General features: G+C 44.8%; 1 protein-coding gene, 1 long non-coding RNA gene and 1 pseudogene across 6 annotated transcripts; 2 read left to right on the top strand and 1 right to left on the bottom strand.

The window, feature by feature from the left end:
* The first annotated feature begins 9,312 nt into the window (after positions 1-9,312).
* ALDH8A1 (aldehyde dehydrogenase 8 family member A1) lies at positions 9,313-33,233 on the top strand. The gene is made up of 7 exons (XM_014850575.3): positions 9,313-10,352; positions 13,559-13,706; positions 15,043-15,198; positions 16,782-16,931; positions 20,877-21,133; positions 24,369-24,530; positions 32,037-33,233. Exons 1-7 carry the CDS (start codon positions 10,215-10,217, stop codon positions 32,487-32,489), a joined length of 1,464 nt encoding a protein of 487 aa, XP_014706061.1. The 5' UTR covers positions 9,313-10,214; the 3' UTR covers positions 32,490-33,233.
* Positions 33,234-67,464: 34,231 nt separating this feature from the next.
* LOC106837179 (spindlin-1 pseudogene) lies at positions 67,465-74,002 on the bottom strand (annotated as a pseudogene).
* Positions 74,003-74,117: 115 nt separating this feature from the next.
* LOC106837181 (uncharacterized) lies at positions 74,118-228,492 on the top strand. 5 transcript variants are annotated; one of them, XR_011497728.1, is made up of 16 exons: positions 74,118-75,171; positions 78,619-78,771; positions 129,586-129,706; positions 134,059-134,194; positions 135,433-135,588; positions 137,096-137,218; positions 143,491-143,634; positions 144,136-144,353; positions 191,641-194,300; positions 194,653-199,456; positions 211,904-212,917; positions 213,532-213,671; positions 214,152-214,827; positions 214,947-216,576; positions 222,078-222,283; positions 226,211-228,492. It is a non-coding gene; the product is annotated as an uncharacterized lncRNA (long non-coding RNA). The 5 variants fall into 5 exon arrangements; XR_011497729.1 differs by lacking the exons at positions 143,491-143,634; positions 144,136-144,353; XR_011497727.1 differs by lacking the exons at positions 129,586-129,706; positions 143,491-143,634; positions 144,136-144,353.
* Positions 228,493-233,463: the final 4,971 nt, after the last annotated feature.

Below are 233,463 nucleotides of genomic sequence, written 5' to 3'. Positions count from 1 at the left end.
GCCCCATGAGTTTATCTTGTATAGCTTGTAGACTGTACGTCCCTTGTGAGTAGGTCATTTTTTTTACACAACAACAAACTCCAAGGTTTATTTATTTAACAAGTGTTTATTGAGCTGCCTCCTGGTACAAAGAGCTTTAGAGTAAATTTTATCCTCAGCTGAGCCTGGAACTCTGATCTGATGGACTATTTGTGATAGACTTTTTTTTACTGGAAATGGTGTGATTTGTATATTGACAGTATGCCATACATGGCAGCATTTCTTCGTAACTGAAGAATAACATCCATGGAGTAAAGGCACAGAGCAGGAATTTGCTGTTTGGTGACCGATCACAGAGAGAGCACATTGCTACAATACGTGTCTTTACTAAAAAGTACTTGTGGAGTTGTGACTTTCGAGTAAACTTGCTAAGGTAAGAAAAAGTGTTTTATTTGTATGTTAACCAGGAGGGTAACAGATACATGTGACAGAAATCTAACTAACAGTGATGTAGGCAAAACACAAAGACTTACGGCAGCCTTAGCTTTGACTCCGTCTAGACCGAGCGGCTCTCCCGGTGTCAGCAAGGACTCATTTGTGCTCTGCCTTTTCCACTTTGGGTTCTGCCCTCCGACTCCACACTGAGATCCTCAGACCCTCCATCCAGGACAGGGACAGGCTAAAAGAGCATGTCTTTTCCAGAAGCCCTAAAACAGCTCTTCAGTGACTATAATTGAGTTTAATGTCTTTCCTTGGGGCGTGCATGGAGTAGGGCATGAAGTGACTGTCACACACGTTCATTGTTTGTGACGGTATTTGAGCTCCTCTGTATTGTGAGAGGTGTCAGCAGTTTCTCGACGTGGTCTTTTTTCTCCCATGAATATGTAGCTCAATAATAATTTTAACTGATGTTAAAATGTAATCATTGCTTTAGAATTTTGGAAAATACAGAAAAGTAGAGGGTGAAGGGAGTGGGAGGCAGGATTTAAATGTGCAGATCACAAAGGTAGAATCTTAAGACTGGGGAGGTCATGGCAGAAGTTCTGCAGCAAGCATATACTGCTGACCATCCTTTGTGGATGTCGTCAAAGCCCACCAGGACACAGCTGTGGTCAATTATTTTTATTGACGCTTGCTGCAGCAAGACAGACCACACACTGGAGGGCTCTGGGTGCTTCATCAGTGAGGTGTGAGGAGGGGCTTGTTGAGAATTTGAGCGCATGAAAGTAATTTTGAGGAGGGCGCAAGTGAACACGGGTTTCTTCTGCATTGGGTGCTATCAGAAAGTGGGAGTCATTCTGCAACTGCGTATCTGTTTTTATCTAGGACGTGGGAGAAATGGGACCAGGTGGAGCAGCAGCAGTACTTGTGTCAGCCACAAGAGGGAGATGTTCATTCATTTGTGTGGCTTGTACAGTGGCTCTTGGTCTGTGCTCAGGTGTGGTTACAGTATCTCGCTTCATCAGAATTACAGAGGGGACCTCATGTGATGTCAGAGATTCAGGAATTGTTGTTGTTCAATAGGAGAACACCATGGCCTAGCTGTGAGTGCCAGGCCAGCTCTTAGCTCCCCAAAGCTCCTTCTTCCCTCACATGTTGAAACCTCTTAAATATGTACAAGTAAATTAATAGTGTAAAACAAAATGATGAAATAAGTCAACTAAATTCTACCTGAAATATGGGGACATGAAGCAGGGGAAGAAAAAGCATTGTTACTTATAGTCCGTAAAGGAACTTCATTACTTTGATAATCACATAAGACAAAGTTTTAAGAATGTTGAGGGGAACCACTTATGGAATTAATAAAAATGTTCATATCAGTGCAAAGATGAAAGCAAAGAAACTTAGCCTGTAGAGCAAAAAAATAGGATGGAAGGGAAACAGCAACAAAGTCAACCAAATGAAGACCAAGGTAGCCATTGTTGGAATAAATGAAAACAGTTTAGATTTCCCTTTTTAAAAGATAGACTCCACCTGCAAGCTAATGATATTCTACTTACAAAAGAATGTCTAAAATCAAACCATAGATTGAAAGGAAAAAAGGTGCACAGATGTATCAGGGAAATAAAAATGGCCAAGGATTGGGTGTCTGCCACGTGCCAGGCAGTCTTCTCACAATGCTTCCTTCGACATTGCTATAATTATGTGAGGCAGTGTTATTAACCTCAGTCCACAGATGAGAAAACTGAAGTTCAGAGAGATGAATAACTAGTAAGTCAACCATAGCCGTGCTTTCAATTTGGATTTACGTCTGACGAGCCGTGCCCACTACACTATATGGCCTCTCCAGAAATCAGGAGTAATGATGTGAACACTGGGCTGAGAATGTAAAGCAAGCAAGCAAAGAGGCTTCCCTGATGAAGAGAATCGTTTCACATTGAGAAGAGATACACTGCACGAGCACAAAAGTTAATGTACAAAGAGCATCAAAATGCATGAGGGAAATTTATTAGAGAAATTAAAGGAGGTATTAACAATTACTAAATTCTCACAGCACAGCCTTAAAGATGATGTAAACAAACAGATCATCAAGGACTTGAATAACATCACAAAGCAGAATGAGCATATAGCCAAGAGAATACAGTTATAAGTCGTTTCCTTCGAGAATTTGATAATGAGGTAAACCTGCTCTTGGAGGGGTTTGTTACAAAGGCTACTCACAGATCAGACCAGAAGTATGGAGTTTTCTGCTTTAGAACGTCTCAGATTAAGATCCCCTTCCTGGACTACAGATATTGGAATTATTGGTTACAGAATATAAAATAGCTGGATGAAATATTTAAATCTTTAATATTTACTTAAAGAAGAGGTGGAAATGTAAGCAAGAAGAGGCTATAAAAAATGACCAGACAAGTTTAAAATCAACCAAATACAACTTTTAGAAATGGAAAATATAATAATTGAAACTAAAAACTGGGATTAAACAGATTAGGTGCAGCTAAAAGAATTAGTGACACAAATGTATATGCACAATAATGTGCTGTATAAATGTGTATAAATTACATGTATATATGTGTGTATTATATATTTATAGTAGTGGAATCAGTATAGCCTTAAATATTTTTATTACAATATATAGAAAAATAACATAACTGAAGAACCTAGGAAAGATACAAAACAGCTGTCCTTAGGAAGTGCATCTGTGAGTCCATACTGATACAAATAAATGACTGAGTAAATATATAAAGGGAGAGGAGACAAGTCTCCCTTGTGGAAGCATTCCAAATAATTTATGTAGATGCTCCATCTTCAAGGAGGTGGCACAGAACTCCCACTCCTTGAACGTGGGCCAGGCGTGGTGATTTCTTTCCAAAGAACAGAAAAGAGGCGAGAAAGAAGGATTGGACAGTGGAGAAGTCTGACCATTGCCGCCTCAGCAGATCAAGGTCCGCGTCAGCAGTGGTTGGCGTGTTGACCACGTGCGGGTCCCACGGATAGGATGTGGTGAAAAGGCACTTCACCTCTGTCATCTTCCTCTGCGAAACTTGTAGCACCAGTCTAATCATGAGAAAAACGTCAGATAGATGCCGTTGGAGGAGCATCCTACAAAATACTGAGCAATACTCGTCAGGACTGTCGAGGTCATCCAAAACAAGAAGAGTCGGAGAGAGTCACCGCCAGAGGGAGCCTCTGGAGACATAACTGAATGCAGCGTGAGGTCCTGAGTGGGATCCTGCACCAGGAAGACGTTAGGAAGTGTGAAGAAACTGTGGACTTAGGTGGTAATAACGTATCACTACTGATTCCTTAATTGTGGCAAATGTACTATACTTTTGTAAGACGTCAGTAATGGGGGAAACTGAGTGCAGACTGAGAATTCTCTGTGCTATCTTCCCAGTTTTTCTGTAAACCTAGAACTGTCCTAAAAATATTTTGCATGGTTATTCTTTAAATGTTTATTAGGTGGTATTTGATACAAGCGAAAGAATACATGTAATTAATATGTAGCTTAAGAAGAATAACTATAAAAACCCGTGAGCCTGTCCCTCTAGTAATGAGTTAGAACATTACTAATAAATATATTGAAGTTCCCAGTCCCATCAGTCTTTTTCCACCCCTACCTGCTACTTAATTTTGAGTTTAACACTTCCTTTCTTTAAAAACATTTTGTTTTACAGATGTATATTTGTGGTGTGAGTGTATGTGCTTGGTATGAGTTAAGAATCCAATTCCACTTTTTCTATTGTGTTTTTAAAAAAATCTCTCAAATATATGGTCAGAAAAGTTCCAAGTACAGTACAAAGAACTTGTTTCTTGAACCATTTGAGATTATGTTGGCACATGATGCCCCACCATTGCTGAATATTCTACGTATTTCCTGCAAAGAAGGATATTCTCCTGCATAACCACAATAGAGTCATCAAAATCAAGAAGTTAACACATATAGATTACTACCATCCAATCAGACCCCGTTAACGTTTCACCTGTTCAAGCAAAAATGCCTGTAACGCTGCTTCGGTTCCTGCTGTGCGGGCTGAGGCTCCTCTCTGACCTGCCCACGGGGAACTCTGCTGTCTGGCTGGGTGAATTCCACACGCAGTCCAGCCGTCACTGCCCTAGCTCTTCAGTGTGTGGAGGATTGTTGCAGAGCACTGCCTCGGCTCTTCTGACTCAGCTTCCAGCGATGCCTTAGAAATTCAGTCTTAAAGAATCCACTCCAAGGTATGAGGTCTCCTTCTGAAAATCTCGTTTATGTCACCCCTGACCCCACATTTCACAGAGACCCTCTCTCTCGTTTGTTCCCAGCACTGTGAGAGCATCATGTAGATTTCTGTTACCTCTTCTGCACGGAGCTGGTCCTTCTGTTTGTCTGCATCTCTGCAAATCTCTGCGTCTGTTCTTTGTTCTTGGTCCCAGATGGTGGTCTGTGGGCAGCCGAGGTTCTCTCCCACCATGAGGAAATAGAGAAATTTGTGGCCTCGTTCCTGGTGAATTGCGTACATGGACTGAGAAGCCCGGGATGTAGGGTCTGCTCCTCTTCTGTTCTAGATATGCTTGAAAAAGTTTTGTTAAATCGCTTGGATAAGAAGAAGTGGTCCTTGGCCAAGTAAAACCCTTTGTGTGAAAATCGATTCTCAGAATCTTTCCCTTGATCAAATTGGGGATGATGGGGCTTGAAGAGCATATGCTGCTGCCTGGGAGTTGGGAGTGAAGGGGTCTGATACTCTGGTAGCTTTTGAGAAGAAAAAGATAGCAGTGCACACTCCTTCTAGGGTATTGTGGGCCGGTTATTTCTAAACAGTGCCCTTTGCTGAGCAATCCCTTTCACTTAATATATTTGGTGTGAGGTCTCCTATTTTCTCGATTATCCTTGGCCATTTGGCCCAGAAAAACTGCGGCTTAATTGATCCTAATGTCTGATCCTCCCCAAGCACCCAAGTCACAAATAATCCATCAAGGCACTGTGGAGTCAGTACTAGCCTCTTGTACAGCTTGTGGCCTTTGTGACATCAATTCGATACCCCATTAACTGGGTTTAATTTTTGTGATTCTCAGCAGTGTTCTTAGCTGGTGCCGGCACACAGCTTCACCTTTCCACCACACTGGTCACATATGATATCGTACTGGAGAGACGGGAGGGAGGAGGACTAAGGAGGAGACGATCCAGGACCCAGGGTCTTGTGGAGGCAGAAGGAAGATGGGGGGCGGGAGTCCCGAACAGGTATTTCCTCTGCTGGAATTACCTTCTTGTCTGTTACATTCTCCCCACCCTTCCTAATCCATCTTCAGAGGCTCATCCTCTGACCCCTTCCTTCCATCCCGGGGAGCTCTCCATTCTCTGCCGTTTCTTCCGAGCCTCCAGGGTGCCTCGTGCTCCTATATGGTGACTTTTGTTAATCACTCTGTCTCCCTGGTAGAAGGTGATTTCTTCCAGCACCAGGTGCCTCTGTCTTTCCCCACGGCTCCTGTCATATGGGAGCTCCTCACTCAACGCACTGCGCTTCCTGGCAGCCCGTCTGAGGGGTTCACGGCTCCAAAACACGTCAGCACTCCCTAAATCAGGGACTGCCTCACTTGTTTCACAGGCAATAACTTTTGTCTGTGAGTGCAAGCAGTCTATCCTCTTCTGGAATATTCTAGAACTAGTTCTCTTAGAATATTGGTATTCTTGATGCCTCACATTTATAATTTTTGTCAGTTGGGTTCAAAGACTTGAGTTCTCTATCCTCGCTCTGCAGGACCTGGCACTAAATCCACCCTCTGGGGTGGGGGGTGGTGGGGGCAGATCTGGTTGCTGCTAATGGCATGTGCTTCATTCACGGGTAAGAACGACATTCCGGGGTGTGGCAAGAATAGGTCAGCAGGATGTGCGCTGGAGAGCAGGTGGAACCAGCCAGGAGAGTTCAGGGCAGGTGATACCCAGAGGTACAGTGAGGCAAGTGGAAACACCAGGGAGTAGGGTCTCCACCCCTGGGCCCTGATAGAGGATCTTATGTCTTTTCAAGGGAATCGGACAAGAGAAAGATTGATCCCCAGTTTAGAGAGAAGGACTTGGGAGCATGTCAGGGCTCAGGGATGAGGACTGGGGTCGAAGGACACGGCCAGACTCGCACAGGAGTGTGCGTCCTCAGAAACCTCCCACCTCACTGAGCTCCAGGTCCAGAGTCCGGTCTGTGGTTGACCTGCAGGTAGGATCGATGGTTGCACGTCAGTGGCTGATGGAACCAAGAGGGAAGGGGTGGGGCCACTACGCTATGCCGAAAGGGACCAGGTCGAGCTGGAACAGCAAATAGCGAGAGGATCCGCTGTAACTAACGCTGTGCCTGCTCAGAAGCTGGGCCCACGTCTGTGGGGGGGAGTTCTGGGAGCTGTCAAACCCTGTGTCTGGTTTCTGACCCTCTTCTGCTATTATGTGAGGAAAACAACTCCCCCACGGGGTCCTGGGAAAGCTCCTTTCTTTAAAAAGATCTCCTTTAGATGGTCCTCTAATTAGAATCTTTTGGATTATTAAGAACTGTATTAAAAGACAAATTCTGATCAATGTTAGTCTCAGTTGCTTCAGTCATATAATCGGATTTTTTCTCTCAACAGCTTGGGTGAGAGAAATCTCAGGTTAGTGGTTTGGAGAAGGAGGGCAATGCATTATTGTGGGGCATGAGGTCCTTGGGAGAGGGCTGGGCCGCTAGGTTCTAAAGGGACACAGAAGGCACTAGAAGCTGGAGAGGAAGGCAGGCTATGAAAGTCTGCCTGTGTGGGCTGGGTATTCTCTCCTCATCCCTCAGCTTCAAGCTCACGCCCTGGTGCTTCACTCTGTGGTGCCAGGGCTGTGATCTGCAAACCATTTTTCTCACATTGCCTTGTCAGCTGGCTTTCTGTCGAGGAGAGGCACAAGGAAGAGCCTGGAAAGACGGAGGGAGAAGACGCTGCCCTCTGTCTCCATCCCTGTCAGCCTCTCTCCAGCAGCAGCCAGCAGCCCCTGCCCCAGCCTCCAGCGGTCTCGGTCCTGCCAGCATCAAGCACCCCACGTGCCTTCAGAAGCACCTGCACCCGCTGCGGGGTGGGGGGCGGGGGTGGGGTCTCCTTCAAGCTTCTGGTAGCCCATCTCTTCCTTATTGTCCCCCAGTCTCAAAAATGGTAGCTGCTTTTTGTGGTTATAATATCTGCGTTATCTCAGCAGGGCTTGTGTGCTCTTCCCTCCTTCCCACGTGGACCATTTCCCTTCATTAAACTTGAAATACCTGCCATGGTTTCTGTTTTACTGAAGGGACCCTGGCTGTATGTAGTATTGTATTTGTTTGTCCAGGCATGTCTATTTATATGTGACCAGTTTCTAAAACAGATCAAAAGAGATTTTCAACAGAAGTGCATCAATACGACCAAAAATCATTAACATAAAAGATTTTAAATGCAATGTGGAGAGGAAATGTTAAGAATTTTTAAGCTGAGAAAAAAATTTTCATCTTTATGCTGCTTTCCTGCTTCTTACTGGGTGAGGAGAGGGAGCCTCAGGACTGGCTGTGTGAAGTGAGCCGTAATTCCAAAGTTTCTGCCGAGGCTCTGAGCTGCAAGGGAGAGAAGACGAGGACTCTTGTTCGCAGAGCATCGTAGGTAGGTTTTAGATCCGCAGGGGGAGGCCAGCAGCTTGGTGGCATAGGGAATGGGGAACCCACTGCTTTGCATCAGTGATGAGCAAGAATTTGGAGATCATCCGGAGAAAAATGAGTAAGGTAGAAGCAGGGAGGGCCTAGGGAGTATGGCTGGCAAATGCCCCCAAATGACCATTGAATATAGAATATTGATCTCTAACATTCAACGAAATCTTTACTACAAAAGTTGTATATTAATGTAGGTTCACCATAAACTATTCAAGAAATTTAAGACTATCTGAAGTAAAAAGAAAAAGGAAGCATGCGCTCCTCCCCTTCAAACCCCTCAATCCCACAGGCACCCTAGGAGGTCGTATGGTGCGTATTATTCACCAGCTTTCTTTTTCCACTTAACAGTACATCCTTTGAACGGCTACATAATATTCCTTATCATGGGTGTAACGATTAATTACAATACTCGCCAGTTGGTGGACATTTAGATTGTTTTCAGTTTTTTAATTGCCATAAGAAACGATGCGCTGGGACTTATCTCCTCGAACACGATCAGGTAATTCTGTAGGAGAGAGTCCTAGAAGGGGGGGTTGTTAGGCCCAAAGTAGGCACATTTAAAAGCTGACACTGCCGGGCGGGCCTGGTGGTGCAGCAGTTAAGTGTGCACATTCCGCTTTGTGGGCCCTGGGTTCATGGTTCGGATCCCAGATGTGGACATGGCACGGCTTGGCACACCATGCTGCGGTAGGCATCCCACATATAAAGTAGAGGAAGATGGGATGTTAGCTCAGGGCCAGTCTTCCTCAGCAAAAAGAGGAGGATTGGCAGCAGTTAGCTCAGGGCTAATCTTCCTCAAAAAAGAAAAAAAAACCTAAAAGCTGACACTGCCAACCCAAGTTCTGTGGCCCCTCCCATCACGTGGTGGGAGAGCACGAGTTTTCCATGGCCTAATACAGAGTGGATGTTAGCGATCTTTAAAAATGCTTGCCAGGGGCGGCCCCTGTGGCCGAGTGGTTAAGTTCGCGCACTCCACTTCGGCGGCCCAGGGTTTCACCAATTTGGATCCTGGACGTGGACATGGCACTGCTCATCAGGCCATGCTGAGGCGGCATCCCACATAGCAGAGCCAGAAGGATCTACAGCTAGAAATACAACTATGCACTGGGGGGCTTCAGGGAGAAGAAGAAAAGGTTAAAAAAAAAAAAGATTGGCAGCAGATGTTGGCTCAGGGCCAATCTTTTAAAAAAAATGTTTTCCAGTCTGATTGGCCAAACAGGGCCCCTCTCTGTATTCCACATTCCTTGATTGACAGCGAAGGGAGCATCCTTCCAGCATTCGTTAGCCAGTCACGTCTCCTTTGCTAGAATCGCTTTTTTATAGCCTTTGCTTATTTTTTCTTTGGGGTTGTTAATTTCTCTTACCGATTTGTAGAAATTCTTACAACGTCCTGGATATGTATGCCTTGTGTGTTGTATGTCACACATCTTTTGGGCTCATATCTTCATCTCTGTGGCACAGCTAGGAAGACATGAGCTGCTGCTGCGGCCCTGCATTGAGACGGGGGGACAGTTCAGACAGAAGGCGCCAGGGTGAAGAGAGCAGATGAGCAGGGGGGCATGGGACTCTGTCCTCAGGCCCCTCTGTGGCGAGGCAGCGATGCGGTGAGGAAAAACCACGTGGTTTGGAGACAGAAGGACTGAGGTGCATCCGTTACCGACTGTTCGACTTTGGATACACTGCTAACTTCTCTGAGGCCCAGTTTCTCTGACAAAAGTAGAAGTAATGCTGTTTACTTCACATAGGATCACTGTGTGGAATAAATGAGTACATTCACCTGCAGGACTCCCTTCAGGGCCTGGCGCTGAGTCAGCGTTCGAGCAGTGAGCAGTTTATACTGTGAACCCAGTAAAATGATGCACACAGATGCCTTTGGACCGTTTTGAAGGGCCACGAACCCATAAGCTGGTGTTAAACAGGTTATTACCCATTTCTCATAATGTACTGGAAGTCTGTGAAATATTCAGTTTGGAGCCTGGAATAGTCTCTGAGTGTCAGGGCACCTCCCACTTTCACTGACCAGCAAATGGGGACACCGGGCCTGGATGGAAGGGAGGAGGAGATGACTACGGGGAAGGGAGAAGTGCTGGGCGAGCCAAGGGGAGACTTGTCGAGGGGAAAGGCAGGACTTCCCTGACCATGGCTGGAACCCGGGCGCTTCTGATGCTGGAAAACTTCGTCGATGGGAAATTTTTACCTTGTGACTCCTATCTAGACTCTTATGACCCGTCTACAGGGGAGGTGTACTGCCGAGTGCCGGACAGTGGAAAGGCAGAGGTGAGTAAATTCTCTCGGAGAGGGCGGAAATGTCCTTCATTTGGTGATTTATGCCCAGTAATTTTCTAGGAGAAAAGGGGGTCGGGAAAAGGTATAGAGTTGATCAATGGCAGCAGCAGGAAGATTTTTGTTCTGGAAGCTTCACTCTGTGACTGGACGCAGAGGGCACAGGGAACTAATCTCTGGTGCCTGCACGAGGAGCAATCATTCATCAGCCACCTGACCCACGGCCGCGGGTCTCAGATGCACCTTAACAGTGTCCAGGAAGAAGTATTGTTTGTAAGAATTATCACTATTAATAAATGCTCCCTTTCTCGACCAAGAGTTGCCTAAATTTCCCGCTGTCTTCATGGACTTCTAAAAAAACGTGTATCTTCACTAGAACAAACAAAATTTAAAAACCCAGGGATTGATTTTAGATTATCCTCTGATAAAATTCATCGTGTTGTCAAAAATCTGGTAAAGTAAAACTGATGATCTGAATGACGAAACCCCAAATCAAATTCCCATGTATTTTTGGAGTGAAATTGCACACCATCCTTTTTCTTACTCAAAGTGCTTAATGGCACACACATTAAAAAAATTCTTAGTGACGTACAATTGGTTTTATTTGAGGAAGTTTGTAAAATGTTGAGATACACTTGATTAGTTATCAATTATTACGCTGAGAATGAAAACACGTCAGGGTCGTGATACGTGTGGCTGATGTCTGCATGCTCACCTAATGCCTATAGGTTTTAATTATTTCTTAAGACACAAAGAACTAGATTATTTAAAAGATAATTGTAGCCTTCATATTTAATAAGTATTATATGCAATTTTTTTTTAAGAACTAAGCTATTATTTCCCTGTTGTTAGTATTTTAAATCTGTCTTGCATTAAAAAAAACCTTTAGACTTGTGGATTAAAGTTTGCAAATATTGGCTAATTTGTTGGTTACACTGTAACCTGTAATTCTGTTTGCTCCGAACGACCTGGGATCGACGCGGGACAACAGCTTTGTGTGTTCCAGCCCTCCTGGTCTCAGAGGGTTTTCCAAAGTGGAGTTAACATGGCAAATAATATGCCAAATGCAGTTGAAATGTTTTCTGCAGTTAACGGCTCCTCTCTTTCCAGAGAACGGATGCACCTGCTGGCAGAGGAATAGGGATTCTGGATTTTCCAGCAATCCAACTTGCAAATATTCTGTCTGATCCCATAAATCCCAGGTTTTTTTCTGGCTTGAAAAATATGGTCACCATACGAACTACATGCCCAATTTCCCCAAAAATCACTTACAAAGTGTGCTAGCAGGGCTGCTGACAGCGGCTCCCCTTCATTCAGCTTTCGACATGTGCTTTGCATTCCCGAGCCCTTTAACGTGAATGGTCCCAAAATGAGCCGTTAACGACCTAAAATCAGACCCAAACTCCATCCTTATTTTACAGGTGACAGTGTGCAAACACTCTCCTCTCTGATGCTTAGGTCACCGCCCGCCCCCCCCACACACACACACACATTAGTGGGAGCATCTGCATCACAGTCCTGCAGCCGAGGGCGGAGTGGAGCCAGCCCGCCTGGCTTCAGAGACCAGCTGCACCACCTGCTCTCCGTGGGCCTGGCTCAGAGATGGACCTCTTGGGCCTCTGTCTCCTCATCTACAAAATGGGGACAATAGCAGCACCTAGTGCAGAGTGTTGTTCTCAAGATCAGACAGACGGATGTGTGTAAAGCTCTCGGTGTCTAATGTAGTAATGTAGTAAATGCTTTCTAAGTACTCGCTTTTGCTGCTATTATTGCATATAGTAGATTAATACGTATTCCATAATGGACATAAGACGACTTAGGAAATATGACTGGACTGGATCTCAGAGCTCAGGTGTTTCAGTGACGCTGTGGGAAGGAGGCCTCCTCCAGCTGGCCGGCAGCAGGGCTTCTGTGAGGTGGTGCTGGTGGTGGTTGCCGCTGCCACACCTCCTCCCCTCCATCCTGTCTCAGGTCCACAAGGGAGACTGAGTGTGTGAGGCGAAACCATCTTCCCAGAAATTTGTGATTGCGATGAGAATAATTTTATTCTTCCCTTCAGCTCGGCTAAGGTGACTGTTCACATAAGGGAAACAAGGAGTGCGGGTCGGATTTAGGGCAGAGCACGGAGCACGGACTCTGGGGCTTTGTTGGGTCACACGAGACTGGAAAGCTGCTGTGGCTGCTGGAGCCTGTGGAAAGGGACTCTGAGGCTGAGCCTGGGCCGTGGGGAAGGGGCTGTGAGTGGTTATAAACCGTCATCATGCAGGGAGCAGGGAGGGGAAGATGCAGATCACAGGTTTGCCGTCTCTGGAAAAGGCACGGCTTCGATGTTGACCAGGGGGAGAAAGGCCGCAGGCGACCTGAGAATTCATTCCGCGGGAACTGGCCTTGCCCTCATCTTCCCATATATTGTTTCCTTTCGGATTTAGCTCCAAAACTAGGTCCCCAGGCTGTCTGTTCAACTGCGGGTGCCCTCCTCTCCAACAGAGGCCTCTTCCCTTGGGCAGAGCCAGGCAGGGGGCGGTGACCACGGTTACGCCATAGCGGGCCAGCTTGTGGTCGTGGGAGGCACAAAGATCTGAGTTTGAATCCTGATTCTGCTGCTTATTAGCTGTGTGAACTCTGGCAAGGTACCTGAGCCCTTGTGCTTCAGTTCCCTCATCTGTGAAATGGGCACAGCAGTCCTCGTGTCACAGGATTTTAAAAGGGGTTTAATGAAATAATTTGTGTAAAGCATTTAGCATGTTGCTTTATATATAAAACTTAGTCAATAAATAACTAACACGATTAGTGACTCTAAGTGGGAGTGAGAGTCTGGATGTGATTTCGAATAAAATGTTAGACTTTATCAGATCTGTCAGAACTGGTTTAAGAGCGTAGAAACTACACACCCGGACTGAGTTTCCTCTCATAGGATATTCAAAAAAATTCTATATTTGACAATGATTGAAAATGTGTATCCGATAAGTTCACATGGCTTCTTTCTGATGAACTGCACATTCTGGACGCCTTCATGGAAAGGGTGCATTTCTGTTTGTTTCTGTGGTATCCTGCTTCCCCCATCACATAAACACCGCTTTGTGGGGACTCAGCTCTGGGAGCCGTGAGTGTTTGAAATTGGGCAGAAACATCGGACACGTAGGGCCCTGGGGCCTCTGGACTCATCCCGCATCTGGGGACTGTCCCCGTGTGTCCTGCAGGTCGCCGCGGCAGTGGCCGCCGCCAGAGCAGCCTTCCCTGGCTGGTCGGCCCGCAGCCCCCAGGAGCGCTCACAGGTGCTGCTGCGGCTGGCGGACCTGCTGGAACAGTCGCTGGAGGAGTTTGCGGTGGCCGAGTCCCGAGACCAAGGTGAGCAGCCACCCCCAGAGCCGCTGGCCGGTGGACAGGGTGGGACGTGACGCAGACGCCGGCCAGTCATCCCCTCAGCCCAGGTCCTCAGTGACCTCCTGCCCCTTAACTGTAATGGATGGGACTCAGGACGCTTTCCTCGTGTCCCCCTCCTGGGGCCATCGGGATCCGGCACACGTGCTTCTCATGGCAGCGGTAGAGGTGGAAAGCAGTGGCAACTGGCACATTTCTGCCTCATTCTGGTGGCCACAGCAAACCACGGCTGAGCCCAAGTTCAAGGGGCAGGGAAATAAATACACTCAATAAATACACTCAAATAATTTCACCGTTTGGTGGAAAGAAGTGCAAGGATGTGTGGCAAAGGGCAGCCATGTGGGGACGGGGGGGACCCGGGCTGGTCACGCCATCCATCACTAATTCCAAGCAGAGAGCTTCAAAGCAGAGGCACTTGAAGAGCGGTTGGTGACACAGTCAAGGTATTTAGAAAGATGTCTGATATGTCAGTCACTGTTCCACCCCCAGCATGCTTCCCCAATTTTTGAACTCCTTCCCAGACAGCTGGGTGACGGAGTAAATGTCTGTTAATCTTTGCAATAATATCTGTTAGGAAAAACCAAGATCTTTTAGAATTATGTGCATGCTGTGAACCGTGCTGAAGTCAGGAAGCAGCCTGACTCAGAAAGCTTACGAAGAAAACACTTCCTCTGGGTGCTCCGGACGCTGCAGGGTCTGCCTGCGTCTCAGAGAGAACCGAGGAGCAGCCCAGGTCAGTTCACGGTTCTCCTCTTATTCAGTTCAGGATCAAAGACAGGCACAGGGCATGTGACGGGTGAGCGAGTGCCACACAGCATCCTGCGCCAGGGGACCCTTCGGTGGTCCCACCACATGTCCATCTCCAGGACTCCACTACATGTCGGGGGACATTTAATATACATCACATGTTTAGCAAAGTGGTTTTTTGGGACGAGCAGATGCAGCTGTCTTAACAGCCATTATTCCACCCCCTTTGTAGCATGTGCAAAGCTTGGGGATTTTGATTTGAAAAAGCTGGTCTGGGTGAAGTGGTAGCATCTGGCGAATTTATATAAATTGTGCAGTTCACAAACAAAGATTATTTGGCTCAACTTTATCCCTCCTCCATCCTATAACCTCATACCGAATTATTTCATAATTTTATCAAGCCACGATCGAGGCTCTTTGTGGTCAAGGAATGCCCGTGCCAGGCTGGAAGGGACCGAGGCTGCTTCGGTGGGGGTTGGGATACGTGTGTGGGGGAGAGTGTCTGCTGTCCACGGTGAAGTGCGCTGACAGAGACTCTGTTGTTGGCTTCCTACAGGGAAAACCATAACCCTGGCAAGAACCCTGGACATTCCCCGGTCTGTGCAGAACTTCCGGTTCTTTGCCTCCTCCATCCTGCACCACACGTCAGAGTGCACGCAGATGGACCACGCGGGCTGTCTGCACTACACCGTGCGGGAGCCTGTGGGCATCGGTAGGTGCTGTCAGCGAGAGCCTAGGCCACAAGGGTACAGAGAGAGGCTTGGTCTATTCTGTAGAATTGATCCAAAGGAACAGGCGGAGGAAAAGGAAGGAGCTGATTTCTTCTGCTTTGGCTGAAATATAATTGGCCTTAAAAATCGATTTCTAGTTTATTTTCTTTGTGTCAAATTCCCTACTTATTCCTGGGACATGGTTCTTGGGAAATCACAGGGAAAAGAGTGATGCTGAGAGTAAATTCACAAACCAGGATTTTTCCCCCCCGTAATTAAAGATAAAGAGTCTATTTCCAGAGCGTGCGGGGGTTAAGAGCATGGATTTTGGATATGTGTGGGCAAGTTACATAACCTTTCTGTGCTTCAGTATTCTTCTCTGAAGAACTGGGAGAATAGTTCTATTTTATCTTTACATATTTTTATGTGAATTAAATAAATTAACAAGTGGAGGGCACTTAGAGCAGTGCAGGTGCTGGCACATAGGCCTTGACTCACTTCCCTCCTCCCCTCATGTCTGACTCCTGCCTTTGGAGGGCGCACAGATGTCTGCAATGACTCACAATGTCCACCAGATGTCACTGTGTCCACTGAGGAAAAAACCCCAACCCTCCATATTTTATGAGTTACATTTTATGACAGGATAAAAGAATGTAAGTTAAAAGGAAAGAAAATGGGACTTTTACCACTTTGATGATTTGAACCCTTAGGAAATGGTATTTTCAAGCCATTATGAAAAGCTCAAAGCTCCCTCTAAGAAGCCTGCTAATATATCATGCAGCAAAAATATTCTGTTATCCCTTAAAGAACAGATTTTCCAATGGGGAATTTAATCACATAAAATACGTTTACTTTCACAGCACAGGCTTGAGGGCAGAGTATAAACGGGTGAGTCCATTTACTGATTCACAAGGTAGATTTGTTTTTGCATGCCCTGAGGTTGGAAGCCGGGCGGTTTCAGAATTTTCCATGGGGAGGCTCTAGATGTTGGCTCTGTTACCTCCCCAGCAAACCCGTCCGCTCAGGATACGAGTGAGCAGTTTCTTATTAAAGACACTCTGGCTGGCTGACATGGCTTTTACTGTCTCTGAAATGATCTGCCCTTATTTTACAAATAATTCTAAACAGCTTGAGATTTTGCGTCTCAATTCACAACACGAAAGACATAGAGATGGAGAAAACCTGAAGAATTAGTAGCTGGACAGTTTCATGATGAGGAAGGAGACGTTTAAACAAATGTACGGATCAGTCTGTAAATCTCAAAACTGATCACGTTCTGGAACTGTTGAGTGACAGGTGACCGCCCATTTGCCCTGGAACTTACATTGCTGTTGCTCATAAATATAATTGTAAGTCATCAAGAAAAGAGTCAACCATATTGACTATAGTATTTACAGGTACAGTTTCTTGTAACACAGTTTAGAATTATTTCCCTGAAGTTGGCTACAAATAAGCACAGTTTGGGGGTCTCGGAGAGTAAGCTTCGGTTTCATGGAACACGCGGGAGTTCTCACACAGAAGCCCCGTCTGGCCAGCTGGCTGTGATGGGCACGTCACTGTTGGCGACGCTCTGTTCTCTCCTCAGCTGGTCTGATCAGTCCCTGGAATCTACCACTGTACTTGCTGACCTGGAAGATCGCTCCCGCCATCGCTGCCGGCAACACCGTGATAGCCAAGCCCAGCGAGCTGACTTCCGTGACGGCGTGGATGCTGTGCCAGCTCCTGCAGAAAGCAGGTACTCAGGCGCTAGGGCTTGGGGGATGCACAGGATTAGCTCTGGGGCTGTATGTTTTGTAGGCTTCAGCCACCTTAGAGTCACTGACATCTGAAAAGCTATTTTGGAGAGAAATCTGCTCAACAGCAAACAGATTCCAGGGACATCTTTGGTTCTGTCTCCCCGGTCCTTTTCTGGGAAACCCCCTCATCCACAGGGCTTGCTCATCTGCTTCCTCTCTTCAGCCCCAGCAGGGCTTCTGCAGAACAGCTCCTCCTGGGGTGGTGGGGTGGTGTCCACCTGCAGTAGAGTGAACGCCCGACATAATGCACCCACAGGCTTAACAAGCCCGGTGAGTTCAGACGCCAGCCTGCTCCAGGGTGTCTTCAATTGTCACTTAAGTCCTAGGGTTGAACCACAAGCTAATCTTTGTAAAAATAATAACATCACTAGGTACTTCTCTGGTTTGCATAGCTATGGAATACTTGATAGGAATAGCCCATTTTCAAGAGGTTTGAATACACATCCCAGTTTCCCCTGCATTTGGAGCCACTCCTGGGACCCTGATACAACATGACCCTTGTCCTCTTTCTGCTAACCGTTTAGTGGCCTCCTGCAGGCTGTGATCCTGCTTTAGTTCTGGGATGTTCAGCTTGATGCCGGCCCAGGGCTGGAAGGGAACAGGTGGGAGGCCCTAGCTTGTAACCCGCGAGAAAGCCCCTTGCGGTCGGGTCCCCCAGTGGTGGCTCCGCACGGCCTGGGAGTGGCGGTGGCTGGCGGGACAGGCTGTCTTCGTGGCCCTGGCGTCTCTGTGGTGCTCGCCTCCTTCAGGCTCAGGGCGACCGTGCCACTGGGCTCGCGCAGACCTGCAGGGCAGCGGCCTGGGAGTCTGTCTCTCTCCTGGATTCCTCTCGTCTCTGAGCAAAAACGTCAGCGCGAGCTTCCGGGAAAGCTAAACCGGTTCTTGCACCAGGATTTAGACACAGGGGAAACCAGGCCTGTTTAGGGAAGAACAGTGGGCCTTGTGGCCCTCGTGTAGCTGCCCATTTCCCTCGAATCCTACAGAGGAACGAGGCCTCCAGCCTAGGGCTTCGCGACGACACCTGCGGATGTCCTGGGCCTCTGAGGGTGTGTGATGTGATGTGCTGTGTCTCTCCTCTCCCCGCATGTCATCCCCCCTCTACAAGAGGGACCGCGTTTAATCCCGTTCTTGGCAAAACTGACTCTCTAGTGTCTGCGAAGTTCTGAGGCATTTCTGTCCTGCCTGGTGATTGCAGGTGCTCTGGAGTGGGCTAGAAATGGGGCCCACGCTCTGCTTTGATCCTGTGTTGGGGAGGACGCAGGCGGAGGTGGGGAGAGCGCAGCTGGAGGAGCGGAGGGCGCAGGCAGAGGTGAGGAGGGCGCAGGTGGTGGAGAGGAGAGTGACAAAGAGCTGTGGTCCAGAGACCATTCTCTTCCCCAGATCAACCACATCTTGACCTATGATGCTTCCTCTTTCCTCCACTCTCCCCTTTCATACACCCCAGAGCCTGGTCTGCATAGAGTGTAATGTTTTCCTTTATTTGCACAGCGTTGGCCTTATTTCTTGTGAACGAATAAGCTCATTGTACCCAGACGGTCCTTCCCCCCTTCCCTCCCTAGGCCGGCTTTGCCAAACTTTCCTCCTCCGACAGACACTGAGAGTGTCGTGCTCAAATTGCACCTGTCTCGAGCTCTCAGCTTCTCCGCTGGGGTTGGGAGGAGGCATGGATCACGTCCCTGTTATCCTGCTGCAGAGAAGCCTCTGTAAGAGGAACTTAGTGTAAGGAAAAGAGCTCGAACAACCCGCTGACACGCTCGGGACCTTTGAAGAGCCAGCTCCTCCATCCTGAGTGTTCAAATAGACTTGACAAACGACCTTTCTCCGAAATAAAGTCATTTAAAAAAGTGCACAGTGAATACCTCTTTGGGAGTTCTAGAATATTCGCTTGCTTCTTGGAGGCACCAGATGTTTGCGCTCATTCCTGGAATGTCCCCTGATGGCAATTTTCGGGCCCTTCCTATTAGTTTGTGCTCTGCTCTGTTTAAGGTTAAAATTCTTCTTGAAGGGTAGAGGGCAGATGTCTCTAGAAGAGTTTCACTAATGTCTGGATCAATGGCAAATGGTGCTGAGAAATCATGGCCGATAGACAGCTCGTAGCGTATTAACATTGGCGCTTGAGGAAACGCAATCACAACATTCACGCCGCTGTGTTACCAGACGCCGCCAGCTGCTGAGAGGAGCTCATTTTCCGTGTTCATACATACGCGGTGTTTCTACGTTTTCCTGTCCCCGACCCCCATCAAATATTGGGAAGATATCTACATCTCTGGTCTTCGATGGAGAAGCAGGGCCCCATCTGGCTAATGGGGGAAACGTGACCTTGTTTTCCTCCCATCGACCTCTCGGGGGGCCTCTCCCCCAGCCTCTTCTGTGCCCCAACCCAAGACCCAGCTGCTCTCACAGGGAGCCTGGGCCAGGGCCTGCCCTCCTGTGGCCGGGACCTGTGGTCCAGGACTGCCCTGAGCTGGATTGTAGCAAATGTGCATGTTGAGTGTAGAGGGGGCCACTGGAGGTGAGCTCTGCCAGATGCCATCATGAGTCATTCCCCTTCCTACCTGTCTCCAGAGGCTCACCTGAAGGGGGCCTCGGTTGTCCCCTCAAGGGACCAGGCTAAGGCTCTGGCTCTGGGGGAAGATGTTCCGGAGGATAATGGATCTTCAGTGTGAAATTATTATTTATACTTTAAAAGTGTAATCTTGAAGAGAGGCTCTTAATCCAAGACAGTGTTTGTACTGAGGAGAGAATGTGACCTGGAATAAAGGACAGACGCCAGGAGCGGAGAAGTAGTTCAAAGACCTTGCAGCCTGCAGGATTCCCGCCCCACTGTCCTTCGAGCCTGAGGAAACAGAGCGGAATAACTCAGCTGCCTCCGGGCAAACCCGAGAGCGTCCCGGACGCAACAAACTGCACGTGGATCTTCTCTCCAGAACCATTTCTGACTTGGATAATGCACATTAAGCGTTCATTCACTCATTTACTTAACCGTTGTTTATTAACCTGCTATGACCAGTTTTGCCGCTTACTGGTTTTTATTTAACCTCACTGGGCTCGGGCTTCTCATCGGTGAAGCGAGGATATAATACTGTTGAGAGATCTGAAGGATGTGAACCACTTAGGGCAATGACGGGCCCACAGCAAGCACTCAACAACTGTGAGCAAACGGGGCCGTGGCACAGGCGATACAATGGAGAACAAAACCCGGACACCATTTCTGCCTCCATCGGTGTATCTCCCAGTGGTCACAGGCAATAAACAAGCAAATCCATAAAACACATAAATAAACACGTGCAGATACAGGGCAATAGGGTCTTGTGATGGGAAAGCCTGGGGCACATATTTTGGGGTGTCCTGGGTACTTTAAGTCAGTCCTAGGGTGTGATGGTGCGTCCATATCATGGGGGGCGGGACCTCAGACTCAAAACTCCCCTCCCGGGGGTGCCCTCCCTCACTCCCTGGGCTGGCATAGCCAGTCTCTTCTCTGGCTTCTGCAACATTTATGCTGCCCTCTACAGAGCACTGTCATGCTGAATTGTGCCTCCTGGATGCCAACCCTGAGCAGGGCTCTCCTTCCCACTGGGCTTGACCTGCTTGAGGATGTTTCTGCATCCCCAGCCCCTGAGGCCTAGTCAATATTATGGAGTGAATTATCTAGAATGTTCTACCCCCCATTTCTTCAGGGAAAAGCCCCCTGAGAAATCCCACCTCTGGTGTACACTAGCAGAGATGACACTGTTTTATCTGCTTTGTTAGTAAAGGAGAGGCAGCCGTAAAAGTTCATTCGCACCCCCATTCAAGCCATTGGACCTTCAAGGAGAATCTCCCCGTAACATGAAGTCCTCAACTCCCCGAGGAGGCTTACTGTAACTGCCACTATTTCCCTCCAGGTGTTCCCCCAGGTGTGGTCAATATTGTGTTTGGAACCGGGCCCAGGGTGGGCGAGGCCCTGGTGTCGCATCCGGAGGTGCCTGTCATCTCCTTCACTGGGAGCCAGCCCACGGCCGAGCGCATCACACAGCTGAGTGCCCCCCACTGCAAGAAGCTCTCCCTGGAGCTGGGGGGCAAGAACCCTGCCATCATCTTTGAGGATGCCAACCTGGAGGAGTGTGTTCCAACAACCGTCAGGTCCAGCTTTGCCAACCAGGTATGTCCTTGGGGGCTTTTGTTTAGTTTTTTAACTCCATGGTCCGTCAGGCTGGATCTGCTTCATTACAGTGCAAAGCTCTGGGTGAGAAGGTCCATGCGGGGCTGTTTCAGGGAAAGGAGAATCGTTGCACTGTGCTATTCCACCGACTGTCTGCTCAATATCAGGGTCAGTCGGTGGCCTTGGAGGGTCACAGCTTCTGTTCGGCAAGCTTGTCTTCTTTTCTGAGTTACACAACTTTTATCAAATACCAGCCATGGACAATGTGATCCAGCTTTTGCTTCTCCAAGCTTCTCCCTCCCTTTATTCATAGAGTTGCCCTCAGTCTCTTCTTGCTGCCTAAATGTCCTGTCTCCAGCGAACCTTACTCTCCCTGCGAAGTATCCAAATGTACTTACACGCTTAGAAAATGACGGAACCAGTCCAGAGCAGGCTGCCCAGCTTGCAGTGATGGAAGAGCTTAGGGCAACTTTGCATCTCCTGAAGCTGTGCAACAGATGTGTTTCTGGGGCCCAGAGTTTTCATCAGACTCTTGAAGGCCGCAGCCCCAAAGGATTAAGGATCCTGGGTCAGATACACTAAGCCATAGTCTCTGTGAAGATGGCAGCTGCGCCTGCTTTTGCACAGTGCCTAGGATCATAGCTTGTCTCCAAAAGGTATGCTTTTAAAAAACTTTAGCAGAGCACAAAGACTGAAGCCAAAGAGTGAGAACTTCCACAGGAGGCAAGAGGAGTGGAATGAGAGAGATCTTTATTTCCCTAACTTGGATAAGTTGCATAAGCTTTTGAACTTTTATTTCTCTACCTGTAAAATCACGGAGGCAATGACAATGCCCTCCAATAGGATTTTTGAGAGTGTAGAATGAAAAACACTCTTTATAATGATTCTTTTCATGATTCTAATTGTAATTATTTTTCTCACCATAATTTCTAGGGAAAGTGGCTTAGAAATAAACGAAGTTTCTGGATCAATAGACTTAAGGCAATTTTATGGAACAAGTAATTTAATCGTTAAAAATAAATATCAAAATGAACAATTAAATCAAGTGTTTTGATGGCTTAGTGATGACAAGAGAGGGACAAACTGGACTGGGAAACTGAGATGAGAGGACGTTAGTTGAACTCTTCGTCTGGAAGTGAACGGATTCTGAGTGTGAGGATGGACTGTGAGCTTCTTGACGACCAGAACCGTGCAAGGGTTTGCGATCGCCCAGAGAGCCTCCCGCCTGGGGTGTTTAAAGACGTCAGTGGCAAAGAGGACCTAAACCTCACTGATTGGCTAATCCAAGACCACAAGTGAATTTTAGGCAAAATAACCAAGTAGCTGACTTCTTCTTATGTTGCTAAGTGCAATGTAGTGCATGCTGCTTCCTTCACTGACCATCACTGGCTTTTCGGGGGATCTCTGTGGTACCTGGTCTCCTTGGGCTCAGAGCACACTCACACTTAGAGATGCTGTGCGACATGGAAGAAATGAAGGTGGACTTCAGCATCTCGCAGACCGAGGTTGACACTTGCTGTGCTGTGTGGCCTTGGGTTTGTATTTACTCAAAACCCCATTTCCTGACAGTAAACTGGGAAAACGAATACACCACAGAATTATTACGAGGACAGCACGCTGGATGGTGCCTGGCGTACAGCAGGCACTCAATAAATGACATTGTCCTTTTCTCATTTCCTCTTAGCCGTTCTCCTGGAGATCCTGGTTTGCCTTCCCGGCACTGAGTAACCAGGAGGCTCAGTAAAGTCCTCCAGTCTCTTTACCAAGACTTCCCTCCCCACGTGGCACAGGGCACTCGTGGGTTCAGAGACGTTCCAAGCCACACGTGCAGATGGTTCTGACGGTGATCCTGGGTTGCAGAAAGAATTCGTTATTTCAAAACACTGACTGTTTAATTTGGACAATGACCTTTGTCCAAATATCAAAATAACTAGAAGCATTCTGTTTCTTAGGCTTGGAAGACCAAATATAAATGTGATGAAAACATTTATTTCTGCATATACGTACTTACCACATTTACGTAATGCTTTGACATGTCTGGAACGTGGTTTGTAAACTATCACAGGCCATATTTGCATGATAATAAGGATGAATTTCCCTCAGGAGCCTGTTAGCTCCTCTCTCTGGAGCCAGGGTCTCTGTCTGGTTGTCTATTAGCCTCTGAATCTTAGCCTCTGCGTTCCTCTCCCTGTCCTTTCCCTGCGATACCGCTCCCCTCCCTGCCCCGTGTTTGCCTTTCCAGGGAAGAGCTACCATGTGCTCTGAGGCTCAGGTTAAAAGTCCGGGACGCATCCTTGTTCTTCTCTTCCTGAAGCCCCTCTACTCCATCAGGTCCTGTTGGTTCCATCCTTAAAATGTACCCTGAGTCCTGTCACTTCTCTGGGGCATCCATGCCGGTGTCCTGACACTTCCAGGGGCCCACTGCCCTTTAAAGGTCTGTCGGCATCAGTGGACTCCATCTCTCTCATCTCCAGCTGCCCACCCTGGTCCAGGCTGCCTCCACTTATCTGGACTTCCGGAATGCTCTCTGAAGTGGCCCTGCTCCCATCTCATTCCCTTCCATTCTGTTCTCCACACAGCTGCCAGGACAATCGTTTAAACGTGTAAACCCCATCGCATCACTCTGATGCTAAAGCCTTCCATGGTCTTTTCATGACACTGAGTAAAATGCACGCTCCTTGTGAGCCTGTGAGACTCTGCGTGCTGCTGCCTTGCCCCTCGCCTCCTCCCCGTCTCCTTCCCCCTCTCCCACCTCAGCCCCACTTGCCTTCTTGCCTCCCCAGCACGCTCCAAGCTCCCTCCTGCAGCTGGGCCTCTGCGCTTACTGCTGAGAGTTCCCTCCTCTAGCTTCGCTTATCCAGCCCCTTCACGTCAATCAAGTGTGGGTTCAAATGCACCTTCTTCGCATGCCTTCCAGGACTCCCTTGAACAAAAGGCAGTAAAAGCTGCCTCTCCATTTGTTTCTCTTCCCATCCTCTGCTTAATTTCCTAGTATTGCTTCGGTCATGACCTGAAGTTATATTATACACCGAATTTATTTACTTGTACTATTTATTGTCTATATTCCTCACAAGACTGTGTGTTCCACATGGTGGGGACTTTGTCTTGTTTACCACGTCTCCACTGCCTGGACCAGTGCCCAGGACATGGCAGGTGCTCGAAATGCGAGGTGACCTCTCCATGAAGGAGCGTGTCCTCCAGTCTTGTCATCGTAGTCACGTGTCATTCTTGGCAGGGTGAAATCTGCCTCTGTACCAGCAGGATCTTTGTCCAGAAGAGCATCTACAGTGAATTTTTAAAGAAGTTTGTAGAAGCTACCAGAATGTGGAAGGTTGGCAGTCCCACTGATCCATCGGCCAGCATGGGAGCTCTCATAAGTAAAGCTCATTTGGAGAAAGTAAGTCCTTCTCTGCAACGTAAGTTACAGAAAGAGCTCTGATTGGGAGAGAGGCTCAGTGAAGGCACAGCACATCCGGGCTTCGAAATGTTGTTAATTACCACCACCCTATTTTTGAAAACATTATGACCTGTGGGGAATTGTCTCTGGGTACAGAGTCTAAAAATGTTAGATATGAGCATACAAACGTCGTCCAGGTTAAAGTAGCATCTACAGAAATGGATGAACTTGGGAGGTCAACATGGAGGTACCACCAGGAGAGCGAGGAAGGCAAATTCCAAAGCATAGAGGTCCGTTAATAAGAACGATGTGGACTAAGGCTGGCAGGACTTTCCGCAGGTAAATGCTCCCAGTGGAGGGGGTCCTGCCTCTGGCTTACAGCAGATGGGACTCCAGAAGTGCCTGCATGCGCCATCCAAATGTTGTGGTCCTTGATGGGGTGACTAGTGGTGGCCTACATGGGACAGACCATTGTCAGCCTCCGAGTGGTTTATGAAATTTACGTCTTTAAGGTCATTTTAATTTATTATCTGGTGTGACTCCAAAAATAAGTCATAGAATTTTGGAGCTAGAAGGACCTTGTTTTCAGCTGTGGTAACTAAGGCCCGCCAAGGGAAATGCGCCCCCCTCAGTTAGCCCGTGAGGGACAGAGCCTTCACAAGTTTGGAGAAATCGCTGACATTCATAGATTTGGCAGATTTACTAAATTTTAACTTTGATCTTCAAATATTGTGAAGCAGAGATGCTGAAGTGGCACTTGATGGTCTCATCTTACTTCTTCTGGTTTCTCAGTGAAGTAGGAAGCAGGGTGAGCAGGGGGGGAGGTGTTGAAGGTTTCAAGAGGGAAGAGAATGCTGGAAATGGTCTCGCAGGAGATCAGGAGAGAGAATGGCCCCGGAGATGAGCTCCTGGGATTCCCTGGACTCTGAGGTCATTTACTTACTGCGGGGCTGGCCAGCATGGCTGTGTTATTCTCTAGTCAAATTCACCTGGAGGGTTGTAGGCACAGAGGCAGCAGTCCCCAGAGTGCCCCTGGGGACCCACAGTTGAGGATGTTCCCACCCTCATGGAGAAAGAAGTCACTGGATCCAGGAGCGTCCCTTGTCCTCTCTTTTGTCCGGCTGTTCTGGACACCAGGGCTCCAGGCCTACCCACCCAGACATGCAAATAGCAGGTGAAAACAACTTTAGCTCGTTCCCGAAGGTTTCCTGTGGAGTGAAAGCCAGCCCCCCAGAAGCATCTTCCAGCGGGCCGGGCTATGGCGCAGTCTGAGGTCCCCTCCGCAGGGCGCCACTCCCCTGAGACCCAAAGTTCTCTCCGTATCACTCAGCAGAGAAACTACTTTGGTATCGTAGGCCATAATGACCACTAACCTTACCCCAGGAGGGGAGATCTATCAGTGAAGCAAATAAAAGTATTTGGCTTTTCTGCATCAGTTGAACAATCTGTAGCCCCATGCACACCTGCATACGCACACACAGGCTGTATTTTGTGTGTGTGAGAATGGATGCCACCCATTGAGACCGTCCCCTGGTACCCTGTCCCCTGGTACCCTGTCCCCTGGTACCCCGTCCCCTGGTACCCCGTCCCCTGGTACCCCATCCCCTGGTACCCCGTCCCCTGGTACCCCGTCCCCTGGTACCCTGTCCCCTGGTACCCCGTCCCCTGGTACCCCGTCCCCTGGTACCCTGTCCCCTGGTACCCCATCCCCTGGTACCCCGTCCCCTGGTACCCCGTCCCCTCCCCTCCTTCGTTCCACTGCTGCACACTGGCTTCCCTCTTCTTCCTCGAAAACAGCAGCCCACTCCTTCTTCTCGGTCTCTGTGCTTGTTGCCCACACCCACCCCCCACCCAAAGGCTCTTCCTTCAGACACTTGCGCGGCCGAGGTCAGATGTCGCTGTCTGAAGGAGGGCTGTCCTCCTCACCCTATTTAAAATCACAGCCCCAGACCCTCCTCTAGATCTTGGCTGCTTCATTTTCCGCCATCTGACATAGAATACGTATTGTTTATTCCTTGACTGGCTATCTTCCCTTGACTAGAATGTCAGCTTTATTCACTGCTGGGTCCTTAGATCCTAGAAAAGTGCCCGGAACAGAGCAGGTGCGGTGTCTGCCGGGCCGCTGGTGGGGTCAACGCTCCATCACGTGCTCCACTTGCAGCATGACCCCCAAAATGGAGGTGTCCACTTACCCTGAACTTTGAGCTTGAGCAGGGAGCATCTCGATCACTGACCACTGAGTCATCGCAGCGATAAAGGGACTGTGGACACATACAAGCCTTTCAGATTTTGCTTAAGATTCTCCTCTAACTCACTGTCTTTTCATTGTTTTTTCTTGGCTGATGTCACAGGCGGCTTAGGTAGTGAATTCTTGTTTGTTAAAAATCTTTGGCTAGGGGCTGGCCCGGTGGCGCAGCGGTTAAGTTTGCACGTTCCACTTCTTGGCCGCCTGGGGTTCGTCGGTTCAGATCCCGGGTGTAGACATGGCACCGCTTGGCAAAAGCCATGCTGTGGCAGGGGTCCCACATATAAAGGAGAGGAAGATGGGCATGGATGTTAGCTCAGGGCCAGTCTTCCTCAGCAAAAAGAGGAGGATTGGCAGTAGTTAGTTCAGGGCTAATCTTCCTCAAAAAAAAAAAAAATCTTTGGCTAAATATGGGTGTTCAGTACCTCAAAATCATACAAATCCAACTTTTTAATTGCCAACAAAGAATTTCAAAAAATATGCTCACATTATGAAAATTCATTTGAGATTTTTACAGCATTACTATAAATACGCATGTGGAGCAGTTTCTGCAGGTCCACATTTTCCCAATGTTCTTGCTTTCTCAAGAACCAACTTATAAAAAGGTACCAAAATTTTTCAATTATAATACATTTTAGTTCAAAACGTCTTATTCACCTTGCACTCGGCTTCCCTCCAAATTATCAAACTTGTGTTTCATTTTTGTTTTTGGCGATTCCCAGTAGTTTTAATTATTCCTAAAATGAGCAGAGAATTTAGTTGGTTGCCATATTAGAATATATCAATGTAAGATGGCCAAATTTTTCTCTTGAGTAAAATATACAGCCTAAACTTTGCATCTTTGAATAATTCCATGGAGAAGACCCAAATTACCTCCTTTTCAGTAGGTTGGTGGCTGGAGTCCAAGGACACTGGTCCCCAGGCAGGCAGGGGGCGTCCTGGTGGATCCCAGGGGCTGACCTGCTGCAGACTGAGAATGTGTGGGAGGCAGGTGGGCGCCCAGGCCTCCTTGAGCATGTGCGTGCGCCCCCAGCACCTGCATACAGGCAGGAGGAACGCCCCACCTGAAGGTTCTGGGTGGTCCCACCTCCAGGCCTGACTCCTTCTGCTAAAACTCAGCTCTCCATGTGGGTTTCACCGAGTGAGCAAGTCCTCATCTGAGTCCAGACTAAGATATGTAGGGGGAGCCTGGTGTCCTCCTCACTCCCTCGTCTTGGCTGTGTCCAAGCTTTGCACCCAGGGAAAGAGCAACCTAGAGTGCTGTGCTGGGCTTGACCTCAGCACCTCCCAGGGAGATTTCCATGTCAGAGCTCCTGTCCCTTCCACCTCCCAAAGTAACAAATTTGCCTCAACTTAGCACTGACATCACCCCATCTTTTAGACTATATCTTTACCACCCCATCTTTTCCTAGGGAAAGTGGAAATGAGAGAAGCTATCCTTTCCCACTATTTCTAGCATCGTAGCTGCAGGAGCTGTGGACAAAAGCCACGATTCCTAATAGATCAAAACCACAGAGGATACTTGACTTTTTTTAAGACTTGAAACACTGGCAAGGTTTCAGGCACGGAGTCAGCCTCTCTCTAACATCTCAGTTCCAAAATGCCATCTTCTACCAAACAAATTATGCCCCCAAAACAAGCATCTATTTAACATGTTGGTTGTGTTATCTTAATATCATTTCAATGCAGCAGACTTAGCTGCCACAGGTGACTCTGAAATGACGAAACTTACGGTTGTCAATTTTTTCTGAACACATCTAAACATCAGCACATATTTAATATCTTTCAAACAGAAGTTTTCAAAGCTCCCATATTTTTACCATTGTACATTTTCTATCTCAAATATTTTTTAAAAAAAATAAACTTTCTATTTTGGAATAACAAGATTTATAGAAAAATCTCGACGATAAGGCAGAGAGTTTCTATACCCACTCACTGGTCCGCCTTTTTGTTAACATCTTCCATTCCCACGGGGCCATTGTCCACACTAAGAAACCAGCATGAGCTCGTGACTATTAACAACTGTGGAATTTTCAGTCAGCTTATCTGGATTTTCTATTTGATGCTGAGAGAAAACCATTTTTCAGCCACTTTCCTTATTAAAATGAAATACAGCTAATTACTTTGCCCTCATCCCAGAAAGCTCCGAGAGTCTACTGCTTCTAAGGGGAGAGATTTTGTGTACAGGGTTAAAAACTTAAAAATAGTTTTTTTTATCATTGGCCAATTTATTTTACTTTTATTTTTCCAGGGAAGAGCAATAAAGACAGTATTTCCATTACCCCATTGCATAGGAAGCTGTGGGGTTTCCCTTGCTTTGTGGTCCTATATGCTGGATCCCTCCCAGCTCTGCTCGCATTTCCTCCCCCACGGAAAGCCGCAGAACCATCCCGCTGAGGCTCGGAGGGTGCCTGGACATCTGCCGCCCTCGCTGCTCCACCCAGAGCACGTGCACCCAGAGGGGGGCCTCCCCCTCTCAGTCTCCACCTGGGAGGACCCCTGTCGGGGACTTCCAGCTCAGTTGCTGTGAGGAAGCCCTTGGAGCGAGAGCAAACGGGAGCAGCTAGGGCAGTGTGGCCTTTTCAGAGTGTGACCTTTCTAGGTCCAGTGCGCCAAACCATCTGGGATCAAGGAGGCAGTGGACACGCTCTGCTGGCGGCCACCTCTCCTCATATCTCACTAGAAAGCTCTGTGGCTGCCCACCAAGGAAGGTCTGGATGCCGTCTTTGCATTCCGCTCTCCTCTTCTGCGGTGTCTACGTCTTCTCCGAGCCAAATGGAGTCTTTGTGTCCATCTTACTTCTGTGTGATTGTCACAACAGATGGCGAGGCAGTGACAGGAGAATCCAACTAGAACAGGTACAGGTTGTTTTGTAGTGGCGGAGGGCTCAGGAGCGGGTGGAGATACAGCATGCTCCCAAGGGGACGTGGGACTTCCAGGTTTGAGTGACTGCGGGGGACGCACAGTAAACTGAGGTGGTTCTGTCCTCGAGGAATGAAGGGCAGGCTCCCCTGCTTAGTTCACAGGGTGCTTTTCTCTTTCTTTTTACTCTCCCGAATCCTTCCCCTCTTGGCTGTCTGGAGAATCTGGCTACATGCCGACCTTCCCCCAAATCGCGTAATACAGAGAATTCTCGTGTGTACACAGAGGCTGGGAAGCACAGAGGAAGTTCCTGGGCACCGCTTCTAATAGGGCCGGGCTTCAGGCCCACAGAAGGTCCCCTTTCCCAGTTTCCTATGCTCTTGTGTCAGGTAAACCCTACCCGCCCCTGACATGCAGACTGGGGGTCTCTGACGTCCCCCGCTCGTAAGTGTCAGATCAGGCATTACATTGTCATCACCTTCACTGCCAGCAGATGATGCCCGGAGTCTTACTATGTACCAGGTGCTATGCTAAATATTTTTCATGTATTATTTTATTTAATCATATGAATAAGTGGCAGTGTTCATCTTACTTTCAGATGAGGAAGCTGAGGCACAGAGCATTGACAATCCCTCCGTTGCTAAGTGGAGGAACTGAGGTGGGCTCCCTGGCCCTCTCTTCTAACCTCTACGGCCTGATTTCACAGGCAGAGGTACTAAGTACTAACTAGCCTCTGCTCTCTCCTCTCGAAAAAGTTTCATAGGAATAACTCATTATATTTGATAGCATATTACCAGTCACAAGGTTGACCTTTTTTCACATTTTGTTGATAACCTCAGCTTCTGAGCTGCTGGAATAGATGTCCTTCTATCATCTAGAGATACTTTCTCTAGAAAATAAATTCAGTTGGTGTGAGTCACCTCATACATGGAATATTTGGTAAGTTCCCAGTTTGAATACCAACACTTCCTTTCGTATTTTATTACCCCAAAGGCATCTAAGGCAGGGTCACGTGGTTCTGTTTAGATGTGACAGTCTGAGCCAGAGCACTCGAGCACTGCTGGGGTCACTGACAGATCTGGTGCTGTGCCCACCAGGGGCCTCTGGAAACCTCTGCCTTCACGTCCCCTGCTCATAGGGGACGCCACCTTTGGCATCTTCTGATTAATCTGGGAGGGTCACTTCCAAAAGAGCAGGAGAGTCGGGGAAAGAGAAGTCTAGAGCTGTTACAGTTTCTACCCACAAACTGGACTAGGCTTTTGCAGGAAGCTTTGAGGTCACCGTGCGAGTCGGGGGAAGAGGTGGAACGAAGGGACTGTAGAGCCGTGCCAAATGCTCTATTTGTAAAAAGTCTTTGACTTCATGGCTTATTAAGTGCTCTACAAACTGAAGCAAAATTAAGAATAAAACAACGTTACCTTTCATTTTTACATGGCAGACATATAGCTCCACATTGAATATACTTCTGCAACGGAGTCCTGGTCTAATGCTGGGGCAGATGCTCAGATAGATAAAGTGGGGATGCAAAACATTGTTTCAAGATTTACCCTGCCTCTGATGTGCACCTTGACTGCTGTTCTAACCTTCCAATTTTTGAGATGACTTTTCTACTTCTCCTATGCTTATAATACCCCTCAGGGCCAGAAGAATGTATCATTGTGACTTCAACAACATTTCCATATAAAAATGTGTATATCGTTGTTATAATGAGTCATTTCTAGGACCGTTATTAATAAACATCTGTTGTTATCTCTAAGTCACTGAGCTAACTTATTATGTAATTTATTTCCCGTTATAGTTAGCTACCCTATATTACCTAGAAATATTTTCAGATTATAATCAGTAATGAGACTAGAAATTAGAAACTATTTGTTCTGGAAGCCTGGCTAGTGAAGGGCATCCTGGCCTTTAATTAAATCTTATACACCGTTCAATTTCTCATTTTCTGCCATGTACATAGTCCCCTCAAAAGTGAGAAAATATTCTTTCTTGTATTTAAACCCTGACTACATCTGAGTGTGAGTTCTAGCTTTCCTGTTGATTAGTTCCATGGACCCTTTACCCTTCCTGGGGAACAATTAAGTCATCAGCAAATAGAGTATAATAACACAGAGCTAGTAGTGTTTTGAGAGAATGAAGTGAGAATGTATGAGAAACCCTATCCAAGTGTCTGGGATTTAGACATTAAATAAACCATGGATGAAGGCTGAATGCCCAAGTGATGGTCAGAGCCCTTCCGCCCTCAGGCTCAGGAGCTGAGCCATAAGATAACCAACCTGAGATTTCTTAGTAATGACCTTCTACATTTTGCTTAGATGATTGAAAAATATTGAATTTTCTGCTGCTTTGTGTGAAGCCAAATGGTAAGACGTTGCTAATCGTGGCTTTTATCCTCCCAGGTCAGAAGATACGTCAAGATAGCCCGTGCTGAAGGGGCCCGGGTTCTGTGTGGTGAGGGCGTGGACCGGCTGAGTCTTCCCCCTGGGAACCGGGCGGGCTACTTCATGCTTCCCACAGTGATAACAGACATCAAGGATGAGTCCCGCTGCATGAAGGAAGAGATATTTGGTCCAGTGACGTGTGTGGTCCCCTTTGATAGCGAAGAGGAAGTGGTTAAAAGAGCCAACAGTGTTCAGTATGGGCTGGCTGCGACCGTGTGGTCAAGCAATGTGGGGCGTGTCCACCGGGTGGCCAAGAAGTTGCAGTCTGGCTTGGTTTGGACCAACTGCTGGCTCATCAGAGAGCTGAACCTCCCTTTCGGGGGGATGAAGAGTTCTGGGGTAGGTAGAGAAGGAGCCAAAGACTCTTATGAATTCTTCACTGAAAGCAAAACCATCACCATTAAACACTGACCTCGGCCGGTAGAGAAGCTATTGCAGTCAACGCCTGGTTGCAGAGAATCAGTTGTCCAAAGTGGTGAATGGAAATGCTGGCCTAAATTCCAGCCATGTCTTGACTCAGCAGAATGTTATTTCTAGTTTACTTCAGTAGTTAGTATTTTTACCCACTGGGATGAGGAGATGCTGTCTATCTTCAATGTTGAGTCGAAGAAGAGAAAAACTCTGACTAGGAAGTCATGAAAGGGAAGCCAAATAATTGTTAGGCTCCTCCTAGGTTGTGTTTTCACAGCATTTTTTTCATCATGTTTATTGAATTCTTCAGAATTCACAGATAATCAGAATTTTTTCATTTGCAAGTATATATATATATATAATCTACAAAGCCAAAGAGAAACAAATCAGCGTAATTTCCTACCTTGGGGAGGCTGTTGAGATGGTCTCCTCATCCATCAGCCATTGGTGGCTAATTGGTAATTGACTGCACCTCATTATGTAAGGGGGCCATGAATGTTGATCATAAACATAATACAGAGTTTGTCAGAGAAGGCACATGTCGTAGGTCCCGCTAAATATATCTATGCAAGGACAAAAAATAAAATAAAATAACTACTACTTTTGGAGGAAACTTGGAACAAGAAGAGGAAATAGTTCAATCCTTTCCTACTGTGGAGTCTAATCAATTCCAATTCTTAGTGTACGTATCTCATGAGACTTACAACTTACTAATCTTAAAAGAATAAATGTTAAGCAATTTCAGTAACCGGCTTCCATACCCGTTCTTCTTGAGTTGCCCTTTATTCCTCCTTATCCCCAACCTCTTGGGAGTATGGACTTTATACAAAGTAAGAAAGGTATTCTTAGCATCTTTTTTTCTGGATCTCTCAATGATCAGAGGAGGAGACTGAGGTTTACAGAGAGTGAGTAGCATGCTCAAGGTCACACCATTGGTATGGCCAGAGCTAGGGTTTGAGCCCAGATCCCAAAGCCATGGTCTCTGGCCACTTCACACTTGCCTTGGGTCGTGCTCCAGAAGCAGCTGAGTACTTATGGCTCGTGGAACCCGCCATGTTGGGTCTTCCCTTATCCTCCCTTCTGCTGCCCTGCTCTACTCAGCCATGCAGCCGAGGATCTCCTCCAGCACAGCCCTTTCCACGCTGACTAAAGGGTGGATCTGTGTGTCTGACTCTCTGAATGGTCACTCCTCTCTGAAGTCATGATTCCCAGCATGGAGCCTGGCACACAGAAGGGGCTCAAAATGATTTCCCGGAATGGAACGAGGTCTTCTTGGCTTTCTGGGGTATTTGTTACACGGCAAATGGCAGTAGGGGGAAGAGGAGGGTTGGGCCGGGGGAGGAGATAATAATCTTTATCATTTTGTGTAGGATTTTGGATATGTTGGCTTGTTCCCAAATGCTGAAAACTGGAAGCCTCTCTGAGGTCAAGTGATGGTGTCGGATCCCAGCCGGTTCCCAGCTTCTACCTCCCCTCCCCTCTCCTTTCCCCGCCCACCCTCCTCCCCAGCTGAGGCCCCTTGACCTTGATCAGTTAAGTCAAGGACCAGTTCCAAGTGTCAGCAGGAAGAATTTCTGTAGCTCCAGTCTCTAAGAATCCATATCTTCATTCTTATAATTGGTCTAGCCCAAGCTCATCTTTGTTTCTGAGACCTAAGCCACATCTTGATCCCAAATTCTGGCACATGAAACTCTGCTCCCTGTGCCTGAGGACCCATCTCCCCCCGCACCTGTTTCCTGCCAAGGAGTATGTGATCTCCAGGACTCAGAGCCAGCCCTGCTCTTGTCACTTCTTGTCCAGGCTCTGGGTCCTACCTAGTGGAAGGGCCTTCTTCCTGCTGATGGACGTTCTCGATGCCATTTCCCTGCCTCTCTGTCTCTTTGATCTCTAGAAGCTCCTCTGGGCTCACAAGGTGGTCTCACTGATGTGTGTCTGACTGAATGCTGTTGGCCCCCACTCCGGCACTATCCCAGTTTCCATTCATTAAAACCAGTGGCTAGAATGTCTTAGCACCCCGGTGGACATTTCCTCATTTGTTCTAGCCCTTCCAAGTGGGCGAGTTTAGTTCCAAGAACTTCCTCCTCCCAGGCCATCCCATATCCCATACTGCCTCAGGCCCCACGTCAACTAAGGGTGCCATTGGGTCTGTGCTGACACCACAACAGAGTCCCACCAGAGTGGGCCCAGGGGCTGCAGGGCTGCTGCGGCCCTGCCATGCTGTGCTCGGAGCTGATGATGACGAAAGTCAGGTGAGTGGCCATGAGGGTTTCCATTCTGTTTGTGACGTTTTAATTCTAAGCTGGACGATGGGCATCTGGGTGTCTACTACACTATTTCATAAGTAGGAAATACTCACATACCACCAGGGGAAAGTGGATCAGAGTGAGGGACGGGTTGACGCACGCCCAGGAGAGAGCTGAGAGGATGTGGATCACCCCTCCCAGTGGAGCCCCAGAGAGTCCAGGCTGGAGGCCGCAGGGGTGGAGGGCAGGAGCTTCAGGGGCACAAACAAGGATGGTTGGGGGGCCACACTTCTCAGACATCGGTGTGCTTCTGAGTCACCAGGGGTTCTTGTTAAAATGCAGATTCAGAGTCAGTGGATCTAGGGAGGGGCCTAAGTGTACTTTGGGGGATCAAGGAATTAGTAGCCACTTTGTGAAATCTCCTGCTCAGGGGCCTCCCCCCCCTGCCAACCCCAGGTCTAGGGAGCGGCTGGTGCAGTGTTTGTTCCTTGGAGAGACAAATGAAACACTCCATCAGCAGGTGGAAGCCCAGCCTGGAGACACCTCCTGTGTGGTCGTTAGCACAAAGCCTGGGGTGACTCAGGGCCTCCACTTGTAACCTGGAGGGGGCGAAGGAAAGGCAGCTCCACCAGGAGAGACATCCACTGAGGAGATTCTCCTCCTGAGGGAAAGTGCTCCGCACGTGGATGGTTACGAGGGTACGAGCTGAACTGTCCACACATCCCAAAAGAAGCCGTCTCTGACCCCTCACACCCAGAAATGCAGAGTCAGTCTCCACCCAGTGACGGGTCTCGTGGGTCCACTGTCCTTCCAAACCACAAAAAGTAACTGTGCCAACTACTTATAATAATCAGTCAACTACCTACAATAACAACCAATATGCTTTTTATTAAAAAATATTGGTGATCAATCAAGGATCATCATATATTTGTAAAAGAGAAATACCAAGATGTACGCAAGAGCAGCTAACCATGAGAGAAGCATGAAATGACATTACCAGCTGAGTTCATCTCCTCAGAGAGACTTGAGAGGGCAGGAGGTTCATATGGAAGAAAAGGCCGCCATGCAAAGGAGCAACTGATAACCACGAAGGAGGCCCAGAAAACTTGAACCGTGGCTCCTGCAGGAGCCTGAGCCGAGCCCACACACTGGGAACAGAGCTGAGGGAGCAGATGGAAGAGGGAAAGTAGCAGGTTTGGAGGATGAGAATGAAGTGCCAAAGAAGGGCCAGCTCCTGGCGGGGCAGGCGGTAGCCAAAGAAAATGAGAATAAGACAAAGTGAGTTCAGAAGAAGCAAGGGAAACTGAGGAATGCAGGCAGCATCATCCAGCTCCTAAGGAGCAGCCCCAGCTGAGCAGTGGGGAGGGGAGAGTGACTCACCCCCCACAGGGAGCCTGTGCACCTGCCAAGGATAGAGCAGTGTTGGTTTCATTTTTTTCTTCTAAAGATTGGCACCTGAGCTAACATCTGTTGCCAATCTTCTTTTTTTCCTTCTTCTTCTCCCCAGAGTCCCCCAGTACATAGTTGTATATTCAAGTTGTAGGTTGTGCTTCTGGTTGTGCTCTGTGGGATGCTGCCTCAGTGTGGACTGACGAGTGGTGCCACGTCCACGCCCAGGATCCGAACAGGTGAAACCCTGGGCCGCCGAAGAGGAGTGCGCGAACTTAACCACTTGGCCACGGGGCCGGCCCCCAGGGTTGGTTTCTACTGCTAGGAAGCACCCCTTCCAAGGGGAGGAAGATGCGACCATGAGGCTCTGCCCCAGAGCCCCAGCCTTGACCTTGGAGCTGCCCTCACAGTGGACACCCTCCAAGTCAGTGTGGGCTTAAAGGGATGAGAGATGTTGGGAGATGCCCATTCTTCCCTTAAACAGTTCTGCCCTCAGGTCAGGATGGGCCAGGGTAAGGGTTCCCTCGCATCTGAAGCAGTGATACTAATATTCTTCTGAATTTATGGTTAGGAAAGGCTTACATACAATATCTCCTATGTATTTGTTTAATGACTAATTTTCCTTATACTATGTTAAAAACTTGGAGTCCAGATGATGACTAAGATGATAACTAAGATGATGACTAAGATGATGACTAAGATGATAAGGAGCAATGACAGCACTGGGCTTTCTACTTCCTGAAGGGTCAGGTCAAGAAGCATCTGGAGACTTTCCTCCAGAGAGCGTCCCCACTGCCAGCTGTCAGAGTTGAGTGTCACAAATTCTTGGCATGGGCCCCCTCCTTGTGTTTCATTTCACAGATCCTATTTGGATAGGAGCAAAATCACGAAAAAAATGCGGAGGGATAGACTAGGAAAGACTGAATAATACGTGGTTAGGCAATGAATCTCAGCAACGTTGAAGATCCCACTCAGAAAGTGCAGTTTTGGGGACTACGATGCACGGGTGGGGATTAGTGTCATGTAGTGAGACAAGATTTATTGCATTTAGGAGCGCCCGATGACTTGTGAAGACAACATGTTCCCCAAGTGACCCAAATGGTGGCCCCATATACCAACTAACAAAGAGAACCACTCATTTCCATTGATCTTCTGGAAACAGGAGGCCCTGCCTGCACTTAAACAAGCTGGAAAAATAGCTCTGCCTCTAGGCCATGGAACAAAACAGCCCTGGCAGGTGACATAGGGAGAGGCAGAGTAGATTTTACGACAGTGGCCACAAGATGGTGGAGGAAATGGCTTGAGGCTTTTGGAGCTGCGAATGAGTTGGCTTGGAGAACATTAAATCTTAGAAAAAAATGTTTAGCAAAATTTTGGACCCTGGGGACACTAGATATTTAGCCTGTGATCTGCAATCATTCGTACATAATTTACTCTGTATTGTCTTGGACCAACAATGACTTTTCTAGAGATTAGGGATCTGTTCATCTGCACACACACCTGAAATGGAAATGCTAAAAGTAATAAGGAAGTTATTTCTTATTTTCAAATTTTCGTCTTTGACCTAACTGAAGAATTGACTACCATAGATATTAATGATTAACGATGCTCACCAATACGCAGATTTAAACACGGCCTATGATGACTTTGAAAATAACAATGTGAAACCACTGTTTTTACAGATGGCAGCACTGTCATCCAGGGAGGTCGATGGAAGTAGTGAGTGACATTCCAGCACCTGACACCCGACAGGAAACAGGTAAAAGAAGGCGGGGGACAGTCAGCTCAGTGTGTAGAATTCTATGTAATGTGCACAATTGTCAAGTGACTCATAGTAAACCAGTGGGAATAAATCCATGTTTCTACTGATTCTCGGGTCCTGCAGAACGGGCAGAGCATGGGGAACAAAAAATTGGACTGTAAAAAGAAAGTTGTTTGGATTGCTGCCTTTAGAAAACCGTTAGTCAGATATAAATAAAACGCATTTATAGCTGTTTGTGAGCCATGTTTTAGCCCACCAAGAATAAAACTGTAGGAGAGAGACATAAGGACAAACTGATGCTTTCGTTTTTCTGACCCCCTGGGAATGTGACCTGTGAGTCACCTATGTGAGAAAGCCTTACACGATTTGCTGTAAAGGTCAGTGACTAAAGAGATAACTTAAACATGCTACACACACCCATCATGACATAACTGAAACCAAAGGTCATTTACTCTCCCTCGGAGGGATGAAGTTGACACCGCCAGGGATTACAGACTCTGCCGCAGACGCAGGGCCGGATGCTTCCATACGGATGGGAGTGGATACCGACTTCAGAGATGGAGTAGGGGCCACTGTCTCCTCAGGCTCTGAGTGTCACACAACCAAACCCCCTCAGCCTGCTGCTATTAATTATTTTAATGCTTTTGGTGTCGTTTTTATTATAGAACACATAAGAAATAAGACTAGCCAGAACTGGGCACAGACTCAGGATATTCGATGGATATTTCTTTGCCAAAGCTTCTGGCAGGACACAATGCTAGACTCGATTATTGAAGACTAAGTTTAAAAATAAGGGAGAACATTGGCCCCTAAATATTGTAGCTGGTATTGCAGCTAAACACAAGGATAAATTGGCAGCCTCACCAGTTGGATAGTTAGTCTTAAGGAAATCTTATTGATGGGCACACAAAACATTTCACATTTCTAAGTCCACAAAACTCTCTTACCCACACTGCCCAGCCATGGGACTCGGTATGGGTTTTGATCTTTTTCCTTGGACTGATGATAAAGCCCCAACTAAACTGAAGAAGATTCTTCTCACTTGGCAAATACACAAGGCCCCAAAGCTATGGTCACCGCCAGATCTGGCTTGAATCTGAAAGCATTTGTTTCCAGCAGGATACAAGGTCAATGTACAAAAACGTGTTTGATGTCAAACAAATGAAACGAAAGCATAAAAAATTGCTGAAAGAAATTAATGAAGACCTGAAAAATGGAGACAAATTCCCTGTTCATGGGTCAGAAGGCTCACTATTTTTGAGACGTCAGTTTTCCCCAATTTGATCTATAGATTCGGTGTAACCCAACTCAAAATCTCAGTCAATACCGTTGGTAGAAAGTGACCAGTTGATTCTAAATGCATATGAAAATTCAAAAGACCTAGCATAGTCAAAATACCTATAAAATAAAGACAAAGTTAGAGGGCTAGCTCTATGTGATTTCAAAAAACTCATAAAGTCATAGCAATCAAAGCAGCATTGTACTGATAAGTCAATAAATAGTGGAAAAGGATAAAGAGTCCAAAAGTAACTAATATCTATAAAGAGACTGCTTTTGAACATATGCAAAAAGGCAATGCAATGGAGGAAAGATAGTCTTTTCAAGAAATGGTGAAGGATGATCTTTTTCAACTAATGGATATCTATGTCCATAAAAAAAATAGTTAAATAAATAAGCATAATTCATATCTCACACCATACACAAAAATTAACTCAAATTAGATCACAGATCTAAACGTAAACCTTAAAACTGTAAAACTTAGAAGGAAATATTTGTGACTTTAGGTTAGGCAAAAATTTCTTAGATCAATACCAAAAATATAATAAAGGAATACATTGATAAATTGGACTTCATAAAAATTAAAAACTTTTGCTCTTCTTCAAAAGACACTGGTAAGGGTGCTTGTCTGGTGGCACAGTGGTTAATTTCGTGCACTCTGCTTCAGCAGCCCCGGGTTCTCCAGTTTGGATCCCCGATGCGGACCTACACACTGCTTATCAAGCCGTGCTGTGGCAGGCGTCCCACCTACCAAGTAGAGGAAGATGGGCACAGTTGTTAGCTCAGGGACAATCTTCCTCAAGCAAAACAAGGAGGATTGGTGGCAGACGTTAGCTCAGGGCTACTCTTCCTCAAAAAAAAAAAAAGACACTGGTAAGAGACTGAAAAGTCAAGCCACAGTTAGTATAAAATATTTGTACATTACGCGTCTGATAAAGGACTTATGCCCAGACTGTACAGAAACTCCTAAAACTGAATGATAAGAAGACAAAATAGTCAGTTTTAAATTGGGTAAAAGATTTATATAGTAATTTTGGAAAGAGGCAATATAAGTCATCCACCTTTATTCTTTTGTAAAATTGCTGTGATAATTCAAGACCCCTTGCATTTCCATAAGGATTTTAGAATCAGCTTATAACTGGCTACCAGAACACCGGCTGGAATTTTGATGTGGATTGCATTCAATCTGTTAATCAATTTGGGGAGAACTGACATCTAAACCATATCGAGCCTTTCGATCCTCAACAAGCTTTCTCTCTGCATTTATTTAGTTCTTCAGTCTCTCAGAGGAATGTCCTACAGTTTGCAGTTACTGTTCCTGTGCGTGTTTTGTCTGAAAAGACAACGCGATAAGAAAATGGGTCCAAAGACTTGAGGAAATACCTCACAAAAGAAGGTCTATAAATGGTCAAAAAGCACATGAAAAGATGCTCCACCCGCCCATCACCAGGGAAATGAATTAATACAACGAGTTACCATTCCACATCCACTACCATGGCTAAATTAAAGAGATCGAAAATACCTCATGTGGTGAAGGCGTAAAGCAACTAGAAATCTCTTACACGTGTGGGAATGATAAATAGTACAACCGCTTCGAAAAGCTGAATCACAGCTAAACATATGCCAATCACATGAGCAGCTCTTCCGCTCCTAGCTATCTACACAGCATGTCCACACCACAGTCTGCACATGGTCGTCCATAGTAGCTTTATTCACAATAGCCCAAACCTGGAAACAACACAGACGTCCATTAGTAAGTGAATGTATAGGTGGATATGATATATCCATACAAAGGAATACTACTTAGCCATAAAAAGGCATGAACTGTTAATGCATGTCGTTACGTGAGTGGTTTTACAACCATTATGCTGCATGAGGAAATGCAGACACGAAAGAGCGCATGTATGGTTCCATTTATATAGAGGTGTTAAAAATGCACACCTATCTATGATGACGGTGGTGGCCCGGGGCTGAGGGTTGAGGGAGTGATGGACGGCAAGGGGGCACAAGGAGATTCGTGAGACGCTGATGGTGCCCCGTCTCTTGACGTAGTTTCATTGGCGTAAACACCTGCCAAAATGCATTTAATTGTAGACTTGAAAGTGGCACAGTCTACTGTACCTGAATGATACCTCCATAGTCTAGAAACAGCACAGAAAGGAGGATGTGACGGGAGGCAGCCTGTTGGAGTGGAAAGAGCCCTGGACTAAGTGTGGAGGCTCCTGGGCTCCAGCCTGAGCACTGTCTGAACTAACCGTGGGCAAGTGACCGAGTCTTACTTCCTTGATACCTGCCTCCTCTCCTGAAAGATGGATCCAATGATCTGCTGATGGTGGCTGCAGTGAACAAATGTAGGAATATTTATGAATGCTTTTCGGGATAAAGAAAGCCCCTCACTGTGTGGGATGGGATAAGGTACCTGATGTGGTAGAACTCGGTGGCGGGAAAGTTGTTTAGACTGGAGCCCTTTCCATAGAAAGACTCTCCCTCCACAGTGCACGGAAGCCACCTCCAGGGCTCATCAGTCCCCAGATGGAGGGCCGTGGGACAGGGCTGCGTCTCCTCTCCTTGGAGAAAGGAGGTGGTTCCGTGTGAGGGGACTCAGCGCCCGTGCCTTTGGCAGGATTTGTGAAAGGATGGAGGACACAGCTGCAGAAGTCAAGGTGGAAGCTGGATAAGTATCCAGAGACACGAGGAACAAAAGAAAATTTAAATTTTTACCCAGTTTTGGGCAGAGTGCGCCATGATGGTGATCCACCCGATCAGAGACACACAGATCAGAAACCCACCCTAGGACAATTCTGTAAGGACAAGGCCTTAGGTCATCAGTGTAATGCTAACTCGTACACGGATATCTATGTCTCCATGGCCACTGAAGCTACTGTATTTGTGGTGGGTGAAGGGGGAAGAAACACTCACCCGCAGGTAACAGGGAATAATCAGGAGCCGCTAATGGGTGGGTCAGTATGGAGAGGGGTTCAGCAAGAACAGTAAGTGAGGTGCGAGTCCAGGTGCCAGAACCAAGATCAGCACAACTGAGGACTGTGTTGGTTTAATTTGCTCCTAACAGCGAAATGGCCCTGTGGACTTGGGGGGGTCTCTTGTCTCTGTGGTTCTTGTAAGTCTGACCCATGGTGAACTCACCAGCCTTAGGATTTCCTGCACACACAGAAAATACCTGTCGTCTCCTGGGACTGAAGACAGGAGGAGAGGCAGGCCTACTTCCTACCCAGTTGTCTTATGTCCTTGGTAGGCAGGTAACCAGCAAAGGAATTAGTAAAGAAGTAAGTAGCAAAATTAAACACCAAAAAAGGTACCTAGTAAAAAAAAAAATGTACTTGTCATGTGACAAATAAGAGAAAGAGTCCTAGAGGGCACCCCATCTCTGGGAGTCCACAATGCCTCATGAACTGTATTCACTTGGCCACCCTCTGGTAAATTCAGCACGACGCAGACAGGAGGTGGTAGCACCCGGCGTGGCTCTCCATTGGTGCTCCCTGGAGTGACTGTACCATACTGGGATGGTTGCGTCTCACCCCTCATCAGTGCTTACGTGGCCAGTGCACCGAGCACTGTGCTGGGTCTCTCTCCCACCCCTCGGCAGCCACACTCTGCTCCTCACATAGGAGGATAGTTATTTCCCTCATACGGGGGACTCCACCCGTGCTTTCTGCGGCCCTCCCTCAGCCTCCTTCAAAACCAGCTGGGATGCCACGGTGTCCGAGCCTCCTAGTTCAATCTTCTGTCATCCCTTTCCCTCCTGGCGCAGCAAGGAGCAGCAGGAGGTTGAAAAGAAGGAAGTCCCGCAGGACTCAGAGGATGAATGCGTTTTGACTCCTTCAATTTGCCAAGAAGGAGCTGACGGCCACCAGCCTTACAGTGACGGCAAGTTCGCATTTGATGAGCGGGAAGTCGGCTCTGCTCTGGATGTAGGCAGCGGATGCTCTCCTTCTAAAGATCTCTAACTCCTCTCTCAGGCAGCCGCCATATTCCTTGTTCCCCAAACCCGTCTAGACAGAGAGATTTAATCCCCGCAGGCAGACCCGATACTTACACACCCGTTTGGTCCAGACTCTAGGATTGAGTTTGAAATAGGACGATCCACGAGTCAGTGGACTTTGCTCAATTCCTGGTTGAAGGCCACACCTCTTTCATGCTTGTCCCACTGATGGGTTCCTGGACCCAAGGTGGTCCTGCCAGACTCACAGGTCCCTCTACAACTGGGGCACAGGAGGCGACTTTCAGACACTCCACGTTTGAATGAATCTCTTATCTTGCATGCCGTGCTCTAATGTTTATTCCTGAGTGATGTCCTCTGAGTTTCCCTGCCTGTCCACGGCTGCCGGCAGCCTCATCTTCATCCTCGGAGATGTCGCTACCCTGGTTCACTTCTCTCAACCCGGAGTCTAGCTCCTTTCCTTTGTCTTATCTCGTCTCATCTCAGGAGTTGTTTGAGTAACAGAATACAAGCTCCACCGTCATACTTTGTGTGTTTCCCTGAGGCAAGGCAGGACCCTGGAACTGCCCCACCCCATGAATGGCCACGGTTTCTTTAGAGTATTGAAAATTCTCTTGCTTGGACGGTGTGTAGGTTCCACTCATTGTCTAATCTCAATGTACAATTCCTCTAAACCATTAACAAACAGCGTTTCAGATGGAAAAAGCCTGAATATTGCAGCGATGCTCAAGTGAGCAGTTAGGCAGTTCCTCAGGATCTCTGGGGAAAAGGATATGTTTAAGAGTTTGCACAGACCCGGGGCATAGGCTACTGTGACGATGACCTATCGTATCAGGGAGATTTGTCCAATGGCTGAAGAAAGTGAACCCGGTGACTTCTCACAAGGCCCTACTAGTATTTCCTGGAATAGTTCTCTCACAATAGCCTGTTATTACCCTGCGGATATTTATGTCCCTTTGCTAGGACCAGACACAGGATCGGGCATTTGCGATGGGGGAGCTGCTTAACGTAACTGTCTTTCTCTTAATTTACTTGGAGAAAATCAAAATGATCACGAGGGAGTGAAAGGACCAGAGCCAGGTGCCCCCAGGTAATTCTGAATAATTGTGGGCTGTAACTCCCTGGTGACATCCGCAGACCTCAGATCCAGGCAAAAGCAGAAAGTGCTGAAGCTAACCATATCATCCACTCTGCCAGCCACGAATTATCCTTTTTCATAAAGCTTTCTGCTTTTCTTGTGCTACTTGTATCGTTTCAATTTCTGACTAACTCCTCAAGTTTAGTATCTCACGGCCAGTTGACCCGGGTGAACCAGTGAGTCATAGCGATTTCCTGCATCACTCGTTCTCTCCTGCGTGGTGACGGAGTGAGATGCGTATCTGCTTTCTACCCGCCTGGCGTTAGCATGTTGGGGTGTATTTCATAGCGAGAAATGAAAATGGACAAAAATATTATTATATCAGGCTCAATGTTGAGAGAATGACGCCTTGATGGCGTGAGGTTTCTGGGATACGAGATGCGTCAAAAGCTGTGTGCTCCTTGCCACTACAGGAAAACTCAGTGCCACCGAAATGAAAGGGTGAAAGCCACTTTTCCGTGTGACTCTGCGTGTTGTGAGTCATGAGTGAACTGTACGCAGATAATTCATCTCTTTCTCATCAGCGTGTTCTTTGGGCAGAATACTGAGCCCCTACTGGCCTTTCTATCTCCTGCCCTGTGACAAACACAGTCTGTCCCACAAAAAGAGGGGAAAGTTGTTCCCTCTGTAATGGGTCAGTGCCTTTGCCTTCTCGACCACTCCCTTACACCTTTCATCAAAACCAGATAGGAGGGTATGACTTCTGATCCCTCTTGGGTTAATCTTCAGTCCTCCCTAGCCGACCAGGCTCAGCAGGGAGCTGCGGCAGATGGTAGAGCGGGACTCCCAGGGCACTCCCTGGAGGATCACTCTGACTTCTTCAGTTGTTCCTGGCCTGTTGGACTCCTACTGTCCTCATAGGAGGAGCGCCGCCATCTTCTCGCTTGAGGAACGGAAGTCTGTTCTGCTCTAGATGTAACCACTCGGTACTCTATTGTCAATGTGATAAAATGTGAACTGGACTCCCAGGTGGACTCCGAATTCTTTGTGCCCCCTACCTTTGGCTGAGCTGAGAGAGGTCATCCCTGTGTGCCTGCCCTGTAGAGGCACATTGATTTGACTCAGGCTCTAGGATTGAGTTTTAAGCATAGGCATGAGATGGTTCAGGGAGCTTGGCTCTCTTCTTAGTCCCAGGACATGCCAATGTCACCCTGGCCCCACTATCAGGTCATTGGCTCCAAGGCAGGCATGACAAACTCAACTGACCTCTGCAGCACCAGCAGAGACAGTGTCTGTTGGTCCTCTAATGTGGATGCACTGTCTCTTTGCAACTTCACTGCTCTAAGTTTCACGGCTGAATCACATTCCTTAAGATTCTATGCCTGCCATAAACATCTAAAAATCAATAGAACTGAATGACCGGTATGGCTGAAAACTAAATTAGTAATCTGGAAGATAAAGTGGAGAAAACAGCTCAGAATATAGAGAATGACAGAAGGCGAAACTATCAGAAAGAAGTTGAGGTGAGAATAGATCCAGAAAGCCATTAAGGGGCTGGCCCAGTGGCACAGTGGTTAAGTTCATGCACTCTGCTTCAGTGGCCTGGGGTTCACTGGTTCGGATCCCGGACAAGGACCTATGCACCACTTATCAAGCCATAAAGTAGAGGAAGATGGCCACAGATGTAAGCTCAGTGACAATCTTCTTCAGCAAAAAGAGGAGGATTGGGGCAGATGTTAGCTCCGGGCTAATTTTCCTCCAAAAAAACCAGTCTGGGCTGGCCAGGTGGCTTAGTGGTTAAGTTTGTGTGCTCCACTTCCGTGGCCTGGCATTCACAGGTTTGGATCCCGGGCATGGACCTAGCAGTGCTCGTCAAGACACACTGTGGCAGCATCCCACATAAAATAGAGGAAGATTGGCACAGATGTTAGCTCAGCAACAATCTTCCCCAAGCAAAAAGAGGAACATTGGCAACAGATGTTAGCTCAGGGCCAATCTTCCTGAAAAAAAAAACAAAACCAAACCATTAACATGTAACTAATCCAAGATGAGAGAGCAAAGATGAATAATCAAATAAATAGTAAAAGATGATTTCCTTGAACTAAAAAGAGATTTTCAGATGGAAAATGTTTACCATGTGCCAAAAACTCTTTTGTTGACATTTTTAAATTCCTAGTACAAAGTTTACAAAGAGAATTACCAGGACACCAAGCATAAGATTGTCATCACACTTTGCGTGAATAATACTGATGCTAGAAGTCAGTAGAGCAAGACTTCAAAGTTCTCAGGGAAAATTATTTTGAGCCTAAATTTTACTGCCAGCCAAACTGTTACTCAAGAATTAAGGCAGAAAAAGCTATCTAATGGCCCAGAAAATGCCTCCCATGTATTCCTCCTGGTATGACCTGGGAATGTGATGCAGGAAAATGAAAAATGAATCCAACAAAAAGAACTGCTCGAGGAATGAAGTGAAAAGAAAGGTCAAAGTGTCTGCTGTAAAACAGGCCTAGAAAGCAACTGGCCCAAATTCGAACAGGCAAGAAAAAGGTGGTGATTGAAGAACATCGATTAAAAAAATGTTTAATGGTCTGGGAGATCTTAGATGTGTGAAAAGGAACATGTGTGTCTATCTACCCATTAGAATAAAGGAAAGAAAAAACTATTCAGAAGTCATACTAAGACAAAGCAAAAATAGAAGGGTGTGTAAGTAAAGGGAACCCACTTTTTCTTGATTCTTTGGAAGGATATTTTTGGTAACTTAAAATCACATTTCCATCTTTATGAAAAACCTTACATAGTACTTGACTCTGCAATATTTATATAATCTTAATATTATGAATGTCCCATTGGTTTTCAATTTTTAAAGTCAAGCTATAGACAAAGTACAGAAAACTGACTTAAAATTCCAGAACAGAGTGCAAAGTTTACATGCCTGGTTGGTGATGGGAAGAGGGAAGGGTGAGTGGAGGCTAGTGGCCGTGAACACTGTCTTCATCTTACAGGACAAGGAGTAGGCTGACAATGGCAGAAGTTGAAGGATCAAGAAATAGGGATTTATTCTTATTATTTAGTTATGCATGTAACCATAAAAGATCTTAAAATGTTAATGCAACTAGTGAAAATTGGAAGGTGAGATGCAGATGGGCTGAGAGGTAGGGCAAGTGCACCAAATTTCACACCTTTCCTGGTAGGAAACTGACACTTAAGATTTGAAGTTGATGAGGCCAGAAACACAGGCACGCACATATGGTTAGTTCTCTGGTACAGAAGACCTAAAACCAGAGCGATTTATGGTGGCTTCTAGAAGTAGAAGTGAGGATGGGGGAGGGGATGCTTAGCATAATGGAGAGACTTCCATTTGTTTTATTTATTTATTTTTTAACATGTTGTGAATTGCCTTTTATAAATAATAATATATGTATTTAAAAGTTCTCCTCGTGGTGCTTTTGGAAGGATGTGTTCCATGTTATCCAAGGGCATTCCAGGTCTCCAGCTCCCTGACCCTGGTGACTTTAGGGATCTGAGGTCACCTGGTGTCTTGGGAGACCCAGCCAGATGGAGAGAACCCAGAAGCCTGCCCCAGGTAAGGTCCAAGGAGGAGACTCAACAGGAAGTCCGGGAGGGGATCCTCCTCCCACTGCCCCACAGGAAGGGGAGGTGACAGCCCTTCACCTGCCTCAGAGGCCATTCATGTTGGATATTCCCCTAAATCTGAGCCCAGATTTTGAAAGACAGGTCCATAGCCTGGGGTCCTTCTTTGCTTTCGGTTTGCTTATCTCCTGGGAATTTCCAGGATCCTTTTCCTGGAGGTGACTGCAGCTGCCTGAGACCCCATTAAGGCTGGGTGGATCCACCTCTACGATGTCCCAGGGACAAGCTCCTCACATCAGGCTTTGCACATGAGGCTTTCTGAGTGTCTTTTTAGGAAGACATTCTGTTCATGGGTGCCTAAAGCAAGCCTTCTGGAATGTAGCCTGGGGTTCATGAGCCCGGAGCATTCACATTGTTGATCTCCACTGCCACGCTGTCAGTACCCCAGTCAGCCCTGACTCACCCCAGGGCCTGTGAAAACCATCAGCGTCACTACTCTGAGCTTCTGCCAAACAGAGGATGGGCAGCTCTTCCGGGAAGGGTCGAGTTTCAGATTGCAGCTGGCCATTCATTGAGTGTGGGGAATTTGCCTGATCTTGTCTGTTGGCCAAGGGCAAGCCATCTCTGCACTCTGATTCCGCTTTCCCATCCCACACCTCATTGCATGCCTCATCCGCATCCCTCAGTCCAGTCTGATTTCAGGAGATATCATTATACTCCAACCTCATCTAATAATTGCCATTCCTGTGTGACTCAACAATTTCCAACAAAGCATTGAAAAACGCTTCTTGGAATATTAAGGACTGGTGGAGTCACTGAATAACAAGCAAGAGTTGCCAGGGATCTTGAGTTCACTCTGTGCAGCCCTCTCCCCGTTCCCAGACGGACAGCTGAAGCACAAAGAGGTGAACTGACTTGCCCAAGATCTTACAGCAAACAGTCCCTCTGAGTGGAGCTGGAGGTGCAGAGATACACAGGCACCAAAGAGGGAGAGGTATTCTGAGGACAATAGGAAATAACTGCAAATTCTGGCAAGTATTTTGGAGTTTCCTCCCACAGATAGTAGGCAGCTGGCCTCTTTCTCCACTGAGGACAAAATTCCGGGGGAAAAAAGGTTCTTAATTGCAGTTTGAGTTTATAAGTAAAACTAGAAGCATTTTATTTTAACGTTTCCATCTCAGAAACAGTGGATGGTGGAAACCCCTTTTCTGGAGGATTCTAAGCACAGGTGGTACCCCTGTCGCGGGGCTGGGCTGCCAGGACCGGGTCGGGGAGCGCAGCCTCCGAGCCGTGTAATTTCTGCACGCTCCGCCGCACCAGGTGCAGCTGCCTGCGTGGGAGCAGATTTCCGAGCCCGCATCAGATGCTCCAACAGGGCGACAGCGGCATCTCCTCAGGGCGTCCACGTGCCACATCGCAGGGGCTGCCGCCGGGAAACAATCAGCAGGGGCACGCGAATTTCTAAACAGGAGGAATCTGATTTCCATGCAATATCGTTGAGAAATCAAAGCCTGTAAGAATCATCGTGATAGGTAAAATTTGAAGATAGAGTATTTCTCTCTTCTGGGGGATTTCTGAATTATTTCCCTCAATTTTCAAGTGCAGCGAAGTACATGCTTCTGGAGACCTCTCTGCATTCCTCCCAGCTATCTTTGGGGCAATGCACTCTCCACTCAGTCGTCGTGAACTGTAGACAGCAGTGCTGAGGGTTGTTGATAACTCTCTGGGGTCGCCCGGCCCGGGCTCAGCCTCGGGCTCAGTTCGTGCTCTGCGGTCAGACGGTTCCATCACCAGGTGGATGCTACCCAGTCCCGGCGGAGGGGAGGCGATGTGATACGAAGTGCCCCGGGGACTCCTCGCCTCCCCTGTGCCTTCCTCTGAGATCGGAAAAGCGAGCGAGCCCACGTTCCGGGGCAGGCTTTGCAGACCATGCACCGCGCCCTTTCCGCAGGATGAGTTCCGTGCGTCCTAATCTCGAGAAGGACTCACTCCCTGACCTTTAAGGTTAGAAATAATTAGACAAGAAAATCCCTTTTCTTGGTTTCTCGTAACTGTCAACAATGATGAGTAGTGGAAATACGGCCTCAGGTCAGGCTTCTGCCCTCTCTGAACCTTTGCACCGTGTTGTTTATAGAAAAAATAGCATCCTGAGGCCTGATAAGGTGAGTGTTGCTGGTTCTGCCTTTTGACTGTTCCTTATGCTTTGCTATCACAGCAAAGGGCCGGATTGCTGCAGAAACCTGAATAAATGCAACGGTTCCTTGGGACTGTTCAACTCACTCTCCTTCTCCTCTCCTTGGCGCAGAAGCATCTCCTTTTGTCTCGGCAAACCCATTTTGGAAAAATGGTTTCAGTCTTGGCAGCAATAGACAGCTTTTTATGTCTTATTCTGATTGCCTTAGAGGTCAACCCAACGCAAAGCAACATTTAGTTCTCAGGCTCTGAGGAATCTTAAGGCGGCCCAGTCCTCTTTTTCCATTTTTAGTGATTTATGTGTTTTGAACCATATATAAGCATCTTCTCTATGCTTCATGTGCAGTGTTCCGAAGGCGTGCCAGCACTCTTTCCCTCTCCACGGAGAGCCAGCTCCTGGAAGCCAGGGCGTTGTTCATATCAGATGGGGGCCAGCATCTCCTTTATCCCCACAGATCCTAGATCAGTGCCTTTGAGAGAATGGAGGCTGAATAAAAATGTGCTGTACTGAATTAATACAAATAAAAGCCACTCTGGGACTGTATGAACCGTCCTGTGTCCTGGAGGAATAACGCACTGGCTGGACGGGGAGGCCGAGACCAAGCTGTAATAATCATGTTAGTCTTCACTGATTTCTGCATGGGCCCATTCATCCCACAGACAAGAACACAGGAGCCAGGTGTCTCAGCTCATCAGACAACACAAAAGCTGATGCTGGGGGCTTGCTTCTTGGCCAAGGGTTGTGGCCCGAGTGATGGGGAGTGGAGCCAGCGCCCTCAGACACCGCTCAGGTGGGGTGGCCTGGCCCAGCCCCTTGTTTAAGTGCACTGTATTCAGAGTCCACTAACTGTGACCCCTTGAGCACTATCCCCAGGGGCCTGTGCTCCACTGTGTGACTGAAAAGCAGTGGAAGTGTCATCACAGCCTTATAATTTTTGGACTGAATCGTAGAGTTTCCGTAATGCCCTCCAAAGTGTGTGCCTGGGTTCTGAAGGAGAAAAAAACACTTTGTAGTTGAAAACTTGAGAGTGAGAGCAGGTACCAACCAATTACTCTAATAAGAAAAAAGCTGGATCGGGAGCATGAACTAACAGCTTTGTAGGAATTTTAAATCAGAAATGTACTGACTCAAGTGTTTCCGATTAACCTCACTAAAACAATGAATTCATATCTCATAAAAAGGAGCCTTCTAGTGGGATGATCTGGCCATTTAACGAGGAGCTGACATCACGGGCCAGGAGAGTCCCTGGGGCCCGTGCTTAGACATGTTGTCCACAACTTCTACTTTTAGCTCCTAGAAACCCTGAGGCCACATTTCCTCTTCTTTTTTGCCTTATTTCTGTGTTAGTTCTGTTATATGGCAAATGTAAAGTTTTAATTCGATCCATGACTGAGAAACAAAAATTAGATGAACATGTTTTTCATCTTATTTCTGTAGGGGAGGAAAAACTTTTCCTCTCTATCCTTTTAGGTTCCAGACCTGGGGCATATAAATTAAACTGATAGAAGATGGATTGAAAGGAGAAAGAGCGCAAAAGTTTTTAAAATTTTATGTGCACGGGACCTTCAAGAAAAGAAACAAAAACTCAAAGAAGCAAACTCTGGGGCTTATATACCTTTTTTTTTTTTGGTGAGGAAGATCGTTGCTGAGCTAACATCTGTACCAATCTTCCTCTATTTTGTATGTGGGGTGTCGCCACAGCATGGCTTCATGAGTGGTGTGCAGGACTGAGCCCAGGATCTGAACCTGTGAACCCTGGGCCACTGAAGTGGAGCACATGAACTTAACCACTATGCCACTGGTCTGACCCCTTCTATACCATTTTAACAAAAGGCAATAAATTGTGGAGAAGTGACTAGGCAAAGGAAAAGGGATTTGGGCTCCTAGGGAGGGTAACTTGTGGAAAGGTGAATATAAGGGGAAATTAATGGTAGATAAGGGTCGTTTAGCAAGGTTTGTTATGCAGACTTATCTAGGTGCTGTCTGTCTCTGGTGACAAGGGCTGTTCTGCTCTTCCTGGTGTGAAGAGGGTGGAGACTCCGTCCCAAGGGGAGATTACACCCTGCTTTTAGGTAGATGGGAGGAGGGCAAAGAGAACTTCTTGTGTCTGCTATTTCTCAATTGCTTTCAGCTCAAAATAATTCTTATGCCAAAGTGGTATATTGTGGGGTAGCATATTCTGATCCCCTTCGCTTCATATATTTTCCACCTCTTAAAGAAAAAACACCCACTGTAGTCTAAGAGAAGAAATATTTGGATGTTGTGCTTGGGTGAGCATATTCTGGGAGACCAACATGCCAGGTAGGAGGGCAAGTGATGTGGATGCTGTGGGTAACTGGGGTTTCTGAACTCTGGAAGTGTCTCGACACCCTGTGTCCTCAGAGAGTAGTGTATGAATGAGGATGAGATGCAAGGGCTGGAACAGACGCTGCGGGTCTGGGTTCCAGGCTTGTTTTCGAATGAGAGTGCAGAAGGTGGGTTCCAGCGGGTAGAGTCTTCATTTAAGAAGGTCTATGAAGAAGGTGTTGGACTAACCCACAAAGGACTCGACTGTGTCTAACTTTTATTGATCTATCGTGAGAAAACGGACAGCAAGTTCAGGTCATGAGTCTAGAATGGAAGTGGCCATTTTTTGTATTTTTCTCAAGATTTTGTATCTGAAAGGAATCTTTTCAGTAATAACTGAGAACAGAGATTTCATTGGGGGTCTAATTTTTAGTGTGTTATACTCTCCATATTCCATGAGACTATTTTGAATGCCCATGGTGTTTGCAGCATCATACCCTGGGCACAGAGGGAAAAGCAGACTCGCAGTCCAACACTTCTTCACAGAGCTTTTAAGGGAGGGAGAGTGGAAAAAAGATGATGAAAGAACAGAAGCAAAATTCAACAATACAAAAATCACACAAGTAAATAAAATACAAAGCAAGGTAGGAACGATCACAAGGTGGTGTTTCCCTCGTGGGAAAATGTCAGGAAGGCCTGCAAAGGCTCAGGGCTGGATGGATGGGTGGGAAAGAGGCAGACTGGAATTCTAGAAAAGGAAATGTATTTATCAGCACGGAGACAGTTTTAATAGAACAGTATTGCAGTTGTGTTTCCCTTTTCTGGAGGGTGAGTCTATTCTTCAGGAACTGGTGAATTTACTGGCACTTGTAAAAGAAGATTGCTTCTAAACAGACGGCCCCTCTGACCTCCTCGCCCAGCCCGAGGTGAGGGTGCGTGAGTTGTGCCCAGAGTGTTTCCTTAATGATGCCGAGGCTCTGAGGAGGATGACTGACGCGGTGCGTTCTGGTCCTGCAGTCCCGGCTTCATCTGGGCACACTCGCTGTCTTCCACGGAGCTGTTTGATTTCAGATGGATTTCACAGCCTCCTTTCCTGTCCTCCGGGAATTTCTCATCTCTGTTAACCTCTGCTTGGCCTCCTAGGTGTTTATTTTACAGCGTGGAGTTTCCCCATTCGGGCATTTATTCTTGACCTGATTTTTATCAGAATGGAGCTTTCCTGGATTAAATAATCACATCCCTGAAAGCGAGTGTTTGTTTTGTAAGAAAAACTTCCTTTCTTTTAACAACTTCTCAAGCCCTTTGTAGCCTGAGTTTGCAAATTGTTACATTTCTCTAGTGGGGTTTACCGTAAAAATGTCAGCATGGGATTTTTAAAATGCAAATATTTCTGTAGCTACTACCCGCTTTTTCGAGCTGTGAAGTGAGTTGCACATCTGAAGTGGCCAGATTGAGGGGCACACCCCACCTAAATCCTGTGTGACCTTATCCAGTTATCGCAGACCCGCCCGGCCCTCCAAGCTTGCTCTGCTTTGTGGTGGATGGAAAATATCCACATTGGGAGTGAGGCTGCCTGGGGGGCCCTGGGCCAGCCCCAGGGGGTTCACTCACCAGGGTTTGGGCAGTGGCTGTGAGACAGGAACCAGCCTAATGTGACAGGGCCATCTGCAAGGCCCCGGGCCTAACAAGATTGGCCCTAACCCATCAGCAGCAGGGGAGAATCAGACAGAGGCCGCCAAGATCCACATTCAGCAGCCTCTGGACTTTCCTGGGCTCACACACGTGCCCTAGCACCCAGGAGTCCACTGAAGGTGACCCCAGCCCCATTACCATAGTAAAAATCACAGCCAGGGGTGGAGAGCTAACATGCTAATGATACACGCGTCGCATGCAGTGGCATGCTATGTGACAGTGCAGGCTCAAGCACAACCCCCCCTCGACATGCCATGACAAGGCCCTCCTCCCCAGCCTCTGCCTCGTAAAAGCCCCACAATCCCACTCCCTAACAAACTGGCCACCTGCCCCTTTCCTTTCTGCACCAGCTCCCCTGAGCTTCTCCTGTGCACAAGCTAATAAACTTCTATTTTCTACTCCCGTTTGTTGTCTCTCTTGATTTCTATGCTGGGGGACAATAAGAACCCAATGTGCCGGTAACAGCTGGAAGCTAATGGGAAAGTAGAATGCTGAGTTGGACCAGTCACCCCAACCCCACATCCTCCTCCATGGAAACGGCAGTAGTGAACCGCATTCAACAATGTGGGGAGGGTGGGTAGGCACCTTCACCTGTGTTCAGAGCATCACCGTGTTGGGAGGTAACTGTTTGTTTTCCCATCCTGGTGACATCTGCTCACCGAAGTTGAGGAGGTGAGGACGGATCCTTTAAAAACATTGAGCCCTGTCTGCAGAACCAGGCCGAGGGCCGGCAGTAATAGCTGTCCCGGCTGTGCTGCCCGGCGTGCACGCACCTACTCAGGGAGCGGGGTGGCGCAGGCTTGCTCTTTTTTTATTTCTTATGTTTTGGTGTGTTTTACATCATAATTTTATCAGTGTACCAATCTCTGAAATTTTTGGCTGTATCTGCATCATTAGATATCATCAGCCATTTCCCCCACCCGTTGGTATTTCTCAGATACCGTCGGAACAGCCTGTACTTAGGCTCCCGGGCGACCTGCATTTCTGTCACTGAGTACTGCTAAGTAAGATGGAGTGGCCAGATTATGGGGACGGCATCAGGTTACAGACGCTGAACCATCATGTGAGGTGGTGTGACAACTAATGGGCCCTGGCGCCTTTTCCAACCTTGTCCTTTCTGCAGCCTGTGCAGTTTTCCAGGAAATGGCTGAGTGGTTTTGTCCTGGTTGAGTGGCAGGCGACAGGGACATGGTATGAGACCTCCACCTTATCTTCTCTTCAAATTGTGCACAAAAGCAGGAACAGAGCAGAGACGTCCTGCCCGGCAAGGCATCCTCAGCATTGAGCACCCACGGGTGGTCCAAGGACTGGGAGATGCCTGGGGATGTGGCTCCTTCCAGCGGGGTTTCCCCACTCGGGACTCCTCAGTATTGGGAAGAGCTCATGATTTTCCCTTTCCAACTGCCTTGAGTGCCCTGGGGTGGGAGATCCCTGGGGTAGGGGAGCCCTGGGGTGGGGGGCCCTGGAGAGTGGGAGTCCTGGGGGATGGGAGAGCCCTCATGGGGGGAGTCCTGGGGTAGGGGAGAGGTGTCCTGAGAGCTGAGCAGGGAAACTCCCCCATCTGCAGGCTTTCCCTGCAAGAATCCTGGCTGAGCTCAGGGAAGGGATGTTGGGGAGGTCTGGTCAGACCCTGGTCTGCTCCTGGAGCATCCCGACCACTCGGTTTATGTATGGCTCATGGTCTCTGTCAGCCTGTAGTCAGGGCCATTGCATCTGGCTGAAGATACTTCATTACAGACGTTTCTTGAGCAGCCGAGGCAACACATACTGAGGGCGACAGTGCTCCTCAAGTAGTGGGAACAAAATCCCTCTCTGGTAGCGAATTACTTTTTACATCTGAATCAGAGTTTGCAAATCCAAGTTAACTTAGCTAGTTTTATTTACTAGTTCTAGGACCCAGATTGAGTGTGAAGGGCCCTGACGAGTGAATTTCCTTTGGTCTCTCCCCCTCGAAGGTAAGCTTCACAAAGACCGAGAGCTGAGAGCATGCCTATTCTGGGTTCCTAGAACCCAGCCCAGTGCATGGTATGTTTGAGGTGTTCAATAATTATTCGTTAAATAAGTGAATATTTTGAGAGAAATGGGACTATTTTTGTAGGCGAAAATGGGAGCATGACCCAGTTTTTAGTATTGTAGAGCAGACTGGAGGGAACACTTAAGCGCCTGAATACTGACAATTAAATCCTGATGCATTAGGCCCAGGTTTGACATGAAAATAAGCAGAAGTGAAGATAAGAACTTTAAGGAAATTCAAGTTCATCTATAGGCAGAGATTTATCCTCCTCCCCACCCCCTACACTCTGTATCCTGTCCCCACAAATCTTGAGAAGTAAATCATGTAAAAATAAACTCCTAATGCCTTCTTTCAGGGGAAACAAGTCGTGCCCACAGCTAGGATGGAGGCTGTGGAAGTGGGGCGCCCACGATTGGCTTTGTTGGATGTTAGAGTTCTTGGGTTTCCAGCAGGAGAACCTAATACTGGCTGTGGCGTAGGTCGTATAGTCAAAGGGAAGCTGGAAGACTGGGCTTGAGAATTAATGAGAACTAGAACACCTCTGTGCAGCCAAAACTACTACTCAGTCTTCTCTGTTATAGCTATGTTTTCAAAAAGCCTCTTCCATTTTTATTCTACTTATCATGTTGCTGGGATTCAAATTCTAGGAGAGAGCAGCTGCCTGGGTTGTTGCCAGCCCAGAACATCTTAATTAATAGTTCCACCAGGCTTTACCCAATGGAAACACATAATTTCTTAAAGGAAAATTGAAGTGCTATTTCCCAGAGAAGGGGTAAAAGTTCAGGGCATCAACAGATGAATGGACAAACAAAACGTGGTATATACACATAACAGAATATTATCCAGCCTTAAAAATGATTGAAATTCTGATTCATGCTATAACATGGATGAACCTTGAAAACATTAGTGCACAGTGAAATAAGCCAGATGTGAAAGGGCAAATAGTGTGTGATTCCCTCTATATCAGGGACCTAGATCCAAGGAGACAGAAAGCAGAATGGTGGTTACCAGGGGCTGGGGGAGGGGAACCCGGAGGTTATTGTTTAGTGGGTGCAGAGTTTGAGTTTGGGATGAGGAAAAGGTTCTGGAGATGGCTGGTGTTGATGGTTGCACAAGGATGTGAATGTAGCTCATGCCACTGAACTGTACGCTTAAAAATGGTTAAAATAGTAAATTTTACATTATGCATATTTTATCACAATTAAAAAAAAAGTGCAGGACAGTCAAAGTCAACAGTGTGAAGACAGGGATAAGGAAAGGTCATGGTCATTGGAAGGAGAGGCCATGACGCACCTGGGGTAGTGGACTGAAAACCTGGCCTCTAGCCCCAGCTCTTCTCTGCAACGTTGAGCAAGTCACCAAACTTCCCTGAACTTCTTTTTCTCCTTTGTGGATGGAAACCTGACCCCATCACCCGCCTCACAGGAACTGGGTTATCCCAGTATTTTGAAGGTGAAGGTATTTTGTCAACTTCTAAAATTCTACACAATGGAAGGCATTGTGTAGGTCTCTACGGGATGGAAAAGCCCTTTGTAAACCCAGATCCCAGTGGCCTGGATGATAAATGGATTAGTTATTCTGGAGGTGGCCCTCCCGGGTATGTGGAGGCTTAGAACAAAGAGAAGAGCAGGACAGGAGACAGCTGTTCGAGGACATGCGACAAAACCTAAACGTACTTGAATCCTGGGGCTGTGCTGCCACCCCGTCAACACGCCACAGCCTTCAGTGGGAAGCTCAGAAACGCCATAACTTCAGTGAAGCAGCGGTGTTTCCAGAGCAGGGTCTGTAAACGGCCTGCCAACGGTGGAGCTGTTAATTAAGACCCATGAAAACCAATAATGGGCGCCTGTTGGATGCATATGACCTATGTCTGGGACAGGATTTAGGCAAATAAGAGAATGATTGATTCCAGGCAAAATTCCAAAGATTCGGCTTTGAAAACTAATGGTCTATTTCTACACGAACTGCTTATTCCCTAACGTGAGATGTAAAATATAGGATCAAAGCAGGTTTCATTGCAAAATTCCTGTTTCTGACATCTGCCTAGATTAAAACCTTCAGAGGATCCGTTATTAGAGTTACAGCTTGATCAGCTTCAGAGGTCATTGGCAGAAATGCTGGGGCTTTATGGCTTTGGGGTGGGGCTTTCTGGTCCCTCCTCAGGGAGGGCACCTGGATTTCTCTCTGGGCCTCTTGTGGGGCGCCCAGGTCCAGCCATCTACTGGGTAGGGGCCTGGGCTTCATCTGCAGTGCTCCCATCCTGGGGCGCGTCCCTCCTCCCAGCACACCTGAGGGCTACCCGGCTCCAGCACTTCTCACCCCATGTCCTTGAAGGTCTTATTCTCAAGATCGTCTTCCTTTCTTTTGAATTTGGCTGTGTTCTATAGCATACATACATACACACATATATTTATTTAATTAGCACATGTACATATACATATTTATATATTTTACCCAGTATTTCTACCCATTCTATATATTGAGAGTAGAAGGGAGCCTTTCTTTATATGCTCAATTTACCATTTCAACAGAGAATGGAGCTTGGAGTCGGCGTTTTTAAATTCTGGTGATGGTGAAGCTTGACCGCCCAGGGAACCAGGGAGCTGGGCGGTGCTGCCTTTATGGGGCTTGGTGCGTCCTCTGACGTCTGGCGATTCCTGACCCCAAGCTGGACAGCCCATGACCTTTTGGACTCACTGCAGCCTTTTAGGAGGAAAGGACAGACCCCACTCATTACCATAGGACCCGTCTTTTTAAGGCCTTGAAATGATTGACTTATACTGATTTTAAGTGACCTCATTTCCTTGTATCCAGTAATAGACAGACTAAGGTTGGGGTTGAGGATTAGGGGGAAGAGGTGTGGTACAGGGGGAAATATGAAAGAGATAGAAAGAGGAGCGGAGAGGGAAGAAAAACGAGGACAAGGAAAAGGGAAGGAGAGAAACTGGATCTTCCGAGGGAGAGCGAAGAGAGAGAGGAAAGATGTGGGCTGGGGATGTGGGACACTGCCTTCCCCTCCTCTGTGAGGACTGTGCTTCCTGCCCTCCAGCTGGCAGCTTCCAGGAGCCACCGAGCCTCCGACTGTGACCACATCTGGAGGTGGCGGCCGGCAGGTGCACCCTCAGGCCTGTTCTCTCCCACCCCCTCCCTTTGTGTGTTGGACACACCAAGTCCAGCTCAGCCCCTGCGGCTGCCCTGATTTGGCCTGAGGGAAGCCCATTTTCAGTGAGCACATCGCTCAGGAGAGCGATCGGTTGCTATTTTTACACATTTTCCAGATATTGACTTCAGAGCAGGGCATCTGTCGCCACATTTGTTTGCCTTCTTGAGCTGGTTGGGGGAGACGTGGGGAAAATTCCAACCAATCCCATTGCTGTGTAGCTGGAACTTCGGTGTACATCCAGCCTGCAGACGTTCGTAACGAAAGGATTCTGACAGTGTTCTTGAATGTTCTGGAAGATTTGAGGACGCCATCTCTCTGACTGTCGTCCTGCATTCAAATGATCTGCCATACAGGTTTTGCTCCAATGCACAAAATTAATGTGGAGCCTCTGAATTGTGAGATTGATGAATTCCAATTAGTTCTCTCTCTAAATAGCGATGTTTGGTGTGTGGTGCTATTTAGAAACTCCTAGCACCCCTTTCTATTTATAAATTGCTTTTATAAGCGTAGGATTTAAAGGCTGAAAGAGACCTTAGAAATGCTGTAACGAAAAGAGCGCCTTCCAGTTCCAGCTCTGAAACCCCATTGTTCGTGACCTTGAATAAACCACTTCACTTCTCTGTGCCTGATTTTCCTCCTCTGTGCAGTGAAACGCCTGAACCGACTGGGAGGTCACTTCAGTTCTCACAGTCCTCCGTCCGTCACCCCACTGTTGTTTCAAGGAACCTGGAGCATCCAGGACAGACTGCACCGCTTGTTAGGGGAGGCCCCGCTGTCTGGTCCCTGCCTCCAGCTCTCAGGAGGCACTTTCTGAGTTCTCTGAGGGGCCGTGCTGCCCGGCTCTCACAGGGGCCAGAGAGCCAGTGCAGACCTGCATGAGCTCTTGAGAGTCAGCCCAAGATCCGGGGGGAAATGGACCTCGTTCCCAGACTCGCCCAGCTGTTTCCGGGTGTACTTCTGCAGAGAAGTTAATGTCTCTGCCACAGGGCAGCGTGTCTGTCCCCTAGGAGAGAATGAAGCCTTTCCAGTCTGAACAAAGACACCTTTCAAACGAATTTGACATCTCTCAAGACTCACTCACCTCTACCTCTGGGCTATTTTTGATCTCCTAGGCACCTCCTTCTAAACGCTGCCTGGACATATCCAAACAGGGGGACCAGTGGGCCGTGACTGACTGTGTCGGACCCTGAGCTCCTTACTCCCTCCCTGCCCCAGCCCACTGCCTCTCCCCACGCGTTTTCTGTGTCCATGAGCACCGTCCACGGCACCAGCATCCACCCAGTGGCCCCAGCCAGACACATCTAGGCCATCCTGGACCCCCCCCCTTCTTGAGCACTTGCATCAATTGGCTTCTGTATTCTTTTCTAGGGTTGCCTTAACAAAGTACCATGGGATGGATGGGGCAGTGGGGTGAGGGCCAAAGGGCCAGTTTAGTCAGCTCTTCATCGTGGCTTTGGTGAGACTCCTTGCCTCAGCTTTGGAGCTTTAGCCAAGATTTCAAGACTAAAGGAGAAGACTCATGCAGTGTTTTTTTTTTTTTTTTTTAGGAAGATTAGCCCTGAGCTAACATCTGCTGCCAATCCTCCTCTTTTTGCTGAGGAAGACTGGCCCTGAGCCAAAATCCATGCCCATCTTCTTCTACTTTATACGTGGGATGCCTACCACAGCATGGCTTTTGCCAAGCGATGCCATGTTCGCACCCGGGATCCGAACCAGTGAGCCCCGGGTCACTGAGAAGGGGAATGTGTGAACTTGACCGCTGCGCCACGGGCTGGCCCCCTCATGCAGTGTTTGGCTACATATGTGTTACAAACGTGTTTGCATGTGGAGAAATGTCTGCAACAGCACACTCGCGCCACATGTGGAGAAACGTCTGCAACAGCACACTCGCGCTCCTACCCTGGGGAATGGAGCAGCTGTGACTTCTTCTCCATGTTATTGTGCACGAATAAGGCCACTTTTACTCTTTGCTTTATGCAGTTTTGTATCGCTTAATTTTTTAAAATAACATTTGCTACTTTTGTATATACAGAAAATTAAACGTTACTAATTCACCTTTGGAAAGCTCCCTTTTACTAGGTTGTAGAAAGCAAAGATATCAAAACATTGAAAGATTTTTCTTTCAAAAGGAAAGGGGTAATTTTTACATTATTTTCTGAATGCATGTCCTGTGCACACTTTTGGAACAGAGCCTATTGCCTTACTTTCTTTTTTAGGAATCCCTTCATACCTGTACATGCGTCCCAAATAGGAGGCGCTAAAGGCAGAAAGAGAGAAAGGAAGGGACAGGAGGAAAGAAGCGGGGGCTGACTAATCAGTGACAATGGGACCTGAGGACTGTGCAGAGGTGAGCTGGGCTGGCCCATCCTCAAGACTCCTCTATAACTTTACACAAAAGAGGTCATTGTTATTTAAATTTACCCTGCAAAGATTCCATTGCAAACCCGATTCTCAGTTCAATAGGGAGGTACTTATCTGATTTCTGCCTCCAAGACCTCTGAGCTTGTCTTTCCCCTCAGAGATGGAACTGCTTGAAGTTTTTCAGTCAAATTATGTGTCCGAGGGCTATCTGTATCTAAGAAATCTAACCGTGCTTCAAGAGCTTGAAAGTGGCAGAGACCAATCCAGAACTGCATGGCTTCTGACCTGAAAGACGACTGCCACGTCTGTTTTGCTGCTGGCACTTGGGTTCCAGGCTTGACTCAGAGCCCAGGCACCAGGAAAGCCAAAGATGAACTACAGCTTTCCTCTCACAGAGTTTAACTGAATTGTGAGTTAAAAAACCAAGACCGAATGAGGGCAGAACAACATAACAACACACATGGCTAATAAATGCAGAAGAATTATCCAACCTCACGAGTCCTCAAAGAATTGTAAATTTAAACAATGACATAATTTTCCACCTATCAGATTGACAGAGATTTAATACAAGGATGCTGGCGTTGCAAATGTCAATCTACGTGTAATGGAGGGTCCATTAATGATGTATTTGCAGGCTGCTGTGCCCCTCAGATACACCTGTGCTCTCTGCATACAAAATAGCCCTGCCTATGCGAGATGCTCATGTGTACTGGGAACTTCGTGCAGACAGGGACCGCTCCTTCCAGAGAATGTTGAAAAACTTCCAGAGACCTAAATTGGCTTAAAATACATTATCAAGGCTTATTTTGCATACCATGTAATTCACCACTTTCAATTATTTTTTTAGTAAATTTATCAAGTTGTGCAGCCACCACCATAAATCTGCTTTAGAACATTTAGAACATTTTTCTCACTCCAATATGCACACTTACTGCTAATCTCCATTGTCCTCCCACCCCTAGCAACCAGGAATCTACTTTTTGTCTTTATAGCTTTGCTTTTTCTGGATATTTTATATAAATAGAATCACATGATATATGGTCTCTTATGCCTGGCTTTTTTCACTGAGCGTGTTTTGTCCATGTCTCAGCACGTTATCTACAGTTTGTTTTTTACAGCTGAATCATATTCTATTGTATGGGTGTACACATAAGTTTACTCAAGTACACATATGGTTTCAATAAATGATACACACAGAAGAAAATCAACCTGCTGAAATTTTAGTAGCACCAAAAAATGTATTTCCAAGATAATATTTCTAATGGAAACAGAACGTTTTATCATGCTGTAATCCATCAATAACTTGCACTTTCATTTTAGAAATAAATATGTATTGAGCTCATGTCAACACTGTGCTAGGTTTTGGTGCTGTGGGCATGGATGACATGATCATTGCCCTAAACAAACTCATGTTTTTATGGGGAGACAGACATGGAACATAAGGGAAAGAAATGAAAAGGCTTGGGTGTTGGTGGACTAGCAAAGTAGCCAGATTTAAAATTCTAAATTGGAATGCTTATACATTTTAAGGTTCTTTTAAATTCCTATTCCAGGTTTATGGTGGATAGTAAATGACCCCATTGGGCAGAAAAGCAAGACATTTTTCAGGTCGACTATTAAATTCTATACTAGAATTACGATGTTGATGATGTCAGATGAAGTCGTACAAACATTTGCTTATCCAAATATATGTGGTGGAGGGCATGATGGATAGGCACTTCCATACCCTCCCTCCTGCTAACAGAACCCAAGGCTGTTGGGTAGTAGCAGAAGTCCTCTGATTTCAGGGAGGATAAGTAGGGCCCATCTTCATCCCTGGGAATGAATAGGGATTGTTCTAAACCAGTTAGTCCTCTAGGCAGTAATTGGTCCACAGATGACTGTGTGACCCAGTTTTGGCCAATAAGACACAAAAGGCAGTCTGCTGGGGGGTGCTTCTGGGAAAATTCTTGGTTTCTTGATAAAAATGGGACAGACCCAACCAGCATGGAAGTTGTCCCTCTTCCCCCTTGTTCTTGCCTAGAATGTGGAAGTGATGTCTGCAGGTGCAACAGGCACTTGAGACCAAGAGACAAAAAGCATGAGGATGAAAGTCAGCAATCTAAGGAGGAGGTGAAGCCAAACCTCAACCTCAAGTTCATGTGCCTGATGCGCAGTAAGCCAATCGTTGAGACATCAGTGCTTGCAGATGGAGAAAGGTTTATTTAAATTGGCCGAAATGAGACAGCAGGAGGATAAGTTCTCTCAAATCTGCCTTAAACAAAGAAGAAAGCAGGGATTTTACAGAGCTAAGGGGCCTGGCGGGAGGAGTTTCAAGAAACAAAGGGGAATCCTGTTTCTTTCACCCCAGATAAGCCCTGGGGCAATCAGACTTCCGGGTGTCAGTGGCAGCAGGGGGCTGGTTATCTGGGACTGTGACTTCCTTGAAGGTGTTCTTTTTCTTCTGTAAAATGAGTTCATAAATCCCAGTGACCCTTGAGTCACTCCTCAGGTTAGACAAGAACACAGCAAGTTAACAAGATTAACTTCTTTTCACCTGTGTCTGTGTTGGGAACAGGTCAGAAGGGTAATCAGGCTCTTATTGAATATTTACAGTAACCCTCAGCTACCTGGTTTTAGAGGAATCTGAAAAGATACAAGGAAACTTGGTCCCCAGTGGGCTCCCTCCGCAGCAGCAGGAGCCCAGGCTGCCCACCTCCAGATTTCTCATTATGTGAGAAGAAGACAACTTATTTACGTTTCTGTGCATGGGCTTTCCTGTGTGTTACTTGCTGCCAAAGCACCCCTAGCTGATGTAGTTAAGCTGGTCGGATTCTCTGATGTTTGGAAATTGAGATGAAGGGTAAATATGTTTGCAGACAGAATTTAGATTTCAAAAGTACATTCGTTTGTTTATTCATCCACTAAATACTTATTAAATATTTACTAGATCTAGCGGTAGGTCTGGGCTGAAATGCTGTCAAAAAAATCAAGCTCCACAGGGAGTAACATAAAAAATATGCCACGTTTAGGTTCAGCACAGTCAAGTGCACAAGAAGGATGGAAGTGACCTGCTCACTCAAGCATCTAATGCAGCGTCCCCGCCGAGGGTCCACACAGAGCAAGCCTCGTTCAGCCCCAGGCTCTGCGCCATGAACTGAAGCAGGGAGATGCTATCTCCTGTTCAATGTTCTGATTTTCAGGCCACTCCTGGAGCAATGTGGTCATGGAGCTGGCTCCTGGTTTTAGAAGGACATTGGCAAATCAGACAATCTGGAATGATTGCCGAGATGGAGCTGTAGGGAAAAGAACGAGTGATGGCAGTTGCGGGAGTGAGAGGGGAGGGCTGCCTCTGAGGGGGCCCAGATGTCTGGAGAGTCCAGCTGGCACAGTGGTGAGCTCACATCACTGGACACAACACTGAAATTGGAAGGCTAGTTATGAGGACGTGGCGCAAATTGTTACTGCACTGAGACGGAGACGATTTCTAAGATGGCCTCCTGCCCAAACTTCTAACGAAACGGTACGACACAATGAACCAGTCAATCCATTCATTATTTGTGCGTTATCCACCACGGGTAACCAGGTCTAACCAGTTCTTTCCCCAATTGTTCTTCTGGACATCTCCGGGGCCTCAGCACTGTCGTTGCTTCTCTCAGGCTCTGGCTCAGGAGCCCTCTTCCCTCTAGAGTAGCTCCTTAGCTTTTCTGGGGGGGGGGCAGGGGGGGAGTAGGAAGCTCCTTTTTTTTTTTTTTCTTCCTGTATTGTAGGCATCCCCTTGGTTTCATATTCAGAATTACTTTAAGTTTTATATATTCCTCTATACAGAAAAGTATCACAGAGCCAGATTCCTCTTCTGCTTTTACGTACACATTTGTGACCTTGAAAAGCTTCTTTCTTTCACCTCTGTGTCTTTTACACACTCAGGGCATCTTTTCCCATCTTAGAATCATTTCATCCTGTGTCTGATTGCAGGTGAGTCTCCTGAAAACACAGTTCTGATCATTTTATTTTCCTTCCCAGAAATCTCCAGTGCTTTTTGATTCCTTACAAGAATGAGGTCAAACTCCACATCCTTGCGTTTACAGAATCGTCTAATCGTGTCCCAGCTTCCCTTTCCAGCCTTATCTCACTCTCTCCTCCCAAAAAGTCTTACTCAGGTTAAGTTGATCTTCCTGGTGTTTCTCAATACATTGCATTTCTTTTTTTTTTTTAATCAGAAACTTTTAACATGTTTTCTGCCTCTGTTTTTTTGCGCTTGCTCTGTTGTTTCCATCATCCCTGAATGTCATCCAAATCCTAGTAATTTTGCCAGATGCAGCTCAAGAAACCCTTCTCCCATGAAACCCTCTCTGGCCCCTGCCTGAAGCACTGACTCCCAAAGCAGGTAGGGCCCATTCCACTCTGGGACAATTTGACTTGTTGACTGGCATGATTATTTACTTTTTATAACTGCTATTTATGGTCGTGTATTTTCACGCTGATTCTCTACAATGAGAGACCGGGAATGCGTCTTACACTATATGTATCCCTCAGTATACAAAAGTCCCCGTGTGTAACAGAACTCAACTTACATGGGTTCTCCATGTGCCTGAATTCGAGAGCTGGCGGGAGACTTGGAGATCTGATTAAAGGTCGGTTGATTGATTAATGGAGTCTGAACTAAAGGACACTTTACACTTTCGAGCCTAGTTATGTACTCAAAATAATAGACTTTGACTAAGTGGCTTTTATTAGTACATATCATCGAGGCTGATTTACAAAGAAAGACGTACAGCATGGATGAACGGTTTGATGCAAAATTAAATCTAAAACGTGTCTAAAATTAACCTGTGGAGAAATCTTTCCACAGTCTGATGGTTTTGTCAAAGTGGAAAGGCTGGGCTCCTTATGAAGACTGATGCTTCTGATCTGTCAGCGGTGGAGCCCCAGACTGGCCATCCTTCCCGATTATTCGCCGCACGCAGCACCACCGTATCCCAGCAGGTGGCGCTGCTTCTCCGCAGAAATGCTTCGCGGTCCCCTCGCAGCCTCCTTATCTCGTTCCCGTTGCTCCTGCCCAGGCCGGACCCAGAAAGAGCGATTTGAATATTTTACGTTAGTAGAAATAGGAATTGCTTACATTTATTCTACGTTCCTTGTTAGACAAGGGTTTGAAAGAGCCAGTTTTTTGTTTGTTTTTTTAATGGCTATCATTTTAACATCTCTGACCTGGGAAGACCAGGGTCCTCCTTGTCATCCCTGAGCCCCTCACACATTGAGAGGACCTTTCAGATCCTATAATCAGTGGAGACTGAGAAGACCTGGGATGGCATCTAGGCCCGCCCTTCCTTTCTTCAGGTGAGGGTCTGATAGCCCAGATCCCTGGTCGAGGTCATCTGTCAGGTCAGAGCAGAGCCAGGAGTCAAACTCAGACGTCCCATCAGGGGCCTTCACCTCCTCCTGTCTTGGCCTTCGATGTGGCGCTTGGCGTCAGATAAGCCATGTCACTAACTGTAATGTGACAAAAGCCAACAGAAATCTCAATCTGAGAAGCTGGTGGGGGGGGGGGTCCCCAAACAGGAGTGTGTGTGTATGTGTGTGTAAAACAGGGATTTCTGTGTAATTATCCTAGTCTCATTTGTCTTTGTAGCATCTGACCTGTGGTAAGCCCTCAACATGTATTTGTTGAATGAATGAAAGATGGAAATGAAGAAAGTAAAGAAGAAAAGGAGGAACAGAAGGGAAGGATGGGAGGAAAGGAAAAAGAGAAGGAAAAGAAAACAGGGAGGAGGAGAGGGAGGAGTGGAAGGAGGAGAGGGAAGAGGAGGAGAGGGAGGGAGGAAGAGTGGGAGGAAGGCAGGGAAGAGGAGGGGAGGGAGAGAAGGGGAGGGAGGGGTGGAAGGAGCCCAGTGAGCTTGTAGCAACTCTAACCACCAGTGACATCTGGCAGATCCCGAGATGATTCGACTGCTTTCCATCTCTCTTAGAAATAAGGTATAGAACAGTTTCTGACAGACTGGCTTATTTTATTAGCTCGTATTTCATCCTATTTTGGCTCCGACAATAAGTGGAAAGGCGACCCAGCGGCTGGTATGGGGCAGCGAGGGTGGGTCTGGACTGCGTGGCGCGGGCGTCCAGCGGCGACAGCTCGAGAGCTGCTGGTTCACAAGGCAGAGGGAGCAGGGAGGGTTTGGGAACAAGTCCATATTCAGAGTCAAAAACTCCAGGAAACCCAAACCCATGGTTTTACTAGATTCACGTCTAGAATGAGAATTATCGCCCTAAGTGGAAGCGGAGCACGTAGGGAGGCCGGGACGGGGAGGCGGCCTCCTTCTGACTCCAGCGTGAACCGCGGCTCCTCTTTCTTAGGATGCATCTAACCCAGAGGCCAGTCTCGAAGGCCCTGTGTTTCACTCCCGTGATTTCCCGCAGACCCAGTCCCTCCACGCGCAGTGGGACCTCACTTGACGTGAAAGCCATCGAAACTCATCTGCCCTGTGTCCCGCTCAGAACCTTGATGGTTGACTAAACGAACTCATCGGACGTGATCATTCTTACCTTCGAGGACGTGTCAGAGGTTTAACACAGGCCTCCTGGGAACAAGATGCTTTAGCTCGGGCGTGAGTCTCTGCTGCCGGTGGAGACTTCTGGCTTCATGTCCTGTCGAGGAAGGTGGGTTTGAATCACTTCCGTCCTCCCTTTGGTCGCCTGCCACGCATCCCACCCGGGCAGCCTGATGTTCTTGCAAATGTGTGAAGAGGTTGTACGAGAAAGGCACTCATTTGGCAAACGAGACGGAGGCCCTGCTGGGCGCCAGGCACCGGGCTGCCAGGGCCTGAGGCACCAAGACCATGGGAAGGTGGGGCTGGCCCTTAGAGAAGAAACAGGCAAGGGTTTGGTGATGACACAATGAGCGAGCCCTGAGTGCTGGGAGCAGTGCAGCAGGCAGGGAGAGAAGGGGGTAGGCGTCAGGGTGGATGGACAGGGAACCGCAGCAAATGATGCCACCCAGGGCTGACGGCGGGGGGAGGAAGTCCTCCAGAGCGACTGCTGGTTTTCCTTAGGAAGGCGGGCGGGCAGGATGAAGAGCAGGAGGGAGAGCGGTCGTGGAGGGCACCTTAGCTACACTAAAGCATGTGTGTGTCAGGACATACGAGTGTGCTGGTGGACGGATGAAGGACTTTGAGCCTAAAGAAAGGCAGGCCCCGGGAGACCGCACTGTCACCAAGAAGGAATATAATGCACATTGCAATCTTTTTGTTTGTCTGTCTGCATATAAAGGATTAATTTTAAATACTTTAAGGATAGGATGCCTTGGCCTGGGTTCATGTCCCGCTCAGGGAATCACCCTACCCATCTGTGGTGGCTGTGTGTTGCTGTGATGCTGAAAGCTAGGCCACCTGGATTTCAAATACCAGCAGGGTCACCTGTGGTGGACAGGTTTCAGAGGAACTTCCTGACCAAAAGAGACCAGGAAGAAGGACCTGGCCACTCACTTCTGGAAAAATCGTCCCTGAAAACCCCGTGAACAGCAGCAGAGCACTGTCTGATAGAGGGCAGGAAGGTGAGAGGACAGCAGAGACAGACCGGGCAGGGTTCCCTCTGTGCGCACAGGGTCACGGACTGGGATCCACTGCACAGCACTAACGACAACAAGGACGGGACAGAGTTACAGCATAATTATAAAAATTACTGAATTACCAGATTCATATCGTTTGTACTTCTAAAAGCAGAGAACAGGGAACTGACCACACATTGTTTAAAATAAAATTAAAATAAAAAGCAAACTCAAGCTTGAAAGATGAGGTCACTTACCTAATTATTTTTTTCTTCTTTTGAGGAAGATTAGCCCTGAGCTAACATCTGCCAATCCTCCTCTTTTTGCTGAGGAAGCCTGGCCCTGAGCTAACACCTGTGCCCATTTTGCTCTACTTTATATGTGGGATGCCTGCCACAGCATGGCTTGACAAGCGGTGCCATGTCCACACCCGGGATCCAAACCAGCGACCCCCAGGCCACTGAAGGGGAGAGTGCAAACTTAACCGCTGCGCCACCAGGCTGGCCCTTCACTCACCTAATTTTAAGATGCAAACATCAAGACCTCTGAACCATGCACATTGGTTCAAACGGCACTAATGATGGAAAATACAAAAAGCGCAGCATTTCCAAAGAACCACGGACATTTCAATCCTAATTATTTTCTGTTATAATAATTGTTCCTGTTTTGTCTTTGGAGAAGTTTGATTTTTTTTAAGACAATGAGCTGAAAAATGTTTTCAGGCTTTATAATTTGTGACGATCAAAACAGTCTTCTAATGGGTCCGCAGCGTTCAGAGATTTAAGCCCAATGCACTTCGGGGTTTGGTGTGTGAAACAATAAGAGAAATGGGATCTGGTTTAGAAGTAACTGCGATTGTCTTGAGAACTGACGGTCCCCTCAAGCACTGCCTGACAGATACAGCTGAAAAGTCCCCTTCTGTGGGCACGACACTGCTTCACCAGCACATGTGTATCCTACAACCACTAACACCGCACAGTCAGCAAATACACAGAAAGCTGAAAACAAACACAGTCGTCCCCCCTTATCTGTGGGGGGCATGTTCCAAGACCCCCAGCGGATGCCTGAAACTGTGGATAGCACTGAACCCTACATACACTGTGTTTTCCTATATATACTATGTACTACAGACTATGTGTAATAAAGCTGGCTTTGGGGCCATTATTAACTCAAATACGGGGTACCTGGACACAAGCACTGCCGCACCGGACAGCTGCTCTGATAACTGAGACGGTCACTAAGTGACTCATGGGCGGGCAGCGTGTACAGCATGGGTCCACTGGACAAAGGGATGATTAAAGTCCTGGGCAAGACAGGAAGGGATGGCGCAAGACTGCACCATGCTACTCAGAATGGTGTGTAATTTAACACTTACGAATTGCATATTTCTGGAATATTCCATTTCATATTTTCAGATTGAAGTTGAGTAGGGATAACTGAAATCGTGGAAAGGAAAACTGCGGACAAGGGGGGACTACTGTAAAAACAGACAGAAAACAGGAAACCTAAATATCTCTAACCGGCAATTTTAGTTAGCTACACTGAACACTCAGAATGCAGATGCCACAGGATGGTCTGCTTTGAAGGTTTTCCTCCAAGCGTCTAAGCGGCCAAGACCTGGGGACTGGCTGCACGGAGCAGCTCGCCCCTGGCTGCCCGCGGTGCGACACCCGACACACTGCAGAGAGCGGGGTGCTGTCCTGACACAGGCAAGCGGGGTGACCTCTCACAGCAGGACAAGGCACAGCCTTCCTGAAAGCAAAAACGGGCATTGCGGGACCCTGGTGAAGTGAGGCCTGGAGAGTACACAAAAATTAACTCACAATGGATTAAAGACTTGAATATAAGACCTGAAACCATACAACTCCTGGAAGAAAACATGGGCAGTGTGCCCTCTGACATCAGTCTTAGCATCTTTTTGAATATGTCTCCTCAAGCAAGGGAAACAAAAGAAAAAATAAACAAACGGGACTACATCAAACTAAAAAGCTTCTGCACAGCAAAGGAAATCAGCAACAAAATGAAAAGACAACCTCACAACTGGGAGAAGGTACTTGCACATCTCACATTCGACAAGGGGTTAATATCCAAAATATATAAAGAATTCATACAGCTCAACAATAAAAAAACCCAAACAACCCAATTAAGAGATGGGCAGAGGATCTGAATAGACATTTTTCCAAAGAAGATACACAGATGGCCAACAGGCACATGAAAAGGTGTTTGATATCACTAATTATTAGGGAAATGCAAATCAAAACTACAATGAGATATCACCTCATGCCTGTCAGAATGACTATTATTAAAAAGACAAGAAATAACAAGTGTTGGAGAGGATGTGGAGAAAAGGGAACACCTGTGCACCGTGGACGGGAATGTAAGTTGGTGGGGCCACTATGGAAAACAGCACAGAGATTCCTCAAAAAATTAAAAATAGAAATACCATATGATCCAGCTATACCACTTCTGGGTATTTATCCAAAGAACATGAAAACACTAATTTGAAAAGATATAGCACCCCTGTGTTCACGTCAGCATTATTCACAGCAGCCAAGATGTGGAAGCAACTCAAGTGCCATCAAAGGATGAATGGATAAAGAAGATGAGGTATGTATACACAATGGAATACTACCCAGCCATAAAAAAGGTGAAATCTTGCCATCTGCGACAACATGGACGGACCTTGAGGGTATTACGCTAAGCAAAATAAGTCAGAAGGAGAAAGACAAATACTGTATGATTTCACTCATATGTGGAAGATAAAAACGACAACAGCGGCCAGCCCCGTGGCCGAGTGGTTAAGTTCACGCACTCTGCTTCCCTCAGCCCGGGGTTTCACTAGTTCGGATCCTGGGCTCGGACATGGCACCACTCGTCAGGCCACGATGAGGCGGCATCCCACGTAGACACAACTAGAAGGACCTACAACTAAAAATTCACAACTATGTGCTGGGGGGATTTGGGGAGAAAAAAGCAGAGAAAACAACAACAAACACAGAGACACAGAGATGGGAAGGGAGAAGGGGTAGGGGAAAGCAGTAAAAAGGCACGTGTGTGCCTTGAAGGATGGCAATTAGTCTCTAGGTGGTGAATACACACAGAAGTCAAAATATAATGATGAGCACCTGGTTTATATAATGTTATAAACCAATGTGACCTCGAAAAAGGAAAAAAAACATTTACAAAGCTTAGAATTAAAGGCAGTCTTTACCCAGGTTTCTAACTGTTTTGGAAAGTCCTAATATGGGTCATTAACTGTTCACAGGTGCCTCACGTTTGGACTCCGGGTTTAAGGCCTCCAGACTGAAGAGGCGCTCTCAACTCCTGACTTTCAAAGCCAGCTGCATGTCCCCGTGTGCTTCCTGTGTCCAAACTTAATTTTAAATAAACTGTAGTAACATAGTAAATAGGACTGACCTGCGCCAGGCACTCCCGTGACACGGCAGAAAATTATGTATTTAACCCCCATCCCAAACCCCAAAGGAAGGACTGCCAGTGAAGTGTGCGCGAGTGTACACAGATCTGTGTGTGGATATATATATGTTCACACAGATAAAGACAGGCAGTTACACATCCATCTCTCTCTCTAAATAGGCCATCACCAGAATACCAAACGATGCTTGCACTGTGGAAGCAGAATAAGTGTTAACAGAGAAGGCGAGAATGGATAAGACCCATTACAGTTTTCAAAGACTTTCATTCTAGCTTAACTTTGACCCAACTTGCCTGTAACTCCCCCCCAGACAGACTTCCTTTAAGGGGAAGGAGTTCCTTAACACAAAACGCTTTGTGTTGACATAAATCTGTACTACTCAGAACGAAATCGGCTCTGCGGGTAGAGATGGCGGGCTCGCAGGGACCTGTAAGCTTTCATTAAACTGGGAAGCAATCAAGTCTTATGCCTACAAATTATACCTTTAATAGTTCCACAAACTTGGCACAGTTGGTGATGACATCTAGGATGTTTTCACCAAATTGTAGACATAGATATGGAAATCATCATCAAACTTGATGAAACACACCGACGGTCTGGCCTCCACCTGGTGGATGACCATGCCAGTCCTCATGGAGCCATCTTCTTTGGCGTATTCCACCTGTTTGCCGACCAGGCTGTCCGTAACTGCTCCTGGTTCCCGTCCTGCTGGAGGCGAGTCCTTGGGCTCCGGCATGATGCGAAGGTCGCCTTCTCTGTAGTCATCTAAGAGCTGGTACATGTACAGAACCGGATCCTTCTCGTAGGTGATGTAAAACCACGTGCTCATGGTGGGGGCGCGCGCCAGGACCGTTCCCCTCCACTGGTCCCGGGCGCCGTCCTCGCCCTCGAAGGTGTGCTTCACGGCCTTGCCCACCATCCTGTCGGCCAGGTGGGCCTCGCCCACGGGAGATGGCGCAACCCTGTCGGCCAGGACTTCCAGCGCCGACACGCGTTCGTCCCTATTGAGCTCCAGTCCGTAGACACAGTCGAACCCGTCGTACTTTATGAGATACAGGGCGGGGTTCACAGGCACCTGGTCCAGGACGGTGCCCCTCCACTGGGTGACCGGGCCGTCCCCCTCCCTCCAGCCGTGCCGGATCCTGCAGCCCACCAGGCTCCGGGGCCGCCGGGCGGGCGTGCGGGGCCCGGCGCCGCGCCGCCTCCGTCTGCGGGCCGCCCTGGTGGCCGGCGCGCCCGCGGGGACACGGCGGCGGGCAATCCCGGCCCGCGGGGCCCGCGTCCTCCGCCCGGGGGTTGCATCTGCCCGCATGGGGGTGAGCGAGCAGCGGGGCTGCCGGGCAGGGGCGGACACTCGGGAGGCCCCGGGGGGAAACTTTCCACGGGGCTCAGCGCTCTCGCTAACCCACCGTCCGAGCGCCTCTTTTACAAGTTCAGCAAGAACTCGCGAAACCGGAGTTTTCCGGCGGGCCCGGCGTCGTCCGCGGCCCCGCCGTCCAGCCCCCGCCCGCCGAGCCGGACGGCGCACGCGCACTGCGCCCACCCCAGCCCCGCGCCGCTCTCCCGCCCCCCAGCCCCCGCCCTGGCTTCACTGCGCAGGCGCACTGCGCCCACCCCGGGCTCCGTGCCTCGCTCGGAGCTTGGCCCCCGCCCCCGCCTCCTACCTGCGTCCGGGTCTCACGGCGCATGCGCACTTCGCCGGCCGACTGCCGGGGTGGTTGCCTTCCTTGTTGCAGTCTCCACATTTCACTTATTGAAAGGCGGTTCTTGGTTGTGTCCTCGCTCTGCAGAAGGTCCAATATGCAGGGTCGTTGCATTGCACGCTGTTACGACTAAGGGAAGCCGTGCAGATGCGGCCCACAGGACAGCTGAGCACGCAGAGCCCAGACCCGACAGGAAGGGGACAAGTGAGGGAGGCTCCCGGAAGCCCCTCTGCAGTGGGCAGCGCCCGGCGCTGGGCCTGGGCTCGGGACGAATTCACTCACACTGCTCAGTGGCCAGAAAATGATGCTATTGCTGTGTCATCTACCAACAAAACTTGAGCCCACCCTCAGGATTCCTGACCAGACAGTTCCTCGGGGCTGATGGGGATTTGCGAGGTGGTGGGACTGTGCTCAAACATGTCTGCAGCACCGTCAGAACCTCCTCTGGCTCCACTCGACCTTCTCTGGGCCGTGTATCCAGGAGCCCTAACCTTTTTGATGGCCTGCTAAAATTATGCCTCAGTCTAAAAAAGTAGCAGGAAAACTGAGTAGTGGCCGTGCCCCCACTGGATTTGTGTTTGGCTTTGGGCCCTGGAGAAGAAAGGTGGGAGTGTTTCAGTTGTTCTCGGTATGAACTACATAAACGTGAGTCACAGTGGTAAGACTCTCCAAGGGTCTCTCTAGAAACTCGTTCTGAGATTACTTAACGTTAAAGAAGCCAGAGTAAGATGCCCAGGGTCTTGCTCCTTTTTCAGGATCCATAACTTTGGGGAAAGAAAGTAATATATAACTTAGAAGGAATTTATAATAATGATGAGTATTTTTAGTTGAATCATTTATGAAAATCCCATGCTTTTGGAACTACTCCATGAAGAGACTTCAGTGATTTCAAAAGTTTGGGAAATCCTCAATACTTTCTTTTCTTTGTGGAGCATCATTGACCTTGGAAGCGTTCTGAGAACTTCTTCAGTAAAGGACCCCGTGGAAGGTGTAAGGCTGAACAAAAATATGTCGAATGGTGAGTATCTCAGTCGTATGCTCTGTGAGTGCATCTGATAATCCTTCTCTTCTATCTCCTCTACGAACCTTTAGTAAAATCAGCAGTACACTTAAATCCTTTGAGGTGAAGAGAGTGTCAGTGTTTTGCAGTGAATATGAAGAATGGCTGGGCATATGGCAAAAGGAATGGCTCATGGCTTTGAGGGATGGCTGACATATGGGTTCCATGGACAACACTGAGTGAAAAGGGGGCTAAATAGAGGTCCCCTGGGAGTTCAGAAGAGGGACACACTGTGCAGGTTTGTGTAGAGCACAGAAGCCTTCCTAGATGGGATGGATAAGTTGACCCTGAAGGGTGCCTGGGAGTTATCAAGTGTTCCAGTTACCATGGCTGTGTAGCAAATCATTGCAAAGCCTCAGGTCTTGAAACAACTGTGTCACTGGGTCCACGCCCCAGAAGGCCAGGAGTGGGACGGTCTTGGCTGGGTACTTCTCACCTGGAGTCTCTCCTGGGTTTGCAGCCGGATGGTGACTGGGCTGTGGTCTCAGGGCTCTGGAGACTAGATGTCCAGATCAGCGTGTTGGCAGGGCCCTGTTCTCTCTAGAAACTCCAGGGAGCCTCCTTCCCGGCCTCTTCCTGGCGGCTGGTGGTTTCTGGCAGTCCTTGGCTTGTGGATGAGCTCATTGGTCTCTGCCTCTGCGATGTGGCCCCTGTGTCTTCACAGGGTCGTTGTCTCCATGTGTGTGTCACTGTGTCAAACTTCCTATAAGGTCACTGGTCATTAGATTAGGGCCCACTCTAAACTAGTATGACTTCATCTTAGCTGGGCCATCTCTGCAGAGACCCTGTTTCCACGTAAGGTCATGTTCACAGGTTCCAGAGGTTAGGACTTGGACGTGTCTTTTTGGGAGACACAATTCAGTCCATAGTAGCTGCTCAGGGCAGAATGTCTAAGGCTCACTTACATGGCCACAGTGGAGGCTGGCTGTCAGCTCGGAGCTCAGCTGGGCGGTTAACCAGAGCGCCTGAGTGTGGGAGTCTGCGAGCAGCTGAACTTCTGATGTGGTGGTGACGCACCCCCCAGCAAACATCCTGAGAACCAGGAGGAGGCTCGTGGCCTTTTCTGGCCTTGCCTCGGAAGTCATATAGCACTGCTTCTGCCATCCTCTGTTGGTTGAAGCAGTCACGAGCCTGCCCAGATCCAAGGAGATGGCATGGGACCACACCTCCCAACAGGCAGAGTGCCAAAGATCTTCAGACGAGCTTGACAGCTGCCACCCCAAGTGAAGGAGAATGGTGCTGCTGTTGGTGGGAAACACCGCTGAGGCCTACGAGAGGGCCAGCCGAGGGCACTTTGCGATTTGGGTGCACGTTTCCAGAATGTTTGCTCAAGGGCTAAGTAGTTTGAAACTTGAAAGAGAATACATAGAAAATGAGACAGATGTGCAATTTTCTGTAAAGATATAGTTAAACTCAGGAAAAATGACTCCTCCCTCTCTTCTCTTTCTGTCCTTTCCCTCCCTCCCTTCCTTCCATCTTCCTTCCGTCCTTGCTTCCATCTTCCTTCCGCTCTCTCTTCCTTCCATTTTCCTTCTTTCTTTCCATCCTTCCTTCTTTCCATTTTCTTCCTTCCTTGCTTCCATCTTCCTTCCTGTCTCTATTCCTTCCATCTTACTTCCTTTCATCTTCCTTCCTTCCTTGCTTCCATCTTCCTTTCTCTCTCTCTTCCTTCCATCTTGCTTTCTTCCATCTTCCTTCCTTCCTTCCCCTTCCTTCCCCCCTTCTTTCTTTCACCTCCCTTCCTCCCTTTTACTTTGGAATCTTTGGAATAATGCATGTAGTAGAAGCATTAACATTTCCTTTTCATAATACAGAATCAACTTTAGGCACCATATATGTGTCCAGCCATGATCCTTACTTATAATACAAATAAATAGTATCTTAATTTGTGAATTAATAAATTGATATTCTCTGCTATGTATTATAGCACCAAACAAACGTGCCTATTTTACAGTTAGGCCAATCTAATCATAGGCTAGTTATGTTGCTTCAGTTTAAATAACAAAACTATATAGAAAAATCAAAGAAGGATACACATCAAATATTAAGGGTCGTTTAAATTTCATGTAATTTTCACCTGTCATGAAACCCTCTTTTGATTTTTTCCAACCACTTAAAAGTGGAAAATTCATTCTTGTGTCACAGGCTCTACAGAAATGGGTGGTGGGCCAGCTTTGGGCCAGGGCTGTAGTCTGTGGACCTGCTCTAAGAGCAGGATGAGAAGTGAATGTTTTCCCTAAGAGCAGTAGGTGTGTGTTGAAGGATTTTAAGGGAGTGTGGAGAGGTGCTGGTGACATCATTTCATTCATCCTTTGATGGACTTACTTTGGAGGCTGTAAGTGTAGGGGTCGTGAATAAAAAAGGAGAGGCCTATTAGGAGGCTGCAGCAGTGGTCCAGAGGGAAGATGGTGAGCTGGACAAGGGTGGCTGTCAGATCTGTGGACACCTGCCTCTGTGCCGAAGAGAACTCATGAGGGTTCAGATCCCACGGTGTGGTGAGCCAGGCCCTGCGCTGGGACCTTCCGTCCATCTCCTCTTTATTTGAAGCCAAGTGCAAACCTCCACCTTCCAGCTTTAAAGATGCCTGAAATTCTTGCCATTCTAGTCTCCTTTTTCAGAAACAGTGTTGTCCCCAGAAAGCTCCTGTCACCTGGGAGATTGATATACTTGCAAATTGGAAGAATCAAATTGCTTGTGATTTCTAATTTGTCAAATAATTTGCCTCTAATACTTGAAAGTAGAAAGCATGGACTGAAAGAAAGGAACCAAGAATGATGCATTTTGACCAGAGCAAAAATGTCCTTCTGTGAGGAAGCTATGATGTAGGTGGTGCAGGGAAAAAGAAAGAAATATTAACTCTTCTGGGCTGAACTGTTTTCCCTCCCTCTCCCATATTCACGTTGGGGTCCTAACAGCCTAGCACCCCAGAATGTGGCTGTATTTGGAGATGGAGTCTTTACAGAGGTGATTAAGTTTTAATGAGGTCATTAGGGTGGGCCCTAAACCAGTGTGACTGGTGCTCTTATAAGAAGAGGAGATTAGGACATTGATGGGCACAGAAGGATGACCATGTGAGGACACAGGGAGAAGGCAGCCGTCTGCAAGCCAAGGAGAGAGGCCTCAGAAGAAAGCAGCCCTGCTGACACCTTGATTGGGGACTTCCTGCATCCAGAACTGTGAGGACAAGCATTTGTGTTGTTTAAGCCCCCACTGTGCGATCCTTTCTTATGGCAGCTCTCACGAACTAATGCAGTCACCAAAGGCCTGAGTGGAAGTGTTGCTTATTATGTAGGGGTTCTACGGGCCACATTTGATTGCTATTATAATTTTACTGTTATCAGTGCTAGGACATTGAGACAACTTTTATAGTCTTAAAATGCATTTTTTTAATCTCTGTGCCTGTAGGAGGAAAGCGAAGGCTGGAAGGCCTCTTCCGTGAGTGCTGCGGAGAGCTGGCCTGAAGCAAGGACCCTTGACGTGGTCAAGCAGAGTGGTCCAGAGTTGACTGGCTCTGCAAAATTGCTGGACTGACACTGCTCTTCCGTGTCTAAAAGAAAGGTATGTCTTAGTTTCATTTCCCCTGTTCAAGATGATTCCACATTTATACCATTCTTCTGTTCTGCACTTTTAAATCTATATGGCTCTTCTAAGTAAAACATGAAAAATGCTTTGCCATGTGAGTTCTGTTTGAAATTATAGTCACTGCAGGCTGCCTCCTCCAAATTCCTTCTTTCTCTCTCACAGTCCTCCTTTTCATCAAAATACAAAAAAAAATCTTTTAAGTTTTTCAGAACATATGACTTTATGGCTGGAAGATTCAATTCCCTGCCTGTCCCTGGGGCTCCATGGAGGTAGAAGAAGGAATGTAGGATGAAGGGAAAGGAGAGCCTTGGAGCCCGGCCGGGCTGCTCTCCTCTGCCTCCATTCCCCAGCTCTGTTCTCTGCCCTGGCACGCCCTGCTCTGCGCCCTGGGAGCTGACCTCAACAGGCTGCGTCCCCTGTGCTCTTGCCCTCTGCCTTCTGGTGGGCCTGGCCAAGGTGGGGCACTAGTAAGGAGGGAGGGAAGCACGTGGAGAGGGCTGGGTGTTTATCTGCCCCTGCTTCTGCGTGCCTTGCCACAGCTCTGAAAGTTTCTCTACCTGTGGCTAGAGCTCCTGTGGATTGGCTTCAAGAAGAGCATCCCCTCCCTTTGCCTCTTCTGGCTAGGAGTAGTAATAGCGACTGTTTTCTCCGTTGCTAGTCCTGGGTGCTTCACCATTCCTTGATATTTCTTTCAACTCTGTCCACTGTGCTGCAAATAGCCTTCTCATTAAACTGTTCTCCATTAAACCTTTGAGTATGCCAGTGCTGGGACCCTGACTGATGCAGACTCATGGCTTACAGGACATTTGCTCTGTTATATTAGCTCCCTAAAGCAGGATCATGTATTCTGGCAAACTTTGGTATCCTTTCTCCTTCTGTGTGCGTTGTGGAGAGGCACTATAGTATGGGTCCCCTCGCTGATCTCTGAGTGACCTCTGCAGGTTTTTAATCCTTCATGGATATGCATTCTTGTGGTTTTCACCAGGCACGTGCAAGCTGGGCCAGGAAGGAGTGGGCTGAAGTTCCCTGTGTGAAATATTAACAGATGTATATATGTCCAGTGGTGTGCTGGTAAATGCTTAAGGACCAGCTCTCTCGGAGTGGGAGGGGAAGCCCTGATTTGTGGCATTTGCCGTTTTCTGTGGTGTAAATGTTTCCACCACGGCTGATTTCAAATCACCAGTGTGGCATCATTGAACATAAGTTGGGAAGAGTTGCTACCTAACCATCAGTTCTTGCAAGCTGGTGCAGGCTGGCTGCAGCACCTGCTGTTTATATCCAGCTACAGGCAGACTGGGATGAACATATTTATGTTACAGTGGGAATTTAATAAGCTAAAACATTATAGTAAAGTCGTTTGTCGGAAAAGTCATTGTGAGACAAAATGAGGGTATTAGTTGGCAGGTGAGCATCCATGAGTCAGCAGGTGGGCATCAATAGGAAGCACAGGTGTGTTTGTGTTCTCATTGGAGGGCACAGCTGTTGCTCGATCATTCCAGATTTCAGATGCAAGTTGAAGGCAGCCTCATGGTTCTAGGATCTAGGACATTGTCACAGTCTCTAAACTATTGAATGTGCTGGCTTATTATTGCACATAAAGCTTCCGTTATCGCTTGAGGGTTTGCTTTTCTCCTTTCTCAATCAGTTTTATGTCTAATTAGCAATGTGAGGTGGGGGTAAAATGATCTGAAAATGGTAGAACAACCAACATGGTTTCATTTGATGTTCTCTGAATATATTCCTGAAATGTGACCAAAATTATACAACCAAATCTTATAACCTACTAGTGTGGGCCATGATGAAAATATAAATAGGTTCCAAAAGTGTTTGGAGAAATTCTGGGATGAAAGGAGTACTCTGGGTTATTACGGAAAATGAGTTAAATTTCAGGTTAGTACCAAATCTCTTGAAATGGAGTAAGTGCTGGCCAGGATCCCTGAATGTTATATCGTTAAATGAAACTGTCGAAAATCCAGTGGAGACTGGAGAGAACATTGGGAATTTATTCCAATATTTTTTAGCTTATGTGCAAATTGAGTTTCTGCAATTACATGTTATTTTGAATCCATTATTAGAACTCGGGGGAGTTCTTAGGGTGGGGTCCTAGGAACAGTCAGCCGTCTATGCAGCAGTACGGAAGCGTCTTGTCTGTGATAATTTAAAAACAGTAATTAAACTGACTCTAGGCGAGCCTGCTTTTTAGCATCACCATGTACTAGCAGTTCTAAACAATGTCAGTGATGAAATGCTCCTTGAAAGAAGTCTGTTGTTGAAGTTCTAAGCAATTTTGGTGGTTTCTACTAAGTTTTAATTATATAGCTATATTATATATAGTATGTAAATATTAGCTCCAAATTTGTATGCATTTATTACTTGTCCTTTAATAAACATCATATTCTACACAGAAGTTAATTTGGAGACTTCCAAACTATCTCGTTGGCCCCAGCGCATGTGGATTTAGCTACAAACGCTTGTTTGTAGACTGAGTTCAAAATGGTTTGGGGTTGTTCCAGCTCACTTCTGACAAAGTGTGTGTCTCCAGCCCCTGGGGTCCTGCGTACTCCTGCATTTGAGGAGTAGATTTGAAGTAAACACTGATGTGCAGAGGTTATAAAGAGGGAAGAGCTGCACTTGGGTTATTTCAGTTCTTCATTCTTCATTACCACTTTGTTTTCATTTGTGTTTAAATTAGAAACGATGAAACACATTAGCTCCAGGGTGTCATATTTTTGTTTGGTTAGTACAAGTTTAATCCCTACACAATATGGTTTACTGAATTTAACTAATACCTTTAAAATAGAATTTTATTCTTTGTTTTAATTGTTAATTATTTTAAAACTAAAGAAAAAAACGAAGAAAATAAAGAATTATATTAGTGGTATGATTTATAAGTCAGCTAAATTCTAACTTTTGGGGATGTTTCAGCTTTATTAAAATCAGTTATTAATTTTTATTGGCGTGATTATATATGCAGAATTCAATAAGAAAATTTTAACTGTCTTAGTATCTATTATTCTTATTTTGTTTCATATTTTTACTAAAAGTAATTTTGTCGTATAGAAGAGGCGAGTGAGGGGGCCGGCTCCGTGGCCAAGTGGTTAAGTTTGCGCACTCCGCTGGGGCGGCCCAGGGTTCGGATCCTGGGTGCGGACATGGCACCGCTCATCAGGCCACGTTGAGGCAGCGTCCCACATCCCACAACTAGAAGGACCTGCAACTAAGATATACAACTGTGTACAGGGGGGTTTGGGGAGATAAAGCAGAAAAAAAAAAAAAAGAAGATTGGCAACAGTTGTTAGCCCAGGTGCCAATCTTTAACAAAAAAAAAAAAAGAGGAGAGTGGAAAATGTTCTGAGAGTTAAGTACACCAGGTCTGCACACTAGGTAACTAGGCTCCGTAAATGCGAGAGATATGGAGAAGTTATATAGTCACCCCCGTGATGCCTCCCTTGTTACTATAATGTTCTATACATTCTTTAAAAGAAAATCATCCACAGAAAGCATTAAGATCCCACTCTAAAGATGCCCGTACAATAGAAATGACATCTGCCCCCAGGAGCCTGTGGGGGAAGAGGCTCGAGCACACCTGAGCTCCCTCTCCCTCACAGGGGTCGCCGCAGACTCAGAGCTGAATGTCCCTTGAAGGTTGTAAACCCAAGGCTGCACCGTCAGAGGCTAAGAGAGGAAGAAGCGTGTGTGCCTTACAGAGGATAAGCCCCTTACAGAGTGATGATGCTGTGGGCTGTGAGCTCCGTGTTAATGAGCCCACAGTATATAACAAACAAGGCACCTTTAAACAGATACTCACATAAAATGAGGTTGTATACTGACTGGTTAATGAACACAGGACCCGAGGCTCACAGGAACCTCACCCTCTACACCCGGTGTTTCTCCTTAGGTGCGATACTTTGGGGTTCGCGGCTTCACTGTTCACGGTGACTTTGTAGAACATACTATCAAGAATTATGAGAGTTGATGGATATGCCTGCACATGTGTATATATGTGACTGTATGTAAAATCTGTGTGTGTGTGCCGTCACCAGACATGGATCCTAACCTGCTTCTCTTGCTCTACTTAAAAACCAAGCTTTTATGTTTGACCTAATTCTCTTGTCTTCTGGCAAGTTGCTGGTGTCCCTTCATCTAACACCACGGGGCCTTGAGCTCACGCAGTTTTCAGCTGTGTTCCAGGAAGAAGCTCTAAGTGACAACCATGCTGAACCCAGCCACTCTGAAACGGCCCAGACCGACCCAGGCCACAACCACAAGACTGGCACCTGTGCAGACAGGCAGAGGGTCACACTAAAGTAACCTGCTCTCATTGACATCGTAAATTCCCCTCCTCTGGGAGAGCTGAAGCAGCCATTTTTAGATCATGCGATGCAAGTAGAAGCATAATTTCCACCCACACATGTGCAAGCTTGCGCCCACCTCTACATGCCGCAGATAAAATTTCTGCTTTGTGAGACATCTGCTTCTGGTGCAGTTTGATTTAACTACCAAGAAGGGACCCACGTTTGGTCTGGTAACAAATTGGCCACCCAGAGGGGACATCTGTCCTTCTGAGGCTCTGTTCTTCCAACCTTCCAGGTTTCCAATGGATGAGCAGTGGGCAGCAGAAGCTCTTCCCGGGGTAACCTGTTCACACTAGTGGAGGTTGGCAGAGTGAGCCCCAGGGGAAAGGCTTCCTTCTTGGTGTTGGCGCTATTAGATTGGCATCAGTGCCCCATTAGGAGACCCAAGGCCTCACTGAGCATTTTGCTCAAAGGATCTCTCTGCTGAGGTAGGTGATGCCAGCCCCACGGCACCACTATAAGAGTTATTCTTTTAAGTTGTCTCACGAAGTCAGGCTGCCTAAACCTTGGGTTTGAGGCTGCCCTAGCCCTGGGTTCGAGTCCCAGGGTTCTCCTGTTGGAGCCTGGCCTCAGTGTTCGAGTCCCCATCTAGAGGTGGCCTGGCTGCCCTTCTGGAGGGATTGCCCAGCCTGCCACTCCGGAAGAGCTGATGCTCGGTTCTGGCAGAACAGGAGCCATCCCTGTTGACGAGTCACTGGGCAGGGAGGGCCTGAGCTCCAAGATCTGCTCTCTCACAGTCAGGACTTGAGGCCCAAGACCTGTGAGAGCTTGAAGCCCTTCTGGGGGCCCTTTTGTGTTTTGTGTCTGACGGAGGAGCTGGTCTCTCTGAAGTTACAGGGTCTGAGTCTTATCTCGTGTCTGTGGTGAAAGACAGGGTTAAGATTCTGCTGAGTCCTAACTGTTGAGCCTTCTGTAATAAAGTGGCTGGGGACACCCAGCAGATTATCTTGCTGTCTCTGTTTCCTTAACCACCTGGCTTCTGGGTCTCTGAGATCTCTCGGTTCCTCAGTTTCTTTACCAGTGCTCCCTGGGGAAAACTCAGTACCTGCCATCCTTCTTTTTCTCATGCTTCCTGCCAGGGAATTCCCATCGACCCCTCCGCTCCCAGATTAGGTCTTCCTGGGGTCACTTAGTCTCCCTAGTCATCCACCCTCGAGAGGTCGCCTTTGCTTTTGGTGGTGGAAGAACCGAGGCTCAGAACTTGAGAAAGCATCCTTGGTGAGTGACAAGATTTGTGCACGAGGGTGCCAAGGTACTCGCCCTCCGTCTGCTCGGTCTGATTTTTTTTTGCTGGATGTTGGATCTGTCAGTTTTTTGCTTTTGTCCTTGCGCTAACCTTTTCCAGCAGGACTGCCAGAAAGGACAGACTGTGTCTAAGATGACTACATCTCTTTTGCCCACGATTTTTTACATTTTATCGTGGGGATTGTGGGAGCATATAAATCCACCCTTCAGACAGTGTCAATTAAACATGCTGAAAGAGAGTTCACTTTAAAATGGCCAAAATGGGGCCATTTCAGTTTACATGTGCAGTTGGAAAAAGGTGGCTATAAAAAATTAAACAAGCAATGGGGAGCCTGCTTTAATTTCTGAGAATCCTGTCCTGCCTCTTTAAGAAAAAATAAACAACCATGCTATCAAAATGAAACCAAATCTGCTATTTCTCCGTCCTCTCTCGCTGAGCTCCCCAACTTCAACTCCCTCAGAAATCCCTGATCTAAAATTAAACAAGTGGAAATAAGTAAACGTTTGAGATGTTTTAAAATTGTAATGGCCGCTTTGGGAGACCTTTGTTTCAGATGAGTCCATCTTAAAAAAGAGAGGATTTGAAACCTCTCAGTGGAATGCATTCTTTGATAAGTATACAGAAACTTCTAAAAGATAACATGACTTATAAACAGCTGTCAAAAAGATCCTTGCGACAAAAAGAAAAAAGAAAATCTTCAGCCACCTGAACAGTCACAATTTGGATTCAGTATTCTTCTCAGTTTTGTGCATGAGACGTGGCTGAAATTTGAAAGCTCTCTGTTTATGATTTTCTCCATGTCTGTGATATGTGTCCAGATGACATAATTTTTAAAGAGAGCTCTATTTAATTGACTTAAAATAAGTGCTTATATAAATTATTTCTAAATGTGATAAAAACTAGTCCAGATGTCTTTCAAGTTAACGTGATGTAAAATGATTTTTGGTAAATAAAAACTTGTTTACATTTATTAGTGTAATTAAAATAAGCATGTCCTCAGAGTTATCATCATAGGATATAAGGTAAACACACAGCCTTTATGAGTCACATGAACTCATGTTATCTCTGTTACAAAATTTGTCAACTAAAATAATAACTAATTTTGTCTGATATTCATAAAGTTTTCATAGGCAGTCTAAATAATTGTTGAAAACAGGTAAACTAAATAGATGTAAAAAGGTAGATGTAAAAAGGTAAAAGCTTCTGAGAGAACTTCTTTTGTTTTGAGGAAGATTAGTTCTAAACTAATATCTGCCGCCAGTCCTCCTCTTTTTTCTGAGGAAGACTGGCCCTGAGCCAACATCCGTGCCCATCTTCCTCTACTTTATACGTGGGACGCTTGCCACAGCATGGCTTGCCAAGTGGTGCCATGTCCACACCCGGGATCCGAACTGGCAAACCATGGGCCACCAAAGTGGAACGTGTGAACTTAATCGCTGTGCCACCGGGCTGGCCCCAAAAGTTTCTGAGGGAACTTTTTCACAATAATTTTATATTCTAATATGTGTATTTAAAATAACTTAAAATGATGGCTAACTGCTTTGATGCCACATAAAATTTTTGTGAGTAATCTAGACATGATTGTTAAAAACAAATGTTTAAATGTAAGTGAGGTAAGAGTTTATGGATAAACTTTTAACAACAGTTATATTTTTTAACTATGTATGTTTAAAATAACTTCCAAACTCTCTTTGGTAATTTAAAACTTTGAAGTTTTGCTTGCTTAAATTAAATGATAATTCATAAAATATCTAAATCATTTCCAAGTAAGATAAAATATCAGATATAACTTTATCTGCTTTTGGCTTCTTATTACAAAAAACTAAAAGATGTTTAGGTCTATTAGTAAACATGTCCTAATTTTGTTAAAATTTTGCTTGGAAGTAACATGTTTCCAGAAATTATAAAAAATATTTATAAATTTGCTAAGCCACAGAATGCTGATGTAAAAGACAGTTTATGATTGCTTACTTCTTAGTTTTCACTAGAAGTTAAGGTCTGTAGGGGTTAAAATTCTGATTAATATATGTGCTTAAAGCTACTAAGAGTTAATAAAGGAAACATCTTTATAGTCAAGGAAAGTAAGATGTGTGTTTTCAGTAAAGGAGATGTAAAGACTACAGATATTTTATTTGTTTTGTTAAGAAGATAAAGATGTCCTAAAGTATTATTAAAAAAAACAGAAAGACATGGGACAAATTCTAAATGTAAAAGGTAAGTGACAGAAAGTTTGTGGGGGTAAAACCCTAAAGGGTTTAGTCCATGGTCAAGTTGGCTAAGATTAAAACAAATTCTCTCTCCTAAACAGATAAGCTTCTTGAAGTCTGCTCTTGACAAAGAGATTACGAAAGGTTTTTCTTCCTTTTTGCATGTCTACCTAAAAGACAAAAATCTACATTTTGTTATAATAATTTCCTGTGCCCAAGGAGGCTGCGGTCTCTCTATTAGGGTTTTATTTTTTAAACTGTTTCACACTCTCTGTTTGCCTGTGACGTTTTCTGCTGGCACCTTGATTAAATGGATAACTAATAGTGTTTTAAAACCTTCTGTTATTTTTTAACTAATTTCCCTAAGGTTCAAATCCTAAGTAAAATTATTCTTTTTAGAAGTTTCCAATGAGGCCCTGAGACTTCTCAAAAAATTTGTTCTGTCTTATAGAGAGAGAGAGATTAAACTAGTTAGGCTTATTTGGTGTGTTAAATTACATGAAAAACATTATCAAATAAATAATGATAAACCTTGTTAGGTTATTTCATTTGAGTAAATGTTATTAATATAAGTAGTTCTCGATACCTATTTCATGTCTTAAATTGCTCCAAGTATCTGTAGAAAACTCCAAAAATTGGTAATAGGGCCTGATACCAGTTTTGCACAGTTAGTGGAAACAACCTTCAGGGTATTTAACAACTGAGATATGATAGAAGACATAAAAGATGACAAAAGATGCAGAGGTAAGCTAGCTTCCTCACAGGGGCCCCCAGTCTTCTCAAGGTACCCTGAGGGAGAAGAAGGAGATGCCACGGGTGAGTGACCCCAGCCCCCCATCATGGGACCAAAAGGCCACTAGCAAAGTTGGGGTCTAATCAGTGTGCATACTGCAGATGAGGAGTGCATTAAATGTGGAATTGTCTGAACCAACCCCAGAGAGGGCCGGGTTTGGACAGGACCAAGCCCTGGCAGCTTCCCATGAGTACAGATGAGATGTGATGGGGCCATGGGGCTCCCCGGTTGGCTCCGGGCAACCAGATCCTCATCTCCCCTGGGAGCCCCGGGTGACCTTAGCAGTGGGAGGAGAGCCTATTAAACTTTTACTTGATACTGGAGCCACATCCTCGGTGTTAAATATCCAGGAGGGAGACCTTTCTTTAAAAAAAAAAAAAAGACATAAAAGGGGTATCAGGAAGAGAAGAAATAAAATGTTTCTGGAGCCCTTGAGCTACGAAACAGGATCAAAAATATTAAGACACTCTTGTCCACATGTGCCAGAGTGCCCTGTCCCCTCCTTGGGAGGGACATGTTATCAGATTTGTGGCCTTAATAACCAGGGACGAGAAGGAATAGAAATCTAAGGTCCAGAGATCAGGGAGTCGTGCTCATGGCCTTATACGAGATGCGCCAGCACATGAAGAGGAAGAAATTCTCCAAAACATTTTAAACCGAGTTAACCCAGAGGCATGGGCACAAGGACAGGTGGGACGAGCGGCCAGTGCTGTACCTGTAAGAGTGGAATTAAAACAGACAGGCTTCTGGCCTCAGGTTAAACAAGACCCCCTAAAGCCAGAAGCCGTAACAGGAATCCTTCCTGTAATTTACTAACTTTTAAAACAATGATTAATCAGGCCGTGTAAGATGCTTGTGCAACACTCCCATTTTACCCATTAAAAAGCCAGGAAGAGGGGAGTACAGATTTGTTCAAGACCTTAGGGCTGTCAATGAAGCGGTCCATGACATACATCTTGTACCTGATCCTTGTACTGTGCTGCTAATCTCCCTGGGACAGTGTGTTTTATACGGTGCTAGATTGAAAAGATGCTTTCTTTTGCATCCCATTGGACCCTGAGTCCCAAAAGATTTTTGCCTTTGAATGGGAGGGCCCAGACTCTCACCAGAAACAACAGTACTGCTGGAGTGTCTTACATAAAGGATTTAAAAACTCCCCTATGGTTTTGGGGAAATCCTGGGCCAAGGTTCAAGGGAATTAAAATTAAAACAAAACACTGTGTTACAGTATGTGGATGACATCCTGGTAGCTAGTCCTTTTAAGAAAATCTCGGATGAGAACACTATAACCATGTTAAACCTCCTAACCAGTAAGGGATGTAAACTGTCTAGGGGAAAAACACTGATGGATAAAGAGACTATAAAGTATTTGGGGTTCATTATTTCCAAAGGGCAGAGCAGCCTTCATCAAGAGAGGAAAATGATATTGCAACTTGCTCCGCCAAGAATGTGTAGACAGCTACAAGCATTCTTGGGAGTGGCTGACTTCTGCCACCTGTGGATCCCCAATTTTGGGTTAATTGCTGAGCCTCTCTGTGACAAATTACAGGGGCCAGCACCTGCGCTGGCCTGACCACACCTGAGCAAACCATTTGACTTGCATATTCATGAAAGACAAGAAGTAGCTCTAAGAGCATGAACCCAAATGTTGGGACCCCTACAGAAAATGATAACCCGTTTCTCAAAGCAGCTGGACACCGTGGCAAAAGATGGTCCCCATGGTTGAGAGCTCTGGCTGCCACCTGCAGGATATGAACAACTTAAAGCCTGCCTGGTGACCCATAGACTTTCCTTAGACTAGTGGCAGAAAAATTCTGCCTCTCTAGTGGCCCCTCTGACAACGCCCATGCTCAGCAGGAAGTAGTTACAGAAGATGGACCTCTGCCCCCTGCCCCTCAGGAATGAGGAACAGGGTAAAACTAGAGGTGGGGTTTTGTCACCAGACATGGACCCTCACCTGCTTCTCTTGCCCTGCTGAAAAACTTAGCTTTTATGTTTGACTTAATTCTCTTGTCTTCTTGAAGGCGTGGGTGTCCCTTCATCTAACACCTCGGGTCCTTGAGCTTATGTGGTTTTCAGCTATGTTCCAGGAAGAAGCACTAAGTGACAACCACGCTGGACCCAGCTGCTCTGAAACAGCCCAGATCAGCCCAGACCACAACCGCAAGACTGGCACCTATATAGACAGGCAGAGGCGTGTACCAAAGTAGCCTGCCTTCATTAATATCGTAACTTCCCCTCCTCTGGGAGAGGTGAAACAGCCATTTTTAGGTCATGTGATGTATGTAGAAGCATGATTTCCAACCACTCATGCAAACTTATGCCCACCTCTACGTGCAATGATGAAACTTCCCCTTTGAATATTCATTCCCCACCCCAAATAAAGATACCCACTGCCCTGTGCTCGGGGGGCCATAGTTTTGTGGAATTATTCCCTGTGGTCTCCATTTCTTTGCTGCATGCTGCAAATAAAAAGTAGACTTTGTGGGACAACTACTTCTGGTGCAGGTCAATTTAATTCCCAAGAAGGGACCCGTGTTTGATCCTGTAATGTGTCTACAGAAATCTGTGGGGTGTGTGGAACAAGTTCATTACTTTGCAAGTCCGCCATGCACATTATGCCGAGGCAAGTAAGGACTGACTCTAGCAGGTGATTTGTAATGTCACTGAAGTGAGGGGGGATTCTAGTGCAAAACACGTCACCATTTCTATTGGCCTCGTGACCACTGCTATGAATTTCATTTGTATCTATCTTCTTTTATTCCTTCCTTCCTGTTCCCAGGGCTCTGGCTCTGCACACTTGTTCTTTTCTGCAATGGTGAACAGGTTGACAGAAGGCCTGACAGCACTGTCTGAATGCAGAAGCGTGGCCAGCCTTCCATAGTTTAGGTTTATCCCACTGAGGTTTATAACAAAGCTGAACACATCACTCCCCGAGGCATCACCTTTCCCAACGTCATTCCCGCCATTTTTACATCCCCCGTGGGAGAAGGAGGACTCGTCCGCTCTTCCTTCAGTATTGTGGTTGGGCTGGTCCATAGCAGATGAGCCGAGGACCCGGCAATCTCCAGTTCTGTGCTCACTCAGCAGCAAGGACACGCAAGCCCCGTCCCCTGGAATAGCCGTGCTGTCATGTCCATCTGCCCCAGGATGCCTCATCTTTGAGAGGAGTAAAGGCAAGACCGTGACTGGGTTTGGCAGTTGTGAATTCCTCATTTGTAAATTAAGATCCTGGGGATGAAAATGAAGAAATGGAATCTGTAAGGAGCCATATGACCATAGCAGAGAACAAAATAGCTATGTTCCCATCACAGTGTTAAGTACCCAGTGTTCAATTCAAAAGAAGTTTGGGTGGATGCTTACTGCTTCTTGAAGAGGTATGGTCAATTGTAACCAAAATTTACTCTCAGTCTAAGGTAAACCGAACTTTAAAACTGTCTTTCATTTGCATAAACGTAAAATGTATTAGCTCTGAAGACTTTCTAGAAAAACAACCCATTCTCTTAATTGTAAGCATTAAAAACAAGAAGCTAGCCTTCTTTACCCCCACAGCTTGCACTTATCAACACACACCAAGCATGAGTGGTTGTGTTTGCTTGAGTGACTTCAACGTGAGCCAATGTCAGTGGCCTTGTCTCAGACTGGAGATGCTGTCTGGACCCTGAGTATTCATTTGACTAGGAATTGACGGTCTGCCAGGATTGTAAGCAGCTGCTATTTCATTTGTATCTACTAACCATATTTTATTTATTGAGGGAATTATTTTTTTCATTGTAAAAATACATGTATCTTTTTAACTTGAGACTTGTTTTTGTTTTAAGAGGGCATCTGCTACTTTGTTTAAATCTGGAAATAATTTCAGAAGTTAGTTGTCAGAATTTGTCGGCAGCCCTCATTCTCCCTTCCATTTGTCTGTCTGTCTTCCTCAACACTTTGGAAGCTGGGTGAGCAGTGAACCAGCATCTTCAGATGGAGGGCTCTGAGTCATAAAGCTAAAGTTTCCTGTGCAGAAGTAGATTTCCTACGATGTGAGTGAAGCTGAAACTTCAGGGCCTGTCACTTAGAGGGACTCTGCAAAGCCGTGAAAGATCCCCAAACAACACGTTCACCTGAATCTGTATATTTCTGAAAATTGAGTAATTTCACATTCTTTTTTCAAACCCCCCGCCTCCCTCCTCCCAGACACACACAATGGTCTAAGCTTGAAGTCCCACATAACCTGAGTCCACCTCTGCCCCTGTGGCCAGGTGGGTGAGCCCAGACGCCTGTGCCATTTTCCTCCTCTAACGTGGGCAGCCTACCCTGGCCTGCAAAGCTGAAGCTGGTCATACATTCTGTTTCTCTTGTTCCTTTCGCTGGAGCTGGTTAGGTTGACAGATCTATCGTATTCAGAGAGGGCCCCAGAAGAGTTATTAACAGTTTTTTAGTTTTCTCTGTGTATCACTCAGGGCTTCTCCAGAGAAGCAAACCAATAGGAGATTTATCTATCTATCTATCTATCTATCTATCTATCTATCTATCTATCTATCTATCTGTCTGTCTATCTATCTATCTGTCTATCTATCCGTCCATCCATCCATCCATCTATCCATCTAATCTATCTAATCTATTTATCTATCTATCTTAAGGAATTGGCTCACACTATTATGGAGGCTAGCAAGTCTGAAATCTGCAGAGCTGATGTCGCAGGTTAAAGGCCATCAGGCAGGACAATTCTGTCTTACTTGGGGGAGGGTCAGACTTTTGTTCTATTCAGGCCTTCAACTAATTAGATGAGGCCCACCCACACTATGGGAGGCACTCCGATTTACTCAAGTATACTGATTTAAATGTTGATCTCATCCCAACACATTCTCACAGAAATACCCAGAATAATGTCTGGTCAAATATCTGGGCACCTCGTGGCTTAGTCAAGTTGATACACAAAATTAACCATCTCATTCTTTCTTTCTTTTTTTTTTTTTTTTTTGAGGCAGATTAGCTCTGAGCTAACATCTGCTGCCAATCCTCCTCTTTTTGCTGAGGAAGACTGGCCTGAGCTAACATCCATGCCCATCTTTCTCTACTTTATATGTGGAACGCCTACCACAGCATGGCTTGTCAAGCAGTTTGTAGGTTCACACCTGGGATCTGAACTGGTGAACCCCGGGTCACCAAAGTGGAACGTGTGAACTTAACTGCTGTGCCACTGGGCTAGCCTCTAAGCATCTCATTCTGTCAGCTAGTGAGCTGTTGTTCCCATGACTGGCCTGTTTATATCTGCATTCATAATAATGCATTTTTTAAAAACTATAATTGCAATTCTATTTTAGCAAACATTATTTGAAAAGTTATTCTATCTCCTGTGAACAAAAGGTAGGGAAAAGGGGCTGGCCCCATGGCCGAGTCGTTAAGTTCGTCCACTCCGCTTTGGGGGCCTGGGATTTGCCAGTTTGGATCCTGGGTGACCTACATACCACTTATCAAGCCATGCTGAGGTGGCGTCTCACATAGAGGAACTAGAATGACCCACAACTAGGATATACAACTATGTACTGGGGCTTTGAGGAGAAAAAATAAAAGAGCAAGATTGGCAGTAGATATTAGCTCACGGCCAATCTTCCTCACCACAAAAAAAAAAAAAAAAGTGGAGAATAGAGTACAGGGGAAAAATAGGGTCTTATCTTTGAGGAATTTGTCCTGTAGGTATAACCCTGTGAATAACCTCTTCATTGAAACAACTCCAGGAGAATTCCAAGGGAAGGCAATGATTTAGTTCAGCTTAATAATGCAGAAATTCCAAAGGGTCTTAAAGGGAAGCAGAGCTCTTTCTAGAAGGAAATACTCAGGAAAGACTTCAGGTGAGTTTTGAAGCTAAATTATTAACAAAAGAAAAATAATCAGTTGACTTGATGGAACCAGAGGGGGGAATTCCTGTGAGACTCGAACATCTGTCGGGATGTCCAGAGCACGGTATGTGGCTTGGTTGATTGAAGGGGGGTCCATCAAGGCTGGAGAAGCGGCTCTATGGGCCGTGGATCGGCACCTGGGAGTTCAGCGTAGTTCCTGTGGGGTTTTGAACCAGGCAGGCGGCTTCTCACAACAGAGAGCTGATAGTTAATGAGACTTCCAACTGAATACATGGTCCAGGAGCTTTCTACAATAAACAGAATTTTCAAGGCAGTATTTTTTTGCTCTTTTAATAACCTAAGAGGGGCTGGCCCCGTGGCTGAGTGGTTAAGTTCTCGCACTCCACTTCAGCAGCCCAGGGTTTCACTGGTTCGGATCCTGCGCACGACATGGCACCGCTCATCAGGCCACACTGAGGCGGCGTCCCACATGCCACAACTAGAAGAACCCACAACTAAAAAAAAACCATGCAACTATATACTGAGGGGATTTGGGGAGAAAAAGCAGGAAAAAAAAAAAAAAGATTGGCAACAGTTGTTAGCTCAGGTGCCGATCTTAAAAAAAACCAAAAAACAAAAAACCTAAGAGAGTTGTTCTTCCTTATAACATTAGCCTATGTCTGTCTTTGAAAACTATGAATTTTTTCCTGAGGCTAATTGGAAAATTGCTACATATAAAGTTAGTCATTTTGACCTTAAAATGCTTATGAACCTTACTTACATTATCATGCCTCCTGTTGTCTATAGTAACTGTGGATTTAAAAGTTTAATTTCCTTCCCTGTGTCAGTGGTTTTGAACTCTGCGTCAAGATAGTTCCGGGGCAGAAGAAGACAAGACTTGTGTCACAGGTTGGCTTTCTGTCTAAAAGGCGGTTGGAAGAAAGAGATTCCCTGATTTATTTTTTTTTAAAGAAAACCACTGCCATAGGTTAAAATTAATGGTTATACAGAAAATCAAAGCTAGATTAATAATGCTCAGAAATATGTGTGCATGCCTGTGTTTTGGGGGTGAGGGGAGAGAGAAGGAAAAGTCACGAACTAACCATCAACTTTGCGGGGGCTAGAGCAGAAAGCTAAGAAGTTAAAGTTTTAATTTTTCTCATTTCTATCGGCAACATGTTTTAGAACATTGAAAGCAAAAATTGGACCAGCTTTATTATTTAGTCTAGAATTTAGTTTTCATTATTATTTAGTTGATTATTTAGTCTAGAAAACACCGTTTCTTATGAAGAATAAGTATAGTTTATTTTATTCCTTTAGACAAGTCGACTGCTCCCCCAGGAGCTGGCAAACAGCGCTGTGGTGTGTGGACGCAAGGCTCTGCGTCGGAACCTCCTGGCTTTCTCTGCAAACCTCACTGCCCTTTGGTTTGTATAGTTTAGAATGTCGTTTTGATTACTAGAAATCCATTTCAGGTACCCTAGAAGACTTAGTTGCCACATCATCCCTCCTCTCCTGCAAAAAGCAACAAAAAAACCCAAACTGCTTTCCATCGACATCAGTGGTTGTCGGGCAGCTGGTATTTTGCCCCCCAGGGGTCTTTGGCAGGGCCTGGAGAGGGTTCTGTGGGTCATATGGGGAGGGAGCGCTCCTGGCATCTGGAGGACAGAGGCCCGTGGGCGCGATGCACAGGCGCCTTGTCTTCCGCGAAGAATTGTCTGACCCCAAATGACAAGAGTTCCAAGGCTGAGAAACCCTGATCTGAGGAGACCTAGCCAGTCTCGTCTTGTGTTGGGTGTCTGTTTGGCTGTCCGTTGTCCAATGCATTCTTTACTTTTTTTAAAAAAAAGGCAGCGTCCGTGATCTCAGCAGAAAGACAGCCATGTGTGTTGTTTCCAAGGATGAGTCCTGCCCTCCTGCCCCGTCCTCTTAAAGTCATGCAATCAGATCGCTCCAGGTCTGCTTGTGAGAAACATGAACAGAACCCTTGTTTCCCTAAGCGGGAAGTACTGATTAAGGAATTTCTAAGTAGGGAGAAGAGCAGAGTCGTGAATACCCCAATAAATGGCAATTTGGGGTTTCCCGCTGTCCCTCTGTTGGCCTTTGCTGTGGGGTTGTTGGCAGTTCTCATCTGATCCTCAGTAAACATGACTGCCCTGATTCTTGGAAAAGCACAGACCAGTTTACAGTGAATTCCACCACCTGCTCCAGTGTGAATGCCGGCGCGGCCAGCAAGCTGTGTTGTTAGGGGATTCAAGGAGAGCCTTTGTGTTTGGTTCTCCCACAGATGGCAGATGAGTGTCATTCGGGGAGTGCCCAGTAAATATTGGTGAGGGGCTGATGTCAGGCCTGGGTGAGTTTCTTCCCTGACTCTGTCATTCCTATGACCGAGGCCATGATCAACCTTTTCTCCCCGTCCGCCCGGGCTGCTCAAATAGAAGCTTAGGAACATAAGCAGTGAGCTTTTCATTTCTGAGCATTTGCAGGGAGAGAATGCTTAGAAAATTAAAAATTGTGCTGCTTCAAATTAACGAGAAGGGGTGTTCAAAACAGCCCACTGAGAACTATTTGTCTAACTCGAAGTTACTTGACCCTGTTTTGACAGCACGTGTGCCCTCTTCTCTGCCTCATGGTGAGAACTTTTCATCAGCTCTTGCAAAATATTTTGACTACAGTGAAAGCTGATCCATCTTGTTGTGCTCACATGGATCGGGAGACAAAACCATGTGAAAATCTTGGTGCTGGAAAAGAAGCCCAGATGGATTGGGGTTTGCTTTTAATTCTGAGTTCTATCCATGTAGGTCACGGTGTATACACTGGAAATGCAAGCTGTCTTTAACCCCAAAAGGTGGTTTAAACGCATGTGCGATTTGCAGATCTATTCCTGAACTTGTACAGTAGGGTTTTGAGTCTCAGTTCCAGAGAAGGGATGACAGGCAAGCCCTAGCCCGAGGAGCAGGAATGGGATGGCAGGGGCGCCTGTCCCTTTTCACTTGGGGCCGCAGTGTGACGTGACCTCACCACTGTTGCCAGCCCTGGTACCGTAAAGGAATGACTGTCCAGAGATCATTGCTGGGTCCTTTGATCGAAAGGGCTGATCTAGAAGAAAGAAATCCCAGTCAGCCTGAGGAATCAGGTAATCAGAGAAACCGTACAGGCAGTGGGATGCTCAGCTGCTGGCACGAAGGCAGAGTCCACTTGGGTAACAAAGCACCTTTTCCAGGTCATCCAGTAGGGAAGGGCCGCGAGTGACCGTAGCAACCGGGACCAACACTGGGCCCATTATATGATCGGCTCTGTTCCTCGGGCTGGTTCTGCAGTTTGTATCCTCTGCTCTTTCCTGCATTGCATTTGACTGTTAGCCAGCTTGGAGCTTAACGCCTTCCAAAGATGTTGGTTTTCCTAAAGAGATGTTAACACACTCTACCTGGGCGACAGCAATTAAAAAGCAAGAGTGATAAGTACCCCTGTGTCCTTCATTCCCATTTAGACCTTGAAAAAATGCTTTCCATTTTAATCATATCGTCGCTTGACCGAAGACTGGTGGCATTCCAGAATGGTGCTTCAGTTCTCAAACCCCTTACTGATGGGCGGGAGTCAGCAGCCAGAAATTACCAGTGACTTCCCCCGCCTTGTACTTCAGCTTGACTACGTGAAAGCGCTCAGCCCAGAGAGACACGTTGATGCTACATTCTCACATTAATGAATCAGCCGGAGAAACTTGGGTAGATTCTCAGAGCTGGAGGTCTTGGGGTCATCGACGTTTTATGTTTGGAGAGGTCCAGGGCAAAGAGACAGAAGTAGCCCCCAATCGCTGTTAGACCTGGAGAGTCCAGGAGTTGATGCTACCTTCTTCCTTGAACTTGATACTGGACCTCTTAATCTCAAGTTCGTGTGCCCGAAGTATAGCAGGCCAAACGCTGAGACATCATCCGTGCTTGGAGTTGGAGAAAGGTTTATTTGCATTGGCCAAAAGGAGAAGGCAGGAGCCTGGGTTCCTCGCTCAAATGCCCCTCCCCAAGAATAGAAAGCAGGGACTTTTATAAGAGTTAACGGGTTTGGCGGGTGGAGCTTCGGAGAAACAAAGGGGTCACTCCCGATGAGCCCCTGGACAATCTGATGTTGGGGCTTCACCGACTGCTGAGGGCTGGCCATCTGGGGATCCCAGCCTCCCTGAAGGATTTCTCTTTCTTCCGCCAAACAAACTCACAACTCCTCAAGACCTGAGGCACCCCTCAAGCTAAACAAGTAAACAGCAAATCGACAAAATTTGTCTATTGTCTGTGCTGAGAACAAGGTCAAAAGGCAGTCATGTTCTTATTGAATATCTACAGTGACCCTCAGCTCACCAGCTTCAAACTCATGGCAGGACATGCAAATCTGCATCTTCCCTCCGTCCTGATTCTCGGCGGTATATGCCACAGATCTCAGGGGTTTGAGAAATGAATAAAACGCGCCTGTGTTTTCTTCTCAAACTGGGCATGAGTATGAGGCACCCTTCATGCTGCATGTTTGTTTTTCTCCAAGAGCAGTGTTGGGGTTTTCTTCCTCATAAGCAGTTAAATAACAGCCCTCAGGCCAAAGGAGGGCCTCTGGACCCACTGTGGGATTGAGCCCCTGGGGGTTCTTAGCCTGGGGCTTCCGTGAGCTTGAGGAGGGCTTGTCATCTTACGAAGCTTTGTCCTACGTCTCCTCCTGGGTCAGGGCTCGAGGAGCGAGTCTCCTGCCGGGGTTGGTAATTGGCTGGTACTGAGACTTAGTCATCGGGGTACTCTGCCCATCTTTGTAGACAAAGGAGGGAAGAGGGAGTGGGAATGACAGGCCTGCTGCTCTGCATCTCTGTTGCGTCGTGTGGGATGGAAAAGGAACTTCAAAGCATCAACCACTTCAAAACCCCAGATCAAGCTGAGCCTCCTCCTGGCAGCCCACTGACAGGCTGTTACTGCACGAAAACGCAGCTGACACTTTATTATTTTGGGGGGAGGGTGGCGGGATCCTGTTATTTCCCTTCTGAAGTGTAAAGGCTTCTTTTCTAGTGTGTCATCTTCACAAAAGACCACATGTTTTAAGATTCCATTTGTATGAAATGTCCCAAATAGGCAAACGCGCAGAGACAGAAAGCAGGTTCGTAGGTAGGAGGGGTGGGGGAGGGGGAGGAGGACGTGACTGCCATTGCATGGGTTTCTTTTCGGGGTGATAACATCCTGGATGAGATAGTGGTGATGGCAGCACAAGGTAGCAAATACTCCACAAACACTGAATTGCGTCCTTTGAAATGGCGAATTTTATGTCCTGTGAACAATATCTCAATAAAAAAATGAATATATAGTATGTCATCTTAAGGTGAGGACCAGTGAAAACTGGTGTTGGGGTGACAGATCCACCAGAACTCTGGGTGATCACAACAGCCCTCCTGTTTGTTGTGTACCCCGTTGTTCCAGGGCCTGCCACGTGTTCACCCACTTAATCCTCACAGCGGTCCCCTGAGGTGGGTGCTGTCATTACCCACATTTTACCCACGAGGGAGCTGAGGCACAGGAGGACCTTGTTCAAGGTCACACAGCTGAGGCACGGCAGAGCCAACCCCCACCCTATGCAGTCTGGCTGCAGAATCTGCACCTGCACCCAGGCGCTGTGCTCCTGTCTGGACTCTGCTAAGGTCACTGCAGGATTCTGACAACTATCCAGAGAGGCCTGTCTGTGAGCTCAGGGACCCAGGGTGGCCCCAGCTGAGCACTGGCACAGGCGCGGCCACAGCAAAGGCTGTTTGCACAAATGGATCGGCCCCCTGGCTGCCGTACCAGCTCTGCAGGCGACATCAGCCTGCTCCGGCCCCTGTTTGTTGGTACCTGGGGGGGCGCTGGCGGCCTGCGCTGCAGATGGGTCCCTGCGGACGTCCCCTCCTTGCCGGTCGCCCCCCTCATGGTGGCTGCCACCCCCACAGCTGTGTCTGCTTGTGAGCTCTGGTGAACGTGCACACGACTCCATCCAGCCCAGCTTTTCCGTGGGGAAACAGTGCCAGAGCAATTTGGCATAATGTTTTATGCTTTTAAAATCAGACATACTGATCTCTGAATGAAGGAAAAGCCAGTCACCTGGGGTGTCTTAAAATGAGCCTCACTCTAAGTCAATAATACATAGAAATAATGATCTAGTTACTTTCCATTTTGTTGAATACTAAAAAAATACAATTTTAGTGTTCTAATTTATCTTGAGAGCCTCCTTTTTTCCTAACAAGAGAAACATAGGTGCCTATTTGGCACCTGGAGCTCTCAGCCGTGTGGACTGAGAGGCGGGGTGGGGTCGTGGGTAAGGGCCTCTGTTTGGTTGGAAGCCGCGCCTGGCTGCTTGGCAGCCGTGTGCCCTTGGACGGGTTTACTGAGCGTCCCTGTGCTTCTTTTCCTGAAATGGGACAGTCCTGCCCCCTACCCCATAGCGGAAGGTGGGGGTTAAATGCCTAACAAGCACACAGCACCGGAGAGGAGCCAGCAGGAGGCACATGCTGTGCCAGCTCTTCATGGTGAATCTGAGGGCCTCAGTCTGGAAAGTTAGCCGTAAAGCGGCAGCGGGAAGTCATACATTTGTATCGACCCTCCCCTGCTTCCGAGCAGCTTCCTTCACTGTCTCACTGGATTCCAGTATGGTCCCCAATCGACACGTGGGAAATGGAAAGTGGCAAGTGTGTTCGAGACCACAGCCGGCATCGTTAACGTCTTAGCTGGGTCTGGAACTCCATTCTCCTTACTTTTAAACCAGTTGTATTTGTTTTTGAGAAGAATCTTTCGAGGTGATTTATCATTAATTTCTTAGTGAGAAATTGAAAAAAAAGGAAGATGTGTTTCAAGATTCAGAAATGCTTAACGATCCAACAACGGAGATGCGTTATTTGAACCACTGCCTGAGTCTGGAGCCTGGCTTCTTTTTAGTTCCACAGCTTCTAGCCCGTTCTGTTGTGTTTGTTCACGGGCTATAGGTTGTTGGAAGTAGAAGGGGTATTACAGATAATCAATATTAACCCTCTATTAGATGAGGAAACATTTCTCGGGAGCTGGTGTGATTTTATTGAGCCTGTAAACAAGCAAATAGTTGAAACCCCAGAATCTGACATATTGGTCCAGTTCCCAGTCTGGCTGCCTCTCCCTTTTGACAGCTTGCCTTTCATGTGTAAAAGGATTCGCTCCGAGTGCTCCTGGCAGGGGGTCTGCCTGCCATGCAGTAGGTGTACAAATAGCCCTCCGCCCTCCTCTCTGGGATGACTGCTGAGCCCTCTCTCTCCTGCACCCAGCCCTTCTGTAGCATCTTTTCTGCCATCTCTGAGCAGATTTGCAAATGGTTAATTTCTGTGAATCCGTTTTCCCACTTGTGAAATAGGTACATGTCTACCCATTTCATGAAGTCTGTAAGAGGATGAAATGAGCAAATGCCTGTATGTGCCTTAGCACCGTGCCTGGTGTGTAGTCAGTATGGTTGGTGTGGTTCTCCTTCAGGATTGCTCTCTGGACTCATTTTAATGTGAATGGGAACCCTTGGTGGTGGCAGTGGGGACAAGAGGTTTGCTTGGGGCTCCAAGGCCTTAGGCTTGGGTCTCCAGAATGCCCCCTGCCTGGTTTACCCAACTTCCGTTCTCCGTCACCTCAAGCGAAGACGTCACTGGCCCCTTCTTGCGGAATCCCTAAAGTAACTGGTTTGGCTGCTTCTCCGATTAGAAGGTGATGAAAGACGTAAATTGTACTCATCCAGAAGGCTAAAGAGAATTGCACGTGCTCCTATTGCACCGAAACACCGCCAGGTGGACACTCAGCCTGTCCAGGACGGGTGGCAGGATCGGTTCCGCTTCCCTGGGCCGCACCCCTCTGGAGCACTGCCCTTCCACCAGGAGCCCGCCAGTGGGAAGGATGTGCGGGTCTCTGCTGAGTTCTCCACATTCTCTGGCCCAGCACACAGCTGTTTAGCACACAGGGCCCAGCACAGTCACAGAACTTTCTGCCCTCTGTTGACTGGTCGCTTGCTAGCCTGTGTCTCTGCAGACTGTAGCCCCACGTCAGTAGACATGGTCTTGTTCGCTTCTGCATCTGTAGCTCCCAGCACAGGGCCCAGCACACAGTTGGTGCTCAATAGATGCTTTTAAAATAAACCACTGACTAGACAAACTTTAAAGCAAGGGAAGCGTCCGTGAACAAGAAGCGAAGGGTGAACCTTGTTGACCTTTCCGGGCTTATCAGGCTGGGCTCAGCATGACCTGGCCTCTGTGCACCGCCTGCTCTTCGCCCTCTGTGCGACCATGACTCTCCTTGCCTTCCATTTCCCGGTGCTCCTCATGTCCCTTCCCGCCACACAGGGCACACAGTACGGTTTGCCAGGTTGTGCAGTGCACAAGGCCACTCCACCGAAGGGTGTGCGAGTGCTGCCCAGGACAAACCTCAGGAGAGCCACAAACACGAGCTGCATGGGTAATTTTAAATTTTCTCATAGCCACGTGAAAAAAAAGTAAGAAGCAGCAAGTGGAAATTAAGAAAATATTTTATTTAATCCAATATATCCAAATTGTGCCCTTTCAACATGTAGTCAATATTGAAATAGTTGAGGTAGCCTATATATTTTTTTCACATGAAATCTTCAAAATTCAGTGTATATTTTATATTTGCAGCACATCTCGACTTAGACTAGCCACATTTTAAGCGCTCAGTAGCCAACTGTGATGAGCTGCTATAGCATAGAGCAGCACAGAGTTGTGCCATTGGCATTCCAAATAATGTGGACCTGAATAAACAAGTTTTCTGGAAGTTGACAGTAAAAGGTCTTGTTCTACCCAAATCAGTAAATTATGACAATTTTCCTACAGAAGCAAAGGGTCTTGAGGAGGTACTGCCTTTTTCCTAATTTGCACATAGATACTCTGGGCCGGTGGTGGCCTTGCTACCACAGGGCTTTTGCACATGCTGTTCCCTCTCCTGGAAGTCCATCCCCATTTGACTGTCAGCATCTGCTTATGTTTCTATTAAGTGTCACTTCTTCCAGGAGGGCTTCATTCCATTTTCTCACAAACCCTTGTTCCTTTGCCTCATAGCACTTAATTGAATTTATAATGATATATTCCTGTGTGAGATTATTTGATCAAATTCTGTCTCCAACACAAAATGGTAAACTCTCGGAGGGCAAGTTGTCGTGTATTTTTGCTCCCCATGGAATCCCAGCCCTGAGCATGGCGCTGAATGCATGGAGGGGTCCCTAGGGATGCGCTGAGGCTCTGCCCGTGACCGCAGGCACCAGTGGCCACCAGCCCCGGCAGTTTCAGACGCTCATGTTCTTATGATCCCAGATATGTCTTATTCTCCGCCCCTGGGATTGGGCAGGAACTAGAATGTCACTCAGGGTCTCTCCAGGGAAGAAAGCTGACTGTCCCCTGTCTCAGGGCTCAGACATGTTTCCTGTGCAAAGTGTGTGAATGCGTCTCATCACTTCCCCCGAGTCTGTTCCCGGTGCCTCCGCCTTACATCCCTACAGAGCTGAGTGACCTTGAGTTTTGTGCTGGACGCACTCAGGAGATTTCATCATGAGTGGCCGCTTCAAAGCAAATATTTTAAAAGTGGGTTAGTTGGTATGAGGAGAGACAATGCGCGTGGTAAGACGCTGCATTGTGAAACACACAGGGTTGTGCAAGTTCCTCTCTGAAATCTGGGGCTGCAAGCTGGGAAGTTTACTTAATTGCATCATATGCTGACTTCTCCCTTCCCATCCTCCTAGTATCCCCACTACAAAGTAAAATCCACACATGGGGCCATTATGAATAAAAGCTATACAGTGAATTACGAGCACAAGGTAAACTGCTTACTCACTAATTAGCGTTAATAATATGTATGTTACATTAAGTGTAGTGGTTAAGATTTGGAACTCTGATGACATCAGACTGCCTAGATTCAAATCCTGGCCTTGCCATTCATCCGCTGTATGACCTTGGACAAGTTACTTAACCTCTCTGGGGCTTAGTTTCCTCATCTGTAAAATGAAGTATTTAAAAAAACAAAGAACCCACCTCATAAGTGTGTTGTGACACTTAGGAGAGCTTCTGACCATATGGTGCCTGCAGAACATTATGCCAGAAGTTGTGTTTATGTTCTTGAAGGAGTTTGCACCTATATGGCATTAAAGAACTGGTTAAGGATGGACACTTCAGGTGGTTATGTGCAGACGCAGCCTTAATTTGAGAGGACACAGGGCCCAGCACCTGCTAATGTTTGCATCATTCCTTGAGTCTTCTTTGATGAGGCCTTACTGGAAAATTGTTTCCACAAAAGACCTTCCATGAATAAAGTGAGAGCAGGATTGCTGGCTGGGGCGTGTTGGGCTGGGTCTCACGGGGCCTCTTCCTGTGTTTGCAGTTTAGCGTCTGTACCTCGTGGCGAATACGGAAAATAGTTAAGAGATAATAAGGCAATAAAAGTGTTTCCTCACTTGGGAAATGCGCAGTGCACACATTGGCCAGTTTATTCGAACCAGACTCTCGTGCCCGGAGGCTCATCCGGCTCAGCTGGGAGGTGGACGATGCCTCATTCACGAGGGCCTTCTCCACCAGGCCCAGCAGGAGGCACAGGACGTGGTTCCTACGCAGTGAGATGGAAAGGGAGCTGCTGAAGGTGTCCCTGCTCGAGAGGGCGTCTTGTGCGGCTCTGCCGGGGTGCCCGCAGACCCCACCGGCAGAGACGCACACGCTGTGTGGAGGGGTTGGGCCTCCAGTGATGCGATGTTAACTCGTCTGTGACACTTGGCAGTGGGTATGGTAGAAAAGACACAGACTTTAGCTCAGAGATCGCTGCGCTTAACACTGGGCCTTTAAATAAATTACATTATCTCTACAAGTCATTCAAGTTTTGGGGGCGTGCTGCCTTCCTGTTGAGGGCTGATGGGAAGAGGCCACTCCACAGGGTTGTCGTGAGGGTTAAGTTACGTGATGGCTTTAATGGAGGGAATGAACACGTAATTGCCTCTAATAGCTGTCATTTCCATGCGAAGTGGAGAGGTGAATCATGAAAGGAGAGGGCAGAAGTCCAGTGTGGGGCTGCCCCCTCGACCTGGAGCTCTGGAAGTCAGGAGAGAGCCTGAGGCCGTGGGAGCCTGCGTGGGGTAGCGGGGGAGAGGGTAGGCAAGGGAAAGGGCGGAGCATATGACAAGGGGAAAAGGACGCCGAGCACAAATGCCACCAACTTGAAGCCTCAGACTTATCCTAATGCCTGGGTGATGAAATTAACAGAATGAGGATGATAACGTCATTATGTCAGTCACAATTAAAGCAGGAGAAAAAGAATGTACTGCGTATGTAGGAAGACCTTGATATGTGACATGGCTACCATGTGTAATCCAGATGTTAATTTAAATTCACTTATTTATACACCTCTTTTGAGAGCTTTCTCAATGCCAGGCACCACTCAGAGTAGGGGGGGCACATACAGAGAGACCACAACAGTCCCCTGCTGCCGGGGAGCTCACGAGCTAACGGGGCAGAGGGACAAAACCAATAAGGAAATAATAGACTATAGCAAGTGATGAATGTTAAGAGAAAAATAAAGTAGGTAGAGATACAGGCATGTGAGGGGTGTATTTTAGAGAGGGTGATGAGGGAAGTCCTCTCTGATAAGATAGCAACTAAATTAAAAAGAAAACTTCCTTTACTCATTTCATTCAACACGCCTTTACTGATCCCCACCAGGCGTCAGGTCATTTGCTGGGAGCTGGGAACATAACAGTGGACAAGACTGATGAATGCCCTCCTCTCATGGAGCTTTCGTTCTTATGGGGGGCGGGAATAAATGTTTAAACAAATGAGTGAGCAAGATAACTTCACAGAGTGTAAATGTGTACAGGCAATAGATGACGTCAATCGGAGAATATGAGAGGGAGGCTTGGGGGGGGCGGACAGGGGAAGTGGGTGGCCATGTGTAAGACAGAATTAAAATCTCCAGAGAACTTTGGCATATAAGTGTGCAATAAAAGTTGTAACTTATTCGTTACATATAATGTGTGTTTGTAGTCCTGGAACACCTTTATTACATCAGAATATGTTAATAAAAGTTTGGTCCCAATTAGTTTCTATGTGGATCAATATGAAAAAAAAATGGCTGGGTTATTTTATATATCTCTCTCTCTTTCTATCGCCCTCTTGATCAATCCCATCTTCCCCTCTTCACTGTCCCCCCACGACTTGAGCATTTTTGTTATCACCCACTTACAGTATTTAGAGGCCAGCATTTTGTACACACTCTACCTGTTTGAACCATATCAGCTCACTGCCACTTTCTATGATCCAGCTAAATGGAGTATGCTTAATATTGCAGTGTAAGGCATTCTCTTTATTTCTAGAATTATCTCGAGATCTCTGGCTATCCTCACTCTCCCAAAACAAAGGCTCAATGTTGGTTTATTCAGATCTATTCTCTGATACCAGGACAATGTTTAAACAATTTCTTAAACCATCCCAAACACACTAAGCCTCCCCAGGTCTTTTCTGCAGGACGGATTCCTTCCACCCGTCTTTGAAAGGGACTCAGTCTCTTCTTTAGAATGAATCAAGTGCCAGGACAGGGTCAGGGCTGAATGGGCCTGTCAGCTCCACGAAAGTGAGCTGATAGCCGTCTTTACCTTCCACCTGGAAGCTCTCCCTGGATTCCCCCGCACATGCATTCATTCATTCCCTCATTCATTCATCCTTTACTCACTCAGTGGGTGCTACCAAGTGCCAGCTAAGCTCTGTGGATGCAAAGATAACGTTAATTCCTTTCCTTGAAGAGCTTACACTGTAGGGGCGTGAAGAAAACTAGTCAGTGGGTGGTTGTAATACGCTGAGATACCTGCTATAAAGAGGGTTTGTTAGTATATTAGGGAGCATGGAGAAGGGAGTGTCTACTCCATGTAAGGACGTCAGGGAGGGATTTAGAAGAGGACGTTGGAGCTGAGCCTTGAAGGAAGCGTGGAGGCCAAGCAGAAAAGGCAGGAGGGGGAATGGTTTCAGGGCTTCGGAAATGTTTAGAACGAAGGGCATTTGAAGCAGCAAGAACCAGGCGCAAGGTACAGAGGTATATGGTTCATGCTGGGGGCTCTCCGGGGTGGAGGGAGAACCGGAGAACAGCTGGGGTCCAGGTCCAGACGGATTTGGGGTGCTCCAAGAAGAGGTCCATACTGGTCTCTGTGCACCCTGGCGTGCTGGTGGAGGGGTTCGAGCAGGTGAGTGACGTGGTCAGCTTTGTCGGCTTTTAGAATAATCACTTTGGGATCCAGGTGGAGAATTGATAAGGGCCTGAGTTCGGACAGCTGTTGGGTGGATGGAGAAAAGATGGGTCTGAGAGGTGCTTCAGAGTAGAATGAACAGAACTTAATAACTAAGTAAATGTGGGGCGAGCACTGAGGAGCGATGTGGATGGAAAGAAGGTCGGCGCCATGAACTGAGTTCGGAGTACGCGGTGCTAGCTCTTTAGAAACAATGATCCAGATATAATAGTAGGCTGAAGAATGCTTTTTACAAAAAAGTACTTGTTTAATTGAATAAAGTCATTCCCTTAAATACTTTTTAAATTTTTTGCAAGTGTTGCCTTTTAGATATTTAAATCCTTTGATGTCAGGGATATGTTTCAATAATTCTTTTGATCAAGTTTATCTCTGTAAGTTAATGGCGTTTGACCCAGGTTCGGCAGGGCCCTGAGGCTTCACTGGGAACAAGAAAGGCCTGAGCAGGCACAGCTCCAGACCACCTCTCTGCGGAGTCAACCGCAGCACGTCTCTCTCGTGTGTTCTAACACTGGGCTGAGGGTGGGAATTTCAGAAAGAGCTCTGGAGCTGTAAGATCTCTGAAATCACAGTCCCATACCAGTAACTCGTGCAGTATGCTTTCTTCAGTGTCAGTGCTTGGCTGCAGGTCTGTGTTATAGAGTGTTTCTTTGTTTTGTTTTTGTTTATTGTTTGTTTCTATCATAGAAAATGTAGATCATATCAGGGGACCCGTACTCATAAATCTAGTATATTATGCCTGGTCGTTTTTAACTGCAGATAACATTGTTTTAATTGCCACGTATTTCTTTTTCCTAATAAATGTACATCTCACCCGCAACGGCCTATGTTTCTCTTGATGATGGAATGAGAATCAAACATCTGCAGCTGGAACAGCCACCCGGCGTGTGTGTCAGTCTCAATGAGGTGAAAAGTGAAAGCCAGCTACACGTCAGCGGAGAATTAATGCAAGCTGTTGTTTCTGAGTTTTCCAAATATTTTCCAACTCCCATTGTGTGTTTTTGTGTTTTGTACTCAAACCTCCTGCCAAAACCTCCCCCAACGGCATTCCTGCCTGGGTTCCTAAATCATTTGGACAGCAAACAAAACTTCTCATAGGCCATTCATCTCAAGGAGGTATGTTTGTTAAATATGAGGAGATGGCTAGAACACACGCTTTTATGGCTTTAGGGTTCACAAATTCACTTTTTAAAAATAGGACATTTGCTAACTGAATTTGTATTTGCATCTCTAGGATAGTGTTCACATACTCAAAATATCTCTAAAACGAGAATCACGCCCGTGTGAACTTAGTATGCATAGATGTTGAGGAAAGGATGGCTAGAATAAGAGAGAATGGAAAGTTGGGTAACCTTAAATAGAAAGTACAAAGGTAGACACACATTGCTATTTTCCTGATCTCTGTGTGTATATATATATTTTTACTGCCTGTGGACAGACTATTCTTGGGGGAAGTCTCCTGCTTATTTCCCTTTTGTTGAATACCGTAAATTTTCAATATGCCTTTTCCCCCATGTAACGATCATTACATTCTCTAGATAATAGCAAGACAGTTTTCCCGTTTTCCGCCTGTATTTATGGGCTCTGTATTAAAATTGATTACCATAAATCATGTGTGTTAAGTACTACTCTCATTTTTCTTTCTTTTATTCCTGTGGCCAACGGAATGGCATAGATACGGATGCCTTTGTGCCCTAGGGAGACCGAAAGCAGAGGTTGTCCATCTCTGCCAAGGAGATTGATGTCTCCGTCGATATCACCGTGGGACACATGGGGGAGGCCGCCTCTCTCCGGCCCCACAGCTCCTTCCTGACTATCAGCTCACCAGTGATTGCGGTTCCATTCCTTTCATTGTTACAGCAAGGGAATGTTAAGCTTTACTAACTCCTTATTCAAAACGCCCTTGAAGAAAGACAATGAGGGGTCAGAAAATAATAGAATCTCGTTATAATTCCTCCACAGACCTTTCAGATGTCCTTGGAAAACACTATTGTATCTGACTCAGTTTCCCTCTCTCTCAGGAATAGCAGGTGTACAGCATCTAAAGTCTGCCTGGATACCGAGGTGCCTCTGATATCTTGAATAGTCAACAGGAGTGAGATCTTTTCTGTAAAGTCCCTTTCACATTCCCTATTGTTTCCCTGAATTCAAGACATCTAATAAGAACCACGAACACCATAATTTAATGCCAGCTCTCTGTTTTGCGACAAGCCAGTTCCATCCTGGAGCGAAAAAAGCAGAGGGGGAGGCTGTGGTTCAAAATGGGAGGCAGTTCATTTCCTATTATTTGAAATCTATGTTCCATTTTTTTTCTTTGTGGATTTTTAAACTAGGGGTCTGTTTTGTTTCCATATTCATAAAGAACATGAAAAGATTTGGAAGGAAAAAGGAAAACATCCCTGAAAACCCTCCTGCAGGTATTTTAAACCGCTTTGGTGTGCACGGATAAAAATCTATCGCAGTTGGTGTGTGGGATCTTGATTTTTGTAGTTATGAATTATTTAAACCAAGTTTATGTGACATAAAGAACAATTGTCTAAAAATACAAATGATCGTTCTCTTCCTTTTGTGTTGTAAACTCCTTGGTGCTGCAGAGGTCATGAAGGAATACTTTCTTCCCTATCAGCTTAGCTCCCAGCCTTGCTTTCTGGCTTTGGCTGAGAATTTGGGCTGAGATCAGCAGAGTCAACCACTGAGTTTCCCCAGGTTCATGGAGATGGGTGTCACATGCAGCAAAACAATGACCTGTGTACCCCCAGCCTTCAGGTCGGCCTCTATGATGTTTGGCCTGATTCTCGTTTCAACAAATGTCTAAAATTATAGCATCTAATTGATCGCTTTCCACAAGGGGAACAGCATAGGAAAATGGCCCCAGGCTCTGAAAGCTGCTGGAACTTTCGCTTTGGTTAGCTTTTTTCTATTTTAGGGTCCAGCTTAGCTCTGTGCTAGTAGTACCTTTTTTTGCTTTTCCATTCTAAAATAACTCAGTATATCTGTGAGCTAATTAACAGGCCATTCGAATTTCTTGACCTTCCATAGAGAAGACTTGTGGGGTGGAATGAACCCAGAGTAATGTCTCTCATCTCTTTTTCTCTCTCTGTCTCCGTGGGCTCGAGTGATAAATAGTAAATCCTACACTGCATTCAAAAGAATAACTTGAAAAATATACAATGGGGAGATTTGATTTGATGAGATTTTGATGTGGACAAGTTCCCTGGGGATGACAGTCAGTTACAGGCCAGGCGTGAGGGAGCAGTGGGGTTGCTCTCAGTCCTGCAGGGGTGGTCTCGGGGCGCAGCTAGGGAAGTGTCCTACAGTCATGGGACAGCCTCATGGCATCCTCAGGCCTGTGACAGCTGTCTTTGTTTCCAGCCCTATGTTTCAAATGGGATTTGCCCAAACCAAAAAAAAGAAAGCCCTGGAAAGAGTGACCAGGATAACTAGATCTCAAAATAGTGGCACTTGAGTGATGAGTGAGGAGCCAGGAAGGGTACGACTTAGGATGGCGCATCACTACTCTTCTGGGTGTTGGAAGGTGAGAAAGAGGGGTGACGTGTCTTCACTGTGGCTTCAGAGAGTGGAGTTCTGGCCAGCAGGTGGAATTATGGAAAAGTCTATTTCAGCTTAAGCGAAGGAAGCCACTTCGAATGGTCCAAGCTCTCTGAAGTGGGAGTGGAGTGCTACAGGGTGTGGAGAGCCGCTGTCGCTGGGGATGAGCAGAGAGGGTGGCTGCTCCGCTTGGGGGAATGTGGTAGGGACTGGACTGGACCATCTCTGTGGAGCCTTTCAACACAAAGATCCTCTGATTCTGACAGTAAACGTGAATTCTCTCCGTCTCTAATTGTGCAAGGATTCACCTGTAATGGGCTCTCTACAAAAACAGAGTGGAAATGTGCCTGAGGGAGGCACCGTGGGCTGGCTGGCTTTACTATTTATGAGACGATATACCTAACTTCTCAATGTTGACATGTGTGGAATGCAGTAGAACACATCTCATAGGGTTGTTATAAGGATTGAATAAGGTAATATATGGAAAGACATTAGACCAGGACATAACTTGTGCAAGGGCTTGCTTGTCAGGAGGTTGAATATGCACATAGGGTTGAGAAGTAGATATAAATATATATATATATAGCTGTTATCCTCATCAGCTGGAGACTTGTATGTACTACATCAGCTGTGTCTTAACCGAATTCAGGTAACCGCGTATGCATGCTGTGGAGTCCTGTTGAGTGAGATTCTGCTGGAAGGCTGCTCCAACTTAATCCTCAGCTGTTTGTGACTGAATGCAGAATGACTAACTGAAGAGTGTTTGTACTGCTAGTGGACAATGACTGTTCTGATTTGAAAAATACCAAAATGCATGATATTCTTATTCAACCAACTGCTTTCACAATGAGCCTATAAACAGTTTAGTTAACATTTCTAGGTCTCATCTAAAATATCAAGTTTTCCAATTTACTCATGCTGGCTGGACTCCCAATTATTATTCTAGTAACAAAACTGGGGCCATTTCAGGAAATCAGTGTGAAGGGACTCTCCCTGAATTTTAACATAAGTAAATAAATAGTTTCTAGTTTTAGACGTAGATGAATTAGTGTGTTTAGTGCAAGCGTGCACTGCAAGCATTATCTAGCAGAGGGAGAAAGGGACATTTTGGGTCAAGGGGAACATAATAGCATGGGTAATAAGTTATTAACTGCACATTTCCCCCCTCCCTTAGTAATGTTTAACAAGGCTTTATCGCTCACAATAGCCTGGATTTGTACATGGGAAGAGAAGATTACATTGTGGGCACCAGACCAATCCTGTATACAGCATCTACAAACCACAGACTTCATTAATAATTGATTATGGGGGATTGGACAAACCCACACTGGCCTGTCTTTGCCAGCACGCTTCCTCACAATACGCGGTCTTATTTATGAATAATTGTAGGATCCTGGTTCTCCAAGGGGCCGTAGACTGGAAGGCAGAGTACTCAATCAGTGGCACAGCCAGTCAGGGTTCTGACTCTTTTTGCAAAGCCTTTTACACTAGATGCATGTGGAATCTTCATCAACAGCGTCTGGACCTGGGTTGCAGATGTAAAACCTGACAGCTCAATAATAGAAGACATTTCTGCAGGTGCAGAGGTCACTCCTGGCCCTGCCTGGCCTGTGTCTGGCCACCCAGTCTCTGATTTGTCTAGGAGGGGAGTCAGACATTCAATCCCTGGATCGCCAGTTGTGTGAATTTGTTGTAACCTACTGCCTGAGGCTGGGGCTGGGGCTGGGGCTATGGCTGGAACATTGTCCCTAGGATGCTGTGGCATTCCTTGCCTGGGGTCCACCTTCAACCCTAGCTGATTCCTCACACAGCTGAGTTCTCTAAGCTCAAGGGAGCACAGATAGCGGCCACTGCCAGCCAGAGATGAGGATGGAACACATGCTGCCAGGGTCTTACCAGCACCTTCTAGTTATAGGGCAGCTGACTGCCCACAAAACGCCATGGCTCAGTCCGGCAAGAGATGGCCAACAATACCGGCCATAGGCTCCATCAGGGCGTGCATGGATGCACGGCCATGGCATGAAGCCCTGAAATAAAACTAGAATGCAAACTGGGACCACAAGTAAAGCCCTGGGAAGACCTCCAGAAAACATTGGAGAGAGTGACCCAGCGCCCTGAGCATCCCAGTCTATCCAAAGCTCACATTCTAAGCATAAAATCTCCTCTTGACTCCTTTTCCCACCATCATAGGCACAGTGATTCTCTGCTCCTTCTCGCCTCACAGGGGGACTTCTTGCTGGTGTAAGTGCCCCCAGCCTTCTGACACACACAGTAGGGGCCCATTGCCATTCTGGGTGGCCAGCCTCTGCTGGGTAAGGGTCCCTTTTTCATTGTTTAGCCCTTGGAGGATCCCCCACCTCACTGGCTTGTGTCCTGATCAAGCCCCAGTTCTCGGCCTCAGGAAGAAGTGTGTCCCATGGCACTAAGGTGCTAGACTTGGGTGGCATCATCAACCCAGGGCTGGTCAGTCAGACTGCTTTCCACCTCTTGGGGGGCATGGACCCCATGATCTCCTGCTTGAGGGAGCCAGTAGTCTGTGGGAAGACCATGTTGCAGTGTTTCATCACGGGCTGCCCATGCCTCTTTCTGGTCCCTCCAGTGACCCAGCTGCCTTGTGGAGAACCATACTGTCACCTGTTGTCATCAATAGCTTCTGTCTCCAGTCAGCTTCTACCCTCGTGGAAGCCATTAGGCCAGGGATTCCAGTCATCCATGTTCCCTCATAGGAAAGCGTTTCCCGTTGTAGAGAAAGAAAAATCTACCCATTGTCTGGAATGCTATTGTGAAATCACACTGGTGCCACGGCCTGTTTTTCTGGTAAGTGATATACTCTTCTGGTCTGATATTGACGCCCTCCACAAATACATGGATGGCAGCTCGGGGAGGGGTCCATCAGGCTCTCCATCTCACAGAGCCAACATGTGACCCTGTGAGGTTGCTTGTCCTTGACTGTCTTAAGCCTAATGTTTGGCATGTGACCTCGTAGTCTGGAGGCCATGGTGTCCCTGGGAGCCCCTTCCTAAAGTCTCACAAGCTTGGGTCACATAGTCTCTGTCAGCCATTGCTGGGGTTGGCAAACTTTTTCTGTAAAGAGCCAGATAGTAAATATTTTAGGCTTTATGGGCCATAATGTCTCTCTTGCAATATTCAATTCTGATGTTGTAGGGCAAAAGGAGGCTTCGGGAATATGTAAATGATAGGTGGAGCTATGTTCCCCAAAACTTGTTTACAAAATCAGGTGGTGAGCCGTAGTTTACAGAACCCTGAGATGTTACAATACCCCTTCCAGGTAGTGTGCTAGTCAGACTCGAGTAGAATTTGGGGGCCATATTTTGTAAAATTAAGCAGGCCATAGAGTGGCAGACAGAATGTCAGCTGTTCTAGAATGGCACACCTGCCAAGGTCAATCAAAGATATCCAATATTTTCTGGAGTTCGTCCCTTTGTTTCCGTGCCTTAAGGGCCCTGGTTCCCTCTCTCCCTTTCTCCTTGTCTCTGTTTAAAAACCGGTTACTCTGGGAGGCCCTCACTGATTCAGACTCCAGACCAGACTAGCTCGTCTTGCTGTGTGTTACCTGTAAGGTATATAAGAGCAGGGCTGTGGTCTTTCCCCAGCACAGCACTGGGCTCATGGTAGGGCTCCATTTATGTTTTCATTTTTTACAGTTCTTCAGTTGAACTCATTCCTCGTGCGTGCTTCTCACAAAAGATGGCCCCAACGGATGTGAACTGTTTTCCTTTGCAGTGGCACCACCTGGTCATAGCTGCCCTCGAGGTCTGGGCACCCTGCCTGATAGCGAGTGGGCATTGAGGGCCGGGACTCTCAACAGACGCAGAATCCGAGTCTACGTAGTCTCACCTTCTTTTCTGTTTTATTTTATTTTATTTTATTTTTTAATTTTATTGAGGTCACATTGGTTTATAACATTGAGTAAATTTCAGGTGTGCATCATTATCTTTCGGCTTCCCTATAGACTGCAGCCTTTTCACCACCAAAAGTCTGGTTTCCGCCCGTCACCATACACATTTGCCCTTTTACCCCTTTCACCCTTCCCCTACCCTCTTCCTCTCTGGTAACCACCAATCTGTTCTCCTTATCTAGGTGTTTGTTTGTTTATCTTCCACATATGTGGAATCACATGATATTTGTGTTTCTTTGACTTATCTCACTTAGCACAATACCCTCAATGTCCCTCCATGATGTAGCAAAGGCACAATTTTGTCTGTTTCTATGGCTGAGTAGTATTCTATTGTGTGTATACACCACATCCTCTTTACCCATTCATCCACTGATGGCACTTAGGTTGCTTCCAAGTCTTGGCTATTGTGAATAATGCTGCGATGAACATAGGGGTGCATGTATCTTTTCAAATTAGTGTTTTCATGTTCTTTGGATAAATACCCAGAAGTGGAATAGCTGGATCATATGGTGGTTCTAGTCTTAATCTTTTGAGGAATCTCCATACTGTTTTCCATAGTGGCTGCACCAGTTAACATTCCCACCAGCACTGTATGAGGATTCCCTTTTCTCCACATCCTCTTCAACATTTGTTGCTTTTTTTCTCGGTAATTATAGCCATTCTGATGGGTGTGAGGTGATATCTCATTGTAGTTTTGATTCGCATTTCCCTAATCATCAGTGATGTTGAACATCTTTTCATGTGCCTGTTGGCCATCCTCTTTGGAAAAATGTCTGTTGATATCCTCTGCCCATTTTTTGATAGGGTTGTTTGTTTTTTTGTTGTTGAATTGTATCAGTTCTTTATATATTTTGGATGTTAATCCCTTATCAGATAGATGATTTGCAAATATTTTCTCCCAGTTGGTGCCACCTTTTTTTTTGGAATGCTTAGAGTTTTCCTTTCTTATTTGTTAGGCAGTGAAACCACAGAAATCACCTCTCTCGGAAGGCCAAGCATGGAGAAGAATTCTCCAGCTGAGACTTTTGTGGTCGTCTGGCTCTGTTTATAACCGACAGAGGTGAGCCAACATGGCCACAGGCTGACGTCTGCATAATCCAGGCTGCTGAGAGGTCCAGGTCTCGGAGGTAGCTATGAGAAGGGCAGAGTGCCAAGGGAGCTGGCTCCATGAGAGTGGGAAGCTGGGGAGTCAGCCTGACCTCAGGTCATTCCCACCTCCCTGAGGTCTGCCCAGCTACTACTTTTCTGGGAGGACAATTTAGAAATGACACACCCGAATTTGATCTACGGGTTGACTCTTGAGCTGGGCCAAGGAGAAGCTGTGTAAGTCTGGTTATTCTTTGTGGTCTGGCAGCTTCAGAAGTATGATAGTCCATTTTGTTCCCTATGCCATTGGTGTTCACTTGATGAATGGAATGTCAGCCTCGGCATAAAATACTATGGTAACAGCATTAGAAAACACACGCTATCATATGATTTTAGCTTTCAGCTCTATGTGAAATGTCTGGCATTCATTTGGAGAGAAATGTCAGCTCAGACACATACCTTGTATTGTCTATTGCAAAGCCATGGAAAATGGAGTAGAGCTTTGTAAGACCTGAAGCTTGAGTGAACATAGTTAATAAGAGAAACAATGGGAGTAGGAGTGGCGGGGTTATCTTTCTTTGTTTTAGAGATTGGCCCTGAGCTAACGTCTGTTGCCAATCCTTTTTTTTTTTTCTTCTTTTTCTCCCTGAAGCCCCTCAATATATAGTTGTATATATTCTAGTTGTAGGTCCTCCTGGTTCTTCCGTGTGGGACACCGCCTCAGCATGGCTGGATGAGTGGTGCTAGCACGGTGCACACCCGGGGCCCAAACCCGTGAAACCCTGGACCGCCAAAGTAGAGCGTGCGAGCTTAACTGCTGAGCCAACGAGGCTGGCCCAGTGGGGTTGTCTTTTCAGGCAAGATTTTGGCAGATAGATCCTCTACTTGTATTAGCAAAGCAGAAATGGAAACCACCAGCCCCAGCTCAGAAACAGAAAGTTCTTGAGAAGCAACCTTGGCCCCTAGATTACCAAGTTAGACTTGGTTGCCAAGATTGTGTTTTAATGACACCTGCTAGTACCCTGTCTTTTCCTCTGGTACCAACACCACTGAGGTCTTCACGAAGCCAGCGGAAACAGGCTTTTCTGGAAATCATCACACAGCTGTGCTTTCTAAGGTGACTTTCTTGCTCCTTTATCCTTTAGCCCAAGGAGGTTTACATTTGCCTTATTCTCTTTTATCATGTCTTTTAGTCTGAAAAGTTTCTATTTGTTTTGCAAGTACTTTTAAATCGAATGCTTATTTAATTATTTTCTCATTTATAAAGCAGGCCCCAGTTGAATGAGGATGCTATGATTGAAAAGGACGATTGTGAATATTTAAATTACTTTCAGAGGATTTATACAAGAGCAAGATTGGAAGAAAACCCAGAAACTTTCTAATTTAAAATTGTTTTGTTCTTCTAATAAATATTTCTTTGATTAAACAGATCCATTGGCAAAGGCCTGAAATCATGGTTGAGAGTGTTATTTTGCTGAAAAATTGAATCAAGAAACACTCACGGGACAACAGCCACCAGGGGTAGGGTTCTGGAGGTGGATGATTCCTGAGGCTGTGTTGAACGCTTGGTACGAGAAGAGACTGGAAAATGCCCGTGGGCAAAGGGGTCGCTGGAGGATGTCCCACGTGGAAATGCTTCGGCTTTGAAAGAACTCCAGAAGGGAAGCGGTCTGGAAGTGTGGTCTCGGGCAATCAGGGGCCACAGAGATGGGAGAGTGATGTTTCTTATTCCCCAGGCTGAGGGGGAGCACAGCTCATCTAGAAAACTCTGATAAACTACCACCAGATGACGCTGTTTCCTCATTAGGCCAGTGGGACCTGTCACCCAGAGGCCCCACACGGCAGAGGCAGGAGTGCGGCCTTGGCCTGGGGTCTCGTTCCAGCTCTGCCCCTCAGCAGACGGAGGCCTGGAAGGAGCAGACCAACAAGGAAATCCTGGAATGGGTGACGGCTGAAGCCTCTCCAGTTACTTTTTAAAGAGTTTTATTTTTCAAATTCAAGCCTTAGCGATGCCTTTTATGTAAACATAGTCTGTGTACAAACATATCCATTTTTATTTAACTAAATCTCCTTTAGATACTTAAATTCTGTAAAGACACAGGCGGAGATCCAATGGACAATGGCACACCTGGTATATTGGTGTCCCTCCTGAGCCCAAGCAACGTCCCCATGTGAAGTCTTATTTGTGCTCTCAAAGAATCGTAGAGTAGGAAGAATCTTAGAGGGGGTACAGTTCGGTCCTCTACGTTTCCTATCTTATATCAAAGCATAAGCTTCTCCAGGGGGTGGGGAGAATCTTATTTTTTCCTGTTGTGGCTCCTTTTTAGGGGCAGTGGTTCTAGAACCATGTACTTATGTTCTGGGTCAGCTCTGCGTTCCATCCTCCTGTGCAATCTGTTAGACATGACACAGGGGTTCTGCAGCTCTGTGAAAACTTCCTGGATTACTGAACGAATGAATGACAGAACATTTAGCCGTCAGGTTTGAGGTCCTGGTCTTGCCTTCTCTTTATAAAGCAGAACTCTGCTCTCTGTTTGCTCCAGATGTTTTCAGTTTTATGGGAATTAAACTCCAAGGCAAGAATATAGTGGCAGATCCAGTGCCCAAACTGTGCCCATTCCTGCCCCCAACACAGAGGAAGTACCGGGTTCCACGCCTCTGCTTCGTGCTGACCGTTAGTGGAGCCCGGACCATTTTAGCACAAAGAAACGCTCACGATTTTCCCACTGAGTCTTGAAGGTCATTTGTCTGCTACTCCTCACAGTAATCATAACAACCGTTTATTCCTTGTAAACAAAACAGCACAGCCTTAACCTACACCACCGTAAAAACATTATCCCGGTAGGACAAGAGAGTTGCTGACTGTTAAAAAGAATTGGCAAGAAAGGTGAAAAAGAAACAAGTCTTGAAAACTAAAATATTTTCATCTGTATCTTACAAATGTGGTGACATATATTTCTACCTGAAAAAGGTGATGGACTTCAATTTTGTCCTTCCCCTTTGCTTACCCTACGGAGGACAATTTTCAGTGAATATTCAAGTTCTCTTGCTTTAAGAAGAAAACAAGAATGGCAATGACCCCTGCATGTACTGATGACCGAGCAAGTTCTCTCCCTGGACCAGTTCCACCCCAGTGTTCACAGTTAACAAGGTTTCATTAGAGCTGCAAAAAAATGTGCCTTTGCTTCCAGACGCGAGCAGCGGAGCTCTGTTGGGGCCTCAGCAGGGAACAGATTTCCCTTTTCATCTTTTCGCTTCCCTGGTGTGGGAGCTTGTCTTTTGAAATAGTGGCAATCAGAACAAATTACCTAAAGTGTGGGGAATGAAAAGATTTCACAATAGTGGTGGGTATTTTTTAGTTTTCTTTAACAATTGGTACCTTCCCCTAATGATTGAAAATGATCCAAGAAATCTGTGTCCTCCTGCCAAGGCTTTTGTGAGAGTGTGAGCTGGAGAGAGCTCTTTGGTGACAGATTGTTTCAGCCAGTGCTCAGGAGCTCCTGAAAACCAGCAGCCTGCCTTGTTGCCTGGTTCCCTCCCTTGACAGGGACCAAGAGGTTTGGGGACAATTGCTGCTCTGGTTGGGAGAGTCGGAGCCTGGAAGAGGGGAGGGTTTTGCGGCTGGTGTTCGGCTCACATTCCAGATGCAGAGTTTGGCATGGTCCTTGTGTCCCTTGTAGTCTTGAGAAGAAGACAAAGAATGGGCTGCTCAGCATCTACCCTCGAGTTTTCCTTGATGTCCCAGTCCCATTAGGACCCTGGTTATTGGCAGGAAGGAACCTCATGCACCTCTGAAACACCGTGGGTGGGCTGCACCCGCTGTTTCATCCCTCACACCCCACCAGCCCAGGTGTGCTGGAAAATGAGTTCACTTCCAGAGGTTCAGGGCAATGGAGAACGTGCCTGAGTCCTCCAGGACTAGGTAGGGGTTGGACCTCTGAGAGGAGACCTTGCAGGCTGAGGATGGGAGGCTATGACATTCCTGGGGGACGCCTGGAGAGAACACTTGCCCCTTCAGGTGTCATTTCTGGAGCTTTATACTTGATGAGTTAGAAACAAGTGGAAATAAGAACAGCCAGCTATTTGAAAGGTTACCTCCTGGACAAACCAGTGCTGCCCAGGCTTCACTGAGAAGGCTGTAAGAAGAGTGCTGGAGCGAGGTGTCAGGGGAAGGTCTTTGGGCAAGAGGCTGTGTCACTCCTGGAAGGTCGTGTGGAGAGGAGCTAGCATCCGTTGCCTTGGACATGTTCCCATTAACTGAACGAATAAATGAGCAGAGGTTGGAAGGACCCTCACTAGGACCAAAGAGCCTCATCTTATCCAAGACTAAGGTCCTCGTGGATGGGCCAGATGTGCAAAGTCTGGGGAGACTTCAAGAGGGGATAAAGGCTCAGTGTGTGTAGTGGGAGGGATTTAGACAAGAAGAAATTTTCAACAGCAACTCAAGAAAGTGGATATGACATCACTGCTTTCTCTGGGTAAGGACATGAGTACGCTAAGCAAAGCGGACATAGCAGCCCCAGATCCATGTGTGTCTGGGTGGGAATCTGCAGGTCATCTCTGCAGATGGGTTTAATCAAAAGCAGGCATCAGGGGGCTGGGAGAGGGTGGGGTCTGAGGACAACCCTCAGTCTTCAGTGGCTGACAGACTGGGTGCTTGCCAGCAAGCTCAGTCATCAGAGACTGAGCGTGGGGTGCAAAGCCCAGCCACTGGTGGCTGTGGACTCCAAGGTCAGAGCAAGACCAATTTTATCAAGATTACTAGACCAATTTCAAGATAAGGCCCAATGACCTCTCTTCTCCTTTGGGACAATGTAGAACTTCTATTTATTCTGTGAGTTACTTTAATGCTGAGTGATTCAAATATTCATTTCTGTCTTCTTTTAGTCAAGCCAAATTTTTCATGTGCTTGACCAAAAGCTGTTGAAAAATCGGGATAATAGCCAGGATTCAGAGTAATTTCTAAAATAGACGATCAAGCGTCAAAATTATGAGACCGCTGCTTGAACATGAAAACAAGTAACGTGACCAACTTAAGTTCAAACCCAGTATCAGACAAAAGAAGTTTAATTGTAAATTTTAACAGCTGCCTCTGGACTGCCCTCTGCATGGACCTGTAGGGCAGCCCGTGCAAAGAGAGGCGATGAGTCACCAGTATGTCTGTGTCAGGTGGTGAGGAGAGTGTCAGTTTCTAAAATTGATCTTGGATACATTCATGTCAGTGTCATCTCAAGATGCTTCTGATATCAGTCTTGTGCTAAAGAGTGGGATTATTTTGGAGAAGTTCTAACGAGGGGGTCATCTGGAGCAGGTCACTGAGAATCCTCTTCTGTTTTCCATGGTGATGGCAGCACAGTCTCTCCTGCTTCACAAAAAGCAGTCACTCCCAGGGGGCATCGGAGAAGTGCTGATGGTGGAGACGCGGAAGGACGGGGAGGAGGTTGTTCTGGGCAACTTGGCTGAACAACTCCATGAATTTGAGCTGTGTTTCACTCCCCTTAAATTTTTTCAGAGGAAAGAATAGTGGCCGAAAGTTAACAGTTACTGAAGTTTGGTGGTAGGTAAAGGGAGTCCATTACACTCTCTTCACTTTTGTTTAAAATTTTCTATCATAAAAGTTAATATTTCTCCAAAGTTGTTGCTAGAAAATCTTTTTTTTAAATAAAAAGAAAATAATTTAAAGGATCTTGTATTCTCATTGATTTTCTTAATTGAAAGCCAACTTAGAAAAGAAGAATATATGAACACAGTTATTATGCCTATTTTGCCTATATTGCACATTTATATACATCTATTATTTAGATTTCTAGTGTGTAAGAGAGAGAAAGTGAACAAATAAGTATTTTCCCTAAAGAGACTATATGTTTTTTCTTAGCACACTAGTGCTTATAGTCTGAAAAATTCCATTAAGACATGGAACGTAGACAACCAGAGTCCACTTTCCACTTCACTGGGGAGCTCAGGAAATGACTTAGTTGAAGCCACACACACAGAAGTACACACACTTGCCTTTCATGACATTGGTGATCTTTTCTGCAGGGAAACTCCAGCCATCATTGGTTCCAGCCCTGAGGTGCACTCTGAAATGTTCAGTGCAGCAAGATTCTTGATAACTCGTCTTCCAGAGGGACTAGTGCTTGGTTTAACCAGGTACACATCATCTTCATTTTAATGGTTAGGGATAGCTTGTACGTCACAAACCACAACCTGACGTGTCTATATATGTTTTAAAGATCTGTGTGAAAGCTCAGTAAGGCTGATGGGGGGTGGGGGTTGTGTGTGTGAGTGTGTATTTGATCGTATTCCCTTTGGTACAGGAAATGTAAGTCCTTGGAGCACCACATTGGTTATGTTTTACAGAACATTAAGGAGAACTTTAGAACCATCGATTCATTAATGTAATAAATTCATCCAGTGAAGAAATATTGATGGAGTACTTCTATGTGTCAGGCACTGCAGTAGGCGCCGTGTGGTCTTCTCAGGCCTTCCAGACCAAAATGAGAGCAGACATTAATGGAAACGTCCACCTGTGGTTGTGTCGTCACAAATGCTACTGGGCGCCTCGAGGGAAGAACAGGATGTTGGAGAGTGTGTGAGAAGTCACCTCCACCTAGCTGGGGGTCAGGGAAGGCGTCCCTGAGGATGTGATATTTGAATCATATCTGAGGGGTAGGGAGAGCGCCAGATTGAGGGAAACGAGTGTGAGAAAACCCTGATCTCAGGAAGAAGCTTGGTACTTGGAAGTCTTGAGAGGCCGGGGGAGCTGAGCGTAAAGGGCAGAAGGAGACTGGTGAGTGATGGGGCTGGAGAGCTCGCTCAAGCCGAGCCCTGAGGGGCCATGGATGGGCAGAATTTGTTCTTTACCTTTAGAGCCATTGGAAAGTCTACTAAAGGTTCTAAGCAGGGAATAACATGATCTAATTTACACCTTCAAGGAAATCACTTTTACTAGAGTCTGGAAAATGGCTTAGAGAAGAGCAAGGGTGCCCGCAGCCCTGGACAGGCAGCGGTTAGACTGGGAGCCAGCCTCTCGGCCGTGAATTGGGGACATGGAGGTGAGTGGACCGTGCTCTTATCCTCTTCAAGGTCACAAACTGTGGGGTCAGACTTGTAAACAGACGATGATGACACAGTGTGCTGCACCTCACGAAAGGCGAGTAAAACACCCTGTGTGAGCACAGTGGGTGAGGCAATTCGTTTTGACTTGGATGATCAGGAGGTGTCATGTGATCTGGGCCCTGAAGAATGAGTAAGAGCCAAAGAGGAGACTCAAAATTATTCCAACAGGAAGGACTAAGGCGAATTTGAGGTGCTTTGAGATGCTCTGAACTTCAGGGAATGGTAAGCAGTGTAATAGGGTAACCACACTGCCTCCAGCCCAGATCAAATGCTTCCGGATAGCTGCCTCTAGTACCTTGACTTTGATAGTTCTTTGATCACACCAGGGCCACGGATCCATCAAACCCCCACTTTCACTGTGCCTCACTCCCCTAGTGTCCTCGATCACCCAAACGAAATCCCGTGAACCATCATGAGCATTGTTTCCTGGTATAAACCCTCAATTCCCCCATTTGTCTCTAACGTTGTCTTAAAGACCTAATGACCCTCAACCCTTGTTTGCTCCAACCTGCCTACTCCATCCTACACTTGAGCAGCTGCCCTTGGCTACAAGAAAACTCATGTCCATGGGCTCTGGTCTCATTTGGGGCCACAGAACTCAAGGGAGCTCTCAGTGTAGACAGGCCTTCCTACTGTGACCACTGTACACTTTGTACTCCCTCCTCAAAACAGTAATACTTGCATCCTCACTCTCAGTTGATGACTTAGCTCTTGTTTCAGTGAGAAAATAGAAATCATCAGAAGAGACTTCCATGTGCTCCCATACCATATCTACCCACAAACCGGCATCTGAGCCCATAGACTCTGTCTCCCTTCCCACCGCTAAGGATGAACAGTAACCCTGCTCCTATCAAAAGCCAGCTCCATTCCCTATGCAATTTCCTCCTCCTTCTTTGAGAACATGTCTGCAGCAATTCTTCTGTTCCTTTATTCCACTGTTAATTTCCTCCTCTGTACTGAATCATCTCCACAGCATGAATATATTGTTATATCTCCTGTCTTAAGAAAATTAACTCTCTCTCAACCCCACATCCCTAGAGACTGCCCCATTACTCTGCTCCCCTTTACAACAAAACTCCCCTAAAGGTTTGTTTTTATTTGTCAGTTCTAGTTCCTCTTATTTCCATTCTTAAACTCACTCTAATCAGGTCTCTCCCCCAATCACCTCCTTGAAATTGCTCTTATCATCAACCAAAATCTGCATGCTGCTAAATCCCATATGAAGATTCAGTCTTCGTTTTCCTTAACGGTTAGCACTATTTCATATAATTGATCATCCTCCTCCTAGAAACACTTTCTTTACTTCCTTCTGGGACCGACGTGGTCCTGATGTTTCTCCTTTTTCACAGACTGCTCCTCCTCAGTCTCTTCTGCTCCGTCGTCTTCTTCTCAGCACCCTCCAGATGATGGAGGGCTGTAGCCCAGTCCCTGCACCTTTTCTCTTCTCTATTTTCACTCATTTCTTAGATGAGCTTATCTACTCTCATGGATTTAAATACGACAAATCACTGATGACTTGCTTTTGTTTTTCCTCTGGCCTGGACCTCTCCGCTGAACTCCAGACTCAAAAGTCCGTCTACATGGTGTTTCAATTTGGGTCATCCAGAGGACTAAAACTGAGAACTGCTGCTCTCTACCCTCAGGCCAGCTCCTTACTTCTCCCCGCACCTCCTCTCTAACCCATCACCAATCCTCTTAACCATATTCTAAATAAATATCCAAGATCTGACCATTTCTTGTCACCTCCACTGTCAGAACCCTAGTCTGAGCCACCCGTGTCTCTTACCTGGATTTTTGCAACAGCCTCCCAACTGCTTCCACGTTTGCTGTCTCCAACCCTGCACAGCATAGTCTCATCTCAACATCCAGAGTGATCCTCCTACAGTGTGAGTAATATCTTGTCACTCCTCTGCTCAGAATCCCCAGTAACATCCATCTCACTCAGAATAACATTCGAAGATCTACTGGCCTACAAAGCCCTGTATGATTGGGTCTCCTGTTTCCTCTCTGACCTCAAGCCCTACCAGCCACCCCATTGTTCACTCTGCTCCAGGCATCCTGGCCTCCTTGATGTTCCTCAGACCTAGCAGTCGTGCTCTCTCCTCAGAACCCTGGCATTGCCTCTTCCTCCTTCCAGCAAAGCTTTTCCAAGAGCTTCACTTGGCCTCTCCCTCACATCCTTCCAGTTTCTGCTCCTGTCACCTTATCAGCGAGGTCTTCCTTGACCACTCTGTTCAGATTAACAGCTTTTCATTCCTTGTTTTGCCATCTGTGTAGTGTTTTTCTCAGAAGCATTCTGGCCACCTGATACACCGTATTAGTTAGGTTAACGATGGAACCTGTAAATATTAGTCCCCATATTTCTGTAGTTAGCACATTTCAGGTATATCACACCCTCCCTTAGCAGTTCAAGGCTACTGTCGTGGTGGGTGAGTTGTTTTCCTGCAGCTGGGATTCAGGCATCCGGATCCTTCCATCCTAAGGCTCTGCCTTCAGGACCTCAGAGGCTTCTATATCCAGTGGGAACCAGGGAAGGGTTATAAGTGGAGAAGGCACACCAGGTTCTTAAGAATCCTGTGCTGGAAGTGACACACCTCACTTCTGCTCACATCATACTGGTGGGAGTCAGTCATGTGGACATAGCTGGACGCAGGAGTGGCTGGGAAATTTAGTCCCTGTCTGGATCACAGCCTGCCAGTGACAACTCAACTCCAGGAGTGTTGGTGGACAGAAGGCCATCTCTGTCACACACACTATACATTTACCTGTCTAGTAAAAGTGTCCTTCATTCGAACATAAGCTCCATGGAAAAGCCATCTTTTTCTGTTTCTACCCTTCTTGTGACTCTAGGACATGGAACAGCTCCTGGTAGATCCCCAGTGAATATTTATTTTTCTTTACTTTTAAAAGGCCGTAGATTGGAAGAGGGAAAAGGTTCTTCTTGTTGTGGGAGTGGAGGCTGAGAAGACTGAGTCAGACCATGAAAGACCGTGGCTGTGGACACCTGTAGTCAGCACGGGCATAGGCTCCTCTGGAGCAGGAATACGCCCAGAGCGCAGACAAATTGGACTAGAACCAAAGCATTTGGCCCCAATTTTTTCCATAAAACCATTTGGACAATAGTTGCACAACAGGAATTTCTCTATTGCCATCCTGTGGCTTTGTAGATAAGCAGCAGTGAATCAGCCAGAACCCAAAAATGTCGTTCTGTTTGGTTTAACTGCACTTGTATACACACGGCCTGTGTCGCTCCATGGGAAAGCTTCCCTTTGTTCAATGGACTGCATGTTAAGTCTGTGGTGTAATTCCAGATGATTTCTCTGGCTTTTTCCTCTACGTGTTCTCCTAATTTAGGCTTGATCTGTTGTTACACAGGTGGGTGTCAAGTGTGAAATACCATCAGTGCCCTCTGGGTTGAAATGATGTTATGGGGGTGACTTCAGACTTAAAGCCAAGCTCTGAGGCTCCTGTGCAGCCTCTCCTGGTGCCACCCGTTGACATCCAACACTGAGCTGGGCGGACCGTGTTTTCGATTTAGTAATTCACAATGGGTTCCTTTGAAATACAGCATGACCGTGGTATGTCAAACTAAGAGAAGGTACACATGCCTGTTTGGTCACCATGTTGCCAAACATTCAGCTATGTGGAAATGTTACACAATTGACTGAACACTAGTTATGTTGATGTATCTCTGTACACTTTTTTTTTTTTGAGGAAGATTAGCCCTGAGCTAACATCCGCTGCCAACCCTCCTCTTTTCACTGAGGAAGACTGGCCTCGAGCTAAGATTCGTGCCCATCTTCCTCTACTTTCTATGTGGGACACCTGCCACAGCATCGCTCACCTAGCGGTGCCATGTCCGCACCTGGGATCTGAACTGTGCAAACCCTGTGCTGCTGAAGGGGAACCTGCGAACTTAACCACTGCGCCACGGGGCTGGCCCCATACACTTGGGATTTTTAATTGGTCTTATACCTTATCATCCATAAGATGTGGCCTCCAAAACAGGTTATGTAATGAGAATGATCAAAATAAGCATAAAATGCTGGTTTAAAAAAAAATCTGTTATTAAGTATTGGAAAGTATGCTTATTATTTGAGGGGCAATCAGTCCAAAGGACTTATAATCAAAACAAGGGGCCTGTGGTTGCAAGGATGCCATACAGAGCCATCTGAGAGAGAGAGAGAGAGCACTTGGCAAGTGCCTGACAAAGCCCTCAAGCTCTCACTCTGGGTATTTTTGTTGGAAAGACCAAGACGTGAGTTTCAATTTATTTTATTAAATAATTTGCATCTGGAGGGAAAATTCTTTCTGAAACATCTGCATGGAATTTGGGACCCGTCATATGATGTTTACTGTATAATTGAAGAGTAACTACTTCATCACCTGGGAGTAGGAGATGGGAGCAGTGTGAAGCCTCCTTGTCTGGGCACCTGAGAGTGCCAGGATGTCACACTGGGAGTCAGCAGGATGAAGCTTGGCCTCACGATTATCTATATTGTACAGCTCCCTTGATCACAATTAGAGCCGTACAAATTGACATTTATCTACTAAATTGTAGGGTAGGATTTCTACTAAATCCTAAGGGTAGGATGTACGAGGATTTTTTCCCCTATTTTTTCTTTTTTTTCTAGTATTTTTCTTCTCCAAATACCAAAAAAGGAATCACTTAGATTGAGCAAACTTTCTCTGGGTTAATTCATTGTAGAAACACTTGTTATTACAATTGCCTTTCAGAAACCTATTGATAAGTAAACTTACTTATTGATGTTTTCCCTTCTAATGGAAATGCTGACTAGTAACCGGGTCATCCAGCTGGGAGGTGTTTCCTAGCTGTTAGGCTGCTGGGGCTGCCATGACAAAATACCACAGACTGGGTGGTTTAAACAGCAGAAATTTATTGTCTGGCAGTTCTGGAGCCCAGAAGTCTGCGATCAAGGTGTTGGCAGGGTTGGTTCCTTCTGAGGGCAGCGAGGGAGAATCTATTCCATGACTCTCCCCTCATTTCTGGTGGTTTGCTGGCAATCTTTGGCATTTCCTTGGCTTATAGGATCATCTCATCTCTGCCTTCATCTTCTTATGGTGTTCTCTGTATGTGCATGTGTGTCCCAATTTCCCCTTCTTTTAAGAACACTAGTCATATTCAGTTAGGGGCCCACCCTACTCCAGTGTGACTTCATCTTAGTGAATTACATCTGTAACAACCCTTCTTTTAAGTGAGGTCACGTTCTGAAGTACTGGGGTTAGGACATCAACATCTGAGTTTTGTGAGGAAACAATTAGCCCCCTAACACTATCCAACCAATGATCCCAGAGAAAGGGGAGGAGGGGGGGAAATCTAGTAAGTGACATTTACATTCTTAATGCTGTATATCCAAACCCTGTTTGGTCTTCCCAGATGGACTATTTTTACCTTAGAAGGTGGAAGAAGACCCTTCAAGTTTCTCTCCCTCATTGGACTTGGTTTCTGCTTGCATCTAAGGAGGCTGAAAATATTTACCCCACATCCTGCCCAGCAGGTGTACATGGGGTGAGGTGTAATAAAGAACATCACAGTACTTTGAAAAAATATAATGCATTGTGTCTCCAAGTGGTAGTGTCTTCTTGTTGTTGTTATCGTTACTGTCATAAGAGTCAAAGTTTGCCTAATTGGCTAATTATGAAAATTGCCTTGAGAGCTTGGTATTTATGGAGATTCCTGGGCCCATTCTCAGACCCTCTGACTCAGTAGTTCTGCAGTCGGGTCTAGGAAATATATTTTTTAAGGGCTTTCCAGGTAATTCTGGTGATTAACCAGGGTTGGAACTACTGGTCTTGGGAAATGCCTTCTTTCAGAATGAGCACTGTCAATAATGTATATTCAACTTTATTATTCACATGTAAGGGAAAATACCACTCCATGGTTCCAATCATGGTGCTATCAGCTGACTTTAGGAAGGCAGTATGTGTTTAGTGGAGAAGTGCTGGGTTTGGTGCTCCTGGATTTGAATCCTGATTCTTTGTATAGCTTATTATGCTTGTACATCCATTTAGCAGATGTAAATTGGGGCAAGTAACTTCTCTGAGCTTCAATTTCATTGTCTGTAAGATGAGGATAATCATGTCTATCTCGCAGGGTTGTTGGAAGAATTACATTGCATTAATTACGAAAAGCACTAGGATTAAACAAGTGTTCATTAAAAGATCACTTTTTTGCCTACTCTAATAATATTTTGATTTATTTTGAGTCACTGTCTCTGAATTTTTGGAAATAGGAGACAGTTAAAATAGATTGACTAGCACTGTATACCTTGCTTCCCCTGGCTCCGCCTTTTATGCTTTATGATTAGTATTTCTTAGGTTCAAAGGTTGAATGTGAAACTGTGAGTGCTGGATGTTTTCAGAGTGCCCCAGGTCCTAATGGAGCTACATTAATTTTGTGGAAGAGTGATAATGTTGGCAGGAAACCTGAATTCTTGGGACATGGCGAGCTAAGGAAAATGACCCATTAACTTATGAGACGTTTGGGTACAGGCTGCAGGGCAGGACAGAGCCGCAGGCACTGGACCATAGTGTGGTTAAGTATTAACCTTTGAGGAGCGTGTGGAAGAGGGCTCCATGGCATTCCGTGGAATGTTTAAAGTAAGCATCTGATTTTTAACCACTCACCATCATTAATGAATGGCTGGTCATTCCTCCTTAGAATCTTCACGGTATTGGTTTTTGAACAATGCCCCTGGTGTACTAAGAATTCTCGGATTCGGAGAGAAAATAATGGAAAACTGAGGGGAAGTGCAAAGTTAATTTGCAATTGGTTGGGTCTTAGAGACAGAGCATCAACCTTTTAATGGCTGAATCTAGTCTCTTTTCAGATTAGTTCAGGTGCACTCTGAGGTACCCAACCTGAAATTCTAAGAAAATCGACTTGATTTCAGTTTTATTCTATGTTAGTGCCTGTTTCTGTTCCAAAGCCTCTTTTAGAAGAGTTTTCTGCCTTTTGAGGTATTTTACATTCTTGCCTAAGACCACCCAGAACAAGCAGGAAGCCTACCCAGAACATGGACTAGCAACCGTTTTATTGTTGATGATGAATTACTCATAATTGGCTGGAAAACTTCAGAGATTGTAGACCCTTCCATTTTTGTGGGGTGGTTCTAGTGTGCATTTCAGAAGTTGCTGCTCTATATTCTTATGTGTGATCCATAGTCATGGATGTGGCAACACTCTGTTGCTGGGTATTAAAAGTGTCGTCAGGTTTTTCTCCAGCTGTAGACAGCCTGTGATGGCCTTTCATTTCCACTAGCAGATTAGAATAAAGCGAGAAGTTTTATAAAAGAAATGGAAAAAACCAAAAAGCGAAAAAACAGAGACAGGAGCAGAGACTTTGTAAGATGACTCTGAGCTGAAGCCATATTTTCCTCTCTAAATCCACAGGGCAAGAGAAATAGCACCTCTAGATGTACTGAGAAGAGTCAGGCAGGTCATGGGGACCCAGAATCTTGAGAAGGATCCTACCAGTTACTGACAATGCTGAAGATGGAAATTGTCAGAGAAGGTAACTGTCAATGTGAGGCGGGTCCTGAGATGAACCTGATCAATGAATGGTATCAATGCATTTCAGCCAGAATATCTGGGGAGTCACCAACAGGAGAAAGAAGGTTGATCATTGAAGATTCTGACCCCGTGGAGTCAAAACAGGGGCTCTTCGGTTGACTAGGTAGCCTGACATCTGTCTTAAGGTGGGAAGGGGTCAAAGTCAATGCTTTTCAGAGAGGCTGCAAAGAAGAGAGCCTGAGGGAGCCTGGGCCCATCCTAGGTTAATAAGATAAATATTTGCCGAGCTGAACTGTTGACCTGGCCAGTTGCCAGAATAACAGTAGCAGAGGGCTTTTCAAGGTCAGGCTCAGACATAAAAAAATGGGGAAGCTGGGACCCTTGCAGCTTATCCACATCCTAAAGGTCAACAGCATAGGTTGGAAGCAGAAGCAGATTACCTCCAAGAGCTAGCCCTGGAGTTCTGCTGTTAGATTCTCGCTGGCTCAGAAAAGTCAGGGCTTAATTTTCTTGGTTTCAGAAGAACAGAATTACTGATTAAACAAGACCATGGTTTTCCTTCCACTTGAAGTGAGCAAATTCTGGAAACGCTGCAAATGCAGCTCTTTGCAATGCAAATTGGTGTCACGGGCGCCTTTTGCTCAGATGTCTGCTGTAAAAGGCCCGTGAATGTCTGTGAAATTGTGCCATGGCCGTGGGGGGCAGAGATCTGCCATATCTTCCTGGCTTTATGTGTGGAAAGAATAACTCTTAGGTTAAGCGTTGTTTGGAAAATCATCTCTCGTTATTCCCAATTGAAATATGTTTTCTGCTAAACAGCCCATTGCTTCACTGTGTAACTGTTGCATTCATTCATTAAAAAATTCCTTCCTTCATTCAATCATTCATCCAACCTTGAATCTGTCAAGGGATCTCGTTGTGAGTGTGTTGGGGGCTAGAGAGGGGGAGAGGGCGGAGGCAGAAGACAGGATGCTCTTGAGGCCGATGCCAGCTCCAGAGGTGATGATGTAGAGGTGAGCCCTCCACATGTGGCAAATAACAGCCTGGCTCTCAGCTCATCCTTATCTCTAGCATACCTCAGTTTACCCCCCTGGTGGTGGTGGAGGAAAGATGAGATGAGAGAGAGAGAGAAAAAAAGAGAGAGAGAACTGATATCCAGATGACTTCAGATCAGATACTTCAAGAACAGAGAGAGATGGGAAATCTAGGTGGACTGGCAGAACTAAAGGATGTCTTTTTTAAGACTTAGTGGAGTTTGGACTCATCATTGGTGAGGCTTTAGCTGATCCTCGTTTCTGCAGGAATAGCAACGTGTGTGCGGAGCGTGAGGTCAGGGTGATGTCTCTGATGTTGGGAAGGGGAGACAGCAGGCAATTGGGGTTTGTCTGGAGCCAGGCTCACATCAGCAACCCGCTAGTGGCCAAAAGGACCACAGCCAGCAATGATCCCCCCATAGAGGGCTTTTTGAACTTTGCTGTGCAAAGAAAGGGAGAGAGCTGAGAAAGAAAAGTGCGTCACCAAAATGGGGCTTCCTTGTGGCTTCTGGAGATATCCATGCCAGTCAGCAGGTCTGTGAGCCTTGTACACCTTACATTAATCCCCTTGAAAGCACAGCCAGTGCCTTCTGAAGATGTCATTGTCCTGCCTGGTGAGCAGAGCTGTAAGTTTCCATTCTGGGCTCTGAGTGGAAAGTAAAGCTTTAGATGTGTTACTTTGCGTTAGCTGCACAGCAGACAGACTTCCAATAGAGAGGACTCTGTCCATCCACGCCTCTTGGACATGCTCTCTGCATCTCACTTTTATTCATGGAAAGAGGAAATTCTCCTGGCCTGGAAAGGCTTTCATGTGACCTGCAAGAAGTTGGCCTCAAGTCTGGCAAGCAGATTTCCAAGCAAGCTTAATATCATTGAGTACAAAAAAAAAGTCAAATGTTTGTTTTATTTCTTCATTAATTTCTACGATGTTTGCCTCTTGCCGTTCAGGTTTAAATAAATATACTCAGTGATGGACATCGACGTCAGTCCCTTTTCTCCCTGGAGTATTTTGAGCCTATGAAAGGGGCTGGAATGGATGCCAACTGTCTTATCAAGGTCTTTTTTCTCTGACGACAGTCTCTGATCTCCTGAGATATGCTGTGACCGGAAAAGCTGATTCCCAGCAATCCAGGTGCGCCTCGTTTTAAGACAAAGGCGATCCCTGAGCATTTACATGAGGCTTCGCTTTAAGGGTGCTCATGACAGGTCTGCTCCACAGAAAGCTTCTGTTTGGCTTTTGGAAATCATTTGCATGACTTTTTCAGGAACAAGAGTACTTACTGAGTGTTGCTTGGACACAGACTTGTCCTGAGGATGTCCGGGCACTCTGGGGTGGTTTGAAGGGCCTTGCCACTTAGCGGTAAAATCCTAACGAGGCAGCATTGTCCCGCCATCCTTTCTGGCTGGACATTGTCCTGCCGTCCTTTCTAGCCAGACATTTCCATCCTCACAGGTGCTCCTCTGAGGGCTAGACCAGGTAGAAGTGAGGGACAGCCAGAGGCCGGGTGCAGCACCAGGAACCAGCCCAGTGTGGGCTGCGACATCCTGAGGACCAAGCCCACATCCACCACTGACTGGATTTGGGAGCTCAAGTAACTTTTTTAGCTCCTCTGAGGTTCGATTACCTTCCTGGGAAAGTAGAACCAGGCACACACACCTTGCAAGGTCCTGGCCAGGATTAAACTCTCCCCTGTCTCTCCAATCCTCAGTTTTGTTTGGACAACTCCTGCCCAGCCTTCAGTCCCCAGCTGAGATGTCACCTCCTCCAGAAGGCTTCCTGACCTTGTCTGGGGAGGAATTCTCCTAGGGCCACAACTTAACTCTTTTCTTCTCTCAGAGTACTTTTCACGTGTCATTACGTTGTCTCTCGCCTGTAAACTGCAGACTCTGTGAGGACGGGAAATAGACGCACCTTGGTTAGCTGGCACACATCATGGCGCCTGGCACATGGTCAGCTCTCAGCCTCTGTGGGCTGGAGTTGGATTGACGAGTAGAAAATCCTATTTCATGTGAGGCCCGTGGGGGGTCCCTTTCCCATCCTTGCCCTTCCTAGAACACAGTGCCACTGTAGGAGGACTATTAACACTCTCATAGCCATTTGCTCACACAGCTGGATTTCGCGTTCACCCAAATTGATGCCTAAAGCTAGAACTTCTTGATTTCTGTCTTTATAAGCACATTTCTGTATAAAATTGCTTGCTGTTTGCATTAAACAGCCTTGTTTTGGAGATTTCCTAAAACTTTATTAAAAATTGACTATTTGATGTGATCCTCTGAGAGTGATCCTCTTAGGAACCAAGGAGGAACTGGTGGTTAGGTGATAAGACCCTGGATCCGCAAGTCTCAGTGGTAGGGAGGAGGGAAGACAGGGAGCGTGGGAGTGAAAGAGGCTGGGTTAGCTTTGAGGGGAAGGCCAAACTGGGAGAGGGGAAGAGATTCAACTGAGGGACGCTGACCTGGCACTTAGCAGGCATGTTTAGCAAACTGAAATATTGGAAATAAGCTGGTATGGAATGGTTCATCACGGATGGTTTCTTCCGAATAAAAAGGAGGAAGAGGACAAGGTAAGACGGAGGAGTTGTGGCAAAGAGGAAGAAAAAGCTACTGCTCCACCACCATGTGGGCCTCACGTCTTGGAACAATGGTGGTGCTGATTTTTCCCACATGGCTTGGCCCATAATTAGCTCAGTGTGCCCTCACCTGGCCCTGCCCCGTCCTGTGCCTGCCTCCCGCTGCTGACTGAGGAAAGGTTTTTTGGTTGCTGCAAAACTTGGCTGGTTTGGAGGGGTTAGCTTCTTGCCAGTTCGGGTCTCTTGTCAGTGCTAAGTTATACTGACCTTTAATAGAACCGTAGTGATTAACTTCATGGCTACATGGCTGAGAGATGAAAATTCAAGTAAATCTCAGGCTATTTATAGTAAGCCCTTCCTCCCCCATGGATTCTTAGGAAATTCACTGAGAAAAGGTAGTGGGAACAGAAGAGAAGTCTACATGCCCCAGAGGATGGAAAGTTAAGGAGTTTCTCTGTAGCTTAAGTTAATAACCATAATTCAAACCACCTACACTTAGAGCGAGGTCTTAAGAAAGGGCCTGAGTTGACGAGGAATGTCAGGTTTCAGGGACCTGGATTTAAGGGAGCAGTGGTTGAGGGCTGAGCGGCAAGTACTCAGCTACTGGACAAAGTGTATCTTTCGGTGACTGTCCTCTTTCCCTCCCAGACCTGAAGCATAGGGAATGCCCCCAGCCCAACAGCTCTCCCTCACTCGATTGTATCATGGTTCTCAAATGCTTGTTTCTGTTTATTTTTTTGTCTCCCCAGTTCGATGTGTCCTGCCGAGTAAACTGACCTTACGTGCATTTCTGTCTTCCAAGGGCTGTGGCCCCCAACCTGGTAGTCACCCTCGTTAGACCCCTCATATCTCCACCTTCACTGACTCAGTGCACCTTGCTACCAGGTACGCCCAGAAATGTCACCTTTAGAGTGTTGCTTTTCCGTGCTTGACGCGTGATACCTGGTTTCCAATACAAATACTTGCAGTGACCAACTCCTTTAGGTCTTATCAGCTTGTCACCACTGTACATTAGCTCGATGGATGTCCCAGTTCTGGGGACAGGGAAAATAGGTGGGGGCAAATGGGAAGGAAAAGATTATGTGAGGCCCTGGAATTCTTCACAGGAAAATGTGCAGAGCAAAGCAGGCAGAATGTGCTGTGATCAGGATAAGAACTGGGTGCCAGATGCACCCTGGAGCTTGGCCAAAGGGCGATGAGAGGGCAAACACAGCTAGCCAGAAAGGAGCGTGTCCCTCACCCTTCCCCTGCGGGGAGTGAGAAAGATGCTCTAATGCCCTTCACAACCTGATCATTTAAAAAAATACGTTCCTTAAAAGATTGAAGATTGAGGGGGATTCTCTTTTATCTATCCTGGAAAAAGAATCCAAAGGGGGAAATTGTCAAGGTTCCCCGTCTAGAAATTAAGGCAAGAAACAGGAAAATCTGAGCACTTTGTCCCAATGGGAATCCCTTAGCTGTTCGGTTTTGGGTGTAAGGAGGGGGATTATGAGCAACAAGAATTAGGAGATGAGAGAAAAAGATCAGAGAGTCTACGTCTGTGTCTGTGGCATTCTCCAGGGTGGGCACAGCCCCGGAGCGAACATGTGATTCTCCCAATATTGGATGTAATTTGGTCGTGAGGCCTGTTGTCCTGTCAAGTCCCTTAGCGCTTCCAGGTCTCTGTGTCCTAACAAGGTCCTTGTCATTCCTCAGCATGAGGCAGGGGCTTGTTCATATTCCCAAATAGTGGTAAACAGACTAATTGCTGACTAGATCAAAGCATATTCTTGTAAGTAGAATATTATATAAGATATAACTTAAAAAACTTAAAGTATAAATGAGAATTAGGACCAAATCTCTCTTAGTTTCTGCCATTTGGATTAAGGGTGAGGCAGACATAATGAAGCTTGCTATTCTGTTCACAGCTTAAATTTTCATTTATCCATCAACAGATATCCATCGTGTGCTTGGTAGGTGCCTGGCACAACGGTGTGCAAACTAAACACCATGCTCACCATTTTGGCACCAGTGTTGGGTTGGAAGAAACAGGCATGAATTAGACAATCACATGGCTCTATGATGACAAACTGTGGCATGCGCTATGAAGGGAAAGTGTTGTACGCTCCTGTATTTCCCTGCAGGATACAGAAACCGGCTGCTGATTGCACAGCACTTCCAGGCCCCGATGGAGCAGCCTGGGCTCCGTGGGCACCTGCACCTGCAGGTTATTCCTTCTGCTGGGAAGCTGGACAGAGGAGAGTGAGGATGCAGTCAACTACTGAAGACTTGACTGGACAGTAAGAATTTTTTTTTCCTTTGCTCAATAAAGCTGCTAGTAATCCTCTTCTTGGGTCACTGAGTGTGCAAGTTAAACTGACATGGCTTTGGCTCCAAAACTATGAGTTGAGGCATTTTTAAGACCCATCCTTGGAGAAAAATGAACTTTACAAAGGTGCCACCCAATTGCAGATAATATTAAACAGCTTTCCTTTCATTAGGAATAACATTTACTGCACTAAAATGAGCACTAGTAGTAAAAAAAAAAAAATTAAAATATTATCTAGTATAATGGCCAAAATAAAAAATCTAATTAAAATAAGAGTGGCTATAAACACATATTTTAACCCGTTAGTGGGATTTAAAAAATGTCTTCAATAAATTCTCAGGAAATTAGAGTTCCAGTTTTATGGCAAAATGATGAATTCTCACTTCGTATAAGTGATGATATTTTCTTTAAATTCCAGAGTTTATACAATACCTTTACTATAAATTGAAGTGGTCATCCAGAATTTTTCGTACCTAACGCAGATATGAGAAAGATTTGAAGACAATAATTTATTGCTTCCTTTATGAAGCATATTCCCATAGGAGTTTAGAACTTTAAATTAACATGTTTACATTTATAAGTAATTGTTTCCCACGTCGATTTTTCTCTTTGGGCTGAAAACTTCCCTTTTGCTTTCTCTTGGTCTCAGACCCCCATGCCCCCTACCCCTTTACTGCTTACCTGTCCCATTGTTATTTCACACACTCACCTGTATGACTGGATTTCAAAGGGCTGCAAACTTTTAACACAGTAAAGGAATTTGTAATTTATTCTAGTGATGTTTCCCTCTTGTTCTTCGTGACACTGCATCCATGAGAGGCATTAATTTAGTGCTCGAATGAGGGCTTAAGCCGTAGGTGCACGTATTAAAGTGAGCGCATTGGTCATGTCTCGTGGTTCTATTTAATAACTTCTTCAGCATTAGTAGCTTCATGCTGGCCAGGCTGACACTTTACTCATGGGCTGAATCATTTACACTAATCCAGGAGCTCTGAACATTCTCAGGAGGCCACCAGTCACTGTTGTCTGGTGCAGATTTGGCAGTGCCCGCCATCTTTTGCATTATCCAACCTCCACTCTGTGTCTAGAGAAAGACATGATTTGCTGTCCATAGGGTGCAAGTCCCAGGTGGTTTCCAACCATATGAGTAGTGACCGGTTCTAAGGACTTGGTCTTCATATGGAATCCTATCTCTTTAATCACAGACCATGTCTATGAATTCCATTTCCGTGGCACCTTGACAAAGTGTGAGATAACCCATCAACAGTAGAGTTCGTCTCCTCCAAGAGGTCGTGCGATGCTTCTCAGGGAGTCTTGCGTCTTAAACTTCTGTGTCCACCACCCTCTACCCCTCCAGTCATTAAGCCCAGCTGTGGGAACACACGTACGTGGACTAATCCCCAAATATGGAACTGAAGCAGAGAAGTGAACCGACAGGGAATGGAGGTGTAATTATTATCTCTATTTTATATTTTCAGCTGTACTTTTTGACTTTTACTGAAAGAAGCCATAAGAAACAGCCAAGGAAGACTATCTGGCATCTTCCCCCACCCCTGTCTAAAATTATCGAGGACACTGTCATCATATTTCTCAGCATCCAGGTAGGTAATTTCTTTTAGACTTAAGTACTGGAAATGTTTTGTTCTCTCTGGGAAATAGATGTTTTTCTTCTGATGGACAATGTGTGAAAACAATGTAACTGACAGTGTTTCCATTTCTACTTTGGGTGGCAAGAAACGCAGAAACAATTTGTGAACCAACCATTGTTACTCTCTTGGACCTTTTGGCCTAGAAATTGAGTCCTATTGTTTCCTCTGATTCTAACAATAGAATCAGATTTGTATCTTTCTTGGTGTTTATTTTAATTTTACTCTTTTATGGTACATATTCCTTTTAAGTCACCTTAGAACCTTTGCGATTTAAGGAAGATTATCAATCACTCAATAAGAAGGCTAGGATAGGAGGTTCCAATCATTCTCTCTTTTTTTTAACAACAGAAATGTATTTTCTTGTACTTCTGGAGGCTAAAAGTCCAATATTAAGGTGTTGTCACGTTTGGGTTTCCTAAGGCCCTTCTCCTGGGCTTGCCGGTGGCCGCCTCTGTGCACATGCATTCCTGGGGTCTCTCTCTCTTTTTTTTTAATTGTGGTAACATCGGTTTATAACATTATGTAAATTTCAAGTGTACATCATTATGTTTTGATTTCTGTGTAGATTACATCACGTTCACCACCCAAAGACTGATTACAGTCCATCCCCACACTCACCTGCCCGTCACCCCTTTCACCCTCCCTCCTCCCTCCCCTGTCTCTCCCTCTGGTAACCACCAATCTAATCTCTGTCTCTATGTGATTCTTTGTTGTTGTTTTTGTCTTCTATTTATGAGTGAAATCATACAGTTTTTGTCTTTCTCCCTCTGACTTATTTCGCTTAGCATAATACCCTTGAGGTCCATCCATGTTGTCACAAATGCCGGATTTCATCATTTCTTGTGGCTGAGTAGTATTCCATTATGTATAAATACCACATCTTCTTTATCCATTCATCCCTTGATGGGCACCTAGGTTGCTTCCAAGTCTTGGCTATTGTGAATAATGCTGTGATGAACACAGCGGTGCATGTTATCTTTACGCATTAGTGTTTTTGTGTTCTTTGGATAAATACCCAGCAGTGAAATAGCTGGATCGTATGGTAGTTCTATTCTTAATTTTTTGAGGCATCTCCATACTGTTTTCCGTAGTAGCTGCACCAGTTTGCATTCCCACCAGCAGTGTATGAGAGTTCCCCTCTCTCCACATCCTCTCCAACATTTGTTCTTTCCTGTCTTGTTAATTAAAGCCATTCTGATGGGAGTGAGGCGATATCTCCGTGTAGTTTCGATTGGCATTTCCCTGATAGTTAATGATGTTGACCATCCTTTCATGTGCCTGTTGGCCATCTATATATCTTCTTTGGAGAAATGTCCGTTCAGATCTTTTGCCCATTTTTTAATTGGGTTGTTAGATTTTTGTTGAGATGTATGAGTTCTTCATATATTTTGGATATTAACCCCTTATTAGATATAGGGTTTGCAAATATCTTCTCCCAATTGTTAGGTTGTCTTTTCATTTTGTTGATGGTTTCCTTTGCTGTGTGGAAGCTTTTTAGCTTGATCTATCCCCATTTGTTTATTTTTTCTATTGTTTCCCTTGCCCAGTCAGACATGGTACTTGAAAATATGCTGCTAAGACCTATGTCGATGATCGTACTGCCTATGTTTTCTTCTAGAAGTTTCATGGTTTCAGGTCTTACGTTCAGGTCTTTAATCCACTTTGAGTTGATTTTTGTGTATGGTGAAAGATAATGGTCTACTTTCATTCTTTTGCATGTGGCTGTCCAGTTTTCCCAATACCATTTATTGAAGGGAGCTTCCTTTCTCCACTGTGTGTTCTTGGCTCCTTTGTCAAATATTAGCTGTCCATAGATGTGTGGGTTTATTTCTGGGCTCTCGATTCTGTTCTGTTTATCTGTGTGTCTGTTTTTGTGCCAGTATCATGCTGTTTGGGTTACTATGGCTTTGTGATATATTTTGAAATCAGGGCGTGTGATACCTCCAAGTTTTTTCTTTTTTCTCAGGAATCCTCTGGCTATTCAGGGTCTTTTGTTGTTCCATATAAATTTTAGGATTCTTTGTACTATTTCTATGAAAAATGTTGTAACCTTGGTAGGGATTGCATTGAATCTGTAGATTCCTTTTGGAAGTATAGACATTTTATATTTGTTAATTCTTCCAATGCAGGAACATGAAATATCATTCTATTTCTTTGTGTCTTCTTCAGTTTCTTTCAACAATGTTTTATAGTTCTCAGTGTGCAGCTCTTTCACCTCTTTAGTTATGTTTATTCCTAGGTATTTTATTCTTTTTGCTTCAATTGTAAATGGGATTGTATTTGGAATTTCTCTTTCTGCTACTTCATTGTTAGTGTATAAAAATGCAACTGACTTTTGCATGTTAATTTTGTATCCTGCAACTTGACGGCATCTAGAAGTTTTTTGATGGATTCTTTAGGGTTTTCTATATATAAAATCATGTCATCTGCAAATAGTGACAGTTTCACTTCTTCCTTTCCAATTTGGATCCCTTTTATTTTTTTTCTTTCCTGATTGCTTGGGCTAGGACTTCCAATACTATGTTAAATAAGAGTGGTGAAAATGGGCATCCTTGTCTCATTCCTGTTCCTAGAGGGATAGCTTTCAGTTTTTCTCCATTGAGTAAGATATTAGCTGTGGTTTGTTATATATGACCTTTATTGTGTTGAGGTACTTTCCTTCTATACCCATTTTGTTCAGAGTTTTTAATCATAAATGGATGCTTTGTCTTGTCAAATGCTTTCTCTTCATGATCATGTGATTTTTATTCTCCATTTTATTTTTTATTCTCCATTTTGGTAATGTGGTGTATCTCGTTGGTTGATTTGCAGATGTTGAACCATCCCCGGATCCCTGAAATAAATCCCACTTGATCATGGTGTATGATCTTTTTAATGTATTCGATTTGGTAGTATGTTGCTAAGGACTTTTGCATCCATGTTCATCAGTGATATTCACCTGTAATTTTCTTTTTTGTGTGTCGTCCTTGTCTGGTTTTGGTATTAGGGTAGTTTTGGCTTTGAAGAATGAGTTAGGAAGCTTCCATCCTCTTTAATTTTTTGGAAGAGTTTGAGAAGGATTGGTTTTAAGTCTTCTTTGAATGTTTGGTAGAATTCACCAGGAAAGCCTGGGCTTTTATTTTTTGGGAGGTTTTTGATTACTGTTTCAATCTCCTTACTGGTGATTGGTCTATTCAAATGCTCTGTTTCTTCTTGATTTGGTTCTGGAAAGTTGTATGATTCTAAGAATTTATCCATTTCTTCTAGATTATCCACTGTGTTGGCGTATAGCTTTTCATAGTATTCTCTTATAATCTTTTGTATTTCTGAGGTGTCTGCTGTAATTTCTCCTCTTTCATTTCTGATTTTATTTATCTGAGCCTCTCCTTTTCTTGGTGAGTCTAGCTAACGGTTTGTCAGTTTTGTTTATGTTTTCAAAAACTCAGCTCTTGGTTTCATTGATTTTTTTCTGTTGCTTTTTTAGTCTCTGTTTCATTCATTTCTGCCCTACCCAATCATTCTCTTATGTCCAGTTTTCCTGCACCATTTCTGACAGACGATCAGGTCCTGTGTGTTTATGAATCAGCATGTAGAGAGGGGGAGACGGGACGGGGGGCAGCCACATTTGTTTGCTATTGGCTTCTCTTGACACCTCCCACTGCTTAAAAGGGCAGCTCATGTGTCTCTGAGCCAAATGGCCAGGATTCGCAGTCATGCCTCAAGTGAGGGGGCTCAGGTTTGAAAGAGGTAGTTTATTTTTTATAGGAAGCAAAAAGACCTCCTTTTGTGGTATAAAATCTTGGAAGTTTTAGGATTATTTTATTTTCCTATTTCTACAGGCAGCCTAATCCAAAAAGTATATTTTGTCTGAAGGGAAGGTCAGAGTTATTTTCGTAGTTTCATACCTTCTGTGTGGAAGGTTCTAGGTTTTACAACAAAAAGAACAATGATGACAAATATACTGGATGAAGCTGCACGTTTGCACATGAGAAATTCCAGGCCAGCCCCGCTCTTCGCCTGTGGAGGCCTACCCTCAACCCTTGAGTGTCTCTCCCCGCCCCCCATCCCATCCATGCCCCAGGGAGTGCGCCTTAAAGCACAAAAGAAAACACTAGGACAGGTTCAAGAGGGACCAGAGAAGAAAAGAGAAAGTTCTATACTTTATTATCTTGGAAGATCTTTTTGTCCTGCTTTTTGAACAAAGGGCCCTGCATTTTTATTTTGCATTTGACCCCACAAATTATGTAGCTGGCGAGGCCCAGGAACTTTTAAGAAAAGAGAATCTCCAGCTGCGTCCCAGATCTGCTAAATCAGGATGTGTATTTCCAAGATTTCTAGGTACTTCACATGCACATTCAAGTTTGAGAAGCACTGATTTAGATGAGCGCTAGCTAACATGGCAGCCACTGGCCACATGTGGCTATTGAGCTCTTAAAATATGGCTGGTCCAAATTGAGATACACTGTAAGTGTAAAAGACACACCCAGTTTTGTTTTGTTTTTTGAGGAAGATTAGCCCTGAGCTAACTCCTGCCAGCCAGTCCTCCTCTTTTTGCTGAGGAAGCCTGGCCCTGAGCTAACATCCGTGCCCATCTTCCTCTACTTTATACGTGGGATGCCTACCACAGCATGGCGTGCCAAGTGGTGCCATGTCTGTACCCAGGATCCAAACCGGCGAACCCCGGGCTGCCGGGAAGCGGAACGTGCGAACTTAACAGCTGTGCCACCCGGCTGGCCCCAACACACCGGGTTTTAAAGACTTGGTATGAAAACAGAATGTAAAATAGCTCACCAATAACTTTCGTGTTGATTATTGTTGAAATGATAACACTTTGGATATATTAGGTTAAATAAATATATTATTAAATATAATTTTATGTGTCTTTTTGTTTCTTTTAATGTGGAAGCTAGAGAAATTTACATTACATAGTGGCTTGGCGTTTGTGGCTCATGTTTGTGCCTCACACTATATTTGTGTTGGACAGCAGTGGTTAAATCCCTTTTTCTGCTTTTTTTTTCCCCAGCTAAGCTTACCCATCCTCTGTCCCATTCTTTCAGGAGCAGGTTAGATGATTAACACAGTCATGCATTGCCTAAGGTTGGGGACACGTTCTGAGAAATGCGTCAGAGTGTCCTTACACAAGCCTAGATGGTACAGCCTACCACACACCCAGGCTCTCTGGTACTAATCTTACAGGACCACCATCATGGATGCTGTTGGTGGTTGACTGAAGGTCGTTATGTGGCACATGGCTGTGGGTTAAAATGGTAAACTAACTCTGTCTAAAGTGCTGGTGTCAGTCTAGTGATTAAACATAGTACCATTCCTAGATAACACTGAGTTTTAACTGGGATCTTTTATACCTTATTCCATTGCAATGTTGTTTAAGTTCAGCTTACGTCAGCATCCCCTGAAGGGCTTGTTAAAATGAGGATCAGATTGCTGAATCCTGCCCCCAGAGTGTCTGACTCAGTGTGTCTGAGGTGGGGCCCAAGAATTTCGTTTCTTACAGGTTCCCAGGTGATGTGTATGCTGCTGGTGTGGAACCTGCACCATGAGAACAACTGTTCTCGTGGCTCTCCACTCTGGCTACACATCAGAACTGCCTGGGCAACTTACAAAAAATTACCGGTGAGTGCCTCAGTGCCCCCTCCAGAGACTGTAATTGAGTAGGTTTGGGAGGGGGCTTGGGGAATGAGAGTTTAAAAGCTCCTGGGTGACCCATGGTATCCCGCAGTGGGGTGGAGAATGAATGCCTTAATTCAAAATCGGTAATAAGTGGGAATTCCAGGCGTTGGGACAGCCTTCCTTTTCCTTTTCCCTTTGAGGGTGCACGGAGCAAACCCCGCGTTCAGACTTCACCCTAACCTGACGGGACGTGTAGGCTGATTTGCATCATTCTAATTTGACCAGCGATGAAGCTGGAGTTAGGGAGATCCGGTGATTCGCCCACATGACACAAGAAGATGGCAGGAGCTCAGTGCTCCCTCTTCCTCACCTCAAACATCCCGGTAGCCCCTGATGTGCTCGAAGGTCAAGACCTGGTTTCTCCCTTGTGTGGCCCAGTGTGGGGGGCACCTCTCAGTGGCTTTTGAGACACGAGGCTCCGTCTGTGCTGCGCAGACTTATGTGATTTATTTCGGGGAAGCCTGGCGTCAAAGGAAGTTACCATTGTCACTTACAAGGCTGTGTGTGTCAAGAAGATGCATTCAGAAAATAATTTAATCTCTGGTGTTTGCTTTCAGCTGATGGGAAAAACATGAATGTGAATTCAGTTTAATAATGAATCCGCAGCTTAGCCAAGCCCGGACTGTGTCACTCACTTGATGTGTGACTCACGTGCTGTTGGGTTTCTGTTCTGGGAGGATGGATGGCTGCAACTCCTGCAGGTGTTGTATTTTCATCTTAATTTTTGAATACCACTGTTTACAGTTTATAAAAAATGAAAAGAAAATATAAATGGTGAATAATGAAATATCACACACTTATACACACACATATATATCCCTCAAGACTTTGGCAGGGAGAAAGGCTGTAGTTTTTAAGGTTATAGCTGTAAGGTAGGTTATCTGTCTTGACTGGAATAATAATAAATATGTTTTGTTTCTTGAGAAATCTGATGGATGTCCCTGAGCCACCATCCCTAGGATGTGTATTTTGAGTTGCTTCTCAATAGTTTGAATGAGTTCAAATGATAGTCCATTTGTCCCTGATTTGTGGTCCCAGTGATCGGTTCCTGTGGTAAAAATTCACGAAGTGATTGGAACATTAGGAAAGTAAGCATTTTTTAGTTCAAATTCCTTAGGTTTATTTCCTGAGTTTTGGCTTAGATCACAGGGGTTAATTCTGAAAACTTAAGGATATTTTTACTCTTTTCTCTTCTCTATTAGATATACACAAATGAATTCCATGTTTCCTGGGCTCTAACTTAACCTCAGCCCTCGCTGTTGCCTCCTGTTCTTGTAGCAGAGGTCAGACAGACCCTCAGCCAGGCACACTGGGGGCTCACATGGAGCTGCCCGCGGCTCTGCTCTTTGCAGCAACTACCATCTTTTACCTCATGATCGCTCACAACACATCAGGAGGATGTCTCTTCACAGACCAAATGGTAGGTTATTGGGTGGCAGAAATCAATCTTTTAAATCAGAGCATTCAGAGTCATATGCTGATAATTTTAGTAAGATCCCTTAAAATGACTAGGCATAGGTAATCTTTTCTTGTGGTAACCCATGACACAGAAGGTGTTTTAAAATACCTGACTTTTCCAAACACTAGTGATGCAGAGGAAACCACATTGATTTGGGAATTTAAAATAAGTGTTCTAAATGAAGTTATGCAAAAAATTTACCATCTCTAATGTAATGAGTAAACAAAATCTCTAAATAATACATAAAATTCTTTTTAACTCATAATATCCTCTCGACACACTGTTTCACAAACTTAATAAAAATTCTGGAAGTTCTTTGAATTTTATCCCCTTTTCCTTCCCCAAACTTCTATTGATGAAGATACTATTGATCAATAAAACATTTAAAAGGTCTCTAGTACGTAGGCAAAGAGCCTGTGAATCTTTTTAAAAAATGAACAGTTTAGAGTTTATCTGAAAGAATTGAGTGTGAAATACTTGGCAGACATCATCAAATCAACTCAATGTAAATATTTTGTGAATAACAGTAAGTCTGCTAAAACAATCTGGAAAATCTTTAAAATCTGTCTGACCTATATAGCTGTATACACAGGCAGATATCTAATTCTCCCAGAATGTTTTTTGGTATATTTGTCTTCTGGTCTATAGCTGCAAATAACAGAAACCCAATATAAACTCTTTAAAGCAGAAGAAGAGATGTTACTAGTCCAGGGTCCTGAGTTTGTTTTCGGAGCTCTGTCTGTCTCCATCCTGCTCCTTTTGACTTCTCTTGACATGTCATGGCCTCATTTTTATCTATTGTCGAAAGCTTCTTTCTTATGGTTAGGAAAGACGACCGTAGGCAGCTCTAGATTTCATTTTTCTTACAACTTGCCACCCTAGAGGGAGGGAGACCTTTTTTGTCCCACTTCTACAGAGGAAATCTCAGCAAAGACCCCATCTGATCTTGCTTGGGTCGCAGGTCCGTTCCTAAAGGCGCACGCTGGCCTTCCCCACTGGAGACTGGGAGACAGTGGGGTTAGCCTCATGGAAGCCACAAACTGTACTCCTTTTAGGAAAGATGTGTACTGTTACCAGAAGAAAAGCAAAAGGTGGCTGGACAGACAAACTACAACAGATGTCCACTATTTGGCCATTTTATTATTGTTTTTCGTTTTTATAAGCTGTAAATTTAGTGGCAAATTGGTCTTGTCTATTTAATGATTTCTACATAGATTTTCAGGTGTATGAGCATGTCTGTGCACATTTTTGTTTTGTCTTGTAAATATATGGTTGTGTTCTTTAAAGGAAAGTTCAGTTTTTACTGGGAAATGCATTTCCCTGTGTCCTGAACTCAGAATGTCCCTGGAGTTTGTCTTCAGCACTGCTTTTGAAGCTCTGAACCAAAAACGATTTGGTTAATAACCACATGAAAATGGGAAAGAAGGCAATGGAGATATGGTGTGCAAAGGGAGAAATAAATCCATCATTGGTTCCACAACACTGCTTTTACAAAAGTCCATAATGTGGGCAAACTGTTCTTCCCCACGACTGCGAAAGATTGAGATACGGGACTATCAGAAACACGTAAGCAATCTTAATGAACTCTATGCACGTTTTTTATTTGACCTCAGGACATTCTGGGACTCTGGGATTCTGGGAAGGTACATTTCATAGGCAGAGCCTTAATGTGTTATGGGGGCTTCAGAAAAAGAACTATCCCAGCAATGGAGGTAGGAAAGCTCAGATGGGAGTCTGCAAGTGATTGTGGGAACTCCTGGAGAACAGCCTGTCCTCTGAGAAAGCTGGCTGCTTTGCCAGACTGGAAGTGGCAAATGTGAAATGAAATGTAGTAGAGACCAAGAAAACCCACGGCATTTGTCTTTAAATAAAATAATAATAATAGAAATATCTCTCCCTGAAAATTCAAGTTAAACTTCATTTAACTCACATAAGCAATTAGAAAACCAGGCTCAACTACATGTCCTGAATGTATTTTTTAACCTCAAAAAGAAATATATGTGGAATATAAAAAATGGCATATGTAGCGTGCCCATGTGGCAGTGATGGAGGAGCCGTAGGACAATGGGGACGTGTAGGAAGGCTGGAGAGGTCATGATGCTTGTTCATGACGGCGCCAAAGTGTGAACAAGAACTTATGCCAGGAACAAAACTTTAGGTTTTGTTATAAAACAATGAAAAACTTTTAAAGAAAGGCTGCAAGGGCAAGCCTAATAGTTTTTTTGATTTGTTTACATGTTACAGTTCCCAAACTTTATGGTAACCTCAGTAGATTAACAGAAACTCCTTTGAGAAACAATTCAGAGTACTGGTAGTAAATCCACATCAGCCATTTTCCATACAATAGAAGAAAATGTGGAAAATAGAGAAAAACAGACACGATATTGAACCAGTGAGATTGTTCAAAACTCAGTGACATAAGATGTCTGTTCATCAGGATTTACTTCTGTGCTCGAGGGAAGAAAAATTGTTCCTCTCCAATTTAATTCTGATGGCTCTGCTCTGGACCCCATCTCCACTGAACTTCTCTGGAACATGGCTCCAACAGCTACTCCATGACAGAGCCTGCTAGGTGCCAACTCAACATCCATTTTCCTTATCTTCCTAAGTAAAAGAGCCAATTTTATTCTGGGAGGCAAGGCGCTCTATTAGAAGACTACAGTTCCTGGTCTATCTTGAGGTTGGAGAGAGTCAATGAGAGTAAATGACAGTCATGGAGTAGGGTTTCTGGGAAGCATTTAAAGAGGCTAAAATACCTGGGAGATGCCTTCTTGCCCTTCTCCTCTTTGTCTTTTCTCTTGGCTGGAACCTAGATGTGATAGTGGGAACTCCTGCAGTCACTTCTGGTGATTAGGGAAACTTGAAGATGGAAGCTATGGTGGTGATGGAGAAGCAGAAAAATGGAAGGGACCTGGGTCTCTGATGACCGTGGAGCAGCTGCACTGGCCCTGTCTCTGTTGATCACTCTGCAGCCCCAGGATGTACAACCACATCAGTTACGTAACAGGTGCTGATTGACTTTTGCATGGATGAGTGCACAAATGAGGAGCGCTCCCTGGCTTCCTCCCATCGTCTGCAGCTGATTTAGCTCTATCCTGTGTATATGGTGAGGCTTTCCTCCCCAGTTCTACCAAACGCTCCTTCAGTTTCACTTTCGAGTCTTTTCTGTTCTGAGGCAGCCTTGACCTTCTCTACTTGACTGTCCTATGATCCCTGGAAAACTCTACATTCCTGGAGTTTTATTTTCACCTAGATGGTGTCTAGTTTTAGGAAGAACAAGACTTCTTAGGAAAGGCCACTATAATTTGATTTATTTCTACAGGGGAGAAAAAAGTTAGGTGCTCTGGTCTTTAAAGCAACTTTCAGTATACGGATAGATTTATTTTTCAGACAACAGTGTCTGATTAGTTTTCATTTTCTGCTAAAGTAAAAATAAGAGGAAGAAGGAGTTGAAAATGAACCCAGTTATTCCACTCCCTCCAGTGGTAGAAGCATTTCATTGGGCTGTGATCTTGGGCTTACCCATGAGCTATTCTTCAGTGTGGGAGCAAAAGTGAAGCAGCCAATATTTCTCATCCGAACTGGGCACCTTGCTTGCTAGGTTGATTATAGGAAACTGGTTTCATTGGGCATTTTCATCAGGATGTTTCCGAAATGTTCTTTCAAGTCTGTAGCCATAATAAAAGCATTCGTATATTTCTTCAACAAATTCGTTAAGCTCCTCCTCCTCCATGTGAGTCACTGGGTAAAGTGCAGAGCACAAGGTGGTGAACTAAACACACACGGTTCTTGCCTCACGGACCTTCCAGTCTACTGGGAGAGCCGTACACAAGATAATCAGGCATAGCACTTTTTAATTACAAATTGTGATAAATACTGTCAGAGAAAAGAACAGGCACCATCAAAGGGGAAAAGCAGGGAAATGCTTTATATGGGTCATCAGAGGAGGCCTTTGACATCTGAATCGAGACTTGAAAGATGAGAAAAACTTAGGCAGGAAAATGGTTGAGGGAAGTGTGTTCTTCACAGAGGGAAGAATGTCAGTGTGCTTGGCAGGGAGCAGCTTAAGAGCATTCGGGGAGCTCAGGGCTTCCCTGGGGTGCAGAGCGCTGGGAGGGAGCCTGCGGCAGTCAGACGGGCAGGGCGGAGCTGGGAGAGGTGGCAGGGTGGGGTCACGCAGGGCTCAGTGCGCCGGGTTGTGTCAGTTATCATGGCCTTGTAACAACTACCTTCATATTGACGGCTTAACAGAACGATCATGTATTTGCTCATGATTCTGTAGCTCCACAATTTGGGCTGACTGTAGCTGGGCAGTTCTTCTGCTGGTCTTGCCTGGCTCACACGTACAGTTGCAGTCAGCTAGTGATGGTAATGTCTGGCCTAGTTCACATGTCTGGAGATTGGAGCCAGCTCTCGGCTAGGCCTCTGTCTCCAGGTGGTCTTTCATGCCCTTAGGAGGCTAACCCGGGCTTCTTGGCGTGACTATTTCAGGGCAGCAAGAAGGTAGGAGTAGATGGATACTGCAAAGCCTCTTGAGGTTTTCCTTGGAAGTTGTACAATGTCACTTCCACCGCATTCTATTGGTCAAAAAAGGCCAATAGAGGGGCTGGCCCAGTAGTGTAGTGGTTAAGTTTGCACATTCCACTTTGGCGGCCTGGGGTTCACCAGTTCGGATCCTGGGTGTGGACCTGTGTACCAGTTCTCAAGCCATGCTGCGGCAGGTGTCCCACATATAAGGAGGAGGAAGATGGGCATGGATGTTGGTTCAGGGCCATCTTCCTCAGCAAGAAGAGGAGGATTGGTGGCAGATGTTAGCTCAGGGCTAATCTTCCTCAAAAAAAAAAAAAAGCCAATAAATTCGAGATTTCAAGGCCAGTCTGGATTCAAGGTGTGGGAAAATAGATTGCACTTCCTGATGGGAGAGGCTGCAAAGAGTTTATGGCCTCTTTTAATCCCTTAGACATAGTAAGATGTTTGGGTGTTATTTTAAGTGTAAGGAAAAGCAATTACAGGCCTTGGAACAATGGTGTGATTTCATCTGGTTTATGTGTGATGTTAGCTCTTCCTCCGCCCACCTCCATTCATGTCCCGGCTTTCGAGTGTAGCAAACCCAATACTGAGGGAAACGGGAAGGACTCAGGTCATAAACCATGGCTTTGACGGAATACATGACAGCTAAAAGCAAGGTCACCCTGGTGGGAGAGCCATGAAAGCTTGGAGGGTTGTGGATTACTCCACGTGGAACCTGGAGTCCTCTCCCTCTGGGGTGTCAGTCAAGAGGAGTTGTGGAGGGCAACAGGAAACTTCCTATAGCCACTTACGAGACGACTCAGCAGTCATCCATGTGTGCTGAAGAGCAAACAGTATGATGGCATCTCAGCAGAGGCCAGTGTGATACATGGACCAAAGTCAGTGTTCACGCCGCAACCTTCCTCCTACCTAGTTATCCAGAATTAGACACACCTCCAGAGGCAAGGGAGAAGGGACCCTTGAATTTGAAGGATAGAGTGGAGCTCTAAATAGAAATTGAGTTATATAAAATAAAAGAAGTTCTGTGTCTTAGACACACACGTTTGTGGCTGAAAATTGAACCTGCTATGTACATATGACATAAACGTTTTTAAATAAACCTTTTACTGAATTATAATATGAATGTAGAGAAGTACATAAGTAAATCATAGAATAAAAATAAATAAATTTTCACAATGTGGACATATTCATATAATCGTTACCCAGATCAGGAAACAGAATATAACCAGCTCCCTCTCCTAATATAACCGCTGTCCTGGCTTCCACGGCCATGAAGTAGTTTGCCACTTTTCTTAGTTTATGTAAATGAAATTGTATAGTACTTACTCTTTTGTGTCTGGCTTCACTCAACTCTGTGAGAGCTCTCTATGTTGTTGAGTGCAGTTTGTGCCTTTCTATTACCCTTTGGTATTCCTTGTATGAATATATCACATTTTATGCAACCATTCCCGTTCCGTTGTTGATGGATATTTGGGTTGTTTCCAATTTGGGGCTACTATGAGAAGGGTTGCTTCTTTACATGTTGTTTGGGAAGCGTACATATACATTTCTCTTGTTTAAGTACCTGGGAGAGGAATTGCTGGATCACAGTATTTGTACACACGTAGCTTTAGTAGGCGAATTTATTTGTCACTGTGGTTCTAGCAGTTAACACTCCTACAGCAATTAATGAGAATTCTAGTTGTTTTCACATACTATCACTTGATGTTGTCAGAGCTTTAAGTTTTAGCTGTGTTAGAGGGTGTGCATGTGTTTTCTTATTGTGGTTTTAAGTTGCATTTCTGATGACTAATGTGCTTGAGTATCTTTTCATGTGTTAATAGGCTGTTTGTTTATTTTATTCTGCAGAGTGCTTGTTCAAGTCTTGTGCCCATTTTTTCGACCTGGTTGTCTTTCTTTACCTTATAGATTTATAGCAGTTTGTTATATATTCTACCCACAAGTCTCCACCAACACAAGTCACCACCAACACACATGCACACGTATCTGTGGCTTGCTTTTTCACTGTCTTTAGTGCTATCATTAGACGGAGAGAAGTTCTTATTTGATTGTATTTCACTCGATCATTCTTTTCTCTTATCATCACTGCTTTGTACATCTTCTTCAAGATTCTCTTGGGTGTCCTTGGCCCTTTGTATCTCCAAATATGTTTTATAATCAGCTTGTCAAATTCCATAAAAAGCCTGCTGGAGTCGGGATTGCCTTGAATCGAAATTTTAGGAATATCTCTCTTAAGAAGTCACATTTAGGCAGAGACCTAATGGATTAGAAGGAGACTGTTAAGTTAAGGGGGGATGCAGTCGGTGGGGAGAATTTTTGAGGGCAAAGGGAATATAATGTGCAAAGGCCCAAAGTATAAAAAACTGATCAAAGTCAAGAAATTGCAAGGTGGCCTATGTGGCAGAAGGAAAGAGACCAAGGTGAAGCTGGCATCGGGGGCCCGGCCCAGATCCCACAGTCTTGAAGACCATGGTAAGGGGTTTGGATAAACAAGTGATCAGCAGGGACTTAGAGATTGTTGCTTTGGTTGCTTGTTATTAAAGGTTTTTTTTTTAAAAAAAGACTTGACTTTGACATTTATTCAACTTTTTAAAAAAATATGTGATTCAGTTTGAAAAGCCTTCAGAAATGCGCAGAGCTATAATTTGATTCTCTTTGACTAAAAACAAATGTATAATACAAGTTTCCTTAGATTCTTCCACTCAAACTCGGGCTGAATACATCCAGTGTACTTTCTGAACCCATTTAGCTCCCATAATTCCCTGTGTTTAAACTCAGCACACTAAAACACTTTTATGAAAACTAGGCAAAATGTCCCCCGCATGACTCAGTACATGTTCACTTCATGTCTACTTCATTCTTCTTTGTTCCCCTGGAAGAATCACAAAAGAGATGAGTCAACCATAAACGCAGGAGTGAGAATCTGTGTCCATTATCCTCGAGCCTCCCTGGAACACTTGGAGATGAGAAGGCTCATCAAAAGGCCTTTTCTTGTTTCAAGGGCAGCACTAACATTCACAATGACTATATGTTTTTGAATGCTTCAAAGAGTCTTTGCTATTTTCTAGAAAGAATGCGGCTGCCTTAGCAATTGCAACACCACTTCATGTATAAAGTGCTCTCCAAGTGGGTCCAAGCTGCCATACTTATCTTAAAATGGGCGACCTTTACAATAGCCCTTTATTCCAGAGTGATTACACATGGTGTTAGAAAGTAAATCCTTGTTACTTTGTCTTAATACTGTAAAAAGAATGCTATTCAATAAATAGTTGAGTAACTTCATGGACAAGTTACAATGTTAGATTCCTCTGAGGATGCAAAGATGACCAAAGATGAAAAATTAATAATAAAGACCTTATGTATTCCAGGCACTGGGGCGGGGGCGGGGGAAGGTGGTCCTATGGAAAATGATGTCAGGCACGGTGAGAGGAAATGGAAAAAGAAGACACAAGTAAGAGAGGATTTAACACCCACAAGTGAGCTATAAATAAAATAATGGTGGTAATCCTTGCTTATCCCAGCTCTGCTCGGCCTTGGCAGCCCTGGCCTCACCAACAGGTGTGGTCTGGAAGTGTTGTGTCACCTGATGTCCCTTACTGAGTAGGTTGGGGTCAGTTTCTTCGGAGCACATGGGTACTCCTGGATCTGGGCTCCACTCTCAATTCTGAGCCCTTCTTGGGGTCTAGCCCCTTTTCTGAGGGTATGACCATGCTACCCAAATCCTTAGTCACCTTCTGGGCTCTGTAACAAATGAGACAGCCCCCTAGGACTCCTGTGTTCCCGCCTGCTTGATTTCTCAATGCACTTCTCCCAAGGGGCTTTCCTCCTGCAGCTCCACTGCCAGGCCTGGGGCCCCTTGGGAAGTGGTGCTGGCGTCTCCTCTGCGGGTTGCCCCGCTTTCTTGGACACTGATCTGGACGGTAAGCTTACTTCCATGCCGAGGGCCAGTCTGCCAGCTCTGCTTGTCACTTAACTCTAGACCCACCAAGTTCTAGTTCTCTTCCCATTCCTTAACTAGCCATTTCGAGGGCTCCTTCAATTTGTCCTCCCTACAATGGGCAATTATTCTGGATTTAGATTTGCCTTTTTGGCCTTTTAGGTTTCTGTCATAGATTGATAAAGTGCTTTCTATATATTCTTGGTGCTCCAAACAGCTTTGCCTTTGATTTGGGAATTCACTAGATAGAGAAAGACACGAGACAGATGTCCGTAAGGTTCACAGGTCTGGTCCACCCATCTCTCAGAGGTGCTTGGCTCAGAGAACAGTGAAGAAGCCTGCTGAGAACTTTGTTGAGACACCAGCTGGGAGATAGGATGGCGCCGAGTTACTGTTTGTCCTGCCGGGTGCCGTGGATGCTATGAATCAGCAAATAGCACATGGTGCTCTTCTTCTGGAACCGGAAGACACGGGTGTGTGTACAAGGGATTTAAATTGAAACGGTTCCTGACGTGGAGCTCCTGATGACACCCCACCTGCAAAAGGCTTTCTCTAATTTCTGTGACTCTGGGCTCAGCTGGTTTAGAGACATCAGGTCCCAGGGACATATGCGTCCACCAACAGTTTCCACTGAACTGAAAGCTGAGCCTATCCCCTGTCTATCTGGGCTCTTTTTTTCTTTTTTTCTTGGGCCTGGCCTGGTGGTGTAATGGTCAAGATCTCGTGCCCCACTTCAGTGGCCTGGGGTTCACTGGTTTGGATCCCGGGCGTGGACCTACAAACTGCTCATCAAGCCATGCTGTGACAGCAACTTACATACAAAACAGAGGAAGATTGGTGTAGATGTCAGCTTGGCAATAATCTTCCTCAAGCAAAAAGGAAGATTGGAAACAGATGTTTGCTCAGGGCCAATCTTCCTCACCAAAAAAAAAAAAATTTTTCTTCCAGTTTTATTGAAATATAATTGGTATATAATATTGTGTAAGTTTAAGGTCTATAATGTGATGATTTGATATACATACATTGTGAAATGATTACCACAGTAAGATTAGTTATCACCTCACATAGCTACCTTTTGTGTGTGTGTGTGTGTGTGTGATGAGAACTTTTGTGATCCACTCTGAGCAACTTCTAAGTGTACAATATGGTATTGTGAGCTGTAGTCGCCATGCTATCCATTAGGTCCCCAGAACTGGTTCACCTGATAACTAGAAGTTGGTACCCTTTGACCACCTTCACCCATTTCCCCCCACAACCCCACCCCTGGCAACCATCAACTTACTTTGTGTATGAGTTCACTATTTTTAAGATTCTACATATAAGTGAGATCATACAGTATTTCTCTTTCTTTGGTTGACTTATTTCTCTTAGCGTAATGCCCTCAAGCTTCATTCATGTTGTTGCAAATGGCAAGATTTGCCTTATTTTTATGACTGAGTAATATTCCATTTTATATATAGAAACCACATCTTCTTTATCGATTCATCTCCCGATGGACACTTCGGTTGTTTCCATGTCTTGGCTGTTGTAAGTAATGCCACAATGACGTGGGGGTGCAGATGTCTCTTAGAGACAGTGATGTTTTCCTTTGCTTATATACCTAGAAGTGAGATTGCTAGATAATATAATAGTTATATTTTAAATTTTTTGATGAACCTCCATACTGTTTTCCATAGTGGCTACACCAGTTTACAGGATTACTTTTGCTGGAACTACCAGGCAGATGAGAAACGTAAAGTATGAAGAAATCTACAGGTAAAGTGTATTGGTTGTAGAAATAAGCTAAGGGTGATAATAAAGATGATAATACTGCTAATAAGTATGCAAAACTGAAATAAAATGGCCAATATTTTATATTACATCAAAGACGTTAGAAATTTCCTCAAAGAATGCAACAGACTAGGTCTTTTCATTGATAATACGGTACTTCCTTTCTCCTGAAATCCATTCACACAAACATCTGTCAAATACTTACAATGTGTCAGACTGGGTATTGGGGATAAACAGGGAAAAAACACAGCCCTCCAAGAGTGCACAAAGATTCCCTTTTCTCCACATCCTCACCAATACTTGTTATTTCATCTTTTTGATAATGGCCATTCTAACAGGTCTGAGGTGATATCTACCTGGTGTTTTGATTTGCATTTCCCTCATGGTTAGTGATGTTGAGCATCTTTTCACATACTTCTTGGCTATCTGTATATCTTCTTTGAAAAAATGTCTATGCAGGTCCTTTGCTGTTTTATTTTAGGAATTTTCAAGAATGTGGAACAATGGAAGTAGGCCAGAAACTTACTTGATAACTCATTAAGATTATCCCATAGATGTTACACAAGACTATTTTTGAATTGCCCTTTCCCCAAATTGATGGTATTTTACAACCAAAATAATTGTAGACTATTACTGCTCTGTGCTGTGTTTTTTCCCTGTTTATCCCCAATACCCAGTCTGACACATTGTAAGTATTTGACAGATGTTTGTGTGAATGGATTTCAGGAGAAAGGAAGTACCGTATTATCAATGAAAAGACCTAGTCTGTTGCATTCTTTGAGGAAATTTCTAACGTCTTTGATGTAATATAAAATATTGGCCATTTTATTTCAGTTTTGCATACTTATTAGCAGTATTATCATCTTTATTATCACCCTTAGCTTATTTCTACAACCAATACACTTTACCTGTAGATTTCTTCATACTTTACGTTTCTCATCTGCCTGGTAGTTCCAGCAAAAGTAATCCTTTTTCTTCACTTTAGAGATTAAACTGATGAAATATACTGCCAGATTACTTGAAATATGGATGGCTCAGTGATGCTACTTATCGACGAGACCATCACTGATTTGAAATCCCTGGTGTGTCATTTTGGCTCATATCATTAAGGGCATTAAGTTCACAGTTCACTGTCTTCAAACTTTCATAGAGTAAAATTAGAAAAACTCTGATGTAAAATGTCTGAGAGCTACCGGACTGAGTATGCCCGTCACCTCCCTGAGAACTGTCTTTTTTAGAAACATGGAAGTCGTCCACATACAGCTACGCTCTATCCATCTGAGGACGTGAGACGGAGGGAAATGGAAGCAGGCATCTAATCCCACCCATTTATAAAGTTCAAGCATTTTCCTTTTGGAAAAAGAGCCAGGATGTTAATTTTAGAAGTTGCTTTCCACAACAGATAAACTAGTTGGTATTTTCTGGGGCTGTAGGAATAACTTTGCCCATGGTAAATATTTAGGATGAGATTTCTAATCCTAAAGTTAGTGGATATATCTGAAAATAGCTATGTGACTTGATCAGGAACCTTACAAAGTTTCTTTTTTCCTTCTTTTTTAAATTGTGCTTGATGGGATTTCACAGACTTTTTTTTTTTTCATACAGAAAAATTGCTAATAATTTCAATTTTAAAATCTGGACTGAAAAAGCAGCACCTTTTCCTTCTAACTTCGACTTTGTATCTAGGAAGCATTTTACAAAGCTACCTAAGGGTTGAAGAGATTGGTAAAAATCCAATAAACTGCATGACTTGAATACACTCTTCCCAACAAAAGAAGTAATTGTAGTGAAGCTAAAGCAATTTAATTCCAATCCTGGAATTTGCTATTGAGCTGCTCCCTGATAACAGGTGGCAACATTTCTTACAGGATTGGAGGGAAAGGAGCCAATAGAAACCAGTCCTGGCGCCTTCTGACCATCTGCTCTTACCTCGTAGATTGCTATTACATTACAGCATCCGACCAGCAAAATTAAGTTTTCTTTTAAAAAGTGAGTAAGAGGAAGAAAGAACCAGTTCGAGGGAAAATGAGGCCTCATGCAAAATCAGCCTTCAAATGGGAGAGGCACAGAGAAGCCATTGAAGGCTTAAAGATGACCTTTCCTGAGGACACACTCTCCTTCCCTAGACTCCTGGCATATGGCCCCAGCAGATGCAGAAGCAAGTCACGAGCCGAGTGCATGTGAGGACTGGGCTGGGGCCTGCTGGCGGATGCTCTCCTGGAAGCATGCCTTAAGTCCTGCATGTGGACTGTCCTGCAACTGGGCTGAGCTGGAGGGCAGCTCTGCCTCCACTAAGAGCCTGGTGGAAGGCCCAGCACTTAGATGTGCCTCCTTCTACTGCTAGCTCTGTCCCTCCAGCTAGCTGCATAGGCAATTTACACAATCATTCGAAGTACCAGTTTCCTAGAGGGCTGTTGTGAGGATTGTGTATAAAGTATCCAGCACAGCGCCTGGAGTTAGCAAAGTTTTAGTAAATGATGATGGTGGGGGTGGGGGTGGGGGTGGGGATGAGGAAGAGGAGGATGAAGACGAGGAAGAAGACAATGATGTTTAAAAGGACCAAGCATTGGCTAAGGCTGGCTTTTACCTAAACTTTGGATGAACCCGGTTCACTACCCAGATGAAAGTATCTTCTTCATAGGACTGAATTAGACGAGTCAGTACAATGCACCTTCTTGTTTTTATAAGAAGATTTTACAAACACACACACACACACTTACTGTCTTTTCTAACCGCGTATTAAATTGATATAAACAAAGAGTGGCAGTCCTCAAACAAAATTGAGTTATTACAAAACACATTTGGATGACATGATTTTAACTTTGAATTAGATTTCCTTTACTCATAAATGTTTTTTTTAGGAATGAGAGAGAATTTGCCATATGTAGGGAATTTCAAACATCCAAAAGAAAATATGTGTCAAAATTATCAGATGATCTTGGCTTTTGACTGCATCAAAAAATAAAATTAATAAATATTTTTGCAGGTGAAATGCGATAAAAATGCTGAGCAGTAAATCATTTAAGATGATTTCTAGTAGCACCTTTTTCTGAAAAGTCCTCAAATGGAGGCACTAGCTTCATGGTGGTGGATAGAGAAATTGAAGACCAGAAAGAGTAGATAAGAAACCTATAACTTTCATTTTGGGAATCTTCTGGCAGAGTACATAGATGTTCTAAGATCATATTGCAAGTTCAGCTGAATTTTGCTTTAGTCATTTTGCTGCTCATGGCTCCATTAGTGTTTCCCGACTGCCTTGTAATTAACTGCCTTCTTGCAGTTCTTTGAAAAATGGTGTATCAGTGTGGGATGGGGTGGAGTGCCTGGCGGCAGCCTTGTAGTTCACTCATTATTGTGTTTCCTGGGCTGAGTCTAGCTTGGCACACAGTAGATGCTCAATGAATGCGTGAATGAATAATTGAATAGATGGTTGAATGGAAGACACATTTTGAGAAACTTGAAAATACCTTCTTCTTAAAATCGAAAGAAGCAACATACATTCTTTTTTCCTTTTTTTCTCCCCAATACATAATTTGACCTGTGGTTGTCTTAGGTAAGGGTGGTAGCAGCCACAGCATGTCAGAACCGGATCATCTTGTAAGAAAACGCTTGTCAATGTGGTCTGAAGGGGGTGGTGGACACTCTGAGACTAAATAACAATGCTGCTGAAAATCAGTGGGTACCACTGTTTTGCGGGGAAGGTTTTGTGGAAATTTAATAATAAAATTCAAGATTCCAACCAAGTTTATTGACGTCTTAAAACTCAAGGAAGTTACAATTTTCAAAAAGCTTTTCTTTGCAAATTGTATACTGACAGTTGAGCACATGCCAGGAAAATTGATAGTTAAGATTACTGGGAGAGTAAAATTCGTATGTAGGTGATTACATTAGGACTTTTTGAATGAGTAATGCACTCACAGAGATAAGCTTTATTACAGAAAACTGATTAATAAGTTTATTGACCTTATACTGGATCCTCTTGCTGCGTGCTGAGGCGCCTAGAAAATAAGATGGAAAAACCTTTGAAAGATGTTCTCTTCTGCATTCCTTGATTATGTCTTGTTTGCCTCAAATCCTTACACATGGATAAGATAAGATAATGTCTGGAGACTTCTCCTTCTATATCTGAGATACAAATATTTTCTCCTTATGGTCTAAGTCAGCACTATTTTGGAGCACTGTACAAGCTATTTTGATAAGGTTTATCTCCTTCTGTCACTTTGTAGACTGCTATGAGCTGTAAATCACCACAGACCACATTTCAGGGCTAAAGGAAAAGGCGAAGAAACAAAGCTCGAACATAGGATGTGGATAATCTCTTAAGTATCATTCTTTCAAGTCAGGCATTTTTAGTGAGTTTGTCAGTGAAAGTTAATTCTCAAGATGTTTCTATGATTCTGAATCTCCCTTATCAAATGTGCATGAGATTTGGGCTGTCTCCAAAAACAGGACAGCAAATGTTTATTATGGTATGCTTCAAGGAAGAGCTTCATGGGTGGAAATCCACGACTATGACCTCTCAGAGCAGAGGACTGAGAATATGGCTGGTGGTCCATCCCTCAGGAGGAGTACCTACAGCTCAGTTTCACTTGCTGGACTTTGCCATGCCGTCAGATTTGCTACAGGATGTTTGTCAATTGTCTCTGGACTGTAAGCCTGATTAATTCTGTTGGCCTCACCTCATATAAGGTGGCAACAAGCTATGGGGCCATGGAAAGAACACCATCCTCAAGGCTGAAGCATCAGGTCCTGGCTCTAGCTCTAGCTTGGCCACCTGGAAACCTTGGGCAAGTCACTTAGACACTCTGAGGCTCAGGTCTCCAGCTATTCTGTCAGCCAATAGGATTATCATGAACATTAAATGAGGTGATATATATATGGTTGCTTTGTGAAGTATAAAAGGCTATGGAAGTGTAAGGTATTATTTTTCTAAGTTACAGTGAATCTTATCTTGTGTATGTGTTAAAAGGCTACCTAAGATGATTTTGTTTTTGTTTTTTGTGAGGAAGATTGGCCCTGAGCTTGCATCTGTGCCAGTCTTCCTCTATTTTATGTGGGATGCTGCCACAGCATGGTTTGATGAGCGGTGCTAGGTCTGCGTCTGGGATCCGAACCTGCGAACCCTGGGCTGCCGAAGCAGAGTGTGCAAACTTAACCACTATGTCACTGGGCTGGCCCCAAGAATTTTTTGCTAAGTAAGAAACATCCTAAATTTCCTCTTTGTGACACATCTACTTTACCTTAAACAAGAGTCCTTGGTAATCTGGTTAGGAAAGTTTCAAAGTGGAACTAGAATGTTCTTGTTTCTCTTGGGCTTTCATAATCATCGTGTGAACAATGTCTCTGTGGGCCTCTGTCACAGCCTCACAGAATTGGACAAGGAGCCAGAAGACCTGGGTCTGTGTCCAAATCTGTATGACTTTGGGTGGGTTCTGTCACCTCTCTGAGCTGCTTCCCAAACAATAAAAAAATAGTAATAGTGCTACTTGATGTGCTTATCTACAGAATTAGTGTGGGAAGCAGATGAGCAAATGGACATAGACCACTTAGTAACTATAATAGGATTCTGTTCCAACATCACGTTCTGCACTATTCCTCTGACGTTACTAATAATAGTCTGTTAGAGTGTAAACGGACTCGACTGCAGTGAGAATAGCTTTTCATTTGGGGGGTATTTTTTCTAAATGTTCAGTTAAAGGGAACCATTATATCAATGTTTGCATACAAAGGATAGCAAGAAATGGCACTAAAATATGTAACAGCTTTAGTGGAGTAACTACTCGAATGTGCCTGGAACGCATTATCTCAGAGTATTAGAAGATAGACTGTTAGCTGGTTGGTTATCATTGCTAAAAATAGTTTTCTCTGTGTATAAAATTATCTCAGTATTGTAAGCAATCATTTTCAAACTTTACAACAACTTGGTCTAGGTGACTTTGCGTGTTTTATACAACCTAAGTTGAAATGGAAAAGGATAAATTCCTCAGAAAAATACAGACAACTAATCCTAATAATTTAGCACCATCCTCCAGCTGGTAAAGTTCCTGGCATTCCCTTAGTTTCCCGATAACTGATTCAAACCACCACTCAAGAGGCTTTTGGGGCCTTGGAGGATCCAAACAGCCTATACTGATCCAAAAAAATCAGATAATTGGTGAGCAAATATCAAATTTTCTTTGTGCCGTGCCGACATAGCTTCAAAGGTGAAGTTACTTTCAGAACAAAGAACGATTCACATAGAAAGGATGGCACATAAAGAAAACGATTTTTTCCTCAAATAGACTGGGCCTTTGACATTTTCATTTTAAGAAGAAAAAGTGTTTAGTAAATCAAAATTACATATTCTTCTCTCCCCTGTGTGCTTCTAAAATAGTTTACTGCCAAGATGCCTTGAGGTAATATGCTCACAGCTTCTGTGTAAATGTATACTGTTACCAAAAGAGCTTTACGTCATATGGTATCAGGCACCCTGCTATTGACTAGTTTTTAATGGACTTTGTAGGAAAGAGCCAGAAGCAATATCACAATGTTTTGAACACTTAACAGTAAACCAAGTGGAATGTTAAATGAACTGGAGGGCTCATGTTGAATGTGCCAGTTTATACCAGTTCAGTTCTACAGAGCAAGAGTTAGTGATTTCCTTCTCATCAACTAAACCCCCCTTCCAATCTCTGTCTCCTTAATAGGCAGCAGCAGGCTAGAGACTTAACCCTCCCATCTATCACCCTGTGCCATCCTTGGTCGTGAAGACAGATCAGCTAAGAGATCACAAACAGTACAGACTTCAGGAAAGAAAGTAGCACATGCTGTTGGCAAAGGAGGGCGGCTCCCTTTGAGCCCTAAAAGGAGTTACGGAAACAACCCTGGCGACCTGTGATCCAAATGTTTCAAACACAGTGCGGATGGTGGCCATGAGGTGAAAGCCTCTTACTGCCAGTAATTTCCCATTGACAGACATGGCTAAAAACCCTCTTTAGTTATGATTGTGTGTGACAGTCACAGAACTGATTGCATCTCTGACCACTTGGTGGCTTAGAGAATTAAATATAAGACTTGGGTTGTCAAAGAATTGAGTAAATAACTGGAGTTCACTTAATATATGGCAGAATCTGCCAGTAAGCCCTCAACTTGCCATCTTGAGAGTTCTCAACCTGTATTTCCTAATCTAAGCTGCCTATAAAGTGAAGATCACAGAATGGACTCAGTGAAGCGGGGAAGCTGGCCGCAAGGACGCTCCACGTGATGGGCGCTAGGCCGGATTTGTCATTTAATGGTGAGTCTTGCATTTGATGGTGAGTCTCAGTTTTTGAAATGCTGGAAGCTGAGGCCTCTGCAGTGAAGAAAGGCCATCCTCCTATTCTGTCGCTTTCTCCCGGTCTCTGTTCTTCTGTTCCTCGATAAGGGCTCACTAGAAGCAGAGCAGGAACTGACCTAATGCATTTAGTTTGAGACATTTGAAACTATAGCTCGAGTTTAATTCCAAATATTTGTTAAAATCCTCTGTTGCCTACATCAAGAGTAGCTTCACTATGGGACAGTGCATGTGGCCTTTGGCCCCTGGCCTCCTGGCTGAGATTCTGCTGGGAAACTTCTTCTGCCCCACGCTGGAGCTTCTGGGGCGGTACTTCTGCTGAGGCACTGCTCCACAGACTTCCGCCAAATCACCTGGGGACTTGGTTAAAACACAGATTGTAATTCAGTAAGGGTGGGTTCTGAGATTCTAGTTTCTTAGAAGCTTCCAGGTGATCATGCTGGCCTGAGGACCTACTTTGAGCAGTGAGGCAGTAAACTTTGGTCTCTCTTTCCACCGCTAACCCTGCGCATGGGAGGAAGACCAGTTTATGTAAGCGGTAAGACAGCAGGAATTTGACTTGTCTTCACCCAGGATCCCCCTGTGAAGGGGGTGAGAGGGCAGAGGCGTCTTGTTGCCTGTGGACCCCCTCTTGTTCCCTCCCTCTTTGCAGCTGCCCTGCCTGGGGTTGGAGTTTTCTTCTCCATCTGGCAAAGCTCCCAGGCAGTTTTGACCTGTGGGGGCAGGACCTGGGCCTCCGGCAGGCAGGTCTGGGAAGTCTGTGGATCTGATGAGGCTCCTATTAGGAGGCCCCTTAGGCACTGGGTCCAAATATTGTTCTCAATCCCCTTTTAGCAGCAGGAAAACTAACCGTCTGATCCTTCATCTGAGTCCTGTGTATGGTTCTCAGTTGGTTCCAAACCTGGTAGGAAGGGAAGGGTTGTTAACTGGTCCTTTAAATTCAGGTGAATGCTATGGAAACCCTGCCTCCTGATCTGGGAGCTCATCATGGCCCCTTGGACATCAGAGCGTAGATTATCTACTGTGTGGGGTCTTTGGCTCCCGTTTCTCATGACTGTCAAGAGGAAGACAAGACTGAGGGTTACTTTGAGTAGAGTTTTGGGGTCAACTGTGCTGCTATTGTTGGGCTTCCTACATCTTCAGAACCTGTTGAGCAGGTTTAGGTTCCCTGTAGAAGGCTGGAATTCAGATTAAAAGAGGCCTGTTTACGTCCGGACTCCCTGGGACAGCCCCAAGGCTCAGAGCTGCGGCTTCTTCCTGAGGGAGAACAGGATGCCTTTGTAAGGAGGGGAGAGGCTCCAAGAGGTAAGCCATAACATCAATATCTCAAGTTTAATTTAATTCTATCCCTTTGGGTCTCCTCTATGGACACGACATAGTACCCAATTCCTCCTTCTCCACCAACTTGCCATTTTGTGGTCACTAAGCTTCACATGGTGGCATCACCTTTAACCCTTGCCTGACTCAAAGTTCACATCCTCAGGCAACCATCACTGGTTGCCCAGTTTTGTGTTCTCTTTTATGGGATTATCTTGGCCCAGATGAGCTTGCAATGGGAGGATTTGTGGCTCATGTGAAAGTGTATTGGCTATGGTGTCAGACAGACCAAGATTCAAATATCAGCCCTGTTGATTATTAGCTGGATGCTTTAGAGCCTTGGGCTTGTTTAACCTCTCTGAGCTCCTGTTTATTCATCTAAAAAGTGAGAAAAATGTTTATTTTTATTTTTAATTTTTTTGGAAAAATGTTTAGTGTTAAATGAGAGCACATAAATAAAGTACCTGGCATAGAGTAGATACCCATGAAGGGTGGCTTCTATTATTGATATTGCAGCATATTGTACTCAACCTTTGCTTCCTGATAGTCTGTGAGTTTTGAGAGAACATTACCTCCAATATCCGCTTCCTGACACAACCCCAAGGAAAACACATACACACACACACACACACACACGTTGTCTAAATTCAATTGCTTACTAATTTTAATATCAACCTACAAAAATGAAGTCAAGTGGTCATGTGCCTCAAAATGTCATGCACACAATTCAGGAGTATCTGTTGTGTTAACGGTTCTGCAGCTTTCTTCCATTCTCTTGGTCTTTGAAGTAGACAAGGTATACGGCAGGGTGTCTCTAAAGACTTAGCATTTGAGATCAAGAGCAATTCTATGGATTCTAATGTTAATAGGTAGCCAATTTCAGATACATGAACACCCACCAAGTAATGCAGATCTTTCCAGATTGAAAGAAAACAGATACTCAAGCTTGGTAACAGGATGTTGCCTCTTATGATCGAAAACATGAGGAAGTTATTAAGAACACTAAAATGTGAACCGGCAGGTTTGAGAGTAATATGCAAAGTAGTGTGTTACAATGAGAAACATCTTCCTTTTCCTTCTTTCCATGCCCATAAAGAAGCCGCATAACCAATACCCAAACTCCTTACTTGATTCGCTTTCTTGAACAACATTTGCTGCTATCCCATCTTCATGGAAAAGACTACAGAGGGGAAGCAACAGTAGGCCTCACTTGAAGACTTTTTCATCAACAGATGTAGTTGGTTATAGCCATTCAGAACCAAGCTCTGATTTCATGGAAAGTCAGGAAGCACATACGTTTAGCACATTTTCTTATTGTAGATGGGGATGGGGAGGGTTTGCCATTTGGTAAAGATCATACTGAATGTAAAAATTAGAACTGTCAGAGAAACGACTTCTTTTTTGAAATATTTGATCAGGAGAAAATGTTTTTAAAATGGGAGTTGATTTAAGATAATTTGGCAGTTGGCAGAAATGTGTGCCCCTTCAGGGCAGGGCTTTTTATCTGTTTTGCTCTCTGAAAAGTGCCGAATGCTTAGAACAGGACCTGACGCCCAGCAGGGGCTTAATAGATCTTTCCTGAATGAACGCATGTACCAATTTTTATATGTGACCAGTCATGCCATTAATTAAGTCATCAAAGGAAGAAATTATTATTGTTTAATCATCTTAGGGCAAAGAGCATTTACTCTGTTTCTTCACTTGCCAAATGGTTGGCTTCTTTTGCTCTTTTCTTAAAAAGAGAAAAAAAACACACACACACAAGAAAAAAGAGATTTCCACTTTCACCAATGTGACCGAACATTCATTCCTTTGAATGAGGAGAAATGTGAGAACACACTCAAGTAAGTTCAAACCTAATTGCAACTCAACTCTGTCCCGCTCTTGACATAGCTTGAGGTGAGGCAGACTGGTCCACTCAGAGCCCTTCCTCCCCCAGTGGCTCAGGGGTCTGGGGTGCTTTCACCTTGGGAGCGCTGTCATCCCGGAGAGCTTTGCTTCTAGCTACATGGATAGCAGAGGGAGAGTGTGACAACTCGCAAACACTGCAGTTGCCTTGGACCAGCAGGGACATGTCGCTTCAACTCACATCCCATTAGCGGGGACTCAGTGACATGACTTCTGCCTCACTGAAGGGAGACTGGCGAAGGCAGTGAACACGGATTGTCTCTTTGATGGCGAGCATCAATAGCTTGGGAGCTCAGACTTCATGTTGATATGTGGTTTAAAATGTACATTGTTACACGTTTTGGCGGGGAAATCTGATAGTCGTCAAGAAGAGATTCTATCATTTGCATATCCTGGTATATTCTATTTTTTCAGTCAATTGAAAAATGATTCTAGATTTTTATTTTTACGTGTTGGCATTTCTTTTGCTATGTTTAAATGTGTCCCTAGCTAGTAGCTGATTATCAGCTGCTATTGTTTTTTCTCTGCTTTTATTAACAAAGTAAGCTCTTCGACATCCTTGATGCTGGTTTCAACCAGCCGTACTGGCATGCAGTTTGGACAAATGTGTCATTAGTTTCCTTTAACTGATCCTGGAACATGGCTAATTAATGTTTTCACAGCAGACATACATTGCCTCCAGAATATGGAATGAGAAACTGAGAATGTTTTACTCAGTAACTCAGAAGAACATTCAAAGGTTAATAAACAGCGATAACAACAGCAGCAGCAGCAAGAACAGAAACAAGAGCAAGCAATTCTTTGTCCTTGAAGACATGAGGTCGGAGCGCACCCTTCCTGGTGCTCAAGCGCCTGTTTATCTTGTTATAGGCTGCAGAAAGCGGTTTGAGTGGTTTTGTAGTTTGTATCTGTCCTGGTCTCAAACTATGGTTTTATAGGTTGCTTCATCTTTTTATCAACCTTAAAACGTTTTTCTATATTAATGGAACTGATCTGCAACAGAGATTAAATGTATTTCCTCATCCTAGACTAAAATCCTGATCAAATTCCTATGTGATCATTACTCTTTCCCCTTCTGTATAATTTTAGCGATCAGTAAAGAAGCATTTGGAGCCTGTTGGATAATCCTTGACGTCTAGAGAATCTGATTTGCACAGGAAACTTTGCTTAAATTATTTGGAAATGATCAATGGCCCCAAATATGAGGATAAACTGCCAGATTCCCTTCTTAACTCTCAGCAGATTGCACCAAGTCTTTTTCTTGTTTTCATGATGTCGTTTTGACTTTCCAAGTCCAAGGGCAACTTTTGCTACAAGAACTCTGGCTTTGAATTTCCTGAGTATTTTCATGTTTTAGAAAATTCAGAGCCTTGGATATTTAGGGCTATCTCCTTTGGTTGTATTTTGACTATCTCCTAGGTGACCTTGTACAAATATTTTGAGTTAGATGCATGTCTATACACAAGAAACTTGCTGACTTTTGTGTTTTCTCACTTCTTTCCTTTTTAAAGTCAACATAGTATTTTTACTTCTGGAGATTTCCTCTATATATCCTGTGTATTCTCTACACTGAGGCATCAAGCTATCGGGAATACAAAGGAGTAACTGTGGTAAGCCACAATCTGGAATTTCCAGAGACCTAAGGATTGAGCACATTTACTGCTCTCACCCTCAGATTGGTGGTGATAGAAGGAAAGAGAAATTGAGAAACAATGTGACAAATTGAACATAGAAATGTGTTATGAAGATCTGATAAAAATGAGAAGAAAAGCTTGAAAGTTGTTAACTTGAAAAATGTTAAATAACATGGCATAGAAATCTTATCTGGAAAGTTTTTTGGTGCAGTGGTAATAGATTTTTTTGATGTGCTGAGCACAACTTTCTTTTCAGGTGGAGAGCAGGAGACAGAAGGGACACGAAGGAGTAGAAGAGGAAGGGAGGTTAGACCTGATCAATTTCCAGGCAGCATCACACTATTGTCTTGTCAGCCTGTTTCTCTCAATCTAATTTCAGCTGTCACCAAACAACACATACAGTTTGTGTTTCATTGTGTGCAAGCCAAGCCTAACTTGCCTTATTGGCCAGGAGGCAGGTGGTAGACATGCTAGCTCCCTACACCAGGTCTATTTCCTACATCTTCTTTCATACAAGAATCCCATGCTTTTGTTTGGAGTGGCAATGTGCCCAGGAGTATTTGCAACTAGTGATGGCCATGTGGCCCAATTTTAGCCAATAAAATGTAAAAGAAAGTCTTCTGGTGGAGCTTCCAGGAAATAAAATCTACTGTTTTAATAAAAGAGGAGAGTCTCAGCTGGCATGTGTCTTTTCTCCTTTGCCCTTCCTCCCGCTTCCTGCCTGGAATGAGAACTTCAGAGCTGGAGAGGCAGTAGCCGTCCTGTGATCCTAAAGACAAAGGTTGCATGTTAAGGATGACAAAGCGTGATATAGAAGGAGTTGGTTCCCTAAACGGTCATCTCAGCCCTGGGCTGTTCACCCTTAGCATCCTTGTGAAATGGGATCTGTGGCTTCCTGTTTGCTTAAAGCTCTCTGGTTGGTTTCTGTTCCCTGTAGCCAAATGCAACCCTAAGTGACTCAGCTTCATCAGACAGTGGTTTTGTAAGTTCTGCCGTGGGATCCTTTCTGCTGCTTCCATGTGAGACTGGAGACCACTGTCCTGTTGTCTGCCTCTATCTGTGCGTAGAACTGGCATCACACGTATACAAAGGCTAAAGCCGTCATGAGATGCAGCTCCTCTCTGGTGGCTGGAAGAGTTGACAGGGAGACATGAAAATGCAGTGCTTTTGCTTTGTTTGGCCAACTTTCCTGCCTTGCATCCCGCTAACTGCTCTTTTGGAAAATGCTTTGGAACATACTTCGTCCCTGTTCTTTATATCCATCCTATGCCACCAGACGCCCCAATCCCGCCCTGCCTGCCGTGCATCTGGGTTGTTACAAATGCATAGTTCTCTGGACACATTTTACTACCATTTTAAAACTGAAAGGATCTTAGAGATGCTCTATTTCAATACTACCATTTCTTTGAAGAGGAAGCAAGGAGGAAGGATAGTAAGATAATTGCCCAGATGAAAATCTCCAAATAAAACAAGACTTACTGACAGTCAGTTGTGTGTGACAAGTACTAAGGACAATGGCAAACATTTATGGTGTTTTTACCATATGCCTGGCCCAGTGCTAAGCATCATTCATGCTTAGTCAGCATTTCATCTTCCCAACATCACCGTAAGGAAGGATTTATAAGCATCTTCATTTTATAGATGAGGAAACTCAGGCACAGAAAGGGGAAATAACTTCTCAAAGTCACATACCTGTCATGCTTCACTCCAGGCGAGTCTGGGAAATGGAACCCTGAGCTGCTCAGTCTCAGCATAACAGATGTCAACCAAATCAACCTCAACATCTGCCAGAGTGGCGATTGAAAATAATGTATAATTGGTCTGTCACAGATTAATAGAGATTTTAAAATGTGTCCGGTCACACATTAATCACTTACAGATAGTTTGAGGATAGTAAGATTTTCATTCATTCACTCAGTAAAAGAGAGGTTACTCCACTTCACGCATTAAGCCAGGCCCTGGGGATATAACATGGTACAAGTCCCAGTTCTTGCCCTCAGGAGACTTACCGCTGGTAGCGGGAGGCTGAGAGGAAGCAGACAGGTAACTGTGGTATGTGTGCTGTGTGGTTGTGCCGCACTGCGTGGAGGATGCGGCTGATGCACATGGAGGAGGAAGCTCACGCAAGACACGCAGGAGGCTGTGACACCTAAGCCTCAATCGCAGGAGAAGCAGGGATCCAACAAGGGAAGTATGGAGGGGACATCACATGCATAGGAAATATCAAATGCTGAGGATGGAGAGTAAGCCTGGTGCACTGGGAGATGGCAGGTGGGCAGGGCTGGGATGTTAACTCAAGGAATCATACGGCCAGGAATAAGCTGGGGGTTTGGTTAGACAAGAGTAGTGGGAAGCCATCAAGTGACTTTAGTAAGGAGAGTGGTGTGATCAGATTTATATTATAGAAAAATCACCCTGGCTGCTCCTTAGAGGCAATATCAAAAAGAAATTTTTGATTCTGCGTTTTATTGTTTTATTTTTAAATTTATTTTATTTTATTTTTTTGAGGAAGATTAGCCCTGAGCTAACTACTGCCAGTCCTCCTCTTTTTGCTGAGGAAGACTGGCCCTGAGCTAACATCTGTGCCCATCTTCCTCTACTTTCTATGTGGGACGCCTACCACAGCATGGTGTGCCAAGCAGTGCGATGTTCACACCCGGGATCCGGGCCGGCGAACCCCGGGCTGCTGAGAAGCAGAATGTGCGCACTTAACCGTTGCACCACCGGGCCGGCCCCTGATTCTGAGTTTTAAAAACTTCACTACTTTTGTTTTTCTCCTTCTTTGTTTTCATACCATTCACGATAAGTGCTTATCAGAAAATTAAAAAAGAAAAAGTAGATCCCTGCTTTGTCTCAAACACACGAGGACCTTGGATGAGCTAGAAGTTGGATTTTCTGAGTATGTTTGGACAATTTGGTTTAAGTTGCTTCAGGTGAATACAAACGAGTCTTGTTATGGATTTGGGGCTGTGAGATACGTTGAATCTAATGCATTTGTGTCTGTGTTTGTCCAAAACCTTCTGTGGCTGAGCAGGAAGTGTAGTAGAGTTGGTGCTGACAAGTAATGCCCTCCGTTTTTCAGACTTATTCATATAAAAATGAAAAATCTTTCCTGCTCTTTCTGAGAGATCAAATGCTTGCCCTGTAGGGCGTCTCTTTAAGCCAAATTCCAAGGCATTCTTATCACTCTTGAAGACATTTTTCTAAAATAATGAAAAACATTCCAGTGATTGCTCTGTGTGACGTCAAAGTTGTGAGACAGAAGGATGATAACTAATTATGCAAATGGAGCCTGCTCCAGTGGTGCTCCATATTAGTGATGGTGACTGTGTGATTCATTGTGGCGCTCAGATCCATTCACACGTTGTGACTGCTCTTTCTGAGCAAATGAGGAAGAGGAAAACCAAGCCTCATTTTCAGCATCATATCCAATGATGAATATCTGCAATGAAGTCCATGCTGTGACGCGAAGTACTTGTACAATAAATACTCAAAGATCGGAAGGCATGCTGAAAAGATGCGACTGCTTCACTGGTTAACGCCAGCTCCATCTGCAGCAAATTGAGAACATTAACTTGATCCAATTGTAAAATTGCAATTCCTGAGTCTGGTTGACATGTATGTTTGACCTCTGCAGATGACGGATTTATTAACTAGAGTGTTAAAACAACCTGTGACTTAGTGCTAGTTCTCTTTTAAAAACATAGTGCTAGTGTCTCCTGAGAGGAAAAACAAGTCTCGGATGATTAACTCCATATTGGGTACAAAGTTATTATCAAATCTTTCCTAAGTTCCATAAAGATATTAAATCTTTCTTAACGTGCATAGCAGGTAAATGAAAGTAGTCTGTGTAGTTCTTAGTGTTTTCTTCACTTTGATATTTTCAGGAACATTGATTTATTATTTTTGTACCTCTCGCCATCTTCTCTAGGATCTGTCTGTGCTGTTTACCAGCAATGTGACTTTGAGCAACTCAATCTCTCTAAGATCTTAGTTTCTATACTTAGATTCTCTAAAATGTAGGCAAGTAATACTACCGCAAGGGTTTGTTATGAGGACTCAATAAGATAATATGAGTGAAATTGTTTAACACAATATCTGGCACGGATTAAATTCTGAGGGGAATCTGAACTAAGTCACTGCTCTTTAGAAAGCATAGGTAACCTCTCAAAGTTAAGTGAAGATGGGGATGGCCACAGACACAGGTCAGTTCTCTTCATGATATTTTTGCTCCCTTCTTTCAAATTCAAAGTGAGAAATGTCAACAAAATTCTTTATCACTATCCTTATACACTAAATTTTAGGAAAATTGAATGGGAATTTGAATTACTAAAATGAGCAATAGCTATATGTCATATGATTAAACCAAACTTTTTCTAGTATAGCAGATATGAATTTTCTCCCCAAATTTCCATGATAAGAGATGTCACTTTGCTTTACTTTACGAGTATCAAATTAAATCTGACTCTGAACCTCCAGTTTCTAAGCTGTCAAGTTTTGGATCCCTGGTATCATACAAGGACCTGTATGAGAAATGAGAATTTGAAGCCTGGTCATAACTGTCTTTGCCATCACTGCTTCCAGGCATGGCCCTCGACTCTGTTGAAACACAGACCTTGCATGATTTTTCAGATCCTCCTTCATCTCACTTGGCTGCTGCCTCACCTGAACCTCGTTGCCCCACGATTTCAGGCTTGGATGATATTCCATCTGGCAGGATGTGGGATATGATTTCCTGAGTGCCACCAAGGGGCTGGCAGGAGTTACCTCCCTGTGAGGTAGCCTTGACCAATGAGAAGTGGGAGATGAGAGGGAGCCAAGATCAATTACCTGTCTTTTTTGGCTCCATTGGACTGCTATAAAGCACATTTCGTCCTTGCACTCCTGACTGGTGAATTACCTGTCTTTTTTGGCTCCATTGGACTGCTATAAAGCACATTTCGTCCTTGCACTCCTGACTGGTGAAGACCCTCACGCCAAGTGAGCTTGCCTGCTGAGCAGCCTGCGATCTCCCTTCGTGGCTTCCTAAAGAGCGTTCAGCGGGTAACTCTTTACCTTACATCGCTTCACATCCCTTCCTGCCGCTTCTCCCTTTTTTCCTGACCCTCGCTGCCCTGGGCTTGCGTCTCCCGAGTAAGATTTTACTCCCTTAATCTTTGCCCCAGGTTCAGCTTTATAGAAAACCGGGCTAGGACATCCCATAGCCATTCCCCATCGCACGCTGCATGAAAGAGGAGCGTGAACCTTTGCTGGAGGAGGGACCGCTCCTCCCAAATTGATATCTTCCCAGTCTTAGGATACTCATCCTCCCCATGGCAGGTCGGGTTCTTTCCTCTCTCCAAACCTCAACATCAGCCTTTCTTTTTCTTTTGGTGAATTTTTTTATTGAGGTAACGTGGGTTTATAACGTTATGTAAATTTCAAGAGTACACATTACATTTTGACTTCTGTGTAGATTACATTGTTTTCCTCACCAAACGTCTAGTTGCCATTTGTCCAGGTACATGTGTGCCCCTTTACCCCCTTTCACCCTCCCCTCACTCCCCTTCTCCTCTGGTAACCACCAGTCTGTTCTCTGTATCTATGTGTTTGTTTTTGCTGTTGTTTTTCATCTTCCGCATATGAGTGAGTATTTGTCTTTCTCCATCAGACATATTTCACTTAGCATAATACCCTCAAGGTCCATCCATGCTGTCACAAATGGCAAGATTTCTTCTTTTTTATGGCTGAGTGGTATTCTGTTGTGTATATATACTACATCTTCTTTATCCACCCATTTGTTGATGGGCACTTAGGTTGTTTCCAAGTCTTGGCTATTGTGAATAATGTTGCAATGAACAGGAGTTCAGATTCCCAAACAAAACCTGGATGAAGAATTGTCTTCAGGGGGTCTCACACCATCTGTCTTCACCCTGAACACCAAAATCATAAATTACTTCTTGTGTTAAAGTAGACCAGGCTTGGGCCTCAAGCTTGGCTATTGTCTTAAGATGGAGATGGCAAAAAATACTTCTTTCTTATATCTTTGGGAATACAACCGAAAATAATTTCCTATTTGATGTTCTTGTTACACTAGCAGCTCTCCGTCTCACCGCTCCACACGGGCATCCAAGCAAATGAAGAATAAAGGAGGTTCATTAAAGTCCCACAGAATGCTCCAAACCACCAGAGGGTTTCTCTAGGTTCTCAGAAGACTAAGATTTGTAATTTCTCTGTAGAAACATGATCTCTGCATGTAATCTGCCACAACTGTTTTGGCTAAACCATTTAGGTAAAATTGCTACGTAAGAAAGAACTGCCTGTCTGTTCCTTTTTTCCTCAAAGGTAGGATGATAATCTAGGAGAGAGGAGAATGAGAACTGTGAAACATCACTGGGGGAGAGGAGAGCCGCAGCAGCCCACCACCTAGATATTTCCTAACATAGCGTCTTTAGGGGCTTTGGTCTACCAGTGGGCAATAGAGTCTAGAACATATTTTTTTGTTTCTAGAGATACCAGCCAATGCAATTAAATAAATTAAAGAAATTAGGTGTATAAAATTAGAAAGAAGATGGTAAAATAATGTTTCTTGCAAATGATATGATCATATTCTTGAAATAAAATTTAAGATAATCAACTGAAAAACTTACATCAATAAGGAACTAAGAAAGACATTTATAATTAATAAACCCAAATCAGGAATTGTTTTTACTCAACTGGCTAGAAAATATATTGAAAGGAAACATCCCATTTACAATAGAAAGAAAGAGATAAAATACCTAGGAATAAGAAGAAAGTATGCAAGATCTACGTAAATAAAATCTTAAAGTTCTACTGAAAACAGAAAAAGTGAATAAATAGAAAGGCATACCCTATTTTTGAATAGAAAAGCCCATGTCATAAAAATGTTAATTCTCCCTAAGTTTTTGGATCTGTTCAAGCTGATTCTAAAGTTCATATGAGAAAATAAACATGCAAGAATTAACATTCACATTAATTAAAATAACCAGGTAAGGGAGATAGCCAGGCTCCCATGTTCTAAGATACTTTGGAATGAGTTAAAAAATTCGTAGGAATTTGCTTTTGATAACAACAGCAAAAATTCACAGCCAGCCATTCCTGTTTCCTCTCTACCCCCAATCTCACACCCTTGTAGTAGTAACTAAATACGTAAGTATATTTATACGTAAAAGATGAAACGAATTTGCCTAATTAAAATTTAACAGCTTAAATAAATATTTAATATAATAATGCTTACATTAAGGGCTTATCTATCTCAATTTGCAACATACACTAAATAGCAAAAAACTTCTGAAAAATATCCAGGTCTACGTTGCTGAAAATATTTCTTTGTTTAGAAGATTAAAAGCATTGTCTATTCCTTTGCAAGAGAACAACTTATTATCAATTAAAGTTTGCTATTTTATTCCTCTTTCCTTTTGTAGATTTCAAGTTTTCAACAGCGCATCACACAGTGCGTTCATGGGCCTCTTGTTCTTTTTCATCTCGGGGTGGTCTGCTTCCCATATTGTTATATCAAAAAAAATAAGTCCAAAGACCGTGCCTGCTGATACTTGAAATGAGACATCAGTGACTATTTAAAGGAAGTGAGCTTCTTGATCCGTGAGCTAATGAGGACGTAGCTATTATTAGGCATAGTAAAGTAATCACATTCCCATTTATAACCTTCTATCAACCACATAATTGTTCTGAAACTACCTATAAGTTGATTCAACAAATAAAAATCTTGTAAGCAATTTATCTTAGGTTCTTTTGCATCCACAAATCTTTATTCAACCACGTTCAGTACTTTCCAGAAATTACTTTCTGCTTTTGGAAGCATTGGCTTTATTTAGATGATGGTTTTCTGGTAGATTACTAGATCTGTTTAGCTGCTTCATATTGTTTCTCGTTTTTGGATCAGTTTTTCTAATGTCATCTGTTTTGTTCTTTAGCACTATCGTTACCTGAGTAAAGAGTAGAACCTAAAATAATGGAACTAAGAAAATATTATTTTCTTTCTTTCTTTTTTTTTTTTGTGAGGAAGATTAGCCCTGAGCTAACATCTGTGCCAACCTCCCTCTATTTTGTATGTGGGGTGCCTCCACAGCCTGGCACAGTGGAGTAGGTCTATGCCTGGGATCCAAACCCCCAAACCAGGCAGCCAAAACAGAGCACGTGAAACCTTAACCACTCAGCCATGGGGCCAGCCCCCAATAATTATTTTCTTAAATGCTCACATGGAATAGAAACCATGCAAATATAGATATTGTTTAGTCTAGCATTTATTGAATGGGGCACATGTCCCATGGGATATTAATAAATTCCATAATATAAGAGTTTCCGGTGAAATTGCTTTTTGGAGATTTGCAATGCGTAATAGCATACTAAAGGCTCTAAGAAAACCTGTGCAAAGAAATCAGTCTTTGTTTAACCCAGTTTTTCTCAAATTTATTTGGCCATGGAAATCCTTTTTTGCCTCAGGAACCTTTGAAAAGCTGGTGTGGTCTCATCAAATACAAACATCTACAGTCTTCCTTGTTCTCAGCTGCCATTTCTATTTATCACGTGTATGACTTGACCATTGATCCAGTCTGACATTTGCCACGTCCAGCTGGCCCCGATCGCCCCCGTTTCATCGCTACTGCTGGAATGACATCCCCGCCGGTCACTGAAATCTCATTTCAAATACCATCAGCAGACTTCTTGGCTTGTAAAAAATGGAGAAATATGGGAAATGACTAAAACTATGACTCCCATCTGCTTTTGCTGTCACTTCAGACTGTTTGTCACTGAGAATGTGATGAGTGTCCTCTGCAGTGATGTCCAAGGGCCTGGCCTGCACTCCCCTCCTCCGGCCATCGGGGGCAGCCAGCGGAGACGAGCCAAAGACTGCAATCCCGAGAGGTGGGATGTGCCAGTGATCAGATCTCCTGGCAACACATGCACCAGAACTCTGATTTGTATCTCATGTTTTATAGGCTGTGTGCTGACCTCGTTTTACCATCGAGCTGAAGCGTGTGTGGGTGTAATGCGAAACTAAGTTTAGGTCCTGCAGCCCGTCTTAAACCACCGCCGCGGGAAGAGGTGGGGTGGAAGCTGAACTTGTACTGAACTTGTCTGCTTCCTTTTCAGTTGGTATGAATGTGTTACTGAGCAGCAAAAAAAAAAAAACAAAACAACAAAAAACCCCAAAACAAAACCTTTCCATTGAGACTTCAGTGGCCTGACTGAAACCTAACAACTCTTGACTTCTACTCGTCAGTGTGTGTGTGGGAGCCTGGGGTATCCTCCACTCCCTGTTGGCAGGACAGGCTGCGTTAGGGAAGTGGCCGAAAACCAAAGGTAAAGTGATGATGGACAGGGAGAGTCTAGCAGTGAGGACCTACAAATCCACTGAGTTGCCTGGGCGCCTCCCTTGTCCGACCTCTGAAGGTCCCTTCCACCTCTCCCGGTGCTGTGAGCCACAGACAGACACTCCATCTCCTGTTGTCCATTGCTTTCCGGGAATACCCCACTAAAAGTGTCGTCTTCATATCTCTGCCAGGGCATGGCCATGAGTCACAGATCACAGACCTAACAAATCCTGCATCTATGTAGCCTTCGAATTATGCTTAAAAGTGTCCTGCAGCGTGGAGCTCTCATAACTCCATGTGACTCAGTCTAGCTAGGCAGTATTCATCTGAGAGTTTCTTCATTTTTATTTTTTTCTTCCATTAATGAGGAAATTATTTTAAGCATCAATTTTAAGAACCAAATAAACTGGAGAAGGAATAAAAATAGCGTTAACATATTTAAAACTGGAGGGGGAGTGGAAAATGTCAAAAATTAGAGGTTTGTCAAAAAAATTTGTTAATCTCTGGGCACTGTGAAATCTCACTGTGTTCGGTGGACAACGCTGAGGATAGTGTCTGCTTGAACAAGAATTGAGCTTGGACTCTCAGCCAGCCTCCGTGCTTGCTGTTTTAGAAATGCCACCTGCAAAACTGGTCTTGGTGGGAAGTTCAGCCATAGTAACAAATCATCTGGTGACTCTCCTATCTCCTTACACCAACTCGGAGATGCCCAGGCACTCTCTGGCAGTGTCTTCTTTCCCTCCTGTTGGAAGTTGAAAAGGAAGGCAACAGAAGTCTTCTTAAGTCTGCAAGCGCTCCTGGCACTCTGTGTGACACAACCCATTGGAACTCGGAATTTGATACGGGGTTTCCCATTTGAGCACTCACTCACCAGGTGCAGGGAGGGGGGCCTTGTCATAATTCATCCCCTTGTCTTCTCTCACTGCTATCGTGTTATTAGCCGCCTTACATTGTGCTGCTCTAATTTCCCTCTTCATAGCCAATGATGATGAAATCAGGCACTTGTCATTTTCCTAGAAATTAGGTAGTGAGTGTAAAGAGGAGGACTAGGAAAAATCAAAGTTTTCTTCGTCTTCAATGTTAATGTATTGAAAATCTTTCCTATTTACTACATGTCTTCAGAGCTTTCTTTTCTTTTCTTTCCTTTTTTTTAGACATTTGCTTATCCATGCCATAATAGGATACAGTGCAGGTGAAAAAGGTCCGTTTTTCTGAGTGGAGAAAGAAGAAGTCTGAACCCAGAGGCAATTCCTTATTCAATGATGTGTGGCCCACTTTACTCAATAACCATAAAGAGACTGGAGTAGGCAGGAGGTGGCGAAGTCTAGACGGTGTTAAGAATTCTTCCTTCCAGGTTGCATGGAGAAAATAGACTTCCTCTTAAGAAGTATTTGAAGTAAAACCTCAAACGGGGACAGGAACTATGGGAAAAAATGAGCACCCAGTTCTCATCATGGGTTGTAGTTTCTGCTTCTCTTTCTGGCATTTTTGAATAGAACAGTTCCTAGTTTCTCCTCAATAGCTAAGAAGAGAATTCGCCTTAAGGCGGTGCTTAAGATTGGGCAGGAGAGTGAAGAGGAGATAGGAGCTGAGGAGAAGCTGGCTTCTTCTCGGAGCCCTGGGAAAGACAATTGAAGTGTCATCCTAGGAACTGATGTTGGGGAAGCCTGAAGACTCAGTTTCCTAGAAGGGTAGGAAAATCGCTGGCCTGCCCGTTAGGAGGCTAGGAGTCTAGCACTGCATCTGTCAGTGGGGAACTGTAAGGCCTGCTCGTTCACTTGTAAGATAAGGAGGTGCAATGGGGATGACCTTTAAGTGTGCTGTTACCTTTGTTTTCCAGCAAAACCATGTGGCTGTGTGATAAATAGCGCTACAGAATTTTCAGATTATTTCTCAGTGATGAATCTATATTGTTTTTCTAACGAATAAAGTGGCAGATTTTAATAAAATATTAATCTTTTTAAGACAAAATAAAACAGATCCCCATATCCTCAGAGATTGGGATTGCATATACAATATTTATGTTGCCATCCTTTCTCATTTCAGATGGGGTAGAGAGCATGAATATTCAAATGCAAATGGCTCTAAATCTTCATGGAAAGTTCCATGCTAAAAACCTTATGAAATTTTGGGTTGCTAATGAGAACTTAAGGCAGAAAGAGATCCAGTAGATATCAATCAGATAGGAAATATATAGATTTATAACTACTTAGCCACAAATGCAAATCTGAGAGTACTTACCTAAAATGAAGTAGATATCCATTTTTAAAGGACATTTGGTCCTTACTTATCACTCTAAAGAATATCCTGTGTCTGATACTATTGCTCCCTTCTAGTTTGCTGTGTATGGAAACTGGCACAGAGAAAGTTCTCCGGAATTGCAAATTCGCCTTACTTAAAATCCAAGTATAATGAAATTTACTTCTTTTTTTTTAAGATTTTATTTATTTTTTTCCTTTTTCTCCCCAAAGCCCCCCGGGACATGGTTGTGTATTTTTAGTTGTGGGTCCTTCTAGTTGTGTGGCATGTGGGACCCCGCCTCAGCATGGCTTGATGAGTGGTGCCATGTCTGCGCTCAGGATCCGAACCGGCGAAACCCTGGGCCGCTGAAGTGGAACGGGCGAACTTAACCACTTGGCCACGGGGCTAGGTCCTGAAATTTACTTGTGTATACCTTTCCATAACCAAGAGAATTTTGGTTCCCAAGTATATTAACTGTACAGGATGAAAATCATGCTTATGACAGCTGAAACGCACGTTTTACTGGCCTTTCTTCCCTGGACTTTAGACCTCTGTGAAGGTGACTGCCTGTCTTCCCCACTGTTTCTGGGAGTTCCCGAGGGGAATTGTATACATTGTGTGTTCCCGAGGGAAATTGTATACATTGTGTTCGGTTCCCATGAGCCTTCCCCGATTTTCATCCTCTTTTTGCTCCAACATCTTCCTGAGTATCTCCATATCCACCAAAAGCCACTACACTGGGCACGGCAGGACCTGTCTTTTAATGGGAACTGCCTTTGCTGACCTGCTGCAGACCACAGGTCCTGCAGGAGACGGTGTTCTGAGGTTGTTCTGATGTGTCAGAGAACCTTTCTCCCCTCTTGGTGTCACTTCCTGTTGAATAGGCACAAAATCACTGCTGTTTGTGCCCCAATAGAAACTCTTGGTGAAATAGATTTTTGGTTTCTTACCCTGAGTGCTACCATTCACCATAAGACTCAAGACAAGTCTATAGGGAGTTAGGCTGCGAGTAACTATCACGTTAGAAGCAAACGTCTCCCCTCTGACAATCACTGCCAGACCTAACTCCCTTCTCAAGAGTGGAGGGCTCCTTGGGTTGTCCTGCACATCGATTTCAGGCAGACCTTCTCACCAGTTCACAGACCTGCAACGTAGGTCTGAAACTCACTGGAGCACACCACCGATGTGCAGGTTGAGGCCGCTTCCTAGACAAGGAGAGATAGCGAGATAAATGGATGCTGGGGCTGTAAAGCACGGCAAAGCACATGGCAGAGAGAGAGAGAGGATTTTGCAGCCGTGCTTCGTGACAGATCAAGGAGGTCATGGGAATATTGATCTTAGAGCCCTCCTGTAGGGCCATCTGGGACCCGAGAGCCAGAGGAAATGTTTGAGAGGGACCAGCTGAGGCAGAGGGAGAGGAAGGAAGTGTGAGGCAGGATGTATTGAGGTGGAACTCAGAGTATGGGAGTCAACAATTCCTGGGTCTTGAAACGATAAAAGCACGATGATGTACCACTTTCCGTGTATCTATTGGCAAAGATTCAAGAAGTGATAATGCTTAATCTGGGAAAAGGTGTGGTAAGATGAACTCTCTCTTTCACAGCTAATTTATTGCTTTGCTTTGTGAATCTCTTTTTTCTTTCATTTTCACTGATAACTATTTCCTATACATGATAGAAAGTGAGAAGTAAAATGTTCTCTGTGCAGTTTCCCAAGCAGAAATTGAGGTCGGAGCCTTACGAAAACAGAGACTTTCGTTTTGATCTTTTCATGTAGTTAAGAGTACTTTGTGAATGATGACATGTCAGTAGCTGGGAGACACTGACTGACTTCCCGCGCCGTGACGGCGCCCTGTTGCTTCTCTCACCTCTCTGTCGAAGTCACTCTGAGCCAGTTCGACGCAATTTCTGGAAGGCATTTGGACTCTTAGGACCACGTTTCTCTTTAGGCTTTTGGTTTTAACAGAGCAAAGCAGATGGAGATATGTAGTGACCCACATTAAATTATCTGTGGTCAAATAAATGAATTCACAAATACCAGTTATTCCAATTATTAAGAAAATGCTTAGGTAATTTTCCTTGAGATATAATTCTGAAACATTTTTGCCTTTGTGTTGGAATAGAAATGGTTCTGGTGATAATATAACGGTGCCAAAGGGTTTTTCTTATGCATTTTAAAACAATTTTGCAGCTTTGCTTAGTTCATTAATTGATTTCTAAATACAGCTTTTAAGTGAGAAAAAATTGGAAATGCATTATGTTTTAATGAATGGACGAGAAATGGAAGGACTCCAAGAGTAAATCGTGATGTGAGTTAGCCAGCCACATTAATCGTCAGAACATTCATTCTTTTCAAACAGAATCTTTAACTTTATGTTCTTGGCAATGTTTAGATATAGAAAGGAAATTATACTGTCTGAAATAAATGATCCCATATATATCATCACAGAACATGCTTAGTATCGTACTGTTCTCATGTGGATTCGGGAAAGGAAAGGAAAAATCTTCTGGTGTTTCATATCAAGCAGCTGAGAAGCATGTGAGGTTGTTAGGTTTTCTGTGTGATTTTTACTATATATCCAAAATATCTGTTAAATACTTTTTAAATGAAGGATGTGGATAAATTATTCCTTTTAATTAAGACAATTTTGAAAGTCACGTGTAGTCTGGCATTAATAATGCAACTATTGTCATTTTTACATTGTTTCCTCCATCTTCCACGGGTGTATACGTGGATTAGTTAGAATTTTAGGAGCAAGACCCACAGGCCACCTGCATAGATACATTGCAGTTCTTTCGCTTGAAGCCTGGGCCCAGACACCTGGGAAGCGCATTAAGACAAACGCTTTCCTACTTTTAACCGTTCTTGTTCGAGGTGCAAAGGCCCTTTAAAAGCGACAGTTGCAAAGCCATATGGAACCTTGCCAATGGGAGACCATTTGCGTTTCCTTCTTCAGGAACCTGCAAGCTGATGATGGCCTCACCGACAGTGTTTGCTTCTCAAAGGCACAGAAAATTCACAGTCACGAGCTTCACTTCCCTCATTCTTCAGCCCACTGAGGTCTGGCTTCAGACCTTCATCTGCTTTACAATGGCCATCACATGGCTTCTCGATTGCCAAACACAGAGTTCTCATTTGTCTGACTCTTGGCGGCACGTGATCACATCCTCATTGAAACCTTCTCCTCCTCGGATTCCACAGCCCCCGTCTCTGCATTCCCCCCCCCCCCCCCCCCCGGCCTTTTTACGTCTCTAATTCTCCTTCAGGCCCGTTTCTTTGGGTTTGCTGTATTTGCAGTCTTCAAAATCCCCACAACTCTGAGTGTGGTCCAAGGACAAGCAGTGTGAGCAGCACCTGAGAGCTCTTACTAGAAAGGCAGAATTCAGGTCTTGCTCCTGACCCTCTGAGTCAGAGTCTGCATTCTGAGAGGACCCCCAGGTGACTCACTTGCACGTCCAAGTTTGAGAAGCACTGCTCTAAATGCTGGTGTCCCTAAGGTTCTGTCCTCTCTCCTTTTCTCTCTTTTCCCCCGACAATCACGTCTGCACCAGACTTTAACTTTGTATCCTTGTGACTTTCAAAGTAACGCCAGCTAGATGTATCTTTTGAGTGCCAGCCATTCATTCTGATTTGCTTAACTGCTTGCATATCCCATAGGCACCATGAGCTAAATATGTCTCATATTGAACTCATTTTCATTTACACCTCTATCTGCCCAAGCACCTAAGCCAGAAACCCATTATTCTCGACGACTCCTTCTCCCATCAGAGGTAGAACAGACTAATAGAGAAGCCCCAGCTATAGCGAATACCCTGGGAAATTATGAAATTAAATGCTCCTATTTTATTGTAGATCAATTTCCCCCTCTCCCTCCCACCCAAAAAGAGGGAAGAAAATTTCTATCAAGGTTGGCTGTCAGAGCTGGTTTGCTTGTGGCTTCCTGAGAGAATGAGAGAGCACGAAGTGTTTTCCATCCAAAAAGACTTGCAAGTTTGGCGGAGCCTAGCTCTTTTTGTTTGTTTGTAATAGTTTGAAATCAGAGTAAGGAGAAAACTGAATGCTAAACAAGTCAGTTAGGAGCGGAAGTGGATGTCCTGTCCTAATGCAAGAGATGGCAAAATATATACATCCTGGCTCACCTTCTGACTGCCAGTGAAAGGAAACATCCATAATGCTTTGCAAGTTCACCAGATGTTGATGTTTCTTTATTCTTAAAGCTACATGCTTCCAGGAGTGAATGTTTATGTTACATTTTCTTATTCAGGATTCTTGTTACCTTCTGAATAACATTTAGAGTTGAATTAATCTGTTTGTCATTCGTTGAAATTATGTGGGGTCAGGGACTGCTGGTCACCTGTGGTATCCCGCATCACCTCCTCCTCAGTCCTCCTACCAAGTCAGGAGGGGGCCTCTACCCTGCCATCACCGGCTGACGAGCAGCCTGCCTGAATGAGCAGCCACACACCGCAGCATCTCTGCCCCCACTGGCCTGGTCCTGCTCCACTCTGGGGTGAGCATCAATCTGCCGGAGCTGCTGCCCCTCTGGACAAGCTCATCCCCTAGTTGAGAAATCACAGAGGAGAATGCGGGCTCCATCTGTAAAGCTCCCGCTGGCCTGGAGTGCCAGCACAGGGAGCAGCAGGGCCTCCACGCGGTCTCCTGTAACAGCTCTCCTTTACTGTGGAAACAGTGCTGGAAAGCGAGTTTTGCATCTATGTGTCTTAACATCATCATTCACCTGCCTTGTGTACATACAGGCATTGCTATCTGGACTGGATGAGTGACCACCATCTGTAACATGATTTGTATGGGGAAAACGTGTTTGGCACCTGAAACATCTAATTTACTAAGCAACATTTGCACCACGGCCCGTGCGTGTACGTGGAGGCCTGCCAGGGTCTGCAGACTGAGATGAATCAGGAACCAAGAGCCTCAAAATGAAAAATGGATTTGATTCCTGAATATGGCTGTGACTTTGCACAGGGACAGATTTAGAGAAGTAAACCTCATAGATGGTTGAATTCAGTGAAAAAAAACCCAAACAACTAGCAATTTGATGTAATTCAACTCTTTCCTCACCCACCCACTCGGCTGAACCCCAAATGCTAATTTATGCTCTTTTATCTAATGCTCCACCACGTCCTCAGATGGAAATGTCATCAGGCCACCACTGAGTCATGAATGAGTCCTCAGAAATGCCCCCGCACCATAAGTAAGGAGATATGCATTCCATGTTCCTGCTGTGTTCAACTAGAAATTTCTGTAAGAAATAGCAGAGAGAACATCTCAGTTTGGCATGACTTTAAATCCTTTAAACCACTATATTCTATTAGGCTTTTATTATTCCCCATTTTTTTTTTTTTGCTTTTGTTTTGTTTTAGGAAAAGTAGAACAAATAACTTGAAGTGTACGTGTTACATGGCATCCATCTGAGGTTTATTTCTTTGTAACTTTCCACTTTCTTACAACTGGTCAAATCCTTGTAAAAGGATTAGAAATATAATAAAACAGTACAGGAGAAATAGCAATTTTCTGCCGTTTCCCCAAAGGAATTGAGAAGTAAGAGTTGATTAAATAAGTGTGAGTCAAAGCAACTCAAAGGAGAACCAAAGAGAATATGACTTGAGTAGGCGACGGTGCTGCAGAGTGGCCTGGAGCCACGTCCCTGGGGTCATCAGGCCTTAGTGCAAAGGCCGGCTCTGCCACGTGTGGATGCTCAAGTTGGGAGAAGACACTGCACCACTTCTCCCTCTGTCGAATGAGAGTAGTCATAATCAGTGATATTTGCTGCTATTGCTCTTGTGGCCTGAGTTGGTGCTGATGCCCATCCCAGCGGTTTACAATGTTCCTATGGTTCTTTTGGGTGTTGGTGGACCAACCACTTTGAAGTACATTTCACATTTGCTTTTGAGGACTGGCAGAAAAATCATTTTTAGAAAAGAAGGAGACATTTGGTTTTTTTTTGTTTTTGTTTTTTTTTTAAGATTTTATTTCTTCCTTTTTCTCCCTAAAGCCCCCCGGTACATAGTTGTATATTCTTCATTGTGGGTCCTTCTAGTTGTGGCATGTGGGACGCTGCCTCAGCGTGGTTTGATGAGCAGTGCCATGTCCGCGCCCAGGATTCGAACCAACGAAACACTGGGCCGCCTGCAGCGGAGTGCACGAACTTAATCACTCAGCCACGGGGCCAACCCCAACATTTGGTTTTTTAAAACATGCACTGAAGCATGTTATTCTTTTCACAGCACCTTTGAGATTCTCCTCACATACACGTAAGAGGAGGATAAACGTAAGAAAATCTCTCCCATTGTTATTTTAGGAGGGAATTCATATACTCCTCTGCTGTAGGCTTCTCTGTCACCTTAGGTTTTACCAGAAAACTTCAGATGAAAATCAGCTTGATATATCGCCATAGCAAGTCATAAAAAGGTGGAGGGTCTTCACTTGCGGCCTTCCAAGTTTTCTCTACGACGAGGTCATAGGCCCTAATTCCCATTAGGATGCTAGGGTGGTGCCGTTTACTGGAATGAGGAATACTGAGGGTGAGGAGGACAGGATATGGACATATCAGTTTGAGACATCAATTTGACCTCCAAGTGTAGATAACATGTTGGCAGTTGGAACATGAGTCTAGATTTAGGGATGTGTTTGAGGCTAGAGGTACACATTTGGGAATCTTCAGTATCTGCATGATGTCGAAAGCCCTGAGATTAGGTGTGGTCACCCAGGGAGCAAGCATAGCCAAATAGAGGAGAGTTTGGAGGAAAGGGGGCATTCTGAGACACACCATCTGCTACTTGGGTTTATTTCCTAGACCAAGGGAGACTCCTGTTAGAGTTGTTTCCAGGGAGGTGATAAGGTGTCTAACTGGAAGTGAGAATGTGAAGACGTGTTTCATTCAAGGTTCCATAAGACATGGCAGTCAGAGGCAGTATGACTTGGTCCCATCCTAACAAGAGTACCGTGAGAAAATGAGGGACAGGTGGCACCTAGCTGAGATGGCTGTAGAGTCGGCTGATAGGCTGATCCTGTTGGGATGGTGTCCGCCAGAGGGACAGCAGTGCCCAGCGGAGCCTGCAGAAGTGAAAGGAGGATTGAGTGGAGGAGCCAGGAGAGGAGAGAATGGTGGAAGTCTTTGCAAGCTGGCTGAAGAGAGCACAGAGGAAGCCCCCGCGGATGCGGAGCAATGCTGCGGAGGAGGCTGGGGGCACAGAGACGGCTCTGCAGGGAGCGGAGCGCTGGCAGGGGGCTGAGCCCCTGTCGTGCATGTAGTTTCTACATCTTAGGAACCTCAGTTGACCTCCTGCCCATCTCCATTTCTGGCGGTTCACACTTTCAATGACGGGGAGGCAGCAGCCATGAGCGGTGCAGGTGATTTTGGCAGAGCAGTTCTTCAGCATCATGCTCTTTGAAGTCCTAGAAATTTCTCAGAGATCTTCAAGGGCACAGAAGCCGAGGAGGGAGAGTGACCCTGAGTCTCCCCACATCCACCCCACTTCAACCAGAGCGTGGTCTTTTTATTCTGTTTTACACCACAGCTTCCATGAAGTTGCATCTGAAATAAAAAAAAAAGAGACCTTTCTATAGCTTAAATTTAAAAAAAAAACTATTGAGCTGCAAAAAGGATAAAGTGGTGGCTGAATATATAAAGTATGCAGATGTGATCTGTTGAGAAACACAAGGATGTATTGTTTGACTGATGGTCTAAACCAATTAATCTCTGAAATGGAAGACAGAGGGAGAAAGAGGCACGAAACCGTCCCACCACTGCGGTTGGGAGTGGGGTGATGTTATTGGCCTGATTCACTGACAGACTCTCTTTTTCAACCAAATAATCTTTAAACACACTATATGCATCTCCCCAGCTGACGTCAGCAGTGACCTTTCAATGTATTATTTTTTTTAATTCTGTGTCATGAATCCAGTACAAAATTAGAATTCAGGCATTATTTTATTCCTGTCCTGTGTTTCCAGGACTTGGCTCAACAATGGACTGGACATCGTTTCTCTCTTCAAAACGTAGAAGGAACATGTGAAAAGTTAGAAGAGTATATTAGGTGCCTTCATCCTTCCAAAATTATTCACCTTCAAAGAGGAGATGGGTAAAATGCTCACATATGAAACTGTTGAACCAAGAGAAGAGTGAACCCTTTAGGTCCCTAGATGGTGAGATGGATGGAGTGCTATCCCACACGCTGTGTGCCTGGCTTCCATATCTAATTCTAATTCTGTTCCTCTCTCAAAGCACAGCTCATGTCTCACCTTCTTCTTGACAGTTTTCAAGAGTGGTCTGGCACTTCTCTGCCAGTGTACCCACATAGTCTTGCTCATTTGACTGTGTTCCATTTCTTAGATGTCTTCCCAACCCACCCGAACACTTTGAATACTAGGATCTATCTTATGTTCATTTTATTCTTTTAAGTGTCGTATACTAGATGCTTAAAGAAAATATTGTTAATGCTCTCCTGGGGGAGACCACCAAAAATCCACCGGTAGGTAAACAAGATGGGTTTATGACTCATTGCAATGAGAGAGAACGCACTCCCTGGGGGACAGTGAAGGTGTTAGAAATGACTAGTTATGAGACTGGGGCTGGTGTTGGGTGACTGGGGGGAGGGTTTAAGGAAGTGGGGCTTCGCTCTGGATTGGATACTGTCAGGAAGTGGGGGTAATGCTGTGGTGGGCTATCTTCCTACATCTTATCTAGAAGGAAGGAAGACCAGAGGGAGGCTAAAGCTGTAATTGGCAGAGCAGCAGCAGTAACTCACATTAGTCAGGGTAGGGGGATTTGGGTCATTTTTGTGGTTTAAAGGATGTTTGTGTTTTTGTGTTTAGATGTTTTTATGGAGTGGTCTTGTTTTTGTCCTGATCCATCACAATCACAGAGTGGCCTTGCCCAGTGTTGATGTTCTCTGACACCGTTTCCATTCAACAAGAGAAGATCAGGGCCGAGTGCATGTGCCAGGCCGGCTCCCACTGTCAGGGGCTGCTCTGCTCTTTCTCCACATCGAGTTGCATTGATTTTCAGTGGCATTGTACCTTTATCAGAGAGTCCTATTGATATTCTGGGTGGGCGGAAGCCATCCCAAGAGAGAGGGCCTCTGAGCTTTAACCTCTGGACTCTCTTTCTAACTTATACTGAAGACTTTATATAATTTCTTCTCAAGGCTGCCCTTTGATCTATGGAGGAGGTTGCACTAAACTTCAAAGGAGGGTCTCAATTCTTTCCTTTGACTGGAATTTCATAGTGAAGATCAAAACCCACTGTCTTCTTTCTGCTAACGAGGCTCCGGGAGCCAGCTCCTAGTATGCTTACCCTAGTCTCTAAAGGGACTAGGTTCCTGTGAGGGTTTGCTGAAGGGAGAATGAATGCTCTTCCACAGTATAGCCTTCCATGCCTGAGGACTGCTTTCTGTCTTCCATCGGCATGGCCGTTTCATGCCGCCCGAATCTGTGTGGAAGAGTTGAGTGAAAATTAGCACTCAGCTCTATTTGACCCAATCACACATGGAACATTTGTTTGGTAATTTGTTCATAATAGACACTGACTTTTGAGCAGTGATTCATAATCCTGGCTGTACAGCGGAATCAAAGGGGAGCATTTAAAGAGAGATCCTGGTTTAATTGATTGGTGTGGGGCCCCGGCAGCTCTCTCTCTATCAAAAAAACAAAACAAAACAAAAAAACTTCCAAGGTAGTTCTAACAAGACTTGTTAAAAATCAAATGATCCTGGGGGCTGGCCCCGTGGCCGAGTGGTTAAGTTCGCGCGCTCCGCTGCAGGCGGCCCAGTGTTTCGTCAGTTCGAATCCTGGGCGCGGACATGGCACTGCTCATCAGACCACGCTGAGGCAGCGTCCCACATGCCACAACTAGAAGAACCCACAACGAAGAATACACAACAATGTACCGGGGGGCTTTGGGGAGAAAAAGGAAAAAATAAAATCTTTAATAAAAAAAAAAAAAAAATCAAATGATCCTTTGCCCTGAGTTGATAGTGTAAATTATCCTTTGAGGAGGCCAAGGAAGATTTGTGACTATAGATATACAGGCTTGGTATAATTTGCCTTAAAATAGCAATAACATGTATGTTTAGGCCAACGAACTTTATGCAACTGGTTCTCGGAAAAAGCAGTATTAAGCTAAAGACCCAAGTGAAGAATGAATCCTCTTAAAACAAAGCAAAACTGGCTAGTTTCTCCGGGGCTTTGGTGAGTTAAGATATTTTGTGTCCGTGGTCATCCTTCCCGCCATATAAACAGGATGAGGGAGCAGCAGCAGTGAAAGACGGGAGCGCCAGGGACTGGCGCTGGGCTGACAAGCAGACACATCAACAGAGTCTTGGAGGAAGCTGTGTTTACAGCAACTGAAAGAGAAGCCCTAACCTTTGAAGTGAGGGGGGAGTTTGGAGCCTATAAATAGTCAAGTTATTTCCAACAGCTGATAAGAACTACTCATCAATAAATGTCTTCCATTACGAATTGGAAATGAATCATTGGTTTGACACCTATTCAGCTATCTACATAGTTAGAGTTTCTGCAAAACCATTATAAACTAAGCCACATAACTTCCTAGTGTATAAATAGCAATATGTTTCAATCGACTGATTTACAATGCTAAACTCTAAAGGAGGTGACTGAGGTGCAAAAATTAGCTCACATCACGCCACCTCCTCTGGGAAGGCCATCTTGGAGGGCCTTAAAGTAACTGATGGTAGCAATTACCCTGGAGGGAAGTATTATATTTGTTGCAAACAAAAGCGTGGACTGAGCTGGAAATAAACATTTGTGGATTGACTGATGTGATGTATACATGGAAAGATATTGGACTCATAGCTCGTAGGTTAATAAATTGGGTTCCTGGGATACATTATTACTCTCAATCACAATCTGAAGGGAGGGATCGAGAATTTTATTATATGCTTTTAATTTTAATTAATTTTAATTTTAAATTTTAAAGATATTAACTTTTCGTTTTGAAAAGAAAAAGAGGATGATATAATTGGGTGGTTAAGATTGAGGATGTTGGAGACAGACTTCTCAGGGTGAAATATGAGCTCGGTCATGTACCAGCTCTGTGTTGATCCTGGGTAAGGTCTTTAGCGTGTCTGCATCTCATCCTCATCTGCAAAATGGGACAATAATGACACCCATAGAATGTTGTGAGGATTAAATTACTTAATATAATGAAACACCTGGAACCATGCCTGGCACAGAGCAAGCTCTTTGTTATAAATACCAGGTGCTTAGCTTCCTGGTCTTCCAGAGAGAGCTGAATCGTGTGAAATAGATTTTGATGGTGCGAGGAAGCCTGCTGAAACAATCTCTGTTTTTTGAAGATGTTTTTCTGAACTGACACCTGGTTCGGTGTTAGCAGACTGTTCTGAGGGTACCTGTTCTGAGGAAGGAGGCTGAGAAACCCCTGAGACCGGGGCTGTTTGTCTCTGTCAGTTGACCTTGTTCTTCCTGTGACTTCCGAGCAGAACAATGCTTTCTTTGAATAGAAATCTCTCTGTTTTCATCTTAACATGAAAAAAACTTCCCAAATCCAATTAAAACAACTTCAAAATATTTTTCCTTTGTTGAGGAAGATTCTCCCTGAGCTAACATCTGTGCCAGTCTTCCTCTATTTTGTAAATGGGATGCTGCCACAGCGTGGCTTGATGAGTGGTGTGTAGGTCCTCGCCTGGGATCTGAACCCACCAACCCTGGGCTGCCAGAGCAGAGAGTGTGAACTTAACCACTACACTACTGGGCTGGCCCCAAATATCTTTCTTTCTAACGTGAATAGTATTTAAGTATCTGTGGTAGAAAGTGCTTTCACAAGCACAGCGGACGCTGAAGAACAGAGAGGATGTCTGTAGTCCTCTGTCACACCCTTCCTTCATCTTCAGAGGCTTTATAAGGTTGAATTCTCTACTCCAGGTGCTGAGGCGAGGCTCCCTCAGGACCTTTCTGAAGAGCAGGGCCCACCAGGACTTCTTCAGGGACCTTGTGAGTGCCCATGGCCTGGCTGGATGCTCCCTGGTTTGCAGTTACTAAGGACTTTCTTTAAATGTAACAGAGGAAATCAGCATCACGATACCATCCCTGGGCCCCGGGAGACTGTGGGGAACACTTCCTCACTGGGGTGGCTCTGGCCTTTCTTAATAAAGGAAATTAAACTGATTTATGACAATACAAGAGCTCAGATGCTGGGGAGTAAATGGAAAAGATGTTAAAGATATTTGTGCATTCCCATCTGAGGAGGCAGGATAATTAGTTCCACTTTGATGACTTTTAAGTGACGTGGCACCAGAGTTGAAACTGGAGGTCCCATTAGTTAGCAACCACTCTCTAAATAATACTAATAGTAAGAACAAAAACACATATTTACAGTACATTTATCACATCGTGGCATGGTTCTATGCTTAACCTATTAGGTGTTACTTGTTTAATCCTCACAAAAACCCCATAAATGTCACTATCGACTCTGGCTCCCAGAGCGTGGGTGCGAGTGTCTCTGCGTTAGAACCCCGTGGTGACATGCATGGGGCTGGGGTTTTCTCAGAGGCATCAGATGACTGAGAGATCACAGAATCTGGATCAGAGCCAGGCCATCTGACCCCAGGTCTCATGATCTGGCATTTCTCCAACTAACGAGTTTCAAAATGAGAAAAGAGGAATAATTCCTGAATATGGAAGAATTTTCATGTAAGGCTAACCATGTTCTATTTATTTAGTGTGCCTCACTAAATTACTATTTCCCTTCAGTATGAGAAATGCACACAGTATACTTCAAAGGCTTTCCAACAGAAGACAAAAAGTTTAGCTGTGTGCTAATCACTGAAATTGTGGAGGCCTTTTCTCTTCACGTCGACTATATCCTGTGAAGAAAAGATTTGCATCATCTCTAACACCGCCCTGCAGTCCAGAAGGAATTTCATTTTTCAGTTGTGGTCCTCGCTCCTCCACTTTCTCCCCCAACCCTGAAAAAATAGCCTAAGTTTCTATCAGGGCAAGCAAAGGGGGCCATGAGTTTGTGTCCGGAAACAGTGAAGGAATTTCTGAGCGCTTTATAAGCTCGGCACATGTGGAAACAATCTAATTTTCCATTGGATGGCCCAAAAACGTATTCAAATTATGTAGTTTTGAAATGCTAAACTTTAGAACTTGTTTCTTAATAGGAAGTGTTTTGGGATCGTTTCCCTTCAGTGAATTTGAATAACAAATTGTTTGCAATAATCATAAGTAATCTTAATTCTCGGTTTATTCCCGTTCCCTGAAGGTCAGTGCAAGTCTGGCGATGTGTGTTACTGCTCCCTGCCCACCGGGGAGGACACGCCTGGAGGGAATCGGAGGAAATCAGAACAAGCTCAGATCCCTCACTCCTTTAGGCTCCTATTTTGGCACTTGGCTACGAATCTGAAATCATCCTTCGCTAGCCGCAATCTGATTTCTATGCAAGACTTTTCTTAAAGAATATGACAGTGTTTGAGTTCATGTGGCCTTTTAAATGAAGTAAAGTAAAGGTAAAGAAACGGTGAACGTAGAATTGCATATCTGTAAGAACTCCTGAGAACCAACACTTCAAAATCTGGTTGAACTCATTAAAATATGCAAATTTCTTAAAGTCAGTGAAATGCGAAGTCATATTTCAGCGATGCGCCAAAGAAGATCCCCATTCCTGGCCTGGGGTAAACTTTTCCCGTGTGTCTGCGGTAATGAGACGGAGGTGCGGAAGAGATGTAAATGTTGTCGCCTGGAGTTACTATTAGGACAATAATCTGCATTTCAGTACTCTCACATGCGTAGCTTCTTTTGATCTTTGTAGCAGTTTTACAAAGTTAACCATTGTTGTCTCCATTTTACACATTAGGAAGCTTAGGTATATAGAGAATAACAGAAATAGTACATGGAAGACAGCATGATCTAATGGAAAGAGAACGGATTCAAAACGCCAGCTCCCCGTCTTAGTGCCATGATACGCTGTGGCGGTCGTGTCTAGCTTCAAGTCTTGTTTCATCGACTGTAAAATGGGATAATTCCATGGACCTCAAAAGAGCCAGGGGACCCAAAGGCAGTAAGGTATGTGGAATGCCTCATCCTGTCTCAGCTTAGCTTTTCCTGGAAGATATGGATCTTGACTCTAGGAGACTCCAGACCCAGTGCCTCATGGGGACTATGCTCGGTTGAGATCTCTTTTCTGCCATTCATGACATCGGGACACACTTTCCTGGGCCCTGTTGCTGAGGCCACAGGGAGCCCCTGACGAGAGAGGAGCAGTAACCTCTGCCCAGATAAAATTGGTGCCTTCCTGATGCTTTCCTGCATCCGGATTTAACCATCGTTCTCCCCAAGTGGTAAAGATCACAAATATATGTGTATAGTAAGAATTACATGGTCCTGCTGCTTATATTTTATGTGATTTCCTTTTAGGTACTTTGTGGGTTCGTGTGTTCACCAGCTGTAAGAAACTGCTCATCCACATGCAGGATTCTTATTCCCCACAACATGTGTTAACTGATCCTGCTGTGTGCATGGGGAGGGCTGTTTGTGATATGCAGGGTATTTATGATATATGGCATCGCCTGTCTCTAACGTCTGCAAATGAAGAAGATGATGGCACTGGTCAAGTTCACTCCAAAAATGGAGAAGTGGAGGAGCAGAGAGGAAAATTATTTGTGCAGCATTACACAGAAGGTCCACGACGAGGCCAGAAGGGGAACCCACGTTACTGACCTCTCGTCCGGTTCCCTGTCCCCGAGAGAGCACGGACGATGCTGCAGCTCCTGGGCGTGCAGTCGCATCCTCATTCTTCTGCACACTCACAAGTGCATTTTCCAGGGACACCACTGCAGGAGCCTCCCCCACCGCCTTGCAACTTATATTTAGCTCTGAAGACAAGGGTTAGCTTGACCTAGACGGCAGTCAAAGGGGAGGCCAGGCTGCTGTGGCCTGGAAAGAGGGAGGAAGAGCTAAAAGCAGTGGCTCTGTAGAAACTGCAGGAAAATCTCTGACCTTGAGGTCCCCTGAGAGAAGAAGTTCTAACCCCAATGATGACAGAGTTGAATTAAAATATGAATGCTTCCAAATAACTGTTGCCAGGAAGCGGATGACATGCTAAATTACTCTGCAGACTGACTACTTAATTCAGTGATTTCCTGAGTCAGGAGTTGCCAGAAGAGCCATTTTGTCCTTTTTGGCAGAAAAGCCGCGGGACTGCTGTCTCCAGTCCTCTTTCCTGTGCTTCCTGCGTAGGAAGGCCTGTTTCCTGCAGAGAGGTGCCTGATTAGACAGCGCTATTTTAGTAGGCTGGGGACAAGGGAGCGAGTGAGGTCTTTGGTTTGCTATTGAGCTGTGGACAGTGTGGAGGCCACATGCAGCACAGAAATACACATCCTTTCAGAAAACGTGGAACAGTGAATCAGAAGCAAATTAGACCCAGAAAATGTCCAAACGGTCATGTTGCAACATTATCGTCTGTTTGGTTTTAAATGTTTTGAGATGCCTGGTTTATTTTTTGTGTAAAGAACTCTGTTGCGGTCTTAATGCAGTTCTTCGGAACTGAATTTTAAGCAACGGGATTAATGTTTACCCAGTGGTTATGATGCCGCTGAGGGCTCTGATGCTGGTGAGGGATGACTTCCTGGCAGCAGATGAGAGCGTTAGGTCTTGACCTGAGCCGGAGTGGGGATTTTACAGAACCTGACTGATGAGCTGTTTGTATCCTGGCTTAGCACTACTCCTATTCCTTTGACAGTTCCTCCACCTTGTCTCTAAAAGAAATAAAGTGGCTGAATAAGATGCATATAATTCAGCAACCTAAATAAGCACAAAGGTCAGAACATTCAGGCAAAATGAAGAAAAGGGTAGGAAGCAAACTGGAAGACGAAAGAATTTGTTCCCGAAACAGAGTGGGTGAAGATTTGTTTCTTCTAATACTCGGTGGGTGTTGATTCTGCATGACGTTTTCTTACTGTGTGTGTGCCTTGACCACTCAGTAGTTGTAAGCTTCTCATGGGCAAGACCTCCAACCTGGGCTTCTTGGAGCTCCGTGTCTCCTTCAGAGCCTTACCTGCTGTCTGGGCCCCTTACGTGTGGGCTGGTGTTGATGGTGATGCTTGCATCTCTTCTCATCCATAGGCTCTACTTTGGACCACCCAACGTTGCAACCTCATTAAACACATTAGCAATTATTTCAGGAGTTGTTATTTTGGATCAGAGAGCATCACAAGTTAGTTGCCTTTAAACAAATTTGGGGTCACTTTGTTCAATAGTTTCTGATTTCTGTTTTTAGGTTTTCGCTCCATCAGGGTGCTGGTCAGAGAGGTCCCTTCACCAAGAGCGTTCTTGTGAAAGAGAAATGTCCATTGACCGCAGTGGCGCAGGAGGGCTTCTGTCCTGGCGGAGGCAGGGACCAGTGCCTCTGGGAGCTGACTCACTCATTTTGTAGTTTTGTGTTTTGCCACAAGAAGGATTTGGCGCTTGAAGCTCTATAGCTTATTCTCATATTTTGTAGTTCTTTAATTCTAAAGAAAAGAACATAGAATAAATACTGGATAGATGGTTTTAAAGTTTCCACTCTTGGCTTCTTGGGCGTTGTTTCCCAGTATGAGGAGTACACAGGCCTGAAGGATCTCGGATGTACCATCAGCCAGTTTGGAGACTTTTCATCGCCTCTGCAAATGACGGTCAAGAAACAAAAGGGAAAATCTGAAACTTTCTCTCTGGCTTTTTTCTAATAGCACTGGTGAAACGTTTAAGGGGAGTGAAGTCAAAGATATTAACTAAAATGAGATTTTGGTAATATTTTTATTAAGAAGTTATTCTACCCCGTTGATGTAGGTAATGAATAACTAATTCTAGTATACATCAATGATCGATAATTAATCTAGTGTATATCCAAACAAAGGAGAAAAAAATCTCTAAACAAAATCATTAGCTCAGCTTGTCAATATGGGATAAATATAAATTTTATCCAGTCTTAATTTGCATTTTGAGTTTCATTCTTATTTGCATCTCATATTCACCAGAGGACCAATTTGAAACAGAGGACACATCTCATCTGGAAGAATAAATGGGGAAAACAGAATAAAACCCTTTGAAAACAGAAAATAGTTGTGAGAGGTGGGGGGGGGATCTTTCTACGTATTAAAAAATAGCATATTCTAAAGCTATAAGATTGAAATCAGTGTGGTGCTCACAGAAATATAGACTGCCCAGTAAATCAAAGTAGTCTAGAAATGCATCATCTAGTACATATGAAGATGACATCACAAATCAGTTTGAAAAGGTAGTATGCAATAAATGATGTCAAGACAATTGGTTAATTATTTGAATAAAAATTCCACTAGATTCTCATTGCATCCCACACACCGAAATGGATCAAATGGATCAAGTAGTTGTATACACTAAAATGAAAGCAGTAAGCAACTAAAATAAATTATAGGTTCTTATTTATTTGCTCTTGTTATGTAAATAAGCTTTCTTAGGGAAAAAAGAAACCTCAAAGGGAAGATTGCTATATTTGATGACGTAAATAAAGAACCTTTAGAATCTTAGTATGTCTATAAAAAATATAAATTGATTTTAATAGCAAAAAGTTGTTGAATAATATTGGTAGCATAGAGAACAGACTAAGAGTTACCATTATATAAAAGGCTCTTATAAATCAAGAAAAATATGAAAATACCAAAACATTGAGTAAAGATATTGAGCAGTTGATGAAAGAAAATGTGCAAATGGCTAATAAATGTCACAAATTGAGTCTCTAAAAATCAAAGAAATGAAATCAATGTGATATCATTTTTCTCCCATCAAATTATTGGAAATTTCAAAATTATAATGCTCTGTGTCATGAGGCACTCTGTTCACTACTGATAGGGAGTAAATAGATATTGCTTTCTGGAGGACAATTTGGAATATAGTTTTTAAAAGCCTTAAAAATTTACCCTTTGACCCAGGAATTCTACTTGTAAGAATTTACCCAAAGGAAATAATAAGAGGTGTGCACAACGATTTATGTGCAAGTATATTCGTGTACCATCGTGTCTTATGATATAATATTGGGGAAACCCACAAAGTTCAAGAAGAGAGAAATAATTAAATAAAATTTGATAGATCTGTACCATGGCCGATTATGCAATCTTTAGAAGTTGTGTTTCTAAGAATAATGACAAAATGAAATGCTAATAAGATATTCTTAAATTTAAAAACAAGCAAGATACAGAACAATGTGATCTGAGTATTGGGGGATGTGGAGGGCACAGGGAAACAGAAAAAAAATATCTGTGTGTATAAATTAAGAAAAACAAAAATAACAACAGGAGGGAAAGAAACCAAAAGTTAACCATAGTTTTTATTTTTTCCCCCCATGTTGGGGGGTAATGGATTTTTAAATATTTTTTTCCTACCCTTTTCTGAATATTTTATATTGTCATTTTTTTTTTTTTTTAAGGAAGACTAGCCCTGGCCTAACATCTGCCGCCAATCCTCCTCTTTTTTGTATATCGTTATTTTTATAGGCAGAAATAAGTCTCACAATAAATGCTTGTCTTTTTTTCTTTTAAGAGCATATGGAAACAAATTTTGGGGTGCTGTAGGCGGTGAGCTTTCTCGGAGCTGTGTCTTGCTATCCTGTGACAAACAGGGCTTATCTGTTCTTTCCAGTCAGGACACCAAGAGAATGACCGCAAAGTTGGCCGAGTCCTTTCTCTACAAGTGCCTCTCAACTGTACATCGAACTTGGCAATTTATAAGGTCAATAAAAGGGTTGGTTAAAAGATGAACCACATGAGAAATGAAGCATAGCCAGTGACTGTAGGGTGGCTCACCCGTGTTGAGTCTTTCTCTGTGGACCCAGTCCCCTGTCACTCTGTCTGGCGAGTATCCCCTCACAGTGTGGGGTGATGAGGTTAACTACGTGGACTCTGGCACTCACACCTTCTGAGCGTGCCTACCATGGGTAGGTCCATTTCCATGATAGTCAAGGACAGAAGTCTCTTGACAGAGAGCTTATCTGACAGAAAGAGTTGCCTGGCACAGCCAGCTTGGCTGGTGTCCTGAGTGTGCATTAATTATTGATCAGAGAGGTCTTTCATTCCAGCTCCATTATGTCCACTATTCCCGTGGAGTTGAAGGTGAGAAGATGGCAAGTAAACCATTGAAAGTTCTCTTTTAGAAGACTCTGGACACTGCTTTGTTGCGTGGCTAACAGTGTGGAACAAAAAAAGGAGAGAGGCTCTTTTTGCCTGGAATGGGATTAAACATAACCCTTGGTTCACATACACATCATTGGTCTATGCAAGGCACTCATTTTGTTTTTTCTCTTTGGCTATTTTTTATAATGCAGTAATCACCCATGAACCTACTACCCCATCACTTTCATCTAGCCATTGGTCCTGCACAATTCCGCTTTTCACTTCTCCTCTCCTGAAGTAACCGCATCCTGGACCCTGTATTTGTTATTCTCTACTTATCCTCTTTTATATTATTTCTGCTAATCTCTATGTTATCCTTAACAGTACAGGTTTTAATTTTGTTTTTTTGCTTTCTATAAAAGGGTATCATCCTTAGGTAATCTTTCAGATTCATCCGTATTGTTGCGTGTTGCTGCAGCTCATTTTCCTTTGTGTGATATTCCCTTGTGTGACCGACTATATCACAGGTCGTTCCTCTGCTCTCTCACTGGTGGGCATTTGGGCTTTTCCCAGATTTTCATTACTGTGAACATATCAGGAGATAGACATGTTCAGAGTTTCTCTTGAGTATCTACCTAGCAGTGGAATTGCTGGCTCACAGAGTGTGAGAGTGTTGAGTTTTAGGAGCTAATGCCAAAATGTTCTCCAAATTCTTCTACCAACTTGTACCCCCACCAGCAATATTTGAGAAATGCCTGGTGGATATATATCTTCTTCAATATGAAGTATTATCAGACTCTTTATTTGTTGCCAATCGATGGGTGTAATATGATACTTCCTTGTGTCATCGATTTATAGTGCCCTGATCACTGAGGCTGAACATCCATTTATGTGTTTGTTGGCCATATGTGATTCCTCTTCCATGAAATGATTGATCATGCCTTTTGCCTATTTTTCTATTGGTTTGTTTGTGCTTTTCTTATTGACTTATTAACCTTCTTTATATATTCTTGATACTAATCCTTTGTTGGTTGTGTATGTTTCAAATATTTTCTTGAGGTTTTAATTTGTCTTTTCATTCTATTTGTGCTGTCTCTTGATAAATTTCTTTGTTTACTTTTTTTTTTTTGAGGAAGTTTAGCTCTGAGCTAACATCTGCCACCAATCTTCCTCTTTTTGCTGAGGAAGATTGACCCTGGGCTAACATCTGTGCCCATCTTCCTCTATTTTATATGTGAGATGCCTGCTACAGCGTGGGTTAATAGGCAGTGTGTAGGTCTGCATCCAGGATGCGAACTGGTGAATCCTAGGGCACCAAAGTGGAGTGTGTGAACTTAACCACTACACCACCAGGCTGGCCCTGATAAATTTCTTAATTTCTATTCCTTAATTTTAATGAGGTCAAATTTATTCCTTTTTTGGCTTTTAGAAATTAGCATGTTGTGTGTTTTATGTAAGATAACCTTTCCTACTTGAAAGTCGAAAAACTATTGACTTATATTTCACACTGAGAGTTGTAAAGTTTTGTTTTTGACATTTAGAGAGGTGTTTTCTTCCACTTCAAAGCAAATTGAGGCTAGCCGTGGTCCCTTAAGATCCAGTGGAAGTGAGAACGGTGTCTGTTGAATCAGACAGTAAGAGCAGGAAGAGCAGCAGAGCCTGACAAACCCAAGGGACTCAGGAGAGGTGGTGATGTGCCCTGTGATAGTCGGGTCCCAGGGCCCTGAGTAACTCACCAGTTTTCCAACCAGACTTGATTATGTACCCCTGGGGCTCCCAAAATAGCCAAGTGACAAAGGGCTCAAGTCTTTTCATCAGAGAGGAGAAAGTACAAGTGATTGGATCCTGTTATTACCCAAGACCGTCGAGGAAAACTGAACTACGCTAATGTCAGAGATGCCTGTCTGTTTCTCCAAGTTCAAGCATTCAAGGCCAGTTTTGCGATACAGGGCATTTCAAAAGGTACGTCTCTCCTACACATTTCCCTCTGTTGCGAATATTCTCCACTATGCATTGTTGTAATAAGAAGAGTTTTTATAGACATCTGCAGAAAAATGAGAATGAGAATCAGAATGAGAATTTTCTGGCTATTTCTCGGAAGTCTCTCTTTCCTTACTCACTTTTCCCTCTAAGGCATGTCCCTTTTCTTCCTACACCTGTTCTTTTTTCCATTTCTTCCTCTGCTTCCAGGAAGGCACTGGGGGCAGCAGGTGGAGTTGGAACCCCTTCTGTCTTAGTGAGGCAGGGCCCGTGGCTCTAGGCACTGCTCTCTTGTCGGCCTCCTGAGACATTGTCTTGCACATACTGCTGAGGATTCAAGTTGTGACAAGTGTCTGTGAGTGGGTGCTGGGCTTCCTGCTACCATATTTGTTTCTGTTACACTTCGGACAACAGTTGTGGACACTAGCACCTGGAAATATAAAGAATAACGATTAGCATACAATTTAATATCCCCAGAGTTTAAAATAGCATTTGTCTGCACTAACAGCTTCCTGTCAAATGAAAGACTGCTTATGACATCCTTATAAAGGCAAAAGCCCTCCTTCACCATCGGCCTTCCCAAGCCGGCCTCTGAATCGGCAGCATGCCTTCAATCTTCGCCACATGTAGCAGTGATTGTTGCTGGCCACTAGAAATTCATGTGCTTTGGGGAAAATTTGGTTCTAAAAACTAAGGATTCTTTGAACTATTCTTTAACTATGTAAAAAGGTCCTCTGATTTGGTTATGAAATATGGTATTGATATATAGCAAAAAGACAGTACAAAAATTTAAAGGCAGTAAGTCAGTCCTCAAGCAGTTATCAGGTGCTATCTAATGACAAAATGAGGTTACTATCCCATTTCTGTAAGATTTGGAGTTAACTATAAAGTTACCAAAACCAAGGCTGAAATAAAGGCAATTTCTCCAGCAAAGATTTGGCCCTTGGGTTGGAGCATTTCACAAAAGAAGAAACAGATTCAGCCCAGACACAGTGAAGACGTTTCAACATCCATAGTGGGTCAGAGAAAGGCATGCCCACACGAGAACAAATACTACTTTAGACCTAGGTGATTGGCAAGTTTTAGAGTCTGATATTATCAAGTATTGGAAATGATGAAACCAACAGGGTCTCCAGGCTGTTGGTAGGAACGTGCATTGATACAACTGCTTTGGGAAAAAGTTTGATGTTATCTCCTAAAGGTGAACATCACAAACCCTTTACCCCAGCAGTTCTGCTCCTGAGTGAATACCCAAGAGAAACTTACATATCAATAACAGGAGACATGCATTTAAAAATGCATAATGGCACTCATTGTCCATCACAGCAAAAAACCGGGAAATAGCCCAAATGCCCATCAACAAGACTGTAGGCTAATGAATATTCACTTGATGGATATGGTACATCATTCAAAAATAGTGAACTACAGAAACGTGAAGTAGCATAGATATATCAAGTTAAAAACAACTAACTAAAAATATTTACTTTGTAAGGAGTGCCATCGATGTAATAGTGCTACTTTAAAAGGCGTGGAGGGATGCGTGAACGCGGGACTCAAGGTAATATTCACCTCAGATCAGTTGAGCCTGTGGAGTTAGGATGGAGGTTGGTGTCAAGGTTCTGGCTTTTGTTTTGGGAAGTACACCTGTGGGTGCTTCTTACATTTGACAAGAGATTTTCACATATTGAGGCATATGGGGTAACGATTCGAGTTTAAAACTGATTCGGCTTGAACTAGGAAGCCTGACTTATGAGCCTATCAAACGTACATTGTACATCTGCTTATCCACTAAAGTAAGGAATCTCTCTTGAGATAAAGAATGCATTCTTCCCCTCCTAGCGCTATTGGTAACGCCCGGGTTAGTCCCTTTCCTGACATCAAGGTCCTGTTGACCTGCTAATTTGCAAATGAATACCCATTTGAAAATGTATCCTGAGTGTGTTTAATGTGTCTTCTTTGTTGTAAAAAGATATAGGGCTGTGCTGAAACTCCTGCTTCTCTGGAATGCCTTCTAAGGCCTTCCCAGGTTAGAATCCTCACTTTGGCTCTTAATAAACTCACCCCAATTCTGATTTATAGGTTGGTTATGGATTATTTGCATCAACAAATTTCTTCAAAATAACTAACTAAAAAACTAATAAAAGCAGACTATGCGTTACTGGTGATAAGTGTGATTGTGGTTGATTCCATTCTGTCCGTCTGAGGTCTCTTGTCGAAAAAGAAAAACTTCTTACTTCGGAAGTAAACTATACAAGACTTTTGTAAAGAATAGAAAGTAGGAGAAAGCACAGGGTGGTGACAAGTTTGAGTCTGACACCGTCCCTTACCAGCTGGATGGTCTTGAGCAGGTTACCTAACGGCTCAGCTCGGTACTTCAGTTTTCTTATGTGTAAAATGGAGAATATCTTAGTGCTTTCCCGATAGTGTCCTGACTAGAATTTATTAGGATCCCACTTACAAAACATAATGAATTTAGCTTAGCGTTAAGCCTGGGACAGGTTATATATTCAAAAAGTACTGGCTGGTAATATTATTAATAGATGTAGCCATAGTTGCGTATTTCTTGGGCTGTTCATGTTAAAATGAAGCTTTGTTTCGACTGTCCTAGTTCACAGGTCTTTCCCAGCTCTGCTGGTCACTGTGTGCTGTTTTCACTTTTCAATCGTAGGTTAGGCTTGAGCCCTCACCCCACATCAACTTTGGAGAAGAAAGACTCTCCCCTGTTTGAACAGCACATCTCTTCCTTTGGCTTCCTGCTACCATTGGCAAGGCCCTGTGGGCATGGAATTAGCCAAGAGGTCTTTCACTGTAGGAGGTGCTGGCAGATGCCTGCAATTTCTTATTTAGGCAACTTGAGCAATGGTAGAAATGAGAAGGTGGGAAGGATGGTACGGCTTTTGACAGTGTAACTGTGGAAAATGAAAGTCTGCTGGCTGATGTGATTTCTTTCTATGGGTATAATAGTTTTTCAGAAAAATCTGAAAGTATATTCTATTCTTTCTGATAACAGTTAAACTATAGATTAAACAACAATTTACTGATAATAGGGTTACATAATCATAGCAATATGATTATATAAAATTACAAACACGATTTCTGTACTGAAATTCTAACTTGGACAAAATGGGATACTAATTACATTTTTTAATAGTTTGAGGTTCCCAAATGAGAAGAAAAAATCATATGGCAAAAATGAAAAGGAATAAAAACTAAATATATTTTTAAACAAATCACTGTTTTGGTAGTTGCTGGAATTTTATTGTCACCTTAAAAGAAAATCCTGCGCTAAGCTACATGATAACAGTTTGCTCTTCTTGAAAAAGGTGACTAAAGGAACTTCTGCACTGCAGTAAAAAAATAAACCCTGTATCATGGCAATTTTTCCATTTATTTGTAAAAATCTCCAGTTGAGCTACTTCAAAAGAAATTTCAGGAGACCTCTGACCTTGGGTCTGTGCGATTTCAGTTGAAAATCGCTGTCAGTGACAGCTGAGGAATCGTGGAGCATGAGAGGGCCCTGAGGCTGGATGGGGATGGGAAAATGTCCTAGTTTTCAGAAAAGGGAAGAAGTTTCAATTCCTCAGACCACAAAGTGGAAAATTTGTTATTGATACTGACGAAACTTTGGAATAGGCTGTCATCATGAGCCGCTAGAAGGGGAAGAGGTGATCATTTCAGTCAGAGTGAGAGGAATAAGAATTCCCCTGACAGACCTCACTTCCTCTTGGTGGGGCCACTGAGCCGACAGATTAAGCAGCTTGTGCTCTCTTGATGACTCTGGGTGGGAGGGCAAATATGTTGGAACCCAAAATAGCTTGACAGGATGGAACAATGGGCCAAATCTAACAAGATAAAAAGTGAAAGGGAGATATGTAAAGGCTGCCCTTAGTTCCAGAAAATTAGGAACACAAACACAGGAGGGGTAGGCAAATTGCAAGGCCAACTCACAGGTTTAAGCAGGTTGTAACTTGCACACAGGCACCTGGCCAAGGGCGGGAGTCAAGGCTGGGTCCATCCAGGGCGGGTGCCTCTTCCTAATTTTCAAGGAGGCACCATAAAGCACAGCGTGGATGCTAGAAAAAATACAAGTGAGGTGTCTTGATTACTGCGCGCTCAGTGAGTTACTGCTATAGTGTGATGGCCAAGAGTTGGGGAAGGCATTCCTTGACACCATATCTACAACGTGGGGGGTCGATGTCCAAACTGGGCTGCACACACTGAGAGAGGAACGGAGGGCAGTGGTAAATCAGAGCACAATTAGAAAAGAGAGGTGAAAACTGAAAATTGTGATCTCTGAGGAAGAGTGAAAAGAAGAATGTTTCATTTGAGTAAGGAAAGACTTAGGGGACCGTGGTGGATTCCCCCCTCTAGCAAATTAAGCAAGAGCGTAGGACGTTGGAAAGCAGGACATCAAAGGCCAAAAGGAAATTATAGAATGGATTTTTAAAAAAATTTGGCATTTGAGATTTAAAAGAAAATAACACTTTTCATTATGAGGAAATTTTGGACCAAATTTTGTTCCCTTATTTTACCATTCAGTATTTTTTTTTTTAAAGATTTTATTATTTCCTTTTTCTCCCCAACACCCCCTGGTACATAGTTGTATATTCTTCGTTGTGGGTCCTTCTAGTTGTGGCATGTGGGACGCTGCCTCAGCGTGGTTTGATGAGCAGTGCCATGTCCGCGCCCAGGATTCGAACCAACGAAACACTGGGCCGCCTGCAGCGGAGCACGCGAACTTAACCACTTGGCCACGGGGCCAGCCCCTACCATTCAGCATTTTTAAGTTTTGAATTACATGTTGCCTGAAAGGCAGGGAACACCGTAATCTTTTTCATGCTTGGGGCTTCTAAAGTCTTAACCAAGACCATACAAGATATAGACCTTTCCATCAATTTGACTTGTCTAAAAGATAGACAATGCCGTGGTCCAGTTGAGCTCCTCGTTGCTAGGGTGGCTGAGGCTGAGAGCAGGCACTGCTTCCTGGGTGTGATGAAGAGGCCACGTGTGCGATGCATGCAGCATAGGGGTAGGTGGCTTTTAAGGTCTCTGCTCAGGCTGAGATTCTAGGATTCTGGAAAAAAGCAATTTTTCTCAAGGAAGAGGAGAACTGAGATCACTGGTGTGACTGATCTTTCCTAAAGAAATCCCCCAAAAAAGAGAGAAATGTAATACTTGTGATGCAAGAATCTGGGATGTGCTCACTGTTTCCTTCTTCCTTTAAGTGATTTACTAGGGTCACTTCGTGAATCCTCTTCTCAGGCCTGGAGGGTCCGTGGTTGGGTTTTGGGTCATAGTAATCAAGGTCTTCTTGGTTTTGATCTGGGTGAGGGCTCGTTAGCTTTTAAAGGTTTGATTTCAATGCAAGCAAATCACAGGGCAGCTATTTTAAAAGCTGTAAACGTCATTGAAAACTGCAGCCGTCTTTACTGAGTGTGCTCACAGTGGCAAGGGGGCAATACAGGGGGGGTGGTGAATTAGTATTTACCTTTTCTGCTCGAAAAATAAGGTAAGCCTTGTGCGCCGTGCGTAGGTTGGGGAGCTGCAGCATCTTATGTTTTTCTGTGTCACGATGAGGCTATCATCCAGAAATGACTACCTTTTAATACACCTTTGATTGGACCTTGGGCTTATTTTGCAAAAATGTCAAACACGTATTTCCTGATGCTATATATACATGTGACATTTATTTATATATAAAGTATCCACATGTAAGGAATAGTCTATGAGAGAAGAATTTGATTTCCCTTCATTATGTCCTTATTCTGTTTATTCTCAGAAAGAAGACAGAATAGCTGATGAGATAACAGTGAAAGGAACAGGCAAAACCACCCAAACCTTGCCACACCCCAAATGTGCTCCTCTCCTTCTTAGCTTCTTGACTCTTAATCTCATTGGGGGCTAATGCTGGGGACATGAGGAGAAGAAGAGCTGTGAGGCAAACTGGTGGGGAATACCCTTATTCTACTGAAATAAGATGACACAGGCAGCAAAAGCAGCCTTGGAGGAAAAGAAAAATCAGAAGAGGGCAGTCTGAGGATGCGTGTGGATGGAGAAAGAGGCTGTCACACCCACTTAGTTTTGATAACTTGCATTGTGTTTCTCGCCAGTGGGCTTCGTAACATGTGGAGGCATCTGGGAATGTTCTGGTTTTGCATGAGTTACGGTCACAATCTCAACAGTCTGAACCCCTTGCTGTTCTCTAAAGATGAGAGAGAAGAGAGCTTTCCAGCAGGGCTGGTCTGGAACAAGCAGGGTCATCGGAACTTGCTGCATCAGTGAAGCAAGGTCAAAGTTGGGGGACTTTGAGATAATATGTTCCTCCAAAGTCAGGGTGGATTGTACAACAGAACAGCATGGGTGGGCGGTTGTGTTTCTTGGGTACAGCATTCTCCATCGTTGGTTGGGTACATTCTTGGAATCAGCAATGGTCTGTGCCGGTTTGTGCCAAGCGTATAAAATACCACTGTGTAAGTGGAGTGAATCACTGGAATTTTCTACCTAAGGGACATACTGTTAAGTAACATGAACAGGAAGCTCCAGGACCCCTTACCCTGGCTGAGGTGAGCTTCGATAACAGAAGTCTGCCACTCAACGCGCAACGTTGTACAACTTTGCTGCTTCAGCCTCTGCCTGGGATTGTTTTGTTAATACGAGTCATCCTTGTGGTTCCCTTGTCAACTTGGGCATTACGGAGAGCCCGATAGGATCAAGGTTGTGTTTTACATATCTTGGACGGTATGTTCCAGCACTGGCCGGTGGCCTTCCTAGTCATGGGCATGTTGCAATAAGAATTACTGAATGTTTGGAAAAAAAGATGACACGAGGAAGCATTTGAGAGGGAGGGGGAGAGAGAGAGAAAGAGAGAGAGAGGCAACAGCAATAACAAAAGAAACAAGATAGAGTCAGAATCGGCACCAGGTGGTTCTCAGTTGATCAGCTTGAGCAGATAAGACCGACAATTTCGCAAGATTCCTGCTCTCTGCAGCCCAGTTGCTCAGAGATTTAGGAGCATTCCAGGGTTTCTTTATCAATTGGGTCAACCATACAAATTCTTTCCACTTAAGTAAACTATGGTTATACCTAAGGCTCTGAAAGGCAAGCCAGATCTCTTTCGCTTAAGGAGATATGCCTCATATTTGGTATATTGCTCTAATTACATAAACATTTACTGAAATGCCTTCCAGGACCATCAGTTAGGCTGTGAAAACTTGGAGACACCATCTACGAAGTGACAAGTTGCTCCTTCAAAGATGGACAACTTCACTTGAGATTTAAGTTCTTGACCAAAATACCTGTAAGAGACAAGGATGGATACGGATATATACACAAGATGTATACATGTTTATGTTATATATATACTTAAACCACAAATACTAGAGCTATTGTAGGTGGTTTGGAGGAAAAATTAAGGATTGGGAAGAAATGTTTGGGGCACTTGAAAATGCAGTGTAATGCACAACTGCCAGCCTCAACTTTTATTCTGTCTTCCTCTGCACACAAACATAATAGACTATGGGAGTCTTTAAATGATCCCATTTTGTATTCATTCTTGGTTGGGAAGGCCTTGAAATTGAGTAAGGGAGAGCAAAAATTACAAGTCATCTTTATATGAAACTCAGGTGGAAGAGCAAGGGAATTAATCCTTTTCCACCTTTCAGATAAAGTGACAACCTTGCAGCTCAGCTCCTTCCTAGGCAGACGGAGGGCCATGCTGGGAGCGTAGTGAAGGAGGAAAGAAGGGACGAGGTGGAGTGGATAAGATGGAGAGGGGATAGTTTTCAAAGAGTATCACACTAGGGCCCCTCCACCCTGTGCACCATTGTTACTGTGAATTCCTTCACTATTACTAGTCAAAGCTATGAAGCTATGAGGTTGTCCTGTCACCGAATATTTGGGTCTGGATCAAAGCAAAGATAGGGTGCCTTAGACTAACGACTTACCTTTTAATATATAGCTGTACATACAACTCTCAAATCTCCATTTGAAACATCAAAAAAGCAGTAACTAAATTGCTGTGGAGTGTGTTTTAAATGAAATAGTACAGAGAGATATAAGGCACTGCTTTTTGACAATTAGCAAGCCAAAGTGATAAGTGAGACAGTGAATCCACGAGTCATGTTCACTTCTCCTTCCCTCCTCCCCATCACACGTGTGACCTGGCCATCCCAACGCGCATCTTATCGTTCTTTCCAGGCTCTCCCCCTTCCCTACTCCCACTGCCCTCCTTCAGTTTCGCATCATCTCCTGTCCAGGCTGTTGCATCACCAAGTAGCCATTGAAAATCTACCCTGGGTATCCCCCTATGCCAGGTGCTCAGAGAGAGTCTAAAAAGACACACATGGGGCCTGCTTTTGTGGAGCTTGTGTTTTTGCAGGGAAAACAGAGAGTGAACAACCAATTACACAACTCATTATTAATTAAAATGATGATGAATGCAATGAAGGCTAAGTGTAGGATGCTGAGGAGCACACGGAAGGGGCCTAAGGAAGGCTTCCTTGAGAAACTAACATGTGAGTTGAGGTTTGAAGGATGGAGAAGAATCAGCCTGGCATAGAGGGAAACTCCAGACACAGGGAAGAGCATTTCAGATGGCCCTAGGCATGAAGGAGAGCGAAGAAGCTAAGAATGCCCATGGCACTGGAGCAAAGAGAGAGGAGAGAGACAGAGCTAGAATGCAGGGAACTTGAAAGCTGGAAAAGGCTTTTGGTCTCTTCTTGGATAATATGCACTCATCCCTTGGAGATCAGTTCACGTCTTCTCCTCCAGGAAGCTTTCCTTGATGCTCTGTCTCCATCCCCTCCTCCCCTTACAGGTCTGTTTGGTACCCCTGGTTGTCATTGCACACATCATAATGCAATGATTGGCTATATGTCTCTACGGTGCATTTGATGGTGAGCTTCTTGAGATTGGGAACCACATGTTAGCCATCTCTGTGTACGTCCATATTAAAGATTTCCTGATATTCCACTGAATGGAGACATTTTGATCCCTATAAACATACAATTACAGCCCAGGAAAAAAAATTCATGAAAGATAGGAGGAATAATCTTTGGTGTAAAGAGTTTTTTAATTTTAGTTTTTAAAGTTTTTCAACAAAGTGTACATAGATATTCAGAATTAATTTGTATTTAAGAAAGTATTTATGGATATCCAGAACTAAATGGGATACTGATTGTTTAAATCATAATTATCCTCCCACCCTCATCTAGTGCACGCATGTATCTAGTAGTAAAGGAAAGAGAATCCTTAGAGTATTTAAGGAGGTAGGGAGTTTCTTTTAAGTCATGTGACTTGGAAATTGTGTATGAAAGATACTAGGTGTTAGCCCAAACCAGGGAAGACAACTACATGGAGTGAGCGCCTGCTCCCCCACAGCCTCACCGCTCCCCTCACCATGGGTGATGGGCGTCTCCATGTCATGGTTGCGGTCCCTCTGAGTTCGCTCAAAATGCGCTCCCCAAACGGCCACCACTAACCACTAGACCAGATGAGAGCTGTCGCCCGGCGTGCGTGGAGTCCAGGCAGAGAGCCTGGGTTGCTGTTTACACACCAGACAGAACTCCTGCGTCTTCTAAGAGCATGGAAAGGGGCCCCGATTCTCATGACAGAGCATTTGTGGACCCCATGTCATAAAGTAGGCCACATTTGCCTCTGGGAACAAATCATAATCAGAGATTACTTTCCTTTTCAAAACTTCAGCATCAAATCGTGCCTGTTTCTACCAGGTTCCCATGGAACTGTAAATGTATCCGTTTTAAACATTTAAAACACTGAAATGACTGTTGAGGCTCTATAAGTGTTTGCTAATGTACTGTTCATTCTGATTATATAAGAGGCCCCGATTTGCTGGGATGTTAACCTAAGTCACACTGCGAGTGTGATTTTACTGCATCTTGAATCAATGTGAGGCAGACATGCTGGTTCTGACAAGGCGGGCTAATTATTAAATTTGCCGGCTTTTTTCCCCCCAAGATTTGGTTGTTTCGGATATATTTTGAAAGCTTTCCAGAGACCTATGAATTAATATCTTCTTTTTTCTCCCCCCTCATTCATATTCACTCTGGGAAGCAAAAACATCTAAAATCATTCTCCAGACCTTAAAACTAGACTTTTCAAATAGACTTTAGTCCCCCTGCTTCCCTTTTTTTTTTTTTTTTTAAATCTCGGGTGAATCAGTGAATAAAAAAGCTGAAAATTCGGATGTAGGTCTGTTTTGAGTGAAGTGAGATGAAGAGCTGAGAACAGGTCCAGCCTCTGAGGCCTCAGCCTTTGCTTTCCTGTCGTCTTGTCATCCCCACAGCTGAGCTGGAGCTGGAGCCAGAGGCTGCTGCGGTCACCCTCTCCTTGGAAGGTGCAATGGGAAAATACACTTTACAAGGACAAGACCCCAGAAACCCTGATGTATTAGCTTCATTCAGTGTGTGACTTTGCTGTAGGCGGCAGCAGTGTTTTCTAAAAGATGCGATCTCTGCCCACTAGGCATTTATGATTTAGTCTTGAAATATGTCAAATGCACAAAAGGTGTAATGATTAATAAAATTAATTCAGTCTTCCAAAGCTTTTAAGAGTCATTTATAATTTTATTGAGGGAGCAAAATGACTAAGCAATTCTTAATTATCTCGGCCCAGGCGAAAAATCGATAGCTAGCTTTCAAATTTCTTTTTAGACAATGCCGTAGACTATACAATATAAATGCTAAAAAGCAGAGAAATACAAAAGAAGGATAACCACAGGAAGGAGATGGAGGGAGAAAGTGAGTTCTCTACCAATTAAGCAGTCAGCCCTGGCAATCCTTTGCCTTTGGCAAGTAATTTTTGTTAAATCCTTGACATTACACACATGTATGAAAGCTCATACTCTTCTGAGTGTTAACATGGGTGCAAAGCAGGTTTATGAGGATACAGTCCAGCCACAGAGAGAGAGCCACTGGGCTCGCTCAGGTTTTCTGATTAAGATAGGATGAAGTGTTCAGTATTTTGGTTACCCATGAGGTCCACGTCCCAAGCAGCTATCCATCCTATCTCTGCCTTACACTCTTTGTAGCCTTGTCACGTTATAGAAGAACTGATCCTTATATTTCTTTGGTTACTAAATAACTACATATTTTTAAAAGTTTCAGCGAATTGAGACAAATATGCTGGTGGACCCTGCGTACCTTGCACTTCGATGCTGTGCTCTGCTGCTCAGATAAATATGCAAAACAGAGAAGCTGCCTCTGCTGAAGCGGCACAGCTATAGGACAGTCATTTCATTTATGCCAAAATATTGTTCAAAAGAGAGTTGTTTATATGTGCACATTTAAGTATGTTGTCTCACTGCAAAAAACTAAAGAATGTTTTCCATTTCCAATACTTTTTAAGCAATATATGTGTAGGTAGCTAATCTTGCAAGAGGTGATTTCTAAGCTAGATTTATTTTAAATTCATTTCACGTACAGGATAATGCGCATCCTGATTTGTACCTTTGGAAGACAGGTTTCGAGGACAACAGAAAACAGTGGCAAACCTCCCCTCTCTGAACAGATTGCTGTGCTGGTGTGTGTGGATGCCCCAAGGCTGAAGTTCCTTTCAAATTTATTTTTAAACTGCTTGGATCCCCAACCTCCCACCATCTCCCATACGGCAAATTCTTAATGGTGCTGTTTCAAAAGAAATCTGTGGTTGCAATGTGATGATGAAAGGAAAAGAATATAAAGACAAGAGAAATAAAATTTATCTTAAAAGATCTTTATTTGCTCAGAAACTGTATTTAGACATAAATATATGTAATATATCAATCTATTTCTCTTCGGTCAAAATTAATCATTCTTCCTTGTTCTTTCTTATCCTTTGTTAGACCTATATTATACTGATGTTCTGGTTGGATTTGAAATATTGTTGGACGTGTCTTTCTAGCTCACTTAATAGCGATTCCTTGGAAAGTGGGGGCCAGGCTTTGTGTCTCCCCCCACAGGATACTTACCAGTGTATGTAATAGATGCTCAATTATTATATATTGACTTGGATCCAGCATTTCAGACCTTTGGAGAAGACCAGCTGCTAGGTACAACAATTTCATTTCATTTCTCAGTAAAGGACTGTGTTCAGGAGACTCAGATCAGAGCCACAGTGGGAATTTCTTTGTTTTGAGAATTTTTGTGTTCACAATGCTGTCGGAAGAGTGTTGTTGCCACGGGCTTCTACTGAGGTGGCTGAGGGCATCTGCTTTCTCTCTAAATTCATGATGATGCTCATCTCCCAGGCAGGCTAGGTGACGCCCCCACTAGCTGGGCCCTGAGGCGGCCATGACCCCAGCACATTATCACAGAGGCGGAGGATGTGGATCGAGGTGGGTGTGAGAGTGGAGGGGTAGAAAGAGGAGAGGAGGAATTCAGCCAAGGTATTTTATTAATGTTGATAACACTCTAAATCTTCCGTTGTTGATAGGGTAAAGCTGTTGGGGACTGCTCCTAAAAATCTAGTTTATGAATTGACTGGATGAAACGCTACATGGTAAACCAATGAACACATCTCACATGCTGAAGTATTTTTAAGAAGGCTGTCTGGGAAATCATGCCACTATCTTCAGGAGGGGTCAGGAGTGACTTGAAGTGTGGGCATCTCTTTAAATCTGCACACCTTGGCTGGGCATTGGGGACATGTGCTGTAAGCTATAAAGAAACAAAGTCCCCCGGGAAATCGTGCTGGTCATCCCTTCGAGTGGAGCCCAGAGGCGGGAAAACATCTGAGCCAAACTTTCTCTTGACTCTGCTCAGAACTCACTGTGGGGTTCTGGGCATTTCATTTCCTCACATGGGCAATGTTGTGGGCCATCTTGATTCCTGGCCCTCCACCTCAAAGAGTAGCCCCCTGCAGTCGCTAAGTAAAGTGCGGAAAGCACACAGTGCAGTCAATCCAGGCTGCGCTGGCATCTCTTGGGGAGCCTGAAACCATGCATGCCGATGCCTGAGCTCTAGCCCAAGAGTTCTGGTTAACCGGCCTGAGGAGGGGCCTGGACATCTGTATTTTGTAAAAGCCATCCAGGTGAATCTTATAGAGCTAAGGGACCCGAGGTTGAGGACCACTACGCCAGAGTAGTAAGATGAACACCAGCTCAGCAGCAGCAGCGCAGCCGCCACCACAGCAACCCCGAGAGCACCCGAAACAGTAACAGAGGAGCCAGCCTTGGCTGGGAGAGTGCCAGGAAAGGAAGATGCTCGCTTGGATCCAGGCTCCACCTGGCACTGGCTGGGACCACAGACTCACTCTTCAGTCAATCAGCAGGCTAGCACACATTTGTTCAGTGCGCGCTGTGTGCTGCACGGGGCAGCGGACGGGGCATGCGGAGTAACAGGCCCCAGCCTCCCCCGGACACGCAGAGTCAGCATGACAGAGGTGCGAACCGGATACAGAGGGCACACATTCCACCTGGGGTGTGACAGGAAAGACGAAATATTATCGGTGAGTCCTTCAGGTGGCTGGTGGGGAGTGTGGGATGATGCCAAGGTGGTGATGGTGGGGCAGCCGTGGCAGCTAGTGTGGAGGCGGGGAAAAAGAGCCTGGTGTCGTAGGGAGGTCCAGGCACTTGGTGTCATGAGGCTGGAGGTGGGTCAGGGCCACGTGGTCGAGAGCTAAGTGTCTCTAAAGAGCATCAGTTTTCCCCAGTATGCAGTGGGGACACCGTAAAGGGGTTCCAGGAGGTAGGCACGTGCCCAGGGTTTTATTCTGGAGAAATCATTCTGGGAGCAGGATTGTGTTGAGAAGGACAGTGTTGGGAGGGGCAGGAGCAGCTGTAATTGTCAGGATGAGAGAAACCGAGTGTCTGAATGGAAGCAGGAGCTGCGGGTGGAGAGGAGGGAGACGTCGGAGAGAAGACAGCACGCTCTTCTTTTCTAAGTGATCGGTCAGCTCCTCACCTGGTGCCGGCGGCCTGAGCACCTGTAGTAGACGTAACCCAATGAGCAAGTAACGGCAAAATGTTACCTCTCACTGTTTAGTGCTCTTAATGTTCATGAGTTAATCGCTAAAAATATACGTATAACACATTCCCTACCCTCCACAAACTTGTGTTGCAGGATGTTGTAGCAGGTCCTAAAATACACAGACCCACAGACTGAAGAATACTGTCCTCAGTCTGTAAAAGGCAAGCCTCGATTGGATTGGATCAAGATGGGGAGCGTTGGGAAAGGACATTTCTTGCAAACATCCACTAAAGGTGTGTAGAGTGGTGGATTAATTTCACCGCTCTACCTAGTAAGTGTATGCAGGTGCATGGGGAGGGGGGCAACAGTGGGAGGCGGGATGGGAAGGAAGAGACTGTGAGGGGAGGCTACAAGAGGGACTTTGCAAGAAACCTCTCCCAATCGTCTTCCTCCCCCTCTTGGGGTCTATCTGGGTGCTGTGGTTCCTGGGCTTCCTAATGCCCCACCCAGCAGGCAGTGTGCTGACAGGCAGAGGGCAGGCCGGCAGAGGCATCTCTGGCCCTGAGGGCAGTGCCTGCCATCTGAGCTTCCATGGTCTGGTTATTAGCAAAACCTCAACTCCTTTCCAGAGCTCCAGTGCTCCCTGCCATGCCCAGGCATAACCAGTACAGTGTCACAATAGCCACCCTTTACAAACATCCTTGGGACTCGAAACATTGTCAGGCGCAAAGAAAAGTATGGCTTCACTCTCTGAACCGTTGTTTCCTCTTCAGGGGAAGGAGCAGTGGAGGTTGTAGCGGCTGGATATCATTTCAGAAGAACCTGTCATTTTTCCAGGAGAAGAGACTGTAAGAGGAAAGTCCTGGAGGGTGCATAGGATGTTGCTCATTTAGCGGGATAAAAGCCAGTCTGCATGAGAAATCGCGCATTCTGAGCACTGCAGGGGCAGTGCTGGATTTGTTCAAGGCTGAGAAAGGATGCCTTATCCTGGCGATGCGGTTCACGGCAGGGCGAGCGGCAGTGACGGGGTACTGAGCACACACCTGGGAGCCTGAGATGGGCGACCCTCACTGGCCAACTGATCCATCCCACCAGACTGCAGCCTCAGTTTCTCAGCTTGTAAAAGTCATATGATACTTGCTTTAGAATAAACTCATGGGATGTAGAATTCAAAATGATAAATATTTTTATCAAGTTTCTCCCGACCCCCTAACTTTTAGGGATTTACTTCTCCCCTTGAAAACCAGAAATAGTGGGAGAAACAAGAGATGTGACTCTAATATTACTTGTCTTTACCAACAATGTTAATTTCTCTCTAAGGAGCTGGGCAAGTTACATTGTATTTGATTCCTGACTACTGTCTCTAAACCGAGGATTCAAATTGTTAGACTCAATTCATGACCTTGTTGGAAATTTCCAGCAAACCCACTGCTCAATCACCTTAACTAGGTGGGTTCTTAATTTCCTGATCTTCACCACGCCCTGAATACAGTTCTAATGAGGAAATGGATGTAGCAATTCTTTCATTTGTGTGATTTTTAAAGCTTATGTTTTGATTTCCCTTTCAGGAGAAAATATTTTATGATATAGTGGAAACAAATGATAACAGTGTTGAGAGGGACAAGCTTAACACACAGAATCCAGACTTCACACGTTCACGTGGGGGAGATAGAAGTCGCGGAGTAGGCTGATTTCTGATGGCAACCTGATTTAATTTGCAATATGACTGCATCAGTGGCTGCTCAAAAAGCTGTTTCCAACATTTTGCATCAATATAGCAGCTCTGGGATCCTGAAGAAATTTGTATTTGCTGTCTAAGACCGGAAGGGTGGAGGAATACAGGTACCCCTAAGCTAAGTATATTCGTGATGAAAGACGAATAGGTTCATTACAGTGTTGTTTGTAATAGGAAAAATTGGAAACAATTTAAATATGTAAAATAATTAAATAAACAACGATACATTCCTTTATTCAGATGCTGTATGATATTTAAAAATTGAGGAAGATTGAGGTATTGACTCAATGAAAAATGTCCATGTGGTAGGAAATGGGAATAATTACAGAATGATATGCAAATCATAATTCCGTCTTGGTAAGAACAAACAAGTCAATCTATGTATACGCTGGATGTTAGTCCAGGGACTCAGACACACATACACCTCCTGCAGGCTGGCAGTGTGGGGCGTGCACACGTGCAGGGATGGGTGAATTACCATGGGAGTGGAACATGAAGAGGCAGGTGGTACACATCTTCCCTTTCAGACCACTGGAGTAATTATATATGTATTTTAAAACAATAGACATCTTATACTTTTGTAATAAAAAAGAAACATTACCAACACAATAGATGTGTTTCATCAAATTAAATGTGTTATACTTTAAAACCAGCATCAAGTTAAGACATTTTACTTAAGGCTGCTGTGAAAACGTATGTGTTTCTGAGTCAGGCCGGCGAGCCTAGCCATTAGGACTTGATGCTTTTAAGGTCTTTGTGCTCTTGCCCCAACTACTGTGTTCATTTAAGAGAGTATACGTCAGCCTTCTATCTGAGCAGTCCAGCGATTGAAGCAGTGTATTTTAGCACTCCAGAATAACTGTCATTAGGCGATCAGTAACTAGCAGCCTATTACATTCTAAGCATGTTTCAATGCCTGCTGTAAATGTTTTGACAATAGCCTCTGTGCACTAATAACATTGTGCATAACAAAGAATAACAGGTGCAGCCAAAAGGGAGGCAAGTTCCTCCAGGATGTGTTTTCAATCTATCATGTGTGCCTTGACTTTTCTAAATGTGTGAAAATAATTATTATTGCCACTGTGGTGTAATTGGTCTCTATGGACAACCTATGGCGGTGAAGACCTTTTGGAATAAAGTGAGAAATCTACCCGGATGAGTTCAGAAGTCTGTCAAGAAGCACTCTAGTCAAAGCCTGCCCTTCTGGGGGGCCACCCTCTTTCATCCTGAAGTGATCCTTCCATGGTCTTTGTGGGCACGTTATTAGTGGGCAGGAAAAGGTAAGGAGTGTGATGGGAAAACAAGAGGCAGGTTTTCCCTTTCAATGATCATAGGCCAGCAAGCCCTTGGATCGACCCCGTACCCACGCCGATGGAGGAGAAGTGGACACGTGCTCAGTTAGAGAAGAGAACGGCACCTGCAGTCACCTGGGGCCAGAGGATGTGGCAGACGCATTTCAGCAGGTCGATTTTTTTTCCTTTTAATGCATATATTTGGAAATCCAGTCTAAAGTGCATTGAGCTTGGAAGAGAAGGGTGGAATGCCTTTCCCATCATCATAGTCATTTGGAAATCGAGGAAGGTGGATTTTTCCTCCCAGAATTGGTAGAGTTGCAATTTCTGTTAGGATATGCAAACCAAACCCATATATTTCATGCTATTCTCATCAAGTGCAGTCAGCCTAAAAGTAGAATTTAAAGAAAACTCAAGGCCGATTCAAAAAGGTACAATCGAAGTCCTTTTTAGCTATCTCGGCACTGAAATCATGGACAGGAAGAAGAATATGTCTCTATCATTAAATGGAATAAAAATTCTTGGAAAACTAATTCGTTAATAATGTGAGTGGCTGCAGAGAAAAAAACTAATCCAAATTCATTCACCCAACATAAAATAAAATACACTGGTTCTCCTCCTCCATTTTTGAGCTTGCTAGTTTGGGGAGGTTCATTTTACATAGTTTTATGAACATAAGATAAATGTAGCTTTCTGATTAGATACAAGCTTATGGTTCTTTCTCTGTCTCTGTCTCTGTCTCTCTCCTTCTTGGTATAAGTCACTTCATCTCAGTTACTCTAACAAGAATTCATAGTCTTTGCAAACCCTAGTTTTTAAATCTGTGTCTGAAACCAAGTAGAGTGCTGGCACTTTAAAAATCCTCATTGGCTGAATCTTCTCCCCTATGTAATTCTGGTTCATCTACACTGGAGAGTGCCAGGCAAGTTCTTCGACTCTAGCATCTCCTTCATGCATTGAATCCTCTGGTATAATAGACATGAATGCTCTATTGCGTGGCTGTAATTACTGGGTTTGCGGGCTCTGACTCCTTAGACTGTTTAATAAAATTTAAAAGTGTAACACATTTTGCTGCAGAAAATACCCCCATATGTTTCTCCTGGCTGTTGCGTTATGAATTCTTAGCTCTGACTTAGATCACTCTCACTCTTCGGCACTCCTGTATCATTGATGCAAGAAGAGTAGTGGAAAGTCAAACAAGATAAAATGACAGATGAAGGATTAATGGTGACTGAGGACACAGCACTATACAGAGTAAGGGTTCAATTCATATTGAATAGATGGAAAGAAGTATTCAGGGTTTTGGACTCCAGTCCTGTGGGGTGTGCACTTAATTGTACTCGGTTTAGTGAGGCTTGAAGGGAAATCAAGTTTCTGTTTCAGGGAGCTAGTTCAGGGGAACTAATCATTTCTGCAGAAAAGAGAGCAGAGACGCCTACTCTGACTGCAGGTGACATCTCTCTGGACACGTTCTCAGAAACCCTGCACCAGGAATTGAGTTGTCTTGGATTCCGACGTGCCTGGTCTGACTCATGGAAAATAATCTATAAATTCTACCTTGCTACTGAGCATCGGAAGTTTGATTCTATGTGTCAATTTCTATAAGTATTACTTCTAGAAACACAGAAATGAATTATTTAATACATCTGTAGCACAAGTCCTTGGAGAGGAAGCAAGAATTCAGCAGTTGAACCCAATTAAAATTCTTTCAGGAAGCAAATTCAAACTCCCTTTTGGGTTCATGAACAAACCACAGAATAAAATGTTTCGAAGGCTGACTCACATGTGTTCTTTAGTGATTGTAACAACATTTCCTCTCTGCAGATTTGAAAAAATGACTTTCTTGGGTTTGATCAGTGGAACCCTTGAGTCCTTACTGTGCCAGCACCACATTGGGTTCAGGGACACAAAGGTGGATAAGAAGGTCTCTGCCTGTGAGCTTACCTATATGGCAGGGTTACTATTAATGAATTTCAACAATTTAAGATAAATCTATTAACAAAATACTATGTTCCAGCACGTGAATGCTTACAAAATGAGGATGACATAGGCATTTTCCCCAAGGTGTTTAATATCAAAAGAGAGAAACAGACTCCTGAATATCTGATCACAGCACAATATAATTCATGCTACAATTGAGATCAAATTGAAAGAAATCATTCATCTTAAATTTACAGAAATTTTCCATTTTCAAAATCAAGATTCCTTCCTAGTCCAGCATATGTAAAAGTTTTGGATAAAGTATTTATTTTTAAAAAATGTTCTTTTAATGTAATTTTTACTGGCAAGAAAATATAGGTATTCCTTGAAGACCAGAAACACATCTACAGGAGGTACAGAAGCTGACTTTTGTGGAGTTATTGGCACAAAACTTACATTTTTAAACACACATGGGACATTTCTGGAAATTGGTTGGGTATTTTTGGCCTTAAAGAAGCTCTCAAGACTTTTTGAAAGACTAGTAACATATCTATCACATTTTCTTACTGTAATGCAATAAATAGATCACTGAAAATGTTCTATACATTCAGAAAGTTCAGAACATACTTCCAAATCAGTCAAAGAAAGATTAATAGAAACCAGGAAAATCTTAGAAATAAATAATGACCAAAATGCATGTGTAAAAACTTGTGAGATGTAGCTAAGACTTTGCTGAGAGGTAAATCTATAGACTCAAACGTTTATATTAAAGAAGAAGAAATTAAATAATTGAGCTAAGCATCCAATGTAAGAAATCAGAGGGAAAAACAGGCTCACTGAATAACCCAAAGAAAATTGAAGGACAGAAATTGATGATGTAGAAATCAAAGATATAAATGAGAACATCACTTTGTTTTTAAAAGAGTAATAAAAATGGCAACTTCTGTCAGGGTTTATCAAGAAAAAAGAACAGAGAAGTCACAAACAATATGAGCAATTTAAAAAGAGAATATTTGTAGCACTCCAAGAATAGATAAATGAGAGAAAACAAGTTTATGCCAATAAATTTAAAGACTTATAAAAAATAGATGTGCTCCTAGGAAAATAAAAATTATCAGAACTGACTCAAAAAATAAAACCTGATTTGTGTCATAACCATTAAAGGAATTGAATTAAAAATTTAACATCTTGCCGTGAGCAAAATCCTGGGCCCAGACTGTTCAAGGTATTGGTAATTCCATTTTTAAACACCTTCAGAGAATAAGAAAAGATGGAGCACTCGTCAACTCGTTTAATGTCTATTGTAACTTTGATACCAAAACCAGATAAGGACAGTAGGAGAAAAGAAAATTATTTAAAGAAATTCTTAAAAATAGAGGGAAAATGCTGAGGCAAAATACAGGCAAACAAAATTTAACCATGGTTTAGAAAAAAATCCCCACCAAGCTAATTAACCTAAGGCCAAGTTAGTTAGCAGGTTAAAGGGTGTGGGACGTGGAGCAGAGATGGTCATCACCATGGTCATAGGAAAAACATGATAAAATCACACGCCCATTCATGGTTTAACAAGAGAGCAAACAAAACTTCTTGCAATAGGAAGATGGTCACACCTTAACCGGAAACAAGTGAATCCAAAAAATTTTGTTTATTTTCTCAGAGATCTGATAGCTAACCAAAAAATGAACTCTCTTCCTTAATAAGAAGATGAGGAAAGTTTGTTAATATGTAAACCATTTTTTGCCCTGTTACGTACATAAAGATGTGTGTGTATTTATAGAAATATAAATATCTACAATTGCAGAGAGCTTTACTCTATAGAAGTTGAGAATGCAAAATCTGGAGGAAGACTGCTCAGTTAAATCCTGGGATTGTGTGATTTGGGGCAAATTTCCTAACCACCTTGTGCCTCAGTTTTCTCACCTGTAAGATGGGTAAGGAAAATACCTTACTGGATTGTTGTGAGGGTTAGCTGAGTAAATATGTGTGAAGCAGGCGGGAAAATGCCTTGCAGATTATAAGCACTTAATTGGTATTAATGGCTATGGTTAGTTTTCTTTTGTACCAAAATGCTAACATCATGATCTCTGGGCAGAAGATTAATGGGTGGTTTTTAAGTTCTTCTTTATATTTTTCCTGCATTTTCCAAATTTTCTACAATATTTTGCTTTTATGGGAAGAGCTATTTAAAATGCGAACATGCACACTCACACTGCTCACATACACCCTAGCAAAAGCTGAAGCCCTGTGATCTGAGTTGGCTCATCCGCTTTCCTGGGAGCTGATGGCAGAGCATCACTCTGAGAGCCCTGCGGGGTCCCCCTCTGCCTGCTGTCTCTGCTAGGCAGGACAGATGGAGCGTGGACTCTAACCACAGGTTAGCACCCCATAGCTGTCCACTGGGAGCAAGAGCGACTCCAGAGGCAAAGGAAAGGCTCTTTCCAATCCTGTTAGACAAAGATGCATCAGGATCAGTCATGGAACTTCCTGCCCAAGGATGTTCAGACTCTGCCCTGAGACTGTGAGCTGGCAGGTCAGAGAAGGGCTTACAGCTTGTGAGGCTGACAGGCGCCTGTGCTGCGAACAACGGCTTTCTTCTGGTTTCCCTCAGCCTTTTCCCACATCCTGACACAGGCAGCCCTGGGCTGGTGGGTTTTACTGCTATGCAACCCTTCCTAATTAATTTTAAATATGCAGATCACGCCCACTCATTCATTCAAAACAGTCTATGGTCCAATTGTTCAGGAAATGTTCTAGATTAGAAAAAGGAGACACAAAGTGGAAACTAACAACGTTCCTCATTCTCAGAAGTTTAAATTTTCATATAGGAAGACAGAAAATTAACAAGCAAACACGTGAGATAATTGCAGAGTGTAATAAGCGCCCTTCGAAGAGGAAATAAATAGGATGATGTGACAGAGTGATGGGAGAGGCGCTTCACACAGGTGGACAGGGACAGCTCTCCCGAGCAGGTGAGACTGCAGCGCAGACTTAGAGGTGAGAGGGAACGGGTCACGCTCAGAGTGGAAGGGAACGTTTTCCAGGCAGAAGCAATGGCCAGCGCTCTGCAACAGGAAAGAGCTCGGCATGTTCAAGTGCCTGGAACATAACTTGTAAGTGGTAGAGTGACATAAAGAAGACACTGCAGAAGCAGATGCTTAGGGACCTATCGTCCAGGACAGGGAGTTTGGTTTTATTCCAAGTGCTGTAGAAAACCACAGAAGGCTTTTAAATGGGATAGAGTAGAGGGGGCATAAGAAGCTGATGTTTTCAAAGATTCCTCTGGCTTATGTATGGAGATTGATGGGTGGAGAACAACGGCAGGAGATGGAAAACGAGCGGAGGCTATCGCAACAACCTAGGCGAGAGACGATGGCAGCTGGACTTGGGGTAGCAGGGGACGTGGTGAAAGGCGGACCGACTTGAGGTCTCTTTGGAGATAGAAGGCAGCTAGGACTTTTGTGGCAGATTCGTGGGTTCTGATTGGCCATGTGGATCAGGCCATTGGGTCAAAAATCACTGCAGTGCCTTCTTCCCATGAAGGTAAATGGCAAGAATGCTGACTAATCTCACAGTTCAAAATACAAGTTCCGCTTGTGCTTTGGACCCTTAGAATGGTATACTGTGGAGATTGTAAATACCCTACTGCCTTCAACGGGTGAGATGCTGTTTATGCCCAGGGATCGTTTTTCAGCTGTTGACTTCCATATTCTGGGCAACACTCAGGGCTCACCTGACTCCCCTCCTGTGTCTAGGCTTCTCAGTCCCAACAGGTCTCTCGAGATGCGGGGCAGGCCCAGAGTCTATGGGGCATCTGTGGCATGACTTGGCTGCTCGCTGCGCAGAGGAAGCGTCAAGCAGTCCCAGCCTCACCTGAACCTTTGGAACCTCCCCCTTGTGAGGCCCAGAGTTCATCTGCTTCTCCGAGGTGTTTCCTGAACCACAGCCAACCTGAATCCAGGTCAGAGTCCTCCCTCTCTCTACACTGTTACTCTATGTGGCTGCGGTCTTCTTGAGTTCACCCGCGTCCCGCTCAGCCCTGGCCCAGCTCCAGAGAACTGAGGGCTGCTCCGTAACTGGGGAGGGACGGGGAGGGAGGGCAATGTGAGGGCTGGGACAGTTGCTGTGGACAGAAGCAGGAGTGGAGTTAGCAAACGCCCCACTTCCCCATTTCCTCTCAGGGGAAAACGGCGAGATATTGCATAGCCCACAGCCCTCATATGGGCGTATGTGGTGGAACAGTCCCAATTATACATCCTTAAAGAAAATAGAAATCAACCAGTGTGCATCAAATGATGCACCCGTGGCCCTCAGCATTAGGACAGATATTTGTATTTTGGGTGCATATTAGCTATAGCTTATGAGCGTCCCCCAGAGTACTATCCAAATTCTTCGTCTCATCTGCATAATCTTTTATAAAGGACGTGGACCTTTACGCTTATGGCACTGTGGTGGGGGGCACGGGGAGTAAGGAATAAATTTAGAAGCAATTTGAAAATGTGAGAGCTGTAACCGTATAGTTTACAGCTTAAAAATATCAAACTGTAATGTGAATAGAAATGCAGTGAGAATGGTAAACGTTGCGTAAAGAACTTATTTAGGTTCTCCGGAGAAGCAAGTTTCAAAACAATCCATGAAGTGTGAGCTATTTAATTAAAAACTAAAAAATTTAGTGTCTCACTGAAGCTAAGAAGCTATCAAATGTAAGGCAATCCAGTTCATAAAGTTAATATGTGAAAACATATGCATTTTAAAATCAATAAAAGTTTTTATAAATGCTTTTTATGATTGTCTTGAAATAAATGTTTTTAAATGCGCAAAGAGTGTCAGAACATTATATTCTAAAATGGTAAGAGAAAAATATTATAGTTAAGAATGTTAAAAAAGTACCTCTGGGAGAGGGGCATGGGATGGGGTAGATAAAGATCCCTACATATTTTTATTTTATGTACTTTTATATTATTTGAATTTTTTACACTGAGCGTGTAGTGAGATAATTTATGTGTGTGCGCGCGCTCGCACGTGTAAATGACACTAGTTCATTTGAGTGAGGCTATGTGTAAAATTTGTTAGTCAAAAAAATTACTGTGTATGGAGTAAATAGCATAATAGATCCTGATTTTATTAAGCACGATGAATACTCGTGTAACTCAGGAAAGGCCAAAGACGTCTTCTGTTTGTGCTGTAACTGCAGGTTCCTACCTGCTGCGACACAAACCCGGCGTCCTGCGGGTCCTGTTGGTCCAGCTTTGTTGTGGGGAGCCACGGAGCATCACCAGTGTGAACAGAACAATGTGCTTGCTCAGGGCTCAGCTGGCAGCAGAGTTTGGGGCATACGGCGTTAACTACGCTCTTTCTGTGAGAGAGCTGTGTTCTGACTATGCAGCTGGGTGGCCACCGGGATTCAAGATAAAGGTGATTCCCCTGGATTTCATCTCTTATCTCTCACGGGAGAGGAGAGAATGTAGATTCAGGTCAGGAAGCAAAAGATCTGTGGGTTAGGGAGAACTTGGGGCAGGCGAGGCTGTGCAGTCGGGAAGTGGCTGCCTCATTATTCATGAGTCCTCTGGCTTCTGAGAACATTCTGTACCATGTACACAGTTGGCTTAACGCAAATTCCAAAGCCGTTTTTTATTATCGTTTAGAATCTCATTTTCAGAGAAGGTAGATAAGTAAGCTAATAGTTAAACATTTGTAAACCAAGACATTCCAGTAAAAGCCACCCGTTGACCACGTGACAGAAGAACATTGCAGGTGTTCGAGTCAGCGCAGGAGGCAGCATCCTCCAGTCCGCAGGAAAAGAGCCTTCCTGAACTTCTTCATTCATTTCTTCATTCTTTCAAGAAATGACTTAGTGCGCGTCTTCTCCACCCCGCGCACGATGCTGGAGCGACACACAGAGGGAGACAGGGAAGTTCGTGACCTTGCAGAGTGTGTGTTCCGGTGGGGTGGACAGACAAGGAAAAACGAAAAAGAAAGAAGCACAGATTGTGACAATGCTATGAAGGGCACAAACCGGGTGACGTGACAAAGAGTCAGTGGGAGTGAGAGTGAGGGGGGTCCCTCCACGGTTTGGGGTGTGAGCGAGGCCTCTCCGGGGAGGTGTTACTGCAGAAGGAGGACGAGATGGCAGTGGAAGCTGCGGGCAGAGCGTCAGGGGCCCCACGTCTGGGGGACCCTGCCCTGGAGGGCCCGTGGCCTCTGTGGTCGCCCACCCTCTCTGGTCAGTTTGCTCACCTGCCAAAGGAGTAATAAGTCCCTCATGGAGCCACCTGTCTGTGAACATCAATAATCACAAACCAGTGAACTGAAGAGCAATGTCTTTTAGGTGAGGGCACTTTGTAAACTGCAAAAAAAAACCCCATCTGATCTTTACGATAACTGTGCTAAGTAGGTCAGATAAGGATTCAAATTACTTAGATGTTGGCAAATCCAGCTACATAATTTGCGGTGCCTGGTGGAAAATGAAAAAGCGGGGCCCTTGTCCAGAAGTGATCGAGAATTTCAAGAGGGCAACAGCAGAGCATCAAACCATGACACTCTGAGCCCGGACCCTGTGTGGCCGGATGGGCTGGGTGCTCATGGAGGCCTCGGATAAAACCTTGTCATCAGATTAGCGAGGGTGGAGGGGGGATCAATTTTTGCTACGTTAATATCCAGGGTAAATATTTCTGCAAAATACTAAATTGTGAAATACTAGTTTTTATTAATGTAAATATACCATCGTGCTTGTTCCAGGGCATCCAGTCTGTCTCTTCATTGGGTGTTTTCTACCTGTTTCTTTCAAAGATTTAAAAATCTAGGAGGGCACTGAGAGGGCCTGTGTCTTTTCCAAAAATCTGTAGGAGTTGCGTTGTCTTGATGCAAGCTGTCTTGAGAACAATGACTTCTGTGCAGTAAAGAGATCTTAGCGTGAAATAAGAACGCCCATATGTGAGTCCTGGGTCTGCCATTTCATATTTAAGTGACTGAGTGGTTAAGTTTGCATGCTCTGCTTCAGCAGCTCGGGATTTCGCTAGTTCGGATCCTGGGCGCAGACATAGCACTGCTCAACAGGCCATGCTGAGGCGGCGTCCCACACAGCACAACCAGAGGCACTCACAACTAGAATGCACAACTGTGTCCTGGGGTGGGCGGGAGGGAGAGGCTTTGGGGAGAAGAAGAAGGAAAAAAAGAAAAAAAAGATTGGCAACAGTTGTTCGCTCAGGTGCCAATCTTTAAAAAAAAAATAAAAATAAAAAAATAAAGTGAACAATTCAGTGGCATTTAGTACATTCACAGTGTTGTACAACCATCACCTTTATGTAGTTCCAAAATCTTTTCCTCCCCTTCAAAGGAAACCCTGTACCCAGCAAGCAGTCACTCTTCGTTTCTCCTTCTCCCAGCCCCTGGCTGCCATTAACATGCTTTCTGTCTCTATGGACTTACCTATTCTGGATATTTCATATAAATGGAGTCACACAACATGTGACCTTTTGTGTCTGGCTTCTTTCCCGTGGCATGATGTTTTCAAGGTTCATCGTGCTAGAGCCTGTGTCAGCACCCATTTCTTTTTAGGGCTGAATAGTGTTCCACTCTGTGCCTAGGCCACACCTTGTGTCTCTCCATTTATCTGCTGACTGACATCGGGCTTTCCCACCTTGGCTACTGCGAATGGTGCTGCCATGTACACGCACGGCCATGCATTTTTCTCAATGCCTGTTTTCAGTTCTCTTGGATATGTACCTGGGGGGGAAATTGCTGGCTCACAGGTAGTTCTGTGTTTAACTTTTTGAGGAATAAGACGTGCGATCTGAAGCCAAATAGGTAATCCTATAGACTATTTTACTATAAAATATAATAATAGCAAGAAAACACTTCCATTCTTTTTCTTGCCTTTCTGTCCCAGCTACCAGTTACTGAACAGCTGCTACCTTGAGAGGGACTGACCGACATCGAGGACCTGGACTCCAGAACCCTGCTTTTGACCGGGAGACCTCCCAACTGGGAGCTCAAATAAATACGAGTGTGTTCGTTCTCAATCCTGGAACCCGTGAGCCAAGCTGCATTTTACGTCTGCATCCTCTACCCCCTGTTACAGGAGCCTGTTGCCTTTAACGAACCTGAGTCAGTCTAGCGAGGAGAACTGCTCGCCAGGGCTAATTATCATCGCGGCGATGTGAGTAAATGAAGGAAAGTGAGTCATGCACTAGGGCGGTTTTATGACGGCTGTGAGGGAAGGCAAATCAAATGTATGCATCTAAACTGCAGGGACCTGCGAGCGGCTGAATCATACGTCCGAGTGAATATGAGTTTTATGGCGTGCGCCTGGAGATCCTTAACATAATTGTCCTGCTGCTTTGGTCAGGTTGTTCTCTGCCCGGAGGCCCAGTGGTGACCTCTCCAAACACGTCAAGTGGAGCCCCGAACTCTTCAAATGGAGGCCACCCATCTTGGGAAGAAAGACAACAGAAAAGAAAGAAAGAGAGTGGCGAAGTCATATTTCCACTGCAGAGTTGCCTGAAGAGCTCGCTCCCTTCCTGCCCTGGCTCTGTTCCCGTCAGTGCATCCCTTGTAGCGAGTCTTAGCTCAGCAGCCTTCACGGGGTGGCCTACAGGGCAATGAAGTGACCCAAGAAAGAGGATGGCATTTCTCCAACCCCCTCACCACCTGTGTGTGTTCACCAGGGAGGTGTTCTTGCCGTCTGGTCCCAGATGTCCTAATGACTCCTTCGCGTATGGGTTTGTTCATTGATTTAGTTAATGATTTGATTTCTAAGTCTGCCCAGGCACTCTTGGAAATGTCCTGTAGGATATAGACACGAATCAGCATGAACTCTGTTCTCAGGAAGCCTGCAGGGTAGGAGAGAAGGTTGGGCGGGTGCCACTGAAGCCTTCACACAGCTAAGGGGCTGTAGGTGGGCTTCCAGCGTGGGCTCTGGACCGCCTCGGCATGACCCCTGCTCCCCAGCGGCAGAGTTATTTGCTACTCGCATCCATAAAATGTGGATGATAATAGTTCCCACCCACTGGATTGTTTTGAGGAAAGCACCTGGCACAGTGTTGGTGGTCACTAAGTGTTACCTCACGGTTTCCTCCACAAATAAGCGGCAAGTATCCTAACTGAGAAACCACTGACGTGCTCTGAGGTTCAGAGACAGATGTGTCCTGGGGCCTGGAGAGGTTCACAACGCAGGCAGCCTTTGGGCCAGGCCTGGACGGCTCAGCTGAGATCTCTCTGCGATGCCCATCGGAGTCGGTGCTCCCAGCATTAGAGAAGCAGGACTTTGCCCCATTTCTCTGTGCGTATCTATCGGTGTTTAATACACAACTGGTTCTTTTTTTTTTTTTTTTTTTAAAGATTTTATTTTTTCCTTTTTCTCCCCAAAGCCCCCCGGTACATAGTTATGTATTCTTCGTTGTGGGTTCTTCTAGTTGTGGCATGTGGGACGCTGCCTCAGCGTGGTCTGACGAGCAGTGCCATGTCCGCGCCCAGGATTCGAACCAACGAAACACTGGGCCGCCTGCAGCGGAGCGCGCGAACTTAACCACTCGGCCACGGGGCCAGCCCCTACAACTGGTTCTTTAAACATGTTTTCTGGGGACACTGAGGAAAAGGATGATTTCTTACATAAGGGTTAGTTGTTTGTTCTTCAGCTAATCAAGCCACTCTTCACTTGACTTTGAGGAAGTTCTTTCACCTCTCTGAGACTCTTTATCCTTTTGGAGTAGAGAAGGCCTATACTCAGTAAGCATTGTGGCTTTTTTAAACCAGCTCTGAACTATGGTGATTATTAACAATATTGCTGTGAGTTTTAGCCTCGCACATCATTCACGTGGTTTACCAAGAGTTGACTACAAATTGTGTGGAACTTGGGCCTGTGTTTGAGTGACTGATTTCTCTCCAAAGTTTTATGTTATAAAATCGTGAACGGAGCTTTCCAAAACCATGACTGCCAAATATTCTATTTGACCAACAATACTTAAAGTGTTTATGTCCATATTTACCAATTCTATCCTTATCTACCCACCCACTCTTCTGTCTGTCTGCTTCTTCTCATTTCACCTAGTTAGGCAAAAACAACCAGCTTACCACTGGTATAAGCCTGCAAATACAGAAATCTCTAAAGAGAACAGACTTTTTTTTGGAGATTTGTGACCTAATTTTAATTAGACGCACTATCTAATTTCACTCTGTTTTGGTTTATTCATTCTTGTTACGGGTCCACATACTATATTACTCAAAGAAAAAATTGGAACTTTTGTTTGTTTTTTATGGGCTGGAATCATTGATATGTTTTGGAATATCACTGTGTCCTTTACTCAGGACATACGACACACGTTGTAGATAACAGAATCCGCTGGACCTTGTTTAAGAGAAAGAGACTTAATTTAGGGAATGGGAAGGGCAGGAGCAGGTTCTAAGCCAAATTTTCAGGAACTGTCACGGAATGGCCTACCTAGGGAGCCGCTGCCTTTTCTTTTTTTTTTTTGAGGAAGATTATCCCTGAGCCAACTACTGCCAATCCTCCTCTTTTTTTGCTGAGGAAGACTGGCCCTGAGCTAACATCCATGCCCATCCTCCTCTACTTTATATGTGGGACACCTACCACAGTATGGCTTTTGCCAAGCAATGCTGTGTCCACACCCAGGATCCAAACCGGTGAACCCTGAGCTGCCAAGAAGCAGAACGTGCGAACTTAACCATTGCGCCACCGGGCTGGCCCCAGCCGCTGCCTTTAAGATAAGAAGGAAGTTAGGAAATGCAAACACTGAACCTATAACTGGAGGCTCTAGGAACACTCCACTCTGCTGTAATTGCGTCATCAGAGAGGATGTCACCCTCTCCCCATTCCTGGCCTCTCAACACTGTACTATTTTCCCAGGGCTGGTGTAATAAAGTGCCACAAACTGGGTAGCTTAAACAACAGAAATTTATTGTCTTGCAGTTCTGGAGGCTGGAAGTCCGAGAGCAAGGTGTCCGCAGGGTTGGTTCCTTCTGAAGGCTGTGAGGGAGAATCCATCCCAGGTCTCTCTCCTGACTTCTGGTGATTTGCGGGCCATCTTTGACTGTCCTCGGCTTGTAGAGGATGACTCTGATCTCTACTCATGTTCTCATGGTCTTCTCCCGTATGCATGTCTGTCTCTGTGCCCTAATTTTCCTTCTTATAAGGACAGTATTTTATATTGTATTGGCCCCAGCCTAATGACCTCATCTTAACTTGATTATCGGCAAAGACCCTACTTCCAAATAAGGTCATGTTCACAGGTCCTGGGGATTAGGATTTCAGTGTTTTTCCGGGACACAATTCAACCCGTATCCTCTGCAACAACTGCTACAGAAATCACAAGAAAGCCAAGTGCTGTCACTGCAGTGAGGCTGCTAGAAATAGCAGAGGTGGCAGGATGGCCTGGATGCTGAGAGGCTCCTCTCTGCCTTCTGAATCTTTGGTGGTTAGGTCTGCTTGGTGGGAGCTAGGCCTTGGCAGGAACTCGAGCTTTAAGGGAATCTGAGAAATGACATAGGGTCTTTAGCCTTTCGGCCCCGGGATGATGTAAGATCTGCTACAAGGCTGGAGGAATGGTGATGCATGGGCGCAATGGGGTTGGATGAGCCAGTCTGCATTATCTTCCACTTGGGGAAGTGGAGACCTGTGAGAGATGTTGTGAAGACTGCTGAGATAATGGGTGATGGAGCTAAACAATGGGGTCGTCAGTTGGTAGTGAATTACTACATTCAGTCCCAGGACACCTTTTCTTGCATCTCCTTCTCAACTACTGCAAGCAATTTATTCACGGACTAGGAATTATAAGTATCTGAGAAGGCAAGTGATTTGTTCCCTTCTTCCCAGCAAGATTCTATTAGGTCCAATATCTCTGAAACCTACCAGAGCCTAGGGGGACATGGTGTATACGGACAAGGAGAAGAAAAAGAAGTAAAGGGAAACCTTGACACGTGCTGGGCTGGTTAATAATGCCTACTGACCTGGTCTCCTCAGTTAGAAATCTCAGAAGCATCTTCATGCTTCCCTTTCTCTCCCTTCCTAGTCTGATTTTTTCATTGCCAGACCCTAGAAATTTTGCTTTAAAATGGTTCGTTCTAATGGTCACTCTCTGAATTTAGTCTCCCGCCACCTCCGGACAGACAGATGTTTTGACAACCTGCTAGTCCCACCTCTGGGGTCTCTCCCACTCTGTCTTTCAGGCTGTTGCCAGAGTTATCCCTCTGAAAAGTCAAATCTGGCTACATGTGCAATCTACTTTCCAGGTGGCTGAGGTCCTAATTATCGTCATTAATAGCCATTGTAGAACCTGGCACTTGTTCTTTTGAATCCATCATTTCCTTGAACTTTTCCTTGAGCCCCTGTTGCATTTTTAACTCTTGGCTTGATAGCTCCCCAGGATTGGGATACCCTGGGTATCTGGAGCTCTGAGGTGACAGGCTCCTGATTGAATTAGCATGTACTGATCTCCTCTTGGGCCCAAACCCAAACAAACAAAACTAAAACTGATTTGTCCTCCCATTTCCTACAACCTCTTATCATCCCACCACAATGAGACCTGGCATCTTTTATTTTACTGTCAAACTTGACAGCTTTCAAAGTCAGAGTCTAAATTATTAGTAACCATAACCACTTGGTTCTCTCTCCTTGAGGTCGAGAAGGGTCAGATCTTAAAACATGACCTGGAGAAGAAATATTCCCATCCCAGGATGTGCTACTATTTCAATAAAACAAATGAAAACCAAATGAATGGAAATGCAAATGAAAGAATGTCCTTATTAAATCAGACTGTAGAGGGGTGAGTGGTTCTTCAGGGCTCAATCAACTTCCTTGGCTTCTATTTGCCTACCAAATTAAATTGCCAGGAGGAAATTATAATTTTAAACTTTTATACTCCAATTACAGAGCCTCAAAATATAGAAGCAAGAATTGATGGAGCTAAAAGAAGAAATCCACAAATTCATCATCTCAGTGGAAGACTTTTATACTGCTAATTACTGATTTGTTAAACAGATTATGAATCTATAAATATATGTAATATTTGAATAACAAAATTTACAAACCTGATCTAATGAGCATGTATATAACACTGTACCCAACAACTAGAGAATAGAAATTCTTTTAAGGCACATGTGTAGCATTTATGAAAATTTATAATGTTATCCATAAAGCAAATCTCAATAAATTTTCAAAGGATAGTCTACAGACCACACATTTAAATTGAGTACATACTGTGTGCAAGCAGAGTGAACGAGAGAAACTAGATTTCTTAAGGTAGGAAAAACCAAGGCCACCCTGGTTGAGATGTCAAGAAGGTAGACCAGATACCTGGGTCCAAATAGGAAACTTTCTCACTCTTACAGGGACCAGAGGGGTACCCAAGCTTGAAAGATGGACCAAACAGATAGGTTGTACCCTTAAAAGGAGCCCGAGGGCTAAAAGGCAGTGATGAAAGATGGGTGGAAGGAACTGCTTAGTTTCTAAACATGATGATGTCCTGTGCAAATCTGATCAATTAAAAATGCACTTGTTACAGTTTTCAACTATAGTCAGTTTGTACCCCTAAACCCCCTCAAATTGTCTGGTGCTTTGAACTGCAAGCAAAGTCTACATACTGTGTTTTGGGGGGTGTGTGAGTGGGTGTGGTGAAGAATGAGGGTATAGCACATTGCCAGAGAGAATGGGGGATAGGTCTTTTATTAGAAAAATTAAAAAAAAATTTTGACAATGGTAGCCAAATTAACTGGTAGCCAGAAAATTAACTGGCTAGAGTACTCAGTCATATTGAGTGAATGAGTGAACGATAGTAAAGCTCCCTGGGAATGTACATGGTCATTCATTTGTAGTGTACTGATGGAAGACATTCCATGCATTCTCCTCCTCCTTGTGCATCTGGTCTATCATCGCTTCAAAGACAAAAATGGCGTCCATGGGGAGGCAGTAAGTCCTCACAGGAGCGATGATGCGAACGAGCTCTGAGCCGGAAGGGCGTTCTGTGTAAGACTTGGTTTGCTCTTCATAACATGGGGGCCACCTCAGAGGCTGCTAGAAGTGGAAAGGCCACAAGGCTACCATTGACAAGGGCGTATTTGAGACTCTCATCCCACCTAGAACACTGTTGTTGGTTCTTCTCCTCGCACCTTGAGGCCCAGGTGCACAGCACCCCAGCTCAGAGCCCTTGGCTACCTGTCTCCTTGGGGTCCAGGAGACCATTGACTCTGCTTCCCTCTGGGGATCTGGCGAGTGGGGCACACACAGCAGACGTCTAGTCAAGTAGAAATCCAGCTTCCTCTTTATTAATCTGGAAAAGCATGCTACCATCCCTGTGATTCAAGGCTCCTGGTAAACTGTGTTGGCTACTAGCATGGGCCTGTGGCCAAAGTGGGGCTTTCTACTCCATCCAGTGTGAATTAAAACACCAAAGGGCATGCGCAACCTCACCCCGCGCAGGCACGGGAGTGGAGCTAGAAACGAGAGAGAGAACAGCCCTCCTCTCTGCCTGCAGGGAGACCATTCCCAGCTGTCCTTTTATGCATGAGGTCCTGCTGATCTCAGAAAGTAAAGGAGCCAGGGGACACGCTTAGTGGTTAATAAACTTTCCATGAGAAGATCCGTCCCACCAAATGTTGTGCCCCGAGCAGTGAGATCAGCCTCTCTTCCTGTGGTGAGAGCAGGTAAGGGGTTTGCAGAGAGGAAGCAGAGCCTCTCTTTCCAGTACTTTCTGCTTAGGGGGAAAGCAAAGCCCTCTCTCCATGGGTGGCTGCGTGCGATGTGTGGAGAAGGAGTAACTGCTGCCTTGCAGCTTCTCTCCCAGGCCCGGTTGAGAACATGGGTTGAGGGCGTGGGGAAGACAGCTGAGTAGACCTGAGTAGCTCCCCGTGGTCCCAGAGGTGGAGGGGATGTTTGCATCCATCAGGGAGTACCAGTGAGCTTCAGGAAATTCTGGGCCACTGCTGTTGCTGGTTGAGGTCGCTTGACTGATTGTCTCTCATCTCAGGAGAGACCAGTAGATGACTGACTGACTGGTCCACTTCTTGTCCATCTGAGAGTGGGAGGCAAGGAGGACTCCGAGCACAGTTTATTCCTTTGTCCTGTACTCCGCTAAAGAGTTAACCTAAACAGCTGACTAATTATGACATCTTTTCCAGTGGACACAAACA

Source organism: Equus asinus, chromosome 24 (assembly GCF_041296235.1).
Source record: "Equus asinus isolate D_3611 breed Donkey chromosome 24, EquAss-T2T_v2, whole genome shotgun sequence".
NCBI classification, from domain to species: domain Eukaryota; kingdom Metazoa; phylum Chordata; class Mammalia; order Perissodactyla; family Equidae; genus Equus; species Equus asinus.
The sequence above is the reverse complement of the archived record's forward strand: the minus strand, read 5'-3'. Positions and strand labels throughout refer to the sequence as shown.

What these genes read in the sequence shown, in the direction of transcription:
- ALDH8A1 (XM_014850575.3), top strand. Translation starts at nt 10,215, where the DNA reads ATGGCTGGAACCCGGGCGCTTCTGATGCTGGAAAACTTCGTCGATGGG. An exon ending in CGGACAGTGGAAAGGCAGAG is followed by an intron (nt 10,353 to 13,558) that starts GTGAGTAAATTC and finishes TGTGTCCTGCAG; the next exon opens with GTCGCCGCGGCAGTGGCCGC. An exon ending in GTAAAGCTCATTTGGAGAAA is followed by an intron (nt 24,531 to 32,036) that starts GTAAGTCCTTCT and finishes TTATCCTCCCAG; the next exon opens with GTCAGAAGATACGTCAAGAT.